Genomic DNA, 269,103 nt, shown 5'->3' with positions numbered 1-269,103 from the left:
GCTCAAATTCAAGCCGCGACCCGAGGCGATGCCACAGGGAAGGCGGAGTGACCTGCGTCCCCGCGCCCCGGCCGCCTCGGCCTCCTGCCTCCCGTGCACAGCCAGCGGGTGGGAGCGTCCCTGCTGTCACGCCGCGGGGACCCGCGCAGCCTGGGCCGAAGGAAGTCTCGGCGAGTAGGTGTCTCGGCGACCACCGCGGACCACAAGGAAGTCTGCAGCGAACAAGCAGTGAGGAGGCCAAGCAACGTCCTCAGGCGCAACCAGTGGGCGCCGCGTGGGGTGGGGCGGGGGGGGGGGGTCACCAGAGGGCGTGGCCCAGTGCATGAGGACCTGACGAGCCAGGCCACCCTCCCGGGTCTCCGTCCCACCGGCGGTGTGCGGCCAACACACGCACCTCTTCCAGCAGGCTGGAGGTTGGGCACGAGGTCACAGGCGTGCAGGCCCCTGGGGGGAGACGAGGTCATGGGGGTGCAGGACCCTGCGGAGGGGGACACAAGGTCACAGGCGTGCAGGCCCCTGGGGGGGCGAGGACACGGCGGCGCCGCGGCAGCAGTGGGACATGTCCGCCTTCACCATCAGGCCAAGGGCTGGAATAGAGAGAGGTTTTCCAAGTCCCAGAGACAAAGGGCGGTGAGCAGGTCAGCGTCCTGCCGGCGGGGAGGGGCGAGTCAGGGGAGGCGGCACCTGCGGGGTGGCCAAAGCACAGTTACCCCCCCCCCCCCGCACCTGCATCAGCTCGGGGGGAGCTTGGCCGAGTCACGAGAGGCAAAGGCACAGGCACGGATCGCATGACTCCCCTCGCATGAGCCGCGGGGGCTGGGGCTGGGGGCCCGCCAGGAAACGGGACCTCTGAGAGCCATGGAATGTTCTGGAAGTAAATACACATGACGGCATGACAGTTGCACAACCTCGTGAGTAAAAACCCCTGGATGATACCCTCTAGAAGGTGAGTTTTGTGTCATGTGAGTTGTATCTCAGTGAAGCTTTTTTCTTTGTTTTAGAGAAATGCTCCCTCTACAGCCGTGTCCTCCCCCGTCTGTCCTTTGCCGGCAGCCGGGGCGCCTGCGCTGACCCGCCGCGCACCCCAGCGGTGACCCTGCAGCCGAGGGCCGTTTCCCCAGAGCGCCCGGTTCCCTCTGACCCTCCGCCCATAGGGTTTGCAGGGCGGCTCCCGAGAACGTTCTGTCCCCCAGGGGACCTGCCCCGTCCAGGGGGCCTCCCAGGCCTTCGGCAGGGCCCACGCAGGGGGGGGGGCGGGGCCCCTGCGCACCCCAGCTCCAGGGGAACCCTTCGTGCGGGACCCCCCAGCTGTGCACGGAGCCCCAGGGCCTGGGGCAGGGAGCACATCTGGCGGGGACGCGGGGCTGCAGCCTGCACAGGGTGGTCCAGCCCGACACCGAAGGACCAGGGAGGGACCGGGCTACTCGGGCCGCTGAGCCGTCCCCACCTTCTGGCCCCTGCATGCCTGGTGGGGGCTCCCGGAAGCCGCGGGCGTGGGGGGCGGCGGTGGTCCCCGGCCAGGCCCAGCTGCATCCCCCCGGGAGCCCACCCCCCCCTTGGCCGCAGCTGGAGCCCGGCCCCGCCCCCGCAGGCCTGCAGCTGGATCCTGTGGGGAGCAGGGGCGGCGGCCAGAGGAGGCGGGCGCTGCCTGATGGGGAGCAGCTGCGGCCCCGGTTCTTGCCCCGGCGGAGCTGGCCGATGCGGCCCTGCCCAGGACCTGCACCCTGGCCGCGCTCCCTGCACCCCCCACCCCCCGGGCGCCCCGTGCCCAGCGACTGCGCACTGCCCAACGGCGCCTTGGCACCCAGGGCCCCGCTTCCCCCGTGGGGCCACCGTCCTGCACCTGCCGGGATCCAGTCCGGGGCGCCCCTTGGGGTGCAGGTGGGGTTCGGTACCCGCACAGGCCACACCGCAGCACAGCCACCTCCCACAGCAGAGCCGGGGTCAGAACCCACTCCCCGCGGGCCGACTGGTCCTCGCAGCCAGGCACGAACCCTTGGGGGCCCCTGGTAGGGCAGCTTCATCCCATCCGCAGAGCTGGGACCCCCTGGGCACCCTGCCTGGGCTCGAGCCGCGTCTCTGGGGTCTTTCCCACGCCTGGCCAGGGGCCCACGGCGACCCACGTCCTCGCAGCCCTGCTGCTCACGGGCTCGTCCTCCACCCCGTGGGGACCACGACAGCGCAAACGGGAAGGTGGTCGTGGAGAAGGTGGCCCAGGGCCGGCCGGCGCCTTCCCGCGGCCCCGAAGGCCCTCCGGGGACCCCACGGCCCTCGCAGGTGCTCGCTGCTGAGAAGTGACCGGCTGCCCGCTTCCCCGCGCTTACTGGCATCGGAGTTTCTTACTGGGTTTCAGGGTCCGGCTGGGGCGGCCTCCGAGGTCCCACCTCCCACTCGTGCCAGCGACCGTGTCCATATTTTAGAACGTTCGCATCACTTGATTTCCTTACTAGGTCGGCCGGAACCTCCAAGAGAGGTGACCAGGAACGGCGGCGGCAGGAATCACCAGGCGCCCCGGCGCGGGCTGCCAGTTCCGAGTTTCCCAGGCACGATGGTCTGGGCCAGGCCGTGCGCAGTTTTTGTTTCCTTTTCTATTCACTCCCGGACAGCCAAGGGTGGGGATTCGCCGCGCTCCGCCGTCGGTCATGCAGCGGACGCCGGGACCGGTCGTCACGCAGGCTGGTCACCGACGCGGCCGCTGCTTGCTGAACTTCCGCACGGTCAGGGCAGTATACGGACTCGGTTCTAGGAGTTTTCTGTGCAACTTTGGCAACGAGCTCCTCGAACTCAGTCGTCGAGCTCCGCGGAAGCCCGGCCTCGACCTCCGAGGTCACGGCGCATAATCCTGCACATACTTTACTGGATTCTTTTTGCTATTCTTTTATTTAGACTTTTTTCCTCATCTTTGTTTATAAGTGGTATTTGTCCGTACTCCTTTTTTTTTTCTTTTTGCCACATCAGGTTTTCGTATTATTAAATTATGCTGGTTTTAGGAGATGAATTACAGTTTTCCATCTTTTTATGTCGTGGAAAAGTGAAAGACAACACAGGACGGACTATTCCTCCGACTTACAGTTACAGCACAGTCAGCTGCGGGCGACTGCCTGCACCCCTTCATTTTTAATCACCTTTCCAGTGTCTCGTGTTCCTCTGTCCATGTTTTCTGCTATTTTAGGTTATTTGGTTTTTTTTTGTTTTTTTTTTTTAATTTTTATTTTATGATAGTCACAGAGAGAGAGAGAGAGGCAGAGACACAGGCGGAGGGAGAAGCAGGCTCCATGAACCGGGAGCCCGACGTGGGATTCGATCCGGGGTCTCCAGGATCGCGCCCTGGGCCAAAAGCAGGCACCAAACCGCTGCGCCACCCAGGGATCCTATTTCATTTTAGGTTATTTTGGTAACTGGCACTCACCAGTAAGTTACCTGCTGGCTGCGGGGTTCCCCGCGGCTGCCCCAGATTCGCTGCTCGTGCTGCGGCATCTCCCGCCGTCTCCCCAGCTCTAAAATTCAACGCACACGAATCCTCCCTGGAGGCTGTCAGTCCTCAATGAGGCCTCAGGGCTCTATCAAGACCGGGGGCTCTATTTTATTTTCTATTAGGAAAAACACCGTCATCTCTCCTTTTTACTTGTATTCCACCTAATCTCTGGTTTTTCTTTTCATGATTCCCTTTCTGCTTTTTAAGACGTATTTTACTGCTGTCATTCTAATTTCCTAAAATGGGCACGAAATCCCTCGCTCTCATTCCTTCCTCTGAGCATCTGAGCGTTGCGTCAGTTGAGCCTCTGGGCTAAGACGTGTTTACATTTTCATGCTTTCCGGAGACCTCGCGTGTTCAGACTCAATTTCCTGTCTTATCTGAGGGCTACCTCGGAACGTGTTTCTTGGTTTCCGAGTCATTGAAATGTGTGTGACTTTTTCGTTTATTTCAAATTCCGTCGGACTGCAATAGGGCCACTGCCACTGGTCTACTTTTTCACTCATCAAGGTTGCCCCTGCGTGCAAGCACGTACTGCCACGGCCGTGGGGAAGGGACCGGTGTTCCCTCCGCGTCCGTGCACGCCGCGTGTGTTTCACCAGACCTAACAACGAGGAGACCCAGTGAGAGCTCCTGCGTCTGCATCCCTCAATCCCTGGGTTGCCTCTCGCGGTGGCTTTCTGTGCTTAGTTCCCACGTTGGGCGGCGCGTAGAGGCTGATGACTCGCATCTCCGTCACTCCCAGCACGGACACGGATCGCTGCGCGCCCGACTCTGTGCTCAAGCTCCCGTCGCCTCAGTGCTATCATGACGTCGATCTTGTCCCCTGTTCTGACTCGCGCCCAGTGTTCCGGTCTGTTTCTGGTGATCCCCTCGAACGAACGGGGCAAACGGGTGACACCCGCGCTAACGCTTCCGTGCTCCCATAACTGGTTCTGGGCTAGCGGAAGATGCCGGGCGGGTCCCTCTCTCTCCATGACCCGTGGATGACATCGCACTGTCCTGGCTTCCAACACGGCAGATGAGAACTCCAGGCCTTGCTGAGGTTTCCTGTCCTGAAGCAACATGCTCTTTCTGTCGGCAAGTGCGCTAACGCTCCCCACCCTGGCGCCCCACCCACCCACAAGGCTTCAGGGTTTCATGGGTTTGTGAGGGTACAGGGAAGGACAGACAGAGGCTCCAGTGAACAGCGTGGGCAACGGCGACCCGAGGCCTCTGTTGTGCCCTCAAGGCCTCCTGAGGTCTCGGTCAATGATGTGTTACTGGATGGAACACAGCCCCCCACATGCGTGCACGTTTGCCCCTGGCTGCTTTCGCAGCGTAACAGCAGAGGGGAGAGGGGAGACGGGGCCCCCGAGGTGAAGTGACCTCCCTGGCCTCTGTGACCGCAGAGCGTGGGCCTCCTTCCCGTGCTGGGTACCAGAGGGTCTCCTGGATGGAGGCGAGTGGGGCAGCTGGAGAGGGGGCCTCCCAAGGGGCAGGGGCGCCAGGAGCTCCGCCCACCTGCTGTCTTCCACAGGACCCCGAGTCAGATCACCCTCCACACGGCGCGGACAGCAGGCCGCCTCCCCTGGCCCACACCGTGCCAGGCCCCGCTAAATCCAGGGGCTGCCCCCCCCCCCGGAGAGCTGACCCCAGGGCTGGCCGGGACACGCACCACCTCCCACTCCCCGGGCCCTGACCAGGGACGGTGGCCGTGACGTCTAGGGCATCAGGTGCTTGGATGGCCAACCCCTCCCCCACAAGGTGGGACTCCCCAGGGAAGGGAGGACACAGGACAGGGTTGCCTGCGGAGAACCCCCCGGGGCATGGCCTTGCTCACGTCAGGCAGGCGGCGATCGGGGCTGGGACGTCTAGGGATGCAGTTTGCAGGCCTGTGCCTGGCCGGGGGTCGCCCTGCAGGGATGGGCCTCAGGGACACATCGCCCTGGCCTTTGTAGTGTTGACAACAGGCGCGACCCCTGGCCTGGCCCCTGGGGACACCTCCTCCCACGGGAGTCCTGCCCAGCCCAGCTCCAGGAAAGAGGATCCGCAGACACGCAAACGTGGGACACTGGCTCGTGACCGGTGCCCTCAGACCACAGGCCCTTGTCCCCTGTGTCTTTCAGGCTTTGGTCCTGTTTTCAAATCATCGACAACAAGGCTTCCTGTGCTTTTAGCATCTCCTTTGGGAGCCCCAGCAGGTGGGGAACAGACGCCTCAGGAAGTGCAGTGTGGGTACGGCGGCACCCGCAGGGCCTCCTGGCCTCCTGCCGACCCGTCTCCCCTCACCCCAGCACCCGCAGGGTGTGCTGGCCTCCCCCTGCCCATCCCCCGCCTCACCTCCAGGTGGGCTTTCCAGGATCTGAATAGGAGGGCCCCGAAGCAGGGTCTGCACATGCACAAACACAGGGTGCCCTCTCAAATCTGGGGTGCACGACCTCATGAGCGGAGACCCTGGAAGATGGTGGACGACCAGGGCTCCCACAGGCCGGGGTGCAGCAGGCTCCAGGAAGTGGTGCAGGCACCTGGGGGGCTGAGGCAGTGGGCTCTGGGTGCTGCTGGGTGAGGGCCCCCAGGTCGGCCTGGCTCGGTGTGGTCTATAGGGGTGCCCACGGGGCCAGGGCGCTCAGTGCGGCCGCCTGCAGGGGAGATGCCGACCCAGGGCTGTGGGGTCCTCCCTTAGCGACAGGCCAGCCCAGCTCCCGCAGGACAGCCAGACCCGGGGGTGGGGAATGAATGAGGACGCAGAGGTGGGCGGCCTGCACCCCCCTGTGCTGAGCCGCAGGGAGGAGGGGGTGAGGGGTGGGGGGTGCGGGAGGAGGGGGCTGCTGCGCCCCCCCCCCCCACTCCTCTGCCACTGGGTCTGGGCCCGGCCAAGGCCGCGAGCAAGTGCTGACCCACATTTGCACCGCGTGGGGCAGAAAGTAAGAAAGTGGGAAAGTAGGAAAGTAGGAAAGTAGGAAAGTAGGAAAGTAGGCCACGGGAGGCTGAGCCAGGCCGGGCTCACAGTTTCCGGCGGGCCGGCCCGCAGGGGGGGACGGGGGCGGGGGGGGGGGGGGCGGGGGGGGGCTCCCTGCGCAGGAGGAGCAGAGCCTGCGGGGAAGCGCTGCGCGGGCCTGGGCTGCTCCCGCGGCGGGGTCCCTGGGGCCGCCCTTGCCCGAGGGCCCCCCCCCCGCCCGCCACCCCACACCCTCGGCCCTGGGGGTGCCCCGGCCGCGGCTCGGTGAGGGAGGGGGAGGCGCGGCGGGTGGGCGGCGGCCTGGCCGGAGCTCCCCGGCGGCCCGCGGGTCACGGGGCGGGTGACGTCAGCGTGAGCCCCGCGGGCGGGGAAACTGAGGCCCGCGGGTGTGGCCGCCCAGGGTCGGGACGCGGGGAGCCAGGGAGGGGCCCGCTGAGAAGCCCCCCCCGCCCCCCCCCCCCCCGCGCTGGGCTCCGCTGGCCCCTGGGAGCCTGGGGGCCGGGAAGGGGACCCCCGTGGTGCGAGGCCCAGGGTGGGGGGGGGGGGGGGGGGCGGGGGCTGTGCTGGGCGGGGGGGGGGGGGGATCCACGCCCGAGTGGCCCCGTGCGGCCTGGCCTGGGGGCTCCCGGCTCCCAGCACGGGGCGCTCGCTGCGGGCCGCTGTGCTGTGCTCGACCGAAGGCGGGCGGCGGTGCGGGTCCAGCAGGCGCGGGTGGACGGGCCCCCCCGAGGGTCTCCCAGCACGGCCGGCACCGGCCGCCGCCCCCCCGCCCCCCCGCACTGGGGTCCCCCCCCCGCGGCTCTCAGGGGACTTGCCTCCGTGTCCTGAGGCCCTTGGGTCCCGCGGTCACAGGGACGGCAGGGGCCGCACTGCCCACCCCGCTCTGCCTGCAGGCGGGGCCCGGGGACCCCTGGGGGCCCCTCCCCGCAATCCCTGCTGCCCCCTCCCCCGCAGGTCCAGGAGGCTCCCGGGGGCCCCCTGCACATGGGCATGGCCTGGGCCCGGCCTGTCCCTGGTCCTGCCCCCCTGGGGCTCCCTTCCCGCCACCTGCCGGGTCCTCCGGGGCCGCTTGCAAGCGTCGTCGCCCGTGGCCCACTTTCTGATGAAAGCTGAACAATTAAAATAATCCGATGTGGCAATTCTGGAAGTCGCGCTCCACCCAGATGCGGGCAAGTGGCGGCATCGAGTGACACGCGGCGGGCACCCCGCGGTGCAGACCCCGGGCCTCCCCCTCCCGCACGAGCGCCCTCTAGGACCTGGGACTACGGTGGCGTGTCCCGCACCATGTGGACTTTCCTTCCAGCTTTTGGGTTCCGGCAGGTGCGCCCACTGTTACCACGGCCTCGGGCAACCGCAACTTCACGAAGCGCCTGGAGTTTCCAGCTGTCACCCAGGGCCAAGGCTCGTCCCTTGGGTCAGCTCTGCCTCAGGCAAGTGCAGAGGGTCACGGGTGGGGTCTTCCCAGAAACCACCCCACACCTCGTAGGAACACTGCTAGGAAAGGGCCCCATCCACGGCTGACGGGCAGGTGGTTGGCCCTGGGGCACGGGCTGCTCATCCCCAGGCTAGGACAGGGCGAGGCGTGGGGACGGCTCGGGCCACTCCCTGCAGCGGGCAAAGACGCAGGGGAAGTGGGTCCCAGTGCCCCACTGGCGCAACCACTGTGGACAACAGGGTGGAGGCTCCTTGAAATATCAGGTGCAGAGCCGCCACGCATGGGTGGACAACCCCAAAGATGGCAATGCAGGTGCTCAAAGGGATGTCTGCACACCCGAGTTCACAGCAGCACGACTGACAGCTGGAGGGCGAAGCCACCAGGTGTCCGTGGGCGGTGCGCCCGTGCAGCGTGGCCATAGCCTGGGATGGGACGACGTCCTGCCCCCAGCCTCCGCGTGGTGAGCCCCAGGGATGCTGCGCCCGCCCCGGGACAGATCCTGTGCGAGGGACTTAGAGACCCACAGGGGCGCCGGGCTGGGAGGGGCACGAACGGGCACTGTGGTTCAGACCCACAGTGTGGGTGCGTCTGGCAGGTGGCCGTGACGACCACGCAGCAATGCCACGGGTCTCACCCCTGAGCTGCGCCCTTAAAAATGGCCAACGCCGTCAACACACACACCCTGTGGCTCGCTGTCCTCACCACGGTTCCGCCAATTTTCCGGGTCACAGCAAGACACGGGAGACCGTGGGTGCATTTCCAGGGCGCTGGGAAGGGCCCGCTGCCGCTTCCGCCGCTTGGTCGCCGCCCTCGAGGGGAGCTTCTCAGGGGAGCCCCCTGCCACCCCAGGTGCACGGAGGCCGCAGCCCCCAGCGGAGGTCAACCTTAGGGTCCCAAGATCCCACCCCGCAGCTCCGCCCTGCGGCCTCCTGGGGAGAGGGGACGTGGGCGAGTGGCTGGCGCAGCGCGGGGAGGCTGGCCCACTGGCCCCTGCCCTGGGGGGGTCGCTGCAGGCCGCAAAGCCGCACCAGGACCCAGGCCCCACGGGCCATCGAGGCCCCACGCAGCAGCGGTGCCCGCGGGGGTGAGGGGCGCGGGTGGGGCCAGCAACCGGGCCTGAAATCACACTGGAAGCTCGAGGACCGCACCGGCGGGGACAGCCCCCGAGGCTATGTTAGAGCTTCCCTGTGCGGTTTGACTGAAAACAGCGCCGTGACAAGACGGGGCGCCACCCGGCTGCGGGGGCCACCGACCGAGATGCCCCTGAGGCCGACGGGGAGGGGCGTGTGTGCCGAGCCGGGTGTCTGGCGGCGGCCTGGCCGCGGCGACCGTGGGCTGGGCGGCCAGGGGAGCAGACAAAGTGGGCCTGTGCGCCCGCGGCCACCCCAGCGCCACGCCCGCGCCTGCGGAGGCCCTGAAAGAGCCCTTGTTCCAGCGGAGCTGCGGCCCGGCACCCTCGGGCGCACCCTGGGCGGGGAGCGCGGGCCGCCGCCCACGGGCAGGGGGTGAGGACGTGGAGCCCCCCCACACCCCCGACGGGCCTCTGGCGACCCGTGAGCCCGCAAAACCCGCCCCCACACCAGGTGGAAAGGATAGCACAGCTGCCGCAGCCACCCACGGCTACCCACGGCCACCCTGCACTCCCCGCCAACGCGAGCTGGAGTGGGCACACGGGGTGGCGTTGGAACATGGGGCGCTTGCTGCAGCCATTCACAGTGGGGGGGCCCGAAAGGGCTGGGGGCTTGGGTGTAGACAGCAGTGCTCTGTACTGGGGCACTGGGGGCTCTACAGAAGGCACAGGGGTGCAGACAGGGAGGACTGGGGTGCAGGGAGGGAGGGGTGCAGGGAGGTGGGGTGCAGATGGGGAAATGGGGTGCAGAGAGGGAGGTGGGGGTGCAGACAGGGGAGGATGCAGGGAGGCGGGGTGCAGATGGGGAAGTGGAGGTGCAGGGAGGGAGGTGGGGGTGCAGACAGGGAAGGGGTCCAGGGAGGTGGGTATACAGGCAGGGAGGTGGGGGTGCAGGGAGGTGGGGTTGCAGACGGAGAAGTAGGGGTACAGGGACGGAGGGGGTGCAGGGAGGTTGGAGTACAGATGGGGAAGTAGGGGTGCAGGGAGAGAGGTGAGGGTGCAGACAGGAAAAGAGTGCAGGGAGGTGGGCCTACAGGCGGGAAGGGGGTGTAGGGAGATGGGGGTGCAGTGAGGCGGAGTGCAGACAGGGATGCGGTGCAGGGAGGTGGGGGTGAAAGGAGGTGGGGGAGCAGACATGGATACAGGGAGGGAGGTAGGGTGCAGCGAGGTGGGGTGCAGACAGGGATGGGGGTGCAAATGGGGAAGGGGTACAGAGAGGTGGGGGAGCAGGCAAGGAGGGGGGTGCAGGGAGGTGGGAGTGCAGGGAGGTGGGGTGCAGACAGGGAGGGGGTACAGGGAGGTGGGGTGCAGACAGGGAGGAGGTGCAGTGAGGGGATGCAGGGAGGTGGGGTGCAGACAGGAGGGGGTGCAGATGGAGGAGTTGCAGGGAGGTGGGATGCAGACAGGGAGGGGGTACAGGGAGGGGGATGCAGACAGGGAGGGGGTGCAGGGAGGTGGAGGTGCAGGGAGGTGGGGGTGCGGAGGCCTGAGTGGCAGCCACAACCTGAGCCCCGAGAACTGACTGGGCAAGAAGCGACCTGGAGGGACCCGGGAATTCGGAACCAAGCTAGCACCCCGCGTGAACTATCCTGCCTGCGCAGCCCCTCGGCCGCCTGCGGGGCGCCCCCGGCCCCCGCCCTGAGCGCCTGGGGGTTCTCACCCGGGGCTAGCGCACGAATGGCTCCCGTTGGCGAGGGGCACCGCCCAAACAGGACGAACGCTCTACGGAACTGTGCTTCTGAAAGCAGAGGTGGCAAGACCCTGCACCCTGGTTTCCAGGGCAAGAGCGGGGGGCAGGGGGTCCGCAGCTGAGCCGACTCCCTCCTGGCCATGGGGCCCTGCCCCCGCCTCTGCACCTGTCGAGTGCCCTGGGCCATGCCCTGGGGGGCGCCTGCACCGAAGGAGGCGGAGGCCTCCCAGGAGCCCCCCCACGGGCCTAGGCTCCCCGGGCAGCCCGTCGCCCGGGCACCCTGGAGTCCAGGGGCTTTCCACGTGGGTGTGGGGCTGCCGGGACAGGAGAACCCCGTAAAATGGGCAAGCCCGAGGCCGCCACCGGACTGTGGGCCACCTGGACGCGGGCCCCGGCCCACCTCCTGCTTTGTGTCCACGGAAAGGGGCCACCGCGTGTCAGGGAGAGCGGGCGCAGGTGCCCGGCCGGTGCTGCGGGGCGCCCTCAGCAAGCAAGCGCGGGCACAGGTGGGGGCCCGGCGCCCCCCACAACGCCAGGCAGACCGACGGGCAGGGCCGTGGAACCAGGCCGCTGTGTCGCGCGGGCTTTCTTTTTGAAGAATGTAGTTGGTTTCCGTGAAGCGTTGTGCTGTTTACGTTAAGGCATTTTCCTTCGAGAGCAACTTGCTGCGCTCCGAGCGTTTCCGTTGTGGTTTCAAATAAGGGAGGTTCGGAGCTCTTGGGGCTCCTGTGGACTTGGAACAGCGGGGGGTCCCCGAAAGCAGAGTTCGAAAGCCCTGACTTAGGACCCGTGTGCAGCCTGATTTCCATGAAGTGCGGCTTAGGTCATTTGTTTGCATTCTATTCGCGTCGATTCTATTTATTCCGTCGCCGCCACTGGAATGTCAGGCGCGGCCAGAGCTCCCAGGCTCTCCGCTTAGCCTGAGGCCTCGGGCGGGCGCTCGGCCGGGCTCCCCGCTCCCCGGCGACCCGGGTTCTGGAAGCGTCTTCCCGACGGCGACGGCGCAGCGAGGGCCCTCGCCAGCCCGGCCTCCTTCTGCAGGCGCTGCCCCCCGCGGCCGCCTGTGCCCAAGGGCCTGCGGCCCCCCGCTGCCCCGGGAGGCCCCGGCCCGCGCGTGGACGGCGGCTGCTGCGCCCCGTGGGCCGCGCGGCCGACAGCCGGGGCCCGCCCGGGAGCCGGGCGTGTGGCCCACGGGCCGAGCGAGCGGGACCCACGTCCGGGCAGGAACGCGGCCCTCGGGCCCCGTGGGGGACGGACCCCGGCGCTCCCGGCCCTCCCGCCTCCCCGCCAACCGCGGGGCCAGCACCTCCAGGGGGACCCGGCGCCGCGGGGGGGCCGGGAGGCCCGAGGGCGGGACGCGGGAGGGAAGACAAAGGAAGGGGTGCGGCAAGTGGCAGGCGCCCGAGGGAGGAGCGTGACCTCAGCGCCAGAGACGCATCTGCTCGGCGGCGCCGGAGCCAGAGCCAGAGCGAGGCGCGCAGCCCCGGGAGCCCCCGCCCTGCCTCCCGCCCGGCTCTCGGCGGCCGCCGTCCGTGCGTCCCGGGCCGTGGGCCGGCCGGTGCTCTGCGCCCGCGGGGACCCTCCGCGGCCCGGCCGCCAGCCCTCCCGCCGCCGCCGCTGCTCGGTGAGTGCCGCGCCCGCCCGGCCCCGAGGGGGGAGGCCTGCGCCCGCGCCGGGCACCCCCCCCCCAGGCTCCCGGACCGAGGGCAGCGCGAGCTGCGGCCCCGGGGTGCGCCCGGGCACGGCTCCCGCACGAGGCCACGGGCGGGCTCCACATCCCCGAGGGGCTTGGAATCCAGCCCGAGCCTGACCCGGCTTTGCTTTCCGGGATGGGGCTCCGCTGGGCCGCGGGGGGGGGGGGGCAGGGGGGGCGGTGTGAGAAGGGAGCAGGGGTGCGGGGTGCGGAGGGGCGGCACTCCGGGCCCGCGGGGCCAGCTGGTGGTGTTCTCTCCGCCATCCCAGGTCATGGGAGCCCCGGGGCAGGCCACCGCCCGCGGCAGGGCCCTGTGGGCGCTGCTCCTGACCGCGCTGGGCTGCGCCGCGGGGCGGCCGCGGGGGGCAGAGTCCGTGTGCACCGCCCGGCCCCTGGCCCGGTACAGCATCACCTTCACGGGCAAGTGGAGCCAGGCGGCCTTCCCCAAGCAGTACCCCCTGTTCCGGCCGCCCGCGCAGTGGTCCTCCCTCCTGGGTAAGCCCCCGCTGCTCGCCCTGCAGGGGGACACTCTCCTGAGCTACCTCAGCGCCACAAATACCTGCGGGCACCTCCTGCTGGGTGCGGGCAATGCCCTGGGGTGCGGGGGGGCTGGGGGGGTGGATGCTGGTGACCCTGGGGAGGGCGCAGGGAGTGGGGGGAGCAGGGCGGCTGTCCTCGGGCCATGCCCTGGGGTGCAGGGGCGGGGTGGACGCTGGTGACCCAGGGGAGGGCGCGGCGCCGGGCCGCTCGCCCCCGCACCCCCAGGGGCGGCACACAGCTCCGACTACAGCTTGTGGAGGAAGAACCAGTACGTCAGCGACGGGCTGCGGGACTTCGCGGAGCGCGGCGAGGCCTGGGCCCTGATGCGGGAGATGGAGGCGGCGGCGGAGAAGCTGCAGAGCGTCCACGAGGTGTTCTCGGCGCCCGCGGTGGCCAGCGGCACCGGCCAGACGTCGGCGGAGCTCGAGGCCCACTCCCGGCACTCGCTGGTGAGCCGCGGCGGGCGGGGGTGGGGGTGGGGGTGGGGCGGTGGCCGCCGCCACCTGCTGAGCACTCCCCCCCCCAGGTGTCCTTCGTGGTCCGCATCGTCCCCAGCCCAGACTGGTTCGTGGGCGTGGACAGCCTGGACCTGTGTGACGGGGACCGCTGGAGGGAGCAGGTGGCCGTGGACCTGTACCCCTACGACGCTGGCACGGACAGCGGCTTTACCTTCTCGTCCCCCAACTTCGCCACCATCCCGCAGGACACGGTGACCGAGGTGAGCGCCCCGCCGGCTCCGGACCGTCCAGCAGGTGGCGCCCGGCCGGCGCGCAGCCCGTTCCCCGCCGCACAGAAGCCGGTGCCGGCGGGTCCGCGGTGCGGGGGAGGGGGGCGGAGTGATGTGCCCCCCCCGCACGAGCACCCCGCTCTGGCCGTGCCGACACCCCGCTCTCTCCACAGATAACCTCCTCCTCTCCCAGCCACCCTGCAAACTCCTTCTACTACCCCGGCTGAAATCCCTGCCCCCCATCGCCCGAGTGACCCTGGTGCGGCTCCGGCAGCACCCCAGGACCTTCGTCCTGCCCGCCCCGGGCCCAGTGGGCGGGGGCAATGAGATCCTGGACAGCCTCTCAGGTGAGCCTGGGCCCACCCCGCTGGCGGGAGCAACTGCGGGGGGCACCTGCGGGAGCATCTGCGGGAGGACCTGCGGGAGCGCCTGTGGGAACACCTGCAGGGAGGACCTGCGGGAGCGCCTGTAGGGAGCACCTGTGGGAACAGCTGCAGGGAGGACCTGCGGGAGCACGTAGGGGGAGCATCTGTGGGAGCACTTCAGGGGAGCACCTGGGGGAGCACCTCCGGGAGGATCTGCGGGAGCCTGGCCCGACTCCCCCGAGCCTGGGGCCCGTGCGGATTCCTGGGAGGCCCTGGCGTCCCGCTAGCTGCGCGGGGGTAGAGACACCACTCAGGTTCGCGGGTCCCACGGGGACCGTGACAGGGCGGCTGCGGGCTGCCCCGCACGCGGGAGGCCCTTACGTCAGGCTTAGAGTAATCGTCGATGGCGAGTGGCCACCACGCGGAGACAGAGTGACCCTCGGGGTCCAGAAACTGCCCCAGACGGGGCCGGCGTGACGCGCGCAGCCGGGGGGGGGGGGGGCAGGGCCGCGGGGCGGGGCGTCACGCGGGGACGGGCCGTGTAGGGTGTCGTGCATCCGGGGGCTCCGCGCGCTCAGCACGGGACGCGGTCCTGCGGGCGCCTCTGGGGGCTGGGGCTCGGGACCGAGATGCTCCTCTTGCCCGGCGTCCCCGGCGTCCCCGGCGTCCCGGCGCCCCGGCTCGGGAGCCCCGCCCGGAGGGCCTCGTGGCCGAGCTTGCTGACGCCTGTGTCCCGCCTGCCAGGCCCCGAGACGCCGCTGGACTGCGAGGTGTCGCTGTGGTCGCCCTGGGGGCTGTGCGGGGGTCCGTGCGGGCAGCTGGGGGCCAAGAGCAGGACGCGCTTCGTCCGCGTGCAGCCCGCCAACCACGGCGCCGCGTGCCCGGAGCTGCAGGAGGACGCCGACTGCGTCCCCGACGCCTGCGTCTGACGCCCCCGCGGCCTCGGCCCCCGCCGGGCCCCGCTCCCCGTGGCTCCGGGGCGGGAGCCTCGCGCGACACGCGCCTCCTTCCAGAAGCTTCCCTCCGGGGCGCGTGCCCGGCTCCTCCCCCCCGGGGGGCTCGGCCCACGCCGCTCGGAGCCGGACGCGCGCACGGACGCCGGGCCTGGCACGCGGTGCCCCAGGGCGGCCTGCGGAGAGCCCCGGGGGCGGCGTGACGCGCCTCGGACCTGCGCCCCGGGCGCGCACTCGCCACGGCCCCGCCCGCCCGTCGGGCCCAGACCCCCCCCCCCCGCCCGGGGCGCGGAGAGGGGGAGAGGGGCGGACGCCCGCCGCCTGTCCCGCCTCCCGTACTTGAATAAAGACCGACTCCTGAGCTCAGGGGCCCTCGTGTCGCGTTGCCTGCGAGGGCGCTGGGCGGGGCGCGGCCGGAGGAGGGGGCCCCGGGGCCCCCCCGGAGCCCAGCGGCGGCCCCCCCGACAGGCCCGCCGGCTCCCGGGTCAGCCCCCTGGGCCCTCGTTTGAGCTCACGGTCGGGCCTTGCGCGGCAGTACGGATCCCACGGGGGTCCCCCAGCCTCGGGCCGCGCCGGTCCCTCAGGGGACGACCAGAAGACGGGAAAGCCTGTTCCTGGGGACCCTTCCAGAACATTCTTCTTCTGCTTGGACACCTGCGGCATCAGATCCAGCAGCTATCCATCTCCCCCATCCTGTCCACTCTGCTTCCCTCTCCCCTCCCCTCCCCCCTCTTGGTCCTGTCCACTGTCCCCTCGATGCTCCCGCTGATTCTGAGCCACTGCGCTTCCACGCAGAGACCCCTCTCACCTCTGCGTCTCTTTCTCAAGATCACACCTCCCCAGCCCCCTCCCACCCAGTCTGTGAGGGGCCCTCGTGGATCCCACACACTCAGACCTGGGCGGCTAGACCGTCCCCACCCGCAGGAGCAGCCTGGGCAGGACACCGCTCCCAGCCTTGCACACACTCGGCGCCGTCCCTCTGAATTTCCTCCCATCTTGTCCCCGACTCGGTCATTCTCAGCAGCCAACGTCTGCCTCTCCTACCTCGGGAAGCTCTCCTCCTTCCCCCTTCCCCATCAAGTCCTCCTGCCCAGAAAGGATGCACCCCGCTTCCTGTTCCCAGTATCTCCCTCCATTGAGAGCCCCTCTGCTGCCATCGGGGGCTGCACGTCCCCTGCTCCGTGGCACCTGGGGACCACGCTCCTTGCTCTTTGTCCTCCCCGTCTGGGCAACACCAGGCTTGACCCCCACCCCACCCCTACCACCTGCCCTCCCCCACCAGACAGGCAGGGCTCCTTCCCCACCTCTGGATGGCGCCCCTCTGCCCCCCACCCCCTACCCCACCCCCCACCATTCCTCTCCCCAGAACAGATATATATCCCCGGTGGTCCCCTTGACTCTAGACCTAGGGGAGGAGGAATCAGTGTAAACAGCTGCGTGTGACCCTTCCTCCCCCGACAGGGAGTGGATTCACAGCCAATACGTTGGGCATGTCCTGCCGAATAGATGGGGGGGTGAGGAGGGGCTCCCCTGTGAGGTGTTCTCAGACGTTCCCTGTGGATCTCTGCACCCCTCACTGGGCACAACTGAGATGCTCCATGATACAGTGCTTTCCAGTGGTGGGGTACCAGCCTGTGCCCCCCACCCCAGCCGAGCACCCCCCACCCCAGCCGAGCACCCCCACCCCAGCCGAGCACCCCCGGGGAAAAGGGGGGGATGCAGCGTGTAAGGAGGTCCAACCCCCTCCCACTGCCAAGCGCCCAGGGTGTGGGGGGGACCTGCAGCCTGTAAGGAGGTCCGACCCCCTCGCCTCGGCCAAGGCCCCCCACGGATGAGCCTCCCTGCATTTCAGTGGAGCGCCACCCCAGGTAGACTCGTGAGGGTCTTGCAAGCACGAAGTTCGGTCTGTGCTCCTGGACACAGTCTGCCCGTGGGGCAGCAGACTCCCCACACACAGCCTGGGGTGCAGGGTGTGCACATGGGGACGGCGTGTGCGGCCCGGCCAAGAGACACAGATGGCAAATACCTGCTGAATGAACGAGGCACTCAGCCCACTGTGTTTGTCTTGCAAGAGTCCTGGTGCTGAGCCCCCGCACATAGGAGACCAGATGAGACCCCTCCCAGGAACTGTCACATGCGTGTATAGGAATGACCGAGAGGTAGGAGGCAGGGAGTCCCCTGGGGGCTGAGGCAAGAAGCCGCGGGAGCCAGGCTCCGCCTGGGATAGCTCAGCTGGTCTTGGCACCCTTAGCCTGGGGCATCTGAGGCCCTAGGGGCGCCGGCCCGGGGTGGGGGGGGCAGCAGACAGAGGGCGCTACCAGGGCACAGCCTCTCCTGCATTTGGATCCTGTCCAGAGAAGAAAACAATGATCCCCGGCAATTCCTGAATAGAAGCCCAGACCCCAGGGGCATGAGGTCTGATTACAGCAGCGATCTGAAAAACCCTTAATTAAAACTTGCTGGAGTCTTGAGCTGGACTCGGGATTCAAAGAATCCCCTCAGGAGCAAGAACTCCCAATGAAAGTCACAATCACGTGAGAAAACCAGCATGACCGCTAAATTGGAGGAAACAGCAAACTGCGAAATCAGAACCAGAAAGCCCTTCTGGGATGATCACAAAGAGGACGCGATCAGCCATGCGGGCTGTTACCCAAACCTGCGCTCAGAACTCAGGCGGAGGGGCGCCTGCGGGGCTGCGGCCGTGAAGCATCTGCCTCCGGCTCAGGTCAGCATCTCAGGGTCCTGGCATCGAGCCCCACGAGCCTGCTTCTCCATGTCCCTCTGCCCCTCCTCCTGGATTGTGCTCGCTCTCTCTCAAATAAATTTAAAAAATCTTTTTAAAAAATCTCAAAAGTATACACAGAACTGAGCACGTGACTACAGAGCAACTGAAACGCTGGACTCCACACCCCAGTTAGTGACGAGGCTGTGGGCCGCTGCAGGGGCTGGAGGGTGCTGCGGGGACTCTGGATGGCCAGGCGGGGGGGGGGCCTTGCAGCACCCAGCCCCCCTCCCTCCTTCTGGAGCACGGCGTTGGGGGGGGCTCCGGGGGGTGACGAATGCCACTCTTTGGGGCCAGAACATGTACTGGCCCCAGACGCTCTAGACTCGAGCACAAGCCAACACGGAGGCGCCTGTGCAGAAGCCACCCCGGGTCTGACGGCGGAGGACAGCTGCCCTAGTGAGCGCGGCCTGCGGCCCACTTAGAAACAGCCGCGGTGTGCCAAGGCCCTGCGATCTGGGGGGGCGGCAGGGTTGACAGTAGACCGGTTCACGAGGCCTGCACGGAGGACGCTCACGCTTCGTGCCAGAGGCTCTGGGCACTGCTGGCCCTGGTCCCCACCCTGCTGCTGGGGGGGCTGCTCCGTCAGGAAGGGGGTCACCCTCGTTGACCAGCCTGCTCTGAGCAGAGCTCTCTGGTGATCAGTGAGGATCCAAGGGCCCTGCTGTGTTGGGGAGGCGACCCCCCCCCCCCGCACTGAGGGAGCGGGCTCCCTGCAGGTGAAGAGCCGAGCATCGAGCATCACAGGAGTGAGTGCTTTCGAGGGGAAGATAACTCCCCAGTGGTGTGGCGGGGGCCCTGGGGAGGTGTTAGGAGCAGCAGGGACGGGGCCCTGGGGAGGTTTTAGGAGCAGCAGGGAGGAGCAGAGGCAGATGAGGAAGAGAGTGAGAGGCCCGGGCACTCACCCGAGGGAGGGGCAGGGCCGGGGATGCAGTGGAAACGCCAGAAGAGGATGAGGCCAATGGGAAGGCAAGAGGGTGGTTCGTGGAGCATCGCCTAATGGTCCCCAGGTGGCTCGGTCAGCCCCTTCCTGGTCCCAGCATTAAGTCCTGCATCACCGTCTCGCCCGGACGGCCCCCCTCCTGAGGCCTGGGGCTCCACGGTCCCCTACCGAGCGAGCTGGCCGGGGCACCCGAGCCACAACCGCAGGCCTCTCACTGGGCTAGAAAGGTGCCTGCTGGGCTCCCAGGGCCGGGGCGGCAGGACCCAGATGAAGGGCGGAGGACCCCGGGAGCCAGGCCACCGAGCTCAGCTACCTGGCAGGCCATGGGGCCTGGGCTGCGCAGTCAGAGGGCAGGGCCTCGACGGGTGACGGGCGGCCTGCTCAGCGGAGGGAGGACGGACGACACAGACCTAAGGCCACTGAAACGGCGGAGAAAGGACAGGGATCCGGCTGGCGGGCTCCCCTTGGACGCTGCGTCTGCCTGGGCATCTGGGCACTTCCCGGCTCGCCCGCCTGTGCCCTGACTCTGGGTGGATGCGCCAGGCCCCTGCTCCCTTCATCACCGGTGGGGAGAGCCCACTCCCTCCTCCTGCCTCCCAAACCCAGCAGAGCGAACCACTGCCGGGTCCAGGAGCAGAGGAGAGCGGGTGCCCACATGAGCGAGCGGGTGAGCCGCCGGGAGAGGCAGAGTCGGGAGGGCAGCCCCGGCACCCGTGCCCAGCGGCCTCCAGCTCAGCAGCCTCCAGCCTCCAGCCTCCAGCCCGCAGCTTCCACAGGCGCACAGCTGACCGCTCTGCAGGGGCTTCACTCCGCGTGGGGCCCTGGCGCGGAGCCACGAGCCAGCGATGAGAGCAGCACAAACCCACCCGTTAAATAGGAAAACAATTTGCTACGGAGGAAAGTCAGCAGGAAAAAGGCCCCCAGAGGCCCGTTCATCCAAGATCATAGACACCGGAAGGGTCAAGAAGGCCTATGAAACGGGTGCGAGAGAAGCGGCCAACTGACCGGACGGCAGGAAACAAGCAGAGCTATCTGGAAGGGACGGGCTGCAGGAGGCTAAGGTGACAGCCCCCCAGAGCCCCCCTAGAACCCCCAGAGCTCCCTAGAGCCCCCCGGAGCCCCCAGAACCACCTGTAGCCACCCAGAGCCTCCTAAAGCCCCCCAGAGCCCCCTAGAGCCCCGTGGAGCCTCCTGGGAGCGCAGTGGAGATGCTGGCCAGTGAGCAGCACACAGACGGAGAGAGAATCAGCCAAAGATACAGAAGGTGAAATGAGGGGTTCTAGAACTTTTTACATGAGACACTCCAGAGGACGCGATGGGGACTGGGAGCCCCGCTCATCCAAAGTGAGCTCGGAGCAAAGTGTCAGAAGCTGCCAGGACGAAGGGGAGCTCCAGGACCAGGACGCACAGCATGTCCCGCAGCACAGCGGAGGAACGCGCGTCCACACGGCCCAGGGAACCGCTGAGCCGCCACCGGGGAAGCCTTGGGGAACGCGGCAGGGAGGCCACTGAGCCCTGAAAGGAGCCTGTGGGGACGAGGGCAAGGTCCCGGCAGCACCAGGCACCACCGACCGTGCTGCGACAGACGCGAACCCGGAGTCGGAGTCGGAGCCGGAGGAGCGTGAGCGCACCGCCACGGAAACAAGGAAGGCTTTTCTAGCAGGAGGGCTTCGGCAGGAAGGGCCCTGAGGGCTGCGTGCGGCTGCGGCCTCCTCCTCCTCCTCCTCCTCCTCCTCCTCCTCCTCCTCCTCGCCCCACCGGGAGACAGCTTCAAGGGATGCCTTCCGGGCCAAACAATACCCTTTCCATCTCACTTGTGCTCAAGGACCAAGGCCCAGGGGGCGATGGGGGGCACCTGTGAGGTGAGAACGGCCCCCAATACGACACCACAGGGCCAGACTGATGCAATCGTGGGGGACCCTGAGGCTATGGAAGGCTTGCAACCTCCAGGGGAAAGCTCGAGGGCAAGTTGTGGTGGATTCGGGTCCTGTTCAGCCCTAAGCAGAGAGGTGGCTCCCCCCCCACCCCCCACTCCCGACAGCCTGCAGCCCAGCACCCAGCTCGCAGGAACCAGGGCGGCAGAGGACACTGACCTCAAGATGTCGGGGATTTGTCCTCTGGCAGCCGACTGCTGCTTCTAATAACTGCTTCTAATTCCCCTCCAGCTGGAGTCACTTCCAGGGAAGTTAAACGGTGAGCACACTTTTCTCCCCACTCCCGCTTATTTTCACTTTCTTCCTCTTTGGAAAGCTAAATACTAAAGACCAGGACATTCAAAAGCAACCACACATATAAGGGAAATCAGAAAGTGACCACGCATGCCCAGGGAAAGTCTCAAAAAGACCTAGGAAGACCTTAAGTTACCCTCAGGCTGATGCTCCGCGCAGAGACAGCTTCGGCAATCAAAGGGAAAAACAGCAGCGCCTGGGGAGTCAGTCAGTCAGTTAAGCGTCAGACTCGATCTCAGCTCAGGGCTGGTCTCAGGGTCGAGAGTTCAGGCCCCTACTGGGCTCCATGCTGGTGTGGAACCTACTTAATAAAAAAGAAAGAAGAGAAGAGAGAGGGGAGGGGAGGGGAGGGGAGGGGAGGGGAGGAGAGGAGAGAGAAAGAGAGAAAGAGAGAGAAACAAAGAAAGAAAGAAAGGGAAAAAAAAGAAAGGAAATACATAAACCTTGGGGGAGGGGGAGAATGATGTTCAGAGTTACCACAGTACATTCAAATGTCCAGTATTCAACAAAAAAGTCACAAGACACAGGAAGGTGTGGCCCACTCAAAGGGAAAAGTAAGTCAATCGGAAGTGCCTCTTGAAAAAAGTCTCATGGTGAATGACCAAGACTTTTTTTTTTAAGATTTTATTTATTCATGAGAGAGAGAGAGAGAGAGAGAGAGAGGCAGAGACACAGGCAGAGGGAGAAGCAGGCTCCAAGCAGGGAGCCCGACGTGGGACTCGATCCTAGGACTCCAGGATCAGGCCCTGGGCCCAAGGCAGGTGCTCACCGCTGAGCCACCCAGGGATCCCTAGACCAAGACTTTTAATAACTGCTTGAAGGGTGCGCAGAGACCTAGGAGAGGCTCCCTCCCTACCAGCCATCACTTACATGTAAATGGGTGAACTCTCCAATCACAGGGCAGAGATTGGCAGAATGGACAAAGACACAAGATCCAGCCACAGGTCGTCTACAGGAGACTCACTTGAGATCCGAACACCAATAGACTGAAAGTGAAAGGATGGAAAACCATTCTCCGTGCACATAGTGACCCGCGGAGAGCCCGCGTGGCCCCACTAACATCAGACAACATAGACTTAAATTTGACAATGGTTACAAGAGACGAAGGACAGTATATATTAGTAACATTTCCGACAAGAAAATAGAGCGATTGTGAACATTTACACACCCAGTGACAGCCGTCAAACTCTACGAAGCCAAAGCTGATGGAATTGAAAGAACTAGCCAGCAGGACAGTCACAGTTGGGGACGTCCTCACCTCTCCGCAGTGGATGAGCAACCAGACTGACGACAAGGAAGGGAACAGGGGACCCCACCCAGGCGGCCAGCCGGATGCAGCAGCCACACAGCACGCGCACACGGGACGGTCTCCAGTGAGTCTCGGTGGCTTCTAAGGGGTAGATGTCCTAAAAGTGTCTTCTCTGCCCCAACAGGATGAAGTTGGAAATGGGGAGCAGAAGGAAAACGGGGGGATTCACAAATAGGTGGAAATGAAGTCACATACTCTTAAATCAATTGATCAAAGGAGAAATCACAAGAAAATTAGGAAATACTTGGAAACAAATGAAGATGAAAACATGACAACAAAGCTTATGGAATGCAGTGAGGGTGACGCGGGGGTCGGGGGGATGCACAGCTGCACACACATTTAAAAACAGAAAAAAGGAGCCACCTGGGTGGCTCAGCAGCTTGGCACCGCCGTCAGCCCAGGGCGTGGTCCTGGGGTCCCGGATCCAGTCCCACATCGGGCTCCCTGCATGGAGCCTGCTTCTCCCTCTGCCTGTGTCTCTGCCTCTGTGTGTGTGTGTGTGTCTCTCATGAATAAATAGATAAAATCTTTTAAAAAATAAAAACGGAAAAGACTTAAATCAGCAATCTGAGTTCACTACCGAAGGCCCCAGGAAGAGAACAGACTCCACCCAAAGCGAGCGGAAGGCAGGCAGTCAGCAAAACAGAGAATGGAGGGAACCCGGAAACCAAGAGCTGCTTCTTGGAAAAGATCATCCAAGTTGACAAACCTGTAGGGAGACGGCTAAGGACGAGAAGGGAGAGTCCGATTCCTGAAATCAGACGTGATGTGGGGACGTTGTTAGAGATTGTGCAGAAATAGAAGGGGTCGTCAGCGCGTCCCGGGAACAGCTGAACACCAGCACGCGGGATAACTGGGATGAGGGGACGCAGGGCGGCAAACACAGAACCTCCGAGACCGAGTCACGGGGACGCCGGGTGTGAACAGGCCCACGACTGGTACGGAGCCCGGATCAGGATCCGACACCGCCCTGCGGAGGAGAGCCCAGGACCTGCGGCTTCGCAGGTGGTTCTCCCAACGTCCTTGCCAACTCTTCCCAAAGCCTGAGGGGGAGAGAAGCTTCCCGACTCATTCTGGGAGGCCAGCGTCAGCCGGGTACCAAAGCCACACGGAGACACCGTCCGAAAGGAAAACCGGAGCCCGACATCCGTGACCGCCTCCCAGCAACCGGGGTAGCGGCGCGTCCAGAGGGCTGTACCCCACGACCAAGGGGGACTCTTCCTGGAACGCCGGCGCGGTCGGGTGGGACACGGATCATGTGACATGCGCATCGGAGAGTGGAGGGGGGACCCCGGATCGTTGCCGCTGAGGCTGGTCTCCAGGCCTGTGACCACTCAGCACGCGTCCACATAAAAACACCCCACGAACCAGGGACCCAAGGGAAGCACCTGCACACGCTAAAGCACGTAGAAGACCCCGGGAGATGTCCAATGCGACGTGAGACTGAACGCGTCTCCTCTGAGATGAGCAAGGTGGGGATGCTGCTGCCACCACCTCTGTTCCACGTGGTCCTGGGCGTCCTGCTGGGAGCGGGCAGGGGATGGAGGGGTTCCACGTGGGAGACGCAGGAGTGAGCGTCCTGCACGTGACCTACGTGTGTTCATCCCGCCTAGGACGGCGAGGGCTGGCGGCCGAGCACCGGGACGCACGGGCAGCCCACGGGGCTCAGCTGCTTTCCCGCGCCGCCGCCGAACAGTCCGGAAAGGAAACCACGCACCATTCCACGGACAATCGCACCGCAGAGCAGAAAAAGCCCAGGAATCGCCCTAAGCGAGGAAGGACACAGCTGGGCAGTGCCGGCCACACACCCCGCCGGGCCCGGAGACACGCGCAAGGAGGCCCGCAGCCCGGCCCGGGGCTGGAGGCGCCACACGCAAGACCGGGGCCCCAGCGCTCGTCGGAACCCCCAGGACACTATTCTCAGAAACCAGAAAACCCGGTCTGAAGCTCAGCCGGAGGCCCACGGGACCCCAGAGATGGATGGCAATCTGGGAAAGAGCGCGTGTCACTGTCACGGAGCAGCCTGCGGGGGTGAAGGAAGCCGCACACAGCCGGCTCCGGGAGGGCCGCAGCCTCGGTCCACACGGCAGGTGGCCGGGCCCAGAGCCAGAACCAGGTGCGGCTGCCGCGGGCCCCCGGGGATGCGTGTGCTTGGGGAGTGTGTGCTGTGCTGAGTCCCACGACGCCCGAGGGCCCCTGAGCTACCGGGTGCGGGCCGGTCCCCGTGAATTCTTGGGAGAGGAAACACTGGTGGTGGGGAGCGCGGGCCCAGCAGAGCAAAAGATTTAAGAGACACAGTCAAGCGCCGTGTGCGGATCCTGTGTAGACACCGAGTCAAACACAGCAAGGGCAAAAGGACCCTCCAGTTGCGGAAAACGGACCTGGAGCTGGTACTGGTGGCAGGCACGATTATTGCCAATGTTGTGCAGTGGTCACAAGGACATGGCGGCTAAGTTGGGGTATTCAGGTTTTTTTTTCTAAAGATTTATGTATTTATTCATGAGGGACCCAGAGAGAGAGGCAGAGACACAGGCAGAGGGAGGAGCAGGCTCCCTGCAGGGAGCCCGACGCGGGACTCGATCCCGGGACCCTGGGGTCACACCCTGGACCGAAGGCAGCGCCAAACCGCTGAGCCACCCGGGCTGCCGGTTTTTTTAAGTCCATACGAGTCAGGTGTATATTGAAATACCGTCGGGTAAAAATGGCCTCTGATCAGGAACGTGCTTTAACATACTCCAGGGGGAGCGTGTGTTGGTCAAACGAAACGAGATTAGGGTGCATCACGCAATTCTCTAGTTTCGCGTCCTTAGCATTTGCTGTAATATAAAGTCTCCTGGGGAAAGTGGCAACGGCTCACGTGGATGAGGCGCCGGGCCGTCGGGCGGTCAGCACTTTGCACACGCACCCCTGATCTCCGCAGGCCCTCGAGGAAGTGGGTGCTATGATCATTCCACCCTCCTAGGTGAGGAAACTGAGGCAAAGAGCGATTATGGAGCTGGCCCAGGACCATGGAGAAGGTGCATGGCCGGGGAGGTGAGCGCCCACAGGGTCCTGGCATCCAGGCCCAGGAGCAGCACCCAACAGTGCTTCCCAGAGGGAGAGCGTGGGTGATCACTGGGTGTCCCCTCTCCCGGCCCCCGCGTGAGGTGCCCGGGGGTGGGGCCTCGGGAGGCGGTCAGCTCACGACGGTGGGGCCCATGACGGGAAAGACCTCAGCCACCAGCGCGCTGGCGCCCCGATCTCCGACCTCTAACCTCCTGAACTGTGGGAAATAAGTGTCGTTGTTTATGAGCGACGCAGTCCGATACTTGTTCAAGCAGCCCCCGCACCCTAAGGTGACATCCAGGAGGGAGGCCGGGGTGGGTGGTGCCAGCCCACAGGAAGGGAGAGGCTGGAGTGGGGGCCCTGCCCTGCACAAGGGACGCCTCTGGGGTGGCTCCACCCCGCGCCAGAAAAGCCAGCAGCTCACGCCCGGCTGCCAGCAGGTACAGAGCTGAGGGCCCCTGTCGCTGGTCCCATCTACACGGTCACACTCCCAGGACGGAGGCAGTCCCACGGCTTCCCGCGTGGTGGGCGAGCACAGGCTTCTGCAACCTGTCCAGGCTCACACGGCTACAACGCAGTTCGGTGCCTCGCAGCTGTTTTCTAGATACGTCACCCGAGAAGAGGGAAACAAAGGCAAAAATAAACTATTGGGATCACAATCAAAGTAAAAAGTGTCTGCGCAGCAAAGGAACAAATCAAAACTAAAAGGCGACCTACAGAAGGGGAGGGGGGTATTTGCAAATGACATAGCAGATACAGGGCTGGGATCCAACATATAGAAAGAACTTATACACCTCAACAGCCAAAAGCAAATAACCCAGTTTTTAAAAGGGGAGAAGACACAGACGGACGCTTTCCAAAGAAGACGTCCAGGTGCCAACAGACACGTGAAAGATGCTCAGCATCACCCATCAGCAGGGAAATGCAGATCAAAACCACGATGAGCTATCACCTGACCTTGTCCCGGTGGCCAAGATCAACAGACGAAACAAGTGAGGATGCGGACAACGGGGCGCCCTCGTGCACTGCGGTGGGAACGCAGGCGGGCGCAGCCTCCGCGGGAAACAGCGTGCAGGGTCCTCAAGAAGTTAAGGTGCAGCTGCCCTACGACCCAGCAATCGCACTGCAGGTGTTTATGCAAAGAATAGAAGAGCCCTGATCCCACGGGCGCCTGCACCCCGATGTTCCCTGCAGCCCCTACGTCGGCCAAACCACGGAAGCAGCCCAAGGGCCCATCGACCGGCGAACAAATACATTAGATGTTGGACGGACGGACGGATGTTAGTGGAGTACCTCTCGCTCAGCCATAAAAAGAATGAAACCTGCCCCATTTGCAATAACATGGGTGGAGCTGGAGGGTATTCTGCTGAGTGAAGTAAGTCAGTGAGAGAAAACAAATACCGTGTGACCCACTCACGTGGGGAATTGAAGAAACAAAACAGACGAGCAAAAGGAAAACAGAAACCAAGAAACAGACTGTTCACTCTGGAGAACGCACTGCTGGTTCTGGGGAGGGTGGGGGGAGGTGAGGGGAGCAGGTGATGGTGAAGCAGTGCACTTGTCCCGATGAAGAAATACTAATTTTAAAAGACGAGGATGTTACAGGAAGAATCAATGGAAAGACATCTCTGAGGCTGAACACAGACTTTTAATGAAAATTCTATTTTTTTCCATAGATTCTAAAAACTGCTAAACACATCCAGCATCAGGATGCTGACACGTAAGAACTCAAGGGTGACTAAAAATAAGAAGGGAAGTGTTTCAAGAAATGACCCACCCACGTGCCGAGTCACGCCTACCCCGTAACAGAACAAGAACGCCTCCACTCTTCCAAAATACCTGCCCTGCCCACTTGGCCACTCACTCCCTTCTGTTTTCACATCACATTTCTTTAATTTTTTTTTAAAAATACTTTATTTACTTATTCGTGAGAAACAGAGACAGGGGCAGAGACACAGGCAGAGGGAGAAGCAGGCTCCCTGCAGGGAGCCCGATGTGGGACTCGATCCCGGGACTCCAGGATCACACCCTGGGTCAAAGGCCGGCGCTAAACCACTGAGCCACCCCGGGATCCCTCTTTTTTTTTTTTTTTTTTTTTAAAGTAGGCTCCATGCCCAGCATGCTGTACCTTCCTGCTGCCAACCCAATGGGGCCGGTGCCTTTGGGCCCCACTATATGACACTCTCTCCCAGGACCTGGTCCAGTAGTTCAGCTACAAAACACTCTCAGCCACATCCGCCTCCTCTGGCGATGGGCTTCTCCCTTTGCTCCTGACAGATGTCTTCAGGGTGTTTCATTTCCTCCTGCGGCTGATGCTCTTCAGCTCCTCCACTCCTTCTCCATCAAGCGGGACTCAGCGGCGGTCTCAGACAGCATGTCCGGCGGGACGCCCACCTTTAGCCTCAAGAGATTGTTTGCTTCCTCCAACTGCTGGTTCCGCCCGCGGAGCCGCTGCGCCTCCCTCCGGTCCACACCTCCGCTAATCCCCGTCTCTGCCCTCCGCTGGCCATTCTCAAACTTCAGGCTTTGTCCCACCAGGTTCACGGTGGGGGTTCCATAGTCCAGGCCCAGCGCGACCTCCCTGGTTGATCGATCCAGATTATGCGGGTTGGAGAGAGAAGCAGACTTCCGAGGGGGCGTTTTCTTAGGACTGAGCGTATTCCCAAAGAGACGCATCTTTGGCCCGAGGAAGGAAAGGTCGACGCTCCCTTCTCCAGATCGGACAACTGAAGCCTAGAGAAGTTAAGTAGCTTATCCCCAGTCACGCGGTGGAGAAATGGTGGAAGAGGGCTTCGAAGTCTCCTCCTCTGCGCCCCTGATGATCACGTCGTCGCGGTGCAATGCTTTACAGTCTGCGGGAAACTGCCGGCAGGGGTCCGCGTCACCCGCGGCTCCCCCTTTATTTTTTATTTATTTTTTTTTAAAGGGGTGAGAGTGGAACACATTTTTTTTAAGATTTTATTTATTTATTCATGAGAGGCACAGAGCGTGCATGAGAGAGGCAGAGACACAGGCAGAGGGAGAAGCAAGCTCCATGCAGGGAGCCTGACGTGGGACTCGATCCCGGGTCTCCAGGATCACAACCTGAGCTGAAGGCGGCGCTAATCCGCTGAGCCACCCGGGCTGCCCCCCTCTTTATTTTTTTAAATTTATTTTTGTTTTTTAATTTTTTGCCTTTTTTTAAAAAAAGTAGGCGGCACCCCTAGCATGGAGCCCAACGTGGGCTTGAACTCACGACCCTGAGATCAAGACCTGAGCCGAGATCAAGAGCCAGATGTTCAGCCAAATGAGCCACCAGGCGCCCCACACATTTATTCATTTTAATACATTTAGGGCTCCAGTGACAAATAAAAATAAAAGTAAATAAAGCACAATTCGGTGAAACATCCCAGGCCACGGAACGCCAGTCTTTCACCCCAAACCATGCTGCGTGTCTCCATCTCCGCCGTGTCCTGGGTGTTCACAACTACCTGCCGAAGGCTTCTCTTGACGCGCACGTGTTGTTTAGAAGAGTGAGGTCCACGGAGCTCTGTGGCCCCGGTCACGGCCTTGCGACGCGGTCCAGGTCCCACTGCCCCCGACGCTGTGACCAGCTCCCCCCAGCCCCGCCAGGCGTCAGCACCCGGGGCAGTGGGGTGATGGGCACACGGCCCCTCTCTGTACTAGGTTAGCGACTTTCTATGACTCTATAAATGTTGCAAAATAAAAGGTTTAATAAGAACTCATCGTCTGGGGATCCCTGGGTGGCGCAGCGGTTTAGCGCCTGCCTTTGGCCCAGGGCGCGATCCTGGAGACCCGAGATCAAATCCCACGTCGGGCTCCCTGCATGGAGCCTGCTTCTCCCTCTGCCTGTGTCTCTGCCTCTCTCTCTGTGTGTGTGACTATCATAAATAAATAAAAATTAAAAAAAAAAAAAGAACTCATCGTCTGCCAGGGCTGGGGCCCTGCAGCACCACACGGGGTCCGTCAACCTGCTCCGGTTTGCAGGACGACACACTGGGGCCCATCCACGCGAGGCCGCCGCCGCCCAGGGCCTCTCGCCTCCTCCCGGCCGCACCCTGTGCCACGCCCCCGCCTCGTTCCCGCCTGCACCGCGAACGCCGTTGCTCTGGCCCAGTGGCCCTTGCGGGCGGGGGCTGGCACCTGCCAGGCTCGGCTGGCGAGGGCTGGTCCGGTGCCTGCCCCTGGGCCTGCATCAACTTTTGTCCCCGTCGAACACTGCAAGATCCTTAGAAAATAAAAGGTCACAGGGAGCTCTAATGTCACCGTGCTCGGAAAAGCCCCAAGGTTCAGACATCTTTCACCTATTTGCTGCTGTCACCTGCCCAAGGGTGGCCACCAGATGTCCCTTCCCACAAAAATCAATTTGCAGGATTGCCCAATGAGACCCAAGCCCTCGGTGGGCAGTATCACTGGCAGTTGATCCGCCCCAGGGAAAGCGCTGCCAGGAGCGCCTAACGCAGCAGAAATGCCAATGCTGGCATTTGCTTTAAGTTTTTATTTTTCTCTTTCAACTGCTTTTTACTTCCACGTAGGGGAACGAGAGGAGAAATGCATCATAGAAGACATTCCAAGTGACACGCTGGTAACAGGTAGGCGCGTGTGTCCCCGAGCGTCGGGCCCAGGTGTCGTCTTATGCGCGGTGCTGATTTCTTGGTGCGGATACTCCCCAGCGGGAGGGTCCCGGAACTCCCCTGGAGAGAGCTCGGGTGATGCCAACCTGCCATGAAAGCCCCTGGGCTGAACTGCATTCACGCACACGGCGGGAGACAAAGACACAACAGAGTCCGAGCCTGATCTGGTTTCCTGGTTGCCAGGTTTCCGTAAGTAAAGGAATTTCTGAAACCATTAATCACGCTAATTATGGTCGATTCTCAAAAGAGCGGTGGGGTCTCCCGCCTGGTCCCACACGGCAGCCCCGGCGCCCGCGTGTGTGCAGAGCACAGCGCCCACAACCCCAGCTCCGGGCGCAGCGGAGCCGGCACGTCCCCACGCGGCCACCACCGCGTCCCATGGCTGAGCTTAACCGGCCTTCTGAGACAGAAACGAGCGCCCGTGCTCCCGGGATTACTCAGGTCACACTGACATCCAACTCCCTGATTTTAATGCAAAAAAGGAATCGCAAACGGGATCTAAATCTAGCAGGATTCCCCCTCAGAGCCCATCGTGTGTTCCTGTGCCCAATTCTGTCACATGGACTAGTGTCAAATGCTCCTCTCTGTGTGTCCTGGCTGTTTTATGGCAAAGAATACTAAGCCCCCCTGCAGAACCTCGGGCACACGACAGCCAGCCGCGGAGCCCGGGTTGCGGAGAGGCTGGGGGGACCTGGGCCGGGAGGAGCCGCCTTGGGGACTGCGCGGTGCGAGCAGAGCCCCTGAGAACTGTGTGCCCTTGGGCGAGCTCCTGAGCCTCTCTGGTCGTTTGTCCGATTGGATGAAAATAATAAGGGCACCTGTTTCTTCTTGCGGTGACTGTGACGGCTTCAGTATTTGCCAAGCGGTTAGAAGGAGCCAGACACACAGGACGCACATTAAGTGTTTGCCCACGGCCCTGGCCCTGCTCTCATCCCTGGGGACGTGTGACTCCTGGGCGAATAGCCCCTTGGCCGCCGGCCATTGTCCTCGTAGCCTGCATGTGAAGGGGCAGAGGAGCAGCAGGGGGACGGGAGTGGCCTGCCCACCCTTCGCTGCCTTGTGGGCCGCCAGCTGGAACATGCATGGCAGCAGGCCCGAATCACCTGGCCTTCCCGCGGGGTCTGGGACAGGAAGACAGCCGCGTGGAGGACAGGTGTCACGCTGGCCACCCGTCGGCCGGAGTGCAGAGCCTCCTCGGCTCCCCGTCCAAAGGGTCCTGCGCCGCCCTTCCCACCTCCCACCGCCCTGGCCCTGCCGCCCCAAGCCTCCAGCTGCGTCTGGCTTGCGCTGTGGTCTCCGCAGCCACCGCCCCCACCGCCCCCACGCAGTTATGCAGGGCTCGGGTTCCACGCCTGATGTGTGCTGTAACCACAGGAGCCTGGGGAGACACGTCAGGTCACTTGTCTCAACATTTTAAAAAAGAGAATATGATCCTGGGGCGCCCAGGCAGCTCAGTCAGCAGAGTATGGCACTCCTGATCTCGGGGTCATGAGTTTAAGCCCTGCTTTGGGTGTAGAGATTACTTAAAATAAATGAAATTTTGAAATTAAAAAAAAATAAATTATAAAACATCATCATTAAAAAAAAGAGAGAACATGGTCATAAGTCTCATATATGCTAATGGAGGAAAAAAAAATACTTGATTACTCTCCCACCTGAAAAAAGGCAAGAAAGAAAGGATAAGGAACAAATAGGATAAACAGAAAGCAAATAGCAAAATATGGTCTAAACCCAACTATGCTTCACATCACATTAAGTGCAAATGGGCGAAACTCTCCAATTAAAAGGCAAAGATCATCAGACTGGAATTAAAAAAAAATGAGTACATACTGTTCCCAAATGAAACACTATTTTGTTGTTTTGAGCGGGGCGGGGCAGAGGGAGAGGGAGACTTGAGCAGACGTCACGCCCAGTGCGGAGCCCAACATGGGGCTCAGTCTCCCAACCCCAAGATCATGACCTGAGCCAAAATCAAGAGTCGGACTCAAACAACGGAGCCCCCTCACCCCCCAAATGAGACACTTTGAGTATAAGGAAAGGTCGAAAGTGAAAGTGGAAAAAGACCAATGTGTAAACCTGAACCGGAAGTGTGGTTCCAGCAGACTTTGACACTAGGAATTCGAGTAAAGAGGCGCACGAGTCACCAGCGTCGGGTTGAAAACAGAAAGGTGTTTGCAGGTGTTTCCTACTGGACCGTTATGAGTTTCTTGTAAAAGAATTTTGAGCATTTGAGCCTGACAACCTCCAAGCAAATCTCTCTTATTATTTTCCCTTTAACCGTGATTGTATCTTTAGCCTTCAGCCCTCTGTTTTGATGTGTGACATAACACAACTGCCTACCCCAGAATACACGTCTCAAAGGTTTTTTTTAAAGATTATATTTACTTATTCCTGAGAGACACAGAGAGAGGCAGGCTCCCTGAGGGGAGCCCGACGTGGGACTCGATCCCAGGACCCTGGGGTCACACCCTGGGCTGAAGGCAGATGCTTAACCTCTGAGCCCCCCCGGGGGCCCCTTAAACTTTTCTTTCAAAAATCCCTTTTATGAAGAAAGACTGCTGTGTATTTACTCCGTGCCTTCCCGCCTGCTCTGCTGCAAGTGCCTGCGTGTGCGGCCAGGACCTCGGCTCAGCTCACCCGCACGCAGCGTGGATACGGTGGACCGCCTGGGCTCTTCGAGGCTCTGAGCACCCGGGCCGCCTGAGCCACAGAGGGACTCTGTTTCCACTCAGCGTCTCGCTGACCTATGGCAAAGCCGCCTCTGCCATGGAACCCCGTAGTGCGTACGTCACGGCGAATACACGTGCCAGGCACTAGGTGGCTGAGAAGAGCCAATCCAGAACGTGCTTACACTGTGCATCAGCAGAAGATGAAAACCCAGATGTTAAGTTCGTCTGGGGACCCGCGGGGATCTGAGACCCCGTCGGACATCCCCGTCCAGGGGAGCGCACACCGGCTTCGCCACCGGGGTACCCGGAATCCCGTGAACCACACCCACCTGGAACGCTGGGGAGGGATGACCTCAGAGCCAGTCAGCCACCTCCACCCAGACGTGGGCTTTCGCTGGTCGGGACTACAAATAAACAGACCGCGACGATCCGAGCAGTCGGCCTCGCGCCTTCCCCAGGGCGCCAGAACGGCCTAGGCTCTGCTCCAGGAGGCCCGCTCTGCGGCACCTTCGTCGCCCAATAGCTTGGTGACTTGGAGTTGTGCCCTTACCTGTGACCTGGGCTCACCCCTCCCCGGAGCGGCCCGGCCCCTGGTGCGGCCGTGGCCAGATGCAAGTGTTCACCAGGCTCCTTCCCACCCGCTCGCTCTGACTCCCCCCTTATGGACCTGGCCTCCCAGGCTCTGTCCTGAACCGCCAAACAGGTGTGGCCCTGACCGTGGCCCAGCCACCCCCGGCCCCGGCCCCCCCTCCAACGGAAGGACGCTGCCTGAGAAGCAGAGAAGAGGCCCACGTTCCCCTAGGGAGCTGGGAGGGAGACGGCCCAGGGCCTGGCGTGGGTGCGGCCACACACGAGCCCCACGGGCAAACGCGGGGTGAAACCACCCTGGTTCCCCAAAAGTGCCTGGAAACGTCCAGGTAAAACACGGTCCGGTTTTCACATTGTTTTTCTCAGTCCTTCTTCGTAACGTTCTGTGATCCAGCTGGATCGTCATGAATGGAACAGGCAGTGAGTGCATTTCTGGGGGAGACACAGGAATGGGGAGCGGCCTGCGGGGTGGCTGTTGTGACGGGGTGAGGCTGTGCTGGTCGGGGAGGCAGCTTCCTTGGGAACGGCAGGCTCCAGAGGAGGAGACACCGTTTACACGAATGTAACCGCACTTGGGGACCTGGTGTCCCGTTCGCAAGGTCCCCAGGGACGAGCCACTTCCCAAAGCAGCCAGGACGTTTGTTTTCCCTTCAGGGCACAGACCGTACTGGAAACAGGAGACAGGAGAGGAGGAGGGCACAAAGTGGGAGGTACACCCCGGCCCCCACGCGGCTGGGGCAGCTCCAGCCATGTGTCCACGGGAGACCGCACGTCAGGGGATGTGGGGCCCCTGCCCCGGAGGCCTAGCCAGAGCCCAGCATTCTGGTGCAAGGAGCCCGGGGGGGGGGGTGCTCTTGGGAGGCAGACGGAAAGAAGCCAGGCCAGGTGACAGCAGGTGGCACACGGGGGGGTTGTTTTTCAAGATTTTATTTATTCATCTAAGACAGAGAGAGCAAGAGCGAGAGAGAGCCCGCACAAGCAGGGGGAGGGGGCAGAGGGAGAGGCAGGCTCCCCCTGACCGGGAGCCACACGCCGGACTCGATCCCAGGACCTGAGCCCAAGGCACACGCGTCACCCCCGGAGCCCCAGGTGCCCCTCAACAGACACGTCTTAGGAGGAGAGTCCCGAAGCGCCAGGAATAGAGGGAAAGGACTGGAGGACTGGCCTCCACTCGTCGGCGGGAGAACAGCAGAGCCCAGCGAGGCGCCAGCCCCGCCGCCGGATGCCGCTGCGCCCAGGTGAGGGAGCAGGTGTGGAGCCCTCGTGCCCAGGCCTCGGATCCGCCCCGAACCGCCGACCTGCGGTCCCGTGGGCACAGAACTCCTGGCACAGACGCGGCCACGCTCGTCCCTCAGTCCTCACGGCGGCACCTTCCGTGACGGCCACACGCCAGCACGCAGACGTCCGGGGCCACCTGTGCCAGTGCGGCCCTGCTGTGCCCCCGCGACGACGCCTGGCCTGTACCTGGCGCTCCCCGCGCAGACGCCCGCGTGCCGGCGGGAGAAGCTGGCCCAGGGCACACACACGTGTGTCCTCACAGGTCAGGGGCCAGTCACCTTCGGGGCTGGGTGGCATCGGGACGCCGACGTTTTGGCTGCGCTGGCTCGGCCGCGATGACTGGCCGCGCCACGCTGTGCTCGCGCTCCCGGAGACCAGCAATCACGCAGGGCGGCCACGGCTGGGCTTCGGAGCACAGGCACACGCACACGCAGGGGCCGAGGCCGCGGGGCGGGGTGTCGCTGTGGCGGGCGGCGAGGCTGAAGTCAGGCTGGCTCGGCCTTGACCCTCAGAGCTGCCTAGTGCGTCAGCCCAGCTCGGGGCGGGGAAGGCGGGGCGGCCCCCGGGTGCCTGGGGCGTGGGCTCCGCAGGGCCCGGGGACTCCCCTCGGGGAGGGCCCGGGTTGAGGTCACCGGTAACCGGCCAGGCGTTCGCACGGCGCTGACCACCGGCCACGTCCCACATCAGACAACGTGCGGGCGTGAAGCCCCCTGCCCTCCATTCGCGGGGCTGCACCCACGGGGACAGCCCCCGCCCCAGCTCCCTGCTCCCAGCGACACCTGTGCTGCAGGCCAGGGTGGCCGCGGGGCTGGCGCCGAGCAGCGCTTCTGCACTGCCATCTGGTGGCAGAGTCCGGGCACGAGAGCGCGTCCCCTCCCCTCGGCCGGGGCTGGGTGCTGGCGGGGGGACGAGCTGCGCGGGTCGAGCTGGGGCGGCCGAACCGCGCCGGCCCATCCTGCGACCCCGGCAGCGCGCCAGGAGCACTGGCGTTTTACCGGCGGCCCGAGCGGCACCCAGTCCTCCCCTGGTGGTTGAGCATGTGCCGCGCGCGGGACGCTCGCTCCCTCCCAACACCAGGGGGCCCAGGACAGAGGACGCGGTGTCCCCCCACCCGGGCTGCGACACCCTACAGGACGCAGACGCGGGCCGGGCCCCCGGCTGCCAGGAATAGCCCAGCGTGCGCTCGGCGGGAAGAGCCACGCCACCGCCACGCCACCACCGAGTCCGCAGCGGTGGGGGCCACCCCAAGCAGCCCAACAGGAGGCAGGGCAGCAGGGGGCAGCTGCACAGGGGTTGGGACGCCGGGCGGGGACGCGGAGCGGGGGACGCGCGGCTCGGGGCTGGCAGGGGCCAGACCAAGACCTGGCATGTTTCACAGGTGGGGGACACCAGGTGGCCGGAGGGAGGGCCGCAGAGTGAGGCTCGCGCTCCTGCCCGAGGTGCCGCACCAGGTCAGGGGCGTTCCGGTCGGGCTCCTGCGGGGGGCGACGTCAGCGGGGTCCTGCAGCTCAGCGCTCAGCACGCAGGCCCCGCGGCGTGCATCTGCCTGTCCGTCCTTCCCGTCGGTTTACTCGCCACGTTTTCTTTCTTTCTTTTTCTTTCTTTCTTTCTTTCTTTCTTTCTTTCTTTCTTTCTTTCTTTCTTTCTTTTTCTTTCTTTCTTTCTTTTTCTTTCTTTCTTTCTTTCCTTTCTTTCTTTCTCTTTCCTTTCTTTCTTTCTTTTTTTTTTTTAAATTTTTTTTCAATTTATTTATTTATGATAGTCACAGAGAGAGAGAGAGGCAGAGGGAGAAGCAGGCTCCATGCACCAGGAGCCCGATATGGGATTCGATCCTGGGCCTCCAGGATCGCGCCCTGGGCCAAAGGCAGGCGCCAAACCGCTGCGCCACTCAGGGAATCCCTCTTTCTTTCTTTCTTTTCTTTTTCTTTCTTTCTTTCTTTCTTTCTTTCCTTCTTTCTTTCTTCTTTCTTTTTTCTTTCTTTCTTTTTCTTTCTTTCTTTCTTTCTTCTTTCTTTCTTTCTTTTCTTTCTTCTTTCTCTTTCTTTCCTTCCTTCCTTTCTTCTTTCTTTCTTTTTCTTTCTTTCTCTTTCTTTCTTTTTCTTTCTTTCTTCTTTCTTTTTCTTTCTTTCTTTCTTTCTTTTTCTTTCTTTCTTTCTCTCTCTTTCTTTCTTTCTTTTCTTTCTTTCTTTCTTTTTCTTTCTTTCTTTCCTTCTTCTTTCTCTTTCCTTCCTTCCTTCCTTCCTTTCTTCTTCCTTCCTTTTCTTTCTTTCTTTTCTTTCTTTCTTTCTTTCTTTCTTTCTTTCTTTCTTTCTTTCTTTCTTTCTTCTTTCTTTCTTTTCTTCCTTTCTTCTTTTTCTTTCCTTCCTTCCTTCCTTTCTTCTTTTCTTTCTTTCTTTCTTTCTTTCTTCTCTCTTTTTCTTTTTCTTTTTCTTTCTTTTCTTTCTTAAAAGAGGTTCATGAGACAGAGCAAGAGAGCGAGAGAGAGAGACAGGAAGAGAGAGAGCGGCAGAGACACAGGCAAAGGGAGAAGCAGGCCCCATGCAGGGAGCCTGACGTGGGACTCAATCCTGGATCAGGCCCTGGACTGAAGTTGGGCTAAACCACCGAGCCACCGGGGCTGCCCATTTCCCGTGTTTTCAAGCTCCGTTTATGCCTGTAGGGTGGTTGTCTTCTGAGTGATGGCACCAGTGTCCCTCTTTGTCCTCCGTAATTCTCATCGCGCTGAAGTCTGCTTATCTGATTCTTACAGATGCTCAAGCTTTCTTTCATGAACGTCAGAATGGCGCACCAGTTTATAACCTACCTACAGCATCGCATCAGCGGTGACCTTCTTGTACACTCATCAAAAAATCCATCCTGACATTCTTTGTCTAATCTGTGTTTAGACCACTTACATCTAATGTAACTGTTGCATGGAATGTATATCGTCAGGATTTAGGTCTGCTATATCTTACTGTTTTCTTTTTGCTCCCTCTCTCTGCTTTTTGTTCCCATTTTCCATTTCCTACCTTCCTGTGGGTCGTGTGAATGTTTTATAATACCCTATTTTTGCTTATCTATAGGATTTTTCACTATACGTCTTTGTATAGTTATTAGTGGTTGCTGTAGGGATTACAGTACACATACTCATCACAGTCTATACGGGTCCACAGCTTGTCATTTCAAGAGGAACGTAGAAACCTCATGACCACGTGTCTTTGCCCTGCTCATCCCTTTTAGTTGTCATAAGTACAACCTCTAAAAACTTCAAGAACCACACCAGACAATATTGTATACATTGTTTGTTTTCAACTGTCAGCTTCAGGAATAGAAAATGGTCTATTGTTGTTTCCCTAGTTACTCTTTCCACTATTTCCTCTTCATTCCTGGTGCTGCAGATTTATCATTTTCTTGGAAGTTCTTTGAAGAACTTCCTTTAAGCAATTATTTTAAAGCAGCTGTTCTGGTGAAAAATTCTTAGTTTTCCTTGACCTAAGAACATTATGCCTTCATTTTGAAGGATACGTTTCGTGGATATAGTGTTGCTTCACAATTCTTTTGTCAAAATTTTTTCTGGTCTCCGCATTTTTTTTTTAATATTTTACTTATTCGGGCAGCTGGGGTGGCTCAGCGGTTTAGCACCGCCTTCAGCCCAGGGCCTGATCCTAGAGACCCAGGATCGAGTCCCATGTCGGGCTCCCTGCATAGAGCCTGCTTCTCCCTCTGCCTGTGTCTCTGCCTCTGTGTGTGTGTCTTTCATGAATAAATAAATAAAATCTTTAAAAAAGAAAAAGATTTTACTTATTCATGAGAGAGGCAGAGACACAGGCAGAGGGAGAAGCAGGCTCCCTGCAGGGAGCCCGATACAGGACACAATCCCAGAACTCAGGATCTCAACCTGAGCTGGAGGCAGATGCTCAACCACTGAGCCCCGCAGGCACCCTGGTCTCTACGTGTCTGATGGGAAATGTGCTGCCATTCAAACTCTTGTTCCCATTAGTGATGTGTGGTTTCTCTCCACTTTCCATATATATCTTTTTGTTTTGTAAAAATTAGTAAAAGGAAACTTCGTTTACAATGGGGTCTGCAGGCAGGGAGCTCTGGGCCCGACCACTCCCAGCCACCTGCAGACCCAACAGGAACTGCACCTGCACCTGGATGTCACCTTAGCGACCACTTTACTATCCCAACAGGAGAAGGACGGTTTCCTCCTCCCCCAGCAACAGTCCGGCCAATAGGAGATGGCCCCATCCCGGCCAATGGGAGATGGTCCTGGCCCAGCCGATGAGAAGCCACCGCAATTCCTGCTCAGTTTAACTCACGCACCCTCCGCCGCCGCCCCCTAGCCCCCTCCCCTGCTTTGTTCTGCAGACTCATCTGTGGTTTTGTTCTCTGTGGCTCCCGAATAAGCCCCATTTTGTGGGGAAATAGCTGTGGTTCCGTGTTTAGGTGAGCAGTGTTCAGTTCCGAGATCCCGGCCCACCTAGGGCCTGGGTGTTCTTCCTACGGGACGGATCCAGGGCTGTCCCGGGTGGGGATGCCGCTGGCCCCACAGGCTGCCTGGGGCTGTGCACGGACTTGGGGGGGGGCCTGCTGCCTCCTCCTCCTCCCTCCCATGTCCTGCAGGACCCCTGGTGCAGACCCTATGACTGGAGGAGTCCCCCCTCCGTCCCTCCATCCCCCCGTCCCTCCCAGTCTGGGTCTGGGGTCTGCAGAGTGCCCAGCACCCAGGCTCTGGGAGGGAGGGGGACAGATGCAACCCCAGCCCGGCACCTGTTCCCCACCTTTCAGAGCCTCCTGGTGGTTGCTCTCACATTTCGCCCAAGGTCCTTAGTCATGATTAGCAAGAGCGAGAGGGTGGATGGACTCACACCATCTTTTCCAGAATCATCAACCAGACATTTTTAAAAGGAGGGAGAAGCGGCAGACTGGCCGTGGAACAGGAAGCCAGGATGATGATGTGGGGCTAAGTCTGCGGGGCTCGACCCCATGACCCCAGAACTCCAGGAACTCAGGGCCATGACCTCAGGACCAGGACTGCGACCAAGGCAGACCCAAGGCAGACACTTGGCCTGCTGAGCCCCCTGCCCCTACCCCTAACAGCACAGAACATACACTATCCTGTTTCACCATCTGCAGGGACAAAGGCCCAGGACCGCCCAAGAGATCCTTGGATTGGGTGCAGGCAGGGCTAGAGGGCCCAGGGAATGGCCTCTTTAGGTGCCCCCCACCCCGACCATCTCACTGCGTAGGGCCCACCCTGCCCGTAGCGCCCACAGTGACTGGAAGCCCTGGGCCTGGCCTGTGGCTCTGGGCTCCGGAACCAGCCTGCGTGGACTCTGACCCGCGTCTGTAGCCACTAGCTGCATGACTTTACCTGGGATTCTGCCTCCCACCTGGGCCGAGGCACCCGGTTTCCCTGCTTCTGCTCCTGGTCCTTCATTTTCCCCACACGGCACGTTTCACAGTGACCGCGCCTCCCCGAAGCCTTACAGGGAGCGTGCAGGCACCCCGTGACCTGGCCCCGCTGCCCCCCAGCCCACCCCCCTGCAGCCCACCCCACAGGCTCCCGCCCCAGGACCTACACACGCTGCCATGGGCCGTGGTGCCCCGCAGAGACAGCGTTAAGTGGAAGAGGGGAAGGTCCTGACCCTGCCACTTGCTGTGTGTGTGACTTTGGGCAAATCACCTTTCCTGTGTCTGGGTTGCACCACAGGTAGAGTTGTCATAAGGATGTGTCTGGGGGACGCCTGTCGGTTGGACGTGGGACTCTTGGTTTCGGGTCAGGTCGTGATCTTGGGGTCACGGGATTGAGCCCTGGGTGAGCAGCCTCCCTCTGCCCCACTCACCGCCTCTAGAATATCCATGGGGGAGCGTAGAGTAGGGCCCACAAAGCGGGGTCCTTCCCTCTGTGGCAACCTTAGGGACCTTGGCCCACCAGCAGCACCGGGCGGCGTGGGCGGTCCCACGCACACGTATGGGCAGGGTGCCCCTAGCACGGGCGCCTCCACGCACCTGCCCTCCCGTACTCCCGCGGCCTGCGCCCAAGTCTGAGCAGCATCCCAAGCGCCCCAGAGCCCAGGCCCTGACTTCCGTCATCGAGGTAACACCTCCCGCTGCCCGCGTGTCGGCGCAAAGGCTCCGTGGAAGCAGCCGCGGGCTCACTGTCCTCGGCTCCTCCCACGCCCCGCGGCCGCGCAAGAAGCTCGCCACGTGTGATCAGTTGACTCGGGGACAGCACAAAGCTGTCGCCTCGGAGCACGTTTTCAGGACCTCCCGGGCCACCCCAGGCCTCGGGTGGACACGGACGACCCCACCGTGCGGAGCCTGGTCGTGCCCGACTCACGGCAGCCCGACACCCCTCACCGTCCCCTACACTTACTGTGTAACTGTCCTGTTTCTGACACAGGGACTTTCAAGACACAGCAGTGGGACTTCCGCAGGCAGGATTTCCTTGAATCTGCTCCGGGCCTGGGGATGTTTGTGACTGTCACAACCTACAACGATGAGGTAAAAGCTCCTCCTAGGTTCTGTTACTGAAATTCAGCATTTGCCACCAATTTGTGTCATGTAGCCCCACAAACTTTGAGAAGAACCTTCGGGTAAGCACTCGGTAACCAGAACGTGCCATTTTTGCCGCGTGCAGTCCTGAGGAAAGGGGCTCACCGCCCGCCCGCAGAGAGCCTGTGGTCCAGCCGAGGGGAGCGCTGGACGTGGGTGTTTTTAGATATTTATTTGGGAGAGCGCGGGCGCATGCACAAGAGGGGGAGCAGCAGAGGGAGGGGGAGAGGGAGCTCCCCACTAAACGAGGAACCCGACATGGAACTCGATCCCAAAACCCTGAGATCATGACCTGAGCCAAAGGCAGATGCTTCACGGCCGGAGCCCCCCAGATGCCCCAAAGCCTGGTAATATTCAGACTATCGTGCAGGTCCTCGAGATTTGGGGGACAGGGTTCTTCCCGCCCACCCTGGCTCCCCCTTCGTGGCTGCCCGCCACGTGGCTGGGGTGTGGATGGGGAGCTGCTACTGTGCTAAGAGCTGATGCGACCAAAATTAACCACAATTCACCACCCGAGGCTTCCCCACAAGCCGCGAGCCTCCCGGAGCCTCCCCAGCTCCACAATAGACCCACCAGATGGATTCTGACGGCGTGACCGTGGCCTAGGTGGGCCGACAGACCCCGGGTGCTGCCTCCTGCACCAGCCCCCCAGGATTCTCTAGTTCACAATATTTTCAAGTTGCTCCTAGGATTTCTTGCTCCACCCACGTGTTATGTAGGAATGTGCTTCATCTCTACACGTGTGTAATCTCGCAGTATTCTGGGGTCTTTGTTACTGATTTCTACTTTAATTCCACTGTGTTCTGAGAACACACGTTGTGTGGTTTCTGTTACGGTTGCTTATTGAAGGACAGGCGAGGGTTCCTAGTTATTTCAACGTGTTGAAGTGTGCTGTGGCCCGGAACGTGGCCCGTCCTGGCGCGAGCTCCCAGTGACCTTGAGAACGCGCATAATCTGCGGCTGTTGGATGAGGTAGACTGTCCACGTCCATCAGGTGCCCTTGGCCGACGGGGCGGTCGAGGTCAGCGATGTCCTTCCTGACCTGTGGCTGGGTCTGCCCGCACCTGACAGGGGCGTCAGTCTCCAAACCACACAGCAGAGTCTCCTCCTCCCCCGTGGTCCTGTCAGTGGTCCTGTCAGTTTGTCTTTTTTTTTTTTTAATTTTTTAAATTTATTTATGATAGTCACACAGAGAGAGAGAGAGAGAGGCAGAGACACAGGCAGAGGGAGAAGCAGGCTCCACGCACCGGGAGCCCGACGTGGGATTCGATCCCGGGTCTCCAGGATCGCGCCCTGGGCCAAAGGCAGGCGCCAAACCGCTGCGCCACCCAGGGATCCCTGTCAGTTTGTCCTGTGTCATTTGCTTACCCATTAAGGACTCTTTCGTCATCTGGGATAATTGACCTGTCACCCATGTGATGCTCTACTATCTACCATCTATTAATTATCTCTAAGAACCTTCTCTGGCCTAAAGTCTACTGTGTCCGGTTACTATGAGCACACCAGCTTTTTTTGTAAGCTTAAAGTCCGCGTCCGTACCTTCTCCCTTATCTTTAATCTATGTGTCTTTGTATTTAAAGTCGGTTTCTTGTGGACAACCCAGATTTGTGTTGCCGACATGCAAAGTCATTACTGATATCACTGGGTGAGCATCCACTGCGTTAATCACTGCCCTCGTTCCTTGTTCCTATCATTGTCTTCCCCTTTTCCTATCTTTTGTAAATCTAATTATTTCCTGTGATTCCATTTTATCTCCTTTCTTAGGTGTCAGTTATACTTCTTAAACTCTTTTTAAGTGGCTGCCCTAGAGTTGGCAATATACACTTGCAACTATGTCCCTTGTCATGCTGTCATCCATGTCAGGTGCACATAATCAAATATGCCATTGCTCGTACTTGAACAAACCATCATCAATTAGATCAACTAAGAAAGGTAAGATTTTACTTTACCCTCAACTATTCCTGCTCTGATTCTCTTCCCTTCTTTACGTAGACCTGACTTTCTGACCTGGATCATTTCCCTTCTCTCAGAAGAATGAACAGCTCTTTCTAGGTAGGTCTACCAGTGATGCATTCCCTCCATTTTTCTTTGAGAAAAATCTTTATTTTTCCTTCGCTTTTGAAGGACAGTTTTGCAGGCTACAGGATTCTAGCCAGTTGGTCTCTTCTCTCCACTCTTCTTGCCTGCATGGTTTCTTTTTTTTTTCTTTAAGATTCTATTTATTTATTCATGGGAGACACACAGAGAGAGGCAGAGACACAGGCAGAGGGAGAAGCAGGCTCCATGCGGGGAGTCCGATGTGGGACTCGACCCCGGGACCCTGGGGTCACGCCCTGAGCCGAGGGCAGATGCTCAACCGCTGAGTCCCCCAGGCGTCCCCCACCTGCATGGCTTCTGAAGGGAAGCCAGGTGTAATTCTTACATCTGCTCCTCTGTAGCTGTGTTTTCCCTGCTGGCTTCTTTCAAGACGTTTTACCACTGATATCTATAGTTTCATTAGGCCATGCCTCGGTGTCGGGTCTTTTTTTAGTTTGGTTTGGCATCTATCCTGTTTGGTGTCCTCTGAGCTTTCTGGAGCTGTGGCACTAACTCTGTCATCACTGTTCCATGTGTTTATTCTTCTTCGAGAATTGCCATTATGTGGATGTGACACCTTTCACAGTTGTCCACAGGTCTAGGATCTTCTGTTCCCTTTTTTTTTTTTTTCAGTCTTTCCTCTCTTCGCTTTTCAGTTTTAGAAATGTCCACTGCCGTATCTTCACTCTAGGAGATTCCTTCCTCAGCCATGTCCAGTCTAGTCGGCCCATCAAAAGCATTCTTTGTTACGGGGTTTCTCATCAACAGCATTTTAAATTTCTCTTAGAATTTCCATCTCTCTGCTTGTATTACCCATGTGTCCTTGCATGCCACCTACTCCTTCTGTTAGAGCCCTTAGCACAGTAATCTGTTCCCTGCCATGTCTGAATCCGGTTCAGGTGCTTGCTCTGGCTCCTCAAACTATGTTTTTTTTTTTTTTCCATCTCTTATTCCTTGAAATTGTTTTGTTGTTGAAAGCTGGACATTGTCTATTAGGTAAAAGGAACCCAGTACTGGTACCCACAGTTTCTGCTGTGGTATGTTGTGATTCTTTGTATTTTCTTGTTTGTCTTTCCAATTTAGGGGGCAGTGACTTACTCTGTGACCTCAATTCTCTGACGGATCTAAAAAGAATTGGCTTTCATTGTGTTCATCTTTTTACTTGTTAGGACAGAGTAGAAACTTCCAAACTCCTTGATGACAAACTAGAAGTCCTACACCTATTTTTAAAATGACAAACAGGGATCCCTGGGTGGCGCAGCGGTTTAGCGCCTGCCTTTGGCCCGGGGCGTGATCCTGGAGGCCCAGGATCGAATCCCATGTCGGGCTCCCGGTGCATGGAGCCTGCTTCTCCCTCTGCCTTTGTCTCTGCCTCTCTCTCATTCTGTGTGACTATTATAAATAAATACAAATTTTAAAAAAATAAATAAAATGACAAACAATATAGAAATTAGCTAAACAGAAAGTCAAAGTTGCCCAATAAATATAACCAACTAAAAGCTTGGTGTTCTTCAGAATCTTCTTCTAAGCTTATATAAACACACACACACACGCACACGCACACTTTTACAAATGATTTTATAATAAAAAATAGGATCCTATATACACTGCTCTAGCACAAGATATCGCGGATACCTTTAGTACAGGATCTCTTTTTTCGCCACACAACATTTCTTTATTTGGCTTTGCCTAAATTTAGCCAATCCTCTATTGAAAGGTACTAACATAATTTCAAGAATATAACTTTACCGTTAACAAAAACACCACACTGAATATAATTTTACATGCAGTTCTGTCTACTTGTGCATTTCCATAGAATAAATTCCTGTAGGTAGAACCACTGAGTCAATGGTTACGTGCATTTTAATTTTTAATTCATACTGAACTGTTCTCCAAAACGGTTGTCCAACTTACATTCCCAAATCAGTGTTTAGAGATCGCATTTGTCAATATATCCCTGGACACTCTTGTTTAAATCTTTGCCAATCTGATAGTAAATAAGGGATATCTTACTCTGGGCTAAATTATTTTCCATGTTTATCTACCCTTTCATTCCTTCTTTAGGAACTGCACAGTTTTTACTAATAGGGAAGATCTATTTTTAAGAAGGGAAAGTAGAGAACAGTACACATAAGTCATGGAGATCCTCAATCCTAGGTATTATTGTCCAAGTTATACGGCCCACAAGGAAGATTCTATTTTACTTCACATTCACCTGGCGAACACATCATTTGCTTGGAATCTAATTCTACGAGGCTTGTGTCCTTCGGTGGCAGTAAGCTGGTGAGTACACGCCTCCCACGTCCCTGCTGATGAACAGAGCACCAGCACTATTCAGGCATGACATTGGTATGCAGAACCATTACACTCACACTGGCTAGAAACTTATTAAAGTCCTGTGCCCAGATCTGGGTGCAGCAACCAAAGAGGGAGCTGGAGAGCTTGGAAGGGGTTCAAAGGAGAGCCACAGCCTTGATTAAAGGGCTTGAAAAACAAGAACCGTGAGGGAAGGTTAAAAGAACTGTGATTACTCAGGCCTGAAAACAAGCAAAGGCTGGAGGGTAAATTAACAATGGAATTCCAATAAATAAAACTCTTATACGGCAGATGGTGATTGGTTATTTTCTAAACGGGCTGAAAGCAGACAAAGAAAATGTATACTTTAGTATCAGAAATGTAGTCTTCTGTACAGAAAAAAATTTTTCCTGAAAATAATCAAGTTCGTTGAGTGGCAAAAGCCTTTATGGAGTAGCCATCTGATGCTCAGGAGGGAATGGGTACTCTCTCAGGGCCGTGGGTCATCATTTAATACACTATTCTTACAAAGAAAGGCTACTGAGTACAGCGGGGGGGGGGGTGGGCCGTGAGAGGTCTCGAAGAGGGGGTGAGAGACACAGGACTGGGGCGGGGGACAGGACAAGGGAAACGCAGAGTGCAGCGGTTTGAAGAACGTTTCTTCCCTTTCACTGTTTGTACAGCGGATCCACTTAGAGATTCGAGTTGGACAACATGACCTTGATGCGGCCATTGCTCAAGCAAAGGACAAAGTTAATGAAGTTAGCTTTAAGCTGGAACATCTAATTGAGCAAATTGAGCAAATAGTCAAAGAACAGAACTATCAAAGGGTCAGTTTGCCTATTCAGCTTGTTTTATCTCTTCCTGCCAGGAACGAAATTCTGGAGACAAAGCCCCCAAAGCATGGAAAGAATAAAGTGCCTGTTCCTCGGCCGTTGGTCTGAGCTAGCACTGTGGGGACACGCAGGGTGAAGGAAAGCGCAATCTTTCCCTCTCTGCCAGGCTGTGAGCTGCTCTAGGAAAGGGGACTACGGCTCATTGACAGAGCGAATGGATAAATGCCCCCAAACGCACCCCACACCTAGGAAGGGGCTCAGCCCACTCTCTAGATCACAGTTTTGTTCTCGTGACACTGTGTTTTCCAGGTCACTGTGCTCACTGGACTCTGGTCAGACATGGGGTCAAATCTGCTCCCATGCTCACCTTGTGTTGTCTCCAGACTCTGGTTTCCTTACATGAGAAATAAGAGGACAGGTGTGCTCGGTGCAGTGTCCAGCTTAAGGTTCAGTAAGGACACCAATTCTGAGAATCGATCACTATTGGCCGGTGGTCGTTTGCTCAGTGGTAAGACATAAAATGTACGAGATAATAGAGCAAATACTGGTATTTTATATCAAAATACACACACACACAAAAACATATGTTTTGTAAGGTTGATTCTTAATCCTTGTCTTTAGCTGACAACACACCTGGCTTAGAAAATCAGATACTGCGCTTTGGTGTATGAACCGGGAAACAGTAAATATCTTCAACGTGTACAGCACCTTCCCCTCAAATCCATACAGTTAAATACTTGAAGAAACTAAACCTGCCTATTTCTCTCCCACACAGGACCGTGAAGAAAATTTTCGGATGATCAGTGAAGATACAAATAGCAATGTTTTATGGTGGGCATTTGCACAAACATTAATCTTCATTGCAATCGGAATTTTCCAAATGAAATCCCTTAAAAGCTTCTTTATAGCTAAGAAACTCGTTTAAAATGTTAATACAAACAGCTACCTGCTAATTTGTAGAATGTCTGAGTCAATAAATCAAAATACATTCACAACCATGTGCTGCTTTTACGACTTCAAAGACGACCAGAGACTGAAATCAATGTTACACTGATAAAACGGGACTTTAAAAAGTGGTCTCTGAGCTTGGTGGAATAAGCACATCATCCAGGTCTTATTTTAACCTGGAACAGAGGGGATCCCATAGACAAAACCTAAGCTGTGTATGTATGTAAATTTCAGGTTTTCGAGTTGCCACGTTAAAAAGGGTTTTTTTTTTTTTTAGAAGGGCGAAATTAACCCCAGTGATATATACTTAACCCAGGACGCCAAGAATACTTGCCGGTCTGTAAACAGTACGAGATCATGGAGACGCTACACTGCTTTCCCGACCCGCAGCCCGGGAAGCCAAGTGCCTGGCACGGCAGGCACAGGTCACTCGGAGCTCGGCGGTCGGGGCTCCACCAACACTGCGCACAACCAAGGGCTCCAATCGCCAAGCACTGGCCAAGTCTCTGCTTTTCCATTTCCCCGCATGACCGCCAACTGTCCAGACCCCCGCCACCTGTGCACTGGCCACCCCGCCGCTGCCCTGCCTACCCGGTCTGTCCCCTGCCCCGTCCAAGCCCGTCTCCCACCCACACTCCGGGTCTGTCCACCGCCCTGGTCCAGGGGGCCAGGTCCGTTCCCCTCCAGGCCCATCTCCTGCCTGCCCTCTTGGTCTGTCCACTGCCCCGGTCCAGGCCCGTCCCTATCCAGGCCCATCCCCCTCCCGCCCGCCCCTCCAGGCCCGCCCTGGCCTGTCCCTGTCCAGGCCTATCCTCCTCCCACCCTTCCTGGTCCAGGCCCATCCACCGCCCGCCGCCCCGTCCAGGCCTATCCCTGTCCAGGCCCATCCCCCTCCCAGCCTTCCCGGTCCGGGCCCATCCCCCTCCTGCCCGCCCCGTCCAGGCCCGTCCCTGTCCAGGCCCGTCCCCCTCCCGTCTGCCCCATCCAGGCCCATCCACCGCCTGCCTGCCCGTCCCTCTCCCACCCTTCCCGGTCCAGGCTCATCCCCCTCCCAGCCTTCCCGGTCCGGGCCCATCCCCCTCCTGCCCGCCCCGTCCAGGCCCATCCCTGTCCAGGCCCGTCCCCCTCCCGTCTGCCCCATCCAGGCCCATCCACCGCCTGCCTGCCCGTCCCTCTCCCACCCTTCCCGGTCCAGGCTCATCCCCCTCCCAGCCTTCCCGGTCCGGGCCCATCCACCGCCTGCCCCGTCCAGGCACGTCCCCCGCCCCAGCCCCTGCCCTCCCCGTCCAGGCCCGTCCCCCCATCTGTCCCCGCCCCGTCCAGGCCCGTCCCCCTCCCGCCCGCCCCGTCCCCCGCCCAGCCCCGCCGGGCCTGCGGTGTCCTCCGGGCTCCCCCAGCCCGTGTGCCCAGGCCCCGCGGCGTCCGGGGTCAGCCCCGCGTCCCCCCCCCCAGGCCGCCCGGCGCCCGCACCGCGTCCCGCCGCCACCACCGTCCTGCCCGCGCCGAGCCTTCCGGAGCCGCCAGGGCCGCACCCGCCCTGCGCCTTCCCGGTGGGCGCACGTGGGCCCCGCGGCGGCGCCGACCCCGTGGCCGCGGCCTGACCCGCCACACCGCGGCCCCGTCGGAACAGCGAGGCCTGCGATGACGGGTGCCCCGGGCCACGCTCCTGCCGCCGCGCTCCGGGTCTCCCCGCGGGGGTTTTGGCGGGAGCGGGGCCGTCTCCTGCGCAGGCGCGGGCGCCCCGCGGGGTCTGCGCAGGTGCAGAGGCGCGGCGGCCGCTTCCGGGCGGCGCGGGGCCGGGGCGTGAGGCGGCGGGGCGTGAGGCGGCGGGGCCGAGGCGGCGGGGCGTGAGGCGGCGGGACCTGAGGCGGCGGGGCCCGAGGCGGCGGGACCTGAGGCGGCGGGGCCGAGGCGGCGGGGCGTGAGGCGGCGGGCCCGAGGCGGCGGGACCTGAGGCGGCGGGACCTGAGGCGGCGGGGCCCGAGGCGGCGGGACCCGAGGCGGCGGGACCTGAGGCGGCGGGGCCCGAGGCCGCGGGACCTGAGGCCGCGGGACCTGAGGCGGCGGGACCTGAGGCCGCGGGACCTGAGGCGGCGGGACCTGAGGCGGCGGGACCTGAGGCGGCGGGGCCCGAGGCCGCGGGACCTGAGGCGGCGGGCCCGAGGCGGCGGGACCCGAGGCGGCGGGCCCGAGGCGCCATGGCCGGCTGGGTGTTCTGCAACCGCTGCTTCCAGCCGCCGCACCGCGCGTCGCGCTTCAGCCTGACCAACTGCGGCCACGTGTACTGCGACGTCTGCCTGCGCAAAGGTGAGGGCGGCCGGCGCGGGCGGCGCGTGGAGGCGGGGAGCGCCGCCCTGGGCCGGGGCGTGACCCGGGTGCCCGCGGGGGCAGCCCCCGGCCGCGTGTCCGCCTCCCCCGCTCCGTGCCTCTCGGCGACGGCGACGAGTAAGTAGAATCCGAGAGAAGGGGGAAGGTGCGTGAACGCGCGGCGCGGGCTTTCCGGGCGCCCGCGCGTCCGAGCGAACCCGCGTCCCCAGCGCCGGCGATGCGCGGGCGGCGGCGGGGCGCGGGGTGACCCTGCGCGAGGCGCGGCCCTCCTGGCGGCCGGGTCGGCGGCCCCGCTGCGGCCTGCGGCGACCTGAGGCGCGCGTCGCCAGGTCCCCGGGGGCCGGGGGCCGCGGGCCGGGGCGCGGGGGCGGTGAGGCTGCGGCCGCTGGACGCGGTTCCGCTCCCCGGGGCAGCTGGGGCCCGGCCGCCGCAGGGGCGGGGAGGGACGCGGGCGCTGCGGGCGGGGTCCCCGGCCGCGGGGCCGTCAAGCATCGCGGGTGCGCTCGAGAGGCCGCGCCCGCGGGGGTCCGCAGGCCGCAGGTGCCGCCCTGGGGCGGGCGAGGGCGGGCGAGGGGGGGCGGGGCGGGCGGGGCAGCCTCTCCTCTCCTGGCGGCTGGGGCTGCCGTCTGCGCCGAGCCGGCTGCTCGCCTGGGCCCCTCCCGCCTTCCGTCGAGCGCTCGTGTCCGTGGGTCCGCGAGCACCGCCTGTGAACCCACTCGCTGCGCCGACCCCGCCTGTCACGTTTCTCGCTTCCCGGCCTCGACGCACCTGCTGGGTTTTATGTATTTTTTAGTTTTTTTTTATTTATGAGAGAGAGAGAGAGAGAGAGAGAGAGACACAGGCAGAGGGAGAAGCAGGCTCCACGCACCGGGAGCCCGACGTGGGACTCGACCCCGGGTCTCCAGGGTCGCGCCCTGGGCCAAAGGCAGGCGCCGAACCGCTGCGCCACCCAGGGACCCCGCCTGCTGGGTTTCAGGGCCGGCTGTTACCCCAGGCCGCCCGCCTCGGGCTCCCGGACCCCGAACCCCGAACCCCGAGCAGAGCCGGAGGCGGACCCTGCTCCCACGGTGGGAGCTGCGGAGAGCGCCGCGGGCTGTTTGTAGGCAAGATGGAAAGGGGCCGGCCTGAGGCTGTGGGGGGGGGTGGGGGGGGGCCTCCTTCTCCACAGGGACCTCATCCGTGGGCTGCGGGGTCGGGGCCATGAGACAGGAAGAAAGCCGAGTGGGTCGTTCTGTGGGAAGTGGCGGAGAGGCGGGAAACAGAGGAAGGTCCCGCCTGTGTCGTCGCATGAGGCGAGGGCTTGTTTGAACGCCCCCACCCCCACGGGCTTGGTGGGGAACACCCAGGAAAGCGGGGGTCGCCCAGCGGCTGGCAGGCCCAGCGCTGGAATCCTGGAATCCACGCCTGTGAAGGCACGTCTCAGCGAGGCGACTGTTCTTCCTGGTTCTTGGTTCTTAGCCACCCTGGACCAGAGGAGGCGGCGGGGGCTGGGGGCCTGGGCTGGGCCAGCTGCGCCGCTGGGAAGGGCAAGGGACGCAGCGCTGCGAGCGAGCGCTGAGACTCGCTAGTGAGACAGCAGAGCTCAGACGTGTGCGGCTGCGGAGGAGCCCAGGTCGACAGCCCTGCAGCCCCCACTGGAGTCTGAGTTCTCCAGGGACACGGCGCGGGCTGCTCTGGTGCCAGGTGGGGGCAGGCGAGGAGATGCAGGGAGCGGGTTTTCCAGGGGGTAACGGGAGTGGCCTGGGGAGCAGGATGTGCAGAGCCGCCCAGAAGAGCGGGTCGGGGTGGGCGGTGTTGGCGCCGGGCCCCCGGGCAGCAGGAGCTCCGCGCACGCTCCCAAGGCTCTTTCCCAGTGAGCTCTCTCCTGCTGCAAAGGTGAGTGTCCGGGGGCAGAACAAAACTTGTGCTTCATCTCGGGGCAGGGTGAAAGGACCTGTTTTCATTTTGAGTAGCTAAAAATTTTAAATTAGGATATCGTCACAAAGCCTAATTGTACGAAATTCTGCAGTACATTTGAGTTTGAGGATTGCTGACCTTCATACTCTTTCGGAACATCTTGGGAAAACGGGGGGAAATGGATTATTAGTTGAAGGAATCTCTTCAACTCTGTACACGTGCACAGCCTTACTGTCTGAACGTGGAAGATGTTAAGTGCTATGAGCCCGTATGTTTTTGAAGAAATACCGTGATTTGAAGCTGCGTTGGTACACATTCAGAAGCACTACTCACGGGGGCCCCCAGGCGGCTCAGCCGTTGGGCGTCTGCCTTCAGCCCAGGGCGTGACCCCGGGGTCCCGGATGGAGTTCCACGTCGGGGTCCCTGCAGGGAGCTGCTTCCCCCTCTGCCTGGGTCTCTGCATCTCTCTCTCTTTCTGTCTCTCTGTCTCTCATGAATAAATAAATAAAATCTTAAAAAAAAATCACTACTCACTATAATACAGTAAAGTTTGCTTTTCTTTTGTAGGTGGAAAAGATGAGTGCTTGATTTGTAAAGTCCCTTGTCGCACGCTTTTACTTTCAAAACATGTAAGTTGAAATACGTATAATCTGAATGTTAGTGTTTTTTTTTTTAATTCGACATTCAATTTGTAGTCATTTGGGGTGTCTGAGATTTGCTTTCATTTTGTGAGTTCAACTGGAGGATCTTACAAGATTTCTGAGTAAAGCACAAGTAGGATTCGGTTTTGAACCCTCGTACAGGTAACTCCTGACCATAGGTTGGTTGGCCCTTGCGTCGTTTGCTGTGTGTGTCCAGGAAATGAAGATGAGTTGTATAGGTTTCTTCAGCACAAGACTAGCTCCTCACGAAGGTGAGGGGAGGTTTAACGGTGGTCACTGTTGCAGGAGGCTGAATACAGGTCTTTTGTCATCTCTGTGAAATACGCCAGTTTAACCCACTTGGTTTGAACTTAGTCACAAATGATTATTCTCTTTATGCTTAGGTTCTAAGATACTTACTTGATCGGTTGTTTTGATCTTTAACGGTTGTTTTTACTGATTAGAACATAACACAAAGTCACACAAGATCTAAATGAGACAAAATCATAATGGAGAATGTGAAAGTTGCCCAAATCCTGTTTCCCACAGATGTCAGCAAGCGAGTATAGTTCCTGCTCTGTGTGTTACTGTGACTTATCTTTTTACAAAATGCTGTTTTCTCAGTTGACTTGGTATTTTTGGCACAGTCGCACTCCCTGAAAAGACTGCATAGTATTTCAGTGTTTTCCGGGGGGTTGGAGGGGGTAGGTTTTCACTGTTTCCATCTCACAGCAAACCTTTTATTTTATTTTTTTTACCACGTCTCTGCATACGTGTAAGAATATTTCTGTAGCATAAATTGCTAGGAGTGGAAAAATAAGGGCACAGATTTAAGTGTTTAAACTTAATAGGAAGCGCTTTATTTCCCTTAAATGTATCAGCTTAACCCCTTGGCCACAGAGCCAGGTTCTGCTGGCTGGTGCAGCTGGTCAGGCTTGCCCTTGAGGGGGGCGCCCCTGGCCTTTCCCTGCCCTCCTGGGCCCTACGCTCAGGTCATTCGTTTCCTCTTCTAATAAGTGTATTTAGGATGGTCTGTTTCCTTCTGTTTGCTGCTCTTCTACGTCACTTCAAGCATCTTTTTTTTTTTTTATCATTTCTAAATAGTCTTTAATCTTTCTTGTGACTTGGGGATCCCTGGGTGGCGCAGTGGTTTGGCGCCTGCCTTTGGCCCAGGGCGCGATGCTGGAGACCCGGGATCGAATCCCACGTTGGGCTCCCGGTGCATGGAGCCTGCTTCTCCCTCTGCCTGTGTCTCTGCCTCTCCTCTCTCTCTCTCTCTCTCTCTCTATCATAAATAAAGAAAAAAAAATTAAAAAGAAATCTTTCTTGTGACTTAAATTTTCAACTCAAGAATTATTCAGGAGAAATGTTCCTTAATGTCTGAGGGGTTAGACTTTATCTCCTCTATCGTCTCTGTGGAAAATTTTTAGTCTTATGTCTTTGTGACCAGAGAATATGGCCATATGGTTTCTTTTTTTAATTGTCAGGACTTTCGTTGTGGCTTGGTACGTGGTAATTGTTAATGTTCCACAGATGCTTGAGAAAAGTATTCTTTTGTTCTCTGTGCATGTGAGTGAAGTTGCTCAGGGCACCGACGCTGTTCCTAACTGTTCCTTCCCGCAGTCTCCCTAGGGCTCGGCTCCTCCGTGCCCCCATGGGCCCGGGTGAGTGCCCACCGCCACGACGCCTGAGAGCCATTCTCCCTGCTTTCCCCGCTGCTTCCTCGAAATTCTTCTCACCTGCAGCCACAGGGATCTGCAGACGTGGGCATGTGTCGCAGCTTTCCAGGAGGAAAACCTGTGTCCCCTCATGCCGTGGCTCTGTGGCCTGGCCTCTGGGGGACACCTGGTCCCCTGGCCAGCGACTCTGACCTGCCGCTGCTCCCTCCCCCACTGCCTTTAGGTCTCTGCCTACAGCTGTGTGTGACCATGGCTTCTCTGGCCTGTAGCAGGAAGGACACTTGAGATCATGGCACTGTGTGTGTGGATTTGCACACAAATGCATCCGTGTGTGCACATGTGGGAAATCACTTTCACAAAACAACACATATCCTTGCTAAATGCAGCACCCCTGATGGTTTTTATTCTGAATGGGATTTTTGTTGTTAAAACCAAATACACTGTAATAGGCTAAGCTGATTTCCTGGGACCTGCAGTACAAGAGCTGCCCACACCTGCCCCTTTGCTCCACAGACAGGGCACCACTTGTATTTGTTCATTTGTTTGTCATTGAAAAAGGCCATTACTGTTTCACACTCAGTACAGTCCACTGCCTTATCTATCAGGTGGTACGAGGAGCCTGCGGGGCCTGGGAAGCAGGCTGCGGACAGAGCCTCTGGCAAAAGCAAGGAGCAGAGCAGAAGGATGTGTGGACAACAAGGGGGTTGCATGTAGGCTGGAGATGGGGAAGAATGGCTACAGTGGGGAGGCCCTGAGCCCTGGAGGGGCCAGTGGGTCTGGGTCCCATGTGTGAGGAGGTGGGCCTGGGGGCCATGGGTGGTTGGGGTACTCTTCCTCGTGCCCACTTCACTTAGGACCCTGGGGAGATGTGGGGGAGGAACAACCCACAGCGGCAGAACCAACGCTCTCTGGTCTCCCCCGGACCCCAGTGAGTCCTCTTGAGCGGTGGACTCACTTGTCCTGCCCCAGGTCAGAGGCTCACGGTGGGACCAGGACTAGGAGGATAAGACCACATGCCATCGAGGACCTGGGTTTGGCGTAAACTCAGAGAGGGGGCACTTGGGGGGGTGACCTTTCTGTGTAGGGGGGAGAAAAACAGACACCAGCCACTAGAACAGCAGACTGGTCTGGCTGGGAGCTTTCCTTGGCCTGCTGGCTTCCAGCTAGACTCAGCCTCCCCCCTGCTTCCAGGAGCAACGCCACTGCAGGCCTGGACCCAAAACATTCTCCTGGAAAGCCCCCCACTCTGCCAAGTGGATACTGGTTACCCAACAAGGCAGAGCTGCTATGCCCCGAGGGGAGGCCATCCATGTGCAGACGGGAAACGGGTGTCCTCCATGAGCCACTGAGATCGGGCGCTGTTTGCTGCACGTGCCATGTAACTTTTGGAACCAACTTGTCAGTTTCCACACACACTAGGTCCTGTTGGGTTGGTGCTTAATCAGTAACGTAGATAAAGCTGACGTCTCTGCAGCGTGGACTCTCTAGTCCACAAGCGTGGCGCCCCTCCGTGTACTCAGCTGTGCTCTGGTTCCAGTGGTGATTTTCTGCACTGAGGCTGCGCACTGTTAGCTTCATCCTTGGGCCCCGATGATTTGGGGTGATGCCTTGCTCACCTCTTAAGATGTCATCTCTGTTGTGCTTATTGCTGGCATATAAAAATCAGTAGATTTTGTTCATTAGCTTTTATCTAGTCTCCTTGTTTTCATTTGATAATGCTGTCGGCTGATCTGGAGCTTTTCCTAGAGTCTCTCTCTGCACAACCATGTCCTCTCCAAATGCTCAATCTCTGTGTCATTCCTCCCTTTCTTTCTCTCTGCCACCTTTTCCTCCTTGCACAGGCTACGAGGAGACACAGTGGTGATGGCGGTGTCCTTTGTCACTTTGTGACTTCAGGGTCAAGCTTCCAGTGGTTCACCATGACGTATTTGTGGTACCCTGGCTTTCTTACTAAGGGTTTTTATCAGGAGCCATGTTGGATTCTATCAGATGGTTTTTCTGTAAATATCAGGGTTGTCATTTGATTTTTTTACTGTGTTTTGTTGATATAGTGAATTGTATTTATTTTTAGAATTTTAAATTTTTTAAATTTATTTATGATAGTCACACACAGAGAGAGAGAGAGAGGCAGAGACATAGGCAGAGGGAGAAGCAGGCTCCATGCACCGGGAGCCCGACGTGGGATTTGATCCCGGGTCTCCAGGATCGCGCCCTGGGCCAAAGGCAGGCGCCAAACTGCTGCGCCACCCAGGGATCCCCTATTTTTAGAATTTTAAACTCAGAGCAGGGGATCCTCAAGTGGCTCACTGGTTTAGTGCTGCCTTCCGCCCAGGGCCTGATCCTGGAGACCTGGTGGGATCGAGTCCCACGTCCGGCTCCCTGCATGGAGCCTGCTTATCCCTCTGCCTGGGTCTCTGCCTCTCTCTTGCTCTTTCATGAATGAATAAATAAATAAAATCTTAAAAAAAAACCCAAGGTAGAATTCTCTTTTTTTGAAGATTTTGTTTATTTACCTTTTAGAGAGACTGAAAGAGAGCATGTATGTGCATGTAAGCCAGGAGGAGGGGGGAGGGAGAGAGAATCTCAAGCAGGCTCCACTTAAGATCATGACCTGAGCTGAATCCAGAGTCAGATGCTCAACCAACTGAGCCATCCTGGTGTCCCTATACCCACAGTCAAATTTAAACACTACAACTTGGTTGTGATGCAGTATAGCCTACATGTGCAGAGGGATTGGGGGGTTTTGTGCCTGTGTTCATGTGAGAACCAATCTGTAACTCTTCTTATAGATACTCTCTTCAAGTTTTGGTGAGTCGGGTTTTCACTGGCTTAAAAGGAGTTGGAAATTCTTTCATTTTTCTTTTCTCTAGTTTTTTTTTGGGGGGGTGGTTACTCAGAGAATGTATGCTAGAATTCATTGGTGGCGCTACTTGATCCTAGAAGGCTTTTTGTGGGGAAGTTTTTAGCTAGGGTTTTAATTTTTTTAAAAAAAGATCTTATGTATTTATCCCTGAGAGACACAGGGAGAGAGGCAGAGACACAGGCAGAGGGAGAAGCAGGCTCCACGCAGGGAGCCCGATGTGGGACTCGATCCCGGGGCCCCGAGGTCACGCCCTGGTCTGAAGGCAGATGCTCAACCACTGAACCACCCAGGCCTCCCAGGTTTTAAATTTTTAATTAGATATGGAGTCTTCAGAGTTCCTAATTCTTGGGTCAGCGTGAGTGAGTGGTCTTTCTTTAGGAGTTTGTGCACTTTATCCAGATTTTCAAATGTCTCATCAGCGTGCCTGCAGTATTCTGTATTTTCAGAGTCTTAGATCTGTAGCGATGTCCCCTTCTCATCAAAGTAATAGTTGCTGCAGTTTCTCTTTATTCTTCAACAATCTTCCTCGTTTTATTTTTTTTTATCAGCATTCTCAGAGAACTAGTGTTTATCTGCACTTTACATTTGTTCTCAGCTATGTTCTCTGTTTCCTTTTTTTTCCTTTGGACTTAGTCTGTTTTGTAAGATGGGTGGGATTTGTGCTATGGGATTGGGGCACCCCTCTGTTCATCCTTGCCTGGATTGTATGTGTTTGGCTTCTTTACATTTTTTTGACTTTCACTTTGAAATAATTTGAAATTTCTACTCAATTACTCCTGTGACCTGTGCATTTTCTGAAAGTATATTGACTGAGAAATAGGGAATTTTACTTGTTATTTTTATTGACTTTTGTTGAAGTCTAATAGGGGAAAGTGCACAGATACAGGTGCGTGGCTCTGGGAATTGTTTGTGACTTGAACGTATCCACCACTCAGACCAAGACAGAGTTCATTTCCGTGACCCCAGAGACCCTGACATGGACTAGACCTTCCTGCTGATGTGAGGCCCTTAGAGACCTCTGCCGTTTTACCTTTGTCTCACCTGCCCCTCCCCTGCTGGCGTGTGGTTTCTTCTGCCTGCACAGAGCCCCACAGGGCAGCTAGTGTGCAGTCGCCATTCTGGTCTGGGTAACCCCACTTCCCCTTCCCTCGTGTTCCTCACTGGCCCCGGAACCCCCTGCTCCCACCGAGGAACCATTTCCTACCTGAAGACAGTGTCTCCTGTTGGTGACAAGTTTTCTGGTTTGTCTGAAAAGGACCTCTCTTCTTGTCTCCGTTTTTTTTTTGTGTGTGTGTGTGTTTTTTTGTTTTTTTTTTTTTTTTTATTCATGAGAGGCACAGAGACAGAGAAAGGCAGAGACACAGGCAGAGGGAGAAGCAGGTTCCGCGCAGGGAGCCCAACATGGGACTCGATCCCGGGTCTCCAGGATCACTCCCTGGGCTGAAGGCAGTGCTAAACTGCTGAGCCACCCGGGCTGCCCTCTTGCCTGTTTTGAAGCATAGTTTCACTGGGCTTAGAATTCTTTAATGGAAATTAATGTTTTCTGGTGCTTTGATCATATTCCTCTGTTGTTTACCTCTTTCCACGGCGTGGCTACCCCGTATGTGATGGCAGTTGTCTGCTAGGTGTCCTGTCTGGCCGGTGCAGGAGGCGTTTGTTAGGCTGGAGAACCCTTGGTTGCCCTGTCTCCACACACCCCCTGTGCCATGCTGGCCTTCACGTACCTGTGATGTGGCCCCTGACACATCGGTGACAGCATTTCCAGGTGCTTGCATTTCTGACCCTGGAGCTCTCTGTCCAGTTTTGGGTGGTCTGTATGTGACGTACTTTACATGCAGGCATGCCCCCTTGCTGAGCACCAGGCTTGGCCATGCTCTCTCAGGGGCACTCCTCTCCTCATTTGCCTGCTCACTGCACGGCCCTCAGGGAAGGCTCCACATGTGCTTGCCTTGCTCAGGAGATGGAAGCTTGGTGGCATCAAGCCATGTGCCAGCGTGGCAGGTCTTGCTGGTGCAGAGCAGAGCTCACAGGTACCTGGAGGCCATGCCTCCCCATGATGCCCTGGTCTGCCCAGGCAACCTTGTGCAGGGTCCCCACCATCCTGACACCCGGGCGTGGATTCCAGGGCCATGTCCCCACACTGGCCCGTCCTCTCCCAAAGCCAGATCCGCGCCGGCCCCTCTGCTGTCTGCTCCAGAAGGCCTTGCCCTTCATGGCATGTGGCCCGGTTTCTCACACTAACCTGATGTAGTTTCACTGTTGTTTTAGTGGAGTTGAGGGGCATAAATGGCTCCCTAGCCAGCATCCTGATGTTCATGACTTGGTTACAGTCCAGACTAAAGACCAAATGGGGAGGACACAAGGCTCTCCCTGCAGCTTTTCAGTCTGGTGTGATTGGGTCACAGCCGTGCTCCTTTGCCTTTTCCCTCCTGAGTTCTGTGTGTGTGCTCTGTCTTGCCCCTTCAGCCTTTGGGGGTGTCTTTCCAGGTAGGGGTGTGTCTCACCTCACCCCTGTCCTGCAGCAGGTGCCCGGAGCCCCTCGCCTGCCACAGCCACTGGCAACCAGGACATGGGCGACCCTCCCAGGGCTCCAGGACATCTGGACATGATGGTTGGTGTCATCTGTGGCTAGTTCTAGATCTCGGGGTGCAGTTTTCTCCCCGGGGTCTGTAAGCCTGCGTTAGAAGCGGTGACACAGACCTCCGCTTCTCCTCCCTTTCAGACCGACGTGGATATCCAGGCGCTATTCATGGGCATAGACGGCCTGTGCAAGAAGTACTCGAGAGAGACCTCCCAGGTGAGCGTTGCACGTGGAGCTTCTCGCTCAGCATGACGCCCGTCCTCCCAGCACGCATCGGAGACGCGAGTTTGTGATGATGTCAGCAGAGACCCTGTATGACGTACTCTGAGACCAGTCCCTCTGGGATTTGGGATCAGCACGTGTTTGCTGCCTTCGCTATGCCTGAGCCCTCGGTTGCGTTCTGCTATGGCTGCTTATGCCTTTGCTGTGTGTGGGGACACGGCTGTCATCTGATCCTCTCAGTCTGGGGCAGGCCTCACCTTTGGGGTGTGAAGGGCCCTAGTCGAGGCTGCAGGCTGCTTCGTGAGGCTGTCCTTCCTGAGGGTCATGGTCCACTTGGGCACACTCTCCCATCCCGGGCACCTGTGTTCCTCCCGGCCCTGCTCCCCTCACCACGTGTGCCTCGTCCCCCACATCTCACCTGCTGCTCCTCCCTCCAGTGTCGTGAATCCCTCCTCATACCTCACCCTGCCCCAGACGCCTGAATGCCCAGCTGTCACTGAACCATGTGCGGGCTGCCGTTCTCTCCAAGAAGCTGCCTCCTTGGAGAGAAGGGAGCCCTCCAGCCCCCAGCCCTCCTGCTTCTCCCTGTTCTGTTAACGGGAGCTCCCGCCTGCTGCAGGCCACCTCCCACCTACCCTCCACGGGAGGAGGCCAAGGGAGAGTTGTGCTCACACTGACCATCCTGGGCCCGTTGCACATCTGGAGGCCGTGGTCCAGCAGCCCTGCCGAGGCCACCCCTCCTCTGCACGGCCTCTTGTCTCCCACTGTCACGCAGCTGGAAGCACCACGGTGTCATGGCTGTGCACCTGCACTCAGCCCAGTGTCCTGGGAGGGGCCTGGGCCACACACAGATGCCCTAGAACACAGCAGTAGCGCCGGGCCAGTGCCAGGCGAGGGCCTGGAGGTCTCCTTGCCTTGGCCACAGGGGATCCAGGCTCCTGAAGCCCAGAAGCTGTCCACGTTCTGGGAGGTCCTCACAGCCCTGGCATTGGCGACCACGGGAGCTGAGGACATGGCATTTCCTGACGGCCCCGTGGAGCCCTGTGCCGTGTCAGAGCCTGTGCCCGCACAGGGGTGGGGGGCCACTGCCAAGGGACCTGCCTCACGCCTCTGGGCTGCATGTCCCATGGCCGCGTGCCAGGGTCAGGGTGCGAAACTATTTCCAGAGGCCACGTGATGGGATTTCACATGTGTGTCTGTCAATATACTGGGCCTGTTGTTATTCTTGAATGAATGAATTGGTGTGTATCTTAGGTTCCGCTCGGTATGAATTTCTTGTGGGGCAGAAGACCCACTTAAAGAGCATGAAGCCCCCCGGAGGCCCTGGCCCAGGCCCCAGAACCACGGCAGGTGGCTTCGCACAAGCCCTCAGGAGTCACCCCTCCTGTTCTGGTCAGAAGCAGAACCTTTTCTCTCCTCCTTCCCCTGACGACCTCCCCATCGGGGCTGGCCCATGTCAGTGAGTCAGAGTGTGCACACGAGGCTGCTCCAGGCGCCCTGCACCTGCCGCACAGAGGTCGTGGCTCTGCCCAAGGAGACGGTCCCCTGGGCCGTCCCACAGCTTCCCTGCCCGTCGCCTCCTGGCCTGGCCTTCCTCAGCCTCTGCTCTCCGTAAAAATCTCGGGAAACGGGTGTCCACTCCATCCAGGGGGGGCACACTCTACCAGATGAGGTTCGTGGCCCTTTCAGATTTTATTTTGCTGGTGTCCGCACCCCCTGCCCGCCCGGTACAGCCACAGCAGCTCCTCCTGAAGGGCCTGACATCCCGGAGGCCCCTGCCTGGTACAGGTGTGCGGTGCACGGACACGGGGCTGATGCTGCCCCCTGCCTTAGTGTCCTGTGCGTGAGCCTCCCAGGCTCAGCTCTCCGTGACCCCGTCCTGGCTGTGGCCTCATGACTGTGTCAGCCACGGAGGCCTGCACGCTTGTTCTCTGCCTGTATTGGTTCAAGGACAGCCGCTGCCAGCCCGCAGGCCCTGCTGGGCCCCGGTGCCAGTGCAGGCACGGCCCTGCTCCTTGGTGCTCCGGGTGGGCTGTCCTGCGGTCGCTTCCAGCGCATGTGTCTCCTGTGTCTCAGGGTGGGCCCTGTTCCAGGACATGAGGCTTACAGGCAGCTGTGTGATAACCTTCTTCCTGCTGTGGGCACGGAGCCCATTGAGGAACGAGACCATGTTGTTGAGGTGACGGACTGTCAGCCCCATCTTGGCTGAGGGTGACTGTGGGGCGGGGTGGGGGGCTCTAGGTCTGCCCAAAGCCCTCCTGGCCATGCGCGCCCCTGCCTCAGGTCTAGGCCTGGCCACCCTTCCTTGCTGCCTCCCCCCACCTCGCCTGGAAGCTGGCCCATCACTGAGCATCGGGGGCACTTCTGGACGTGGCCTTGCGAAGATGAGGGTGCCCATGGGGACAACATGATGGGCCCTCATGGCGCCCCCACCAGACAGATGCTCCAGACAGAGCCCACGTCTGTCAGCCCTTGTCCTGGGGAACGGGACCTGTCCATCGTGTCCTCCAGGCCCCAAGGGTGTGGGATCCCCTGGAAGATGCAGGAGTCTAGGAAGGGGGTGTTGGTCACTCCTGACCGTGACCCCTTCAGGAGTTGGCCTGGCCGTGGGGGAGGCACCGAAGCTGTGGGCTGGCTGTCCTGTCCACAGCGGCTCCTGCCCTGGCCTGTGCTAGCCCAGGGAGTCTGGGTCCAGGGCCCGCCCTCATGTCCGTCCACTAAACAAAGTCCTGGGCTGCATGGACAGTGTGGGACCTAGAGGAGGCCACTGAGCACGTGGGGCCATGCCCATGCCCGGGGGCAGCAGAGCCCCGTATTGGCAATTACAGTGCAGCATTCCAGGAGGGGAGGCGTCACCACCTGGAAATCTCCCTTGATGTGGGATGCCCGTCTCCTCCCCTGGGTGGATCCCAGGTGGCAGTTTCTGGGTGACGCTGGTGCTCTCAGGTCCTGCTGCTGTGTGCAAGTTGGGGCTCGTGTAAATGGAAGACCAGAGGTGGCACAAGGCCCGGGTCAGTGGGCCCAGGGTCCAGACCAGGGCCTGGGCTCTCAGGAGCACTCCCCTCCACTTGGTGTGGCACATGGCCTGTGCCGGTCTCCCCTCCTGGGCCAGCCCGTCCACGTCGCACTGCCAGGGTGTTTCCTGTTGGTGCTGCTTGGTCAGGAGGCCATCCCGTGATCCAGTTGCTGCTGCCAAAGGGATGGTCCGCTGATTGGCCTGCTGGGCCGTGTCCCGTCCCGTGGCTGGGCCCCGAGAACCACTGAAGCCCCAGGCATGGGGGCCGGTGCCACCCTCGCTGTCTGCGACCTCACATGGAGCACGCTGCCTCAGCTAGCATTGCATTCAGGCACACGCGCCGCTGCACACGCGGCCAGCACAGCGTCTCCGAGCTCTGCTCCAGACCAGGGTGGCAGCCAGCAGCGCCTAAGCCCGGGCCGGCAGGCGGGCAGGGGGACAGGGCGCAGGGAAGCAGAGCATGCTTGTGCCTGCGCTGGAGGCCCCTCCCGGCCGCTGCGCCTGGGACTCGCTGCGCGGTAGCGGCCCACTGCCAGCAGCTGACACGTATTCTCTTCTCAGGTTTCAGAATTTCAAGAAAAGCACAGAAGGAGACTGTTGGCCTTCTATAGAGAAAAGGTAAATCCGGGGGGCTGGCGGCCTCGCTAACCAAGGCTGTGTCTCCAGGTGGCGGGCGGGCCACTGCGTGGGCACCTGTCCTGACCCACAACCCGTGGGGTTCTTGTCTGCTGTTGCGCGTGGCCACCTGGGGACCCAGCCAGGGTCACGGGAGCAGTCTCACTTTGGAACGCTGACACGGACCCACTAGCATCCCCAGGACTCGGGCCCTTTTCCACAAATGGCAGCTGTGAGGTTGCCCTGGGGAATCCTTATGGAAGGACGGTCAGGATGCCTGTTTGCCCAATAAATACTCTCCTTTGGAGTCTCAGAGCGGACTCGAGATGCCTTGTGGAGCGTAGATGGAGGAGCGTAGGGGAGCACCCAGGGGGGCCCCGGCTGAGGCTGAGCCTCCCCACGGCATCACGCTGTCCAGGCTGCGGGTTCCAGGGCCCTGGTGGCCTGCACTCCATGCAGGTTTGCGGCAAGAGGGCAGCACTCATGTCATCCACATTCTTAAATTTTTAAGATTTTATTTATTTATTCCTGAGAGACACAGAGACACAGGCAGAGGGAGAAGCAGGCTCCCTGCGGGGACCCGACCCCGGGGCCACGCCCTGAGCTGAAGGCAGACCCTCAGCCGGGGAGACCCTGGGGGCCCCGTCCCCCACATTCTGACTTGTGGCTGAAGACATGTAGACGGTCCATGCAGCTGGCCCGATGACTGGGGTCTGGTTGTGTTTAGATCGCGAGGCTGGAGGAATCCCTTCAGAAGTCCGTGCTGCGGATGGAACAGCTGCAGAGGTGGGTGCTGTCCACGAGCTCCCGCGGGGCGCCCGACCGTGCCGCCTGCTTGGCCATCTGTCTGAGACCTTGTGACCAGGGCAGCAGAAGAAAGAGCACGTTCATTTGCCAGAAGCTTCCGTCGAAGCAAAAATGCAGCAGGAGGTGATGGGAAGCAAAGGGGGCCGTGAAAGCACAGGAACAGTTGTCCTGGGGGTGCTCCCAGAGGCCCGTGTGCGGACGGGCCCTGTGGCCAGGCCCTGTTGGACCCCCGCCCGCAGCCTGCTGCCGGGGCCCTGGCGTCCGTGACAGGTGGACGCGTGTGGCCTGCGGCTGGGGCAGGGCAGCCTCTGTACGGCCTCTCATCTGGCTCAGGTGTGTTAGGCCGGGGGCACCGCAGAAGCCCCGCTGGGGGCCGCACATCAGGTTGGAGGCCACAGGGTTGATGTCCTGGGGAGCTGCTGTGCACCGACGGCTCGTGTGTGCAGGGTGACCCCGGCTGCGGGTGGACGCTGTGGATCGGGCGCCGACGTGCCAAGGCCACCACGGACAGGGTGAGAGGGCGCCCAGCAGCCGGCCCCAGTGTTAGGGTGCGCTCTGGGGGACCCGGTTCCCAGCCGCTCCGTGGAGCGGGGGCAGCAGAGGGCAGCACCCCCATGTGGGTCTCGGCCTCCGCGGCGTCAAGGAATCCTGTTCTTTGTGAGCTGTGGAAAATCCATAGCCGCAGTCTTTCCGTGGCCCCTCTTGCTGTGCCACTCAGTGCCCCACATGGGTCTGCCCCCCTGGCCCTGCTTCTCTGCGCTGCACACCTCTCCCACCTCGGCTTCATTTTGGCGGCTCGATTTTGCACGTGTGGAAGGTTCTGGGTCATCGTTTTTTTTTTTTTTCTGGGTCATCTTTACCTTTGTGGTGTCAGCATGTTTTGGTCCCCATTTCTGTTAGACACGTCACCCGATGCCTCGGGCTCTTGCTCCGGGTGGAGCTTTCTGGCCTGGCTGGGCCGGTCGTCCTGCTGGCGTGCTCGCGCACACCCGTGCGGCCTGCGTTCCCAGGGAGGATGGCCTCATCCTTGGGGGCGCGGGGGCCGTGGGCTCTCTGTTACCGCGCTGTGTCCCCGGGGGGAACAGCTTGGTGTCAAGTCAGCAAGCGGGAGCCCGTGCCCGCCCCCGCCCCGTGTTCCCAGGACGAAGTGCGGGCATGTCAGCGAGCCGCGGGCCCCTTGCCTGTCCTCGGGCTTCTCTGTGTGGGAAGGGGGTCTGAGGCTGGCCGAGCCCGGGGCACTGGGTGGATGGGGAGCATCTGGCTGTTTGTCGTCTTGTGCTCCAAACTGCAGTGAGTGACGCGGGAGTAAATGTTTATGGTTTAATTAACGCCTTCTCTCTGTTTAGTATGAGATTGTCACAAGAACCAGTTCTCGGCGCAATGAAAACTCCAGTTTCAAGTAAGTAACATGGGGCCGAAACAGAACGGCTATGAAGAGGCGTCCACCCGGCTGGACGCAGCCTAACGCTCACACCTCCACCACAGCTCCTTCCGCAAAGCCAGCTGGACACCTGCTTCTGCGCCTAGAGTCGTCAGCCTCTGACAGGTGTGTGCCCTGGGAGCATCGGGGGCCCCTGGGTGTCACATGGCCCTCCCCCGACCCTCTGAGTACCCCCGATGCTGGACGGCTCCGTGGGCGAGCAGGAACACGTGGCTCAGGAGTCAGGGGCTGGGCCCTCCCGTGTGCCTCCCGGCACAGCCCCAGAGGCAGGTGTGTGGTCCAGGCTGGCCCATGACGGCTCCGTCCCCTCCGTCGTAGCGATCAGCTGCAGGCCATCCCACACCCATGCCGGGCTGATGGGTGTCATCCCTGGGACTCTGGTCTGGGACCAGGACTGCCAGGCTGGGGGTGGCGGCTTGGAAGGGAACCCGCACAGAGACGACGGGAGACCGCAGCTGTGCTGGCAGCAGCCCTGGCCCCCACTCTTCCCTGACGCAGTGTGGGTGTGTCTGGGGCAGTGCCCGAGCTTCCTCCAGCAGCTCGCCCTCTGCCTGCGTTCCCCCCTCATCCTCTGTCCTGTCTTCTGCCATCGTCTCCTGCGGGGCGCCCAGATGGCGTGCCGCTGTCAAACGTGGGGGGTCATGGTGTAACACGTGCGGGTCAGGCAGTAAGTGCTAAATGGAGAAGACGCCCCTGCCTGTGGTGCAGGGGGTCTGGGTCTCAGAGGGGCGAGGACACAGCTGGCTGTGGAAGGAGGGGGCGGAGGAGTGCTCCCCTGTGCGTCTGCCCCGACTGTGGGTGGCCCTTGAGGGCCGGGGTAGGGGGCACAGGTCTGGGCTGGTGCTCCTTCCTCCCCGGAGCCCCGGGCCCAGGAAATATATCCCCCGTTCACTTCACAGAGTGGAGTCCATGCAAGTCGACCGTACTCCGTCCCCGACGAGGAAAGTAAGTACACCTGCTCCCTGTGCTGCTTCCCCCACACGCAGCTTCTGTGGTTTCTCTGTGCGCCAGGAGACAGGCGGCCACCGGCCACCGTGGGGCCTCTTGGATGAGTGCTGGCCGAGCAGTGAGCGGGTGGGATGGCTGGCCGGGCGGGTCCTGAAGACAGTTGCAGGTGCGCCCCCTCCGCAAGCAGAGCCCGACAGGCAGGCAGGAGGGAGGGAGAGGTGCTGGGTAGTCAGGACAAACCACCACCCCCCCAGCCAGCTGAGGAACCCAGGAGAAGAGCCAACAGGGAACAGTGGCGGGGAGCTCGGCTCCTTCCCTGTCTAGGTGCCGCACCTCCGGACACAGCTGGGGAAGTGGGTCCCCAGAGGGAGTGGCCAGCCCGGGAAGGGCACCTTAATGTTGGCGAGCACCCCGCATGCAAAGACTGTGGGCGCACACTGGGTTCGGGCTGCTCCGTGAGAAGTAGCACTGTTTCCAGGGACCACCCTGGAGCACGTTGAAGAGGAGTGTGGATCCCAGCAGCAGGCAGGAATGCAGAGCCGCTGTGAGCTGGGTGCAGGGCACACCCCGGCCGTTGGCAGCGGTGCCAGCGTGTCCTTCCTGCGCCCGTCTCTTGCCCGTCACGTCAGGGGGACACTGGGCGCACCTCCTCCTGCCCCGGGCCCCCACCTGCCGCTGCTGACCTTTGCTGCCCAGAGGCTGGACCCTGAGCCTCACACACATGTGGCCTTGTTTGGAGGTCAGAGGCTGAGGCCTGATAAGTTCACGTGTCACCGGGTATGACCAGCCGAGGGACTGGAAGATGGTGGGGTGTCACAATTGCAGAATGAGGCGCGGGCCCCGTGGTAGCACGTGCTGCTCCCAGGGCACATGGGGATCATGGAGCTGCTCGGACATCTCCAGGAGAAGGGCTTCCGGGAAGGAAACAAGCAGGCACACCTGCGTTCCAGGAAAACTATCGGCAGGCTGGGGTGTGCCCGCCCTGCTCCAGAGGAGACGAGTCCTCCGTGGGGCTCAGCTCCCGGACGCTCCACGAGTCCTGGGGGTAGGTGCATGAGCAGGCGCCTCGGCGGGAGCTCAGTGAGCACCCAGTGGGGGCGGGGGGAGCACAGTCTCCTGGGAGACGCTGGGGGGCCGGGGGGGGGGCCGGGAGCAGAGGCAGCACACACCCTCCAGGGGTGTGAGAACAGGGCTCGGCTGGCAAGGGGCTGCCGTGGGGGCCGTGGTCTGCTGTTCTGGGAGGTCCCTGCCCCAGGGGGCAAGTGGGGGCGAGTGGCCGGGGCTGCAGGGGAGGCATGGTGAGGGCACCGCAGCCCACCTCACCACATCTGCGCAAAACAGCCCTGCTGGTCCTGCAGGGCCTTGTCCTTTGTGCCACCCCGCTGCCCTGCGCTGAGCCCAGGGTCCTGGACGGGGGGTGAGAGGGCATCGCCCGTGGGGGCACAGGGTGCTGATGGCTCCCCACAGGGCCCCGGGCTCTCCGGCCTGCAGCTTCCTACCAGGGACAGTGAGAGCATGACTCCCAGTGTCTTGTGCACACAGCCCACCCCGTGGGTTCACAAGGGAAGCCAGCAAAATGTGAAAACCTGCTTGAAGGAGAATCCAGAGAGCAAACACGTCAGCCGTGGAGGATGCAAAGAGGAGGGCACCAGTGTGCTGAGCACACTGAGCACAGCCAGCGGCATCCACAGCACCCGGGCGGGATGTGGGGCCGTTGTCCCTGGTGCCTGCGCTCCGTACTAGGCAGCTCCAGGGCAGGGAGAGCCAGACCCCGCAGCCCCAGGCCCCTGGTCGTGCGGGAAAGTCCTGGGTCTTTCTGGAGTGTTTATTCTCCCACAGGAAGAGCTCTAGTGAGCAGGTTGTCAGTAGAGGCAGAGCCGTAAAGCTGCTGTGATTACCCCCCGGGCCCGGCCTGGTCTGCGTGGGGCCAGGTCAGGTGGGGGCCTGTGCCTGCCGTGCTCAGAGTGGGCCCTTGGTGGGGCCCCGTGAGACCGTCGGGGTCTGCAGGCAGCTCAGCAGCAGGAACTCCCAGGGCCCTGTCCTGCTACCTCTAACTCCAGAACCCGTGCCTGCCACCCCTGTGCCCTGTGTCCATAGCGCTTTGGGTCTTTATATGCTTTTTTCTTCACCTGTTACTGACTTCTCCCCAAAACAGGATACTCGAGGGCTGACCCAACAAAGAAAAGCCCTTTCTTAGTAGAAGCTACAGTGAGAAAAGACGGTCTAGTGATTTTTGTCCTCCTTCTGTGACAATGATCTTTTCTATTGAAGTTGCAAATACTGCTGGTTGTTCAGAGCTGGCTGGAGATGGGCTCAGGGGCACAGGGAGGCTATGGGAGGCTGCGAGAGGAGCAGGTGTGAAGGGCTGCTGGGGCACATGGGGTGTGCGTCCGGGCACCCTGACTCAGTGGGCAGCCACGGGGCGGGGAGCCCTGGAGAGGGTGGGCGGCTGGGCACTCTGACTTACTCTGAGTGAGCAGCGTGAGGCAGTTGCCGGGACTGGCCGGTGGGAAGGACGCCGGTCCTGGGGGGACAGCCATGGCCAGCCCTCCATTCCCACGGATGCTGGAGAGATGCTTCACCTCGGGAAGCTCTGTCGTGGGTGTGAGCGTGCGGTCAGCGGACGTCTCACTGGAGAACCGCCCCCCAGGCAGGACAGTGCTGCTTTCAGTTCCTCCACGGTGGAGTCCGGCTGTGGGTGTGAGCGGGGCCTGCGGTCACAGAGGGTGCCCCGGAGCAGGGCCACCAGGGGAAGCTGCGGGGCAATGCGATAAAGGACCACGGAGGTGGGTTGCCTCGGGTGGGAGCTGGGAAGGCAGGCCACCGTGTGGGCCCGCGGGCGGTGGCCAGTCCAGAGACCGGCAGGGGCCAGGCAGCCGCAAACAGCATTTGGCCTGGGTGTGGGCAGCACCTCGATCGGAGGAGGGTGCCCCCATCACTAGGTCCACACCCGGGAGGCTGGGAGAGGGACCGTCCCCGGGGGCATGACAGGTGCATGGCCGGGGCAGGGCCCCGTGCGGCTGAGAACGCCTCGCCCCCTCAGTGTCTGCATTTCAGGTGACAACATTACATGCACAAAATGAGGACTTAGTCAGAATCTTAAAATTTATGATGTCGAGTTCCTGGATGGCTCGGTTGGTTAAGTGTCTGACTCTTGGTGGTGTCAGGGGCATGAGATCGAGCCCCACTCTGGGCGGAGGGGAGTCTGCTTGAGATTCTCTCTCCCCCTCTGCCCCTTCTCCTGCGTGTGCATGCTCGCTCTCGAATAAAATCCTTAAAAAGTAAAATGTAGGGCAGCCCCGGTGGCTCAGCAGTTTAGCGCCGCCTACAGCCCAGGGCGTGATCCTGGAGACCTGGGATCGAGTCCTGCGTCGGGCTCCCTGCATGGAGCCTGCTTCTTCCTCTGCCTGTGTCTCTGTGTCTCTCATGAATAAATAAATAAAATCTTAAAAAAAAAAAAGGTAAAATCTGTGACGTCAGTAAGGACATGACGTTTTCTGCCTTCTGACATTCTTGAGGGCACTGGGCGGAGGCCTCCGAGCATGGGGAGGAGCTGCGAGTGCCCTGCCCTTGGGGTCTGCGGTCCGGGCGCCCAGGAATTTGGCCACCGACGGGACTAAGTGCGTTGCAAGGAGGGTCTTGCTCAGAAGTGGCAGCATTGGAAACTGGCTTGGTGTTTTTTTGAGAACAATATTTGAGAGCGAGCGGGGGCAGGGGCAGAGGGAGAGGACCCCAGGCTGAGTCCGCGCGGCTCTATCCCGCTACCCTGAGGTTGCGACCTAAGCTGAAACCAAGAGTGGGGCGCTGGACCCACGGCAGCACCCAGGCGCCCTGACCTGTCTCCGTTTACGCACTTAGCCCGAGGTAGCAGCTGGGCCGGCCAGAATTTCCCTGATCAGCCCACCCCAACATGGACGCATGGGTAAGTGGGGGTCCCCACACCCACACCCAGGGAGGGCCCTCCACCATGTCGATGCCCCTCGGCGAGGGTGTGGCCCATGGGGCACAGACGGGAGGTGCTCCTGTGGGGCCGGTTGTCCACAGCAGGGCTGCTCCCAGGAGCCATTGGGGGGCTGCTGGGTTTCGGAAGCCAGACCCCTTCCCCTGGCCTTGGCCCTCCTCACCGCACCCATGAGCTCCAGCCTGGGGGGGCACTGCTGGTTAGCGGCCAGGCATGGGGCCCAGCGTCTCTGCCCTCTGCACCGCCTCTGCTTCTGGCCCAGGGTCTTTATCAGCTGCATCAGAGTTGGACGTCTGACTAAAGTCGCATCTCAGGGGCCGGGGGCTCCATAGCACCTGCCCTGGGGGAGACTCTGGTGGCCCTTCCCACGTGGCTCAGCCGCTGCCACCGCGGTGGTGGTCCTGCTGGCCGGGAGGACCCCCGCGTGGGCGTTCGCCTACTGCCCACCATGGGCCTGTTGTGCCAGCCTGGAGGCAGTTCCACCCTGTGTACGGAGTTTCTCGCTCTAGCCAGTTTCTTGCCCTGCATGGACCTCCCTGCCACACCCTGGTGAGGACACGTGACACCCCCTCCAGTCCCTCCCAGAGTCCTGTCAATGCCATTTCCATGGTGCTGGGGTGCTGTTCCTTGCAGACGCTGGCTCTGGCTCCCCGCTCACCTTTGTTGGGAGCGTCCTGTGGGCCCAGCACCCCTGCACCCACGCAGGTGGGAGGCCGGCAGGCTGTCCACACATGCCCTGGTCCCACTGCACACTGGCTGTTACCTTCCCAGCAGCCGTGGGGCCTGAACTGTGGAGACCAGCAGCGTGTGCATGGAGCTTCCCACACCCCTGGTCTTCCCCTCCAGGTGGACACCTGTGGCCTGGCCGCGCAGCCTGGCTGTGCCCTCGGCCCTTCCCACCCCTGCGCTTGCCCCTTGCCATCTGCACTGTGTGCAGGGTGCATGCAGGGGAGATGCTGGTCTTCCCTGGATCCTCTCCTGGAACACATTTCCATAAGGGAATATGGGGACCCCCTTGGTGCTTTCCAGATGTATCGAGCAGAATTGAGAGGCGATGGGACGGCTGCCCTATGTGCGTCCTGCCCCCTTTGCCACTCTGGAAAGGACTGGTCCTTGTACTGTGACTGAGCCTGAGTGCCCTCATTTTAGTGCTTTTTTTTTTTTCCCACGACTTATCTATTTTTTTTCCCTTTTTCCTTCACATACATAAGATCCTCAGGATGAAGGATCTTGATTTGCTGTTTAATTTTGTTTGATTTTTTTTAACTTTAGATGCTTAACATTTTTATGTCTCAAATCTGTGGTTATGCCCTTGTTTTTTTCATAGATTTCTGTGTTTGAACTGGTTTTTTCCATACCCATGCCATTTCTTCTAGTTTTCAATATTCATCTTTTTCCAAGGTCTTTGGAGTATGTTTTGAGATATATTGTAAGATGAGTATCTCAACTTCGTATTTTTATAATCTCTTCTGAAAATACTTCAGAATGACACACTGAAAAATAGTAAGAACAACATAAAAAACTCCCGTTTTCCCCTCACCCGGATTCTCCAGCTGTGATCATTTTGCCAGCTTTGCACCCTACCCTTTATGGTCAGCATATCCCCGAGCCACTGAGAGCATGTCGCCGACATGGCGCCCCAGCCTCCCTCAAAGGACTGGGGTGCTCGCAAACCAGCACCTCCTGGGGGCAGCTTGGCATCAGCATGGCTCTGCCCCTCAGCCACTGAGCAACCTCATCTGCTCTCAGGCCCAGAGTCCCCTGCGAGGACACCCTGCATCTCGCCGTGCAGCCACTTGTGTCTCGTTCACCTTCCCTGTCTTTTCTCTCTTCAAGAGTGTTAAGGATTATGGACCTTAAATTCTAAAGGAGCCTAAATGATACCCTCCCTCCCCCACCAAGCCTGGGCCAACCAGCTGTATCTAGTAGAATTCTCCTTCAAAGGTTAAGACAAACACATCACAAAGTAGCAAGAACATAATTGTTGCTAGCAGATCAGCCCTACAAGAAATCTAACAAGGCATTGAGCTGAAGACACACACTGAAAGTACCTGATGCATCAGAGGGGATGGAGTCTCTTTCTCTTACTTTACAAAACACGAAATTGTGGAAGCAGCAAGCATAACCCTCACTGGAGTCATAAACAGATGTAACCCATAGGGCGGTGTGCACAGAGGCGGGGGGAATGGGGCCGTACTGGAGCAGGGGGGACGTACCCCTGCAGAACTAAGTCCATGTTAGCTAGAAGTAGACCTGTTTACAGTAAGCACGACCGTGACTCCGAAAGTAGTTCTAAAATAAAGAGGAATTAAAATATTAAAAGCAGTTGCTTACCACAGAAGGCAGTGAAGGCAGACCAGAAGGAAAAAGGGCACATGAGGCCTATAGATAAAGAGCAAAATAGGTGTAAATCCAATTATGTCAGTGCTTCTCTTCAGTGTGAAAGGGACCAGACCCCCGTTTTGAAGGCGGGGTTGTCAGACTGGATGAGGAAGATGCAGCCACACGCCATCTGCAGCACAAGTGAACTCACAGTGCAGGGTGGAAACCACAGCACGCAGACATGACCAGACCAGCTACAGCGGCGGTGTGAATATTGGACAAGACCATTTTGGACGAAGGATGTTTCTGGAGAAGAGGAGGACCATCTCAGTGACACAGGGTCGCTGTATCAGGAAAACACTATTAGAATGTGTATACAACCACAGAGTGCATTAGTGAAGCAAAAGCTGACAAGATGGAAAGAAGAAATGAACGGTTCAGTTTTAGAGATCTCCATACTCCTCAGGTTGATAGAAAGCTACACAAGGGAAGACGTGAGAGGAAATAAGCAAACAGTGATGTAGCCCACACGGATCTAACCAGTTGGAGATAAGATCACATGTAAACACACTAAACACCTTCCAGCAGAAGAGCAGGGATTGGCAGACTGGGCAGGAGCTTGCCCCAGCTGGATGCTGTCTGCAAGAAGCACACGTTAGACTCGAAGATACACATAGGAAAATTACAGGAAAACCTCTACCAAGTAAACAACTGTACAGAGCTAGAGAGACTATTTTCACAGGCAAAATCAGTTTTAAGATAAATATTGGAGATGGGCGTTTCATGGTAAAAGGGCCAATATACCAGGAAAACATAATGATTACTATTGACACACCAAGAATGAAAGACCCAAAATACATGAGGTCAAAACTGACAAAATTAAGAGGGGAAATGGTTAATTCAACAATTGTGATTTGGATATTTCCTATCCCACTCCAATAACCCGAGTAAACTGCTAACCCCACTGACTTACCTGAAAGATGTGGACCCCACCCGGCAATAACACCACACACATTCCTTTCCATTGCAAGTGGAACTCTCTGGAACAGACCACATACAGGGACATACAACAAATCCTGACACATTTAAAGGGATTATAATCACACAAAGTGTATTTTCAGGTGACCATAGAATTACATTAGGAATAAACAAGTTAGAAAAAAACAATATTTAGAAATTAAACAATACAATTATAACAGACTTTGAATGGATCAAGGAAAAAAGTCACCAGCAACATCAGAAAACGAATTTAATGAAAGTACAACATACCAGAATTTATAAGATGCAGGTAAAGCAATGCTTGGAAATGTATAGCTTTAGGTACTTAGGTTAGAAAGATCTAAAGCCAGTGAGTTAATCTTTTTTTTTTAAAGATTTTATTTACTTATTCATGATAGACATAGAGAGAGAGAGGCAAAGACACAGGCAGAGAGAGAAGCAAACTCCATGCCAGGAGCCTGACTCGGGACTCAATCCCAGATCCCAGGACCACACCCTGGACCAAAGGCAGGCGCTAAACTGCTGAGCCACCCAGGGATTCCCCCTAAAGCCAGTGAGTTAATCTTAAGAAGCTACAACTAAATAAATTAGAAGTGTATGAAATAGAAAACTTAGTGGAACATAAAATTTGTCCTTTGAAAAGATTAGCAAAATTGATAAACTTTTACCTAGTGTGACCAAGAAAGCACAAATTACCAGTATGCGGAATGAAAGCAGGGACATCACTACATACCCTACAGATATCAAAAGAATTACAGGAGAATGTTATGAACAATTTCATGCCAACAAAGTAGATGACTTACATGAAATGGATACAATCTTAAAAAGACATCATCAAAACCACCTTGAGAAGAAACAGTAAATCTGGATAGAGCTCTATCAGGTAGAGAAGTTGAATTAGTAATTTTGATAACTCTCCACAAAGAAAAGCCCATTTCCCAATAGCTTCATGGGTGAATTTTATGAAACATATAATAAAGTAATAGTAATCCTGTATGAACTCTTCCAGAAGATAGGAGAGGATTGAATGCTTTCCAGTTAATTTTATGAGAACAGCAATGTCTTAAAGCCAAAGACAACAAAAGAAAATGGAGCAGCATTCCTTATGAATTTGAATGCAAAATTCTTTTAAAATATATGAGGCAATCAGGGATCCCTGGGTGGCGCAGCGGTTTAGCGCCTACCTTTGACCCAGGGCGCGATCCTGGAGACCCAGGATCGAATCCCACGTCGGGCTCCTGGTGCATGGAGCCTGCTTCTCCCTCTGCCTGTGTCTCTGCCTCTCTCTCTCTCACTGTGTGCCTATCATAAATAAATAAAAATTTTAAAAAAAATTAAAAAAAAATAAATAAAATATATGAGGCAATCAGATCTAGCAACATAGAAAAAGGGTTGTATACCATCACCAAGTGGGGTTTATCCTGGTAACTCAAAGTTCTTTGACGTCTAAAGACCAATTAAGTATGTTAGTAGAAATACAAGATGTAAAAAACATTAGATCTTTTCAGCAGATAATCTGACAAAATTCTGTAATCATCCATGGTAGAAACTCTCAAGAAACATGTAATATAGATGGCATCTTGCTCGCCAGGTAAAGAGCATCTGCAGGAAACCCACAGCCAGCAGGGTACTGTCGAGAGGGAGCATGCTGTCCCCTGGGGACCCTGGCCAGGGCAGGGTGGCCAGAGAAGGAAGTGAAAGCCCCGTCAGGTGGGAGAGAATGCATGTAGTGTCCTTATCATAGACGGTGCCCTTGGAGCAGAAAATCCTAAGGGGTCTTTAAGACTACTAGTAGGAATCAAGGTTGCTGAGGTTACGGATGCAAGATTCTTGTACAAGAGTATGCTGTAGGGGATCCCTGGGTGGTGCAGTGGTTTGGCGCCTGCCTTTGGCCCAGGGCACGATCCTGGGGATCCAGGATCGAGTCCCGCGTTGGGCTCCCGGTGCATGGAGCCTGCTTATCCCTCTGCCTGTGTCTCTGCACCCCCCCCCCCGTGTGTGTGTGACTATCATAAATTAAAAAAAAAAAGAGTCTGCTGTAATCATGCATATGATACAGCCCAAAACTGAGGCTAATCAAGTGGCCATAACTGCCACATGTTTCTTCTGGACTTTGTATTCTTTTCCACTGATAAAAATACCATCTTCCTAGGGGCGGTGGTGGCCCAGCAGGTGGAGCAGGCAACTCCTGATCTCGGGGTTGTTTGAGCCCCACATTGGGTGTAGAGATTAAAATTTTTAAAAATACCATCTTCCTGATTATTTTTGGCTTTACTGCAAATTTTTGAAATCAGTGTAGGTCCTCTGGCTTTACCAAAATGATTTTGGCCATTCTAAGTCCTTTACATTTTTACATAAATCTTAAGATCCATTTGTCAAATTCTACCAAATAAGCTTGCTGAGATTTTGATAGGAATCATGTTGCTTCTGCACATCTCTCTGGGGGAGAACTGCTGTCTTAACAGCTTTGAGTCTGAATCCATTGGCATGGCGTGCCTGTCTCTCCACTTGCTAGATGTCTGATTTATCTGGGGGATCTTCTGTGGCCCTCCGTGTATAGGTCTGTCTTTTATTGATCAACTTATGCCTCAGTAATTGCCTTTGATGGTAGAATTCTCTTCATTTAGCTTTCAGGTTAGTTACAGTCCTCAGGGTATAGCTTTTCCCATTCTTTTTAATTTTCAACCGTGTTTGAATCCAAAGCGTGCCCCTTGCAGACAGTATTAGATGTTGCTTTTCTTCTTGCCTGGTCCATTCTTCTACTGTCTGCCTTTTCACTGGTGTGTTTGGTCCGTTGATGGCAAATACGGTTATCAGCATCTAGGGATATATATCTGCCATTTTGTTATTTGCTATTTGTTTCTCGTCTGTATCTCCTTAGCTGTCTTTTTTTTTTTGCATTAAATATATTCAATGTATCATTTTACACAAATTGCTTCTTATCCCCTCAAAATTGATATGTCAAAGCCCTAACCCCACCCCCACCCCCAGGACTGTATTTGGAGACAGAGCCTCTAGGAGGTAAATGAGCCATGGGTGCCGGCTTCTCTCCACCCGGCCCAGGTTCCTCCCCCGCCCCAGCCACACTACATCACCTGCTTTTGGGGCACCTTGCCCCATCCAGAAGTGCTCTTGTCCGTCTGGCATCACAGGGGGATGAGTTTTTCCATATTCTGGATAATGAAACTTCCACCCCCACCCCCACCCCCCAAACAACAAAGGTTTTTCGTTTCTCAGCGGAAATCTTTGTAAAGTGCATTTAATAGTATTGCTTTCCTAAACAGGAATTACAGGCCTTGACTTGCTGGCGTCTTGAGATCGTGGAGCATCAGCCTGACCACATGTTTTCAGTGAGGGCGGAAGGAGGGGGACAGCTGAACACCCGCATGCCGGGTCCTGCTGTGCTCTTGAGTTCCTGCGTGGCTGGGGACGGTCTTCTGTTCCGCAGACTCCGCCGTGTCACCGGGTTCTCCTGTGCTGGGGCGGGGGGGCCACCATGCTGGGTTCAGGGGGCTCCACCTGAGTGGCCCCTGTGAGTTGACCTCTGGGGTCCTCTGCTTCCTCATCTCTGTTGGTGACCGTTCTCTCCACAAATTGCTATAAAGAATAAATAAGACCCGGCCTCTGTCGGCTGTAAGGGGTTGAGCACGAAAGCCAGCATTACTGTTTGTGGTCCTGCCCCATGTTGGGACGTACTGGGCTTGGCGTCCTCGGCTGTGTGGCCGGCGGAGCAGGAGGGGCCGCCGCCGTGCAGATGACACCGTGCTCACAGTCTCCTGGAAGCGGCAGGCAGGCACGCCGCGCCCATGGTGGGGTGGGAGCAGGCTGGCCAGATTTGGGGTTGGCTAGTTGGGGTCGTAAGAGCAGTTTGCAGGGCAGGGGTAGGGGCTGTCTTGTGTGACGCTGGCCGCGTGTAGACGCCGCAGGGTAGGGAGGTGATCCGGAGCACAGGCTCAGGGCTCAGGTTTCACGTCACAGGTGGGCTGACAGACACACCTGTGCTGCCTGGGAGTCAGCTCGCCTTGGGAGGGGGGTCCTCCAGGGCAGGCAAGGCCCCACGGTGTCAAACTGTCACAAAATGCCGAGAATAAAACACAGGAGACGCTTTGTCTCCCGGATTCTCAGTATGTCTGCAGAGCTCCGGAGGGTCACCTGCGGACTCGGGCTGCCGCGGTGCTGCCAGCAGCGGAGTCCTCCCGCGGCGCGCGCCTCCCACGGCTGGACAGACGATCCCCGTTGGCCCGTGGGCGCCGTGCAGCCCTGGGAAGAGCCCTGCCCTCTCTGACCCAAGTCCTTCAACTGTGGAAGGAACATGGACACCCGAAATGCTGTCCTTTCTTTCCCTGCCATTCTCCTGTTAAAATTCTCCAAAATCTGGATGCAGAGTTCGGGTGTTAAACAAGAGCAGCCTTGAGATTTGCTCTCTGCTATGACTCACGCACGCCGGGGGCTGTTTACATCTCTAGAGGAAGCTTCTCATTAGCGTGAAGGATGTCAGCAGAAATTCGGGAGTGTGGATACCTTGCATTGTGGGTGGAGATGAGCTAGTGCTGGCCGCAAGGGCTCACCAGAGCTGGAAGCTTCTAGCAGCTCTTTCCCTCCAGTGGTTTTTAGTAACAGGAGCCAAGACCGACAGTGAGGGGCCGGGCGCATGTCTCCAAGCATCTGCGGAGCCTGGAGCGCGGTGTCAGGCTGAGGCTCTGCGGGGCCCCTGGTGCATGTCCCCGGAGCAGCTGCAGCGCGGGGACAAAGCCCTGGGCGCCCCCTGTTCTCCCCCCACCTGGGAGGCGTGGAGGGCGGTCTCTGGGGTTGTGGGGGACACGCCGCCCTGTCTCACCTCTAACCCTGTGCACGCAGGCAGCGTCTCCCACGGCGGCCCTCAGCTCCCCGGCCTGACGCCCAGTCTCAGCAGCGTGTCCCAGGCTCTCAGGTAACGTCCCGCCGGCTCCGCAGATGCCCCAGCGGAGATGTGGGCGCGCTCACCGCCCAACTCCCTGCAGATGCTGCGCTCAGCCCTCCGTGGGCTCCTCTTAAACCCGTTTGCGCATGTCCTGAGTAGGAGTATATTGTGTAGACCACTGTACGCTGTGCTTTTTTGAAGCTAAAATGTAACTTAGGCAGTTACCTTGTCACCAAGGAGTTACCTTGTCACTCAAAGGAGCCATTTCATGGCCGCATGGTATCTCGTCCCAGGAACAGACCCAGGTCGGCAAACATGTCTGTAGAAGGGCGGGTGGTAATGTTCTCAGTTCTGCCTGGTGTAGACACGGCCCTGGAAGGTAAGTAGGCACGTGGCCGCAGCTGTCCCGCTGCAGCTCCATCTGCAGACGCACGTGGGGCTGGCCTGGCCGCCAGGCACCAGCCCTGAACACACCACAGCCCCCGACTCCGTCTTCACCCTGGGGCTTCCTCTTCTCTGCTGCGTGTTGGAACCCCGCCCTGTGTGCCCCCAGCCTGCCCGGGGCCATGCCTGGGACCTGCTGCCCAGGGGACCAGCCCTCCCTGCCAGGGCGCATCAGCCCAGAAGAGGGCCAGTGCTGGGTGCAGACCCGCTCGCAGGGGCGAGGACCAGGTGTGTCTGTTGGATTGGCTCCTAGGATCCCAGCGCTGCAGGTCCCCTGCAGGACGCCCCAGGCCCAGGGCCCAGCGGGAGTAGAGGACTCGCCCAGCCTGGCAGGCTTCCGGGTGCTGGCCCCCAGGCCACCCATCAGCATCTCAGCGCTGCTGCAGAGGCAGCATGTAGGCAAGTGTGCTCTGCTTTGACACGTAAATGCTTCTCGGGAAAGCGTGTGTGGAGTGCGCGTGGGAGTCCGTGTGGGGGGAGTAGAGAGCTGCACTGCTGAGCTTGGGTGCGTGGCGCACACGGGCGTTCGCCTCGTATCACGCTGTCCCTGTCCCACAGGGTCTGCTGGCCTCAGGGGAGCCGCACACGGAAGGTGAACGAGGTCCTGCCCCCCGTCCCGTCCGTCCACCCGGGGCTCCCTCGCCACCAGCCATACTTTATGCGGCATAAGTCGTCATCTGTTCTTTCTCGTGGAATAAAGTAATACCATTGAATAAAGTATTTTTCCAATTATCTGGGGCAGCACATATGTGATGTTTGCAACTTTGCTTTTTTGATTACCTTCAAACTTCCTTAAGACGCTGGTGTTGAAGCAAACTGAAGGCCCATGCTGGCTGGCCGCGGGAGGCCCGGCTGGAGGGGCCTGCTGGGTGGGGCCCCACAGCCTGCACCTGCACCTGCACGCAGGCGCCCGCGCGGGAACAAGTCCTCCGGCTCCGCGGGGGAGGGCAGCTGGTCAGGACCACACGGGTTCCTACGATGCTTCCAGGGCTAACCGTGGCCCTTTAGGTGGCAGCTACCTATGCTGGTGGGGAGCCCTGGTCTGTGTTCTCTCGGGGTGACGCGGTGCAGGTGGGTGTGTGGCGGGGCAGGGAGCCAACAGGCCCTTCTGCCCGCAGGGACTGAGACTCCCGCTGTCCCTGCTCCGGCCAGGCCATGGGGCGCACTGGCACCTGCACAGCTTCCATGTCTGCCCCGCAGGTGCGTCTTGCCCCTAGCATCGGAAATCCTACAGCAGGGCGCTGCTGCTGAGTTGGTTGTTTCCAGAAGTTTCCATTTTACAGAATCCCCCGTCCTGGCACGCGCCGGGAAGCGCAGGCCGCCCTCCAGCCCCGGGCGCTGGTCCGGCTCTGCCCTCCGGCGGCTGGCCTGAGAGCATGGGCTTGACCACCACCCAGAGCCTGCACCCCAGGGCGCCCGCCTGCACGCTCAGCAGACCGCCTGCCCCTCCACAGCTCCCTTGCTGCTCACATGCAAACTTTGGTTCCGGTTTGAGCAGTTTGTGTCTCTACTTCTGTTACTTCTCACACTTGAGCTTCCGTTGGGCCAGCGAGGCTCAGGGGCGTGTGCGGGGGGCCGGTCTGCTCCGGCTTGGGCCGTCTTAAGAGTTTATTTGTTCATGAGAGAGAGCCAGAGACTAGGGAGAGCCTGACGCGCGGGACTCGATCCCCGGCCCCGGGTCACGCCCTGAGCCGGAGGCCGACGCTCCAGCCCTGGGCCCCCAGGTGTTCCCCGCATCGGCTGCTCTTAAAGTAGGTTTTGTGGGAAGGGCAAGGTTATGGACGAGGCTGGGGTCTGCTGACCAGCCTCGCATCCGCGCAGAACGTCCCTCAGCTCGGCCTCACCTGGCAGCCTCGGGACAGCCGGGGCGGCTGTGGAAAGCTCCAGGCACTTGGAGGAAACCACAGAGATAAGGGGATGAGGGGTTAGACTGCCGTGGGCAGGGGCACAGGTCCTCCAGGACTGCGGGTGCCCTGGAAGGTGCCGCGGGGCGGGTGACCCCCGGAGACCCGCAGTCGGGGAGTCCAGAGCGGCCGCAGGTGCATCCGCAGCTGGAGCTCTGACGCCTGCACGAGCGGGAGGCTCCTCGGGTCCCTCGGACCCTCGGTCCCTCGGAGCTCCGCGCCAGGCCCTGCGGGTGGGGTGGTCAGTATGATGCTGTACCCCCGCCCCCGCCATGCGACACTCTCCGTGGTGCTCCGGGTGCCTAGCCGCGTGGACTCCTGACAGCGAGAAACTCCACAGTTTCTACTCAGTTTCTCGTCTTGTTTTAATTACATGACACTTGTTCAAGCCCCCAACATTGAGCGTGGGGGGCGGGGGGGTTCCTCGCGGCAGCCAGCACATGCCGGGAAATGGCTCAGGGGGGTCGTCCCCACCCCCACCCCACTCTCACCTGCCCTCCCCTGTCCCCCTTCCCCATCCCCCTCCCCCACCTCCAGTCCCCCCAGACCCCCCCACACCCTCCGTATCTGTCTACACTGTCTACACTGCCAGCCCAGCACCCAGCAGACTCTCATCCAGAGCTGTGCCTGTTGGTTTGGGTAGAACGGGGTTCCCAGGAACGGCTCCCAACTGGCTGCACTCATGGGAGACGTGCTCGCAGCCGAGTGAGCAGAGCCTCGGGGAGCGCGGGGGGCCTCTGCCCCCCCGGCCCTGGGTGCTCCGGTTGGGGGAGGGACACTTCGGGCCCGGGGCTGGGAAAGGACACGCAGAGGCCCAGTGCAGAGGGGCCTTGGCCTGGGACTCCGGCGAGCCTGGGCGCTCAGAGGGCAGGGGTGTGTGGAGCCCCCAGGAGACCCTCCAGGGGATGTCCCCCCACCGTGGGCGTCCGTCCCTCCAGCAGGCGCAGGTGCTTTCAACCTAATTCTCTTTATAATGGCTGAACGTATTTCCTTACTTCCGTGGGTCTAAAGTCAAATCTCCGGAGAGGACAGGCGGCTGACTGGACGCACCTGCTCCCCGCTGCCCTGGACGGAACTAGTCTTGTGCTTCCATTTCTAGGATAAGCATTGCAGCCGCTCTTCTCCGTGGGTAAAAGCGAGTCCCCGCCCCAAGCTTCCGAGTCCCCACAGACCCCCGACCCTCGTCCCCGCCGCCCTCTGAGGTGCTTCAGGCACTTCTCAGCAGGAGGAGCCCGCGGCCCGCAGGAGCCCCGGGCTTGGAAGGGCGCAGCCGGTCCTCCTCCCGGGCTTCAGCTGTCTCTAAGGCAAAGCAGAGGCCGCCTGTCAGAACCTTTGTTTTTAGCCATAAAATTTCCATGGATGAAGTCTCAAATTGGATATTAACTTACAATTGCTGGATGTGTTTTTCCAGAGCGAAGGAGGGTGTCCAGCCAGCACTATTTCCCCAATGGGAAGCGGGGGCCGCCCTGCGTGGCCTCCTACCCGCTGGCCGAGCTTTATCTGAAGAATATGTGGAAAGCCCCCAGCCCGGCAGGAAGCGGGAGGACAGCAGGGAAGGGGCGGGGAGGGGGCCAGCACCGAGGAAGCCCGTGCCCCGCGGGGGGACGTGGGAGGCAGGCTGTGTGGCCGGAGGGCAGAGCCTACCCCAGGGCGCGGAGGTCCTTCACGCCCCCACGGTTGTGACAGGGAGGGAGGTTTGGAACGAGTTTTCTTTGCAGACGGGAGGAAATTCCTAAAATTCTTAGGTGGTAAGTCCAAGTCTGCCCCAAGTTTGTGTTGCACCGCTGAGCGCTGCGGAGACGCGTGCTGGGAGGGGGCGGGCGTCCCTGATGCCCGCGTGCACCCCCTCGGGCCCCCGGACCCTGAAGGTCCTCCAGCTGGAACGAGGCTGACCCGGCACAGGCGGGTGCCCTCCCGCATGGGGGCGAGGGGCGGCCCCGAGCGGGACAGCCACCCTGCAGACGCCTGCACGGCCACAAACTCTGCGTCCCAGGAAGCACGCGCTACCCCACGGCCGAGGGGGGCCATCCCGCAAGACAGGTGCTCCGTTGCCGGGGGCCAGGCTGTGCACCCGGAGGCGTCCTCAGGCTCCCCAGGCGGAGCCCAGCCCTTCACTTCACCTCCCATGTCAGCACGCGGGCCGCGTGTGCTCCGCATGTGCTCCCGCGCCGCGTTCTTCCCTGAGCATCTCCGTCGGCATGTTCTGGGCACACGCGTCGATGTTCAGGCCGAGTGATCCTCATCCGGCCTCCGATGCTTCCTGGTGGCCAAAGCAGGTGCTCCAGGCGGTGACCCACCCGCGTCCTTCCAGGGCACGCACATGAGCCGTGAGCCCAGCTCCCTGGCGACGTGTATTTGTTTAGCACAGTGTTTACGAATGTGTGCAGGGGCGTGTGTGGACGGCCTGCACGTTGTCCCCTCTCCCTTCAGTGGGTTTCCAGGTGCGTAGCCGACACACAGGGACTTTCTCGCTGGGGGACATCATGGCACTTCCGTGTAGACGCTCTAGGAGAGTCAGAATCGGCTCGTGTCCATACAGATCCATCCGTGTCAGGCCCCCCAAAGGGGTGCACGACCTGCCTCATTGACGTACCCTGGGCCTGTCGTCCTGCCAGTTCCCAGCCCTCTGCGGCCCCTGTGGGCCCCAATCCAGGATGCCCTGAGCCCCCCAAGGCACAGGACTTCTGCCTTTATTTGTTTTATTAAGATTTATTTGAGAGAGAGCGAGAGAGAGAGCAAGAGCGAGCAGGAGGAGGGAGAACCTCTAGCAGATGCCCCGCTGAGCACGAAGCCCGACGCTTGATCCCACCACCCAGGTGATCATGGCCCAAGCCAAAATCAAGAGTTGGAAGCCTAACTGATCCCTGCAGGTGCCTCGGGACTTTTGCTTTTAAATTTCCAACTGTCACAGAGTGCTCAGGCGTCTGCGTGCGACTGCTTCTGTCCTTCGAAGAGAGACCTGGGGAGAGGGCAGCTGCAGGTCCAGCATGCTCAGGGTGGGCGCGGAGTGGGTGGCGGCTGCCGACGGGACCGCAGCTCCCGGGTGCAATGGCGGGCTCCTGGGCTGGGAGCAGGGCTGCAGGGGCGTTCCTCATTTTCCCCGCGAGGAAATAATCGTATATTACAATCCGCACAAACACCACTGGAAAGTTGCCTTCAGCAGAGGCTGCATGATGTGAGGACCACAGCACGCTCCGATGCTGTCCCCTGCTTAGCAGACGTGCCGGGCGGCCCAGCAGGGCCCAGGGTGTGGAGCTCAGGGTAAATCGTGTGGCTGCGGCATGTCCTGGGCAGAGGCCCGGGGCCGTGAGGGTGGTGGTCTCCGGTCCCCCTGCTCAGGCTTCCTGGCTCCCTGTGCAGCTGGAAGCAGGGTGGTGCCAGACCTGGGGGGTTGGGGATGCTTGTACATACATGCATGTGCGTGTGCACACGTGTGCAGGGGAGGAGGGACAAGGGGCGAGGGGGGCGCAGCGGGGCTGGATGCACCCCCAACCCTGGGTGACCGTCCTGGTTGAGGGCCTGGGGCCTGGGTGACCATCCTGGTTCAGGGGCTGGGCCCCAGGTGACCGTCCTGGTTCAGGGCTTGGGGTCCCGGGTGGCCATCCTGGTTGAGGGGCTGCGGCCTGGGTGACCGTCCTGGTTCAGGCCCTGGGGCCTGGGTGACCGTCCTGGTTGAGGGGCTGGGGCCTGGGTGACCGTCCTGGTTCAGGGGCTCGTGCCTGGCGGGTGAGCAGGACGCCCTGGGTGAGGACCCTCCAGAGCCTGCGTCCTTGGGCAGACAGCCAGCTCCCAGGCTCCTTCCAGACCTTTCTCCTCCCAGGAAAGTCTCCTTTCTTTCTGTTTTCACTTTTACAGCTTCTGGTTTCTGCCTTTCTACATCTTAGACTGAAATTTGGCAGAAAAATGATTTGCCTCAGGACTTTTCAGAGCCAAACCCGGGGCGGGTAGTTGGTGAACGCGGACAGAGCACACGGGGGCCTCCCGGCCGCTGGGGCTTATTTCCTTCAGTGGCGCTTACAGGGCATAAACCCAGAAGGGTCATGTCTCCCGCAAGGGTGGACCTTGGGGCCGGGGTCGCTGTGTGGCTGTGCTGGGGACCTCCCACCCCTGGGGTGGAACCGTGGTCACCAGGGCTTCTGGATGCCTTTGAGGGATTGCCACCCTCATGGGAGACATTTGACAGGACCAGGTTTAAAAGGAGGAAGCAAGCAAAAAAAAAAAAAGTAAAAAAATAAAAAATAAAAGGAGGAAGCATCAGCTCCCCCAGGGCCTCTGGCTCCGTCTGTGAAATGGGCTAGCACCTTCTAGGCCATCTCAGCCCCTGCCCCAGAAGGGCCTCCCCAGGAGCCGGGATGTCCTGTGTCCTCCCGCAGGCGGCGCGGGCAGCCGGGTCGGCCCTGGGCTCCAGGCTGCCTGCCTCCCCGTCCTGCTCTGGGCTGCCCGGCTTCCAAGTGCAAAGAGCTTGAATCTGGTCCTTGCAAGAGTTTCCAGGTATTTTTGGCATCAGAGCCTTCTGTGGAGCTGGGAATGTGGCTGGAGTCGGGGTCCTGGTGTAGCCAGTGGGCACTTGGGTGCTCTGGTGTGTCGGCCGCTCTGCACCAAGAATGCTCCTTGCTTTCCAAGGAAAACAGACCGGCCGGAGGGAGGCTCAGGGCCTTCTCCCCCAGGCTGGGGGTGCCTGGCGGGGGACACAGGGGCCAGGGCCCAGCACGACCCACCCCAGCCCGGGACCAACAGGCAGGGGGAGCCTGGCACCCCTGGTCCTCCCTGGGGCCCTGTCTCCTGCTGTTCTAGGGGAAGTGCGGTGGAGGGTCTGTCACTCACATACACGTGGGCACACCGCACGCTTAGTGGGCGCACCCCCAGCCCCTCCTCACACACACCTGCAGCTGCGGCTGACGGCCCCTCAGAGCCCCAGAGCAAGCTTGTGACCCCGAAGCCCCAGAAGCCTGGGTTGGCACCTGGTCCCTGCCTTCCAGCAGGCAAGGCCTCATCCGGGCTGGACGTCTGGCTACAGGTCAGGGGCCCGCAAGCACAGGATTTAGGAGGCACGTGGGAGGGGGCACCGGGGCGCGGCCTGCCCGGCCCTGCACATCGTGGAGACGCCGCGCCAGCTGCAGGGCCTCGGCCTCCGGCTCCCGCGTCTGGGCCTGGGCCTGTGCCCATCAGGCGCCCAGGCCCCGTACCCCTCGGCCCGGCCAGCAGGGGCACCCCCAGAGCCGCAGGCCACCCGCCCTCCTGGCTGTCTGCCGGCCCGCGCGGCCCCACCGTCGCTGCAGCTGGGCCAGCTGCCCACCCTCGGCCCGCCCGGCAGAAACAACCAAGTTCACTCACTGAGTGCTCGTCTGGAAACTGGATATATTTGCAATTTTTTAAAAGCTTGGAGCCAATGTTCAGAATGGGGCTGTTTTTCCAGTGGAAACTGTAACGTGAGCCCAGAGCCGCTCCTGCCTGCTCGCCGCACGGAGACACCCCGACGCCCCTGCGCGTGAGGCCGGCGCCCTGGCCCAGGGACCGTCCCAGCCAGCCCCCCAGCCCGCCGGGTGGTCCCCACCATGCGGCTGCCTGGAGCCCCCCAGCGAGGTGTGGCCGGGGCCCGGATGCAGCCCCTCACGCCCGCCCAGCCAGAAGCTGTGGCTCGGACCCGGAGAAGCACCTGGACCCCGTCCCGGCGCCCCAGCTGCCCACGGGCACTTGGCTTCTGGCAGACGCCCCTTCCTCCAAGGGCGCCCTCCAGGCTGTGACCCTGGACCACTGGGCTGTGTGCATCTGAGCCTGGGACTGGGCCACCAGCTGCTTCTTGCTGCCCCCCGCCCCGGGCCATGGCCGCCAGGTGGGGCACACCTGCAGCCACCTGTCCTTGGAACAACTGCGCTGCCAACGCTGTGACCTTCGCACCACCACTGTTACTGCTCGGCCGCCCGGGGGCTTCCAGGAGGCAGGGCCCCCGCGTCCTTCCCACATGTCTGTGGACCGAGCAGCCTGGTGGTGGCCCTCTCCGTGTCTGGCGCTGCCCACACTCAGGTCTGCCCCGACCCCAGCCGTTCCTGCCCCCTCAGGTGTGCACGCCAACGTTCGCTTCCAGAACCCTGGCCCCACAGAAGAAGGGCCCCAGCCTGCTTCCCCAACACCCTGCTGCTGTGGGGCGTTCACTCCCATGCGCCCCCGGCTACAGACTGAGCACCCCTGAGCAGGGCATGCTGGTCCGTGGATCCCTGAGGCAGAGAAGGTCAGGCTGCAGAGGCAGGGCCCAGGCGACGTCCACCCCCAGGACATGAACGACCAGTCTGTCCTCAAAGCAGGAAGGGCCGCCTGCAGATGGGCGCTGGGGGCAGGTAGATGACCATCAGGCTCCCCACCTGAGCTGAGGACATCCTGCCAGAGGGACGGGGGGGGGGCCCTGTCTCACTACTGATGCAAGGGGCCTGGGGCTCACGCCAGCACCGTGACTGCAGGCGACCCCTGGTGACAGCCTGTCCTGCTGCCTGGTGGCTGTTGCCCCCTCACCCTCCCGGCCGCCGTGGCACACATCTTCTAGGCAATGTTTTTATAAAGATTTTTTTTTTTAAGTAGTCTACACCCACTACGGGGCTCGAACGCACAACCCCGGATCCAGCGTCCCAGGCTCCAACGGAGCCACCCGGGGCCCCTTGGATATTTATCCTGATGCGTGAAAGTGCCAGCCCTCCCCAGCAGAGGGACCCCCGGCTGCCCTGCCTGGCTGGGCCCTGGGGAGAGAGCAGAGCCAGACGTTGGGAGGGTCCTTGGGCGGCAGTTCCTCCCAGCGCAGGACGGGCTCCCCGGTCCCGAGCGCGCAGCACCCCGCCTTCCTGGCCCCGCAGGACAAGCCCTGGGCTCGGGGACTGCGGTCAGCGGGGGCATGGGACCGGCAGCTCAGCCCTGTCCCGGGGACACTCGTGGTCGCAGCTCCGCAATCTCCCCATGCAGAGACTGGAGGAGGTGCGGTGGCCAGGACCCCGGCCCCGGGTCCCCCTCCATCCGGGCGAGCTCCCTGCGCTAGCAGGACGCTGGTAGGAAGTCGAGGGGACTAGAGACTGGGGAGCCAGGGCGAGGCCAGGCTGGCCTGGGCACCTTCTGGGGCCGCGTTTGGGCACTTGGCCCCCCGCCGCGGCCACCACCACCGCCCGGGCGGGGGCTGCTTGGGGGGAGCTGCAGGGCCCTCCGGGCACGTGTGGGCGGGGCCAGGCCCCGGGGCTCAGGCTCCCTGCCCTTGCCCTGAGACGCTCCCTGGTGCAGGGATCCAGGCTGGCCCCGCCGGGTGGCCGCCCCGCCCCGCCCCGGACAGGCCCCCACCCCTAAGGCCTGACGGGGCACCGTGGCTCTGGGTCTGCCCAGGTGCTCCCGCCTGGTGCCCTGCAGGCTGCTGTGCCCGGGGAGGGGGGCTCGGGTCCCCAGGATGCGGCCCTGGCTGCTGGGCTGTGCAGCCTCAGTGGGGACTCTGGCCTGTCAGGGGACCACACTGGGCAGGGGCGGCTCCCCAGGGCACATGGGAAGGATCCCCGTGCCACAGAGGGGCTTCGGGGCCACCTCCACGCCTCAGCCCCGGCTCCCGCAAAGGCTGAAACATCGTGTCGGCATCAGGCGCCCTCCCGCTCGGCCGAGATCCCGGGGACAGCCCACCTCTGAGTGAGGCCCCAGCAGGGTCATGGGGTGGGGGGGTCAGGGGAGGCGGTGCAGGGGTCTCGAGCCCTCCACCCCCCACGGAGACAGGTGCACACACTGCCCCGGGAGGACCTGCCAGGTGCTTGGCCCCTTGGGGCCCGATCACCCCACTCTGCGGGCAGGGGAGGAAGCCACAGGACGGACGCAGGCCCCTCTGCTCACATCTGAGGGGACCCTGCTTCACCGCCCTCGGCCAGATAGGCCACCAGCGCCTAGGGACAGGAGGGCGGCGGAAGAGGAGCCTGCGGGTTGCCCAGGTGGGGGAGGGGGTGCGCCGTGACCTGGGGCTGTGACCTAGGGGCCATGCTTGGGGTCATGACCTGGGGGGGTGACGGGGGGGCCGGGCTGTGACCTGGGGGCTGTGACCTGGGGCTGTGACCTAGGGGCCATACTTGGGGCCATGACCTGGGGGCTGTGACCAGGGGTCGTGACCTGGAGGCCATGTCTGGGGCTGTGACCTGGAGCTGTGACCTGGGGGGGCCGTGACCTGGGCGGTGCCATGACCATGACCGAGGGCTGTGACCACAGGCTGTGACCTGGGAGGGGCTGTGACGGGGGGGGGGGGGACTGTGACCTGGGGCCATGCCCTGGGGGCTGTGACGGGGCGGTGACCAGGGGCTGTGACCTGCGGGGGGCTGTGACCGGGGACCGTGACCTGGGGGGGCTGTGACCTGGGGCTGTGCCCTGGGGGCTATGACCTGGGCAGGGCTGTGACCCGGGCCGTGACCAGGGTCTGTGACCTGGGGGGGGCCGTGACCTGGGGCTGTGCCCTGGGGGCCCTGAGCGGGGGCCCTGACCTGAGGCGGAGGGCCCGGGCTCCCCCGTGCTCCCCGCCCCCCCCAGCAGCCCCAGCAGCTCCACGGGCGCAGCCTGGCGTCCCCGGGCCCTGGAGCGGGGCCTGCCGGCGGTGAGGGCTGCTGGCCGCTCCCCCGTTTCCTCTTGGCCGTGGGCTCCCGGCAGCCGCGGAACAAAGGGAGGATTGTGCCTCCCGGGCCGCTCCTGGCGGGGCCCCGGGTGCTGTGTGCGTGGCTGAGGCTCCACGCCCGCCTGCAGGGGCTTCGTGAGCAGAGGCCCACGGTCGGCACGACAGGCCCGGGTGCCCGGGAGCCTGTCCCAGCCCAGCTGGCCGCCGTCCTGCTCAGTGGCCACCGTCCCATCAGGGCCACGGGCCAGGATGTCTCGGCTGCGCCCTCCCCACGCCTTCCCCTTGCGGACGCTTCCTGTCGCCAGGCCCCGGCCCACGGCCCCACCCCCAGCCCGGTCCCCCGTGGCCTGGGATGCCTGCCGCCACCCCCACCCTGCCAGGCCCTGCCGTCTGTCTGGCCGGGCCTCCTGGGTCACAGGGGTAGGAGGAGGCACACGTGCCCGACACTCGGCGCCTGAGAGCTGCTTCACCCCTAAGCGTGGACGAGTGGGGCTGTGTGCGGCTGCCGGCCCACGGCTGGGGACACAGGCAGGGGACGGCGTCAGGCAGGCGCTGTGCCGCGTCCCAGGCTCCTGCGGCTGCAGGCTGCCGACCGACTCGGGCTCTGAGGCCCCCCAAGGCCAGCCGGGCCAGCAGGACGCTCCGAAGACGCCTGGCCACGTCCGTGCCTCTCCCAGAAGAGCCAGAGGTCCTGGGCTCCGGGCGGGGGAGCGGGCACGGCCTCCTGGCGACGGCCAGCAGCGGGGGCAGGGGTTCCCGCACCCCCATGGGCCCCACCCCAGTGTGGCTGTAGCTCCTCCCACCGCCGTCAAAGGAGCCTTGTGGCCGCCCCAGGTAGCGGGTGCCAGTGGTCCTGGAGGGGCTCCAGGAAGGAGCAGTGCGGAAGGGCCCTGAGAAGAAACTGGAAAAGGCAGAGGGAAAGGCCTGAAGGAACAGGCATTGGCCCCCGCGAGCCCGGCCCACCCCGCCCACCCGCCGAGCCGGGCCCTCCGTGCCCAGGGCTGAGTCAGGGCTGGGGAGCGGCCAGCGCGGCGGGAGGTGCTGCCCAGGGTGTGCGGGGCCCAGGCGGGGTCAGCTCCCTTCACCGCGGCCCGGAGTGGGCAGCCCGGGCCCCCAGGATGCCGCCTTCCTGCCCACGCGTCAGAGGGTGGGAACCCGGCCGGGCCGTGGGGGCTCACAGACAAGGCTCCGCGAGGGCGGAGGGTCATGACCACCGAGCTCGTTGCCCTTCGTCCACCCCGTCCCCACTAAAGCTAGGTGGCCACCAAGTTCTCGGTGATAAAGGCCCCAACCAGGTCCCCAAGGATGGCCGAGAGGGGGCCCCCAGCCAGGAGTGGGCAGCTGTGGCCCGCCCCCCGTGTGGCGGTGGCCCTTGGGGGGCCGCAGGGACAGCACAGATCCGGGGGCAATCGCAGCGATCTGCAGGCACCAGGGAGGCTCGTGGTTTCCCAGGAAAGTCCAGCCTGCGAAGGCCCCGCGGCCCCCACCCCTTATCCTGACGCCCACCCCTGAGATGAGCCAGCGCCGGAACCGGGCCTCCCCGCCAGGCCCCCTGCTCCTCTTCCCTTCGGGGTGGACGCGGCTGGGGGGCACGCGCTGCTTTCCTGCAAGGGCGCCTGCCCTCCACCCAGCCTCCATCCACGCTTCTGCTGCTCCACGGCCCCTGCCCCTCCCCTAGGGGAGCCCCCAGACCCTGGGCCCCCAGCAGGCAGATGGTGTGTCCTCGGCCGGGCCGGGGCTGACACACCCCTGCCTCGCTGCCATGCTCCCAGCGAGGGCCCTCGGGAGCACCGTCGCTGGGCCTTCCCGGGGCCTCGGTGCGCAGCTCACAGGCGCCCAGCACCCGCCCCCAGGATAAGGCCGGCGCCCGCCCCTCCGGCCAGCTGTTGGCAGCTGTCACCACCTGCCGGCCCAGGGCCAGATGCCCCACGGCTGTCGGCACGGGCAGCAGGGGGAGGGGTGTGCAGCTGCCGGGGGTGGGCAGCCGGGCCCAGCACCCCTTACCTGTGGCCACTACGGAGCCTTGGTCCCCCGCCCTGCCCTGGACCGGCTGCGTGTTCCCGCCCCACCACGGCGGGGGACAGACATGGGCCCCAGCGTGGTCCCCCCCTTGAGTCATCAGAACCCCCGGCCCCCCGGGGGCATTCCTTCCCCATGAGACGCTCGCCAGGCCAGCTCACTCCCCCCCAGGGCTGCGGGCGGCTGCTAGGGTCCTCAGACCGCCTCATGGGCTTCTCCCTTCCGTCCCCCAGGGACCATGAGGGCGCCGAGGGCGCGGGGGTCAGCGGGCTCCGGGCTGCGTCCCCCCGGCCCAGGAGAGCGGCCTCGGCCGGGCCACAGGAGCCCGCCCCAGGTGGGTAGAGGCCGTGTGTCCGCCAGGCAAGCCCCAAGCCCCGGCTGGGCGGTGGGGACGCAGCTCCCAGGGAGCCTCGGGCCGCGGCCAGACCCGGGACCCCCAGGGGACACGTGTGCAGAGGGGCCCCGGAGCCCGCGCCTTGCCCGCCCCGAGCTGATGCTGGCTTCCTACCCGAGTCTGCACCCGCCCACCCACGCCCGGCTGACCGAGATTCCCAGGGTGGGGGCGCGGAGGCAGGGCGGGCGGGGGCTAGGCCAGGCCCGGGCGGGCTCCCACCCACAGGCGGGCAGCTGCCGCCCGCAGAAGCAGACTCGGCGGGTCTGTGCGGCCAGAGCCATCGGCAGCGGCTGACTGCGGCCCAGGGGGGCTGCCCCGGGTCGTCCCCACAGGACAAGCCCAGCTGGGACGGGCTCCGCACCCCTAGATCCCTCATGCCCAGGGACACGCGCCAGCTCCCGCCCAGGGTCACCAAGGCACGGGGCGCTGGGGGCCAGGCATGGGGGGCTGGGGCACGGCCTGGACCCTCTGACCGGCTCTGCTCCTCCTTTCCCGCCACCACTGGCCCTGCCGGCGGTGCCACCGGCCAAGGCCTCCAGAGCCCGGCGGGCCGCTGCAGGCCACCCTGCTCGTGCTGGGTCGCCCAGGGCTCAGGCTCTGTCGGTGCCCCAGCTGCCACCATGGGTGGGAGCAACAGCCCCCGGGGCCAACGCTTCCTCAGAGATGCCGTCATGATGCCCAAAAATAAACACCAAGCCCAGGCCCCCCGAGAGCCGTGGGGCCCCAGCTCCCCCGGGCCTGGGTGGCCGTGTGGGGCGAGGCACCCGGTGAGGTCAGCAGGGTCCACCCAGCCGGCCCTTCCATGGGGTGCGCAACCTCGGCCCCCTGCCCACTGGACGTGCCCAGAGGGTTCTCACACCTTACACTGGTGCCAGCTGTGGGCTGGGTCTGCTGCCCCGTGTGCAGCCCAGCCGGGGGACCCAGCTCCCCGACAGGCCGCCCCTGTGCCGGGGCCTGGGCAGCGTCCCCCGGGGGCACTTGCCGCACAGCCCTGCAGCGGCTCCAGGCCCTACATGCCCCACGGACGCGGCGCCAGAGGTGGGGCAGCCTGGCCGGCAGCTGAGTCCAGCCCGAGGCTGAGCTGGCCCGCCCCATGTCCTGTGTCCTGGGTCCAGGACTCCTGTCCTGTGTCCCACATCCTGCATTCCTGCCCCAGGTCCCCTGGCCTGACCCCAGGACAGGGCTCTGATCTGCTGCCAGGCCCTCCCGACCCAGGCACCCCCATCCTCGTCGGCCTGAGCCCCGCCCCCCGGACAGCTGCGGGATGAGACTCCCCTTTGAAGCCAGGGTGGCCGGGAGGCGTGCGGGCCGCTGGTGGCGTGGGGGTGTCACACCCTGAGTGTCGAGTGCCAGCAGCCCTTTCAAGTTCTCCGGCTTCACGGCCAGCTTATCACCACGAGGAACACATCACAGGGAGGTGCCGCCCGGCACAGACGCGGGGCCCGCCCACCGCACCCCCACCAAGGTCGCCAGGAGCGTCCTCCCCACGTGGCCGCTCAGATGTCCCCGTCCAACCCGACGCGGCCAGGGTCGCTCCGAGGACGCAGCTGTGTCTGTGTCCTGGGCCTCCGAGCTGGGGGCTCCCAGGCCCCTGACGGGGAGCCCGCAGGGTGGGGCGCAGGGCGCAGTGCCCCTGGTCATGTCCTCACGCAGGGGCCACCGTGTGGGGGCGGGAAAGCCCGTCTCCCCACCCTGCGCTCCCCTCTGCCCCTCGGGCCCCATCCTGGGTGGGGGCCCTGCCCTTAGCGCCAGCGCCCTGTGAGCCACGGCTCTGCCCCCGGGACCAGCACCCACTGACCTGGCTCCGCCCTCACGGCCGACCCTGAGATTCTGTCCCGGGGCATGGGGCGCGCGAGCCGGTCAGGAGCTGTCGGTGCACCCTGCACTCTCCCAGGGGTCACGCGGCATCGAGCTGGGCCGGCCCGGGCAGAGCAGACGTGTGGGGCAAGGAGTGACCCACTGGAGGTGGGCCAAGGGAGAAGGTTCTAGAAGCTGCAGGTGACCCCCGAGAAGAGCGTGGAGAGCTGCAGGAAGCAGATTTGTGGGTCCACTCGGGCCGAGGATGCTGAGCACCAGGGTCTGGGTCGCAGGAAATGAAAGCGTGGGCTTTGGGGTGACCGGGCAGGGTCCCCTGCTCAGCACAGTGGCCCTACATGTTCCCAGACTGGTCTGTGCATCGGTGCCCGGCGGGGGCCTCAGGGCTGCCGAGCTGCGACCCAGGCCCTGTGGGGGAGCTGCGACGGGCAGGCCACCAGCCCCCACAGTCCCCAGGGCAGAAGGCAGTTCCCACAGCCCCGCCCCCAGGCAGACCTGGGAACTGGCTGGGAAGGGGGTGCAGACGCCTTGCAGGTTGGGGGGCCGCCCCCGCCTCAGACGGAAGCCCTGTCCCGGCTGGGGAGTGTCTGGGGTCAGCCACGGGATTGCCTGAAGCCCCCACACCCCCCGTGGCCACCCTGGGGCTCGGGCCACCCAAGGTGGTCTCCATCACCCAGAGGCCACCAGCCCTGGCCATGGAATCAGGATCACCCGTGGGCGCTGCCCCGGGCCAGAGCATGGGGTCCGTCCTGGGGCGGGGGCGGCCCGCTGCAGAGGACCCCGGCAGGGGCCTAGCCGGGCACCAGGCCTGCCTCAGCTGGGGACAGGGGATGCTTGGCCCTGCCCTCGGGGGCTCGGCTGCAGGGCACGAGCAGCACCCGGGGGACGGGGGTCCCGCCCGCACAGCTGGGCAGACCCCACTCTTGTCCCCGCTGGCCCCCCGGACACCCACAAGGCCCTGTTCCTGCCAGACCTTCCGAGGCCTGGGGACCCGAGCACCTCACACAGGCGGCCTCGTGAAAACCGCAGCGTTGTCATAGAGCCTCCATGTCCCCACCTGGAGGGTGAGACCGTTGTGCACGACCCGCTAGTGGCTGGGACTCGGGACTGTGCCCTCTGGGCAGGCGGCACCAGGACACAGGTGACCATGGGGCCCAGCACCCCAAGGCCCAGGCCGAAGCCACAGGCCTGGCCTTGAGGGCCATGGGGGCCATACTGGGGAAGCGGGGGCACTCCATGGGCTGGTGTGCAGGACTCCAGTTAGGCAGGTACCTGCAGGTCGGGGAGCCGGTCAGTGTTCCCAACACGGCCGCCGGGGCTCGGTTCAGGGGCCCCAAGGGGTCAGCCCCGGAGTCTCAGGCCACTGCGGGACTCCTGGAGCCCAAGCCTGGCACACAGGCACACGTGCCTGTACATGCACACACCTGGATGTACAGGCCCACACGTGCACGCACACCTGTACAGATGGGTGCACTCACCTAGACACAGACATAAGCACACACACCTGGACACACAGGCCCACACAGGTACACACACACCTGGACACACAGGCCCAACAGGTGCACACACACCTGGGAACACAGGCCCACACAGGTGCACACACACCTGGACACACAGGCCCAACAGGTGCACACACCTGGACACACAGGCCCAACAGGTGCACACACACCTGGGAACACAGGCCCAACAGGTGCACACACACCTGGGAACACAGGCCCAACAGGTGCACACACACCTGGACACACAGGCCCAACAGGTGCACACACACCTGGACACACAGGCCCAACAGGTGCACACACACCTGGACACACAGGCCCAAATACAAGTGCACACGCACAGATGCCAAAGGCAAAGACACCAGCGTAGAGGAAGAAGATGCACATTTTCTTGTTTAACAAAATAAATTAAATATACGAAGCTTCAGCTCAAACTCTATATAAAATTACAGAGGTCTGGGGCTGCCACGGGCAGTGGGCTGTTGGGTGCCTGGCCCCACGGCGCCCACCCAGTTGGCCATCAGGCCAGAGGCCTCGCAGGCCCGAGCACAGGCCTGCTCAGGGTGCCACCTTCCTTCCAGCATTATTAATATTATTATCTTAATTTCTTAAATATAAATATCAGGGGCCCTGTGTGCGGCAGTGGGGGGCAGGGTCAGCCCCGCGCTCCCGCCTCGGCCCAGGGCCCGCGCGGCTCCGCCTGACCTCCCGGCCCGCGGTGCTGGGGGCTCCTGGACACCCGGACAGGTGGTGGCTAAAATAGCCGCGCGCCCGCGGAGGGCTGGCCGGGACCCGGCGGCAGGCACGGCGCGGGGGGCGGGAGCTTTGGGTTTGCGAGCGGGGCCTCTCAGATCCCCTGCCAGGCGCGGGGCGGGCGGCCCGACCGCGGCCCGGGAGATCCTCCCCAGGGCAGCCGGGGGTTCCTTCATCTACGGGCCCCTTGCTGCACGCGCACCGCAGCGTCACCAACATGGGCCTTCCGCGGGGGGGCCGGGCGGGCTGCGCGGGTGCGTGTGTCTGTGCCCTGGGGGCCGCCTCTGCCTGCGTCCCGGGGCCGGGCCCTCTGCGCCCCCTCGACCCCGTGTGCCCGCCGCCAGCGCCTGGGGCTAGGGTGCGGGGCCCCCGGGGTGGCACCTCTAGCACTGGTAGTGGATGTGCTGGTGCTGGTGGACCTTGCCCTCCACGTGCGAGTGCGTGTGTGAGTGCGTGTGCGTGTGCGTGTGCGTGTGCACGTCCGTGTAGAGTTTGGGGTAGAGCCTGGGCCCGGCGGGGGGGCCCGGGCCCAGCAGGTGCTGGGCGGCCGCGGGGGGCCCCAGCTCGTCACACAGCGCTGCGCCGGGGCCCGGGCCGAGGGAGGGCGGCGCCGCGGGGTCCTTGTCCCCAGCCCGGTCGCGGGCGGGCACGGGCGGGCGGTGCGCGGGCAGAGGCGGGGCGGCCGCGGGCGCGCACGGCTTCTTCTTGGCCTGGCACAGCCACAGGAGCACGGTGCCCAGGAGGAAGACGGCGCCCGCGGGGATGCCGATGACCACGGGCCATGGCAAGCTCGTGCTGGACGACGCGGGGGCCACGGGCGGCCCCGGCGGCTTGGGGTCTGCAAGAGAGACGGGGCGGGGTGGTCGCCGTGGGTCCCGGAGCCTGCGCAGGCGGGCCCCGCGCGCCAGCCTCCCGCCCCACGCACCTGGCAGCACGGTGAGGAAGGCGCTGCGGAAGCTGTAGCCCATGGTGTTGGCGCCCAGGCAGATGTACATGCCCGCGTCGTCCTGGCGCGCGCGCGTGATGAGCAGCTTGTTGAGGTAGGAGCCGTCGGGCCTCGACCACACGTCGCCCGTGGGCAGCACCACGAACTTCTGGCCGCCCACGTCGATGGTGGAGTTGTAGCGGCCCTCGGCGCCGTACTCCACGCGCTTCAGCCACTGGATCACCGGCTTCACGTCACTGCGCACCTTGCACTGGAACGACGTGGTGCCCCCAAAGTCCACCGTGGTGTTCACGGGGTGCGTGCCCGTGAGCACGGGCTTGGAGCGGGTCCGCTCTGCACGAGGAGGGGCACGTCAGCGCGGCCCCGGGCACCGCCCGCCCGCCCCCCGGCCCGGCACTCACGGATCACGTCCACCTTGTAGGTCGCGTTGATGGCGCCGGCGCGGTTGGACACGCGGCACGTGTACTTGCCACTGTCCTCGGGGCGCAGGTTCTTCAGGCTCAGCGTCCACTTCTTCTTCCGGTGCTCGCCGGCCTCCAAGCCTGTCAAGGCCTGGTCGTCCTTCATCCACGTGATGTCGGGCCGCGGGTGCCCGCTGGCCACGCACTTGAGCCGCACCGAGCTGCCCACCGGCCGCGCGATCACCCGGCGCCTCATCTTGGAGGGCTGCGTGAAGCGGGGCCGCGCTGCGGACGGGCAGCAGGGGTCAGCCAGGCCCCCGGGGGCCGCCCCACCCGCCCCGAGGAGGAGGGCGACGTCCGCCCCGTCTCACCCCACTGCTTGCCGGCCGGGTCCTCCTGGCCCCCCGAGGCGCCGTCGTGCCCCATACGCTCCCTTCCCGGGCCAGTGTCATCTGCGGAGCGGAGGACACGTGAGCGAGGCCCCCACGGCCCCTGCCCAGATCCCAGGCTGGTTCCCAGGCTCCCACCCTGGGCCCAGCTGGGAAAGCTCCAGAAACAGGAGCGGGAGTCCCGGGAGCACACCCACGTCCCCGCGTCCCGGGGACAGCTGGCCCGAGCGGCCGCCCAGCCCGCCCCTGGGTGCAGGTGACCCCAACGGGGCCGCCCCCCCCACCCCGGCTCCGGGGGGTCTGCAGGGCCCGCGGAGGAGGGGGCCGGGCCGCACCGGCAGCTGCAGTAACCCTAGCCCACATCAAGGCGCCGAGGCCTCGGTGAGCTGACATGGCTCGCATACCGCCTGGTCATCCTCCCCTTTCAGAGGACAGTGGGGGGACGCAGCAGCGCTCCCGTCCCACAGTCCCGAGCAGGGCCCCGGGGGCGGGGCAGGCCAGGAATGCCTTCCTGCCACCGCCCGCCACCTCCGCCCAGCTGGGGACCTGGCGAGGGGCTGGCCGGGGCGGGCGTCCCCGGGCGTGAGACGGGCCGCCGTGGCTGCCAGGGAGCCCGTCCCCGGGGACGCAGCCCCGAGGAGCCGTGGGGGAGGGCCCGGCGTGCGCCCGGCACCAGGGAGCACAGGGTGTGTCGCTGGGGACCCCGCCAGGCCCCAAGCCCGGCCCCAGAGGCAGCAGAGAACAGAAGGCCCTTGGCGGCCCCTCTGAACTCTGAAACCTGAGCCTCAAAGTTGGAGCCGACGCCCAGGCCGGCCGCCCGGCCGTCCCCTGGTGGGACCACCGCGCCGGGGCGCCCGGGCCCGCTCCTGCTGCGCCCTGGGCACCCTGGGCTCCCCGTCGGCACAGCCTCTGCGGGGAGGGGACCCCGGGCACAGGACCGCGGGGGCCCGGCCACAGCACCGCTCAGGCTGGTCGTCCTGGCAGCCCTGGGTGGGGTGGGGGCCACTCGGTGAAGGTCCCCCCGGATCTGTGCTGGCTCGAGGCTCCCATGCATGGCCCGCCCCTGGCCCTGGCACGTCACTGACCCATCACGATGAGCGTGTAGTTGACGCTGAGGCTGCCAAAGCCGTTGGTGGCCTTGCACACGTAGGCGCCAGCGTCCTCGCGCTCCACCTCCTTCACCTTCAGGCCCTGGGGCAGCACGCGGAAGCGGCTCCAGCCGCCGTGGATCGTGCGGCCGTCCTTGGTCCACATGGTCAGTGGCGGCGGATCCCCCTCCACGGGGCACTGCAGCCGCACGGTGCGGCCCAGCCGGGCCACCTGCCTTGGGACCACCTTGTCTGCCATCCTTGGGGGGCCTGCGGGCCAGTCGGGGAATCGGTCAGCTGGGAGGGGGCTGGCAGGTGCTCAGGGGCCCGGGGCAAGGGGGCCGTGCCTGTCGGGTCCCCCCCAGGACTCTGGGCAGATGCCACCCAGGCAGCGAGGGCTGCTCCCAGGCCCCGGTGGGCAGCGTCCACCCTGAGGAACGGTCCCCTGAGCGCCCCCACGTGCTGCCCCCACGGAGGAGCCACGATGCTGATGGGCACCCAGGGTGCACGCCCCGCACAGCCACCGTAGGGCACACGTGTGAGTCCACGCAGCACAGACACAGCTGGTGGCTTCCCCGAGGACGGTCACCCCAGACCACGGGGCTGGGCGCGGGGTGCGGGGGGCGGCAGGGCCCCGAGGCCCCGGGTTGGGGGCACAGCAGGTTCCTGTCTGGCCGGCCGCCCCCGGCGGGAGCAGCCCACGCCACCCGCAGTCACCAGCCTGCCTCAGGAGCCTCCGCATCCAGGACGGCGGGAGCACCTCACGGGGGTTCAGAGCGTGCCCCCCCCGCAGCTCCCTACACCCACCTGCCCTGTGTGCCCCCAGCCCCCAGTCTCCAGGTGTCGGCCAGAGCACTCACCCCTCCCGTGGGCAGAGGCCGGCATCCTGCACCCCGACCCCGACCCCAAGGCGCCGTGTGCTCCCAGCAAGCACCTGGGGCTTCCTGCGAGTGTAATTAGCAGCAGGCTGAGCCGCCGGCCGGGGCGTCCGGGACCCACGGTGCTTCCGTGGGCTCTTCGCACCTCCCCGACGGCCGCCACCAACCTGGGGGCCCAGCCCGGCTCTCCCCCCGACACCTGCCTGATGCAGCCCACCAGGCCCCCCAGCCCCAGGAACACTTCTCCTCCACACCCCCGCTCCGCCTCTGCTAGGGTGCCCCCCCTGCCATGGGGCTCCCAACACGGGCCCCAGCGCCTAGGAGGGGACCGAGGCAGGGGCTGCTGAGTCCTCCACTGTGGACAGGCCCCAGCGCCCCCAGGGTCCCACCCCTGTCGCCACCGCAAGTGCCGCGTCCGAGGGGCCTCCCAGCGCGCAGGGCAGGGCGGGCAGCCCCCCGCTGACCCGGGGCACATGCAGGCCCACAAACTGCCCGGGAAGGGCAGGGCACGGGCTGCGCCTGACCCGGGGCAGTCCCGTCTGGCAGACTCGGCCTGCGCCCCCCCCCACCGGGGGCACCCCCTGAGCAGAGAAGGGCCATCGGACGGTGCTTGCAGGGGCCGCAGGGTTTGAGGAGCTGGGGGGGCATCGACCGGGCCTCGGAGCCACAGGCCCCTCGCTCCCTGTGGACAGGACAGGACGGAGACAAGGGACTGCCAGACGGACCGGAAGTGCGGCCCCGAGGACGCCGGCAAGCGGGACGGGGCGGGCAGGCCGGCAGCCAGAGCCCCAGCTGGAGCCAGCCTTATCCGAAAGCAAACAGCCCCCTTCCCGCCCCGGGCCAGCCGCCCTGCCCCCTCCAGCCCTGCCCGAGCAGAGACCCCAGCGGGCTCACCCGAGGGAGCCCCCCCACCCAGATTCCTGGGGATTTGGCTGCCGCCGTGACTGCCACGGCTCTATATTTAGCCTGGGAAACACAAGCCCCCATTGTTCCACCTGGTCAGGTGTCCAAGCCGCCCAGCTCGCGGCAGACCGGGGCCACGGCCAGGAGATGGGCGGGGGGCGGGGGGGCAGGTTCCCAGCAGCCCCAGGGCTGCCCCTCGGCCCCCCCCCCAGGACCTCCTCCAGGAAGCCACTGGGAGGGGCAGGCGCGGTCCGCGGAGGCTGGGGCGGGGGCTCCCCCTGCAGGGGCTGACCGCGCGGTGGGGGTGCTGGGGGTGCTGCCGCGGGGACGCACAGCCCGTCCCCCATCCTCCTCCCCGACGGCTGGGGGAAGCGGCAGGAACGGGGGCCCGGGGGGGCTCAGGGGGCAGTAACCCAGACGACCCCACACGTGTAGGTACACGGCCAGGCTCCCAGGTGCCGTCCAGGGCGCAGGTGTCACACGTACAGCCTGTCACGCCGTCCCCCGACGCCATCCCCGGGCACACAGGGTGTCCCCCTGATGCCATCCCCCCAGGCACCATCGCTCTGACACCGTCCCCCCCGACGCCGACCCCAGACACCGTCCTCGTGACACAAGGCTGCCCCCAGATGGGCACCCTCCACCCACACAGCCCCCGTGCGTGCACACGCAGGCACACACCCCAACAGCAGATGCTGACCCCCCACCCCCGCCCGCCGACACCACTGTTTCCCAGAGTTTAGGTCCTGCTATCACCCCACTGACACCCCTCCCTCCCCAGTGACCCCAAGGAGGGCTGAAGTGGGCCGGGCCAGAAAGACGGAGGAGACACATGAGGGCTGCATGGGGACAGGACCCCCAAATGGCGCTTTCAGCCCCCCGGGGGCACCTGGAGCTCAGCCCCCGAACCTCAGTAACCTGCACGGCCTCTGCGCTGCCCGTCCCGTCCTGACCCACCTTCCCTCCCCCCCCCCAACCGCGGCTGCCCTAACCCCTCCACCTGAACCACCCCGAGCCCCCTGGGACGGTTGGCCGGGCGGGGGGCACCACGTCCGCCCCTGTCCCTGCCCAGGACTGAGCCATGAGGAGCCACACCAGCGCCCCCCGGGGCCACGGTCACGGGTGGGAGGTGAGGCCAGCTGGCTCCGTCCCCGGTCACCCCCAGCAGCCCCCAGCCCAGACGCGCCCTCTGGCGGGTGGTGCTCGGGCTGAGCTCCTGGGACGGGCTGGCTGTGCAGCGACTTCGCGGCCAGCGGGGCAGCCCTGACCAGAGGGCAGGCAGGGGGCTCTCGCGAGAGCAGGTCGCAGCTGCCGTATCCCCCACGGGGGGAGGGGAGCGGCCCTGGGCCCAGCATCCTCCCCGAGATGGCCCGGGAGGCGGGGATGCCAAGGCCAGGGTACAGGTGGGGACCCCAGGGCCCCGACAGGCAGGCTCCACCTCCGCCCTGGCTCCGAGCTGCTCAGGTCCCCGTGCACACGTGCACAGACTCCCGGTCACCAGCAGGCCTGGGGCGGCCCCTGGGGCCCAGACCCACGGGACCTGTGGTGGAACTGGTAGGACCCGAAGGACAGGTGGTTGCCCCAGAAACAAGGCGTCCTGCGTGCAGCAGAGGGCCAGGGTGACCCACAGCGCCAGCCGGAGGCCGAGGCCGCCCCAACCCACTGCCCAGGGGCTGCCCCTCGCCCGAGACCCCGGGGGGACCTCCACCGGGCCCCGACTCCAGGGCCCCTCCCTGCCGCTTGCAGGACAACCCAAGGGGCCACGGGGCAGCGCCCTGACAGTGCACGGCTCCTGGACCCACTGCTGCAGGGCGAGCTGCAGGCCACTGTGTGCGGCCCCCCAGCCGCCCCCCAGCCGCCCCCGCCAGCCGCCCCCCAGCCGCCCCCCAGCCGCCCCCCGAGCCGGCCCCCATGCGCCCCAAACAAGCAACCTGGCCCCCCGCAGGCCCGGCCAAGGAAACCAGGAGGGCCTCCCTCACCTGCTGGCCCTGCAGAGGCCAGAGGACGCGCTCACGTGACGAGAGGCCCGGACCCCCAGGGCCCTGCCCCTGACCTGCAGGGCCGCACATGAGCCTGGAGCCCCTGGGCCAGAGACTGACGCTGAGGCAGGACCAACGTGCCAGCTACGGCGAGGGCACGGGCGCCGGGCACCCCCCCCGGGCCAGCCCAGGCCAGAGGGCGTCTGCCCCCCTCCCTCCCACCGAGGGCTCTGACGGCTGCAGGGTAGGCCACCCAACTGTCCCCGTTGTCCCAGGCTCTCGGCCTGGTGCTGGGCTCCACCGTGAGCCCCGCAGCCCCCGCGGGCCAGGCACACCGCTGCAAGGGTGCAGAGGGCACCCTGGGCCCCTCCCTGGCTGGCGGTCCCCCACTCCTGCAGCTCAGCCCCGTGGGAGTCAGAGGGCATCACTGCCGCGGGGGTCCCGGCCCAGAGCCAGGCCCAGCTGCCTGCCGCCAGCTGCCCGGGCCCCATCACGTCCTCCGGCCCCTCGAGGCGCAGGGCTGACCGGAACCTCCAACCACCTGGGGACGAGAGCAAGTGCTTCCTGCCAAGATGGGCAGCGCGGGGGTCAGCAGGCCTGAGGCTGGAGCCTGTCCTATGTGTCAGGACACCTCCGGGAAGCCCCCACCTCACACCGGCTCCCCCCAAGGGGCACAGGCCCCCACCCAGGCCCGCAGCTCTAGGCCTTGCCGCCAGCCGCCCAGTGGGGACACAGAGTGCAGAGGCCCCGGGACGCCCCCCGCTCCCCACAACCCTGGCCAAGCAGCGCCTCGGCCCAGCCCGGGCCTACCCCCACTCACGGCCCCCAACCCGCCTCCCCCGAGCCTGCCCGGAGTGGAGTGTGGGCCGCCTGGCTGCAGCTCCACCCACAGCAGCCCAGGACGGGGCCGAGAGAGCCACGCTGGACATCAGGGGACCACCAGGGAGGGCAGACGGCAGGCAGGGTGGGGTGGGGTGGGGTCAGGGCACCGGGCAGGCCTGTGGGGTCTGGGGCAGCAGCCTGGGCATCCCCGCCCCTCCACAGACCGCCTGCCACAGAGGTTGCCACCTGGACACGCCGGGGACGGCGCAGGAGGCCGGCCACCAGCAGGTAGGCAGCCGCATGCACGGCGAGCAGCCTGGAACCCCAAGCAGGCTGGGGCCGCTGCTGGGAAAAACCAACATTTCCCCAGGGCGCTGGGCGGGGCTGAAGGCCCATTGATTCCCGCACAATGAAGAGCCTGCGGTAGGAGTTTCCAGGCCCAGCCAAAGGCCACTTTGTTCAGGGCTCCCTCCTCCCCCCAGAGGGGACAGTGATTTATTTTCTCTTCCAGGAGTGAGGCCCAAGACGTAAATGGGGCGGCTGGCCTGCATCCCCACCTCGCGGCGCCTGGGCCCGGCTCCCGCACACCCGCCTCAACCCGAGGGGTCGGGGGAAGGCCCCCCGCCGGCCTGGCCAGAGGCCAAGGTCAGCCCCACGGCCGCCCGCCCTCCCGCGGATTCACACACCCGGCGACCCTCCCCGACACAGTCCCGAGGGCAAGAAGGCACCATCCCCGCAGAGTGGGGCGCCCGGCCCCGGGGTGGGTGCTGGGGGCGCCCAGGGCGCACCAGGGGTCCGGAGGACCGGGAGGCGACCTCCAGGCCCGGCTGCTCGGAGACCCGTCCACGGCACCATCCTTGGAACAGCTGCGGCCTGACAAGCCCTCCCGCGGGTCCTCCTAAAGCCACGCGACGGGCACGTCGTTCGGAACCCCTCAAGTTCCCACTGGAAGAACCCAAATCCGATCCTGCCTCAAAGCTGGAAAAGGCTGTTTCAGACAAACCCACCAGGATTGTGAAACTTCCAGAAAGGGGAACTTTAAAAACATGACCCGAGTGGAGAGACGTGCTGACTCCAGAAGGCGTGACGCCCGGGGAGGGATTTCAGCAAGCGGCCTGGCTCTGGGCTCCGGTCTGCCCGCGGCCCGCTTCCCTGCACCCCGGGAAGTGCCCGGGCCCTCGGGCCAGACCTGGAGGACAACCGCCCGCCCACCAGAGCTGCGGGGGCCGTTGCCCTTGGAGAGTGGCGCCCGTCCCTGCTGCTGCCGTGGCTGGATCCCGGGCTCGGTCCCAAGGCCAAGGCCGAGGGGAACACAGCAGGGTGTGGCCCCTCCAGGGCCCCCTGGCACCGAGGCAGGCCCTGCCGCCCGCTGCCATCGCTGCGTCCGCCCCTCTGCTCCGGGCTCCGGCCCAGGCCCAGGCCAGCACGGCGGCCTCAGAGCCTCCCTGGCCCAGCAGCCAGAGGACGGGCAGGTGTGGGGATGAGTGAGGGGAGTCCACGCAGATCAAAGAGGAACCGGAGCGCAGGCCGCTAGCCACCGGGGGGGGGGGAGGGGGGGCAGCCTGCGGGGTATGACCTGAGCGCCCGTGGTGCCAGGACGCTGCCAGGCCCTGCCGTGCCTGGGCAGCCCCCACCCTCCGGCCGAGTGGCCAGTCCCCCGCCGGGCAGGCGGGGGGGTACCGTGGCATTAGGCCCACCTGGGCTGCCGCCTGCCACCCAATACCCAAACGTGCCCATATAAGGCCGGGTTGGGCTCGGTGTACCCGCCGGTGGGGGGAGGGGTGCGAGGCCTCCGAGGACTGGTGGACAGGGCAGGGACGCTCCTGAGTGGTCAGCACGCCCAAGGGCTGGCCCGGCCCGAGGGCCCGCCTAGCTGAGCGCCGGCCAGCGCGGAGCATGGCGGGTGCGCGGCGGCCAAGGCGGGTCTCCCGCGGCCCAGCAGCCGAGGATGTACCTGGCGGGGGACAGGGTGCCGGGGCCGGGCCTCGGGTCGCGCCTCGGGTCGCGCCGCAGGCCCGCCTCCTCGGACATCAGGTGTGCGAGCGGCCGCCGGAGCAGGTGGTGCTGTGGGGCCCCGACACGAGCCCGTCGTCCCCGCAGCGGCCCCTGCCCTCTACCTTTGCAGGGATGAGCAAGCTCGGGGTGCAGGGGTGGGGCTCGAGTCCCAGGTGCCCACCATGTCCCCGCTGTCCCCAAACCCCACCCCGGGCACCGCGGGCATCTCTGCGGGTTCCTGGGGCCTAACTGGGTCCACGGTGCCAAGCAGCCTGCGCCACCAAAGCCCCCGGGGTTCCCCGCTGCTCTCCAGCTCAGGCCCACGTGTGGGCGTGTGTGTCCCGACTCCGCCAGCAGGCGCGGGGCCGCAGGTGAGCCCGCCGCGCTGGGGCAGGTGTGCCCGGGTGAGCCGGAGGTCCCGAGGGTGGGCGGGGGAGGGGGCGACAGCTGCGCGGGGGAGGGGCCCCGTGAGCCAGGCTGCCCTGCGGCCGCCGAGCTGGGGCGAGCTGGGGCGCCCCGGGGCGGGGACCCGCGGGTGGGCCCGGGCGCGGCGGGGAGAGCGCGGCGGGGCTGGGCGGGCGGGCGGGCGGGCGGGGCGGGGCGAGGCACGCGCGCCAGCCGGGCAGTGTGGCAGGGTTCAGGGCCGGGAGCGAAAGGGGCGGCGCCGGCGCGGGCCGGGGCGCCGGGCGGGGCGCCAGGACTCACCTCGGGCGGCGGCGGCCGGCGGCAGGGCCCCCAGCAGCAGCGGCGGCAGCAGCAGCAGCAGCAGCAGCGCGGGGCCGGGCGTCATCGTGCCTGTGCGGACCTGGGGGCGCGGGGCGGTCAGCGGCGGCGCGGCCGGGGCGCTGCGGGCGCAGGAGGCGGCGCGGGGCGCCCCGCGGTATCAAAGCAGACAAAGGGTCCACGTAATTACCGGCCTCCCCCGCCGCCCCCGACTCCGAGCCCGTCTGGGCTCCTGGCGCGTGGGACGGGCCCTGCCCGCGGGACACACAACACGGCGGCCGCGCAGAGAGATAATCGCCTGCGCCATTAGCGGACAAATTTGCGCGGGGGGGGGGGGGCGGGGGGGGGGCCACGTGGGGTGCAGGGCCGGGGGCGGGGCGCGGGCAGGACCACTGGCCCCGCGGGGGCGGCGGCGGCGCGTGCCGGGGCCCCAGGCCTCGCCCCCCGGCCCCCGCGTCCGGCCCCCGCCCCCGCCCCCGGCGCCCCCGGCGCCCCCGGCCGCCCCCCCAGCCGGCCCCCCGGGGTCGCGGGCGCGCGGACGGGCTCACCTCGGCGGGGCAGGCAGGCGGCGGGGCTCAGGGCCGGGCCCGCGGGGCGCGCTGCGCGGTCATCGCCGCCCCGGGCGCCGCACCGCGGCCCCCGCGCCCCCGGGCCCGGCCTCGGGACGGGGCGGCGCTACCTGGGCGCGGGCGGCTCGGGCCGGGGCCGGCGGCGGGGCCGGGGCCGGGGGCAGCGCGGGCGGGGCGCCGAGGGCGGCGGCCGGGGCGGGGGCCGGGTCCCGGGGCGGCGGGGCGAGGGGCCCGGGGCGGCGCGCCGCGAGGCGTCCTTCCCTGCGGGGCTTTGTCAACTCTCCCGGAGCGAGCGCCGAGCCCGCCGCGCGCCCCGCCCCGACACAACTTCCCTCCAATCGGCGCGCCCCGGCCCGCCCCGCGCCCGCCCCGGCCCGCCCCGCGCCCGAACTTCCCCCCAATCCGCGCGCGCCCGCCGCGCCCGGGCCTTAACCCTCGCGGTGCGGGCGGCCTGCGGGCGGGAGGCTCCCCGGGGCGCCGGCCCGCCCCGCCCCCGGCCGGGACCGCCCCGCCCCCACCCCCACCCCTTGCCACGCCCCTTGCCCAGCCTCCCCGGCTGGACCCGCCCCTTGTCCCGCCCCCGCCCCGCCCCCTGCTCTGCCCCTGCTCTGCCCCCGGCTGGGCCCTCCCGGCTCCGGCCCCGCCCCTGCCCCGCCCCGCCCCCGCCCCGCCCCCGCCCCGACTGGACCCGCCCCCGCCCCGCCCCCTGCTCTGCCCCCGGCTGGACCCGCCCCGCCCCCGCCCCCGGTCCCGCGCGCCCCCAGGTGCCCGGCGCCCCCGCCGCTCCTGCCCCCCCGCGGCCGCGTCGCAGGCCCCCACTCCCGGGACCCGCCCCTGGCTGCGGGAGGGGCGCTCGGTCGGCCGGAGGCGTCCCCCGGGGCCGCGGGCAGCAGGGGGGCGACCGGCGCGGGCGGACCGGACCGGGCGGCGGGGCTGGGGCACAGCGGCCCTGCTCGGAGGCCCCTGACCCAGGGCACGTGTCTCCGCGCAGGTCGCGGGCTCCCGGGCAGGCAGCGCGGCCGTCACCCGGGGCCCCGCGGGAGCCGAGGCCACCGAAGCGGCCCGGCCAAGCTTTCCCAGGGGGCCGCGGCCTGTCGGGGCTGGGGCCGCGCGCTGGGCGGGCAGGTCTCCGGTCCTTGGCCACCCTGCCCCGCCGCCCATCAGGGCCTCCCCACCTCTGACCCACCCTGGCCAGGCTCTCCCCGGCGTCCCCTCCGCTGTCACTTCTCTCCAATCTGAAAACTCAATTTAAAACACAACCGTGACCCAGGTGGCTTGGACGTAAACCCCATGACCCTTGAGGCCCTGGACAGCTGGGTCCTGTGCACACCCCCTCCCCCACCCAAACTGGGGCCAGATAACAGCCCCTGCAGCCCCTCAACCCCCTCCGGACCCTAACCCATGCTGCCCCATCAGGACCCTGACCCAAACAGCTTCTGTGCCCCGAGGAGTCCCCTCTTCCAGGAAGCCTCCCAGAAGACCAACGCTGCAGAGGCCTTGGCCCGAGGCCCAGGGGAGCGGGGCCACGCAGTGCCAACAGCCAGGGCCTATGGAGGTCCAGAACGCCCAGACCCAGGCTTCCCAAGCAGGTGAGAAAGCAGGTTCCCAGGTCCCGTGCCCAGACCCATGTAGGCACCACACGGCCCAGCCGGGGCAAGCCCAGCCCTCCCTCGCCCCGTCTGTGCCCCGAGGGCAGGCCCGAACCACAGACCCCGCCACTCCCTTCCGGCCCTGCGGGTGGGGGGGGAAGCAAGGACAGCTGGTTCAGGGCCCCCAGAGAAGGGGGCAGGCCCTGGGGGGTCACAGACAGGTGCTCTGGGACAGGGTGGGCAGGTGCGCGGAGGGCTTCTCGCGAGCACCAAGGCTGCCCCAGACTTCGGAACAGGTTTGTGAGGAGACACAACTGGAGCGTGAAAAGCTCCAGCAGGTGTGTAGGCCGCCCAAGGCAGGTGTGTGAAAGGTGGCCCCGGGTGGGGGGAGGTCAGAGACAAGGAAGTGAGCGCAATGGGAGGCACTGCCAGCCGGTGGGGACAAGGTGGGGAGGGGGGCGGGCTCGTGCGCCCTTGAGCCACCGCAGGCTGGGGGCAGGCGTGGCCCACTCAGCGGGGGCTGGGTAGGGTCCCAGAGACCTGCCGGGGGTGGGGGTCCCAGTGCTGCCGGCCCACTTCCCCGTGCGGGCATGCGCTGCCCCCTGGCAGAGGTGCCCCCCACCAAAGGGCACCCGGACCCCCTCCCCACTTCTGAGCCCCCAGGCGGGAGCCAGGCCTGTCTGGATGTCCAGCCCAGGCCACTTCCTCCAGGAAGCCCTCCCGCTGGCAAGCTCCCACTGGCCCTTCAGGACACCGGACCTGAAATACGACGCCGGTTCAAGCCTTGCGGCTGTAGCACGGAGACTTGGCACGACTCCACGAGCTCCCGGTCTCCGTCCCACCCCCACCCCCTGCCACAATCTGCCCCGCAGAACTAGCCTGGGGTGGCACAGTGGGCCCCACACATGGTGCCCTTCACACTGTCCTTCACCCCGACAGGCGGCGCCCCGGCTCCGTGCCAGGCTCCGTCAGAGGGCCGGGGACGGGATGCCCGCAGCCTCCTCTGTTCTTGCTGCATCCCTCAAGGTGGCATCCTAGCATCAGGCCCGCCCTCAGGGTGGCGTCCTGGCAGCAGGTGCGAGGGTCGTGCAGTGCTCAGATGGCGGGAGCGCTGGGCCGGGAATTGGAGGCAGCTGACGTGCGGCTTCGGCTCCCGCTCCCGGTGAGGTGACAGGGGGCAGGTTCGCATGCTCTTGCCCGAAACGGGTGGAAACAGCAGAAATAAGAATACAGAAGAGCTCCGGACACGCAGAGCATTGACGGCGAAGGCCGTGATCCCTGCGAGCGGGAAGCAAAGGGGAGGTCCCGGGCATCCTGCTCCCGCCGGCGGAGCCTCCAGGGTCCGCGGAGGCAGGGGGGACCCTGGCAGAGCCCAGAGGTCCCCCTCGCTGGGGCACAGGGCCAGGGGGCTCCGGGCGGCGAGTGGCCAGAGTTCACAGGGTGGAGTCCTGGAGACGAAGAGCCGTGCGGAAGGGGACCCCGGGGACCTGCAGCGGCGTCCCGGCCGCGCGGGGAGCACCAGCACTGCCCAGAAGGGCGCGGCCCCCAGCGCGTCTGACCCCCAGGGTAGAGACCCTCCCACCGAAGGGGCGTCAGAGCAGAAAGAAGGGTCTGCCTCGGTTGCAGGGAAACGAACGTCAGGCTACATGTGCTTCCGGTCCCGCCCAACAAAGCTTAAGGACGAGGCCCCAAAGGACCACGCAGGTTCCACGTACCTGAACTACACCCCAGAGAGAAGTACAGGATATTTACAGGAATGTAAAACCACCCAGCACCCAGAAGGTAGAGCGGACGATGAGTGGGCGCCCGGGGGCCCAGCGGGTGAGCGTCTGCCGTGGGCTCAGGCCGTGATCCCGGGGTCCCGGGATCGAGTCACACTTCGGGCTCCCCGCAGGGAGCCTGCTTCTCCCTCTGCCTGTGTCTCTGCCTCTCTGTGTGTGCCTCATGAATAAATAAATAAAATCTTTAAAAAAGTACACAATCTATGACATACAACCATAAATCATTAGGCATGAAAAGAGACAAGAAATTATAACCCATAATGAGGGGAAATCACTCAAAATTAACTCAAATGTAACAAACACAGCAGAATTACTGTGACTATATTCCATAGGTTCAAGCTGCTGCAGAAAGGGATGAAGATGTTCAGTAGAGACATGTAAGATTTTTTTAAAGATTTTATTTATTTATCCATGAGACACAGAGAGAGAGAGGCAGAGGCACAGGCAGAGGAAGAAGCAGGCTCCATGCGGGGAGCCCGATGTGGGACTCCATCCAGGACCCAGGGTCACGCCCTGGGCTGCAGGCAGATGCTCAACCACAGAGCCACCCAGGTAGCCTCAAACTGAACTTCTAGAAATGAAAATTAGAATGTCTGAGATAAACAATATATTGAATGTGATTAATAGAATATTGCACAAGAAAACATTGTGACCTTGAAGTCAAAGCAATAAAGACTGTCCAAGTCAAACACAGAAACAAAATTGCCTGAAAAGAAAAATGAACAAAGTGCCAGCGAGCCTTTGGGCAAGTCCCCACAGTGAGGTACAGGTGGAGCTGGAGTCCCCCGAGCATAGGAAGTGGAGCGAGAAAGAAAAAATGGCTTGAGAAAATGGCCCGAATTTTTACAAATTCGGTGAAACACAGAAATCCACAGTTCCCCAAAACTCAACAAAATATACCCACAAGAAACATGGAGGAAGCTACACTAACTCACGTACGTCATTCTCAAAATGCCGAGGACCAGTTACAGAAATAACAGCTTAAAAGTATCCGGGGGATGAGGCGCCCAGGTAGGTCAGTCAGGAAGGCGTCCAACTCTTGGTTTTGGCTCAGGTCGGGATCCCAGGGTTGTGGTCTCAGGATTGTGGGATGGAGCCCCCCAGTTCAGGCTCTGCGCTCAGCAGGGAGTCTGCTCCAGACTCTTCCTCTCCCTCTGCTGCTTCCCTGCCTCCCACCTCTCTCTTACATAAATCTTAAAAAAAAAGTTATCCAGGGGAAAAATTTTGTATACAAAAGCAAAGAAAAGGATGTCCTATTGATTCCTGTTGGATGAAAACAATGCACAAGGACAGTAGAGCCAACTCTCCACAGAACCAAAAAAAAAGAAAAGCTGCCAACCCTACATTGTTTATTAGCAAAAATGTCATTTGGAAAAAACAAGATGAAATGAGGACTTTTTTCAGACAAGGAACTGGTTAATCACGAGCAAATCTATACTCCAAGAAGTGGTAAAGGACAGCCTCTGGGCACCAGACGGAAACCTGAAGCCACGCTCACACCCACCAAGTAATCATAAGGAGGAGAAGGAGAACAGAGAGCATCAGAGATAGTAGCTGTGTGAGTAACAATACAGATGCTTTTCTTATTATTAAAATCTCTTTAAAACACAATCAGCCATTTCTTTATTTTTTTCAGGATCCGTGCCCAACGAGGGTCTTGAACTCACAACCCTGAGAACAAGAGTCACACGCTCTACCGGCTGAGCCAGCCGGGCGCCCTGACCACCAGCTATTTAAAGCAAAAAATTACAACAGTGTGTGGTGGGGCTTAGATCACACGACGAGGTAAGGCCTACGGCCACAGACACAAGGGCTGGGAGGGCAAAGTGGAAATACAGCGTCGCAGGGCTCCTACTGCATGGAGATGGCATCACATCACCGGACAGGACTCATCCCCAAGGATAAACCCCAAAGCAGTCACCAAAATAGCCTAAGAAAGCATTACACCTAATAAGGCAACAAAGGAGACAGATGGCATAATAGAAAGAAAGAAAGAAAGAAAGAAAGAAAGAAAGAAAGAAAGGGCAGAAAAAGAGGAGGAATAACAGACAAGAGAAATAAAAGAGAAATAGCACGATGGTCGATTAAACCCAAGCACATCAGTAATCACACTAAATGTAAATAGTTTAAATATCTCATTTAAGAGGCAGAGGTTGTTGGGGCGCCTGGGGGCTCCGTTGGTGAAGTGTCCGCCTTCGGCTCCGGTCATGATCTCAGGGTCCTGGGATGGAGCCCCACATCGGGCTCCCTGCTCAGCGAGGGGTCTGCTTCTCCTTCTCCCTCTGACCCTCCTCCTGCTCGTGCTCTCTCTCTCTCTCTCTCTCTCTCATATGAATACATTTTAAAAATGCATAAAAATAAATAAATGGCGGAGGTTCCAGATTGGGTAAAATAGAAAGATTCAACGCTGTGCTACCTACATAAACACACTTCACATACAGACACAAATAGGTGAAAATAAAAGGATGCAAAAGTTATCCCACACGGACAGTCATCAAAAGAAGGTAGAGACGAAGGAGATTTCAGTGCGAATATCTCCAGGGATAAATAGCATAATTTCATAAGAGGAAACTGACAACTTCACCAAAAGGACCCAACAACCCTAAACGTGCATGAACCTAATGACAGGTAATAAAAGTCAAAAACTGGTTGGGGGAAATGAGAAAATCCACATATGCAGAGTTCCTCTGTCTTCTCCCAATATTAGAGTCAACAAGTGGGCAGAAAATAATTAGGGGCATAGAAGGCTGCCAACTAACCGGCCTGATTGATATTTATAGAAGAGTCTTTCATCTTCTGGGCCCAAGTCTCAACATATGTGAAATAATTCAAGTCATCAAAAGAATGTTCTCTGACCACATTACAATTATATTAGAGAGCTATCTGGACAATTCTCAAATATTTGTAAACCAAATAATCCACTTCTTAATTTTCCATGAATTGAAGGAAAAACCAAAAGGAAAAATAAAAATTATTTTGAACTGAATGGAAATGAAAAGACAACATGTAAAAGGACCCTTTATCTGGAATGCAGTCAAAGCAGTCCTTAGAGAAACCTACAGCACCGCTTATTTTAGAAAAGACGTGTCTCAAACCAGTAACCTTGGCTTCCACGTACAGGAGCTAGAAAGGATGAGAACAGATGAAACCCCAAGTAGACAGAAGATGAGGAATAATAAAGGTCACGTGATAAATCGATGAAAACAGAAAAACAGAGAAAAATAATGACCTAAAGCTGTTTCTTTAAGAAATTGATAAAATCAGGGACACCTGGGGGGCTCAGCAGCCGAGCGTCTGCCTTCAGACCCCTGGGTCCCGGGATCGAGTCCCACATCGGGCTCCCTGCGTGGAGCCTGCTTCTCCCTCTGCCTGCGTCTCTGCCTCTCTCTCTGCGTCTCTCATGAATAAATAAATAAAATCTTAAAAAAAAGAAATCGATAAAATCATCTTACACATGGAAGTGGAATAAGAGGGAAGACACACACTTGATAAATGGGGGAGAGAGGCCACACAGAACTACAGATTTTACACACATTAAAATAACAGTAGGAAACGTTATGAATGACTTTATGCCAACGGATGTGACACATTAGGTGAAGTGGACAAGCTCCCTGGAAGTTACAAGCTGCCCGAGCTCACTCTGGAGGACACGGAGAGCCTGAGTAGACCCACTCGATGCCGCAAACTCCTTGGCAAACACCTTCCCACAAAGGAAACATCAAGCCCAGAGGACTTCACTGAGACGTTCCTGAAAACATTTTGGGGGGGTCGCTGGCTGCTCCGCCAGTCGAGCCTATAAGTCCTCATCTCAGGGTGCTGAGGTCCAGCCCCACACTGGGCACAGAGATCACTACAAATCATTTAGGGAGGAAATAAAACCCATTCTGCACAAATAAGGGAAGGGAAGGGAAGGGAAGGAGGGAAGGGAAGGGAAGGGAAGGGAAGGGAAGGGAAGGGAAGGGAAGGGAAGAGAAGGGAAGGGAAGGGAAGGGGGGAAGGGAAGGGAAGGGAAGGGAAGGGAAGGGAAGGGAAGGGAAGGGAAGGGAAGGGAAGGGGGGAAGGGAAGGGAAGGGAAGGGAAGGGAAGGGAAGGGAAGGGAAGGGAGGGAAGGGAAGGGAAGGGAAGGGAAGGGAAGGGAAGGGGGAAGGGAAGGGAAGGGGGAAGGGAAGGGAAGGGAAGGGGGGAAGGGAAGGGAAGGGAAGGGAAGGGAAGGGAAGGGAAGGGAAGGGGGGGAAGGGAAGGAGGGAAGGGAAGGGAAGGGAAGGGAAGGGAAGGGAAGGGAAGGGAAGGGGGAAGGGAAGGGAAGGGAAGGGAAGGGAAGGGAAGGGGGGAAGGGAAGGGAAGGGAAGGGAAGGGAAGGGAAGGGAAGGGGGGAAGGGAAGGGAAGGAGGGAAGGGAAGGGAAGGGAAGGGAAGGGAAGGGAAGGGAAGGGAAGGGGGGAAGGGAAGGGAAGGGAAGGGAAGGGAAGGGAAGGGAAGGGAGGGGGGAAGGGAAGGGAAGGGAAGGAAAGGGAAGGGGGGAAGGGAAGGGAAGGGAAGGGAAGGGAAGGGAAGGGAAGGGAAGGGAAGGGAAGGGAAGGGAAGGGGGGAAGGGAAGGGAAGGGAAGGGAAGGGAAGGGAAGGGAAGGGAAGGGGGGAAGGGAAGGGAAGGGAAGGGAAGGGAAGGGAAGGGAAGGGAAGGGAAGGGAAGGGAAGGGAAGGGAAGGGAATTCCCCCCAATGCATCCGTGAAGCCAGCAGCCGTGTGAAGACGTAGCGTGGTCAAGTGGGGCTTATCCCAGGGATGCGAAGTTGGTTTCACATTTGAGGATCAACTAATGTGACTTACCAGATACTTTTTGAGGATTTTATTTACGTATTTACTTGGGAGCGAGCCCCCGCACGGGGCGGCTGCAAGGGAGAGAGGATCCCAGGCACGCAGCCCCAGGCGGGCTCCATCTCCCACCCCGAGACCGTGACCTGAGCTGAAACGGAGACGCTTAGCGGATGCAGCCGCCCAGGCGCCCCCGGAACCTACCCCAGTAACAGAAAAGCGGTTACATGATCTCAGTAGAGACGGAGAAAGCACCGGACAGAGGACTGACACCCATTCCTGATTTTAAAAACTCTCAAAAAAACAAAACAAACAAACAAACAAAAAAACTCTCGAAACTCGACCTAGGGAAGGCGTCTCCAGCCTGACGAGACACCGTGGCCGAGGCCACGCGGCTGGCAAACACTGAAGCTCAAACTGCCCCTAAGATCAGAACCGCGCGTCGGGCGAGCTCCCGGCTGCTGCTCAGCGTCGCCCCGCGGGTTCCAGCCGGTAGGTTGGGAACAAGTAGGATGGTCCTGATTGGCAGGTGACACGACCAGCTGCGTAGAAACTTCTACGTGAGCTACAAGAAAAAAGCCACTAGAACCAACCGTGTTAGCGCCCGTGCCGAGGGCGAAGGGCAGCGCAAGGGAGAGGGTCCCGCGCGGGGCACGGGGCTCTCGCGCCGCCGGCACCTGCCCTGGGAAGTCGTGCAGCAGGCGCTCCGGGGCCAAGCCTGCTCCGAGTCCAGTCCCGAGGCTGCGCGGCCCCCAGGTGCTCCCCCAACAGAAAACAAGGCTCGTGTCCACACACCTGTGCACCAACGTCCGCGGCAGCTTTATTTGTAAGGCCCCACACTGGGAACTCCCCAGGCGTGGGGCAGCCCGAGTGACCCACGTGTGCGCCCGGCACCCGTCAGCTCGCCGCAGCCGGGGGGGCCCAGGTAGTCACCCTGGGGTGGGAGAACGCCGGCGGGAAAGGGAGTCGGCGTTGTCTGGGGGCGTCGGCGTAACACGAGCCAGGGATCCGCGGCGACAGGAAAGTGGCCGGGGGACAGGACAGAAGGGTCGGGGCAGGGGTGGCGACTCCTGGGGGCCACGGCACACGCCATTGGGACTGCGCCCCCGGACCGGACCCGGACAGACGCGCGTTGGAACCACCAGGCCATGCTCTCTGCACAGTGGCGGTCGTCGTGGCGATGGGGCCTCGAGGAAGGGTCACATTCTAGAAGACAAAGCAGGTTGAGGGGCCAGAGGAGGGGCCTCCGGGCGGCGACAGGGGCCCCAGCCACGGGCCGCCCTCGGTGTTTGCTGGGCGGCTGTGTGAACACCTGACTCGGGCCGGAAACCACTCTTGGCTTTCTCTCGCACAAACCCCCTTTAAAAAAACAAAAAACAAAAAAACCCTCTTTTGGGTTTCCCCTTCCCTCCCGGAGCTGCTGTCAGCCAGACAACCCGCTTTCCCCTCACAGGGCCCAGCGCAGGCCTCGTCCCCCATCCACTCTGCACCCGCCGCGCGGGGGCCCTGGACCCACTGACCCCTTCCAGGGACACTTGGGGTGCCGGCTGCGATCTCGCTGCAGACACGGTCGGGTGGGCAGCCCCTGTCCCCGCCTCGGCCTAGGGCCCCGCCAGGCTCGGCCATCCCCAAGGAGCTCGCCCGGCAGGACGCCGCTCGTGCTTCACAGCGGCTCTCGCGGGGTGGGGTGAGGGCTCCTGGGGCTGAGCAGCACCCTGCGATTGGGCCTCGGGCCCCTAGGTCCCCAAGGACACCCCGCCGAGGCCAGGGCAGGACCGTGCAAGCCAGGCCGTCCAGACCAGCGCTGGCAGGTGGGCGAGCCTCCCCCCGGGAAAAGCCCGGCTCCCCACTGTCACCCAGTCAGCCTGCTCTGTTGCTGCCCCGGGGCCCCAGGAGGAGGCCTTCTGCCAGCTGGGGGGCACGCAAGGGGGCTGCAGCCGCGTGTGCTGGCCGAGCGGGGCGTCTGCAGCCCAAGTGGCTGGGGCAGGGCGGGGCGGCCCCCGGCCCCTGCCAGCCCCGGTGGAGACCCTAGGCCAGGAGGGTGCCAGGAAGGCGGCTGGCCTGCTGTCAGGGTGCCTGGGCGGCACCCCCGGCCTCTGCAGCCTATGGGATGCGCGTCCAGGAGACTCCATATACCCCACCGCCCGGGCTGACCCGGTGCCCCCTCCAGGCGTGGGCAAGGCTCTGGGCGCAGGACGGCCTCCCACAGCCCCTCCCGCCCTTCTGGAGCCTGACAAGGGTCCAACACCCTCTGTGGCCTGTCTACCCCCTTCCTCCCCCGCCTGGCCCCCCGCGTCCCCTCCCCATGCAGAGTCCAGGTCATGCCCAGGTGTTGGTGGCACCTGCCTCGGCTTCCACGTGGGCTGGGTCTGTGCGCACCCTGGCAGGGGTCCAAGGGCGAGGTCCGAAGCGCTGGGCCTGTGGGGCACCACTCCTTCCTCCCACACCCCTGGGGAAGGCTGATGCCCGTGCCTGCCCCCCTGGCCCTGCCCCGGCCACCTCTGCCACCAGCCCCTGAATCAGAGCTGGGCTGGGGGGTCCTCCCTGCCAGAGCACTGACGACGGGGCCCCCAGCACGCAGACCTTCCACGCAGGCTGCTGGCATCACGGGACTCAGGTCCGAGGTGCTGGGGCTGACCCGGGGGATGGGAGGATCCCCGGGGGCAGGTGATGTGGAGGGGCGGGTTGCCATAGCAACCTCGGGGCCTGTAAAGCCGGGCGCCCCTCCCTGAAAGGAAAGAGAGGGAAGGGAGCTGCGGCCACAGGGGGGCACCCAGGCCCTGCCCGCGACCCACCGCCAACCCGCTGAGCCTCCAGTTGCTGAGCAACGGTCTTCAAGGGTGGGGGGACACCCTGAGGCCTGAGGACGACCGGGGACAGATGGCAGGAGACCTGCTGTGCCCTCTGGCCGTCACGCTCCGGTCGGGGGTCGCCCCTCGGCCCCCGGAAGCAACTGGAGTGCAGATCCTCACACGGACCCCAGGACAGGGAGCCTGGGAAGCCCATGGAGCCCACAGCACACGCGCGACCGCCCGCCTCACCCCCGTGTCCACGCACTTTGAGCCCTGCCGCTGCCCTGCACGCTCCCCGGAGCCTGCAAATACGTCCTGCCCCGCCCCACACGGCTCGGGAGCCCTGGGGAGAAGGCCGGGCATCTAGCTACTGTCATGTGGCCGCGGGCACGTGGGGGGCCCGGGCCACTTGGGTCCCTGCCCTCAGAGCTCCTGGGGTTGCCGGAGGACGCCCTGAGCTGGTGCCAGAGCTGTGGCCTGGAAGCCATCAGTGGCCACTGGGCGCTTGGGGCGGCCTCCCCAAGGGGCCCTCCTGCGTGGACCCCTCCCGCCCTCCTCGTCGTGGCCAGGCCCAGGGAGAGGGCCGCCCGCCCCAACACCCCCCCCAAGCCCAAACCTCCCCGTTTCCATGGAAACTGCAGAGTCTGCAGGTATCAGGCACCTGGAAGCTGCCGGGGCTCCCACGCTCCCCGCGGAACCGCGCCAGGTGCCCCTAGGACAGGTGAGCACGGAGCTCCCGACGACGCCACTCACGGCCGAGGCGTTTGCGCGGGAAGGCGGCGCGCTCACTCGCTCTGCGGCTGACCTGGCAGGCGCTCTCCCCCCGAAGGAGAAAGGCCGAGGCGGCTTCCTGCACACGAGGGGACGTGGCGTCCTGCTGCGGCGGGCCTCGGCCGCACCGCCTCTCCCAGGCTTAGCCAGATCCCCGGGGTTCCGCTCCCCGGACACACCCCGCTGAGGGGACCGGGTGTGCGATGGCCCGGGTGGGGGCGGGGGCTTCCAGGACGGTCTAGGGACCCGATGGCCTGGGACGTGTCGGGACGTCCTGTAGCGCAGGTAAGTTCTGCACCCCACGGCCCCCACTTCTCAGAGGCCAGGGCCGGGGAGACTCTGCTCTGGGGGCGGCGTGCGGCCCGACCCGCCCATGTCCTGGGCGTCGGGCCCTGCAGCGCGTCGGGCGGCCCACCGGCCCACGCTGCCCAAGGCCTGCGGCAGAGACGCCTGCCCAGCCCCGAGCACCTGAGGGGCGCGGCCGTGTCCTCCGCCAGAGTCACTCATCCCTTCGACAGGCTCTGGTCACGGAGTCTCGGTGAGGCCGAGGTGGCCGAGCCAGCGCCTGGTGAGAACCCAGGAGGCGCGGTGCCCTGGAAGGGTCATGCCAGCAGGAGACACCTGGGGCTCCTGGGGGGCTGCCCATCGGCTCTGGGACACCTGGGCAAGTGTGCCGCACGCCGGCGTCCCCCGGGTCCCCAGCTCGGCTCCACAGAAAGTAGCAGCCCAGGAGTGACCAACTGGCCGGACTCGTGAAGCCCCAGATGGGAAGTCCGGGGACTAGGGCTAGGGAGAAGCCCCCACGGGAGTGGATGGGAGACGCGTGGCCAGGCCTCTGTCACCCCCGCACCCGCCGGGGAGCCCACGCCCCAAAAGCCACCCCCAGATCCGCGCAGAGCAAAGCTACCCCGTCAGCGCGGTAGGAGAACGGGGATGCGCCTGGCATCCGGCGACAGGCTGGAACGTGGGCGGTGTGTGAGCGCGGCGGAGCCGGTGGCGTCCCCGGGGCAGAGGGGCGCAGCGCAGGGGTGCCAGCGCTAGGTCCCCGGGCTGCCCGCGCCGCGGTCTCCGCACCAGGATGATGGCAGGGGGCTGGGGTGCCAGCCTGGCACAAGCGCGGCTGTGGGGCAAACGCCAGGCGACTCGGGGCCCGGAAAGGGAGAGGGGAGCAGCCTCGCAGCCTGAGGGGTCGCTGCCAGCGGGCTTGAAGGTCTTGGCCTCCAAGGAGGCCCTCGCCCGCCGGGGACCCAGGCCCCCACCCGTAAGCTGCAAGCGGAGAGGATCCCTCCGTCAGGCGCCCTGAGAAGAGGCCGCTCTCCTACTGGCGCGATGGACCCGACCACCAAGGAGAGCTGGGGGGGGCTGCTCATGAGGGGCGGGACTGCAGCCCCCTCCCCGGGGGGGATCCTTCTGTTGAGCTTCCAACCCCCAGGGCCTCCAAATAGAACAGAGCCTTCAGGGAGGTGGCGGCTGGCGTCCTTCGGAGCAGCAGAACGCAGAGCCCGCAGGGACACGCAGCAGCTGGGGGGGGGGGGCAGGAAGAACCAGGTGGGGGCGGGGCAGGAGGAACCAGGCTGCAGGCCTCCGGGACTGGGCGGGGAGCGCGCTTCTGGGCTTGAGCCCCGAGGTCTGTGGTTCGTCCCACTGTGTCACGACAGCGCGCGGGCTGAGCCCCAGCTTCGCGGTCAGGCAGGGGGGCCGCACCCCTGTGCCCCGCATGACAGCAGCGCTCAGCGGGAACAGTGCCCCTGGGCACTGGGCCTATGGCACCCGCAGGGGGAAAAGGGAACAGAAACTTGTCCCCCCAGGATAAGGCAGCTGGTGAGACGCGGGGGCTGGCAAGTTTGGGGGGGCCAGAGGGGCCGCCTGGGCCTGGCCTTCCGCCTGCCCGTTCAGACTCACATCGCTACTGCCAGCCGTAAGCCACGGCCCCCAGTGTGCCCCGTGCCTGCCCAGAAAGGCCGACCCAGACTGGTGAGCGCAAAGGCACTTTAAGGGAGTGAAACAGCACAGGAGCAGAGCCCACGGACGGGCTGCGTCCATCCCCGGCGGACGAGGGCCTTCCTTGGAGGCCCATCTCAGCGCTTGGCCTCCGTGGCTCCGAGGTCAGCACTGCTCACAGTCACTGGGCCGCGGCGGCCCTGACGGTGCAGGGACCTCCACGTAGTGCACGCGGGTCGAGAAGGGGCCCGGTCGGGCCCAGTAGTCCACCGCTCGAACCCGGTAGGAGCCAGAGGTGACGGCTGACTCTGAGGAGGGAGAGACACCTGTTGAGTGTGCGCCCCCCTGGGCCCACCCCAAGGGTCTAGAGCTCCGTAGCTCTGGGCTCGGCAAACCCTGGGCCGCACCCTAGGGGACGCGGGCTGAGGCCCAGAAACGGGGCTGCTAAGGGCAGGGCACAGGGTGGCAGGCACACCTGGGCTGAACACAAACAGGTTAAAGGTGGATGGCTTCCTGCTGATGGGCGTGTACACTTCTCCATCCGCGGAGAACTGGATCTCATAGGTCCACAGGCATCTGGGGGGGGGGGTCGGACGGGAGGAGGAATGGCGTCCAGGTGGGGGAACGGGGTAGACTCAGCCGCATTCCCCCTCTGGGCCCTCCCCGGGGCCCTGGACTCTCCCTGCAGGGGCCATAGGCCGCTCTCGGGGTAGGAAGGGCACTGGAGCCTGGGCGCCACTTTCACACCTTCCCTGCAGGTGCCCCCACCCAAGCCAAGCAGGGAGTGAGGTCCGGGCCACCGAGCGGCGGTGACCAGGGGGGCGGGGAGGAGCACTGGAGTGACCCCGTGGGCACTGCAGCCGCGAGGGGCGGGCCGGGCGGGGGGACAGCGGCCGGGGGGCCCCAGGGGCGCGGGGGAGAGCCACTCACGCACTTGGAGCCCACGCGCTCATCCGACCACACCAAAAGCACCTGCCCACGGGTCAAGGGCAGGGCACGGAGCCGGGTCACCTGCAGGGGGAGAGGCTCCGTGATGGGGCGGCGGGGCGGCGGGGCGGCGGGGCGGCGGGATGGGGGGCCCGGGGCGGCGGGGGCGGGGGCGGCCACTTGCCGGTCCCGGCGGCTTCTCCGGGCGCGCGCACACGTGCAGCAGCAGTAGCGAGGGCAGCCGCAGCTCCACGCTGAGCGTCAGGCGGCCGCTGGCGGGGAAGGGGCGCGGCGCCTCGGCCACCGGGTCCTGGGGACGGGAGCGGCACTCAGGGCCTCGGCCCCGCCCCCTTGACCTAGGCCCCGCCCCCGCGGCCCCGCCCCCTTGGACCTCTGTCCCGGCCCCGCCCCCGCGGCCCCGCCCCCTTGACCTAGGCCCCGCCCCCCGCGCGGACCTCGGCTGCGCGCATGCGCCGGAACTCCTCCGCCGTGGGGAAGACGGGCCGGCCCAGGCGCTGCCACTCGCCGTGGGGGCTGCAGCGCGGGTTGTCCAGGGCCAGGGTGACGTAGACGAGCCCTGCGGAGCCTGCGGCTGGAGCCACGCCGGCCGCCCCGCCCCCCCGCGGCCCCCCCGCCCCGCCCCGCCCCCCCGCGCCCCCCCGCCCCCGGGCGCGGCTCACCTGGGCCCCGCGGCACCCCGAGCAGGCGCAGCGTCACGGGCACGGCGCGGGCGGCGTGGGCGCGCGTGTCGTCGCTCGCGTAGAGCAGCACGGTGGCGCGCCAGGCGTCCCGGGGCCCGGCCGGCAGGTGCGCGCTGGCCAGGACGCCCACCGTGTGGTTGCTGTCCAGCACCGTCCCGCCCCGCGACACCTCGGCCCAGAGCTGCCGGCCGTCTGCGGGCGGGGTGCGGCGGTCGCAGGCGCGGCTCGGGGCCCCCGCGCCCGCCGCCCGCGCCCGCCGCCCGCGCCCCCCGCGCCCCCGCGGCCCCCAGCCTGCCCGTCCCCTGCAGGGCGCGCCCCGCGCTCCCCCGGCCTCGGGCCCGCGCCGCCGCCGTTACCCAGCAGGGCCAGCAGCGCCATGGCCGTGAGCACCGGCTTGCGCAGCAGCTGCACGTGCGGCGGCTCCGTGTCGTTGACCTGGAAGCGCGCGGTGAGCGTGCGCTGCGTGAACGGGTGCGGGTGGAAGCTCAGGAAGGCGTTGTCGTTGCTCAGGAGCGCGGGGCGCACGGCCGCGCTGCCGTTGGCCCGGGGCGGGTTCTGGTGCTGCGCCACGACCTGCGGGCGGGCCGGGCGGGCGGGCGGGAGGCGCTTCCAGGCCCGCCCCCCCCCCCCCCGCCCCGGGGCAGGCCGCTCCCCGGCAGGGCCTGGGGTCCTACCTTCACCACCATGGCCGCGTAGGTCACGTCGGCCCTCCAGGGCTGCGGCAGGGACCAGCCCACCAGCGGGTCCGCCTCGTCGTTGTAAACGGGGGTGTCGGCGAACTTGGGGAACAGCCGTCGGATCTGCTGCACGGTGGCCTGCTCCTGTTCCAGGATGTAGATGGAGCTCCCCGCGCCCTGCGGACACTGACCTCAGCACCACTGCGGGCAGCCCTCCTGCGGCCCGGGGAGCGGTGCAGGCAGAGGGGCTGCCGGGCAGGGGCCACAGAGCAGCAGGGCAGGTGCATGGGGCGGGGGAGCAGTGCAGGGGCAGGGAGTGATGCAGGAGCTGCAGGGCAGGTGTGTGGGGCAGGGGCATGGAGCATGGGCCAGGGGAGTGATGCAAGGGCCACAGGGCAGGGGGGCAATGCGGGGGCCACACGGCAGGGGCACGAACCGAGGTGCGAGGCAGGGGGTGCAGGAACGACCGTACCTTCTTGTGGAGGGAGATGTAGTCCAGGCGCACACCCAGCTCCCCAGTGAAGAAGTTGGTGCCGTTGTGACAGTGCTCCAGGAGGCCCCAGCACAGGGGGGAGCGCGGCCAGGGGTGAAAAGAGTCCCCGGGACCGCCCAGGCGCAGGGCCGGGCTGGCAGCGCGCAGACCCTCGGAGCAGGCATCGTAGTAGTTCAGGAAGCCTGGCAGAGGGACAGGTGTCCACACCCTGGTGCCTGAGGACCCCTTCCACGCTCACAGGACCCCAGGAGGCACCACCCACCTTGCAGGGTCATGGACACGTTGTCGAAGTCGTGGTGGTCTGGCTCGTTCCACGTCTCGAAGTTCCACTTGGAAACGTATGAGAGTCCATACCTCCCTGCAGAGCGCCCCACGGTCACCCATGGTTCCCCCGAATGCCACGCCTGCCCCAGCTCACAGGGAGGCCTCGCCTATGCTGATGGTGATGTTGGCTGTGACCAGGATGTGGCTCCCCTGGGCCCGTCCACCCCACCCGGCCCCTGCCCCCATCAGGAGACCCTGGCTCGGGAGGCGCAGGGCCTGGGTGATGGGGGAGGACGGCCTGCGGGGAGTGCAGCCCGTGCCCGCCCACCGATGTATCTCCTGGCCAGGAGGGACACCAGCTCCTTCCACGCCAACACCTGCGGCTTGTCCTCGAAGTCGGTGAAGCGCTGGGAGGGGCTGCCCATCAGCTCAAAGCCTGCAGCACACGAAGGTGGCCGTCAGCTGCCACCTGCCCGCGGAGGCCAGTCCTCTGCACGTGGCCAGTGAGGACCCAGAGGGACCAGGTCCCCGGACGGGGCTGGCGGCCTACCTGGGAGGAGCTGGTTCTCCCTGAGGAGATCCAGGTAGCCATCCAGGTGGGTGAAGTTGTAGCTCAGGCCTTGCCCAGCTGACCCCCTGCAGAAGGACGCTTGGTGTCAGGGCAGAGGGACGGCACCCCGGCTGGACCTGTGGCCACACTGGAGCAGGTAGGGGGCCTGCAAAGTGCCACACGGGACTCCAGTCCCCACGCCCCACGGCCCCTTCTCTGGAAAACACCGAGGATGGAAGCCTCTGGGTCACTCACAGCCCAGCCTGCGCTCGAAACCCGCCCCAAGCCTTCAGGAGCCAGCAACGGCTTTGGTCTCAGGGGTGGCAGGAGGCAGCAGGTCTCCCGGGAAGAAGGTGCAACAGGATGGAGCAGGCCACAAGGCGCCATGGCCTCCTCCTCTGCACCCCCACACTCCGGGAGGTGCCATGGCAGTGGGAGCTGGGAGGGCGCAGCGCCCCACCCCACTACACTCCTCCCGGACTGGTTCCCTCCAGGCTTATGTTCCCAAAGGGGATATAGAACCTTCAGGCAACTACTTGAACCTTTAAGAGGTAGGGGGCGTCAGGGGTGACACCTAGGACCTTGTAGGTAATGGGACAGAGCCAGCAATGAGCATACCAGGGACAATAGACGGAGTGGCACGGGCAAAGGCCCTGTGGTGGGAAAACGTAACGAAGCAGCAGAAAGCAGCGAGTGGACCTGGGGCAGGAAGGGTGTGGTCGTGTCAGACACGGTCACGCAGGCCTCATGACCCCGGTGAGGATGGGACCCCGACTCAGTGAAACGGGGAGTTCTTTCACAGACCCCAGTAGAAAACTGCCATGACGTTGTTATAAAGACGTTTTGGGGGACAGTTTGAGGTCTCCAGCGGAACCGAGAAGGAGGTACGGAGACAGCCCGTTTCCCCTGCCTACCCAGAGGCACAGCCCCCCAACCTGCACCGGATGTGGGCGTGTCATGGAGACGCGTGGTCCTCACCCAGGCCACAGACGGGCGTCAGGGTCACCCCTGGGCTGCGTGCTCTGTGGATTTGGGTGCGTGCATCACGGCAGGTGCCCCACATGGTATCCCAGGGCGCGGCGTCATGGCCCCGAGGCCGCCGTCCTCCCCCCGTTCACCCCCCCAGCCTGACCACCGCTGACCCTGTCACTGTCCCCAGAGGTCTGCCCTTGCCATGAGGTCTGGAGAGGCCCCGGGGGGGGGGGGTAAGTGCCAGGACGGGGGTGGTGGCCACCTGGAGCGCGGCGGGGCACAGGGTGCACCTGCAGATGGGTGGCCACGGCCGAGGGACATCTGCTGGTGCGGGGGGCCTGGGTTTGAGCAGCTAGCTGGGCAGGGGTGTGGGGCACAGGGGGGCGTGGGCGGACCTGGCCGTGGGGCTGGGGGCCTTCCGGTCAGGCACAGGCAAGGGGGGGGTCGTGCAGTGTCAGCACTGCGTCTGGGGGTGTTGCCCAGGAGCGCGGGCAGGCGGCTGGCAGGCGTCTCGGGGCTCCCCTGTCTGTCGGTCTGTCCGTCTGCGGGGGGCCTGCGGTGCGCCCCCTCGTGGCAGCCGGGCGGACGGCGTGGACCCAGGTGGGGCGGCGCCGGCTGGGGTCACATCCCGCCCAGGGCTTGGCCGGACGCTGGGTGGGCGCAGGGCGACGGGGCGGCGGCCTCCGTGCACCCCTCGCCCGCGCCGCGCTGTCCCCCCGAGGCTCCCAGCCCTGCCTGCGGCTGCTCCGCTCCGGGGGCTGCGTCCTCCCACCCTGGGGCCGCCGCGGGGCTCACCCCCCACCCATTTCCCTCCCATCCAAAGGTCACGACTGGTAGCAAAGAAAACCAACAAGCGTTGGGTAAAAATTAAATGCGCGGACAGACGGTTCCAAAGTCCCGCTCCGGGGGCAGGGGCGGGGCGGGGCGGGGCGGGGGCTGCTCGTGCGGGGCTCCCCTTCCCCTGCACCCGCCCGCCCGGTGCCCGGCGGGCCTCCACCCCTGGAGCCGGGGCCTGGGGGCCCTCCCGCCCCGTCGCCGGCCTCGGTCCCGGATGCCCTGGGGGCCAGTACACCTGTCGGGGCCGAGGAGGCCGTGGGAGACGGCGCTGAGGGCTCCCGCGGGGCGTCCCGGTGCCAGAGGCCGCGGCGGGGGCGGGGCGGGGGCGGGGCGGGGGGCGGGGGGGCGCGACCGGCCACGACAGCCTCGGTCCGCGGCCCCGGCCCCGGCCCCGGCCCCTGGCACGCGGGCGGCTGCGGCGGCACAAAGGGCCCATTCAGGGCGCGCGGCCCCCGCCCCCCACCGCAGGGCCGGCGCGTGCGCGGGGGACGGAGCGGCGCCCCGGGGTGAGTGCGCGGCGGGGGCGGGCGCGGGCGGGGGCGGGGGCGGGGGCCGGCTGCACGTGCGCGGGGCCGGCCTGGGGGGCGCGCAGGGAGGGGGCGGGGGCAGGAGCTCGGAGCCCGCGGCCACGCCCCGCCCCCTACGCGCCCCGCGTCGGCCTGAGGACCCGGCAGGCGGGGCTGGGGGGGGGCAGGAGCGGGCGGGGGGCGGGGCGCCCTGCGAGCGGAGCTGCGTCCGGCCCAGGGCCCCCGGGGTTCCCCTCCCAGCGCAGTGTACTGGGCAGTTCGCAGCGGTGATTCCAGGCCCACATGCAGGAGCTGGCCCCGTGGCCCAGGGCTGGCCAGAAGGCCCGTGGGGGAGGTTCCAGGGGGTGAACCCCGCCGGTGAGGTCTGCAGCTGGGGGCGCAGGGCGGCGGGGGAGTGGGCCCTCGGGTCACGGTGGGGCAGACGGCGGCGCCCACCAGCGGCCTCCATGCACAGGGAGGTGGCGGGCGGGGCCCACGCCCAAGCCGCGGGTTGGGGGCTCCGGGCCCCAAGGAGCCCTCCCGGAACTATCCCCACCTGCCCGAGCCTCCCCCAGGCACTTGCGGCCCAGCGCCCCCAGACACTGCTGCCCTCCCCTTCCCGCACAGAGGCAGGGCCCCCTCCCACAGCGGGCCTCCACCCGGAGTCACCGGGGCCCACGCCAGCACCCAGCACGCACGTGCATGGCACCACCGCTCCGTGCACCAGAGACCTCTGTGTCACACAACTTGTGCCCCCCCCCCCCGGGGGTTTGCTCGGGGCTGAGCAGGAGCTGGGACAGGAGACAAAGGCCGAGCCCCCTCACCAGCCCCCTCACTGGCCTCGGCACCTGAGCGCCTACAGGCCCCAGGGACGCCCAAAGCTCTGAGCTGCCCCCCACGTCCGCCTGCGCCCCCGACACAGCTCCTGAGCTGGGCAAACAGCTGCGCGGGCCAAGGGGGTCCAGGCTGACTGTGGAGGGAAGACCCGAGCTCTGCCCCGGGAGCGCAGCAGGGGCTCCGGCCACGGCCACCCGTGGGGTGCGCCCTCTGCGCATGACCCCGAGATCCAGCTGGTGGAAGTGCACCTGCAGACTCCGCGGAAACACAACTGACTGACGGCGGAACATCACTTTAAAGACTGCCACCTGCGCCCCGCAACGAGTCACTGGTGGGGCACAGCTGCTGGTGCACACCCGGCCACGGCGTGTCCTGCTGCCTGCTGGCCGCCTGCCCTCGGCAATCCACACGCACGTGCACACGCACTTAGCAAGCGGCCTCTGCCCGCCCAGCACACAGAACGGAGCCTGGGGCCCTAGCGGCCCAGCGCACAGCGGGCGCGGGGACACGGCACCCACACTCCGGCAGAGACCAGCCCGTGTCACGGCAGAATGGGGGAGGATGGGGGGTGAAGACACCAGGCCTCCCGGGCCCTGCCCTCTGCCCACCCGTGGTCAGCCCTGACCGTGCACAGGCCCCGGAGCCTGGGGGTCACGGCCTGCCTGCCCCCACCCAGGCCTGGCTGCGCTCACGGGACACCCACCTCCCCAAGGACCCCAGCACCCGAGCACCCTGCCGACACGGGGCACCCTCGCCCACACTGTGCACACGCAGGGCGGCGGGGAGGCGCGCACAGTTGTTTGGGAGCTGGGCTCGCGGGCGGGCGGAGCACCTGGATTAGCCGCTCAGGTAACTCAGGTCTGGGGGAGCCCATGACTCAGCAGTCTCTGGGGTAAATCATTGAACCGCAAGCCCAGCTCGGCCAGCAGCCGGCGGCCCCCGCCCGGCCAGACCCCGCGGCCCCGGCCCCGCCGGCCAGCACAGCTGCCGGTCAGGGCTCCCGCAGGTAAGAGCCGCGGGGCTGCAGGACCGCGGAGTCCCGGGCGCACCGCGGGGCAGCCCCGCTGAAGGGGCCAGGGCGGCCTGGAGTCTCCGGAGACCCTGGGCACAGGCCTGGACCCTGGGGGCTCGGGCGGGGGGCCTGGGTGGGGAGGCCCTCCCGGGAAGGAACCACGACCCCAGGTCCCCCGGGGCTCACGGGGCCTGTGCCTGCCTGTCCTCCACTCCGAGTCCTGGGGGTTGAGCCACCTCGGAACAGGGGCGCAGCCGTGGGCTCTGACCCCGGGCCCACGTCAGGGCAGCCCCGGGTGCCCCAGCAGGGCACAGAGGCCACTCACCCCGACGTCCCTCCCCGCCGGCCCCGCTGACACCCCCCCCAAAGCACGTCCCGGAATTCCGCTGCAGGAACCCGGGGCGGCCAGCGCCGCTGTCGGAGCAGCCCTCCCGGCACAGACGCGGGGCCTCTGCATCGGGGGCATCCGGGGCATCCGGGGCCGTCTTCCTCCAAGCCCACGGTGCAGAGATGACGCAAGGGCGGCGAGGGTCCCGGGATGCAGAGGGGGAGGAGGAGGGGCCTCCGCCGTGTTGGGGGGGTGGGGGGCGGACCCCCCAGGGTACAGAGGTGATGGAAGGGTGGCTGAGGGTCCAGGGGTGCGGAGGGGGGGAGGAGGGGCCTCGGCCGTGCGTGGGGCAGGGCCGTTCAGGGAGGTGGCCGGCGAGCAGGAGAGAGGCCTGGGTCCCTGCGTGGCCCTCCGGCGCGGCCTGACGCCCCCTGCGTTGCAGGTTTTCCCCGGCACGTGGTTCGCCAGGATGGAGGTGTCCCCTGAGTGCCCGCAGCGGGGCGGGGGGCCGGTGCTGGTGCGCAGGCGGTCCCCGGTGCCCCTGGGCCTGCGCGAGACGCTCAAAGCCAGGCTGTGGCGCAGCTGCGCGTGCAGCACGCGGGGCGCCTGGGCGTGGGTGCAGGATCTGCTGCCCGCCACACGCTGGCTGCGCCAGTACCGGCCGCGGGAGGCCCTGGCGGGCGACGTCATGTCGGGGCTGGTCATCGGCATCATCCTGGTGCCCCAGGCCATCGCCTACTCGCTGCTGGCGGGGCTGCAGCCCATCTACAGCCTCTACACGTCCTTCTTCGCGAACCTCATCTACTTCGTCATGGGCACGTCCCGCCACGTGTCCGTGGGGATCTTCAGCCTGCTGTGCCTCATGGTGGGCCAGGTGGTGGACCGCGAGCTCCTGCTGGCCGGCTTTGGCCCTGCCCAGGACGGCCCCGGGCCCACGGCCAACGGTAGCGCCGCCAACGCCTCCGCCCCCGCCGCGGGGCTCGGGCCGCCGGACTGCGGGCAGGACTGCTACGCCATCCGCGTCGCCACCGCCCTCACCCTGGTGGCCGGGATTTACCAGGTGAGGGGCCGACCCCGAGGGAGGGCCAAGCCCAGGGCAGTGCGGGGTCGGGGCTCGGAGGACGCCGGCTTTAACCCACAAGGCCAGGACAGAGCGGGCACGGGCCCAGGTGGACTGGGCCGGCTCCCCAGGGTGGGCCCCCAGGCCTGCGGCCCCGACACGAGCAGCTGGCCCGAGTGTGGCCCACACGGCTCCCCGGTCTCCTGTCCCGGGCGAGACCCCGAGAGGCTGCCTCTCTTCCCGCAGCGTCCCCACACCCAGGGCTCTCCTGTCCACCCCAGTGTCACCCTCCGAGGGGCCCCAGGTCTTCCGGGAGGGGGCAGTGCCACTTGCAGGGCAGGAGGAAGGAGCTGCTTTCCAATGTCTGGAGCCCGCACGTGTGAGAGGACCAGACCGAGAACCTCCAGGGTCTGCTGTGCCTGTGTGAGCACACGTGTGTGCAGGGAACTCTGGACACGGTCCACTCGGGAAAGAGCAACAGCGACGAAGGGGCGTTAGGCTCCGTGCCACGGCCACCCTGTGCCGCCCGGCTGCCTGCTGCCCTGACCACACTCTGTCCTCAGGTCCTCATGGGCATCCTCCGGCTGGGCTTCGTGTCCGCCTACCTCTCCCAGCCGCTGCTCGATGGCTTTGCCATGGGGGCCTCGGTGACCATCCTGACCTCCCAGCTGAGGCACCTGCTAGGCGTGCGGATCCCGCGGCACCAAGGGCTGGGCATGGTGGTCAGCACGTGGCTGAGCCTGCTGCGCTCCATCGGCCAGGCCAACCTGTGCGACGTGCTCACCAGCGCCACGTGCCTGGTCGTGCTGCTGGCCGCCAAGGAGCTCGCAGACCGCTGCCGGCACCGCCTCAAGGTGCCACTGCCCACGGAGCTGCTGGTCATCGTGACAGCCACGCTGGTGTCCCACTACGGGCAGTTCCATGAACGCTTCGGCTCCAGTGTGGCTGGGGACATCCCCACTGGCTTCGTGGCCCCCCGGGTGCCGGACCCTGGGCTGATGTGGCGCGTGGTGCTGGATGCCGTGCCCCTGGCCCTCGTGGCGTCCGCCTTCTCCATCTCGCTGGCGGAGATGTTTGCCCGGAGCCACGGCTACTCGGTGCGAGCCAACCAGGAGCTGCTGGCCGTGGGCTGCTGCAACGTGCTGCCGGCCTTCTTCCACTGCTACGTCACCAGTGCCGCCCTGAGCAAGACCCTGGTGAAGACGGCCACCGGCTGCCGCACGCAGCTGTCCAGCGTGGTCAGCGCCGCCGTGGTGCTGCTGGTCCTGCTGGCTCTGGCGCCGCTGTTCCGGGACCTGCAGCGCTGCGTGCTGGCCTGCGTCATCGTGGTCAGCCTGCGGGGGGCCCTGCGCAAGGTGAGGGACGTGCCGCAGCTGTGGCGGCTCAGCCCGGCCGACGCGCTGGTGTGGGTGGCCACGGCGGCCACGTGCGTGCTGCTCAGTGTGGAGGCGGGGCTGCTGGCCGGCCTCGTCCTGTCTCTGCTCAGCCTGGCCGGTCGCACGCAGCGCCCCCGAGCGGTCCTGCTCGCCCAGATCGGGGACACGGGCTTCTACGAGGACGCCGCAGAGTTCGAGGGCCTGGTCCCCGAACCCGGGGTGAGGGTGTTCCGCTTCGCGGGGCCGCTCTACTACGCCAACAAGGACTTCTTCCTGCGGTCACTGTACGGCCTCACGGGGCTGGATGCCGGGCAGGCCGCCGCCAGGAGGAAGGAGCGGGGCCCGGGCGCAGGCGCGGGTGAGGGAGACGCCGTCGGGGGCGTGGACCTGGGCCCGGCGGGCAGTTCGGCCGCACTGGTGCCCACGGAGGGCGGCTTCCACGCCGTGGTCATTGACTGCGCCCCGCTGCTCTTCCTGGATGCAGCCGGCGTGGCTACGCTGCGGGACCTGCGCCGGGACTACGGGGCCCTGGGCATCACCCTGCTCCTGGCCTGCTGCAGCCCCTTGGTGAGGGACACCCTGAGGAGGGGTGGCTTCCTCGGGGACGACCCGGGGGACGCGGCCGAGGAGGCGCAGCTGTTCCACAGTGTGCATGGCGCCGTGCAGGTGGCCCGAGCCCGCCGCAGGGAGGCAGCAGCCACCGACTCCACCCTCTAGAGCCAGCGCCCGTCCCCGGGGCCCCCGGCAGGCAGGCTCCAGCTCGGTCACCCGTGTCCATCACCTCAACCCTCCAAGCGGAGGCTGTGCCCTCTGGCCTGGGGGAGCCAGGGAGCGCACAGGGACCCAGGCCCTTTGAAGCCAAGAGCTTCAACAGAGGTCCTGCAGGTCAACGTGATGCCGGGTGTCACCGTCTTATTTGAACAAAGGCCCCGACGTGGTCAGGATGCCTCCCAGGTGCCAATGGGGTACTGGTCCTTTGGCTTGTCCCGTCCCAGTCCCACTGCGGCCGGGGGCACGAGGATCTCTGTGTCTCTGGACTTCCAAACACACCCCCGGGTGTCCCCTAGCCTGCAGCCTGCAGGGCCCCTGGGCCGCGTTCCTCCAAGGCCTGACCTGTGAGCACAGGGCCGGGCTGCGTGGGTGCGTCCAGCCCCGGAGCCGCTGCAGGCGACACCACCTTGACCCTGAGCCCCTCAGTGAGCCCCACGGGGAGCCAGCTCTGCTCAGTCCAGGGGCCGCCCAGCCCCCACACAGCCTCTCCACCAGGGACAGCGTGCAGACGATGGGGGCCCCCTCCCTCCTGCCTCCCGCCCGCCTCTGCACCTGACCTGCCCCAGCCTCGGTCTCCAGCCCCCGGCCGGCTCTCCCAGCCGCCCCCCACTCACCTGGCCGTGATGAGCTCCAGCAGCCAGTGGGTCCGGACCTGCTCGATGCCCCCGTGAGGGACAGCACCCACATAGGCCAGGTTGAGCTGCTGGTCCCAGCTGAGGTCATAGCGGTCAGCCTGGCTGTGCGGCAGGGGGGGGCTGGGGCAGAGCGAGGGGGGCGGGGCATTAGTGCCCCCGACGGCCCGGGAGGCCCAGGACGCCCAGGACGCCAGGCTCCAGCAGCCGGCCTGGGCAGTGCCTGCCAACCCCCGCTCCGCCCCGGAATAAAAAGTGACCCGAGAGCAGGAAGGCTGTGGTGGAGGCTCGTGCTTGCGGAGACCGGGAGACCGGGCTCGGAGGGGACGGGACCACACGCCGGCACCCTGCTCCTTCTCCCCTGGGCGGGGCCGCAGCGAGGGCCGGGGCAGGGGGGGAGCCGAGGTCGCGGCGCCTGCCCCTGCACGTCCTGGCCCCTGCCCCTCCCGCGGGCCCGGGTGCAGCCGCGAGGGCGGGGCCGCGGCTCTCCCGCGGGCCACGGGGGCCCAGAAGCCCGGGCCGGGCCTGTCGGGCCTCAGTTTCCCCGCGCGGAGCCCTCACCAGAAGCCGGTGCTCCTCCAGAAGGGCCGCAGGGGCCGCAGCGCGCGGGCCGCGTCCACGAGCACCAGGTGCGGGGCCTCTGCGAGGGCCCGGGGCGCCGCCAGCAGCGCGGCCAGCAGCGCCAGCCCGGGGGCGCGGGGGCCGGGGGGCCGCATGGCCGGGCGCGGGGGCGCGGGGGCGCGGGGGCGCGGGGGCGCGGTCCCCACAGCGCTCCGGGAGCCCGGGTCTACGCCGCGCCGGCCGGTTCCGCGTCCGGGTCGCACACCACGTGACCGCCGCCGCGGGGGCGGGGGCGGGGGCGGGGGCCCGGGCGGAGTGGGGGGGGGCCGGGGTCTGGGTGGGTTCTGGGGCCGCGGGGCGGGGCGGGGGCGGGGGCTCCGTGGGGGCGGGGCCTTTGTGGAGGGGCGGTGTCGCTGGGGGCGGGGCCTCGTGGACGGGCGGGGCCTCGGGGCGGGGCCTTGTTGCGGGGGCGGGGTAGGTGAGGGGCGGGGCCTTGCTTGAGGAGGCGGGCGCCTCGGGGGGGCGGGGCTGACGAAGGGGCGGGGCCTTTTGTGGAGGGGCGGTGTCGCTGGGGCGGGGCCTCGGGGAGGGGCGGTGCCACTGGGGCGGGGCCTTTTGCGGGGCGGAGTAGGTGGGAGCAGGGGCCTTGTTGCGGGGGCGGGGCCTCGGGCCTCGGGGCGGGGCTCCGTGGGGGCGGGGCCTTTGTGTGGAGGGGTGGTGTCGCTGGGGGCGGGGCCTGTTGCGGGGGCGGGGCTGGGGCGGGGCCTTGTGGAGGGGTGGTGTCGCTGGGGGCGGGGCCACTGGGGGCGGGGCCTTGTTGCGGGGGCGGGGGGGCCTGGGGCGGGGCGGGGCCGCAGCCTGCGGTCCCGGAGCGCCGCCCCTCGGCGGCCGGGTCCTCCCGCGGTTCCCCGCCGCCCGCAGAGGAGCCTCTGCTCGGGCCAGGCGGCCCCTGGGCGGCCCCCGACATGCGGCGGTGAGGCTCGGCGCGGGTGCGTGGGGCGAGGGCTGGGAGCAGGGTCCGCGGGCAGCCGCGCAGCCTCCCGCCCTGAACTCTCCGCCACCGCGAGGCCCGGCGCCCGTGCTGCTGTGCTCAGGTCCGGCCCGGCCCGTGCTCAGGACGACCGGGACCGCAGCCCGCGAGGGCCCGCCCCCGGGCGGGTGTCAGAAGCCGTGTCCGAAGAGCCCAGGCCGGTGGTTGTCCAGAGGCGCGGGAGGCCTGCAGGCGCGGCGGAAGCAGAGCCCGGAGCCCCGGAGCCCCCAGCACAGGCACAGGCACAGGCCCGCTGCCCCCGGGCCTGGGAGGGAAGCGCCGAACCCGCGGCGAGGACACCAAGACCCGGAAACGAAGAGCCGGGAGCCAGAACGCCTAATCCAGCAGGAACCATACTCGAAAGACAGGTCAAGGGCAGCCCCGTGGCTCAGCGGTTTAGCGCCGCCCGAAGCCCAGGGTGTGCCCCGGGGTCCCGGGATCGAGTCCCGCGTCGGGCTCCCTGCAGGGGCCTGCTTCTCCCTCGGCCTGGGTGTCTGCCTTTCTCTTTCTGTGCGTATCTCATGAATAAACAAAATTCTTAAAAAAAAAAAAAAAAGGAGAGACAGTCAAATAAAGACGTTTCAGAGAAATGGAGGCTGAGGACCTCGGTCAGCGCCAGCCTCACCTGGCTGCAGAGTACCCAGCACAGCCAGGGGTACCGGGAGGGTACCTTGTACACAAACCTACGCAAAACCGGGAGCCCTGGTGGCTCAGGGCTTCAGCACCTGCCTTCAGCTCAGGTCGTGACCCAGGGTCCTGGGATCGAGTCCCATGTTGGGCTCCCTGCATGGAGCCTGCTTCTCCCTCTGCCTGTGTCTCTGCCTCTCTCTCTCTATCATGAATAATAAATAAAATCTTAAAGAAAAAAAAACCTACGCAAAACCATAGTGTCAGGGCTGCTGGGGCTTGAATACAGCAGAGGATTGGGGCGTAAGATGATCACACAGAAGCTGTGAGTGGAATAAAGGCCGTGATCAGCAGGCCCACTGCGCTGCCCACTGTCCGCGGTCCTCACCCCAGGGCCTCTGCGTGTGACCGTATGTGGCAAAGGGACTTGCAGGCCTGATTAAGTTAAGGATCTTGAGATAATCCTGGATGATCCGGATGGGCCTCACGTGTCATCACAGCCTCCTCGTGAGGGGGAGGCAGAGGAACCGTGACCCGGGAGCGGCCCTGGAACACCTCAGAAGAGAGAGATTCGGAGCCTGTTCTGAAGTTCCTGCTCAGGGTCTGTGTAAGCAGGTGCAGTAAGACGCGCACGGGAAACGATGGCCATGAAGGAAGAGGTTCATAGACATCCCGAGAGACAGGAGGCCAGGGACCAGGCCACCCAGGAACCCAACAGGTGGGGCGAGGTCGGAAAGGGCCTCACGGGACGAGGGTCGGTGACACAGAGGCTGACCACACCCCCCTTGGGCACAGGGAGGGCCGCAGGAAGGCTCCTGAGGTTCGTGCCAGCTGCGCACTAGGCAAAGGGCCCTTCATTGAGGGAGTTCGGGGCCTGGGGCCAGATGGGGACCCGATGGGGGGCCCAGCCATTGGGCTGGGGTAGGATTGGGATTGCGAGAAAAGCGTGGCATCTCCCAGGGACAGCGGCTCAGTGCGGCCTGCCAGGACGCAGCAGGTTAGCGACGGGGCTCGTGGTTACCGCGTGCGTAGCTCTGCAACTGCAAAGGGCGAGCGTGTCGTGCTCAGGACGCACATGGTGGCCTGGGCGTACCTGGAGACGCACGTGCTCTTCGGGGATAGGGTTGGCATCTTTGAGGCAAGAGATTCCCAGCGTTCTTCCTCAAGGGCCAGTGTCTCGGCGACGGCCCGACGTGTACGAGTGTGGAGACAGGCGCCGTCGCCGGGGCACGCGCTGCGCCGGGTCTGGGTCCGTCCATGCAGGGCCGTCCTGCGCCCAGCGGCCGGGGTGCCGTTCACACGGCCTGCCAGCTCCCGGGGGCTCCCGGCAGCCGGGGCCTGGGGACGAGTGTTGCCAGTGGGAGCCAACGGGACCCTGTCCAGGAGTCCCCTCGGAGGGCTCGGGGGGCCGTGCAGCACCCATGGGTGGGGGGAGGCACACGCGGCCTTCGGGTCGGCCCAGAGCCGCAGTCTCAGCCCATGGGCAAGAGCAAACCCTTCTCCCATGGCTGGGTAGGTTGTAAATGGCTTGGGGGACTGGGTGTGGGGCCCCGATGGGTGCGAGCACGGCCCCAGGTTGTGCCGATCCACCGCTAGTCGCTCTTAATTTTTCCAGGCAAAGTCAGGCGTGCGTTTTCTCCCTTCTTCTCTTTTTCTTTCCTTCTGGTTTCAGGCTTTTCACTGAAGCCTCTGGCTGGCGGGAGGGAGCTGGGAGGGAAGGGCCGGCGGGCGCCTCCCCTGGGCCGGCACCCTTCCCCGTCCTCCTCCTAGGCCGAATCTTACATTTTCCCTCTGAAACACAGTCTGGCTTGAACCTCCTTGCACGTAACCCCCCCACCCCGCACCCCTGACTCTATTTACCTATTTTCTTCATTCTCAATGCTCCGGCATCTGGGGTCGTGGTCCCGGGGCCCCTCTGGCACCACGCGGCTCCTGGAGAGGAGCCCAGGCCCCCGACGTGTCTCACACACGCCAAGCCAACCGCCTTCCCCCACAGCACCCCAAGGCCAGGCACGAGACACCTGGGGACTGCGCTGCAGCCTGGGCCTGCGAAATTCTTCAGACCACCCAATCCTCACCCCAGAAAAGGCTCTGGGCCAGGTTTCCTTTGCTCCGGCTTCTGGTTTCTGCTTCCCCTGGGGCCCACCGAGTGTGGTGCACCCCCTTCTCTTGGGAAACGTGAGTAATAAATCACCCTTCCAAGGGCAGAGCTTCCGTTGCTGTCACCTAACCCCATCTGATTAAAACACGTCCTGGGCGGGGGGCCCAGTGGGGCAAGCGGGCAAGCGTCAGCTCAGGGTGTGACCCCCGGGTCCTGGGATCCAGGCCCACATCCGGCTCCCTGCTCCGTGGGGCGTCTGCTTCTCCCTCTCCCTCTGCCCCCCCCCCGCCCCCCGCTCACTCTCTCTCTTTCTCAAATAAATAAATAAATACGATCTTTAACAAAAACCCTGGGTACACATTTTAAGGTAAAGATGCTGCGGTTCAATGATGGAGGAAGGGGCCACGAGCTCGGGAAGGCGGGCTCACACTCTGGAGGACAGAAGCCAGCAGGCGTGTGAAGGAGCGCGGCCCGCCCGCCGGGAGCACCTGCCGGCTGGGGTCAGGACGGCGGAGGTGGACAGGGGCGCAGCAGCTCGCAGGCTGGCGGGTTCCCGCAGGGCCTTGGTGGTGCTGTCAGGGCAGATGGCTCCGTACAGTTTGCTAAAGGACGACAGGAGGACCGCAGGGGTCCCCGCCACCCCAGCTCCCCGTGCTTCCCCGCCTGCCGGGGCCTCTGGGGAGGTGGCGAGCCTTCTGGGATCGTGGATCCGCCACGGGGACGCCAGGGGCTGGAAACCTCAGGTGCGGTTTAGCCGAGCGGCGAGCGTATTTGTGGTGTTCCCAGTCACTTCCTTGCGTCGCGGAGTCAACGCCAGTCACCCTGGCACAGGAAACAGCTTCCAGGAATGGCCGTGGCAGTTAACCCGAAGGACTGGATCACGTGGACTTTCGCAACAGGATTAAACATTTGCTGCTTTACCAGGAAATGCTGACACCGAGATAACGTGCAGCCCTCGCGGCCAACGTGACAAGGACGCGATGGAAGAAGGCTCATCCGATCCGTGGGGGCGCCTGGGACCAGGCACGGCACGCTTGCCAGCCTGTGGGCGACACCTGCCGACGGCCCCTGCAGACCCGGGTGGTGGCCGCGGTGGCTGCGAGCTGTGGGGAGGGAGCTGTCCGGCCAGGACGTCGGTGGAGCAGCACACACGGCGTTAGAGACTCGCAGTTCTCCTCTTTTCTCCCTGGAAAGTAATATTGAAAATTGTTACAAGAAGAAACAATAAAAAATGTCACTGTGGGCAGCCCGGGTGGCTCGGCGGTTTAGCGCCACCATTGGCTCAGGGCCTGATCCTGGGGTCCTGGGATCGAGTCCCACGTCGGGCTCCCTGCAGGGAGCCTGCTTCTCCCTCCGCCTCTCTGTGTGTGTGTGTCTCATGAATGAATAAATAAATAAAATCTTTTTAAAAAAATGTCACCGGGACGCCTGGGTGGCTCAGCGGTTAAGCGTCTGCCTTCAGCTCAGGCCATGATCCCGGAGTCCCAGGATCGAGTCCCACGCCGGGCTCCCTGCGTAGAGCCTGCTTCTCCCTCGGCCTGGGTCTCTGCCTCTCTCTCTCTCTCTCTCTCTCTCTCTCTCTCTGTGTGTGTCTCTCATGAATAAATAAATAAAACCTTTAAAAAAATGTCATCGAGAAACATATGATGATGGGGAGTTGCAGGCAGTTATGAATAAAAATCCTGGTATTTTCTGGGTTTGGGGATGTTTGTGCTATTAGTCAACTTCTAAAAAGAGGGTGATTTCTTTTTCTTTTTCTTTTTTTTTTAAGAGGGTGATTTCTTATCTGCCCTGGATGCGGACGGCTGAAGGGCTGAAGCTCTATGGTGATTCGCATCCCGACTTAGAGATGCTGCCCCGGGCGGGCCTGTGCCCACTGCCACGGCCGGCGGACTCGGGAGACAAACCGGGATCCTCCGCCCCGAGCAGGCAGGAGCTCCACCGGCTCCGAGGCCCCGGGAAGGACCGCGGTCGGCCTGCTCACGACAGCCACCACCCAGCGAGCCGGGATGTCCTGCGCGGAGGCGGCGCTGACCGTCACACGTCCATATCCACGGCCCTGGAATCGCCCACCGGCCCACTCACGAAGCCGCGTCTGTAAGCCCACAGTCCACAGTCCCCGCACTTCCTCGGTCATTCGGGGACACGCACCGAGCACCGAGAAGTGAGAGTGGCCCGGCGTCCCCCGTGGCGGCAGAGCAAGGCAGCGCACAGCTCACGCAGGAAAGCAGCGTCCTTTGTGGGGTCTCTCTGGGCCGCTTTCCCCTCACTTTGTGCTTCTGGCCGGTGGCCCTGGCCCGACGTGCCCCCTGCGTGGTGCTGGAGATCCTGGGCCCCCAGCGCCCACGGCTGTGACGGCGAGCTGCGCGGGTTCCGACCGGGCCAAGGTCGGTGGCGCCGGTGCCACGGTTCCTCATGGGTCTGCAGTGTCTTGGATGAGGGACCTTTAAGCGGAAGCCGCACGAAACAGGGCTCTGCGTGGACCCGTTGGCAAGAGCCCTGCGACCAGGGGCTCCCAGGAGGCCGAGCCTGCATTTCTCCAGGAGCCCTGGTTCCCTGTCCCTGTGGTCCCGGTTCTGGGGTGTGGGCGCGCGGCTGGGGAGTGTGGACTGCAGCGGACACAACTGTCCCCTCCAGAGCATGTGACGAACTACGAGTCATTAAGGAAAAGACGCTTGAGAGAAAAATGGTGGAGCTCGGGCCAGGGCCTTATGGGAAGAGCGGCAGGTGGCAGATGAAGCTGGGGCAAGGGTCTGGAGCCTTCCTCACCACCAAACCTACCAGAAAGGCTGAAATTGTGAAACCGAGCGTGTGCAGGGTTGTCAGAAACGCGCAGCGGAGGGAACCCTCCTACGTTGCCAGCGGACATAACATTTTTATTTCTGTGCGGGTTTATTTTTCTCCGGCGTTACCTGGTAGAGGGGAACGCAGCATGTCCTGTGGCCCAGCTGTGTCACTCCAGGGGCCGCGCGTCCATGGGCCAGAGTTCCTGGAAGCATTTTTTCCCAACAGCCGAGGTCCGGCAACCATGCGGCAACCAGGTCAGAGCAGCAGACGCGACCGTCGTCCCCCTGCAGTGGAGCGGCCGTGTGCGCCCCACGTGACCGGCAATAAAGATGCCCAGCCATGGTCTCGAGGGTGCGAGTGCCGGTCACCCCACGGTGTGCAGCCGGCCAGCCCCGGGGCTTTGACGGGGTTCCGGTAGCAGAGCGTCACGGACGGAGTGGCCTCGACAACGCAGTCACTCCGTCACTGATTCGTGTGTTGAGACTCTCACCCCCACGGATGGCCCGCGGGGTGGGGCCTTGGAGGGCGGTAGTGGGGACAGGGACGGGGTCAGGGCCCTGTTCGGAGACACCGCCCACCTCGTGCTCCCTCTGCTGCCCGTGAAGGCTGCCATGTGCGAGTCAGGACGACCCCCCTGAACGTGGCTGTGCGCCCCCCGACCTCGGGCCTCGGCCTCAGCCCCGGGAGGGGGAAGCGCTGTGCCTGCGCTGCTGTGCGGGGCTCCGAGGCCGCCGAGGGAGCACGGACGTGGGGGCGCCAGGCGGGAGGAGGTGTGTCCCGCCTCTGCTACGAGCTGCCAGGTGCTTTGGCAGGTGGCAGGGGTGGCTTTGAGGGTGGCGTGTCAGGGGGCGGGCTGTGCGGGACGGCAGCCCTCCTCAGGCGCTCCCCGCCCCTCAGGCCCCAGGGTCTGCTCCTCCGGAAGCCCGTGGGGGCGGCTGCCCTCCCAGGGCCAGGAGGCAGGTGGGGGCTGGGGCCGGGGCCTCCCTGGTGACTTGGGACAGGGCCGAGGGCAGGGTTGGGCAGCGGGTGGGTGGAAGGCAGCCGGCGGGTGCTGGGAGGAGACCAGGAGAGGGGAGCGGACCCTGCCCCCTAGGACCTGTCTCTGCTGCTGCCTCTGTGCCTCTGCAGCCTGCAGCTGGAGCCGCCCTGGGGACCCTGTCCCCTGGGGACCCTGCCGTCTCCCTGCAGGCCCAGCTCACCTCCGGGCATTGCCTTCCTGCGTCCCGGGTGCGGGTGCGTAGTCCCTCCCCTGGGTCCTTATCTTCCGCTGGCTGCACCCCCACCCTGTTTTTCTCCTCCTCTGGGACCTGGGGCTCTACCCTTCCCGGCACCCAGGGGAGCCAGCCCCTGCTTGTCCTGCCAGGGTGGGCGCGCGGCGGGAGGACGGCCCACCAGCCGCAGGAGGGAACCGCACCCACCGGGCGGGTCCCCAGGAGCCCCCGGCCCACGACGCCCCTTTCGGTCAGGCCCACAGAAGGGACCCGGTGGTTGTGGGCGGGGATGGGGTCAGGGTGGCCTTGGTGGACGCGCCGCCCGCTGGTCCCCGCCCGCTGGTCCCCGGCGCTGCCCGGGCCTCTCCTAGCGGGGCGGGGCGGGGCGGGGCGAGGAGGCCACCGCAGCCCCGGGGGAACCGAGGCGCCCGCGGAGGGGGCCGGCCCCTCGGGCCTTCCCGGAGCCGTGGGGGGGGGGGAGGCACCGCGCCAGGTGGGGGTGCCCGCCCCGGCTGCCCGGACCCCCGGTGCCTTCCCAGCCGCTGAGGACACGGCCGCGCCCTCGCCCTGTCGGGCAGGCAGGACCCACGCGGCGAGGATCCACGCGGGCCGGCGGCGCAGGAGGGGCGGGGGCGCGGGCGGGGGCGCGGGCGGGGGCGCGGGCGCGGGCGGGGGCGGGGGCGCGGGCGGGCCTGGGCTGCAGACCCCGCCCTCTGGCCCCCGGGCTGGGCCGCGGCGCGGGCAACCACGAACCGCCGGCGGGACCCGCGTGTCGCGTGGGAGGTGTCCGTGTGCGCAGGCGCGGGTCAGGGCAGGTGCAGACGCGCGGCGGGGAGCCCCAGCCGGGTCCCCAGGCCTCCTGCCGGCCGGCGCGGCCCCCCTCGCGCGGCCCCGCCCCCGCCGCCCGGCCCCGCCCCCGGCCCCGGCCCCGGCCCCGCCCCGGCCCCGCCCCCGAGCGCGCGCGTGCGCAGTGGCGGCGGGCGCAGTCGGAAGCCGGGCGCGGACCGCGGGGTCTGCGGGAGGCGGCGGCGGCAGGCGGGAGGCGGGAGGCGGCGGCGGCAGGCGGCGGCCCCCGTCGCCCGCAGCGCGGACCCGGCTCTCGCCCGCCGCCGGGGCTCGGGCGCCCGGGCGGGGATGGCGGCGGCGGCCGAGCCCCGGGCCCGCGCCTGGCTCGGCGGCGGCTCCCCGCGCTCGGGCAGCCCGGCCTGCAGCCCCGAGCTAGGCGGCCGAGGCCGCGCGCGGGCGGGAGCGGGGCCGGGCCCCGGGGCGGGCGGGAGCCACCCCCCCCCCAGAGCGGCCACAGCTTCCGGAAGGCGACGCTCACCAAGCCCACCTTCTGCCACCTGTGCTCCGACTTCATCTGGGGCCTGGCGGGCTTCCTGTGCGACGGTGAGCGCCGCGGCCCGGGGGCGGGGGCGGGGCGGGGGCGGGGCGGGGGGCCCGCGCCCTGGCCTGGGGTGGCCTCCCGGACCGGACCGCGGTCCGTCCGAGCACTGCGCCCGCCTCCCCTGCCCGCCCGCCCGCCCGCCCGCCAGGCCGACAGGCTCACCTGAGGCTGCAGACGCGCTTGGGCAGGCTGACTCAGCTTTAGGTCTGACGGTGGGCCAGGGCCTGCACAGGGCAGGGGTGGCGGGGCAGGGCTCAGGGTCAGGCTGGATCCAGGCCCCGCACAGGTGAAGGGTGGCGGGGCAGGGCTCAGGGTCAGGGTGGGCCAGGGCCTGCACAGGGCAGGGGTGGCGGGGCAGGGCTCAGGGTCAGGCTGGATCCAGGCCCCGCACAGGTGAAGGGTGGCGGGGCAGGGCTCAGGGTCAGGGTGGGCCAGGGCCTGCACAGGGCAGGGGTGGCGGGGCAGGGCTCAGGGTCAGGCTGGATCCAGGCCCCGCACAGGTGAAGGGTGGCGGGGCAGGGCTCAGGGTCAGGGTGGGCCAGGGCCTGCACAGGGCAGGGGTGGCGGGGCAGGGCTCAGGGTCAGGGTGGGCCAGGGCCTGCACAGGGCAGGGGTGGCGGGGCAGGGCTCAGGGTCAGGCTGGATCCAGGCCCCGCACAGGTGAAGAGTGGCGGGGCAGGGCTCAGGGTCAGGGTGGATCCAGGCCCCGCACAGGTGAAGAGTGGCGGGGCAGGGCTCAGGGTCAGGGTGGGCCAGGGCCTGCACAGGGCAGGGGTGGCGGGGCAGGGCTCAGGGTCAGGCTGGATCCAGGCCCCGCACAGGTGAAGGGTGGCGGGGCAGGGCTCAGGGTCAGGCTGGATCCAGGCCCCGCACAGGTGAAGGGTGGCGGGGCAGGGCTCAGGGTCAGGCTGGATCCAGGCCCCGCACAGGTGAAGGGTGGCGGGGCAGAGCTCAGGGTCAGGGTGGGCCAGGGCCTGCACAGGGCAGGGGTGGCGGGGCAGGGCTCAGGGTCAGGGTGGCCCAGGCCCTGCACAGGGGAGGGGTGGCGGGGCAGGGTTCAGGGTCCCTCGCAGCCAGGACTTCCTGCAGGTGCGGCTCTAGGTCTAAAGGGCGAAGCAGCTCACGGAGGAGGCAGGCTTGGGGTGGCACAGAGGCCACCAGTGGGCCACTGTGTGGACACCCCCCCACCTCGTGCAGAACAGGGGTAATCTTGGTCAACAGAGGGGCCTGAGGCGGGTGTGGCAGGAAGAGCGTCCTCCCCGGCGGGAGCACCCGGGGTGTGGGGTGCGGGGGGGCCAGGCACTATCTCCGCGGCCGGAGGTCCATCTGTGCGCCGCTGCCCTCCGCGTCGGAGCTGGTCTGGGCCTGGAGGGGGGCCCGCTGGGTGCCCCCCTCCCTGTCTGCCTCTCCCTCCACTGACCCCAGCCTTCTGAGGTGTTCTGATGCCAGGCAGCTGCCGCCAGCCTGGGGGGGACCTGTGTGTCCCCTCCCTCCTCCCAGGGACGGGTGGGCAGGGCCCTCTCTAGGCCCCCCCCCCACATTTCACCAAAGGCTCTGCTGGACGGTGAGTCCTGCACCTGCCGCCTCCCCAGGGAGCCTTGTCCACCCGTCCCAGCCCAGGCCCCCTTGGGCCCACTCGCTGCAGGTGCTGCCACGAGCGGCTTCCCCTCGCGCCCCTCCCCCGTCCCGTCCATCTCCAGGCCTCCCTCCCTAGAGGCCCGTACCCCAGGGTGGGCGGCCCCGTGGAGCACAGCACGTGCCTTTACAGTCTCGGGGCCGGGGCAGCCGTCACCGGGCTGCCGTCCTGCCTGCGTCGGGGTCCTGGCCACGACAGCCCGGCTCTGGTCTGAGCAGGTGCACGACACGTGGGAGGGTCACGAGGGTGTTGAGAGCTGCGGGTCTGGGGGGATGCGGGAGGCGCCCGCGTACCTGCCGGCACCAGGGGCCAAGCAGCAGGTTGGGAGGAGAGCTGGCCGGTGTGCGAGGGGCAGGACTAGGGCACAGCCTGTCCCCACGTGGGCTCCCGACGGAGGAGGGGGTCACGGTCTCCATCCCCCAGGGCTGGCTTGTGGGGGGGCGGGCGGGCCCCCGTGAGCTCTGGCAGGGTGGGCCTGTGGCAGGCGCACGCCCCGTCCCGGGCTGGCCCCGCCGCGGCCCTTGGCGCCGCCGCCCTCCGTGTGCCGAGGCCGGGGTCTCGGCGCTGGGGCGGGGCGGGAGCCAACTGCCGCTGCTGTCGTTCCGCAGTCTGCAATTTCATGTCCCACGAGAAGTGCCTGAAGCACGTGAAGACCCCCTGCGCGAGCGTGGCCCCCAGCCTCGTCCGAGTGCGTATGGACAGTGGGCAGGGCCGTGGGGAAGCTGGCTCCGTGGCTGGTCCCGGGCTGCGAGTCCCACTGGCTAGCTGGGGGGGGTGGGGGGAGCCCGGCCAGGGGAGGATGAGGGGGGCTGGGCTAGGGAATGGTGGGGGGGAGCCCGGCTGAAGGATGGGGGGGCTGGGCCAGGAGATGGGGGGAGCTCGGCCAGGGGATGGTGGGGGCAGCCAGGCTGGAGGATGGGGGGGGGAGTCCAGCTAGGGGATGGTAGGGGGGACCCCGGCCAGGGGGTGGTTGGGGGGAGGCCGGCTCGCAGGATGGGGGCAGCAGAGCCGTCCTTTGTGCGACCGCACCCCTGCTGGTGAGCCCCTCCTGGGGCGGCAGCCGGGCGCCCTCCCCGTGTCCGTGACCCCCGTCTGGAGCCCCTGCCTGTCTGCGGGCCGCCGGGCGCCGCTTCACCAGGTGGCCCAGACGTGGGGGCCCCCCCGGGGCCGGTGAGGGAGCTGCGTGGCGAGGGCCGGGGGGGCCCGGGGCCGAGCACAGCGGGGAGGGCCGGCGGGGCAGGACCGCGGGCAGGGGGTGAGGCTGCCGGCGGCGGGCGAGGTGGATCCGCTCCCTCAGGTGCCCGTGGCCCACTGCTTCGGCCCCAGGGGGCTCTACAAGCGGAAGTTCTGCGCCGTGTGTCGCAAGGGCCTGGAGGCCCCCGCGCTGCGCTGTGAAGGTACCGCCACCGCCCTGACCCGCCCCAGGGCCCTGGTCTCTGCCGCCCGGGGTGGGGGTGGGGGGTTCGGGGGCTCCCCTCACCGGGAGCGGGGCAGGGCGGGCAGCAGAGGTGAGAGGCTGACCCTGCCCGCCCAAGGGGGGACCAAGGACGGGCCTGGGCCCCTCAGAGCTGCCCCAGGGAAGGGGCAGGGCTGGGGGAGCGGCGAGAGGCCCTGAACCCTGCCCGCCCCTCAGTGTGTGAGCTGCACGTTCACCCCGAATGTGTGCCCTTCGCCTGCAGCGACTGTCGCCAGTGCCATCACGACGGGCACCGGGACCACGTGAGTGCACGGCCTGGGGGGCGCGGGGCGCGGGGGCGGCCGGCCACTGACGGCGCCTCCTCCGCAGGACGCTCAGCACCACCACTGGCGGGAGGGGAACCTGCCCTCCGGAGCGCGCTGCGAGGTCTGCAGGAAGACGTGCGGGTCCTCAGACGTGCTGGCCGGCGTGCGCTGCGAGTGGTGCGGCGTGCAGGTGGGGGCCCTGGCGGGCGGGGTCCTGGGGCAGGGCGCGGCCCCCCACCCCGGACTGCGTCTTACTCTGTCGGGGACCTGGTGTGAGGGTGGCTCCCGCCCGCTCCGCCCGGCCTGGGGAGGGGCCCCGGGCCCTGCGTGGCCCCCGCACAGTTGAGGGCCGCCCTTGCCCCCCCCAGGCCCACTCGGTCTGCTCCGCCGCGCTGGCCCCCGAGTGCACGTTTGGGCGCTTGCACACCCTGGTGCTGCCCCCGCGTGCGTGCGCCTGCTGTCCCGCAACTTCAGCAAGATGCACTGTTTCCGCATCTCGGAGAGCGCGGTCCCAGAGCCAGGTGAGGGGGCGGGCGCCGGGGGTGCCGGCTGGGGGCCGGGGTGGATGGGCCCTGGGAAGAGCTCGGCTGTGCCCCTCCCACAGGTGACGACGACGACGGGGTGGACGGGAGCACCCCCGCTGGCCTGGGCAGGGAGGCCCCAGAGTCCAGTAAGTGCTGCCTGTCTTGGTCCCTGTCCCCAGCCCCGTCGCCCCACCCCCATCCCGTGGCCCGTGTTTCCATCCCCTCCCCCGCTCCGTGGATTCAGACCCATTCCCGTGGCCCAGGCAAGCTGACCCTGAAGATCTTCGACGGCAACGACGCTCTGCAGAGAAACCACTTCCGAGTCATCAGCGTCCCGCGCCTGGCCAGGAGCGAGGAGGTGCTGGTAAGAGCCCCCGGGTGGGGCCGAGGCAGGGCCCCTCCGTCCCGGGGTGCTGGTGGCTGGTGGCCGGCTCACCCCGCTCCCGCTCCCGTCCACACCGGCCCCGCCCTGCAGGAGGCGGCGCTGCGGGCTTACTACGTCCTGGAGGACCCTCGGGACTTCGAGCTGCAGCCAGTCCCCGCGCCCGTGCCGGCGGGTGACTCAGGGGCGCGGGGCAGGCCGCGGGGGAGCGGGGCCGCAGAGGAGGAGGGCGGCAGAGGCCCCGAGGCCTGGATCGTCCGCGCCGTGCCCCACGCGCAGGAGCTTCTGAGGATCTACCCCGCGTGGCTCAAGTGAGACCCAGGCCCGAGGCCCAGGCTCTGTGGAGGGAGTTGGGGGTGGGGCCCTGCGACCCACGCTCCTGGGATTGTTCCGCAGGGTGGGTGTGGCCTACGTGTCCATCCGTGTGACCCCACAGAGCACGGCCCGGACCGTGGTGCTGGAGGTTCTCCCGCTGCTCGGGCGACAGGTGCGTATGCGGCGGGGGGCCTGGCTGGCGGCGGGGGGTCTGGCTGGCGGCCTGGCCCTGGGGCGCAGCCCCGTGAGACGGGCCCGGGCTGGTAGGGGGTCCCGGCCTGATGCCTCCCACTGCGCCCTCCACAGGCCGAGGGTCCTGAGGGCTTCCAGCTGGTGGAGGTGCTCATGGGGAGCCGGCAAGGTGAGTGGGTAGCCTGGCGGGGTGTCCCCCGATCCCCGCCTGGGGCCCCGAGCCCTGGTCCTCACCGGCCTCGTCTGTCGTCCCCGCAGTCCAGCGGACGGTGCTGCAGGACGCAGAGCCCTTGCTCGCCCGGCTTCGCGACATCCGGCAGGTCATTGGGTGTGAATGCTGGTCCCTGCGTCGCAGTGGGGAGCCTGCCCCTGGGGCCTGCGGGCGTCCTGGCTGCTGGTGCTGCCCCTCCCGGGCCAGGCGCTCAGCTGCTCCCTGATGTCCCCCTCCCTGGAAGGTGGGGTTCCCAGCCCCGGGCTGCCCCAGGGGAGTGGGGGCCGCCCCTGGGAGCAGGCCTTTCCGTCGCTCGTGGTTCAGCCGGGGCACCTTCCCAAGGGTGCCTCTGTGGGTGAGGACGTGGGGGGCCAGGTGCCCCCCCGGTGCCCGCTCAGTGCCTTGCTTCCCCCACAGACGTCCCTGCGGCAGATGAGCCAGACGCGCTTCTACGTGGCCGAGAACAGGGTCGTGGCCCCGCACGTCTCCCTGTTTGTGGGGGGCCTGCCTCCCGGCCTGTCTGCCCAGGAGTATGCCAGCCTCCTGGACGAGGCCGTGGCTGCCAAAGGTGTGACCGCCTGGGCTGGCCCGGGGCTACTGGGGCCAGGTCCCAAGGTCCCACGTGGGTCTGTCCTGTCTGCAGCCTGGGCGGCTGGTGCCGAGCTGAGGTCGGGCTTCCTGGGGTGGGTGCGGGGACGTGCGGGGACGTGCGGGAGCCCACGTCCCCGCGGGCCCTGATGGCAGCCTGTGCTTGCAGCTGGCCTGGTGTCTGTGAGCCGCGTCTACTCCTCCCAAGGTGAGCCGCCTCGGGGCCGGGGTCGTTCTCTGGTCAGGGAAGGGCCGCCCTTCCTGCCTCGCGTCACACGCCCCACTCTGTGTAGGACCCCACCTTTTCCCGGGGAGCCCCCTGGGAGAGAAACCCTTCTGGGCATTTTCCGGGCTCCCGGCTATAATTTTGCTCAAGCATGACGGAGTCGCAGCGCGTCCCCCAAGACCTGTTCTGCCCTTGGGTTTGCATCTTTTCTCGCGGGAGGCTCCCAGTCTGCCCAGACGGGGGAGGATGTTGCCACGAGCCGCGGGGCCCTTCCGAGGTCCACAGTGGTCATCCGTGTCCTCTGTTCTCGTGGGTGGGGTCCTCCCGCCGTGGGCCCGGGGGCTCCGTGTGCCCAGCCACGCCACCCCTCGCGTCCACCGGCTGTGTCCGTCTGTGAGCTCGGCCATCGTGGAAGGCTCCACGGGGAAGGGGGTCCTGCGCTGCGTGGGTGCCGTCGGATGGCCCGGCCCAGGGTCCCTTCGGGCGCGGGTCGGGGGCGGGTCTGAGCGTGCGGCCCCCCTGCTGCAGGTGCGGTGGTGCTGGACGTGGCCTGCTTCGCAGAGGCCGAGCGGCTGTACATGCTGGTCAGGGACACGGCGGTGCACGGCCGGCCACTGATGGCCCTGGTGCTCCCAGATGTGCTGGTGAGTGGACGGCGTCGGGGGCCCCGGGCCAAGGCGCCACCACTGCTTGGCCAAGGCGCGGGTGGTGGCCCAGTTCGCGCCAAGGGAGGACCTGAGGTTCGGGGTGAGAGGCCTGTGCGGGCTGATGGGCAGGAGAGCACGGGACGCGGGTCTCGGCCCAGGGTGGCCGCCTCCTAGGGGCCACACGCAGAACCTCCACGGGGTCCCTGGGGCCACCCTGGACCGGCCGGTGGGGCTCCTGACAGGACGGCACCCAGAGAGGGGGCTGGGGTGAGCGCAGGGCCGGGGCAGACACCGGCCAGGGCACGGCCCTCTGCCCTCGGCCCCGCGGGCCCCAGGCCTTCCCGGGATGTGGGGCTGCTCCGACCCCGACCCTGGCACCCGGGCGGGTGGAGCGAGTTACACTGCGCCCCGACTGGGGGCCGTCCCCCCTGCTCAGGGCAGCGCGGCATCACGGGGGCGAAGTCGGGGGCCTGTGCCCACTGCCCGGTCTCTCCCGACGGCCGCCTGCCTCGGGCTGAGCAGGCGAGGGATGTCGCCCAGGGGTGCCCCCGGCCCGTGCCCGGCACCCGCCGTCCTTAGCGGGGCCTCAGCCCTACCCGTGTCCCTGGGCACCGCGCGGTGGGGCTGGTTTGTTGGGGACCGCCGTCCTTGCCGGGCGTGTGCCTCGTGGCTCCCAGAGGGCGGCAGGTCCCACCGGGCGTCCAGCCAGCGTCTGGGCTGCGTGGCTCGGCAGGGGGCATGGCCTGGGGCGGGGGCCGCACGCCCACCCGGCTGCCCAGCGAGCGTGGGTGTGCCCCATGTGGGGGGGCCCTGAGTGGGCAGTGGCGAGGCGGGGATGGTGGGTGCGCCCAGCGCCTGGGCCCATGTGCTTCCCGGGCAGGGGCTTGGGCTGCCGGGCAGTGCAGGGGGAGACGCAGGCACTGACCCGCCCCCGTCTGTCAGCACTCAAAGCTGCCCCCAGACTGCTGCCCCCTCCTCGTGTTCGTGAACCCCAAGAGTGGAGGCCTCAAGGGCCGTGACCTGCTCTGTAGTTTCCGGAAGCTGCTCAACCCTCACCAGGTCTTTGAGCTGACCAACGGGGGGCCCCTCCCCGGGTGAGTCTGGGGGTCCCCCACGCGGCCGCTCACAGCCCGGAGGGCGCAGGGGTGCTGGGGGAGGCCGGGGGGAACAGGCCGGGGCTCCCCGCCAGACGCCCCAGGCCGTTGTGCGCGGGGCCGGGCGCCGCGGTCGGGACGCTGGCGGTACAGCTCCTCCCATGTGCCCGTCGCCAGGTTCCACGTGTTCTCCCAGGTGCCTCGCTTCCGGGTGCTGGTGTGCGGAGGGGACGGCACTGTGGGCTGGGTGCTTGCTGCCCTGGAGGAGGTGCGGCCCCGCCTGGCCTGCCCGGAGCCCTCCGTGGCCATCCTGCCGCTGGGCACAGGTGGGGCCGGCCCGCGAGTCGGGGACGGGGTCGGGCGGTGCCGGGGGTGGAGGGTCAGTGTCCTCTTGCCCGTGTCCAGGCAATGACCTTGGCCGGGTCCTCCGCTGGGGGGCGGGCTACAGCGGAGAGGACCCGCTGTCCGTGCTCGTGTCGGTGGACGAGGCTGATGCCGTGCTCATGGACCGCTGGACCATCCTGCTGGACGCCCACGAGGCCGGCGGTGGGGAGACCGGTGTGGCGGACGTGGAGCCCCCCAAGGTGCCAGCGGGGCCTGGGTGCCGGTCTGTCCCCTCCGTGGGGGAAGCTGACCGCCTCACTGGCCGCCCCTAGTGCCGGGCAGTGCCGACGACAGCGCAGAGCTGGGTTGGGGATGGGGAGGTGGGGAGACCCGGGGGGCTGACCAGCGAGGTCACGGGAGCACGGGTCTTGTCTCCAGATCGTGCAGATGAGTAACTACTGTGGGATCGGCATCGACGCAGAGCTGAGCCTGGACTTCCACCAGGCCCGGGAGGAGGAGCCTGGCAAGTTCACAAGCAGGTGCGGGGCACCGCAAGGGGGCTTGGGAGCTGAGGACAGCGGGGGCCGCCCCCTGGTGCCGTTGTACTTCCCGGGGCTTCCGCAGCCTGTCCTGGGCCGCGCAGGGCTCCGCCCCCTCCCCCGACGGTGGGTGTGCGCCTGCCCCCAGGTTCCACAACAAGGGCGTGTACGTGCGGGTGGGGCTGCAGAAGATCAGCCACGCCCGCGGCTTGCACAAGGAGATCCGGCTGCAGGTGGAGCAGCAGGAGGTGGAGCTGCCCAGCATCGAGGGTCTCATCTTCATCAACATCCCCAGGTGCCCGTGGGGGGCTCCCGGGGGCTCGGCCTGGGCGCCCTAGGCCCTGGGCGCCCTCCCCCGCTTACCCGTGCGCCCCTCCCTCGGTGCAGCTGGGGGTCGGGGGCCGATCTGTGGGGCTCCGACAGCGACTCCAGGTTCGAGAAGCCGCGCATGGACGACGGGCTGCTAGAGGTGGTGGGGGTGACGGGCGTCATGCACATGGTGAGTGGGCGCGGGCAGGCGGGGGGTGGGGGCGCTGCGGTGCGCTGAGCCCCCTGCCCCTGCTGTCTCCAGGGCCAGGTCCAGGGGGGGCTGCGCTCCGGCATTCGCATCGCCCAGGGCTCCTACTTCCGGGTCACCCTGCTCAAGGCCACGCCCGTGCAGGTGGACGGCGAGCCCTGGGTGCAGGCCCCCGGGCACATGATCATCTCGGCCGCAGGCCCCAAGGTACAAGGCGGGGCAGGGCCGGTGGCGCCCCTCGTGCGGAGGCCCCTGGGTGCCTGGGGAGGGGGAGGCATGGCTGTCCTGCCCCCAGCTGAGTACCCCCCTCACCTGCCTGGTCCCCACAGGTCCACATGCTCAGGAAGACCAAGCAGAAGCCCAGGAAGGCCGGGGCCCCCAAGGATGCCCGAGCAGACGGGGTGCCCGCCCCTGAGGGGGACCCCAAGTAGAGGAGGGCCCGCAGCAGCCTGCGTGTCCAAGGGCGGCCGCGACCGGCGCTGCATGGACTTGCTGCTGGTGGATGGAGGGGCGTCCCCTCATCCCCGGGCCACATGGAAGCTGCTGCTGGGTGGCGGGTGCGGACCTGCTGCCCTCTGATCCCGGGATAGGGTTGGTGTAGGGCTTTGGCCAGAGGTCCCGGCCGTCCCTGCTCCGCGTCCCCTGCCACCTGTGAGCCCGCCCGCCCTGGGCCGCTCCTCCACGGCCGCCGGCTCTGTGGGCCCTGGGGCTGCCGCGGCCACCGGTCCCCTGGCTGCTGTCCGCGGACGGCTGGCTGGGGCCTCGCGGTGACCGAGGGCACCTGGGGATGGGGGCCGCGGCCACGGGGCTGGCCCCCGCCCTGACGATGGAGCGGACGGGAGCCTGGGATGGGAGCACCGCTGGAGGCCCCGAGGAAGTTTACAGGGTGTGAGGTGGGAGGAGTTTTAATCGTCTGCTTGTCTACACTGCACCTGCGTCTACACTGCGCCCGCAGGGGCGGCCCCAGCCCCTCAGCCTGGGGAGTCTCCTGCGCCCCGAGAGGCCCACCCACCGTGCACCTCCCGCTTGTCCTGGCGTCGCTGTCGGTGCCGGCTGGCCGGGCTGGGCCTGCCCCGTGTCCCCCGAGCTTCTGCCAAAACCACACAAATGCACTGTCGCAGCCACTTGTGGCGGAACATTCATATCTCGTGCCTCCAGCACACGGACGTGTGTTCGCTCTGACGTCCCCGTGGTGCCATTACTTTTGCTTTGCAGGCCTCGGTGTGGGTTCTGGTCTGTCGTCGTGTGTCCTTCTGTATTTAAGTGAGTCTGTGCGCCCCGACGGGGCAGTGTGCGCCTGGCAGCCAGGCCCTCGTGTGTACCTTGTCACTACCTGAATGTAACCCTAATTTATATCCAGGACAAATACAGTCTGGGCACTGCTGTCCTGCTGCTGTGTCCTCTGTGCCCGGGGACTGCGGGGGGGGGGGTGCCCGCGGAGCTCTGCACGCAGCAGGCGGCCACGCTGGGGCCTGGGGACACCCCCACCGAGGGCCGGCACCCACGTGGCCCGGCTGAACGCACGTGGCCACGGGGCCTGGGCTGCAGAGGCGCAAGCCGGCGTCGGCAGAAGCAAAGCCCCTCCCGGGAGCTCTGGGGCAGGACTGGGGGAGACCCCAACCCCCAACGGGCGAACAGCGGGGGGGGGGGAGGGCAGAGGGGCGAGCTAGCAGGTGGAAGGGAGGAGCGGGGCCCGCACGTCCTCCTCGGCCCCGGGGACTGGCCGGGCCAGGCCCCGCAGGGCCCGCAGGAGCGCCGAGGCCAGGCGGACGAGCAGCCGCAGCAGCAGGAAGGTGAGGGGCACCGCGATCTGCGTGAGGTGGAAGATGGCCGTGCTGACCCTGCTCAGGAAGCAGGTGGACGCGAAGGCCAGCAGGCTGGCGCACGGGTACAGCGCGAGCTTGGCGAACATGAACGCGTGCTCGCGGCCCCCGAACCGGGCGGAGGGCTGCAGCGTCTCCTGCTCCTGCAGCAGGGCCGTCGTCCAGATGGCAAACTGGAAGATGCTGGCAAAGAAGATGATGGCGCAGCTGACGCGCACGCTCTCGAGCTCGTCGCGCGGCTGGCGGGCGAAGGCCGAGGTCTGCTGGTAGGCCAGGGGGAGGCCGCCCACGAAGGCCAGCGACAGCGTGTTGAGCAGCCCCATGGACTGCGTGGCTTTGCGGATGTGCAGGAAGAGCGAGTGGTGCGCGAACCAAAGCAGGCCCACCGTGGCGAAGGAGCCGAAGTACGCCAGGAAGTGCGGCCCGTATGCGCTGAGCGCGGCCACCAGGCTGCCGTGGAACTTGTCCCGCACGTCCTTGGAGTCGGGGACGTTGTCCTCACTAGGACGGTGAACACACGGCATCTGTGGCAGCCCCCCCCCCCCCCAGGGCACCCAGCTCCCAGGCCCCGAGGTCCAGGTGAAGGACGCGGGAAGGTCCTTGGCCTCCGCGTAGGCACGCAGGGCCCCGGGCGCCTCCCTGCGCTTCATCTGGAGCTGGGAGAGTGCGGCACCCCATCCGCTAACGGCCCGGCCCCCGGCCCTCTGGCCCCCACGGGCGGGTGCTCCTGCCATTGCCCACTGCCCTGCAGCCGCCTGCCCGTGCGTGCGCGTGGAGGGTTCTGAGACTGCTGGGCTGAATGTTACCCTATGAGCCTCTCGAAGGCTCGTCTGGGGTCCTCCCCCATGGATGTCCCCACCTGCGTGGCCCAGAGAGCCCGTCCCTGCGCCCTGGCCAGGAAAGCGCCCTGAGACCCTCTGTCCTCACGGTGGGGGCCACGCACATGCCTGCGGGGGTGGGGGAGCTGCCCCAGGTCCTTGGGCTGCGGCTCTGGGCAGAGCAGAGAACACACCCACGGGCCCAGCCCCACGGGCACGGGCTCCTCGCGGCCACTCGCGAGGGACCTGGGGCCAGCGCGGCCCTGGCTGCAGGGCGGAAGCAAAGCTGCCTTGTTTTGGAACCTCGGGCCTAAGCCTCAGAGATCGGCACCAACGATCATTTGTGCCCAGTTTGTGAGAAATCATAAATGACAGGAGGAGCAAGCCATCAGGAGAATTAGGAGAGCTAATGGCTTAGGCCACCAGATAATCGATGTAAGAAATCAACGTGTTGTAACCCAACAAAGTAAGGACGTGCTGAAATGTGACCAAAGGAACAAGAGACCCTAAATAAGAATGGAAAATACGAAGGAAAAAAAAGGTGAAATGCAGCAATGAAAATGCAGAAACTAAAGTTAGAACCTTAACAGAGTGAAGGGCAAAAGGACACGGTGAAGGGCAGGGTGAGCAGAAGGGGGGTGCGGGAGCCTGGGGTAGGGGGAGCCCCGTGGGGAGGGGTCTGGTGTGCGCCCCCAGCCCCCAGGAAGGAGGCCCTGCGCCCAGGGCGGGGCCCCCGCCCCACGGGGCTGGTGGGCCAGGAGCCGCCGCGGGGCTGGAGACGGGGGCTGCGGACGCCCTCCCTCGGGCCTGGGCCTTACCAGATGTCCAGGATGAGGAGCGTGGCCACGATGGCATAGACCCCGTCGCTGAAGGCCTCCACCCGCTCCTTGCTGAGAGGTTCATGCAGGTCGAAAGTGAAGAACTCCATGCTGTGAGCTGGGGGCTCTTGGGGGCCTGTGGGGCGTGCCAGGAGGAGAAGCTGGCCTGGGCAGGGGGCATGCAGGGACACCTGCCCGTCACGGTGCCCGGGCCCTTCCCACGCCCCGAGGCCCCGCACACCGGCCCGCGCGAGCACCTACCCACAAGCCTGCCCTTGCACCAGCTGGACGCCTTGCTGACGTAGGGGAGGAAGATGACCATCGCCATCAGCAGGTACGACTGCGCGAGACCCACGACAGGTCAGGAGGCGAGGCGGTGCCAGGAGTCCCACCCAGACGCCGTCCGCTCCACAGGGATGGGAGCTCGGGCACCAGGAGAAAAAGCAGGTGGATTAACCTCCGCAGCTGGGGGACCTCGTGTGCTGGGAGTACCGCCGGGAACGCAAGGAGCGCAGATGGCGGGGGGGGGGGGGGGGGAGCACGCACCCGACTCCCCTCCACAGCCCGGACACAACGGGCCCCAACCCAGAGCGGCAGACGGCCTGGGCAGACGCTTCCCCAAGATTCAGGGTGGCCAACCTGCATGGGGCCCCGAGCAGCAGCAGCATCTGGGGGACACGGGCAGCACCACCAGCTGACCCCCACCCCAGGGTGCAGCTGCTCTCCACGGAGCAGACACCGACGAGCCTTGGCGAGGACGTGGGGGACTGGACCCCGAGCACTGTGGGGGTAACGGGGCAGCCGCCGTGGAAGACCGCATGGACGGTCCTCAATGGAGCACAGGACGACCGGGTCGGTTCCCAGCACTGAGGGCAGGGCCCCCACGGCCACAGCAGCCGAGATGCACAAGCACCCCCGTGTACAGGGACGTGTCGTGGGTCCCCCCAAGGAGCCCAGAGAGGGAGATCTGACGCCTGCTACACATGGGCAAACCTGGGAGACACTGTGGAATCAAAGACGCCACACGGAAGCCTCCTGCTTTATGACTCCACGTACGTGAATCACTCAGAGGCAGGAGGTGCATCAGGGTGTCCCAGGGAGCGGGTGCAGGGGGGTGGTGACTGCTAACAGGCTGGGGCTTGTGTTGAGCTGATGGGAACATTCCAGGAGGTGGAGGGGCGGCTGCATGGTGACCTGATCAGAGCCGACGTCGCCAACTGCGCAGCGGGCGAGGGCACGGAGGTCAAGTGTACGTCGTGCACATCCCACGCGATCTGACAAAGGGCGTGGGGCCAGGTGGCCGGTGTCCCTGACCCCGAGGCGGCTCAGCAGGTCCCGGCGGGGCTCTGCTGGTGCTCACAGCACCCGGGGGGGCCTCCTCCTGCCACCCCACCTGCACACCTCGTACCGCGAGGTCTCCTGACGGGGATTCGGTGACGGTGTCCTCGGTACCGTCAGGGGGACAGCGGCACACGTCAGATGCACCACAGATCTGCTCGTGACCGTTTCCATGCCTGACAGACGGCGTCACGCGCCTTAGCGACAGGCACACTGAGGGACGGGCCTCCCGGGTGTGAGGCAGTGGACGCGGAATGTTCCAGGGGAGGCTGAGCCCTGCAGGAGCAGCACGAGGGCTGCCTCACGGGACAGAAATCAACATGAGTGGCGTCTAACTGGAGGCCGGCATGACAGGCTGGGGCGCAGGCCGTGGGACCGTGGGCACCATCGAGGAAGGTGGTCCTCGGGGAGGGAGGGTGGCCGGGCCCAGGCTGCTGAGAAGGGGCTGGGCCTGGAAGGTGGACCCAGCAGGGCATCTGGGAGGAGGGGGCCGGGGCCAGGGCCGGGCTGGCCTGGGGGGGTCACAGGCGGTGGTGGGCCCAGGGCTCCAGGTGAGGAGGTGAGGGGGCAAGGGCAGAGCCACATGCAGGGGAGGAGGGCGGAGGGCTGACAGGGCAGCGGGGGGCCGCACAGCTGGCTGCGCCACCGCGGAGCGCCATGGCCCCGCCGACCCCACCCCGAGGCCACGGGGCCCCCGCCCTCCTCCTCCCCAGCGTGCTGGCGCAGGTGTCCCCCCACACTGCCGTCAGCCCCCCGGGCGCGGTCACCGCCGGCACCCCCGGGCCCCACGAGGTGGCACACCGGACACTGCCCCGCAGCCCAGGCACGGCCTACCTCGCGCCTCGGCTCTGCTGGCCCAGGCCACCCCCCACTGCAGCTGTCCCTCCGATCCTCCACGCCACGGCCCTCGTCATCCCTCAACCCCCGACTGTGCAAGCAGAAGCCGCTGCTGTGGCCGCCCTGAACGCCCCGCCTGAAACCAGGACGTGCCCACGGCCTCAGCCCGCCCCTGCGCTCCAGACTCCCGCCCCACGCGTCCCCTGCTGGGCCTGCCCTCCCCACGCAGAGCTATAGCCTGCTGTAGGCCACAGCCGAGCACGCCCGGCCCGACCCCGAGCCCCCTGCAGCATCCCCCGCCAGCGCCCCTGCACCTCCACACGCCCAAGGCCTCTCGTGGCCCCTGCGTGCACCTGCCCCGCTCTGCCTGCCGGGGCCGGGCCTCTGGACGCCTGGGCCGCGCACCCCCGGCATGCGGCTCCGTCCTCGGGGAACGGGGCTCGGCGGGGGCCCCGCTAGCCTGCCTGTGTCGAACTTGCAATCTCACAGGTTTCCTAGACGTTGAAAACATCCCCCATTTTCGCAGCTGTGCTCTGGGTGGGAGACGTCACCGTCCTTCATGGGGGCTCCGGTAAAGGCAGGAGCCACGCAGCAGCTTCCCGCCACCCCTGTAACCCACCCCTGTCTCTATCTGTCCGCACTCCTGCAGGACGGAGTGTTCCAGAACAATGCTGCTATTAAACTAGCTGATGGCTAAAAACAGGGCACGAGCCCCTTGATTCCTGCGACCTGGCTGCCGTGGTTCCGCGTCCACACACCCACTCAAGGGTACAGTGGGGACGGGCCGAGCGGCCCAGGGACGTCCTGACCTCTGACTACACTGGCTGTGCCCGGTGTTCCTGAGGGCCGGCGGCCAGTCCCGGCCTCGGGCTTCCTCCGCTTCTCCGCCCACGTTCTCCGTGCTCCCCCGGGTTGATCCTCGTGCTCCCTACGTGCCTCTCGCCTGCTGTGGCGCAGGACCCCTCCCCCAGGAGCCTTCCAGTGTCGGCTGCCCTGGCGGCCTTGCCAGACCCTCCCTGGGCCGGGGCCCCCCCTCCCCTCTCGTCTTAGAGCGCCCACTGGGGGAGCGTGTCCCTGGCTGGCCCCATCTGACATGCGTGTCCTCCCCCAGCCGGGGCCTCCTCCCCGCACAGCAGGTCCTGGTGGCGGGTGTGGGGGTGCGGAGGGGGGGCTTGCCCTCAGCTGTGCTCCGCGGCAGCCAGGGCCCGGTGCCTCCCGGGGGCACCTGCTCAGGGGTACGGTCACCCCTCGCCGCCCCCTGCCCCCCCACTCACCAAGGGGTAGAAGAACAAGGAGAAGCCGGCGGCCACGAAGCACAGCGCCGGGCCCCTGAGGACGATGCGCAGGATGTGCTGCCGGTAGAGGGCCCTGTGGGGCGCGCGCTCGATCTGGGGGTTCAGGAGGTAGGGAAAGTGGAAGGCGTACACCACGATCAGCGCCTGTGGGAGAGGCAGGCTGCAGGGCACGAGCAGAGGCCGCTGGCCGGCACCCCCACCGTGTGTGCGGACACAAGCCCGAGACGCAGGCGCCGCTGCGAGGCCCCCACGGGAGCCTCTGCTCTGCTCCTGGGGCCATGGGGAGGGGGGAGTGGTGGTCTCTGCGCCTTGCCCCACCCCGCCCTGGGGACACTGGGAGGCCCCTTTGACCCGCTCTCCGGGCCAGGCTCCAGGAATCTTGGGTCACCCCGCAGCAGGTGGCCGGGGGCAGTCGCTGTACAGCGTGTCCCGAGGGCACAACACCACGGCACCAACGCACCACATCCTGCGCACGTGCACAACACGTGTACATCACGCGTGCTCCAGGAGGACGAGCAGGTGGGGGCGGCAGGCCGGGTGCCTACCTGCACGGCCCCGATGGCGATCACACACATGCAGAACAGGAAGATGCCCAGAGGCACGTCGGGGAACGTCACCATTAAGGAAAACTGCAAACACCAAGACAAGACACGACCAGGTTCCGCAGCCCCGGAGCCGGAGGCCAATGCTCCCGGCCATGCAGCAGGCCCAGGCCACAGCTGTCAGCCCTGAGCGTGGGTGCCGGCAGGTGTCCCCGCCACTGCGGGCCCCCCGGGACCCCTGGAGGCCTCCCCTCCTCAACCAGCCCGGAAACCCCGGAGCAGCTCCCCGTGAGCTCTTCTCCTCTTTTCAGCTCCGTGCTCGGGCCTGGGGCCGCCCAGCCGGGCTGAGGGCTCCTGCGGAGGATGTTCCCCGGGCCGAGCGTGTCGCCCGGGAGGCTGCCGCAGGTACTCACGGTGAACGGCAGGAAGGTGATGGTCATCATGCAGGCCTGGGGGAGGAAGGGGAGGCAGGCAGGCGCTGCAGGCCGGCTGCGTGGCGCCCGGAGGCCCTGCTGCCCGGGGGACCTCTGGCGGCGCCCCCTCGGAGCCATGTCACGTCCGAGTCCTCGCCCCGGGCAGCTCACCCCTCACCGCCCACAGGGGCGCCTGCAGGAAGGACGCGCGAGGAGCCGGGGGTGGGGGGGGTGGCGGGCGCCGGAAAGGCCGAGTCCTGCTGGCCCTCCTAGGAGGACGGGCCTCCGAACGTCATCGTTTCTCAAGAAACGAAAGGACTCACCAGGTTGAGCAAGGCAAGCGTGTCATCTATCTTCCCAACAACCTGGAACAGTCTAAACCGTGTGAGAAAATCAGGAAGACGTGCTGTCAACAGAGGCTCTAACAGCGTCACACGGGCCCCCCGTTCGCGGGTTAGAACAGCAGTAAAAGGTGTCATGGGGGCAGCGGGGGAGGATCTTAAGGAGGCTGCACACCCGGCGTGGAGCCCGACGTGGGGCTGGGTCTCACGACCCTGGGATCGCGACCTGAGCCGAAATCAAGAGCCACACGCTTAACTGACTGAGCCCCCAGGGGCCCCAAACATGTCGTTTCTACACTTAAACTACTAGCTAGCACACGCGGGTTGGAAGACATTGAAAATACAACAGGAGACCCAAGCCCCTCACATTTCCGAGTCCCCTAACTTGGGGCGCGTGGCTGGGTGTGAGAAGCCCCCGATGCACGCGCTGGTGCTGGGGGCTGCGGAGGGGGACGCACCCGCGGGAGGCGCCCCACGTGCCCTGGGTGTGTTGGACACCACGGGGGACTCCTTCAGGCCTCGTGTCCAACGATCACTTTTAAGAAAGGAAATCCTCCCCGAGAGGTCATCCTCCAAGCCCGCTGAGGCAGACGGCCCTTGGGGGGCCAGGGCGGCGGGAACAGGAAACCGCACCCGGGCCGGGGGCAGGCGGGAGCTCAGCAAGGGGCGACTCAGGTGCGGGGCAGCCCCACGGACCTCAGCCCCCGTTCCGGGCGGGGGTGGTGGGTTCGGTACTCAGGGCGGGCTCTGGGGACAGCAGCCCCGGCCACCCGCTGAGCCCAGGGGACCGTCCAGCCGGGAGGCCCGGGCGGACCTGGCCGCTCTGGGAGCTGTGGTGCGGGAGGGCGGCCTCGGCCGGGCCAGCGCACAGGGAGACGCCGCGTGTCCTGCACGGCCACCAGCACGAGCACACGGGCCGGCTGTGACTCCTCACCCCTGCGAGCCCAGCCCCCAACCTGCAGCCTCCTCTGCAGGGCGCTGGGCTCACAGCCCGCCCCCGCTCCGTTCCTGGGAGCCCTCCTGCCCCGCTCGGGGGTCCCCTGGGGCTCGGGTCGCCAGGAACCCGTCCTCCTCGAGAAAGCTCTGGCTTAGGGGCGAGCCTCCCGCAGCCTCCTCGCCGGAGACCTGGACGGGACGGTGCACGGTGTGGGCCGCGCAGGGCCGCCCCGTCCAGTCCAGCCCTTCCCTGGACCGTCCCGGGCCCTGTCGTCGTCACGCGGAGGCACACGCCCCGAGGGAGCCGCCGCGACGCCGCCTCAGCCTGAGTCCGTACCTCGTGTGTGCTGCCCAGGCCACAGTCACAATGAGAAACGTCATCAGATAGACAGCAATCCTGGTCGCTAGAAGCTTCTGTATACTTTTGTCAAACTGGTGGAACAGAAGAGCATCACCATCAGAGCCGGCCGCACCGGGGCCCGAGGAAGGTGCCCACCTGCCCTTCTCGGAGGGGCCTCTAGCCCAGCCCCCCGACGCCCCGATGCCTATTTGGGGATCTACTCTGGAGCCTCCCGTGGCAATGGCAGCTCTTGGGGCTCGGCACTCCCCGGTCCAGAGCAAGGCTGCCAACCGGCCGTGGAGCCCGGTGAGGTCGTGGCACCACCTCCCCCAGCTGGGAAGGGACCTGGAGGCACACTGGGGACAGAGCAAATGGGCTGGACACAAGGCTGGGACCCCTGAAATCGTGAGAAGGATCTGATGCTTCTGAAGGAAAAACTCAAGTGGAAAACTCATTGCTTTACCATTTTTGCTGTTTTTTTTTCTTTCTTTTTAAGATTTTATTTATTTATTTGACAGAGAGAGAGCACAGGAGCAGGAGGAGGAGCAGAGGCAGAGGGAGAAGCAGAAGCCCGGGGGAGCAGGGAGCCTGATGCGGGACTTGAACCGAGGAACCCGGGATCATGACCTGAGCCCAAGGCAGACGCTCCACCGACGGAGTCCCCAGGCGCCCCGGGCTGGTTCTTTACCCTCAGCTGGGTGTCTCCCCCAGCACCCCAGGGCTTCACCGTGGACTCAGTTTCTGAATTGCTAGGTTTTCGGGGCCTTGCCTCGCCCTCCCCTTCGAGTGGGGAGGAGCCCCCGCTGGCAGACACCCTCCGGCAGGGTCTCCCCGACGGCATCCCCAGACCCCTGCACAGCTTTCTGGCTCCCAGCTTCCCCATGAACCAGTCACACACCCACTGCAGACAGGGAGGTTCAGCCCACACACCTCCCTGCGCTATCCCCCGGCATCTCCTGCTCACACATCCACACTCCATTTTTTTTTTTTTTAATATTTTATTTAATTTCTTTGAGGGAGAGCGAGCACGTTGCAGGGTGGGGAGGGGCAGAGGGAGGAGAGGAGCTGACTCCCTGCAGAGCCCGACACAGGGCCCAATCCCACCATCCATGAGATCAGGACTTGAGCCAAAACCAGGAGTCGATGCTTAACCGACAGAGCCCCCAGGTGCCCCTCACCCACACCCCATCCTGAGGTCTCTGGCTGGCCAAGCCCTCCCCCAAGAAGGTTCTGGAGCCGAGCACAGCCAGGCGAGCAACAGGGCCCCACTGGGTCCCAGGCCTTCTTTGAAAAGGGGTGACTAAAGCCCAAAGTGGCACCAGGCCTCCACCCACCCGCTGGGTGCTGGCTGCTGGCACCAGGCTACACCTGCATTTCCACCGAATTCTCTTCAAAACCCTACCCGCGGTACGACTGCCAGGTTTCCGCAGATGAAAAAGACAACATGTAAGCGGCTCCTGTGAATCCCAGCAGCATCCAGGCTAAGCGTGCTCAGGGGGCCCAGCAGGCCCAGCACCTCGCGCCTCACTCCCCTGGGCCTCACCTGCACCCTCGCTTACGCTGGGGGGTGAGCAAGGCACGCCCACACACGCACGCACAGGGACTCTCAAGAGTCCTCCAAAATCGCGTCAGCTTTCGAGGCGCTGTGTGTCACTACTTACTTTATAAATCAGAAGAATTCTGTTCATAACATAAACGGAGACTCTGCTTTGGAAAACCCTGCTTCCCACGGACTTCCATGATGGACCCCCCCACCCCGTCCCTGGGCACGGAGGCTGCAGGCTGCCCGCAGCCCCTCCACGTGCGCCGTGAGCGACACAACCAGAAGCCCGATGGTCTACCCCTGTCTGGGGGCCAGGATGGGGGCCAGCCAGGGCTGCTGAGGGAGAAGACGAGCTGGCCCAGGCCCGCCAGCCAGGCACATCTTGGGGAGCCTGGACGGGCTCACGGACTGAGGGAGCCTCCTGCACCTCACCCTCACAGGATGCTGCAGATGTTGTCCCCAAGTACCTGTTCCGGGGAGATCTCCGTGTGGGTCACAGGCAGGATCTAGGACCGCAAAGACACAAAAAGAACCAAGGGGCATTTCTTGGGCTGTGCACAGACCACTCCTCGGATGCCCCGGGTCAGGGACTCGGGCCAGTGCTGGACTGCTCCCCCACCCATCCAGCTGCCTGAGTGGCTGGGGGACCCCAAGGACACTGCTGAGACAGGGCAGGGTCGATGCTGGCCAAGCTCTACCAGAAGGCTATCTTGAGAGGGTAGGACCAGGGTCCCGATGTGAGAGGGGGCTCCGGGTGGGGCCCCACACGGACCATCACGGTGGCGATGATGGACAGGAGTGCGTCACTGAAGCTGAGCATGCGATGTGAGTGCTGGATGCCATCAGCAGCGTCCTCATCCCTCGTGCCCATGGGGGAGTCCCCCTGTACACTGAGGGTCGGTTCTGGGGTCTGGGGTCCGGACATGGTGGGGCCTGGGAAGAAGCACAGGTCTGAGCGGGCCAGAGTGCCACTGGAGATCCACCCCTGCTGGCTTCAGCCGTGACACACGGTGGGCTGGTGCCTGAGAGCAGGACGCCCCCTCCAGAAGGGGGCTCAGGCTCAGTGGTGGTTAGCAGGACCCCTCTGCGGGGCAGGAAGAGTCCCTGCCCCCTGTCCTCTCCCAGGAGGCCCCTGCATTTCCAGCCTGCAGGAAGGGCATCACTTCACTGTGAGTGCTGTCATCTGGGAGCCACGCTTGGAGCCTGTAGCAATGGGAGAAACAAGAGAAGGTGCACAGGCACACGGCTGGCACTCTACACGCTGTGTCACCAGCCCGAAGCCCTTGACCCCAACACCAGACCACTGTGCGGTCAGACGCTTTTATCCTAGAGGTGGGATGTTCCTGCATCCCAGGACTAACCAGGCCGGACCCTGCTCAGCTTCCAAGATCAGACGAGATTGGGCATGTTCAGGGCGGTATGGCCGTGGACGACACGTGGGGTGTCCTATGGGACCGAGCCCCAGCGGCTTGCAGTAAAACAAAGTGCCAGCCCTCGCAAGGACAGGACACAACACAAACCAGCCGCACCACAGAAACAAAGGAGGCTTACTGGCAATTTCCGGACAGGAAAAACAAACTGGGAACAAACATAGAAGGTATTCAGCTTCATCCGCAACTAGGGAAACGCAAGGGAAAACCTTGAGGTACCACTAAGTCCGCAGGAGCCTGTCAAGTGACGAGGCTGTAGGGACACAGGCTTGGGCAGGGATGTCCAGGATGCCACAGGCCTCTGGAGACACCTGGAAGTTAATGAAGTGTGATGTGCACACCCTACAAGGGGGCAACGCCAGGTCTAGGTGCAGCCTCAGGTGTGTGCACAAGGAGACGTGCAGGATGTGCACTGGTGCGTAATTTTAATGAACATCAAAACATCCTATTGTTAAACACTAAACGAATTGTTCAAAAGTGCCGAGAACTGACGTCTGCATCCCCCGAACTCCCGTGACGAAGCCCTAACCCGCTGTGGGATGGTATCAGGACGGGGTGGGGGTGCTTAGGGAGGTCACGGGTCCTCACAGAAGAGGGGGACAGGGGAGATCACGGCCGCCTCCAAGGGAGGACACAGCGAGAAGGCCGGGAAGGGGAGGCGGCCGCCCCCTGGATCTCGGACTTCTGCCCCCAGAGCCGGGAGAAATCCGGGCCGCCCTTTGGCCCCATCCGTGGGGTTTTGTCACGGAGGCCCGAGGGACTGGGACAGGAAGTGCAGATAAATGAAATAGATGCACAGGTATAAAACTCGGAAACCCAATGCCGAGAAATGAAACATGTTGCAGAAAAAGTACACGTAGTAAATTACACGTTTATAGGAAGGTTTACAGCGACCCGCTGTCCTCCTGTGAGGTCACGAACACGCAGTCAGAGCCTGGAAGCAGGCAGGCGGCACTCACCAACTCCAGGACGGCGCTGCGCTGACCCGGGCGGGCTGGGGCGGGCACGGGCCTTAACTGGCAGCTGTACCTAGGATCTATTTCTCACTCTGGTGTACAGGTCCCTGAAGGTCTGACAAATGCACGCAGGTGTGTCGCCACGACCAGGGTCCCAAAGCACTTCGGTCCCCAAGCACGCCCTCTGTGGCCACGCCCCCCCCCCCCCAAGTCCTGGCCACCAGCCCTATCAGTTTGCCCCTCCCAGACTGTCGCTTGAGTGGACTCCTACGCATGGAACCTTTCGAGCCTGGCTTCTTTTACTCAGCGCCACGCGCTCGAGATCCATCCACGTCTGGAGAGCATCAGTGTTGTATTTTGTACTGCAGTGTAGTGGATCCCACCGCGTGGATGGACCCTTTATTCTCCCATTTGCTAGCTGGACAGGCTGAGTTGTTTCTAGTTTTTGGTGGTCTCGAATAAAGCCACTATAAATACTTGCACACAAGTATTTCTGTAAACGTGTTTTTATTTCTCTTGGGTAAATGCAAGTTTCACTTTATAAGAAGCTGCAAACTGCTCACCCCAGGAGCTGTGCTGTCGCCCCGCCGCCCCCCGCCCCCGCCAGGCATGAAAATTGCGGTCGCTCCTCATCCTTCCCGGCACTTAGTCCGGAGGATTTTTTTTTTTTAAGTTAACTTTTATTTTAGCTGTGCTAACAGATGTGTAGTGTATCTTCCCTGGCATTTCGCTGCTGACTTAATTGGGCATTTCCATGTTTTTTTTATCTGTGTACCTTTTGTGGCAAAGTGCCTGTTAGAATTTTTGGTTCATTTTTTGGAAGTTATTTGCGTTGTTACTGAGTTTTAAGAGTTCTTTGTATCTGCTGACTAAAAGTTCTTTGTTAGGTATGTGTTTTGCAAATACTTGCCCGCAGTCTGTGGCTCACGGTCATTCTCTTACCAGACGGTAGGTGCGCAGAAGCTTTAAATTTTGATGCAGTCCACCTCAACTTTTCTTTTTTTTTCAACTTTTCTTTCATGGATCATCCTTATGGTGTCATATCTAACAATGCTTTGCTTTACTCAAGATGACAAAGATCTCCCATTTTCTTCCAGAGGTTCTAAAGTTTTAGCTCTTCCTTTCAGTGTATGATAGATTTGTATCTATTTTATAATTTTCATAAATTATTGTTAGTTTTTATACAACATTCAAGGTATATTTGGAGCTTCCCTTTTTTGCAGGTGGATATTTGATTATTTTTATTTTTTTTTTAGATTTGTATTTATTTACAATAGTCACACACAGAGAGAGAGAGAGAGGGAGGCAGAGACACAGGCAGAGGGAGAAGCAGGCTCCATGCACTGGGAGCCCGACGTGGGATTCGATTCCGGGTCTCTGGGACCGCGCCCTGAGCCAAAGGCAGGCGCTAAACCGCTGTGCCACCCAGGGATCCCGGATGTTTGATTATTTTAATACCACTTGTTGAAAAGACTATCCTCTCTCCACTGAACTGCCTTTGCATTTTGGTCAAACGTTAACTGGCCATATCTGTGTGGGTCTATCTTGGGAGTATCTATTCCGTAACTGATTATGTACCTGTCCCCTTGCCATACCACCTTGATTACAGCTTCATAGTAGGTCTGGATATCTGGGAGACTGAGTCCTCCAACTGTGCAAATGTACTTAATGTCACTGAACTGCACACTTAAAATGGTTAAGATAGTAAATTTTATTATGTGTATTTTATTTATCAGAGTAAAAAACCCACAAAAACTAGTCCCAGCATACCTGTTCAGAACATGTTGATGACATGTTACTTTCATCATACACAAGTTTTTAAGCCTCATGGTAATAAAAGAAAGAATACAAGACTGAGTAGAGAGGAGCAAGGAGTTGGAGGGACGGTTTTTTGTTTCTTTTAAGATGAAAGAGACTAAGAATTTTAAAATCCTGATGGGAATAAGGAGGAGAAGCTCCTTATAATTTCACATAACAGAGAAAATTTCACATAGCAGAGAGGGGGGTAACTGACAGCTTATGACCCCGTAAGGCATCAGGCACTGTGCTGGGCATTAGAGGCAAACATGGATGGATAGGACAATCACCCAACAGTACAGCAGACACAGCACACAGTAGGGCGCTGTGGGAGCACTGAGTGTGGGAAAGCTCTCAGAGTGGGACACGCCAGATGACAAAATGACAACAGTGAGAATATGAAGCAACGGATGCGGGCCTCGAACCCAGGACCCCAGGATCATATCCCTGGGCCGAAGGCGGCACCAAACCAGTGAGCCACCTGGGCTGCCCTGTGTATCACATTTAGATGTATGACGGTTTGAGTTAATTTTTGTATAATAGTGCAAGATATGCATTAACATTTTTAACATACAGATATCCAATTTTTCCACCATCATTTTTTGAGGTCTATTCTCTTCAATTGCTTTTATTCCTTTGTCAAAAATCAACTGAACTTATATATACTTGTGAGCCAATTTCTGACCATTCTGGTGCACTGATTTACTTATGTACCTTAAATCAGTACCACATGGGCTGGAATTGCTGTGGCTTTATAATGAGCACTGAAGTTGGACAATGGAAGTCCCAGAACTTGTCCTTGTTCAAACCTGTCTGGCCTATTCTATTTCCTCTGCAGTTCTAAATTAATTTTAGAATCAGTGTGTCAGTTTTTACAAAAAGTTTGCTGGGGGGCAGCTCTGGTGGCTCAGCGGTTTAGCGCTGCCTGCGGCCCGGGGTGTGATCCTGGAGACCCGGGATCGGGTCCCACGTCGGGCTCCCTGCATGGAGCCTGCCTCTGTGTGTGTGTGTGTGTGTATGTGTCTCTATGAATGAATAAATTAAAAAAAAAAAGTTTGCTGGATTTTGTCGGGACTTGCACTGAATCTATAGTTTTGAGAATCTCATTTATGAATATGGTGCATGCTCTCCGTTCAGTAAGGTCTTTAATTTCTCTCAGCCAAGTTCTTTCGTTTTCAGCGTATAAGTCTTGCACATTTTTTCATGCATTTAATATTTTTTGATGATGTTGTAAATGGTATTTTCCCCAAATTCATTTCAACTTCCACTATCTGTTGCCAGTAATCTAGAAATAATGGGATTCGTTTTTTACATATTAATTTTGTACCCTGCAATCCTGCTAAGTTTAGCTAGCTCTTGTAGCTAACTAGTTCTCGTAGCTCTTTCTGTAGATCCCACTTGGTTTTTTTTACATAGAGTAGTGGGTGTCAACTGACGGTGGTAATGTCCCTCGAGGGACACCTGGCAATGTCTGGAGACATCTCTGGTTGTGACAAGTGATGTGTGTTAATGGTATCTGGGGATAGCGGTAGGGGTGCTGCTAAATGTCCAACAACGCATAGATAATGCCACCCCTTCACCTCCACAAGGAATTATCTGGCCCCAAATGTGAATAGTACCAAGATTGGTACTATTATGACATACAAATGAGTATGTCATCTTCATAAACAATTTTACTTGGTATTTCCAATCTGGAAGCTTTTTTTCTTGACTTACTACACTGGCTAGAATTTCCTATACAATGCTGAATAGAAGTGCAAGACCTGACACCTCTGGCTTCTTTCTGATCCAGTCTTTTGTTATTCTGCATGTCAGATACAGGCTTTTCAAAGATGCCCTTATTATTATTTTTAAATACCTTACTTATTGAGAGAGAGAGAGAGAGAAACACATGCACGTGGTGGGGAGGCACAGAGGGAGAAGGAGAGTCTCAAGCAGGCTCTAAGCTCAGTGCAGAGACAGATGCAACCCGAATTCACAACCCTGAGATCATGATGCATGACCGGAGCTGAAATCAAGAGTCGGATGCTCAACCAACTGAGCCACTCAGGAGCACCAAAAATGTTGAGGAAGTTTCATTTCATTCCTAGTTTGCTGACATTTTTTTAAAAAAATTAAAACATGATAAAATCCATGGTTTTTTTCTGTGTTAAGATGATCCATATGCTTTTCTTTTTCAGTGTTAATAGTGTAAACTACATTAATCAATCTTCAAATGCTAAGCTAACTTTCTATTCCTGGGATAAACCACACTTGGTTCTGTTGTACTATCCTTTTTATAGTGTTAGACTCCACTTGCTAAAAAATGTATTAAAAGAATTGTGTAATTTCTGTCCACAAAAGATATTAGTCTTTATTTTTCTTTTCTAGTAATGTCTTTGTCAAATTTCAGTGTCAAAATAACGCTGTCCTTATAGAATGTTTGGTTAATACTTCCTTCAATTAGAAGTCTATGCAGAATTTGTATTATTTGTAGTTTTTATTTTTTAAAATTTTATTTATTCATGAGAGGCACAGACAGAGGCAGAGAGGCAGGCAGAGGGAGAAGCAGGCTCCACACAGGGAGCCCGACGTGGGGCTGGATCCCAGGTCTCCAGGATCAGGCCCTGGGCTGAAGGCGGCGCTAAACCGCTGAGCCACTGGGGCTGCCCTATTTCTAGTTTTTAAACTATAAATTCAGTGCTTTAATAGACATGAAGCTTTAATAGATATGAAACTATTCAAGTTATCTATTTTTTTTCTTGAGTGAGCAAGCCATGGTAATGTCTTAAAAGGATTTTGTTCTTTTAATATAAGCTGCTGAGTTTGTGGGCATAAAGGTGTTCCTGCGCTCTGATTATCCTTTTAGCACTGATGTCACTTATTATTACTGATACTGTTAATTCGTCTTTTTTTCCGGTTCAAGACGGCCAGGGATTTCTCTATTTTATAGATCTTCTCAAAGAATCAGCTTTTGTTGTCACTGATTTTCTCTGTTTTTGTTTTCTATTTCATTGGTTTCCACTCTGACATTAACCATTCTCCCTTTTTGTACTTAGTTTAGGTTTCACTTACTCTTGTTTTTCTTGTTTCTTAAGACAAATGGCTGAAATTATTGGTTTGAGAACTATCTTCTAGTATTGTTCTGACTACATTCCACAAATTTTTAAATGCTGTTTATTTTAATTAACTTCAAAATTCTAATTTTCCTTCTGATTTCTCCTTGACCCATGGGTAATTTAGAAGTGAGTCATTCAGTTTCCAAGTATTTAGATTTTCCAGGTATCTACTACTGATTTCTAACTTAATTGCATTGTGGTCAGAGAACGTATTTGTTTCATAGCCCAGAATACGATCCATCTTGGTAACTGTTCTTTACATACTTGAAGATTTGTATTTTGCTCGTACTGCGTAAAACGTTCCATAAATGTCCATTAGGTCAAGTTGGTTGATGGTGTCATTGAACTATATCCTCGCTGATTTTCTGAGTACTTGTTTTATCATATGTTGTGAAAGGGGAATGGAAATTTCCGACTAAATCTACAACTCCAATTTACAATTGGGTTTTGTTAAAAAAAAAATTGATTTGCCTCATGTATTCTAAAGCTTTATTATTAGGTGCAAAGCTGTTTAGAATTATCACATCTTTTTTTGATAAGTGTACTGCATCATTCCGAAATGATTCTCTTAATTTCTGGCAGTGTTCTTTGTTGTGATATCCATAGAGGAACAGGCTTGCAGATGAAGACCATAAATCCAGTTTTAAACATGTCTGTAGAAGATGAGGTATCTAACAACCAAGGTCTCAGAGTTCAGGAGAGAAGTACGGCGTGGAGATACAGTTTTGAATTACCACGGTGTCCCTACAGCATCTGTGCAGTGCCAGTCTACAGAGGTGCTGCATAAACATTTATGGAATAAGGGGCACCTGGGTGGCTCAGCAGCTGAGCGTCTGCCTTTGGCTCAGGTTGTGACCCCGGGGTCCTGGGATCGAGTCCCACGTCGGGCTCCCCACAGGGAGCCTGCTTCTCCCTCGGCCTGTGTCTCTGCCTCTCTCTGTCTCTCATGAATAAATAAACAAAATCTTTAAAAAATGTATTTATGAAATAAAAGATCTGAGGAAACTCTGGTCTCCAAAGTAATTACGCCATTTAAAACTCACCTGATCCTGGGTCACAGGAGGATAAATTCACAGCCTCCAAATTCAAATGAAGCGTCAACCTCTACCATGCTTTCTAGTGAGTCATGCACCAGGTTTTCCACAAGAACGATTTTCCATTATCTTTTCCACGCTGCTTAACCCTTAGCTTAGCTCCCTTCTGGTTTTCAGTAGATGTTTGTTTCTCTTGTTCTCATGAAACAGAAGCTGTCGGAGAATTCCTTCACTTTCATCCCAATAAGCACACAAGGCTGCCTGCAACTGCACCCATCTTCCCTCCCGCCTTTACAATGAAAAGGGCTTGTCTTCTGGGTGTCATTCCCCTGCCGTCTTCCAGGGACTGATTTGTTGTTCTTCCCTCCTCTGTGCTGACTTTCCTGCCCCACGGGCTCCCTCCCATCAGCTCCGAGCTGCTCAGAGGTCTCCCATGTAGAGCACCGCCACCCTGCACCCTGGTTCTGCCTCCCACTGCTCTGCAGCCCGACCTCCTGAGTCACCCCAGCTCTTCACTGCCTTTTCCTCTTTCACCCCACACTCAATGGAACTATGCTGGAAAGGTCCCAAGGTCATTGCATTGTTGCCAAGTCCAAGGTACAGCTTTTGTTTCTTCTTCTACTTCACTCTTAAGCGGTGCTTCCATTTCCTGGTCGCTCCTTCACCAAAGCCTGGTCAACGCCCTGAGGGTGTTGTTGTTTTTAAAAATTTTATATATTTGCTCTCGAGATACGGAGAGAAGAAGGAAGTGAAGCAGGCTCCCTGTGGGGAGCCCATGTGGGACTCCATCCCGGGACCCCAGGATCACGCCCTGAGCCGAAGGCAGATGCTCAGCCACTGAGCCGCCCAGGTGCGCCTACCCTGAGCGTTCCAGCCCCTCCTGCCTGCTCCGTGTCTGCTCTCTTCATCTCCATGCAGAGGACACCCATGCACTGCACCAGTTCCTGCGCCCTGACCCTGCACACGGGGACACACTGTGCCAGCCCGGTCTGGTTCCTGTGCCCTGACCCTGCACACGGGGACACGCTGTGCCAGCCCGGCCTGGTCCCCGCGCCCTAACCTGCACATGGGGCTCACACCTGTGCCAGCCACCTGGTCCCGCCTGACCTGCACATGGGGCTCACACACTGTGCCAGCCCGGCCTGGTTCCTGCATGCGGGGACACACCTGTGCCTCCAGGACTGGTTCTTGTGCCCTGACCCTGCACATGGGCTCACACCTGTGCCAGCCCGGCCTGGTTCCTGCCCTGACCTGCGTGGGGACACACCTGTGCCTCCAGGACTGGTTCTTGCGCCCTGACCCTGCACATGGGCTCACACCTGTGCCAGCCCGGCCTGGTTCCTGCGCCCTGACCCTGCACGCGGGGACACACCTGTGCCTCCAGGACTGGTTCTTGCGCCCTGACCCTGCACATGGGCTCACACCTGTGCCAGCCGGCCTGGTTCCTGCGCCTGACCCTGCACTGGGGACACACCTGTGCCCAGGACTGGTCTGCGCCTGACCTGCACATGGGCTCACACCTGTGCCAGCCCAGCCTGGTTCCGCGCCCTGACCTGCACGGGGACACACTGTGCCAGCCCGGACTGGTTCCTGCGCCCTGACCCTGCACACGGGGACACGCTGTGCCAGCCCGGCCTGGTCCCGCACCTACCTGCACTGGCTCACACCTGTGCCAGCCGGCCTGGTCTGCACGCGGGGACACACCTGTGCCTCCAGGACTGGTTCTTGCGCCCTGACCCTGCACATGGGCTCACACCTGTGCCAGCCCAGCCTGGTTCCTGCGCCCTGACCCTGCACACGGGGACACACTGTGCCAGCCCGGCCTGGTTCCTGCACCGACCTGCACAGGGACACACCTGTGCCAGCCCGGCCTGGTTCCGCGCCCTGACCTGCACATGGGACACACTGTGCAGCCGGCTGGTCCTGCGCCTGACCTGCACACGGGGACACACTGTGCCAGCCCGGCCTGGTTCCCGCGCCCTGACCCTGCACATGGGCACACACTGTGCCAGCCCGGCCTGGTTCCCGCGCCCTGACCTTGCACACGGGGACACACTGTGCCAGCCCGGCCTGGTTCCCGCGCCCTGACCCTGAACATGGGGACGCACCTGTGCCTCCAGGACGGGTTCCCGCGCCCTGACCCTGCACACGGGGACACACCTGTGCCTCCAGGACTGGTTCTTGCGCCCTGACCCTGCACACGGGGACACGCTGTGCCAGCCCGGCCTGGTTCCCGCGCCCCGCCCCTGCACGCGGGCTCACACCGGCTGCACCCTGTCCCCGCCCCCGCCGCGGCTCCCCACCCCCCCCCGCCCGGGCCGAGAGGCGGCCCCGGGGAGCGCGTGTTCTCAGCGGGGAACGTCTTACCCGAGGGGCTGCTGATCGCGCCACCCGGCGTCGGGGCTCCGGATCCGCCCCTCCGGCAGCCGCAGCCCGCGCTGTGCTCGGTTTCTCCGGCCCCCGGGACACGCGAGCCCCCACACTGCCCCGCACACCGAGCCGGGGGCCGCGGCGCACGGACGCGGAGGAGCCGCACGGGGCGCGTCCGCGGGCACGGCCGCCTGGGGGACAGCGGGGCGCCGACCGGGAGCCAGGCCTCTCTCCGCCAGCCCGCTCCCCGCCGCGGCCGCCCGGAGCGCGACGACCGGAAGCCGTCCCCAGAGCCGCGGCGCCGCGCAGGCGCAGTCGGCGGCCCCGGCGCCGCGCACGCGCAGCCTCCCGGCGCAGGCGCGCTGGGCGGCCCCGGCTCCGCGCACGCGCACGCGCACGCGCACGCGCACCGGCCCGGCGCGGCGGAAGTACGGCGCCGGCGCTCTTCCGGGCTGCGCCGCGCCCCCGCGGGCCTACGTCAGGGCGTCGGGGCGGAAGATGGTGCGGCTCCGGGCCGGCGGTTGCTGAGCGCGCCGGGACGCAGCTGGCCCCGGGCTCCCCGCTCGGGCGCCCGCCGCGGGGCCGCAGCCATGTCGCTGCTGCAGTCTGCGCTGGACTTCCTGGCGGGCCCGGGCTCCCTGGGCGGCGCCGCCGGCCGCGACCAGAGCGACTTCGTGGGGCAGACGGTGGAGCTGGGCGAGCTGCGGCTGCGGGTGCGGCGGGTCCTGGCGGAGGGTGAGGCGCGGGCGGGGGGGCGGGGCGGGGGGTCCCGCGCTCCGGGGAGGTGGGCGGGGGGGGGGCGGGGCAGGGCCGGGCCCGCGGCCTCCCCCGCCCGCCGCCCAGTGCACGTCCGCGGCGGCGTCCGGGAGCCCCGGGGTGGCGCCGGCCCGGCTCCTGGCGCCCCCGCTGCCCCGCGGCCCCGCTCCTGGCGCCGCCGCCGGCCCCCTCGGATTCCCTTGCGTTGTGCGGGGGCGCCCGCCTGGCTCGCGGTGCCCGGGGCTGGACGCCGCCGCCCCGCCGGAGCCGGGATCAGCCGGCGAGCGTCCCGGCGGCCGCGCCCCGGAGGCCCGCGGGGTGTTCGGGCTGCCGCGTTCCCTTGCGTGTTTCCCCCAAGCCGGGGGGAAGGGCACAGGTTTGGGTGCGATCCGGTAAGCAGAGGCGGGGGCCGGCGACGCCCGGACGGTGTCGGCCCCGCGGGGGCCTGTGCTCCGACACCAGCCAACACCTGTGCCGGGTTTTCAGTGAGAGATTCACGGCGGACGGTGGGTGGATTTTGCCCTCGGGAACGTGCGGTTAGACGCACGCCCCAGTGACGGGAGGGAGGATGCCCGCCTCGGGCGGGAGGGCGGGAGGGCGGGAGGGCCGTGCAGGGCCGTGCAGGGCCGTGCGGAGCGGGAGGCTCACCAGGAAGAGGAACGAGGAAATGGGAGCGGCCCACGCGGTTGTGCACTAGAACGCACTCCCTTTGCCTTCTGGGCAGGCCGGGAGATAGGAACACGGGCGGCGTGATTAGGGCCGGAGCTTTCCTCTTTACAGACGGAGCCGGAGCCTCGTGGCCTTTCAGGCTCGCGAGGCCTCTTGCTGAACTGCGATGGTCAGAAACCCGCGGGAAGCCTTTCAGGGAAAACAGCAGCCCCGCAGCCTAGGCCGTAGGAGCGCGTGCTGTCTCCTGCAACGGCGGCGGCGGCGGCGGCGGGGAAGGCTCCGAACCCAAGACCCTTGGGAGAAGACGTTGACGACTTCAGGATTCTTCAGGTTTCAGAAAGATCAAGAGTGCAACGACCTGCATACCCCGGGGTGTTCCTCCGGGAGTTGGGAAGGTGTTTCATGACCAGATAAATCACTCGCCCCCGATTCAGGGAGCGAGTGGAGTGTCTTTACTGTAGGGTGATTAGGCCTTTAAAGAGCCCCACCCGCCTCAGTTCATGTCACGTGTTGCCCCCAGATGAGTTTATGGTGGGCCGGATTCTGCTTTCAGATGGTTTAGGGGGAAAAGCATTGTTTTTCATCGGTAGCATGAAATGGGTTGTGGGATCCTGAAAGCTTCCCAATCCTTTGAAAATTGGTTTTAAGCTCTCCTTTAAAAGGAAGACCAAGTTTTTTGGAAGTAATTCCAATGTCAGAGATGCTCAGTCTAAGCAGATCCTAGGGTACGTTCTTAATGTTTCCTTGTTTTGGATCTTGTGCGCTCTTGCTTGCTTCCTACCATCCAGATGACAGGAGATCGGTCTGCCAAGACGAGGGTTCCGCCACATGACAGGAGTCCACCTCGCTAGTGATTGTTTGACTCTGGCCACCCTGCTAGCAGTGTGGATGAGGTGGCGTGTGGGCAGCTCTTCAGAAGGTGGAACAAGTCCTCAGGGCTGTCCTGTGATTGCCGGGTAACGAGTTGTGTGTGTGTGCTGGAACGCCGTGGGCCATGTGTGGTGTCAGTGGCCTCTGATGAACCTTACGTGGGTCCTTGGTGTTCTCTCTGGGGCCAGGGACGGCAGACTGCACGCTAACTCCGGGCCAGCTGCTGCCTTGCCCTCCACCCCTCTGCGTCCTGGTCTCTGCTTTCAGAGAGACCGCTTCTCTTTGTCGTGCTGGCCTTGGAGAGGGCACAGGGGCCATCTGGTGTTGACGGGCAGTCGCAGAGTTGTGCGGTAGGACTCTGGGCTGGAGGTTTCAGGAACCACTGAGATTGGTGTGAGGGAACAGGATCATAGGTTGTCAGGACATCCTCTATAGGGATACACAGTGTAGCACGTTTTTATTTATTTATTTATTTATTTATTTATTTATTTATTTATTTATTTATTTTTTATTGTTTTAGTGTAGTACGTTTTTAAAGTTGATTTAAAAAGACAGTGGGGCAGTTGTCGCTCACTGATAGGGTAGCAAATAGCACACGGTTCTTTTCACACAGGAAGTGGGCCTGAGCTCTCAGCCCTGTGGCTTGGTGGTCTTGTTCTGAGTATCCTTCCTCTGGACTACTGTGACTGCTCTCACCCAGGGAGGATCTTGTCTCCAGACACCCCAGAGCACAGATAACCAAGGTCTTTGCTGGGGGGGGCTTGCATCGTGGACAACAGCTGGTTCTGGTATTCACAGCGGTGGTTCAGTCTTGTGTCTAATTGCCCTCCCTTAGCTCTCCTAACCGCGCCCTCTACGTTTGCACCTTGGTCACCTGAATATCAGCCTCTTACCCATCATGCCTGACGCCTAGTACGAAATACCGATGATAACCAGCACAACATTGGTGGAGTTCTGACTGTTTGGCGGGCGCAGTCCCTGGTGCGTCCCGTGGTCTGTGATCCTGACAGTGGCTGACGGAAGGGCCATCAATAGCTGGCCAGAGCGGTGGAGTTGGGACTGCTGGGGCGTGTCTTGTGTCACCCACGTGGTGGTGCAGGTCCCCCGGTAGAGTGTGTCCTGAGGATGTCATGGTGAAAGAAGCAAGTGGCAGTGCACCTGTTGGTGGAGCTTCCAGAAGTGAGTGTTGCCCGGGAGCCAGGATGGGAGCTGAGCACCAAGGCTATACCACTCCTTCTTGGTCTGTGCCTCAGTTGGCAGCAGTATCAGGCACATGTAACTTCTCCAGCTTCTGTGTGTCAGTATGCAGGTGCTTGGAGCAGGACATCATGGGGGAGGCCACCGTGGGGGAGGCCACCATGGGGGGCGGTTATTGTGGGAGGAGGTCGCCCTGTGGGGAGGCCACGGCGGGGGTGGGGGTTGGCGCAGGTACTGTTCAAGGGACACAGGAAAGAAAGGCTGCTCGCTGTTCCCTTGGCCTGGCCCATTCTCTCTGTGGACTCCTGCCATCCGTCTGTCCACATGGGCCCGGATCCCTGAAAGATCTGTGGCACTCACATGAGGATAGGAGATGTAGGTAACAGGGTGTCTGTTCCTTAGAAACAGTGTTGATTGATAGCACGCCGTAAGATCTCCCGGATGCTCCCGGTGCTGTGCTGCTGCACCACATTTCCTGGTGCTCACTTTCCCCCTGTCCCCCGAGTCCATGACCCTACGTGGAGGCCTTCCAGACCCCTGTGTCTCCATACCCTGCTCCTTGCAACGGGCAAGAACTGTGAGGGCTTGTGAGGGCTTGTGTTGATTTGCGTTTCTCTGACTCGTGAGCTTGAGCGTTTTCCAGTGCTTGTTAGCTTTTTCAGACCCCTCTTCTAGAATTGTCCATGGATGTCCTGTACCTATACTTAATAAAAAACAATTTAAATCGAGTTATTGACATACAGTAAAATGTACAGAATTTAGATGCTTCGACAAGGGCTTACACCCATGTGGCCAACCACCTGTCGAGATACAGAACAGTTGAGTGACCCAGGAAGCCTCTCGCGGCCCCCAGCCGCCTTCCCCGCCTCCGCCAGCCACCCACCGACAGCCACCAGCTCTGAGCCCCCCTCTCCCAGAGCAAGGTGCACGTGACGTCACACCCCGAGTGCTGTCTCTGGTTCTGAAGTTCCCACTCTGGTCGTGGCTTATTCATCCGCTCTCCTGCTGATGGACATTTGGGTGTTTCCGCTTTGGGCTGTGATGAATAAATCCGCCAAGAACACTCTTTCACAGGATTTTTTTTGTGGCCATGGGTGTTCTCTCAGGTAGAAACCCAGGAGTGGAATTTTTGGGTATAGGATGGAGGTGGGTCTCACAGAACACAGAGCAGACAAGCCCCCTCCCGCCCAACCACCACCAGGGCGGCCCTGGTGAACGTTCCCCACAGCAGCGTGGGAGTTCCTGACCTCGGCGGCCACCCATTAGTACTGTCACTTTGGTTAGACTTGTTCTTGTGTGTGTGCCGCGGGGTCTCTCTGGTGTGGGATTTGCATGCACCTGATGATACCATGTGGAGCACTTTTTCTGCTTATTAACCAGTTGTATGTTTTGTTTTGTGCCTGAAATGCCCATTAGAGTCTTTTCCATTTTGAATTGAGCAGGAGTTGTGGGAGTTTTTTTTATTGCAGATATGAGTCATGTATGAGATATATACACCCATGCACGCGTGTGAGGAGGAGGAAGTAAGCCATAGACGGGGTCGCTTCTCCCCGGCCGGGCTGCCTTGGGAGGCAGGGGCCCGGTCTGGGCTGCTGAAGTTTCGGTGCCTATCTCCAGATTGCAGAATGTGTACGGTAAAGTGACGGCATCCGGCTGCGTGTTAGCAGTGCCTGCCCTGTCACTTCTTGATGTGTTGCATGCAGCAGAATCACTATTTTTTTTTAAAGATAGGTATTTTTATTTGAGAGAAAGAGCGCAAGCAGGAGGAGGGGCAGAGGGAGGAGCAGGCTCCCCACTGAGCAGGACCCCGGGATCATGATGTGAGCCGAAGGCAGATGCTTTACCTCTGTGCTTTACCTGCTGAGCCAGCCAGGGGCCCCAGCAGTGTTGCTACTTTTATTCGAACTTTCAATTTTGACATAATTGTGGATGTATTTACTTGTAGTTTTAAAAAATGACACCAGTAGGGATCCCTGGGTGGCGCAGCGGTTTGGCGCCTGCCTTTGGCCCGGGGCGCGACCCTGGAGACCCGGGATCGAATCCCACGTCGGGCTCCCGGTGCATGGAGTCTGCTTCTCCCTCTGCCTGTGTCTCTGCCTCTCTCTCTCTCTCTCTCTCTCTCTCTCTCTCTGTGACTATCATAAATAAATAAAATTTAAAAAAAATCATTAAAAAAAATGACACCAGTATACTTTGCCTGTTTCCCTAGTGTAACTTGTTGAAAAACTAGAGTCAGTGTCTCTACCAGCACCTTGACATTGATGTAGTGGAGATGCAGAAGCCTCCATCTCCACAAGGACCCTCGTGTCCCTTCACAGCCACACTTGAGTTCTTAACCCTGGGAACCACTGATACGAGCTCTCTCTACAGTTTTGACATTTGTGGTATCCTTTTGGAATTGGCTTTTTTCAGTATTACTCTCTGGAGACCATCCAGGTGGTTGTGTCCATAATGTGTTCATTTTTAATGGTGATTATTCCATGGTGTGGCTGGACCCCAGTTTATTTAATCATTTACCCAGTGAAGGACATCTGGGTTTTGTGGATATCCAGTGGGACATCCAGATGTTTTGACTATTAGAGGTAAAGTTGTTGTGAACACTTGTGTGCAGGTTTTTGTGTGAATGTATTTATTTTTCTGGGGTAAGTGTCCAGGAGTGCAGGAGCCGAGTTGTGTGTTTTCTGTTAGGAAACTGCCAGCCTGTTTTCCAGAGTGGCTGTGCCACCCACATGTCTCACAAGCAGGGGATGAGTGTCGTAGCTCAGACCACAGACGTAACGATGCCGCAGACTGGGCCATAAACAACAGGAATTTATTTTTTCAGTTCTGGAGGCCCCTCGTCCCAGAGCCAGGTGCCCGCAGCGTTGGTTTCTGGTGTGGCCTCTCCCTTGGCCGGCAGGCGGCGGCACCTTCTCTGTGTGCATGGCTGCAGAGAGACCCAGGCCCTACTATATGATTTTATCTCTTTAATTTTTCCTCAACACACCATATGCTGATACAGTCACCCTGGGAGTGAGGGCTCAACACGTGGAGTCTGCAACCACACAGCTGAGTTTTTTTTTTTTTTTTTTTTTTTTAAGATTTTATTTATTCCTGAGAGAGAGAGGCAGAGACACAGGCAGAGGGAGAAGCAGGCTCCACGTGGGGAGCCCGACGCAGGACTCGATCGCGGGACCTGGGATCACGCCCTGAGCTCAACCACTGGGCCACCCAGGGGCCCCTGAAAAAGGAATTTTAAAAAACCAAGTAGCATCTACACGTCCTTCACGACACAGGCCCAGACATGCTGAGCACCGTTCGTTAGGGTGTGCAGGGAGTGCTGAGCCCCCCAGGTGCCCCCACAGCTGAGTACTTAACCAGGAGTGGCCCAGTGTCAGCATTTTGTGCCGCGTTTTTATTTGCTCGTTGTAGCAGGTGTGTAGTGATTCCTTACTGTGGCTTCCGTCCGCACTTCTCTAGGGGCTGACCGTGCACCCTTGCACACGGAATTTCTCTCTGTGTTGTTTGCCTGTCGTATAACTGTGTTCTCTTTCCCCTGAGTTTTGAGAGTCCTTTATTCTGGAGCGAAGGTCTCCATCAGACAAGTGGTTTACAAGAGTTTTCTGTTAGCAGCTTGTGTTTTCATCTTGAACAGAGTCTTTTGCAGACCTACGGTTTTCAATTGATGAGGTCACAGTACCAGCTTTCTTTGTGCAGCTTCTGCTTTTGCGGTCACATGTGGGAACCCTCATGCCCAGCTCCAGGTCATGAGGGTGTTTCTCCTACGTTTTTATAGGAGTTTCCTACTTTTACATTTGTATCTTCTGAGTTAATGTCAGTTTATAAAGGCTAAAGTTTATGTCAGACTTCTCCCCCCCCCCCCCACTGGTCATTGCAAATGCCTCCACCGAGTTGATTTTGGACTATTACTAAAGCTCACTTGGCACATTTGTGTGGCAGTTTTTCGGACTTTCTATTGTTTTGCATTGGGATCTTTGAATCCATTCCTCCATTAGCACCACACGGTCCTGGTTAATGTCGCTATATAACAAGTCCTGAAATTGGATATTCTTTTTTAGGAAAAAATTCAAAAACAAAGAAAAGTAGAAAGAGTAACAGAACAAACACTATCCGTAATTAATACAGGCTAGCTTTTAAAAAAGCACATATGACTCCAGACCTTGTACAGAATAAAACCTCACAGATACCGTGAGAAGTTCTGTTGACCTTCTACCCCGACTGCAGTTCCTACTCTCCAGAGGCAACCACCACCATGAATTTAGCGTCTGTACTTCCTGTTCATCTCCTTTACTTTCTCTACAAGTGTGTGTGTTTGTAGGCGATACATGGCATTGCTGCTGGCACGTTAAATGGTCTGTAAATGTGTTTCCATATTAGGAGATGCTTTTCGCTTAGGATTTTGTGGTCCTCATCTGTGGACTTGATCATTACGCATTTTGATTGCCCACTACGTGTCCCGTGCTGTTCTGGGTGCTGGTGGGAGAAGCAGTAAACAGATGTCCAAATGGAATGTGTTACATAGTGTCAGGTGTGAGAAAGCAGTAGGAAGAAGGAACGAAATTGGTTCTAGGAAGCGGCTGGGACAGGGTGATCGGCGGGGTGGAGAGCAGAGCCTGAGCAGTTGGGGGTCGGGTGTCCCAGGTGGGCTTGTGGTTCAAGGGAAGGCCTGGCAGAGGGGCTGCAGAGGGGCCAGGTCACCAGGACCTTGTAGCCTCTTGAGGCTGCTCTTTGGCCCTAGAGGCTTTTGGTGGAGCCCTGGGGACCGTTTGGCTTTATACTCATGGTGTCTGTTAAGTACGAGCAGTTAGCTCTTCCTTTCTGATCTTTAGGCCCTTGCTTCCTCTTGCTAGCTTGCTTGTGCCGGTGACGGTCTCCGGTGAAAAGTATCACGTGGTCCGCAGGTAGCCCTGCTTTGGTTTTGATATTAGAAAGCACCATCAAGGCTCACGCTGGCTGTAGGTTTTTTGTAGTTACCACTTGTCAGATTGAAGAAGTTCCCTCTGATTCCTAGTTTGCTGAGAATGTTTCGTGTTACTATTTTGAAAAGTCAGGGGTACCTGGGGGACTCTGTCGGTGAAGCGTCTGCCTTCAGCTCAGGTCATGGACCCGGGGTCCTGGGATCGAGCTCCACGTCAGGCTTCCTGCGCAGCGGGGAGTCTAGTCTGCTTCTCCCTTTGTCTCTGCCCCTCCACCTTGCTTGTGAGTGCTCGCTCTCTCGAGTAAAATCTTAAAAAAAGAAAAGCAAAGTCAAGTTTTCTTGTTGGCAAATACCTTCTGTGTGTCTGTTGAGGTGCTCTGTCCTGTTTGTGTCCTTCAGCCCAGGGATTGTTTTTCGGTGTTGAGCCACCCTTGCATTCCTGGAGTGGGTCCCGTGCAGCATCTTCCCTGTTAGCCGTTGCCAGACTCGCTCCGCTGGTGTTTTCCTGGGGGCTTTTCTATCTGTGGTAATGAGTGCTTGCCATCTGTGATTCTGTCTTTGGCCTCAGATGGGTTGGCAACTGTTTTCTCCTGTCACTTAGGAAGGACTTTGTGCAAGATTGCCATACTCATTCCTTCTGAAACGCTTCATAGAATTCACCAGTGAAGCCATCTGTTTTCTATTTTTATTTTGTTAATGGATTTTCAGTTATTTCATTTGTTTTCTTGTATGGACTTACTATTTTCATTTTTATCAGGTATGTTGAGATAAAACTGTGACACAGGCTGCACATGTGGATGTCAGACACGTTAAGTACGTCCAGCACATAGACACCTGTGTACCTGTCGCCGTGGCCAAGGTGGTGAACATCACCCACAGTTTTCATCCTTCTCCCCTTGCAGCCCTTTCCTTCTCCCGCCCTTCACCCCTGGCAGTCACTTGATGTTACTATAGCTCAGGTAGTATTTTCTGGAGCTTCCATAGGGAAATCATAGGAATGGACACTTTTTCCCCTCTGCCTCCGTGTCGGTGCCTGTTAACACCAGTGCCATCCTGTGAATGCTGAGTTGTGTTCCTCGCAGGGATGATCGGTTTGTCTGTTCCCTGCTGAGGAGCCTGGGGCTGTTCTAGGGTGATCACATGTGACGCCGCGGGGACCCGTGTGTGAGTGTCTGGATGTGTGCCTCCGTTTTTCCTGGTAAATGCCCAGGGGTGTGAGGACAGGGCCGTTGAGCCAGCTCACCTTTACCTTTGGAAGGAACTGCCAAACTGTGTTCCCACAAGCAGTGTAAGCACTCAGCGGACCCACATCCTAGACCATAATGGACTTGGTATGGTCCATTTAAAGAACAGACCTTCTAATTAGATGGACAGTGGGATCCTTGCGGTTAAAGTGTCTCCCTAGAGGTTGCTGGTGTTGAACATCTTCTCATGTGCTCACTCCCCCTTCATGTCTCTTCAGGGAAGTGTCTTTTTATATATATATACTTCACCCATTAAAAATTTTGTTAAAAAAAAATTTGTTGTTACTGAATTTTGGATTTTCTTTATATTTTCTGAATAGAGCCCTTTATTGGGCCGGTAACTAAAAGTCCAGCTAGCGTCTTTTCACCCACTCCACAAGGTATCTAGAAACCAAAAGTTCTTTACTTTGATGAAGTCCACTGGTCATTGTTTTCATTTGTGGATCATACTTTTGTTCTTTTTTTTTTTTTTTTTAGATAAATTTTTTTTAAATTTTATTTATTTATGATAGTCACAGAGAGAGAGAGAGAGAGGCAGAGACATAGGCAGAGGGAGAGGGAGAAGGAGGCTCCATGCACCAGGAAGCAGGCGCCATGCACCGGATGCACCGGGAGCCCGATGTGGGATTCGATCCCGGGTCTCCAGGATCGCGCCCTGGGCCAAAGGAAGGCGCCAAACTGCTGCGCCACCCAGGGATCCCTACTTTTGTTCTTATATTTAAGAAATCTCTAGGATATGTAGAAATACAGTTTTTTGGTTTTTGTTTTTGTTTTTTGAGAGAGAGAGCGTGAAGTGGTGTGGGTGGCGCAGGGGCAGAGGGGGAGAGAGACTCCTAGTCCTAAGCAGGCTGCATGCCCAGCACAGAGCCCGATACGGGGCTTGATCTCACAACCCTGAGATCATGACATAAGCCAATGGACGCCCTCATCCGACTGAGCCACCCAGGCGCCCTGAATATCACAGTTGATTTATGAATGTTTGCATATGACCTATGATTGCTCTAAACTGTTTTATTAGTTATAATAGCTTTTGGGGGGGTAGGTATCACAATGTCAATCTACAAAGTCACGTTGGATGCAAAGAAAAACGTGTTCACTTCTTCCTTTTCAATCTGGATGCCTTTTGTTTCTTTCTTTTGCCTGATTGCACCGGCCAGGACTCCCAGTTCGGTGCCGAGTGGCAGTGGTGAGAACGGCTGTCCTCACCCTGTCCCTGGTGCTGGGGAGAAGCCCTGGGCCCTAGCACCGAGCACGAGGTTGGCTGTGGGTCTCTTGTAGACCCCTGATACCAGGCTGGCAAGCGTCATGTTCCCGGTCAGCTGAGAGTGCCTCGCTGCGTGATGTGGTTTTCCACCGCGGGGAACTAGAAAAAGCTAAGCAAGTAGAACCTAAAAACAAGAGAATTACATTGATATTCAAATGTTTATCCAGCTCTACTCAGTCATAACGTATTACCTTTTTGCGTGTATTATTAGGTTTGATATGCTAACATTTTATCTTACACAGAATTTAGAATTTGTTAAGAATTATTTGTGTTTGCATATGATACTGGGTGTACTTTAAAGTCTTTTTTGGGCATTGGGTGGTGCTGGCCTCTTTTATTCTGGTTGCTGGTCAGTCCTCTCTTAATTTCTCTTTCTTGCTTTTGCTCTCTCTGATCAGTCTATCCAGAATTTATCAGTTTCATTTTCTTGTTTTCAGAGGCTTTGGTGGTGTCGGTTTTCTCCATTCTTTCCCTCATTGATCTCGGTTCCTATGGCGATGTCCCTCCTGTCTCTGACATGGGATATTTAAAAGACAGGATCATATAAATTATGGTCAATATTTTTGTGGAAAACAAATTACCAGCCACAAGTCCAATTTGTATTTCACCTAGTGAAGCTATTTTTAAAACTTAATGTTAAATAAGCCAGAGCACTGAACTGATATGTTTGTTTTTCTAATTTTCAGGAGGGTTTGCATTTGTATATGAAGCTCAAGATCTGGGAAGTGGCAGAGAATATGCCTTAAAGGTAATCAAGGATGACATTTCTGTGGGTTTTTGCATTATCTTAAGGAAATCTCTAAGTGACACTGTTTCCAGAGATTCATTTCCATTATTTAGTAAACATTTCTTGTTTACAGTCTGTCCCGTTTGTTCCTTCTGAGGGGAAGCCATCAGCGGTCTTAGAGGACGCTAAAGCTGTGCCTTCCAACTTTGTGGCACAGTGACCTCAGTACCAGCTGCCAAAATGAGGGGTCCACGGAGAGGGGGGTTTTGAAAGCTACTGGTGTGAAATGTGTCTGCACAGCTTGTCTGCAGATAGGGGTCACGGGGTGGGGGTACCTGGGGTGCGCAGCAGGCCTGGCGGGGGCCGTGGGGCTGTCGTGGGCTGCTGCTGAGGCACTGACGGACCCTGGGGGTCGGCACCATAGCCCACATCTCTGCTAGTGTCTTCTCCCTTTTTCCTTGGTTGTCTAACTTTTCTCCAGCCTATTGGGAGAAAAGATGCGTATTTTTAGTTTTCCTTGTGTCCTTGGATCATAAAGGACCATTTTCAGGGGTCTTTAACCTTCTGTCAAGCTTTTGCAGGCCAGATGTTAAAGCACAGGTAAGCAGGTTCCACTTTTAGGTGGCATTGTGTTTATTCTCTTGGGTGTAGAGTAGAAAGAGAAACCCTCCTTAATCTTGTCTTGTTATTTCCTGATACAGAGATTATTGTCTAACGAAGAGGAAAAGAACAGAGCCATCATTCAGGAAGTTTGTTTCATGGTATCCTTTTCCCAGGGCTGAGAGCGGGTGCGGTCACGTAGGGAGGCCTGCACCACGCTGTGGCCGCCTGCTGCCGTGGGACAACTCTGATGCTAAAGTTGGCCTTCTGCTTTCACTGGACCTCTCTGTGGGGTATTTTTAGTGGAAAGGAGCTTTATCCCTTGGTCTTTGCTCCTGGGTGACAGCAAGAGATTCGGTAGCTTTGGGAATGGAGGTGTTCTGAGCTAGAGCGTAGGCCGATGCCCTGCCCTCCACCCCTTCACGACCCCGACGTGGCCCACGGTGCCCGGCCATGAGCTGTGCTCTGGCGATGGCCAGGGCCCGTTGCTGGGCCTGGTGCCAGTGGGCCCCAGTGTCACTTCTCAGCCGCACCATGTGGTCCCCTCGCCCCGCCCAGGGCGCTTGGGCAGTCGGGTTTCTGTTGCACGGATGGTGGATGTGCAGGGCTCTTCTTGCGGGCTCTCCACTTTGGCACATGTTCTCCCTCAGCAGGGGCCTTGCCCTCTGCTGTCAGAATGTGTTCTCTTTTCTCTCTTGAAGCTCTGTCTGCTGTGAGCCCGCTGGCTGCCTGAGCCTGCGGGTCCTTGCCTTGCAGAGGTTCGGTGGAATCCACGCACCTCGTGGCCTCCCACACGCTGCACATGCCCTCTGCCTGCTGTCCTGCCTGGCCTGTGGTCAGGTGTGTGTGGCCTCCGTGGTGGTGGTCTTCATCCCCACCTTCCCTCTCCTTTCCCTCTTCTACCTGCAACCTGCCTTTCTGTTCGCCCCCACCTGCTATCCATCTTTCTGCTCCGACATGCTGGGATTGTAAGGTAATTTCATTCAACATTTTGGCTCTAGTGTCTTAATATTGTATGTATATTTGTTTTTAAATGTGCAGACTTACGCATTCTCCTTTAACAAGACACCTGCAGAAAAAACTTTCTGGCCACCCCAATATTGTCCAGTTTTGTTCTGCAGCGTCCATAGGGAAAGAGGAGTCAGACACTGGGCAGGCTGAGTTCCTGCTGCTCACCGAGCTCTGCAAAGGTAACATTTCGTTGGGGTGCGAACCGCAGCGTTGCCACCTGTTGGAGTGCTGAGCTGTAATAGGAAGGGAGGGGTTGCGGCCTTGGCCCTGAGGGCACACGGCCCAGTAGTCTCAGGCACTCCCTGTATTCTTAGGAAGGAAGACTCTTTAGTTCATTCACAGGAGTGGGAAGGACCTAGGTGCCTTCCAGAGAGTTCCAGGGGCAGAGTGGTCATGTGAGTATCTGGATGGTGCCAAGGGAACAGAGGTGTGGGATGTGCCTGGTTCCCAAGGTAGGGCTGTGTCTGTCTGCACTCATGGGGCATCTGCCCTGGGGGTGAAGAAGTAGCCGTGGGCCAGGTGGAGAGTGCCCGCCCCACTGGAGCTCCCATCTCAGAGAACAGTGGGGCCAGGACTCTTAAGGCCAGGCAGGTACAGAGGCCTGGGCAGGTGCAGAGGCCTGGCCAGCAGGGCCTGGAACCAGAGGCAGGAGCCCCTGGGCATCGTGGGTAGAGTGTGCTTGGGCCTTGGTCAGCAGGAGTGTGTGCTGGGAGAGAGGAAGCCTGTGCCCCACAGCCACAGGGTCAGGTGTCCTGTGCCCACGAGAGGGGCCCTCAGAGAAGGAAAGGGTGGGGGCCGTGAGCGGTGACACCCGGGAGGAGTCGTGTCGTAGCTGGCAAAGGGCGGAGGCGCTGAGCACTCTGTGGACAGGTGGCAGGTGGCAGGGAGCCAGGGCGAGGGAACCACCCCGGGGTGGGGGTCCCTGTCTAAACACAGCGGAGTGAGGTGCTCATAAAAAGAGGGTTTTCCTAAACATTCTTTGCTTTCTAAGAAAAGCCTGCCACAGCCGGCTTCTCACGCCCGTACACTTACTTGTTCTCTCTTAAAGGCTCTGCAGGGTCCCTTAGTCCATCCCACGAGATCCTCAACCAGCCAGCACCCCCTTCGTGACGCATACCTTTCCTTGACCACAAATGTTGGTGTACGGAACTGCCGCGTGTCCGGCGTGTGAGCCCGGCGATCCTGTGGGTGGGGATGGGGTGCCGTGTGGAGGCCCCAGCTGGCACGTGCTGGGCGGCGTGTGTGAGACCACACCCACACGCAGCTCCTCCTCATCTGCCCCGTGGGCTCTGCTGCTGGTGCTGTGTGTGCCTCGTCCTGCTTTCTGTAGTTTGTGTGTCTTTGGTTCACGTATCATGTCTTCTGTTCATGTTCTGGGTGCTCAGGGTGCTTCTGGATTCATCAGGACCAGTGTGAGCCATCTCGCTAAGGGCACCAGGCGTGGGGCCTGGCAGTGGCAGCTCACAGCCCTTGCCCTCGGGGGGTGGAGTGCTACTCCATGATGGAGCAAACCCGCAGAGCGCACCCCTCGTCGTCCTGGGAGCGGCGGGAGAAGCTTGGGGTGCTTGCAGGTTGGGTGCTGAGCGCTGCAGGGTGTGGGAGTAGAGGGTGGAGGGGATCTTAGGGAGGGACGTGGGTGCCAGTCCCACTGGCGGCGGACCTGGATGGGTGCCCACCGTCTCCCACTCTCCCTGGTCCTCGCCCCCGTCTTACCCTCCACTGTGCCCTCTCCAGCCACTCTGCCACCTTTGAGGTCATTACTTTTAAGAAGAGCCCTCCTGATTCTCCCTGGACACAGTGGCCAGTGAGCCACTGGCATCGTGATGCCCCTGCTGTGGCCTGGCTCCTGCCCATTATCCCCGGCAGCATGGCCGTCTGTCCGTCATCCCTTGTTCTAGACCCCTCAGCGGGGCCTGGTGGGGCCTGTGTCCTGCCTGTGTCACGGGGAAGAGCAGGAAGTTATTCCTGAACGCGCCCCGTCCTTCTGAGGGTGGGGTGCACGGCTGGGAAGTCGGCCTGGCTGGGAGAGGGTGGCTGTGGGTCGGTCCAGGGGAGCAGGGCCGGGCGGGCTGGTGGGGGGGGGGGGGTGGGCGGGCCGCCAGAGCACACACTCCCTAGCAGACAGGTCAGCGGGCAGGAGTGCGCAGGTCCGAGCCCTGATGCCCTGGCTTGGGACTGCAGAGGTGATGACAGGGCGAAAATCCCAGCCCCCTTGGGATGTGGGCAGCCCATGCCGTCTGCCCAAGGGCTGTGCTGTCTGCAGAGCACTTAGAGTCCACTTGACGTTAAGCCACTGCCGTGTGCAGGCACAGGGGTTCACTGACTCACCCAGACAAAACAGATAGACTGCAAGCAAAGTCCACAGTGAGGGTTGGGTGGTCCCATGTTTCATGGAAAAAGAGGCCAAGCAACGGGTTTGCATATCTATAGGCTCCCTAGAAGGTGACGCGTGAGCCAGGAGCTGCAGGAGGCGAGAGAGGAAAACCATCGCAGCTGAGAGAGCAGCATGTGCCAAGATCCTGGGGCCTGTGGCTGGAAGGGAGTCGGGATGGGTGGCCGGAGACGAGGCCTGTAGGGGTGGTAACCACCTTGGTTCTGCACTGAGGGTTTGGGGCCTGGGGATGGAAGGAGCTGGAGGGCCGAGGCAGCCTGGGCCTGGAGCAGAGGGCAGTGCGGAGCCCAGGGGAGGGTGGGTTCTCAAAAGAGGCCCTGGGCAGGGGCCAGAGGCAGGACAGGGCTATAGGTTAGCATGCGGAGGCGTGGGGGGGGGGCTGCAGGGGGGGGGGCTGGGGCACGGGGCTGCTGTTCCCAGCGGGCGTGCCCGTGGTCACAGAGGACTTAGCCCTGCGTGTGGCGGAGCTTCCGGCCCCCACGGCATCTGCTGGCTTCCCTGCCCCGTGTCGGGGACGGTGGGGTCTGCAGCTGGGGGCCAGCGTGTCCTGTGGACAACGCACCTTCCGCGGGGCGTGTGTTGACGGTGGGAGGCTCCCGGGCGGGCGACCGTGTGCTGCCTCAGGAAACGAGGCGTCTGGGGGGCGTGCGTGTCGGGTCCTTTGTCTTGTGGCTGCGTCTTGGCCTGGCTGCGCGAGGTACAAGCCCGGCTGACTTCCGGGCGCCTCCAGCCGTGCGGCCGGCGCTGTTCCACGTGGGCTGCGGCGGTGTCGCTCCCGGGGTCCTGGTGGCCGTCCCTCTGGGCTTTCCTGCCTTGGGCCATGGGCGCTGCTGTGGGCTCCAGGGGGCAGCGGCGAGGCCGCACAGCGTGCCGCCCCGGGGTGGGGGCAGCATTCACAGCGCCATGGTGATGTGACTCTAATTGTCTCTTTTAGGGCAGCTGGTGGACTTTTTAAAGAAAATTGAATCTAGAGGTCCGCTCTCTTGCGATACTGTTCTGAAGATTTTCTATCAGACGTGCAGAGCGGTGCAGCACATGCACAGACAAAAGCCGCCCATCATCCATAGAGACCTCAAGGTACCACCTCCTGCCCACCTTGCGGGCCTGCCCCCATCAGGACGGCCCCTTGCTGGCTTTTCCAGACAAGAGGGATGTAGGGGCTTCTGAACGTCAGAACGGGTTTCTGGAAGCTGCTCCTCTGACGTGGTGCTGAGCCCTCTGCCTCCCTGCCATTCGGCACCGCGATCTGGGCCTGGGGCTCCATGCCCCCTGCCTGCCTGTCACCCCGCCTGCCTGTCCTTTGGCGGGCTCTGGGACACTCACGGCTGAGGCTCCCGTCCTTCCGTTCTTCCGGCCCCGGGAGCCGTGGAGAGCTGCTGCTGCTCCGTCCTCCATCCCGGGACATGGGCTCTGCGGGGTGCCTGCGTGCGGCTCGGGGCCTCAGGCCTTGTGCCACAGAGGTTGCTCTCCTGCAGGGAGCACTGCTCCCGAGATGCCCGCCGCGGGGAGTGGCACTGTGCTCGTGATTTCCCGTTGCCCCGCTGGAATGAATGGTTTCCGCTGTGCCTGTGTCCGTGCTCCGCGCCCGCTTCTTCAGTAAACTTGTCGTTTTCTGCCCGTCAGGTTGTGGGTGGTTAGCGGGAGCTGCTCTGGCCTTCCAGCGGCCTTTCTCATGTCCTGTGTGCTGCTGGGGCCTTCTCCTGGTTTGTGGCCTACTTCTCGTTCCCCTGTTGTGTCTTTGGAAAAACCCAAGACAGTGGAACGTGCCTGGCGTCCACGAAGCTCACGCCCTGACTCTGACCACATCTTGAAGGAGCAGATGGTTTTTGCTGAAGAACCTTAGGATCATCTCGTGCCCTGGCTCTCCCAGATTCTTGTTCAAGTGTGATGTGTGTCTAGCCTGGCTGGCCTGGAGCAGGGCCCTCCCCTCCTTGGAGCCACACTGGGCTTCTCCGTGTGCCCAGGGAAGTGTGGGGTGGCATCTTTGTTTAGACTGGAGCCTTGGACGGGCTTGACCTTTCCTTTGGTCCCCTGAACCCAAGAGGTTGGCTGGTGCCCCCGTTGCAGAAATCGTGGGGTCAGTATCCAGCCTGGCGGGTGCCTGGGCCGCCCCACACGCTAGCCACCCCTTCCTGCTGTCTGGACGGGCGGATTTTCTCGTGACATCAAGACTCATGGTTTGTGCATTCACCTGTGTGTGTCTATAGTCTTTTTAAGGGAAGGGAACTCTAGAAGGACGAGATTAGTAAAGAATCAGCGTTGCTGAGGTGTGTGGTGCGGACATCCCTCGTCCTCTCAGTGCCCTGTGTTTGCCGGAGGGCCCCAGTGGCCAGCCAGTGCCGGGCCTCCTTGAGGTGTTCCCTGTGGCTTGTCCACGGGCGTCGCCGAGGGGGCGCCCTGCGGACGGGCAGGTGGGAACGCATGTCCTTGTGTTGCTCCTGTGTGAGGCCCCGTCCGGCACTGCAGGCTGTGGAGCAGAGCGCTCGTGTCTGGCTTTTTGTCCAGCCTTATGGCGTCGAGGTCCGTCCACCTCGTGTGTCGTGGGAGCTGCGCACTGGGTTGAGGCGTGCTTCCCGAGGCGCTCCCATCCCTGTTTGGCCCGTGGAGCGATGCCGGCACCCTCTGTCGGGCGTCGTGTCTCCCCCCACCCTCACCCCACCCTCCAGCAGCGGGTGGAGGCACCCGGTGCCAGCGACCCCTGGTCCTGGGTTTTAACGAGCATCTCTTCAAGTGTGTTGGAGTCTGGATTTTCTCTGGGGAGGTACCCGTGGGGAGTTCGCCTGTTTTTCCCGAGGGGTCGCTTTCTGTTTGGTTTCTTGGAGCCCTGTGCCGGTCTTGCTGTGGCTTGCGTCGTCACTCTGAGTAGTGAGTGTCTCCCGTGGGATGCTCCTTGTTTGGCCTGGAGTTTCTCTGTCTTGCTGAGGAGTCGTTACCCCGCTGAGAGACCTGGAGGCCACTCTGCATGAAGGGGCAGGTCGTCTTCCTCGATCCATCGTGGGCACCTCGCCTGGGTGGCCGTGCTGTGCCTGTGGCCCTTGGCGCCCCCTCGCCACGGTGTGGCGTGCACTGGATGCCCTTGGGGGCTGTCCCTGGTCCCTGGGCTCCTCTCTCTCCTTTAACGGAGCTTTGCAGGGAGGCTTAAATCTGCTTGTCGGGCATCAGGTGGCCTCCGCGCTCTTCACCTCTCCACGTGAATCTCTGAATTAGTTGGTCAGGTTCCACCGGAAAACCTTTCCAGAATCTGATTGGAGTTGCCTTGACTGTCCCGCAGAGTGTGAGTTGACAGGCTTTGCCTTAGAAGACCCAAGTGTAAACACACCAGCTGTGCATTCAGGGTAAGGGGCCCGGTGAGCAGGCCGCGCGGCCACGCCAGTAAAGCTGCCTGGGACCCGTGTCACGAAGCCACCCAGTGTGGGGCCGGCGGGAAGCAGGCTGGCTGGAGCTGGCTCCTGGCCCCTGGACTGGGGACCTGTCCGGGGGTGACGGGCACAGACGTCTGATTCCTTGACTCTTTGGATTTTAATGGTTTACCTAAGTTATTCATAGTTTTCTGAATAGAGGTGTTTTCTGCATCTTTTGTTTGATTTCTTCCTAGGTTCTTGATACGTTTGATGATTTTGAAATGGTGTGTTAATGTTCTTCATCTTTTAACTGACTTTTTTAAAGGTTTCTTTTGAATGTTTTATTGATTGGAGTTATTTTTGATTTATGTTTGACTTCAGTTTTCTTTCTTTTTATTTTTCTGAGTTTCTTATTTTTAAAGGAACCCATAATCACTTGGATCAACAAGAAGTTAAGATGCTGTGTCCTCCCGTTTGTGGGAGGAAGGCTCCTCGCTGTGGTCCGGGGAACCCCGTCCCGTCTCCAGCACTCCCTGGGCCTGGGTCTCTGCACCCAAGTTCATAAGGACTGTCTCTGGAATTCTGCAGGTGGAAAACTTATTGCTCAGTAACCAAGGGACCATCAAGCTGTGTGACTTTGGCAGTGCCACGACCATATCGCATTACCCCGACTACAGCTGGAGTGCCCAGAGGCGGGCCCTGGTGGAGGAAGAGGTGAGTGGTGGCGCGCGTGCCCCCGTCCTGGCCTCCTTCCTCTGATGCTCGGACTGCGGCGGTGTGCTGTGCCCGAGAGGACTGGCGGGCCAGACCTTGGTGTTTGCCTCCCAGGTGTGTCTTTGGGCCAGGAAACCAAACTTGAGGGTTACCTTGTGTGTCTGTCACTCACCTCATCCCAAACTTGCCTCTTATGGCTTTTTTTTTGGGGGGGGGGGATTTTTTTTTTTTGTACAAGACCTGTAACGGAAAACTTCCTATTTCCACCGTTCTTAAGTGCGTGTGCCAGCAGCATCGAGTACGTTCATCGTGCTATCGTCCCTGCCATCCACCCACAGAACTCTGCCACCATCCCAAATGTGGCTGTTTAAAAAAAAAAATCATTTAAAGATACACGTCATGGGCTCCCGCAGGAAGCCCCAAAGGACGTTGGTGGGTGTGTCCCGAGCACATGTGGGTCAGAGCGTGACAGACGACACACACACGTGGCAACAAGGCCTTGGGGAGGGGCCGGGGGCACTGTGCGGCTTGCCCTCATCTGGACACCCCTGAGCTGCACACTCACAGCAGCTGTGCTTTTATACGTGGTGAGCAAACACAGAGGCAGGAAACCCCAGAGATGTCGGGGTAGGCCACGTGTGGGGGCTGCGCTCTGCAGGGGCGTCCAGGGAAGCCTGCTGGGAAGGAGCCTGAGGGACGGGGCCTGAGCAGGCCAGCCGCTCGGCCCCCGGGGCCTGCACCACCAGGAGCCCGCCTGGAGGTCAGGTCTGCACAGAGCACCTGTTGCTTCTCCTGGAAGGTGTCACCGTCCCCTGCAGGCCCCAGACAGGTGTCGTGGATCAGAGCACAGGTGCTCCTAGATGGTCTGCACTCATCGGGGAAGGGGGCCTCCATCACTAAATCACCCCAGACCAGTGCGTTCCCTCTTGTGTGTGAGCACATTTATAGCACAGCTGTTCCCGGCAAAGCGCAAACGTTCGAAAGCTCTCCTTATGCCACTTTGCAGAGTAACGATGGTGTAGGAGTGTGGAGAGAGGTCCTTGTCCCCGGGTGCTGGGCGGGTGGTTTGTGGCCGCCTCATGGGCTCTGAGTCCCGCCCCCATCACTGACTTTGGTAGCTCCTTGCAAGCGTGCAGAGCACCTGCTGTGTGTCGTGCACACCTGTTTGGGGTGATGGGTGGGGGGCGGGAGTGGCCCACTCCTGTGCTTTCCTGCCCTGCATCTCCTCCCACCCCTGCCATTGGCCCGGGGGCACGTGCACCCCAGTGCCGTAACAGGAGCCCCCCATCCTCCGTGATTGTTTGCAAGGACTGTGGGTGCCATTTCTTTCATGGTTCATATTTTGGTGCCCAGATGCCGAGATTTGCTTCACGCTCAGTCCTGTGTGCTTGGACATGCTCCCTTCATTCGAGAGCCCTTGTGCACTTTGTGGAGCAGCAGGGGGTCCCGTCCAGCCCTGGCACCTGTGTTCCTCAGGGGAGCGCTGCCGCCTGAGCGGGAGGGAGCACCAGAGACCCAGCTCTGGGCGTGTGGGCGCGTGCGTGCAAACCTACACGCGTGTCCCTCTGTTAGAAGCCCTGCATCTACGCTGGTCCCTCCATCTGGCCTGTCCCGTGGGCCTCCTGCCCCCATGCCACATCTGTGTGCCCTCTTTCCTAGCGAATGGCCCAGCTGCACATCCCAGAATCCTCGTGTTACTAGAGAAAACAAATCTACTGAAAGGGACCCAGATTCACGTGTGGTTCTGTGCTCCCTCATGCTCCTCCGTGCTGTGCGGAGAAGTCCTTGGATTCTCCCTCTCCCCTTCGGGGTGCTGGTGTTACCACAGTACGTTCAGTGTGATTTCTTTTTTTTTTATCCTATTTTTTAATAGACGACTTTTTGAGCAGTTACAGGTTTCCAGAAAAACTGAGCTGAAAGCAGAGGCCCCCCCGCCCCTTGCCCACACGCTTCCCGCTTTGTCCTCCTGTCTCTCTTGCAGGGATGCGCACACGGGTGCGCATTTCCCAGGTCCCCCGCCCTCTCACGTGCCACATGCTCTTCTGGCTTCTGCTTGCATCTTCTACGTCATGGCCTCTCTGGGTCTGCACATGGGTCCCTCCATGGTGCCACCCGGTTCCCCTTGTGCTCCTGGTCGGGCGGGGTCCAGCGTTGTGCCACCTGCACAGTTAGAGACGGCAGCACCCTGAGCAGCCTGCGTAGGGCTCTCGTGTGCGTGTCTCAGGGTGTGAGGCCGGAAGCGCAGTGGCTGGGTCTGTGAGTAGGTCCAGCTGACAGGGTGTAGGGCTCTAAGTGGAAGTGTATCGGTCACGCACGACAGCTCAGGATCCTAAGCATGCCGCTCGGGGACTTTTCCCGTGTGATGCCCCTGTCCCCCTGCGTCTGGGGCGTGTGGGGGCTGTGTGGCGCCCCCAGCTTCACCTCCCCCTGGTGTCCTGGGCGAGTCCTGCCTGAGCGCAGGAGTGTAGTTTTTGGAATGGGCTGCTCAAGGCCTCCACCCACTTTGTTCCCGTTCATCCCTTGTTCATCCCCGAGGAGTTGCAGGAGTTAACACACCCCGCCCGCGCACCCTGTGTCCACAACGGGGGCCCCCGTGCACTCACCCCACCTGTGGCCGGCCTCTGCAGGGGCTTGAGTGGCCGACCGTCACGTGGAGAACAGCTTGTCGTACTTTCCGTGTGTGTCCGGCCGAGGTCGTGGCCCTGGTGCCTGCGGCCTCGTGGTCGGTGTTAGCTTACTTACCTTTCCCTTGGGCGCGAGGCCTCCCCGTGCCGCAGCCTTGTCTGTCACATGTCCCACCCTTGGTACACGGCCCCCAGGGTGCTTTACCTAAAAGCCTGCTAACTTTGGTTTGGTTCAGCCTCCCACAAGGACCTGTCCCGAAGCGTCTCGTAGAAGAGCGCTTCCTCTCACAGTTCCGGGCCACACTTCCTGCGGGTGGGACACACTTCTCCTCCGGCCCAGGCAGCCGGGTGCCCACACTGAATGCTTGGGTGTGGCTGCATCCGCAGGCACCAGCGAGCACCAGCGCCCCTGGGGCAGGCAGCAGTGGGGGTGAGGAGGCAGGCGAGCGGCCTGCCACCGTCTGGGCAGTGGCATGGATTCGAAGCAAGATAAGGAATGGTGCTCGTGTGTGGCCTTCCCCTTGAGACTGTCTCTGTCCTTCAGATCACCAGGAACACCACACCCATGTATAGGACACCGGAAATCGTGGACTTGTACTCCAACTTCCCCATCGGCGAGAAGCAGGACATCTGGGTGAGGCTGCGCCACCGTGGTACCTGGCGGCCCCGCTGTGGGCATGTGGGGCCTTCGGGGCAGGTTCCCGCCTGCCTGTACTCCCCTTATTCCTTCTTCTCCTTTTGCTGTTTTCACAAGAGTTACTTGTGACTGCCCTTAGCAGAGACACGCAGAACAGAGTCGGGTGGGGTGTCCCACAGGGTCCTCGGGGACGCCGTGTCTGGGGCAGCGCGCCTGTGACGGGTGTGCCCGTGCGGGTGTGCCCGTGCGGGTGTGCATGTGGGCCCTCCTGACCCAGGGACATCTCTCTGAAGGAGAGGCCAGGGGTTCATGCAGCCGGACTGGCCGTCCCAGTCTTAGAGCTCTGCAGGTCTGCTGACAAGCAGCGTGAGGGCCAGGCCCTGACGCCCGGGTGACCCTGCTCCCTTCACCTTCCTGAGACCCTGTGGTGGTGCCTGCATGGTGTGGGCATGAAGCCTGGTTGTGTCCCTCCTGGGGCGTGGTGTCCGGGAGGAGCTGGGGGAGAGCGGCGCCCAGGGGTCGGGGCTGCACCTGCCCACACCAAGGCCGCCCGCCCCCTTCCTGGCCCCTAAGAGCGGGGGGTGGGGGGAGCCGCGCCTCGGGCCCAGACCACTGTCAAGGGCCGAGTTGAGGTCTCCGGGTAAGCCTCCCGCGAACCCTGCTGCGGACGGGGGAGTCTCCACCCGAGTGCAGGTGGCCACTGATTGCGGCTTGCAGTGAGCTAGGGGTGCCCGCTAGAGGCCCCCCACAGCTGCAGCCTGTGCAGTCTTCTTTGTAAACGTGGGTCCAGCCCAAGTCGGTGGCCTCGGCTCATCCCTGCGCCCGCGGTCCCGCAGGGGAAGCTCATGCTGCGTGCTGAGGGGCTTGCGGCCCCCCCCCCATCGGAGGGAGCGGCTGTGGGCACTCCATGCCTCCGTTCCTCCTCCGTGGCCCCGGCCGAGCTGCGGGGTAGTGGGCGGTGGGGAGGGGCGTCTCGGGCAGGGCCTCTCGTGGACTCCCGGGGCGCACATTGGCTTCCTGCTCCTGCCGCGGTGGGCTGTGCGCGCTGTGTCCTCCCGGGTGGCCCTGGGGGGCCAGAGGCTTGCACGTGGGGACGTGGGGACGGGCTTCCCGATGACAGAGAGACACTGTTGGCCCCTCGGACCGCAGGGGCTCGTGCCTGAGGGTGCAGGGCAGGCTGGGTGTGCGGGGGGGGGCGCCCCTCGGGGCCTCCATCCTCACCCCTGCACCCCTTGCCCCCTCGGTGCCCCTCCCTCACCTCCGCTCCGCCCCCACTGCCATCCCCTTTGCCCCTGTCCTGCCCCCAACTCCGCCCCATCACTCCTGCCCCGCCTCCTCCCCCCTTGCACCCATTTCCCCCCCTCACCCCTGCCCCCTTTTACCCCCCACCCCAACTCCGCCCCATCGCTCCTGCCTGCCCCCGCCCCCCTTTGCCCCCATCTCCCCACCCCCCCCCCCCCCCCCCCCCCCCCCGCCCTGCCCCAGCCCTGCCCACATCACTTCTGCCCCGCCTCCACCTGCCCTTGGCACCCATCTCCCCCTGCCCCACCCCTCGGTGCCCCTCCCCTGCCCGCCTCCTTTGCCCCTGCCCCCAACCCCGCCCCCTTGCACCACCACCGCACCTCATCCTCTCAACGCCGCCGTCGCTGCCCCCCTCACCCCCGCCCTGGCCGCCCCCTTTGCCCCTGCCCCGCCCCCACCCCCGTGCCCCACCTCCACCATGCCCCCTTTGCCCCAACTCTGCCCCATCACTCCTGCCCCACCTCGCCCCCTCAACTCTGCCCCCTCGCCCCTGCCCCCCCTCACCTCCACCCTCCCCACAGGCGCTGGGCTGCATTTTGTATCTGCTGTGCTTCCGGCAGCATCCTTTTGAAGATGGAGCAAAGCTGCGGATAGTCAACGGGAAGTTCTCGATCCCCCCCAACGACACCCGGTACTCTGTGTTCCACGACCTCATCCGTAAGTCCCATGTGCAGAGGCCTTGAAGGCCATGCCACCCTTCAGTGCTCGGCCTCATCTGTCACGCCCCTCGTGGCTGTTTGCCCCCCCTCCCCGTTGGGGCTGTGCCCCGCGCCCAGCGCCCGTGTGAATTCTCAGGGCTCTGAGTGGCCCTTTCTGGTAACTGTGCCAGTTTTGGTCTCATTCTCCATGTCCTGTTTCACTCCCTTGCTGGTAATACCAGTGGCGGGAGTAAACCGAGGGGCCTCTGGGGTTGTGACCTTGGGGAGAGACGGTCTTGCGGTCCCGACCCTGACCTGAGCTCGCCTGCTTCTGCCCTAGGCGCCACGCTGAAGGTCAACCCCGAGGAGCGGCTGTCCATCACAGAACTGGTGAACCAGCTCCAGGAGATCGCGGCCGCCAGGAACGTGAACCCCAAGTCTCCCATCACTGAGGTAGGGGCCTTGCCAGGCGTTGTCCTTGATGGCGTGTTCAGGACGTTCCTGAGAGGCCCACCTGCCCTGGGCAGGAGACAGGGTTCCTGGCAGCAGCTGCTGGGGGCTCCCGGGGGCGGAGCCCATAAACTGGGTGTGGGGCTCTGGCAGATGGTGTCATGAGGGCCTGTCCCCAGGCCTGGGGGCCCAGGCAGGAGGTGGAAATAAGGACCTGCCGTGTCGGGGGCAGGGAGAGTCATCACCCCGGGGGAGGAAGTAAGCTGTGGGAGGGTGTTGGGTGGCATGGTGGGTCTGCTCCAGGGACAGTGCTCCCCGAGAGTTGGCAGCGGGTCGGTTGGGTGGTGGTCGGGGAGCTGTTTGATCTTTGGGATCAGAGAGCAGAGGTGCTGCCGGACACACGGCGCCCCTGGTGGGGGGACTGCTGCGCACGTTGACATTGGTGCTTCTGGGACCCGTGACGCGGGTGTGTAGCCTGGTGAACCCCTTCTGTCGGGTTCTCTGGGCCACATGGGGCTGAGCGAGCAGTGAGGTGGTCCTCCCTGTGAGAAGGCAGCCCACCCTGGGGCAGCAGAGCTCCTGAGAATGAGAACAGGAGGAGGGGCTCGGTGTCCTTAAATAGGAGGGCATGGCAAAGGATTTTTTTTTTCTTAAGATTTTATTTATTTATGAGACGCAGAGACACAGGCAGAGAAGCAGGCTCCCTGTGGGGGAGCCCAACATGGGACTTGATCCCGGGACCTGCCAAAGGCAGACGCTCAACCGCTGAGCTACCCAGAGGCCCCTGAAAAGGGAATTTTATTTATTTATTTATTTATTTTATTTTTTTTATTTTTGAAAATTTGGTTGTTTTTTTTTATTATTATTTTTATTTATTTATGATAGTCACACAGAGAGAAAGAGAGGCAGAGACACAGGCAGAGGGAGAAGCAGGCTCCATGCACCGGGAGCCCGACGTGGGATTCGATCCCGGGTCTCCAGGATCGCACCCTGGGCCAAAGGCAGGCGCCAAACCGCTGCGCCACCCAGGGATCCCTGAAAAAGGAATTTTAAAAAAACCAAGTAGCATCTCTGTGTCCTTCACGATACAGGCCCAGAGATGCTGAGCACCGTTCGTTAGGGTTTGCAGGGAGTGCTGGGAAGTGTAGGGTCAGAACGACGATGTTGTTTCTTCTAGAAATTGATTAAGCAAACAGAGAAGTTGTGAAGAGAAGACATGGCCTGTCTAACAGACGAGGGCGTGTGCGTTACTTGTAGGGGTTTATAGAACGTTAGCATCAACCATCAGGTCATCCAGAAAGACACCAAAAATGGCAAAGTCTCATTCCATTCAGAAAAAGTGACGGTTATGTGTACCTTATTTCCTTTACCTCAATGCTACTGTCTCATCAAATCACACCAGAAACTCTAAAGCGTGTGGCCGAGTAACCTACGAGTCCTCGTGGAAGCTGCATCTGACCTGAGGCTGGCACCCCGTGGGGCTTCCGGCCCCGTGCTGACGTCACGTGGTTGGGCTGTGCACCTTGCCCATGGGCTCCCAGCATCTGTGCAGGTGTAGGGCTTGAGGCCCCAGCCGGCAGTGGCCATGGGCTCCGCTCGTGGGAGACAGCCTCACTGTGCACAGCCGACAGCCGAGGGCACCAGCTGACTGGGGACGGGTGGGCCGCTGTCCTCCGTCTGCAGAGGCTCTGACCTCTGCGGAGGTCGACTGTTTGCATTTTGAATATTTGCAGCTCCTAGAGCAGAACGGAGGCTATGGGAACGCTGTCCCTTCCCGAGGGCCACCCCCTCCCGGGGGCTCCAGCAGTGGCTACGGCGGAGGTGAGTACCCACCATCTGTCCCCTGGGGATACCATGCCCCTGCCGCATGCTTTCGGCCTGGCAGCAAGGGACAGGCTCCACGTTTGGGGCCCCGAGGACACCCTGAGGTTTGGGGGTCCCCAGGCCTGTCAGACTCAGTGGACCTGGGGGAGAGGTATGAACGCCAGCTGTCCTCTCCCCGTACCGTCAGGACAGCACTGGTTCTCTGCAGCTTGGAGCGACGACAGGGGTGGCCACACGGGCATCACCACCCACTCGTGGGGCTGGAGACCAAGCCAGCCCCACGGAGGCCCCTGGCCCCTCTGTAAGTCACTGGCTGGGGTGGCTGGGGGCCCCGGGGCAGACAGTGGCCAAGACGGCGAGTACAGTAGAAGGAGCGCGGGTGGGGACCAGACACCGCTCTGGCAGCAGCTGGGAAGGCGGCCGGTGGTTCTCCTCAGCCTCAGCCCGTGTGTGTCGGGACAGGTCACGTGCCCGGCACGGACATGATGGGGCTGTGACCCCAGAGGAGCCTGCGGCCCGAGCTCTGTGTGGCCGGGCCTGGGAACGCTGTGCCAGGATGCGCTCCTGCCCGCCTCGGTGCCGGGGTGTGGACTCAGCTCCTGGCCCCTCAGCTGTCCCGGGCCCTGCACGTCCCCCTGGGTGTCCTGTGTGTGAGGCTGCCCCAGCTGCTGCGGGGAGGGGGTTCTCAAGGCCCCGAGGGCACACGTGCGGCAGTGCCCGGCCGGGGGTGGGCTGGTAACGACCTGGTGAGGGGCCAGCGTAGACCTCACACATCGGACGCGTTGGCCCCGTCCCAGGACAGCCCAGCTCCTCAGCCCAGCGGTGACCCAGCTGTCGGCAACAGGCGCAGCTGCATCCGTCACGGGCCGTGGAGAGTCCCGGGGCAAACGCGGCCCGTGGGTGTGCTTTTGTCTGCTCACACCCCCTTCTTCCAACGCTGCCTGCCTTGGGGGCCGCCCCGCTCACCTCCAGGCCGCCGTGTCCTCGGGGGCCCGTCCTGGCGGCCCTGCCCCAGGAACGACCGTTCCTGCCACGTGGCCTTCCTGTGCCTGGCTTGGCGCTGAGCGGGCCTCCCAGCGGCCGGCCTCTTGGCCTCTCGGCCCCGTGGGAGCTGCGCGGCGGCCGGGCCCTCATCAGAGGCTTGTCTCTGCTTCCAGGCCTGGCGCTGGCCGAGTACGACCAGCCCTACGGCGGGCTCCTGGACATCCTGCGGGGGGGCACGGAGCGCCTCTTCACAAACCTCAAGGACACCTCCTCCAAGGTCATCCAGTCCGTTGCCAAGTGAGTGGGGGCGAGCGGGCGCAGCTTCTAGGTGACGGCACCTGGTTTCTCCGTAGTAGGGGTTTCCCGACCTTTGGGCTCTGTGTCACCTCCACGCCTGGCAGGACCCGCACTCGAGGCCGCTGGTGAGCGGGTGATCCACACGGGCTCTGCCACTGTACCCACAGACGCTGGCGCTGGGTTCTGCGCCTCATGTTGGGGGTGGCCGCTCCTGCTGGGGCCCCCGGGCTCCGTGTCTCCTCTGCCCTGTGACGATACCTGTCTCGTGTGTGTGGTTTCTCCTGGATGGTGTGGAGGGAGTGGGGCAGGGGCAGGGCCCGGGGACACCTCCCGAGTGCAGCCCCACTGAGTGACAGCACGGAGTTACTGGGGCGACAGGCCCGCCTGCGGGTGAGGAGTCACCTTGTGGGTGGTTCAGGGCGGCACGTGTGCGCGGCTGGAGGCCACCTTGCTGGGGCAGGTCTCCCGCAGGCCCCCGGGCCCGCGTCCACATGAGGCTCCCCTCTGTGTTCCGGCAGTTAGGGGGATGGTCCGCGGGTGCTGGGCTGGGAGTCTCCGTCCGGGGAGACTCTGCAATCCCCGTGTGTCTTAGACACCCGCGGGCTTCCTCGCCTCGTCCTCGTCCTGCTGTTTGGCGCTCTGGTCTTTGTTTTCTGTGCACCCTGTTGACAGCACAGGTAGAGCCACGCACAGGCGGTGAGGGGTGTGTGGCCGTTGGGCTGTGTTGGGCCGCGTGGCACCGCGTGCTCTGTATCTGATGCGACTCTACAGAGGAGAGGACGCTGGGTTTCCGCTGGCTGTCTCAGCACACGGGGCGTCTGCCCACATCGCCGTGACCCTCCGTGACATCCCGGGCCACAGCTTGTCACGGGGCGTGTCTGCGCGTCCAGGGCGGGCGCTCCAGCGTCCTGCGTCCACGTTGGCAGTGGCTCGGACAGGCGGGGCTGCCGTGTGCACGTGCTTCCTCGCCCACGTGTGGCGATGCCGTGTTGTGGGCCGCTGTGCCTGCTGCACCCCACGGGCCGCCGTCCCCCATACCTGGTGCCGACGGCAGGGCTGTCAGGGCAGGCCGCAGGTCGCACGTCTCCACTTGGGTCCTGCCCCTCCTGCCAGCACATGATGCCACGGGGTCTCGGGGTGGGCTTCTGGGACTGGAGGGCTCGGGAGCGGCAGCTGCTGGGGGTGATGAGTAGATCGTGGACGTGCAAGGAGCTGCTCAGCCCGGCTCTCAGGAAACCACCGCGACCTGGGTGAGACCCCTTCCTCACCGGGTCTCATGGCTTCTCGGCAGACCGTGGCCACGCTGACGCGGTGCTGGCCTCCGCTTCCAGCTTCTGGGGTGGACGCGGGGGAGGGGGCCCGCAGCATCTGGTGCAGCCCCCGCTGGGTGCCTGCGCGTCTGTTCAAGCTCTTGAATGTGGTTTCCACAAACAGGAGTGTGACGCTGTCTCTGGTTGGGGCTGGAGAGGGCGGTGGTGTGCTCCTGGGCTTAGCCGGCTTAGGACCGGCTGGACCCCACGGGGCATGTTGACGTGAAGACCTGACCCTGGCAGCACTCCTCAGGCTGAGAGCATAGCCAGGGTCCCAGTGGTGACACGGGCGAGGCGGCCTGGGGATCCGTTGGATGGTGGGTCCCACCCCTCGGGTCAGGGCCTCCGGAGTCTGGGAGGTGCTCTGCGGGTCTTGCGTGATAACGAGACCAGAGCTGGTACGAGGATAGAAAAGCTGTCACCTGGCGGCGTCAGGATTGAAGGTTTCTTAAACAAGAAATGATACGTGTCAGGGTCCCAGGACCAGGACCACTCCCAGGGTTGGAGGTTTGCCGGAGGACACCCAGACTTGGCACAGGGCCGTCCTCGGGGCGGGGTTTGCCTCAGAGCACAGGGAAAAGGCGCTGGTGGAATCCGAGGAACCTGGCACGACTTTCCGGGTCTTCCGACTCTGTGGAGTCGTGTGGGACGCGTGTCACCCAGGGGAGCCTCCCAGAGACCCAGCACCTGGGGTTGGGGTCCGCAGGGCACGCAGCAGGCGCCAGACTCGTACCAGGTCTGGGAGGAGCGGGGAGCCTCCCGAAGTCGCTGGACCGCAGCCGCGGAGCCGCCTGGCCAGCAGGCCTCTGTGCGTTCCCAGTTAGGCCCGCGTGACTGTCTCTTGTCGGGCTTCTTGCTTCCAACGTGATTCAGCGAGAGTGTCCGAGACGCACAAGCATGCAGGCCGGAGGGGAAATGTCCCCAGTGCCGACAGGTTCTCGGCGAGCCTACCCAGAGCCCTCGGGGGTGTCGGACGGGGGACGGCAGGACACGTGGGTCCCAGCCCTGTTCTCCGCCCTGGCCGGCAGCCGTGACGTTCACGCTCGTGAGCACCAGTGCCTGGCAGCCGTGCTGCCGAGGGGCCGCCCCAAGGCCTGGGTGGGGGTGGCCTTGCTCACGGCTGACGGGCTCTCGGGGCGCCGAGCAGCCCTCCGTGATGCCAGCAGAGACCCGGGGGTCCTGGGAGGCCTGTCCTGGGCAGGGCCTGCAGGGCCCGCGCATCGGCCCCTCACTGCCTCCTGGGTGTGGGAACACGCCTTCCGTGCGCTCGTCCCGGGGCCAGAACGCAGGCCTTTGGCGGCCGCCCCCACCCAAGCACACCCCGAGTCCCCGACTTTGCCTGTCGGGCTGTCGTGTTCACGTCGTTCCGCCCACGCCCCATGCAGGACAGAGCGGCCAGGGCCCGTGGACGGCACCTCTGGACGCCGCTGTTTCTGTGGCCTGCCTGTTCTAAACCTTTGCTCTTTTTTGGAGTTTATGTTTACCGATGTTATACTTTGTTGTATATTCTGTGTGTTCATTGTTTTTGTGAAAAAGTAAACATGGGCAAACCCTTCGTCTGATGCTCACGTTGTTTGTCCTGATGTGGGCTTGTTTTATGAGCGTGCGGGTGTGTGCGGGGCTGGGGGTGGGGGCGGCACAGACAGAACCCCTGGCGGTCCCCCACCCCCTTCCCCCCCGGCCGCCCATCGGCGTGAGCCCCCCGGCGCCCTGTCCTGAGGGGTTCCAGCTAAAGCTCAGGGAGCCCGTCCTCCCCTTAGGTCGTGTTCAGGGAGTTTCCCGCGGCCCAGGTTTTGAGCGTATTTTAGGTGTGTTTTAAAACAGTCATATAAGTGTTTAAATGTGTTGTAAACATGTATTTAATGGTTTCATTGCTGTCCGTTTGGGTGTGTAATCCACTCGGAGCTGACGTGGGGGCTGTTTCTCGCCGTCTCCCCCGCCGGGAGCAGCCTGGCGCCAATGGCCACAGGCGGGCGGCATTCCAGGTCCTTTCCCAGGCCTCCTGCCCTGCTCAGTGCCCGGCCTCAGCCCCTGCCACTGCCGGCGTCCTCCCTGTCCTGCCTGCCCAGGAACACTGGCTGTTCTTACACCGGTTTCTTTGAGTGGTTTCTAGAATAAGCTTGTCAAGCTGCCTGAATGGTTCCTTAGGATGCTCCTGCATTTTATGCATTTTACAATCGTTTCAGGATGGCTGGTCTGCACAGGGCTGACTGTGGCCTCTAGCAGGGAGGTGTCCCCAGGCCCAGGGGTCCTTTCCTCCCTCCTGGATGCCCGCCGGCCACTGTCGGAGGGCGGGAGGGGCAGCAGGCGCATGGGGCTGCGCGTGGGGCTGCGAGCGCGTCCAGCCCCTCGGGTGCCTCTGGGCCCTGCTGCGCCCGGAGCCAGTGCAGTGGTGCTGCTGCTCGGGGTGCTGTGCCCAGCTGAGTCTGGAGAAAACCGCACGAGGAGACCTGAGTGAGGAGAGAGCCACCACGTGTGTGTTTGGGAGAATTAAGTTTTGAGGATGGTATCCTCAGCAGTCTGTGAGTCCGTCACAATATAAGTAAAAATTCAGATGTTTCTATTGATTTTGACCTAGAAATTTGTAAGTTGCCCAAAATTGCCAGCAGCGTATCAAAAGAAAGAAGAATGGGGGATGAACCCAGTGTATGTCACTTTTCTTCAGACAGCCGTGTGCCCGTGCGGGTGAGGTGGTGGGACTCGTGAACGCTGCCCGGCTAGGGGGGCCTGCATGGGACCACGCAGCCTAGGGCTCTGGGCAACGAGAGGTGCTGTGGCTGTGGGTGTCTGTGTGGGCAAGAAACGGGTGGGCCTTCCACGAACGGCCAAGAACATTGATCGGATTAGTTGGAAGATGTATTGTCAACAGCAGCGCTTTAAGGAAAATTAAAATAGAGACGGGCATGTTTGTGATGTGACAGTGGGGGAGGTTTCTTACGTGGGATGAAAGTGCCCAGCTGTGGGAATGAGCGGCCAACAACATAGGCCGAACCCCGTGTCCACCCAAACACACCGCTAAGTTTCCAGAAAGATACGGGCCTGAGTGGGAGTGGGTGTGTTTGAACCGGGAGACAGGGACGGTGTCTCCTACGAAGCCCGTCGTGGACGACAAACAGGACGCAGGCATGGAGGCAGCCGGCAGGACGAATGGGGAATAAAACCCTAGAAGGTGCTCGGCCTCGCCAGCTCGCCAGCTCGTAGACGTCGTGGAGTCAGGCTGCTTGGTCCGGCCTCTGGTCCCCGTCCTGCAGCGGGTGCGGGCGGATGCCCAGCGCGCCCGTGCCCACCTCCTGCACCCTGCCCCGCCTTCCGTGCTTGGAATCGAGCCCTTCGCCTGAGCCCCTCTCTTCTTTCCTATCCGTTACATTTCTTTTTGTTTTTTTGACTTTTTTTACTGGCTGCTCCAGAGCTTGCGGGACGTATTTCCAGCTCATCCAGACCCCCCCCCCCGCACCGCCTCTGGTACTCGCTGCCACAGGAGCACACACGCGTGTGTGTCTGAACACAGGAGCTGTGCTGAGCGTGCACACCGGATGCGCTGTTGCCTTTATCTTTGGAAAGGGCCGGCGTCTATCAAATCAGCTAAGAATAAGAAAATGAAAGTGTTTGTGGTTTTTTTTTTTTTTTTAATTTTTTTTTTTTTTTATGATAGTCATACAGAGAGAGAGAGAGAGAGGCAGAGACACAGGCAGAGGGAGAAGCAGGCTCCATGCACCGGGAGCCCGACGTGGGATTCGATCCCGGGTCTCCAGGATCGCGCCCTGGGCCAAAGGCAGGCGCCAAACTGCTGCGCCACCCAGGGATCCCCGAAAGTGTTTGTTTTACTTTTGTTTCCTCTTTGATGTTCTTCGGCTCTTCGTGTAGATCTGAGGGCCTGACACAGCGCTTTCCTCCTCTCTGGAGAACTGCTAACACGTCTTGCAGCGGGTCTGCTGGCAGCCCGTCCCCCGCGCCTCAGTCTCCACTGCTCCTCGCGTTCGGAGGGTCACGGCCCAGGGTGCGGGACTCTGGGGCGTTCTCCCCACGCTCCGTATCTTGCTCCTTGCCCGCGTGGGGTCTGAAGAGACGGCCGGTGTGCGTCCCACCCCCGCTCCTGTGCGTCCCGGGCGCCGCTGGCCGTCTGACGTCCTGCCGGCCCCGCGCCCTGGCTCGCCCTTGCTCTGCGCGGCGGCTGCGTCCCGCTCCGTGCTCCGTGCGCGGTGACCTTTCCAAGTCACCCCCATCCTTGGAGATCTGGTTACGGAATTTTTCAGCCTTCGTTCTCTTTGCGTTGCATTTTTCTCTTTCTTTCTTTCTTTTCTTTCTTTCTTTCTTTCTTTCTTTCTTTCTTTCTTCCTTTTCTTTTTCATTCTTTTTTCTTTTCTTTCTTTTCTTTTCTTTTCTTTTCTTTTCTTTTCTTTTCTTTTCTTTTCTTTTCTTTTCTTTTCTTTCCTTTCTTTTTCGTTGCATTTTTCAAGGATTCTATTGATAGTTTTTCCAGCTCAGATTCTTTCCTCGGCCACATCCAGTCTGATCATCTCGTCAGAGCCTTTCTTTTCTGCCCCTGTAGTTTTATCTCCTGCTTTTCTTTTTGATCCTTTCTTGGAACCTTTCTCTCTGTTCACAGGGCCCATCTGTTGTCTGCTTTCTGCTTTAATGAGTTAGAGCTGTTAGCGTATTATTGATCACAGCTGCTTACATTCCTGGTCCTACGGTTCCAACAATCCCTGCCGCGTCTGGTTCTCGTGCCTTCTCGGTGACTTGGAACTGTTTTGCCACACGTGATGTGCTGGGCCGAGAAAGCTATCTTCTTTCCAGGGGAGTAGTGGTCAGTTTGTCCTGGGGTCTGTGCCTCTCTGTCACCTCCGCTCTAGATGCGTGCGTGCACCCTGACAGGTGCACGCACACACACCTGCTCACCTGCCCACATGCACACCCGTACACAACGTTCCCCATGAGCCGCGGCCTGAGCGCTGAGGTCCCCACAGCCTCTGCAGGGCTCACTCCATTCTAAGGTCTCATCGCTTAACTCTAGAAATTTCCTATAATAACCAAATGCTCTTGTTCTAATTCCAGTTACGCAAAAGGAGATTTGGACATCTCTTACATCACATCTAGAATTGCTGGTGAGTTTGCAACCTTTACCCGTAAGGACATGCTTCTGGTTGTGTGCTGTCTGAGGATGGCTCGTGGGGTGCTGGCCTCCCTGCTGCACCGTCAGGGCTGCGGATGTGGCTGGCGGAGGAGAGGGCGGCCCGGGCCACCTGTCCCTTTGTCCAGTGCACAGTGCCACATTGACTCAGCTTCTTCTCCCTGGTCTGGAACCTTCTGGAAGTCTGACATCATGAGGGGAATGATGCAATGCACACCCAACACTTGGGTCTCCAGACAAAGGCCGAAACCAAAATCCAGACACTCAGGGCCTCTGTTCTGCATCAGGCTCTCTGGCGGAACGCCCTGTTGAGATCCCGGAGGGTGGGGGGGCAGCGAGGAGCCGGGGCCTGGGGTTGACGGCCTGCCAGGGAAGAGCACCCGTGTGCCCTGCAGAGGCCAGGGGCCGCCACGCTGGCGGCTGACGTGGGCTGTTCTCTTCCAGTGATGTCGTTCCCAGCAGAAGGCGTGGAGTCGGCCATCAAGAACAACATCGAAGACGTGCGGTTGTTTCTGGACTCCAAGCACCCGGGACATTACGCCGTCTACAACCTGTCCCCAAGAACATACCGGCCCTCCAAATTTCACAACCGGGTGTGTGGCCTGGGCATTGGCCCCTCGCTGCTGCGGTTTTCTCTCACACTTGACATTCAGACCCACATGTGGCCTTCCCCAGCAGGGGGAGCCCGGGGCTCTGGGGGTGCCGGGTGTCACGACCTGGGGACAGCAGACGTGCAGCAGACGGTGGGGACGGACGGGGGCTTTCTCAAGGAGCAGTCCGTGGCAGGACTGTGAGGAGACAGTCGGACGGACTTCCATAGGCGCCTACACGCTGCTAGCCCAGGGCGCCTCCTGGATTCCTGTGGGGCCGTGTGAGGCCACATGGGTTTCCTAGTACACGAGCACGTGGGACTGACCCTGCACGCGCTTGGGCCGTGCAGGCAGGAGAGAGGGCGGACTCTCCATTCTCGGTGCGCCAAGCGCGGAGCCTGGTACACGTCCTGGAGCAGGAAGCATGGGAGCGGGTGGGAAGAAAGGCGTGCCCGCGGCGGCGGCGGCGTCTGTTGAGAGCGCGAGTCCTCGGGGCTCCCTGCACGCCTGCACCCCCGCAGGGACAGGGAGCCCAGGCTGAGCCGAGCCCTGTGCCCGCAGGTCTCCGAGTGTGGCTGGGCGGCCAGACGGGCCCCGAACCTTCGCAGCCTGTACAGCGTGTGTCGGAACATGCACTCGTGGCTGCGGCAGGACCACAAGAACGTCTGTGTCGTGCACTGCATGGTGAGTGTGTGGAGCCCCAGCAGCCCGCTGGCCTCAGGGAGCCGGGCTCCGGGTGGGCACACGGCACACGCACTCCGACTCTCGGCAGGAGCTGTGACGAGCAGCTCTGACCTGCAGTCTCCAGCGCCGACCCTGCGCCCAGGGGCCCCGCCCTCGCCCCCGGCATTTCAAGGGAGCAGCAGCCTCCAGGGGCCCTGCCTGACTCTGGACGACAGCTGCTCCCCAGGGAAGCACCACCCGGGTGGTCCCGCAGGTCGCATCACCTGGCCAGAGGCCGATCCCTCTGGGCCTCAACTCCTGGCCCAGAAGCACTCACCAGAAGCCCAGGACCGCTGACTCTCCCCCTGCGTCGCCCGCTCTCCCATGTCCCACCTCTTGCCACTATGTCTCCTTTCTCTGCCACTACATCCCTCTACTCTGCGACTCCCTCCCCCTTCTCTGCTCCTACGTCGCCACTCTCCCCTACCCCCCCCCGTCTCTGCCCCTACGTCCCCCATCTCTCCCCCTACGTCCCTGCCTCTCTCCCTACGTCGCCCGTCTCTGCACCTACGTCCCCCGTCTCTGCCCCTATGTCCCCCGTCTCTCCCCCTACGTCCCTGCCTCTCTCCCTACGTCGCCCGTCTCTCCCCCTACGTCCCCTGTCTCTACCGTTCGTCCCCCATCTCTCCCCCTACGTCCCCCGTCTCTCCCCCTACATCCCCTGTCTCTTCCCCTACGTCCCCCGTCTCTGTCCCTACGTCCCCCGTCTCTCTCCCTACATCACCCGTCTCTGCCCATACGTCCCCCGTCTCTGCCCATACGTCGCCCGTCCCTGCCCCGACCTCCCCGTCTCTGCCCCTACGTCCCCCGTGTCTCCCCCTACGTTGCCCATCTCTACCGTTCGTCCCCCATCTCTCCCCCTACGTCCCCCATCTCTCCCCCTACATCCCCCGTCTCTCCCCCTACGTCCCCCGTCTCTGTCCCTACGTCCCCCGTCTCTCCCTACGTCGCCCATCTCTGCCCATACGTCGCCCGTCCCTGCCCCGACCTCCCCGTCTCTGCCCCTACGTCACCCGTCTCTGCCCATACGTCCCCCGTCTCTGTCCCTACGTCTCCTGTCCCTGCCCCAACCTCCCCATCTCTGCCCCTACGTCCCCCGTGTCTCCCCCTACGTTGCCCATCTCTACCGTTCGTCCCCCATCTCTCCCCCTACATCCCCCATCTCTCCCCCTACATCCCCCGTCTCTGTCCCTACGTCCCCCGTCTCTCCCTACGTCGCCCATCTCTGCCCATACGTCGCCCGTCCCTGCCCCGACCTCCCCGTCTCTGCCCCTACGTCGCCCGTGTCTCCCCCTACGTCCCCCGTCTCTGTCCCTACGTCTCCTGTCCCTGCCCCGACCTCCCCATCTCTGCCCCTACGTCCCCCGTGTCTCCCCCTACGTTGCCCATCTCTACCGTTCGTCCCCCATCTCTCCCCCTACATCCCCCATCTCTCCCCCTACATCCCCCGTCTCTGTCCCTACGTCCCCCGTCTCTCCCTACGTCGCCCATCTCTGCCCATACGTCGCCCGTCCCTGCCCCGACCTCCCCGTCTCTGCCCCTACGTCGCCCGTGTCTCCCCCTACGTCCCCCGTCTCTGTCCCTACGTCTCCTGTCCCTGCCCCGACCTCCCCATCTCTGCCCCTACGTCCCCCGTGTCTCCCCCTACGTTGCCCATCTCTACCGTTCGTCCCCCATCTCTCCCCCTACGTCCCCCATCTCTCCCCCTACATCCCCCGTCTCTCCCCCTACGTCCCCCGTCTCTGTCCCTACGTCCCCCGTCTCTCCCTACGTCGCCCATCTCTGCCCATACGTCGCCCGTCCCTGCCCCGACCTCCCCGTCTCTGTCGCTACGTCCCCCGTCTCTCCCTACATCGCCCGTCTCTGCCCCGACGTCCCCCGTCTCTCCCCCTACATCCCGTCTCTTCCCCTACGTCCCCCGTCTCTGTCCCTACGTCCTCCGTCTCTCTCCCTACATCACCCGTCTCTGCACATACGTCCCCCGTCTCTGCCCATACGTCGCCCGTCCCTGCCCCGACCTCCCCGTCTCTGCCCCTACGTCCCCCGTGTCTCCCCCTACGTTGCCCATCTCTACCGTTCGTCCCCCATCTCTCCCCCTACATCCCCCATCTCTCCCCCTACATCCCCCGTCTCTCCCCCTACGTCCCCCGTCTCTGTCCCTACGTCCCCCGTCTCTCCCTACGTCGCCCATCTCTGCCCATACGTCGCCCGTCCCTGCCCCGACCTCCCCGTCTCTGCCCCTACGTCGCCCGTCTCTGCCCCTACGTCCCCCGTCTCTGCCCATACGTCGCCCGTCCCTGCCCCGACCTCCCCGTCTCTGCCCCTACGTCGCCCGTGTCTCCCCCTACGTCCCCCGTCTCTGTCCCTACGTCTCCTGTCCCTGCCCCGACCTCCCCATCTCTGCCCCTACGTCCCCCGTGTCTCCCCCTACGTTGCCCATCTCTACCGTTCGTCCCCCATCTCTCCCCCTACGTCCCCCATCTCTCCCCCTACATCCCCCGTCTCTCCCCCTACGTCCCCCGTCTCTGTCCTTACGTCCCCCGTCTCTCCCTACGTCGCCCATCTCTGCCCATACGTCGCCCGTCCCTGCCCCGACCTCCCCGTCTCTGCCCCTACGTCGCCCGTCTCTGCCCATACGTCCCCCGTCTCTGCCCATACGTCGCCCGTCTCTCCCCCTACGTCGCCCGTCTCTGCCCCTACGTCCCCCGTCTCTGTCCCTACGTCTCCTGTCCCTGCCCCGACCTCCCCATCTCTGCCCCTACGTCCCCCGTGTCTCCCCCTACGTTGCCCATCTCTACCGTTCGTCCCCCATCTCTCCCCCTACGTCCCCCATCTCTCCCCCTACATCCCCCGTCTCTCCCCCTACGTCCCCCGTCTCTGTCCCTACGTCCCCCGTCTCTCCCTACGTCGCCCATCTCTGCCCATACGTCGCCCGTCCCTGCCCCGACCTCCCCGTCTCTGCCCCTACGTCCCCCGTCTCTGCCCCTACGTCCCCCGTCTCTGCCCATACGTCGCCCGTCCCTGCCCCGACCTCCCCGTCTCTGCCCCTACGTCCCCCGTCTCTGCCCCTACGTCCCCCGTCTCTGCCCATACGTCGCCCGTCCCTGCCCCGACCTCCCCGTCTCTGCCCCTACGTCGCCCGTGTCTCCCCCTACGTCCCCCGTCTCTGTCCCTACGTCTCCTGTCCCTGCCCCGACCTCCCCATCTCTGCCCCTACGTCCCCCGTGTCTCCCCCTACGTTGCCCATCTCTACCGTTCGTCCCCCATCTCTCCCCCTACGTCCCCCATCTCTCCCCCTACATCCCCCGTCTCTCCCCCTACGTCCCCCGTCTCTGTCCCTACGTCCCCCGTCTCTCCCTACGTCGCCCATCTCTGCCCATACGTCGCCCGTCCCTGCCCCGACCTCCCCATCTCTGCCCCTACGTCCCCCGTGTCTCCCCCTACGTTGCCCATCTCTACCGTTCGTCCCCCATCTCTCCCCCTACGTCCCCCATCTCTCCCCCTACATCCCCCGTCTCTCCCCCTACGTCCCCCGTCTCTGTCCCTACGTCCCCCGTCTCTCCCTACGTCGCCCGTCCCTGCCCATACGTCGCCCGTCCCTGCCCCAACCTCCCCGTCTCTGCCCCTACGTCGCCCGTCTCTGCCCCTACGTCCCCCATCTCTCCCCCTACGTCCCCGCCTCTCTCCCTACATCGCCCGTCTCTGCCCCTACGTCGCCCGTCTCTGCCCCTACGTCCCCCATCTCTCCCCCTACGTCCCCGCCTCTCTCCCTACATCGCCCGTCTCTGCCCCTACGTCGCCCGTCTCTCCCCCTACGTCGCCCGTCCCTGCCCCGACTTCCCCGTCTCTGCCCATACGTCACCCGTCCCTGCCCCGACCTCCCTGTCTCTGCCCCTACGTCGCCCGTCTCTGCCCCTACGTCGCCCGTCTCTGCCCCTACGTCCCCCGTGTCTCCCCCTATGTCGCCTGTCTCTACTGTTTGTCTCCCATCTCTCCCTCTACGTCCCCCTTCTTTGCTACTACGTCGCTGGACTCTCCCCTACCCCGTCTCTGCCCCTACGTCCCGCGTCTCTCCCCGTACGTCCCCCGTGTCTCCCCCTACGTCCCCCGTGTCTCCCCCTACACCTCCCATCTCTCCCCTATGTCCCCCGTCTCTCCCTGACTTCCCAGGTCTCTGCCCCTACGTCCCCCCCGGTCTCTCCCCCGACGCCGCCCGTCTCTGCTCCGACGCCGCCCGTCTCTCCCCCTATGTCTCCCATCTCTACCGTTCGTCCCCCATCTCTCCCCCTACGTCCCCCATCTCTCCCCCTACATCCCCTGTCTCTTCCCCTAAGTCCCCTGTCTCTGTCCCTACATCCCCCGTCTCTCTCCCTACATCGCCCGTCTCTGCCCATACGTCCCCCGTCTCTGCCCATACGTCGCCCGTCCCTGCCCCGAACTCCCCATCTCTGCCCCTACATCCCCCGTCTCTGCCCCTACATCTCCCGTGTCTCCCCCTACGTCACCCATCTCTACCGTTCGTCCCCCATCTCTCCCCCTATGTCCCCGGTCTCTCTCCCTACATCACCCGTCTCTGCTCCTACATCCCCCGTCTCTGTCCCTACATCACCCGTCTCTGCTCCTACATCCCCCGTCTCTGCCCATACGTCGCCCGTCCCTGCCCCGACCTCCCTGTCTCTCCCCCTACGTCCCCCTTCTTTGCTCTTACGTCGCTGGACTCTCCCCTACCCCGTCTCTGCCCCTACATCCCCCGTCACTCCCCCGACGTCCCGCGTCTCTCCCCCTACGTCCCCGGTGTCTCCCCCTACTTCCCCCGTCTACCGTTCGTCCACCATCTCTCCCCCTACCCCGTCTCTGCCCCTACATCCCCCGTCACTCCCCCGACGTCCCGCGTCTCTCCCCCTACGTCCCCGGTGTCTCCCCCTACTTCCCCCGTCTACCGTTCGTCCACCATCTCTCCCCCTACGTCCCCTGTCTCTCTCCCTACATCGCCCGTCCCTGCCCCTACATCGCCCGTCTCTCCCCCTACGTCGCCCGTCTCTGTCCCTACGTCGCCTGTCCCTGCCCCGACCTCCCCGTCTCGCCCCTCTGTCCCCCGTGTCTCCCCCTATGTCGCCCATCTCTACCGTTCGTCCCCCATCTCTCCCCCTATGTCCCCTGTCTCTCTCCCTACATCACCCGTCTCTGCTCCTATGTCCCCCGTCTCTGCCCATATGTCGCCCGTCCCTGCCCCGACCTCCCCGTCTCTGCTCCTACGTCCCCCGTCTCTGCCCCTATGTCCCCCGTCTCTCCCCCTACGTCCCCCGTCTCTACCATTCGTCCCCCATCTCTCCCACTACGTCCCCTGTCTCTTCCCCTACGTCCCCCGTCTCTCTCCCTACATCACCCGTCTCTGCCCATATGTCGCCCGTCCCTGCCCCGACCTCCCCGTCTCTGCTCCTACGTCCCCCGTCTCTGCCCCTACATCTCCCGTGTCTCCCCCTACGTCACCCATCTCTACCGTTCGTCCCCCATCTCTCCCCCTAGGTCCCCTGTCTCTCTCCCTACATCACCCGTCTCTGCTCCTACGTCCCCCGTCTCTGCCCATATGTCGCCCGTCCCTGCCCCGACCTCCCCGTCTCTGCCCCTATGTCGCCCGTCTCTCCCCCTTTGTCGCCCGTCTCTGCCCCTACGTCCCCCATCTCTCCCCCTACGTCCCCGCCTCTCTCCCTACGTCGCCCGTCTCTGCCCCTACATCCCCCATCTCTGCCCCTACGTCCCCCATCTCTGCCCATACGTCGCCCGTCCCTGCCCTGACCTCCCCGTCTCTGCCCTTACATCCCCCGTCTCTGCCCCTACGTCCCCCGTGTCTCCCCCTACGTCGCCCATCTCTACCGTTCGTCCCCCATCTCTCCACCTACGTCCCCTGTCTCTCTCCCTACATCACCCGTCTCTGCTCCTGCGTCCCCCGTCTCTGCCCCTATGTCGCCCGTCTCTCCCCCTACGTCGCCTGTCTCTGTCCCTACGTCGCCTATCCCTGCCCCGACCTCCCCGTCTCGCCCCTCTGTCCCCCGTGTCTCCCCCTATGTCGCCCATCTCTACTGTTTGTTCCCCATCTCTCGCCCTACGTCCCCCTTCTTTGCTACTACGTCGCTGGACTCTCCCCTACCCCGTCTCTGCCCCTACGTCCCCCGTCTCTCCCCCTACGTCCCCCATCTCTCCCCCGACGTCCCGCGTGTTACCCCCTACTTCCTCCGTCTCTCCCCCTACGTCCCGTGTCTCTACCCCTACGTCCCCTGTGTCTACCCCTACACCTCCCATCTCTCCCCTACGTCCCCGTCTCTCCCCTACGTCCCCCATCTCTCCCTGACTTCCCCGGTCTCTGCCCCTACATCCCCCCCCCACCGGTCTCTGCTCCTACGTCGCCCATCTCTCCCCCTACATCCCCCGTCTCTGTCCCTACGTCCCCCGTCTCTCCCCCTACGTCGCCCGTCTCTCCCCCTACGTCGCCTGTCTCTACCGTTTGTTCCCCATCTCTCCCTCTACATCCCCCTTCTTTGCTACTACGTCGCTGGACTCTCCCCTACCCCGTCTCTGCCCCTACGTCCCCCGTCTTTCCCCGACGTCGCCCGTCTCTCCCCCTACGTCCCCCGTGTCTCCCCCTACACCTCCCATCTCTCCCCTATGTCCCCCGTCTCTCCCTGACTTCCCAGGTCTCTGCCCCTACGTCCCCCCCGGTCTCTGCCCCGACGTCACCCGTCTCTGCCCCTGCGTCCCCGTCTCTCCCACTACGTCCCCCGTCTCTGCCCCTACGTCCCCCGTGCTCCCCCTACGTCGCCCATCTCTACCGTTCGTCCCCCATCTCTCCCCCTACATCCCCTGTCTCTCTCCCTACATCGCCCGTCTCTGCCCATACGTCGCCCATCCCTGCCCCGACCTCCCCGTCTCTGCCCCTACGTCGCCCGTCTCTGCCCCTACATCCCCCATCTCTGCCGCTACATCCCCCGTCTCTGCCCCTACGTCCCCGCCTCTCTCCCTACATCGCCCGTCTCTGCTCCTACGTCGCCCATCTCTGCCCCGACGTCGCCCGTCTCTCCCCCTACGTCGCCAGTCTCTGCCCCTACGTCTCCCGTCTCTGCCCATACGTCACCCGTCCCTGCCCCGACCTCCCCGTCTCTGCCCCTACGTCCCCCGTGTCTCCCCCTACGTTGCCCATCTCTACCGTTCGTCCCCCATCTCTCCCCCTACATCCCTCATCTCTCCCCCTACATCTCCCGTCTCTCCCCCTACGTCCCCCGTCTCTCCCCCTACATCTCCCGTCTCTCCCCCTACGTCTCCCATCCTACCGTTCGTCCCCCATCTCTCCCCCTACATCCCTCATCTCTCCCCCTACATCTCCCGTCTCTCCCCCTACGTCCCCCGTCTCTCCCCCTACATCCCCCGTCTCTCCCCCTACGTCTCTCATCCTACCGTTCGTCCCCCATCTCTCCCCCTACATCCCCCGTCTCTCCCCCTACGTCCCCCGTCTCTGTCCCTACGTCCCCCGTCTCTCCCTACGTCGCCCGTCTCTGCCCATACGTCGCCCGTCTCTGCCCCTACGTCCCCCGTGTCTCCCCCTACGTCGCCCATCTCTACCATTCGTCACCCACCTCTCCCCCTACGTCCCCTGTCTCTCTCCCTACATCGCCCGTCTCTGCCCATACGTCGCCCGTCCCTGCCCCTACATCGCCCGTCTCTCCCCCTACGTCGCCCGTCTCTGCCCATATGTCGCCCGTCCCTGCCCCGACCTCCCCGTCTCTGCTCCTACGTCCCCCGTGTCTCCCCCTATGTCGCCCATCTCTACCGTTCGTCCCCCATCTCTCTCCCTACATCTCCCGTCTCTGCCCCTACATCCCCCGTCTCTGCCCCTACGTCCCCCATCTCTCCCCCTACGTCCCCGCCTCTCTCCCTACGTCGCCCGTCTCTGCCCCTACATCCCCCGTCTCCGCCCCTACGTCCCCCATCTCTGCCCATACGTCGCCCGTCCCTGCCCCGACCTCCCCGTCTCTGCCCCTACGTCCCCCGTGTCTCCCCCTACGTCCCCCGTCTCTACCGTTCGTCCCCCATCTCTCCCCCTACGTCCCCTGTCTCTCTCCCTACATCGCCCGTCTCTGCCCATACGTCGCCCGTCCCTGCCCCTACATCGCCCGTCTCTCCCCCTACGTCGCCCGTCTCTGCCCCTACGTCGCCCGTCTCTGCCCATATGTCGCCCGTCCCTGCCCCGACCTCCCCGTCTCTGCTCCTACGTCCCCCGTGTCTCCCCCTATGTCGCCCATCTCTACCGTTCGTCCCCCATCTCTCCTCCTACATCCCCTCTCTCTCTCCCTACATCGCCCGTCTCTGCCCCTACATCCCCTGTCTCTGCCCCTACGTCCCCCATCTCTCCCCCTATGTCTCCGCCTCTCTCCCTACGTCGCCCGTCCCTGCCCCGACCTCCCCGTCTCTGCCCCTACGTCGCCCGTCTCTACCGTTTGTTCCCCATCTCTCCCCCTACGTCCCCCTTCTTTGCTACTACGTCGCTGGACTCTCCCCTACCCCGTCTCGGCCCCTACGTCCCCCGTCTCTCCCCCGACGTCCTGCGTCTCTCCCCCCACGTCCCCCGTGTCTCCCCCTACTTCCCCCGTCTCTCCCCCTACGTCCCCCATGTCTCCCCCTACTTCCCCCGTCTCTCCCCCTACGTCCCGCGTCTCTACCCCTACGTCCCCTGTGTCTACCCCTACACCTCCCATCTCTCCCCTACGTCCCCGTCTCTCCCTGACTTCCCCGGTCTCTGCCCCTACATCCCCCCCCCACCGGTCTCTGCTCCTACGTCGCCCATCTCTCCCCCGACGTCCCCCATCTCTCCTGTTCATCCCTGTCTCTACCGTTCGTCCCCTTCTTTACCATTCGTCCCCCGTCTCCCCTGACTTCCCCCGTCTCTCCCCGACTTCCCATGTCTCTCGCCGACTTCCCACATCTCTGCCCCTTCATCCCCGGTCTCTCTCCCTACGTCCCCCATCTCTCCCCCTACGTCCCCCGTCTCTGCCGCTACGTCGCCCGTCTCTCCCCCTACGTCGCCTGTCTCTACCGTTTGTTCCCCATCTCTCCCTCTACGTCCCCCTTCTTTGCTACTACGTCGCTGGACTCTCCCCTACCCCGTCTCTGCCCCTACGTCCCCCGTCTTTCCCCCGACGTCCTACGTCTCTCCCCCTACGTCCCCCGTGTCTCCCCCTACACCTCCCATCTCTCCCCTATGTCCCCCGTCTCTCCCTGACTTCCCAGGTCTCTGCCCCTACGTCCCCCCCGGTCTCTGCCCCGACGTCACCCGTCTCTGCCCCTTCGTCACACCCGTCTCTGCCCCTGCGTCCCCGTCTCTCCCCCTACGTCCCCCGTGCTCCCCCTACGTCGCCCATCTCTACCGTTCGGCCCCCATCTCTCCCCCTACATCCCATCTCTCTCCCTACATCGCCCGTCTCTGCCCATACGTCGCCCGTCCCTGCCCCGACCTCCCCGTCTCTGCCCCTACGTCACCCGTCTCTGCCCCTACGTCCCCCATCTCTCCCCCTACGTCCCCGCCTCTCTCCCTACATCGCCCGTCTCTGCCCATATGTCGCCCGTCCCTGCCCCTACATCGCCCGTCTCTCCCCCTACGTCGCCAGTCTCTGCCCCTACGTCCCCCGTCTCTGCCCCTACGTCCCCCGTCTCTGTCCCTACGTCTCCTGTCCCTGCCCCGACCTCCCCATCTCTGCCCCTACGTCCCCGTGTCTCCCCCTACGTTGCCCATCTCTACCGTTCGTCCCCCATCTCTCCCCCTACGTCCCTCATCTCTCCCCCTACGTCCCCCATCTCTCCCCCTACGTCTCCCATCCTACCGTTCGTCCCCCATCTCTCTCCCTACATCCCCCGTCTCTCCCCCTACGTCGCAGTCTCTGTCCCTACGTCCCCCGTCTCTCCCTACGTCGCCCGTCTCTGCCCATACGTCGCCCGTCCCTGCCCCGACCTCCCCGTCTCTGCCCCTACGTCCCCCGTCTCTGCCCCTACGTCCCCCATCTCTGCCGCTACATCCCCCGTCTCTGCCCTACGTCCCCCATCTCTGCCCCTACGTCGCCCGTCCCTGCCCCGACCTCCCCGTCTCTGCCCATACGTCACCCGTCCCTGCCCCGACCTCCCCGTCTCTGCCCCTACGTCCCCCGTGTCTCCCCCTACGTTGCCCATCTCTACCGTTCGTCCCCCATCTCTCCCCCTACGTCCCTCATCTCTCCCCCTACATCTCCCGTCTCTCCCCGTACGTCTCCCATCCTACCGTTCGTCCCCCATCTCTCCCCCTACATCCCCTGTCTCTCCCCCACGTCCCCCGTCTCTGTCCCTACGTCCCCCGTCTCTGCCCATATGTCGCCCGTCCCTGCCCCGACCTCCCCGTCTCTGCCCCTACGTCCCCCGTCTCTCCCCGTACGTCGCCTGTCTCTGCCCCTACGTCGCCCGTCTCTACCGTTTGTTCCCCATCTCTCCCCCTACGTCCCCCTTCTTTGCTACTACGTCGCTGGACTCTCCCCTACCCCGTCTCGGCCCCTACGTCCCCCGTCTCTCCCCCGACGTCCCGCGTCTCTCCCCCCACGTCCCCCGTGTCTCCCCCTACTTCCCCCGTCTCTCCCCCTACGTCCCCCGTGTCTCCCCCTACTTCCCCCGCCTCTCCCCCTACGTCCCGCGTCTCTACCGCTACGTCCCCTGTGTCTACCCCTACACCTCCCATCTCTCCCCTACGTCCCCGTCTCTCCCCTACGTCCCCCGTCTCTCCCTGACTTCCCCGGTCTCTGCCCCTACATCCCCCCCCCACCGGTCTCTGCTCCTACGTCGCCCATCTCTCCCCCGACGTCCCCCATCTCTCCTGTTCATCCCTGTCTCTACCGTTCGTCCCCTTCTTTACCATTCGTCCCCCATCTCCCCCGACTTCCCACATCTCTGCCCCTTCATCCCCGGTCTCTGCCCCTACATCCCCTGTCTCTCCCCCTACATCCCCGGTCTCTCTCCCTACGTCCCCCATCTCTCCCCCTACGTCCCCCGTCTCTGCCGCTACGTCGCCCGTCTCTCCCCCTACGTCTCCCATCTCTACTGTTCGTCCCCCATCTCTCCCCCTACGTCCCCCGTCTCTCCCCCTACGTCCCCCATCTCTCCCCCTACATCCCCCGTCTCTCCCCCTACGTCGCCTGTCTCTACCGTTTGTCTCCCATCTCTCCCCCTACGTCCCCCTTCTTTGCTACTACGTCGCTGGACTCTCCCCTACCCCGTCTCTGCCCCTACGTCCCCCGTCTTTCCCCCGACGTCCTGCGTCTCTCCCTCTACGTCCCCCGTGTCTCCCCCTACACCTCCCATCTCTCCCCTATGTCCCCCGTCTCTCCCTGACTTCCCAGGTCTCTGCCCCTACGTCCCCCCCGGTCTCTGCCCCGACGTCGCCCGTCTCTGCCCCGACGTCGCCCGTCTCTGCCCCTGCGTCACCCGTCTCTGCCCCTGCGTCACCCGTCTCTGCCCCTGCGTCCCCTGTCTCTCCCCCTACGTCCCCCGTCTCTGCCCCTACGTCCCCTGTCTCTGCCCTGGCGTCGCCCGTCTCTGCCTCTACATCCCCCTCTCTCCCCCTACACCGCCCGTCTCTCCCCCTACGTCCCCCGTCTCTCCCTGACTTCCCCGGTCTCTGCCCCTACATCCCTCCCCCTCCGATCTCTGCCCCTGCGTCCCCTGTCTCTCCCCCTACGTCCCCCGTGTCTCCCCCTACGTAGCCCGTCTCTCCCCCTACATTGCCCGTCTCTGCCCTGACGTCGCCTGTCTCTGCCTGGTGTCCCCCGCCTCTGCCCGGCGTCCCCGTCTCTCCCCCGACGTCCCCCGTCTCTCTGTTCGTCCCCGTCTCTACCGTTCGTCCCCCGTCTCCCCCGACTTCCCCTGTCTCTCCCCGACTTCCCACATCTCTCCCCCGACTTCCCACGTCTCTGCCCCTACATCCCCGGTCTCTCCCCCTACGTCCCCCGTCTCTCCCCCGACGTCCCCCGTCTCTCCCCCGACGTCCCCTGTCTCTGCCCCGACGTCCCCCGTCTCTGCCCCGACGTCGCCCGTCTCTGCTCCTACGTCCTGCGTCTCTGCCCCTACATCCCACATCTCTGCCCTGGCGTCCCCTTCTCTGCCCCGGCGTCTCCGTCTCTGCCCACACGTCACCAATCCCTGCCCCGACCTCCCCGTCTCTCCCCCTACGTCACCCGTCTCTCCCCCTACATCGCCTGTCTCTGCCCCGACATCTCCCGTCTCTCCCCCGACGTCCCGTCTTCTGCCCCAACATCGCTCGTCTCTCCCCCGACGTCCCTGGTCTCTGCCCCGACATCCCCCGTCTCTCCCCTTACGTCCCCGTCTCTGCCCCTACGTCCCGCGTCTCTGCCCCGGCGTCCCCCGTCTTTGCCCCGACTTCGCCCGTCTCTCCCCTACGTTCCCCGTCTCTACTGTTCATCCCTATCTCTACGGTCGTCCCCCGTCTCCTCCCCTGTCTCCTCCTACGCTCCTACGACCCTGACTCTACCGTTTGTCCCCCGTCTCTCCCCCAACTTCCCCCGTCTCTGCCCCTACGTCCCCCGTCTCTCCCCCGACGTCGCCCATCTCTGCCCCGGTGTCCCCGTCTCTGCCCCGGCGTCCCCGTCTCTCCCCCGACGTCCCCCGTCTCTGCCCGTCTTCCCCCGTCTGTGCCCGTGTCGCCTGTCTCAGCCCCTGCGTCCCCGTCTCTCCCCCTTCGTCCTCCGTCTCTCCCCGTCTTCCCTGTCTCTGCCCCTAAGTCTCCCGTCCATGCCCCTACTTCCCCCGTCTTTGTCCCTATGTTCCGTCTCTCCCCCTACCTCCCCCGTCTCTCCCCCTACGTCCGCCATCTCTCCCCTGACGTCCCCGTCTCTATCCCTAAGTCAGTCGTCTCTCCCCCTTCTTCTCTGTCTCTGCCCCTACATCCCTGTCTCTCCCCCAACTTCCCCGGACTCTATCCCTAAATCCCCCCGTCTCTGCCCCTACGTCCTCCGTCTTGCCCTATGTCCTCCGTCTCTCCCACCCATCCCCGTCTCTCCCCCTACGACCCCTGTCTCTGTCCCTACATCTTCATCTCTCTCCCTACGTCCTCCGTCTTTCTCCCCCGACCCCCATCTCTACACATACGTTCCTGTCTCTGCCCTACGTCCTGTCTCTGCCCCATGTCCTGTCTCTGCCCCATGTCCCGTCTCTCCCCCTATGCCCGCCTTTTGTCCTCCTACGACCCCTATCTCCCCTTTACGTTCCCCTTCTCTACTCCTACGTCCCCCATCTCTCTCCCATGACCCCCGTCTCTGCCCCTATGTCCCCTGTCTTTCCCCCATGATTGTCTTTTGTCCTCCTACAACCCCTGTCTACCTCTTACGTCCCCCTTCTCTACTCACACATCTCCCATCTCTCCCCCATGACCCCCGTCTCTGCCCCTACATCCCCCATCTCTCCCCCTACATCCCCCGTCTCTCCCCCTACATCCCCCGTCTCTCCCCTACGTCCCCCATCTCCTCCATGAGCCCTCTCTGTCCCTGTGTCCCCAGTCTGTTTCCCTACATCCCCCGTCTCTCGCGTACGACCCGTCTCCCCAGCAACCCCCGTCTCTGCCCCTATGTCCCTCGTTACTCCCCCTTCTTCCTCTGTCTCTGCCGCATGACCCCTGTCTCTTCTACAACCCCGTGTCTTCTCCTACGTCCCCCATCTCTAGGTTCTTAGGTGTTCTGGAAAGTGGGGCACTGGCCACAATGGCCCAGGAACATCGGTGCCACCATTCTCTTGTTGACAAAAGTCCTGCCAGGAGGGTTGATGGAAAGGATTTGGTAGGAATTTGTGTGGAGCGTACGGGTGGGCGTGAGGTGCAGGGGGGGTGATCAGTGTCCAGCAGGAGCAGCCGGCTGACCGTCCCGTGTTCTTATGCGCTCCTAGCCTTGTCTCCATCATGTACGTGCTGAGACGGGAAGGAGGTGTGTGGTTTGGGAGCTTCTCGCTCACACGGCTTGCCGTTCACCCTAGGACGGGAGAGCTGCGTCTGCGGTCGCCGTGTGCTCCTTCCTGTGCTTCTGCCGCCTGTTCAGCACCGCGGAGGCTGCCGTGTACATGTTCAGCATGAAGCGCTGCCCACCAGGCATTTGGCCATCTCACAAGAGGTACTGTGGGTCCCCTTGGGAGAAGGACGCGGCCTCAGCCCCAGGAGGTGGGAAGCCTGGGGCTCGTGCACACAAGCGGGTGAGGCCGCCCAGGCTGGGGCGGGTCCGTCCTCCTGAATCTGGCTGGCCTCTGGAGGGACAGACGGGTCTGGGCGGCGTCAGGGTAAGCCCAGGTGTCTCCCCCAGGTGTCTGAGGGGAGTTTGCAGTAACTGATTAATGTGTTGAAGGCCTTGATGAAGAAGGCGGGCAGGATGCGAGTGCACGCGGGCACTTCAGCAAAGATGGGAACTGTGCTACTAGAAGGCAGATGCCGGACACGGGAGTGGCTGTGGCGGCCAAGACCGCCCTCCTCAGGCTCGCCGGCAGCTGTGGGCAGGGGCCGGAGCAGCCAGGCCTGCGCGGCCATTGCAGGAGGCAGAACAGTCGGGAGAGCAGCCTGTGGACCCCACATATTCCCAATGAATTTCCAAAGATAATGAGACGCCCAACCCCTAGAGCTCAGAGGACACAAAACAGACATGCAGAAAACCCGCTGAGGACCGCGCACGCCATCCCCGTCGGCTGAGATCACACACAGCATGAAGGTCGCCAGTGGAAGGAGGCGGAGGTGCAAAGCACGTCAGTGCTGTCGGAATCCCCAGGGCAGCCGGTATAGGTTTACACACCAGAGTTAGTAAGTCAGCACGGGAGGTTGGCAAGGTCGTCAAGAATCTCACGTTCTGCAAGGAAAGACCAAGGAAGAACGACGAGGAACAGGAAAGAGCAAGACAGTGCAGTAGAGGCCGGCCACCGCCGCAGGCGTGCAAGCGTGGTCTCCGAGGGCCGGTTCACGGGAGGATTGTGACCCTGGGAAAGCGCAGGGCCCAGCGGCGCCCGTCTGGAAGAGCTCGCTCCTGCTGTCCCATGGAGCAGGCGGTCTGGGTGCTGCCCGGGTCGTCACCATGGCAGCGGCTTGTGCAGCCCACCCACGCTTCTTGGCTGCTCTGGGGCAGAAGTCCATGCTCGTGCCCTGCGGCTGCTGTCAAAATGCAGTCAGGCCGTGTGGTGGTGTGAGCCTCACCCAGCAGTGTGCTGCTCCCTTGCACACCGCTTCCGGGCTCACTCAGGCTGTGGTGGGACTCGCTGCTGTGATGGGGTGTGGGCATCTTGACCTTGTGCTGTGAGCACGTTGGGGAGAGGCGTCCCCCAGCAGGTCTGCTGGCGCGATGCAGCGTGATGCAGCACCCTTCCCTCCTGCCGCGTGGAAGCCGGTCACCACTCCTTCCCCATCTCAAGGGGATGGGCGTCACACAAGAGCAGGGACAGATGCCTGATGTGTGCCCCTGCGGGTGCTGAGAACACCACCGGGAGAGCTAGAGGAGCGAGACAGTAAGAGCAGATCCAGGTTTGTGAGCAGAAAACACAATTGAAAGGGAGATGGTAGTGTAGGCACCTGCATTCCTTCCTCGGCAGCGGACGGAGCGCTGCAGGGGACCCTCCGGACGACGTCTCTAGGCCTTCCACCCAGCAACCAGAAAACACTCGTTCCTTTTGAGTGCTCGTGGACCATTCGGTAAGGAAGGTCGCGTCCTGGGCCATGAAGCTGCAGCACATGCAGGGCAGCAGTCGTGCAAAGTGTGTTCGTGATAGGATCTCACCAGAAACGGGTAACAGACAAGCAAGCGCCTGGCCGGCTGCATTGGGAGCACACAGCTCTCGCTCAGGGTCGTGAGTTTGAGCCCCATGTGGCATGTGGAGGTGGCTTTCAAACTGAAAAGATGGATAGCTGGAAAGATCCTTAAGGTTTTCAACATTTATCCGCTTCTGTATTACCAAGAGTCAAAGAAAAAGTCTCAAGGGAAGTTTAAAAATATTTTAAACTGAATGAAAATCACATGAGATCTGTGAGATGAAACTAGAGTAGACTGTTCCACAGACACCGTCCCACTGAGTCCTGGTGTGTCGGGGGCCGGGGTGAGCTGGCCGGGGCCTCGGGGCGGCGGCAGGCGGGTGACGTGGCGTGCCTCTGGCTCCTGCAGGTACATCGAGTACATGTGTGACATGGTGGCCGAGGAGCCCATCACGCCCCATAGCAAGCCTATCCTGGTGAAAGCCGTGGTCATGACACCCGTGCCCCTGTTCAGCAAGCAGAGAAACGGCTGCAGGCCCTTCTGCGAGGTCTACGTGGGGGACGAGCGCGTGACCACCACGTCTCAGGAGTACGACAAGATGAGGTGAGCTCGGGGCCTTCCCGGCGCCACAGCCATCAGATTCACTCACCCTCCCTCCTTGGGAGGTTCGTAAGGAGAACGTCTGCCAGGGCTTTGGACGGGTGCCGAGGCCCACCCCAGGGCTAGGCGGCGGGCGCCAGGCGTGGGAGGTTCCCATGACCAGCGTGCCTGCGAGTAGCTTCTTAGGTGTTCCCGGAGCAACACCCCTTCCCAGAGTAATTTGGTAGCAAAACCAGCAGAATAAGAAGGTGTGGATCCAAGTGTTGGTGCTCTAGGGAGGTCGAAGTGGTTGCCCGAGCACCTCCGCCTTCCAGGCCACCCTTCTCTGGAAGCTGTTTGTGACTTCAGTGAACCTTTTCTCGTCCTTCTGCTCTTTAGGGATTTCAGAATCGAGGATGGCAAAGCAGTCATTCCCCTGGGCATAACAGTTCAAGGGGACGTGCTCATTGTCATCTACCACGCCAGGTCCACCCTGGGAGGAAGACTGCAGGCCAAGGTACGTGGGTGCTCGGGCCACCCTGGGCTGTCACCGTGGGTTCTGGAGGAGGGTCCCTGGCCCAGTGTCCAGTGAGAACCACCTTGTGTGGCACGAGGCAGTGAGGATTTTAGCCCGAAACACCTGGAGCTCCCCACACCACTGGGTGCCGTCTGCTGCCCGACCTCAGACCTGGAGAAGCCGACGTTGGGGGGTGCTGTCCCACCGTCTGTGTGTCTGCAGCTCCTGGAGCGGTGCACGACTCAGCCATCAGCTGTGAGGCGTCTGTGTGCTGCGTGAGCGTCTGGTGTTCCCTTCCCAGCTCGAGGGTCTCCCGTCTGCTTTCTCTCTGCAGGTGGCATCCATGAAGATGTTCCAGGTCCAGTTCCACACGGGGTTTGTGCCTCGGAATGCGACTACTGTGAAGTTTGCAAAGTATGTGGGTGTTGCACGTGGGAGAGGTCGGGAGGGTCAGGTGCATCATGCCCACCTGCTGTGCACTGGACACTGGCTGGGCACTGTGGTTCGTGCATGGCTGGGTCGCCGCACTGAACTCAGTTTAGGTCTTTCCCCACCTCTGAGTGTGCCCAGTACCCAGCATGTGGTGCCTCCGCTGGGCCGTGGTGGCTACCAGCGTGCCCCTCCGTGAGCTGGGACTGGCCTGCGGCGTTTCCCGTTAGAGCGCAGCCACTTGTGCCCTGGATGTGGTTTAACCAGGCAAACAGGTGTCCATTGCTTGTTAACACGCCGAGTCCCGAGGATGGCAGAGTGCTCTGCTAGGCTGAGGTCTGGGTGATGAAGACAAGTTCACCATCTGGGGTTAGAGACATCAGAAGTACTTAGAGCCGGGGATAAGCGTCCTGACCTAGCTGGGGCTCTTTAACTTACCATGTTCCCAGGTCTGTTAGCAGGTTAGAATAACTCGTCAGGGCCTAGCACACACACCTCCCCCCAGTGCTCGGTGGTATTGCACAGCTTAGGTTTGAGGCCGAGGGGGGCAGTCCTGGTGGTGCAGCAATTTAGCACCGCCTGCAGCCCGGGGCGTGATCCTGGAGTTCTGGGATCGAGACCCATGTCAGGCTTCCTGCATGGAGCCTGCTTTCCCCTCTATCTCTCTCTGTCTCTGTCTCTCTCTCTCTCTGAATAAGTAAGTAAGTGAATAAATAAATTTTAAAAAAAAAAAAGGGTTTGAGGCTGAGGGCTCAGGCAGGAGGACAAGTCTGCTTGGCAGGCATCTTGAACAGAGGGAGGGGAAGAGAGTCTCCAGCAGACTCCCTGCCCAGCACGAGCCCGCAACCTCACAACACTGAGATTCAGACCTGAGCCAAAACCAAGAGTTGGACGCTGACCAGCTATGCCACCCGGATGGCCCGGGGGTGTTTTGATTCCAGCTGGTGTTCTTTCCCCTTGTGGCGTGCACACACACACACTCCCACTCCCCCCCCCCCCCCCCCAAGCAGAAGCGTCGTTCCAGGGCGAGAGGAGAGCTAATGTAGCAGCTCTGGAGACCACTGCCTGCAGCTGCCCAGGACTTGAATTCTGCAGACCCTGTGCCTGTTTCCTACCCAGTAAATAAGGGGAATATGAGGACTGGGGAGGACCCAGCTCTGACCTCTGGTGGACCAGGGAGTGGCTTCCTCTGAGAGTCTGGCGTGGAGAGACACGGGGACCTATGTCGGGGCTGGAGAGGGCATTTTTTTCCACAACATCCTGGTACGCAAGCACAGAACTTGACCAAGCTGTGCACGTAGGTCCGTATGTTACTGTGTGTGCGATGCCTCCAAAAATGGCTATCAGGTGAGAAAGTTGTCGAGTTACCTGATTGAGCAGGAACGCGTCTTCTCTGGGCAGGACCCCTTTGCAGAGAGGCGGCTGACGCAGGACGGCTTGAGGAAAGAATTTGGAGCGGGGCTGTCCTCGCTGAAACCTCCTGTCGCCGAGGGAGGGTCCCCAGTGTGCCCAGGTGGACAGGATTGCAGTCCGTGACACACGGCAGCATTTGTGTTTCCACCCACGCCTGTCCGCCCCTGGGCTGTGCCTCCTGAAGTGCAGGGCAGGGTCATGGAGGTCATGGCCGTGCTCACAGACCCTCATTGTTTCCTCACCGGCCTGCTGGGTGAGGTGGGCAGGCCCGGCCCCAGAGGCCGTCCTTAGGGACCAGCCAGGACGGGGGTGGGGATGGGTGGGCAGCAGCGTGGTGCCCAGAGCTGCCCCCAAGGCCCTGTTGCTTGTGGAGCTGAGCCTGCAGAGGTCATGTGCTCCTTTGTGTGGACCCCTGCCTCGCTCCTTCCTTGTGGTTGGGGGTCTACGCCTCCGCTGGTCCTGGCCGGCTGCTGCACTCCCCCTTAACGACGTGGCTGCCTCTGGGCTTCCTGCCGTGGTTCCCACGGGAGCCGCTCCCACCTGGTGGTGTGGTGGCCTGCGTCGTCCGCTTGTTGCGGGTGCCCGACCTAGGGAGGAGGAAAGTGCGCAGTGGCCCCCGAGCTGGGCAGAGGGCGCTGTAGCCTGAGGAGGGCGTGTGGCACGTGGAGGAGCAGCAGCTTTGGGGCTGAGGCTGTTTTTGCCGGCACACCTGCTCTGTTGTGTTTCCTCCCCTTGTGCAAAGGTAGTTTTGTCTTTGGAGGAGCGGGAAGGACTGAAACCAGTGGTTGTTACATGTCAGGGTCACGCATGCTCGCTGATTTTATTTCGTTGAGTCCGTGGAAGTAAGATCAAGGTGCTAGGCTTTTCCACCCACACTGACCACATCCGCCCCCAAGTCTGCGGCCCTGCTGCCCAGATCATAGGTGCTACGTGGACGTCACAGAGCACCAAGGGCCCCTCCTTCCAGAGCTTGGGTCACTCAGGGCCCGCTGCCCCTTTTGAAACAATAAGTCACACCCAGAGACGTTAGGTGGGCTCAAAGACCAAGGCTGGGAGCCTGCTGCCCGGGTGGGAGCAGGGCTTGTCAACATGTGAGAACGTTACCAGAGATAGGGGACACGAGGAGAAAATAGTGGAATCCCTGGAGAGGTATAGACCCCAGAATCGGCTTCAGGGACCTCGTGGCCACAGCCCCCACCACCAGCCCCACAGGTGGCGCCTTGGAAATGCTTGGAGCCAGGGATAAGCCAGGTGTGGTCTTGCACATGCCTTTTCCTTGTCCTGCCTCCCACTGCCATCCCCGGCCACTCCCCTTATGCAGGGCGCCCTGGAGGCCTTGGTTTCGTGGGTACCTGTGAAGAGTTGGGGAATTTAGCCAGGGTGGACTGCGTCGTTTTATAGAAACATGCGTTTAAGACCCCCGAGTGCCGAATCTAGATCCCGGGCCATGAGGGGTGAGGGCCACGAGTGCTCCTCTGCCAGAGGGGCAGCGTCCCTGCCAGCATGCCTGCCCCGTGAGCACACATGCCGCTTGCACTCATTCTTCTGGTTAACGTGGGGTGACGGACTCACGAAGGTCCTTCCTAACTAACTGGCGTCTGGCCTCCAACTGCAGGTATGACCTTGATGCGTGTGACATTCAGGAGAAATACCCAGATTTATTCCAAGTGAACGTGGAGGTGGAGGTGGAGCCTAGAGACAGGCCCAGCCGGGAGGCCCCACCCTGGGAGAGCACCAGCATGAGGGGGCTCAACCCCAAAATCCTGTTTTCCAGCCGAGAGGAGCAGCAAGACATTCTGTCTAAATTTGGTGAGATCCGTGAATTTCAGACACACGGCAGGCGATGCTGTTCTGACATCTGCTGCCATCACCAGAAACTGTCGGGGGCGAACTTGCCCCCGTTCCCGTGTTGGTCACGCACAGGGCATAGGGAGGCCCAGAGCCCCCCATGGGACCGTCTCTGACACCAGCTTTCATGTCTCATGTGTTCGCATTTCCTGGGGTTCACACAGCATGGCTGCTCCCACCCCCCCCCCAGGACCCCGGGTAGCCCCTGCCCTGGGGAGTCATCTGGGCCCCACCGGGAGGGTCCGGTTGGCATCTCCTGCGTGGTCAGAGGGCTCATTTTCTGGTTGCGCATCTGTTTTAAATGCACCTGGAAGAAGTCAAGGCTCTGTTCTGAGCCCGCAAGGCACAGGGGGTGGAGTCCTGCTCCAGGTTGGTCATCTCGTGAGCAGTTAGGGAAAGGGGTACGAGCCACCCGTGGGGGGCAGGGCTCATGGTCCCTGGTTCTTGGTTTGCAGACTTCATGCTCCCTTATGTGAGGACAGCTGAGTGTCTGTCCGTGGGGTGTGCATGTGGTGTGTGCGTGTGTGGCATGGGGAGTGCACGTGGGGTGTGCGCATGCATGGAGTGTGTGCGTGGGGTGTGTGCATGCTGTGTGCCCGTACGGTGTGCCTGCGGGGTGTGTGGTGGGTGTGCCCATGTGGTGTGGGGTGTGCGTGTGGGGTGAGTCTACGGTGTGCCCGCGGGGTGTGCCCGTGCGGCGTGGGGTGTGCGCGTGGGGCAGCCTCCGAGCCGGCACTGGCTGCTGCTCGCAGCCTGGACGCCCTGGTCGTCAGGACAGATTCCCGGTGTGGGGACCCGAGCCCTGGGCATGTGGCCTGCCCCTGCACCGGGCACTTTGCAGCCCAGGCCGGGGCCCCCTTGCTGGCTGCTGCGGGCGGTGTGGCAGCCTGGGCTGGGCTCCTGACGTGGCCTTCTCCTCGGCAGGGAAGCCGGAGCTCCCCAGGCAGCCTGGCTCCACCGCTCAGTACGACGCCGAGGCGGGGTCCCTGGACGCAGAGCCCACGGAGTCTGATTCACCACAGAGCAGCGGCACTGACACCAGCCACTTCCTCCACACGCTGGATTGGCACGGTGGGTGTGGGCACCTCCAGGGATCTTGCTCCGGGAGCAGCTGCCACAGCCGTTCGGGCCGGGACGGCATCTGCGGGAAGTGCTGGCTGCCGGGCCTCACCTGCGTGTCGCCGCCCCTTGGGCCTGAACGCCTCCACCCTGCTCGGCCATTTAGATCCTCCGCTCTGGGGCTTCCGACGTCGCCTCACCCCGCTGTCCTGTTTGCTGTGCTTTTCAGAGGAGAAAGATACAGAGACGAGTCCAGAAAGTCACTTTGCCAAGGAGAACCCATCGACCCTGGCTGAGGATGCAGGTGGGAGTGAGCCTTCGGATGAGGAAGCAGCCACACCATCCACCGAGAGCAGGGACGCGGCGGATGAGGACACGCCAGGGCCAGCGGCGAGGCTGCCAGAGCGAGAGTTGATTTTTGATGGGGCCACACCGCAGGAGCCCACGCGGCAGGAGGACAGTGTCGACCTCCTGGGGCTGCATGCCGAGGCTGGGCTGGCCCCCCCTGTGCAGGCCAGTGGGGCAGCCCCCAGCACCGCCGACCTGCTCAGCCGCCTCCTGGGGGGCCCTGACGCTGCTCCGGAGGTGCCCCCGGGTGACCTGCTGGGTGGAGAGGCTCCCCTCCTCTTCGCAAGCCCAGCTCCCTCCTCGAGCGCACAGAGCCCGCCCCGCGAGGGGCCAGCTGGTACGTTAGTCCGTCCAGTGTCCAGCGGGGCAAGTGGTGGTGTGGCCTTGCTGTCAGGGTTCCCCGGGAGGGGTCTGCTGAGGACAGTCGGGGTGGGGTCAGCCTGGCCCCTCGGCCACCCTCACCCGCTGGAGGCGCAGCCCAGCCCGGCGTGCTGGAGGAGGCTGCTACTCTGCAGGGCGGGCTCCCGAGGCCCCTCCCGCCCCAGGAACTGCCACCCCGTCCCTCCCGGGCCGCCTCTCCCTGCACTGGGTCTGAGAGGCCCTGGCGCCAGCGGGCCCTGCTCGGCTTGGCGGCTGATGCTGTCGGGAGACGCCTAGCAGAGCCTCACCTCCCCGCTTGTTGGGTGTCCTCCCGCAGCCGACCCCTTTGACCCTCTCCTGCTGCCATCTGGGCCCAACACCCAGCCGTGCTCCCAGCCTGACCTGTTCGGTGAATTTCTTCATTCGGAATCTCCTGCCGCCGCGCCTGCGTCCTTCCCGTCCACCCACAGTGCCCCACCGCCCGCCTGCAGCACCGACTTCCTGCACCTGGGTAAGCCTTCTGCAGTGGGCTCAGAGCGTCTGCCCTGGGCACTCCACTGGGTTTCAGGAGGGCGGAAGGAGGTTTCTGGGGGCACTGGCACGCAGCCTCGATCCGTGTGGCTGGCCTTGGCGTGGGGAGCTCTTAGACGTGTGGACGGTTGTTGCTCTATGAACAGCGGCTCTCTTTGCTGCCGCCCTCGTCATTTGGTCCGTTCATTGGTCACGCGACACACCCTCGGGCCCCTGGGGGCAAAGGGAGTGGATCAGTGTGGTGGGAGCGCAGTGCAGCCCCTGGGGGCAGTGGGTGCCCTCCCAGCATCCCACAGAGGACACCCAGGCAGTGCTGCTGTCTTTGCAGGAGATCTACCAGCAGAGCCCGGCAAGATGACGGCCTCCACCAGCCACCCGGATCTGCTGGGGGGGTGGGAGGCCTGGGCCGAGGCGCCGGCCCCCGCAGCTGCTGCTGCAGAAGGTACGAGCCCAGCCCCGTGGAGGCAGGTTCTCGGGCGGGCCTCTGCTGGGGCCTGGCGTGCACGTGCACGTGTGTGTCATGTGTGACGTGCCAGGGACCCCACTGCCGGAGGAGTGTGGGCTACGAGGAGTCCCCTGTCCTGTGGTTCGTCTGTGCCACGGCTGGGTCTCAGGGCCAGGCCCTTCCTTCCCCCGTGGAAGCGCCCCGGGAGGGAGTGCCATGGAAGGCCTGTGCGCCGTGCGCCCCGGGGTACTGCTCACGGACGTGCCCCCAGCCTGAGGCTCTCCCCAGGGCCCAACGCTGACGTACAGACACTGTCTTTTCATTTGCATTTTTTCAGGAGGAATGAGGTCAGCTGTCATCTTGCGTGTTTTTAGTTACTTGTATTTTTTTACAGAGAGAGTTCAGTTTTTTTAAAGGTGTTATTGGTGTGTATTTATTAGTGGGAGGGGCAGACAGAGAGGGGGAGAGAGTCTCCAGCAGACGCCCCTGAGCTCAGGGCCGGGTGTGGGGCTCAATCTCACGACCCTGAGATCACAGCCTGAGCTGAGACCAAGGGTCACGCGCTTAACCGCCTGAGCCACCGGGCACCCTTGGGATTCAGCGGTTTCTAGTTAACTTCTGAGAGCTCTCTATGTAGCAAGAGCCACCGCGTGTAAGGCCTGTGTGAGGTCATCGTGGGCCGTGTGGTGGTGACTCGCACAGATGCTTACGTGGAGGCTACTCTGCAGCTCACGCCCTCATGAGGAATGTGCTGAAGCCCGCGTGCACTCCACCCGGGTGTGGGGACGTGGGACTCCAGGGTCAGGGCGACGTGCACCGGCAGGCTGGCTGCCGGATGGAGGCGTCCCGGGCTGGCGTGCGGCCGCCCGCGTCTAGGGCTGCCGTGGGCACAGACAGTAGCCGGTGCGGCCTCAGGAGCCCCTGGTGCGCCTTCTCATACCCTCTGCGCTTCTCCAGGTCCCTTCTCTGCAGGAGGCCAGCCTGCTGCCCCCAGTGCCCCCGCGAGCTGGACCAAGTCTCAGAGCCTGGACCCGTTTGCTGACCTCGGTGACCTCAGTTCTGGCCTCCAAGGTGATGTGCAGGACCCACCGGGTGGCAGGAGGGTGCAGTCTGTCTGGCCCTGGCCCTGTTGTGGGGGCTTGAGAGCTACGCCAATGCTGGGTGGCGTCAGGCGCATGTGGGCCACCTGGAGAGCGGGGACTTCGTGTGGTGGCAGGATGGACGAGATGGCCCCGCCCAGAGCCTGTGCCTGCTGCCCTTGGCCTCGACCCTCCTGGGGACATATCCTTGGGGTGCCTCTGGCTCCTGGGGACGCACGTGGGGCATCAAGACCATGAGTATCTGAGCAGGTTCTTGTCCCTTGGCAGTCAGCGGGCGGGTGGAAGTCCAGGCTGGAGACATCTGCTGGGAAGGCAAATTGCTCGGGGCAGGTGGCGGTGCTCCCCGGGGCTTCGTGGCTGCTCCCCACAGCCCCTCATGGCGCCCAGGAGCCTTCGGGTTGGTGTGGAGATGGACCTTCCTCGGTGTGGGTCTGTAGGGCCCCCCCTCCCCCCCCAACACTGGGGCTAGTTCTGCATCCATCTGGGTGAGCCCCTGGGGCTTGGTCTCTCAGTAGTTTCCATCTTGGTACATTCCTGGCACTTCAGGCTGCGTGGTCTCTCTGAGGGCGTTCTCGGAGTTTGGGTTTTCCTGTGGCCTGCTTCCCTCCGTGGCCTGTGTGTGTCCACTCACACCAGGGGGGTAGGCTGCCCAGAGCCTCCTGTTGGCCTCGGGTCCTGCTGGGGGACACAGGGCCTTTCAGGTCCCGAGTGACCCATCCTTGGGATGGAGCCGGCCCTCAGCTGCACAGGGGCCCCAGACCCTCCGTCACATGGCCTCGGGGTCCTGGGAAAGCTGACGGGCGGGAAGGAGAAACAGACTCCACTAGCAGACGTCAGAGCCCTCGACAGGTGATGGAGCAGCACGTGAGGTTGGCACGGCGCCGGAGTTGCTGGATGCGACCACGGCTGGCGGGTCCCCGTGGCGGTCCCGGCCCTTTTCCCAGGCACTCTGGGCCTCCGTCGAGACTGCATGGACTGGGAATCAGGAACAGCAGGGTCACCGTTAGTCTTCATGTGCTTCGAATTCAGCACCAAGTGGGTTATTTAGGAGACAGAACGGGGCGCTGAACCAGGCGCACGCGGCCGTCTCGTCAGCATCGGGAGCCCTCCCCTTGCGTGTTGAAAAGTCGGCAAAACTCAAAGCAAACGGAAGGAAATAACGAAGAGTCAAAACACACGAAGTAGAAAACCGATGAAACAAAACGTGGTTCTTTGAAAAGAAGAAACTCAAAAATCCGTAAAACCGGCAGAGCTCCACCAGGACAGATTGAAAGGGACGATCGCGCAAGGACACGGGGACGTCCCTGCAGGCACAGAGGCAGTGGACCCTGAGGTCTGGCGCCCGTTGGCCAGCGTGGGGCCCGGTGTGGAGCGTCCCCGCCGCCACGAAGGAGAGGAACGCGCACTTGAAGGTCTCCCAAAGAGGGAGGCCCCGGTCCTGGGGGGGCTTCGTTGGAGAATCCTACCAGGTGTGGAAAGAACGGACGCCAGTGCCCACAGCGTCTCCCAGGTGAGTTCAGGAAGCTCGTGTACCCTGGTACCTGACCGGAGCCCATCAGGGAGGTGCGGGCCCGTGCTCCTGTGTGGACGCACACTCAGCACCACCCGCCAGGAGACCGTCCTCAGACACCACACCCCGCGGGTCTGTTCCAGAATGAGCCTGCTTCCCGGCCAGCGGGCGCAGTCAGCGGCGCAGTCAGCAGCCTCGCCAGCCGCGTAGGGAAGGGCTGTTGGTGGTAGGCACTGGGACTGGAGTGTGGGGCGCAGGCGCCGACCCGGCGAGGACGGCGCGGGTCTGCAGGTTCAGCGCGGACCCTGCGGGCAAGACCAGGACAAGCTCACGGTCGTGTTCTCTTGGGGAGAGAACCCCGAGTGGCTGAGACGGTTCTGTGCGGGGAGAGGAGCGTGGGGGCCGCAGCCCCTGCCTGGGGCTCACCCTGTGGCTGCCAAAACCTGCACCTCCTGCTGTCGGAGCCGAATGGCCGTGGATGGGCCGTTGCAGGTGGGAAAGTGACCTCACCCTGACCCTCAGGCCTCACTCGGCCACGGCTCAGCGGCAGTCCTAGACTGAAGCCCACGCAGGGAGACCTCAGGGCCCCGTAGCAGCCCCTGGAGCTGTGGCCACAGCCACCTCGACCACGATCCACCACGCACAAGACGGGGGGACACGCTGTGGGGTGGGAAGAACGTTTCCGAGCTCCGTATCCGACAGCGCAGACAGTACGTGAGCACGGGGGTGGGTGAAAAGCCGTCCTCTTGGGACATGGGACAGGGTGCTGGGCACCCAGCGCTGGGGCCACGTGGCGAGGGCTACCCAGGGCGGGGCGGGGCGGGGCCTCCGTGGAAGCACGGCAGCCCCGAGTGCTGGCGGGAACGTGAGATGGCGCGGCCACTCCGCCACTGAGCGGCCAGTTCTAATGGAAGTCCTCGTACAGCGCAGTGTATCTCGAAGAAGCGGCCAGCATCTGTGCCTGCCCAGGACCGGAAGCAGCCCGAGTCCTCCCAGCCCGTGTGGACGCTGCGCAGCAGTAGAAAGGAGCAGGTCCTGAGTGAGAAGCAGCAGCCCCAAAGCTTACCCACTCTGGTCCCGTTTCTAGAACATTCTTGAAATGACAGGCCTGGAGAGGGGTCACCCAAGTGTCCTGACGCGGTGCTTCGGTGAACCTGTGCACGTGGTGACCGTGCGCACGCACCGCCGGCCTGGCGCTGGCAGGGCTGTGAGCTGGGCCTGGGCCCCGGCGGCGGTCGTGCGGCTCGCTGAGCGTCTGCGTCACGATAAACAGTGGAAGAAGCAGCCGGGCGTTCTGGGGGCGCGGGGGCCACGTGCCTGCCCTTGTCCGCACACGCGCACCTGCCGGCCCCTGCCCCCGGGGCGGCCGCCCGTCCTGGTGTCTGACACGCGTGTGGTCCGGGGCCTGGGCCTTGTCTGCAGCAGCTCCCCAGGGACGCGGCAGCTCTCGGGCGTTCTGGCGCTAACCTCTGTGAACTGTCTCCCCAGGCTCACCAGCTGGATTTGCTCCGGGGGCTTTTGGCGCCAAGACGGCCCCCCCTCCCACGGGCGGCAGCTCCTGGCAGCAGACAGGTCGGCCCCCGGCCCAGGGCACCCCGTGGCCCCCCCAGGCCAAGCCACCCCCCAAGGCCTGTCCGCAGCCAAGGCCTAACTATGCTGCCAACGTGAGCGTGATTGGCGGCCGAGAGGAGAGAGGGGTCCGGGCCCCCAGCTTCGGTGAGTCCTGTCTCCTGGGCGTGGTATGTCCACGGCACCGTCCTGCCCGTCTGTCCAGCGAACGGCCTGCCCTGGGCAAGTGTCCAGCGAGGCCCGGTCTGTGTTCGCCCGGCGGGGCTCCCTGGGGTGCACTCGTGTCTGTGGTCGGGGGCTGCGGCCGTGTTTGTCACGGGGATGCCACATGTGGGTAGACCCCCGGAGGTGACGGACGCGGCCGTCCTTGGCTCCCAGGGGCGGTTGGGCTGGAGACAGGTCGGCCGGCTGGGGGCCGTGTGCGCCTGGGGCCTGCCTCCTGCCTCCCGTTAGCGAGGTGCGCAGCGTCCTGCAGCCCCTCACCGTGGCCAAGCCGTGGGCGGGGCCCCACCCGTGTCCGTGGCCAAGCCTCCACTCTCTCCCAGGCCAGAAGCCAAGAGTGTCCGAGAGCGACTTTGAGGACCTGCTGTCCCACCAGGGCTTCTCGTCCAAGGCTGACCGGAAGGGGCCGAGGACCATGGCCGAGATGCGGCGGCAGGAGCAGGCGAGGGACGCAGACCCGCTGAAGCTGAAGGTGAGGCTGGGCGGGCGCCGGCTCTGGGGTGGGGGCTCCTGCACACGCGACGGCCAGCAGCCCCCCGTGCAGCACCCGATCCCGGACGCCACGGGGTCTTGGTCCTGCGTGCGGCCTGCGGTCGCCTCCCTGCCTTCTCGGCTGCGTATGGGGTGATGGCCGAGTGCCGCAGCCGTCTACGCTCGCCAGACGTGACCCTGTTGAGGGTGACTGGCCTCCTCTGTCCAGGGGTCGGGGGGTCCTCCCTGCAGGTGGCTGTGGCCTCGTGGGTCATGTGACTGCCCACGTCCTGGGAGTCCTGGGGGGGAGTGGGGGCAGGCTGTCTCAGAACGACCCGCTGGCAGCGAGGGTCACTGTGGTGTGTGGCCCGGCCCAGGGGGGTGCCCGGGCGGGATCAACACAGAAACCGGGCGTCGGGTGCGTGCCTAGGCCGAGCGTCTCGCGGGCAGAGCCTTGCTCTGTGCAGTGGGTGGTGCGTGGAGCCGTCGGCACGATGCCCGCTGCTTGGGGGCAGGGGGCCGAGGCCCGGTCTGCTGTCTGAGCACCCGTGCGTCCCACAGCTCCTGGAGTGGACGGAGGGCAAGGAGAGGAACATCCGCGCGCTGCTGTCGACCCTGCACACCGTGCTGTGGGACGGCGAGAGCCGCTGGGCCCCCGTGGGCATGGCCGACCTGGTGACCCCCGGGCAGGTGAAGAAGCAGTACCGCCGCGCCGTGCTGGTGGTGCACCCGGACAAGGTGAGCACGGGGCGGGCGGGGCGGGCGGGGTCTGGGCTGGGGTGCGCCGGCAGCGAGTCTGAGGCCTCCGCACCCCTGGTCCGGCCCCCAGGCCGCAGGGCAGCCCTACGAGCAGTACGCCAAGATGATCTTCATGGAGCTGAACGACGCGTGGGCCGAGTTCGAGAGCCAGGGCTCCCGGCCGCTCTTCTGAGCCGTCGCGGTCGAGGCTGCGCGTGTGGCTCACGGAGCCGGAAGCTGCTGAGCTCGACCTCGAAGGTCCCGTCTGCGGCCGTCACGGCGTGGGCTGGTGTGGCCACCCCGGATCGCTGTGCTCCGCCCTCGGGTCGGGAACAGACGCCGCTCCCCGGCACGAGAAGAAAAAGCATTCCAAAGCCTCTGAGTTTCCTTTTCTTTTTCTGGTCCCAAAGGAAACGTGTTGATTACGTCCCCCCGTAACTGTCACGGTTTGTGGTTCATGTCAGTCTGTCCAGCAGCCATCGCCTCGAGAGCGTGTCTGCTCGGCCGCCGCGAGCCCCGTGCGCGACCGCTCCCTGTGTGTGATCAGCCTGCGACCGCCTGTACATAATTAAACTATTTTCTGATGACGCTTGTCTTGGCGCCGTGTGACCCCCTCTGTGCGGCGGTGCCACCGTCGGGCTGCTCTCGGCCCCGACCATGGAAGGCAGCGCGGGAGCCCTGCCTGGAGAGCCGCGGATTCGGGCCCCTCTGGGCCGTGGGGTCTGGGGGTCGGCCCTCCCTGCGAGCAGTGGACGAAGTGCCCCACAGTCCCTGCATGTGGCCAGAACGGACGCCCCAGCGCTGGCCGTGTCCCCGCGCCCCACCCGGCCACGTCCTCACGGCGGGGCGGACACGGGCCCTTCGGAAGCCGTTGCTGAGGACGTCCGCGGCACCTGACGAGAAGCCCGTTGAAGCCAGTGCCTGTGCCCGCGTGGTCACTGTGCGTGGGCTTGGGCAGGGGGCACACGTCGGCCCGAAGCTTTGGTCAGAAGTGACTTCACAAGGTCCTGGGGTCGTCCTGGTCCTGCCCCGAGGCTGATGCGGGTCGCACGGCAGGCCTCTGAGAGCTCGTGTGCCCCCTGGTTGCTGGGTCCAGGGTGGTGCTGGAAAGGATCCAGAAGATTCTGGACGCACTGGGGGGTGTGGATGCCCGGTCCCACCACCCACCTCCTGGGTGGGATTGGGTCACAGGTGAGTTAGGCCAGAGTGCGAGCCTGCACACACCGCAGAGGAGCACGGGGCTGCCGGGAGCCCAGCCCTGGACCTGGACACCCCAACCTGCGCTCAGACCCCACCTGCCCGTGTGCACCCGTGCAGGTGTGCGGGCGGGCGAGCAGCCCAGGGCTCATGAGGACGGGCTCTGGCCTCCGCCCTGCAGTCCCTCGGGGGTCTCGTGGCAGCAGGATGCTGGGTGGGACCCCGCCTGCCCCTGGCCCCCAGGCCTGGCCCCTCTGCCCCCTCCCGGCCCCGGCAGCTCTGAGCCTGGAGCACCGCGCCGTCTGTCCCTGCAGAGGTGATGGCTCCCACGGGGCACCGGGCGCGGAGTCCCTGGGTTGTGACGCCCTCACAGCTATTTTTAGCCTCCGGCTCTTTAACAAATAATGAGCGGCCTAAATAGCTTCTGAGATTGTGCATCAAAGCCGCTCTGGACCCCGCGCCAGGCCAGACTCGCCAGGACCCCTCCCGAGCCCTGGCCGCCCCGCCTCCGCCCCCCCCGCCCCCGTAGTTTGCCCTAATTTACTGTCTTGGGGTGACATTCAGAGGTTCCCGCCGTCCGGCCCACAGAGCTCCTAGCCTGCGGACCCGGCGTGGGGGCTGCTGTGTGTCCTGTGTGTCCCGACCTGGGGGTGATGAGGACAGTCAGGGGCCAGGGGCGATTCCTGGGCGCCACCGCGGTCCCCGTCTGGACGTGGACTCGGGTCAGGGACCAGCCCAGGACCCCGTGCCCGCCCCAGGTCTGCAGGGGATGCCTCTCCCGTGACGGCGACCTCGGGGCCCTGGAGACGCCGTCCCGCTGGGGGTGTGTCCCCCCTCCCCGCCCCGACAGCGGGCGCGACCCCATCTCTCGGGCCCCGGCCGGGCTTGGCGGTTGTCTTTGTGCCTGGTGACGCGCCCTCCTTCCTGCCAGCACCTGCGTCTGCGGCTCCTGCGGGACGGACGGTCTGAGATCCGAGTATGCGGGGCCCACGGGCTGGGCGTGGCCGCGGGCAGCGGGGCTGTGTCCTCGGTCCCGGGCACGAAGCAGCCTCGCGGCCCGGCTGGCTCGGGCGGAGGCCGGGGCGCTTGATCTCAGGGCTGTGAGCTCAAGCCCCACTCGGGTGTGGAAATGACTTTTAAAAGAATAAAATCCTTAAAACAACCCGCCTTCGGTTCTGTTCCCGCCTGATTCCTGGCAGGTGCTCGTTGCGGGAAATACGTGCGAGTACAGTGAACGATTACGGGGCACCAGCGCCGCGGGGCTGGGGGTTCCCGCCTGCCCCTGGCTCTGCCCTCATCCCCGTGCCCCCAGGGCCCCCACCCCATTGCCTGCAGCCTGTCGGGTCGCCCCCGACGCCAGGGGGGCAGGGCACATAGAGGGACACAGGCTCTTACCCGAGGCTGGACGCGCCCCCCCGGGGCATGAGGGAGGCCTGGACGGGGAGGAAATCCTGCTGCCTGGCACCTGGCCTGCCCACTCATGCTGGACGGGCAGGGCGGGGACCCCCGAGGTGGCCCGACGCGTGGCCACAGCCCAGCTCCAGCTGCGCGGGAGCCGCAGGTGGGCTTCTCAACTGGCCACGGAGCGCGCTGTTCCTCGCGCGGCTCGGGGCGGAGCACGGCGGCGCCGGGTGGGACGCTGGCTCGGGGGGGGGGGGGGAGTCCTGCCGCCCACCCCAAGCCCACGGCTGTCTCCGAGGCTGATCCGCACTGTCCGCGAATGGTTAGGACCCATGAGGCCATTGTCGGGACCAACGGCAGCATCGGGAGTCGGGCTGCCTGCCTCGGTGGCCACCGCGAGGGCCCCTGCCCGGGACGCGCCCGCATTCCTGCCCTACCCCGTGTTCAGGTCTTTGGCTGTGACCGCTGGAGCGCTGTGCCAGCGCCGGAGGGGCACCAGCCTCCCCGCGGCCCCGTATGCCCCGCAGGTCTGGGCCCGGGCTTCTTGCCAGGTGCACGCCGCTCACCATCCTGCGCCGCCCCCTCGCTCAGCGCTCGCCTTGCTGGCCGCCGCGTGAGGGCCGCACGGAGGGCTGCCCGGGCCCCAGGCTGCGGGTCGGTGTCGCTGCCCCGGGACAGCAGGAGGCCTTGGGGCAGCGGAGGCCGGGGGCCACAGACTCAGCTGAAAGCCCCCACCCAGCTGTGCCCCCCCACCCGCCTCTGTCCCCAGGGTGGCCCCGCCCCCCTTCAGCCTCAGCTGGACCGTCTGCCTGGGCTGTCGGCGTCCTTGCCCGCAGGGGGCTCTGCAGGCGGGCTCCGGCCCGATCCCGAGCTGTGCCCCCAGCCCCGGTTCCGCCCGGCCCCGCGGCCAGGAGCAGCGCTCACCCCCGTGTCCAGGTGGGCCTGACCCCCGCGCCGTCTGCCCGGGAGTCACTGTGCTGGCGAGGGGCCCCTGGAGTGTTGAGGGCACAGGATCCGGGTGGGGATCAGCCGATGGGTGACAGTCCACAAGGGCTGAGGTCAGCGTCTGCCCCATCCCCTCCTCGTCCCCCGTCCCCGGGCACCCCTGCGAGCCCCACATCCCAGCTCCAGGCTCACCTGCCAGGAGCCAGAGCTGCAGGGGCCCCACCCTCGGGCAGGAAATGCCAACTGTCCCTATGCAGGCTCTACAGGCCGTCCTCCCTGGCAGCAAACCCTGGCCGGGCCCCACGCCGCCCCCCACCCCGGCTGCCCCAGGGGAACAGGCTGCGCCCTGTCCCTCAAGCTGAGGACGCACACGTCCCCACAGGTCACAGCGGCCAGGCAGCACATCCCCACCCACACCAGGCCCCTGGCCGGCTCTGTCCAGGCGCATTGCGTGGCCGCCACCCGGCCTCTGGCCTGCCGGGCGCCGCGCCCCTGCCCGGGAGCTGGAGAGGAGGGGCGGGGGGTGACGACAGGGCAGGTGCAGAAGGGGCCAGGCGGGGGGACACGGCGCGTGCAGTGTGGGGCCTAGTCCGGCCGCCCACCGTGATGCGGGGGGCTGGGCTGGGGGCCTCTCGGCTCAGCTGGGGAAAGGCTGTGAACTGGGGGAGGGCACAGAGCCCGGCCAGGCGGGGGCAGTGCCAGGGCAGCCGAGAGGCCCCAGGGGGCAGTCCCGCCCGTGGAGGTCACGCGCCTGGTGGAGTCCAGGGGCTGAGCCCGGCCTCGGGAGGGGCTGCAGGGTGTGGTGCGGAGCCGGACCTGTTACAGGGGCCCGCTGGGCTTGCTGGAGGGCGGAGGGGGCCTCTGGGGCACAGAGTGACTGGGACGGGGGGCAACACATCCTGGGCGGCCATTTGCGGAGCCAGGACGGGGGTCTGCAGCCTGGTGGGGGTCACGTGGTCATGTGACGGGTTCCAGGGAGGGGCCACTGGTCAGAGAGCGGAGCCCAGCGTCCCCGGCGGGCACCTGTGTGGAAGTCACCCCCAAACTGGGGGACGCGACCAGATGCCCCCCGAGGCCTAGAGATGTCCCAGCCTGGACGTTCCTGTCGTGGGGGCCGCCCTCCTGCTGACTGTGAGACACGGGGTCCCCTGTCGGTGGGGGCAGGGCACCCGTGGAAAGTGCATGTCATCGCCAGACCCCGGCGGGGCACAGTGTGGCCCAGCACATGGGGTGGGGCCGGGTTTGAGCAGCGCAGCACCGCCCGCCCGGCTCTCGGAGCCCCAGGGACGAGCTCCCAGCGGCTGCCCCACGGCCAGCGCGGCCCAGGGAGGCCGGGAAGGGGCCGTGGTGTCGGGAGGGAGGCACGCGAGGCCCTGATGAGCGACAACCGCCGTCCCACTTCGCCTTGGTGACTCCTGCCACGACCTCCCAAGGCCTCACGGGGTCCAACAGCAGGGGGACCCCAGCATCCGTTTGCATTTGAAGTTTCGGGGCAATCCCCGGTGCACTGAAGCCCGTCCCAGCCCCCCCGGGGGTCCGTGCCCCTGGCAGTCCCCACCCCAACGCCAAAGGCCTGTGGGAGCCAGAGCAGGAGGTGCCCTGCGGCGCGGGGGCCAGATGGGACTGGCAGGGGCCGGGCCTCCCTGGAGGGAGCAAAGGGGAGCCCGGGAGGGGCCTCCGGGAGGGGCCTCCGGGAGGCTGATCTCAGAGGCCTCTGCCATCTGCAGGACTGCGTGGGGGCGCAGAGGGGACTCTGGACACCGGGGGGCCTGCAACCCAGCATCATATGGTCTTTGTGCCTTGGATCCGGGTTCCTGGCCTGGAGGGCCCAGCCAGGGCGCCCCCCATGCCCGGCACGCTGCGTGGCTCCTCCCTTCTGATTCCTGGAACCCTTCTCTGTACCCCGACCCAGGACCCACCCTGGGACTGTGGCCTCCTCCGGGTGCCTCTGAACTCACAGCCAGGTCTCCCGCAGTTACTCGCTCCCGCCTCCCTGTGGCCGCTGCAGGTCTTCCAGGCCCTGATGGCAACACAACTACCAAGGCAGCATTGCCCCCCCCAACCCCCACCCCCCACCCCGTCCACAGGGGCAGACCCTGCAGGTGGGTGGTGCGCAGCTGCGTCACCTCACGTCCTGGCCACCTGCCCGGAGCTGGCCATCCCTGGGCTGCCCAGCTGCCCGGCCTCCCTGTCCTGGTGCAGGGCACCACTCTGATCCGGGACTGTCACTGGCCTTGTCTGTTTCCACTGGGACAGTCGGAGACCTGGTCGGGGCCTGGGCACCTGTGAGACATGTGAGAGTGCAGGACAGGCAACAACAGGGCCAGAGACGGTGACCCCACACAGGGATGGGGGGGGTTTGGGGGCTGGGCAGCTGGGCAGCCTCCCCGGGACCCCAGGCTCAGGGCTCTGTGTGTGGCGCTCAGCCAGCCCCAGACTGTGGAGTCAGTGGGGCTGTGGGGTCCTCTGTGCTCCTCCCTCCTATGAGCCTGCGCCGCCCTGACACTGCCCTCAGGTCATCCGGGTGTTGCCCTGCAGGTGGCTCATGAAGGTCCTGGGGTCGTGGGTCATGGGGTCTGCTCTGGACTCAGCTGAGGTCACCGCTCCGTGCGTTGCATCCCCAGGCCCATTTGGTGGCAGGGGCGGAGGGGAGAGCCTGGAGCGGGGAGCAGCGACTTCTCTGCTTCCTGGGCGGACCGCTCCCTCCGGCATCCACACCCAGGTTGGGGGGCACCGGAAGGGCCAAGGCTGAGCAGACCCCCAGGGCCCTCGCACACCTGGAACAGCTGAGCACAGAACACCTGTCCCCAGACCCGCGTGAGGCAGGGGCTCTAACCGGTATCTGGAGAAGGGGCAGTGATGCAATGGGACCACGGGGGTCAGCCGGGCAGGCAGCGCAGGGGCTCCGTGCAGCCCTCGGCTCCCCTTTGGGCAGCACCTCCCTCACCCGCTGGCCCAGATCTGCGGGGCAGGACCCGTCAGCAGGACAAGCGAGGATGTGGGGGCCGGAGCCGGGGCCTGGGATCCAGGGAGGCTGCAGCCAGTGTGTCCTGGGAGGTGCGTCCCGGGCCCGGGCGCGGCCGGCGGGGGCGGCTCCGGCCGCTTAGCCTCCGACCTTGCGGCGACCCTGCGCTCCCCGCAGTGCGGCTGGGCGGCGGGGAAATCCCGGAGGCCGGGGGAGGGGGCGGCGGGGGCGGGGCGGCGGGGCGGAGCGTCCGCAGCGACCTTCAGGCGTCCCTGCCCCGCGGGGGCCGCCGCCCCGCCCCGGCCCCGCCCCCGGCCCCGCCCCCGGCCCCGCCCCGGCCCCGCCCACGCCCCGCCGGCCCCGCCCCCGGCCCCGCCGGCCCCGCCCCCAGACCCGCGGAGCCGTCCGCGTCGCGCGCTCCTGCTCTGAGAAATACGGCGGCGGCGGGCGGCTCCCTCCGCGGGGCGCGTGGGGGCCCGGAGTCGGGGGCGCCCCCGTCCCGCCCTGGGGCGCCGGGGCCGGGGAGCGGCGCGGGGTCGCGGGGCCGCGCAGGGGCCTCGCCCGGGTCGGGACCCCGTGGGCGCGGCGGGAGCCCCTTCCCGGCGCCGGGCGGAGCGGACGGGGCCTCCGGGGCGGGCGGGGCGGGCGGGGGCGCGGCTCCGTGGCCCCGCCCCGCGCCCCGCTGGCCCCGCCCCGTCGTGACGCCCGGACGCGGGCGGGGGGGGGGTGCGCCTCCACGTGACGCGCCCTCCTCGCCGTGCCCTTCAGCCGCCGCCGCATTCCCGGCGCCACATGGACCCGGCCGGCCCGAGCGCGCCCCGCCGCTGACCGCACGCCCGCCGCCGCGCCCCGGCCCGGGAAGGTAACCGCGCTCCCCCCGCTCCCGCACGCCGGCCGCCCGGCAAGGCCGCCCGGCAAGGCCCCCCGGCTGCCCCCGCCGCCCGCCCGCGCCCCGCCCCGCCCCGCCCCGGCCCCGGCCCCGGGAGGGCCCCCAGCTCCCCCCAGCTCCCCCCTGCTCCCGCGCGCCGCCCCCGGCCCCCCGGGAGGGCCCCCAGCGCCCCCCAGCGCCCCCCTACCCCCCCCCGCCGCCCCGCCGCCCCGCCCGCACCCCGGCCCCGGGCGGGCGCTGTCCGCGGACTCGGTGCTGAAGCGGCCCCGCGCTGCCTCTTCCTCGCTCCCGCTGCGGTCGGGGCTCCTGCCCTCCCGCCCCTGCCCCTCCCCGCCCCCCCCGCGCCCCCGCCCCAGGGCCGCAGGGCACCTCGCCCGCGCGCAAAGCCAAGGGGTGCGGCGGCAGCGGGAGCGGCCCAAGCCTGGGGGACTCCCGCGGCGCCCCGAGCCTGGCTGCGGCTGGGCCCCGGCTTCCCCACCCCTCAGGAGCCAGGGCAGAAGTTCGGAAGAGAATCTGCTTTGCGGCAAGGGCGCCCTGTGCGCCAGCGCCCTGCGGGGAGGCGCCCCCCCACCCAGCACTCCCCCCTCCGTCCCCCCCAGGCCGCACGAGCACGAGCGCGGGTCTCCTGGGAGGAGAACACCGGAAAGCTCTGGATCTCAGCCCCGGGCTGCCCTGCCCCAGAGGCCCCACAAGCGGGGAGGGGGGAGCATTGCAGCCCCTGGTTTAGGCAGCGCCTCCGCACCAGAGTTCAGCGACCTGGACCCTGGAGGCCCGGCAGGCGCAGGTGGGGGGCAGCAGACGCAGGTGGCGGCCGGCCCTCCCACGGGGTCTCCCACCCCGGTCTCCACCGTGCTGGTGGCAGTGGGCACAGGAACTTCCCCTGGGTACAGCCTGGTCTCCCGGGACTCCTGTCAGAAGCCGAGGGGAGCTCCCTGAAGGGGCATCCGGCCGGGCCCCACCCCTCTGTAGTCCTGCTGTCCCTTAGGTGACCCCCCTGACCCCCCACCCCTGTGGCCCAGGGCCCAGCAAGGAGTCGGAAGAGCCAGTCACCTTCAAACACCCCTTGGGCCCGACCGGGCTTCAGGCAGCCTGGCTCCTGGGAGCTGTGCTCTCCCGGGCTCTGCGCCACATCCCCATCCCCGCAGTAGCCACCATAAGCTGGTTTCAGAAAACCAGGGACCAGGTGAGACCACTTTGTAGGTGGAGCAGGTCTTGGGATCTACGTGCCCGGGTCAGGGTGTGGGGTGGAAGCCCCAGCCCCCGGTGTCCCTGTCAGCGTCGGCTCCAGCCCTTCGGTGCAGACCTGACCTGTGAGGCCATCCTCAGACCACAGACCCGTGCTCAGGGGCCAGCAGGTACAGATGAGGAAGCCACCCTCACCCCGGCCTGCTCAGGGTGACCTGTGACCACTTCCTCTCCCCCAGCAGAGAACTCCTGGCCACACTTGCATGTGAGTTCTGACCCTTGGAGGAGCCGCTGAGGAATCAAAGCCATCGTCATGGAGTTCGTGATGAAACAGGCCCTGGGAGGTAGGGAGTAGGGGCATCATGTTCCCAGGGGGTCACTGGCCACACACCTCGTGGGGCACACTCCCTACACGGCCCCCCTCAGGCTTCACTTGCCCACCGGCCCCCTCAGGACGGAGCCCCGGGGCGGGGGAGGACGCAGCCTGGCACACTGTGGTCGGGGCAGAGCCATCCAGGCCGCGCCAAGGCTGGGGTCGGTGGTTAAGCGGCAGCACCCTCCCCTCTGGGAGGATAGCCTAGGGTGCGTGCCAGGGGCGCCAAGGGCCAAGTGCAACTGGCAGGGTCTGCTGGGCCCCATGGGGGCTTTGCTCTTGGGGAGCAGAGCCTGGGGAAGCTGTAGAGTGGCTACAGCAGGGGAGGCGGGAGGCCACCAGAGCTGGGGCAGTGGGCTCACCTGGGGTGGCGGCAGCAGCGGGCACAGCGAGCCAGGGCCGGTGGGACCTAGGGGCACGAGAAGATGCCACGGTGGCCGTGCATCCCCGGCCCCCTTCCACAGAGGTGGTGCAGCGGTGTGTGTGCTGGCGTGAGCGGGCGTGGGGGGACCGCCCGTCGAACCCCGCTGGCTCGTATCTGAAGGGAATCCTGTGCTTGTTTGGTTCAAAAGGACAGTGTCGTGGCCAGAGACCCTGGCCCAGGAGGCGGGCAGGGCGACGGACTGAGGTCCCCACCGGCCTGGGTGCATAGCGCTGGAGCCGTGGGGCCCGCCGGCCATCCCGTGTGCCCCAGCGCTCCCGGCTGCTGCATCGGCTCCCCGCGGCTGCCTGCAGCAGCACCTGACCGCCGTCCCGGGTGTTTTCCCGTGGTGGCCTCTGTGGGCCACACCCTGACCAGGTCACCTTCGCAGCCTGGCGTGAGTCAGGCGCTGCACCTCGTGGCGCTGCTGCAGCGGCAGGAGGGGTCGGGGCCTTGCTTCTGGAGGTGGGGGGCTGCTGCACCACTGGTGGGGGGCAGGATGGCAGGGCCACCAAGCCCAGGACCGGGGCCCCAGGGGTGGGCTTGTCCCTGTCGGAAGTGCCACATTTCTGCTGCTGTGAGTTAAGTGGAAAGACACCGGGGGCTGGCCTGGGGCCACGTTCCCGGAGATTTTGTGGTCAAGGCTAGGCTGCAGGTTGAGTCTAATTATAATGATTACGTCACCAGGACATGATTCAGGGACGAGCATCCTGGCTCTGGGAGCAGTCGGCGTTCCACCCAGCCAGTCCCAGGCTGTTACAGATAATTAATTAGGTGGCTAATTCAGGCCCTGAGGTGGGTTTGTGAGGAACCTGAAATATCTGATTTGGCTGTCTACATGGCTGAAATTAGCTGGGTAATTGCCTGCCTAGATTCCCTTTGTTCCATGTCAGCCCAAAGTTTCTCCTGCGGCGGCGACGGGGACACGTGGGAGCTGCAGGGGGGCAGAGGCACCTTGGAGCGCCCTGTCTGCAGCCGTCACGGGGTGGCCCAGCCAGGTGCCGCCCCCAACACTTGTCACCCCCTGCTGGGGTTGGGGGCTGCGTGCGGGTTTCCCCGGTGAGACCTTGTATTTTATTTCCCCCTGGACGAGCATCATTTGGCCTCTCAGGATGAGTGCGTGCAGACAGACCGACAGGGACGGACCCGGACCCAGAGGGATGGTGCCGGGAGGCCACTCAGAGAGGTGGACCCGAGACACAGAGAGCAGGCGGGCGGCAGGTCAGCGGGGGACAGGGGGGCACAGGCTGCCTGGGGACCTGCGGGCGATGGGGGGCCTGAGATCAAGACGGATGAACCCAAGGGCGAGAGACACAGATGGACAGACAGAAGTATCAGAAACAAACCGAGAGACAGAGTCAGGGCTGGACGCCCAGAGGCCACGCCGCCGCGCGGAGGGAGGCCAGCGGCAGGAGGGGCGGCGGGGTCGAGGGCCTGGACGCAGCCTCCCGGGGCCGTGGCCGTGGGAGACCGTCCCCGGCCGGCCGGGCTGCTGTGCGGTCCTGACCGCGTGTCTCGTGGAGGAGCCTTCGGGGGCGACCTGGTGGCAGCGGCGGCTCCAGGCTGCACAGGCCGTGTCCAGAGGCAGAGCAGCGGGGCGCCCACAGGCCCCGGGCGTGGCTGTTTCTGTAGGGCCGGGTCCACCCTGAGGCTCGGGGGTGATGAACTCAGCGCCAGCCCGAAATTCAGGGGCTGCTGGGCCAGGAGCTCGGCTGCAGATGGGACGGCGGTGGCGTCCCCGAAGACCCGGGCCTTCCCCACGTCCCTGCGTGCAGCCGCGCTGAAGCCCAGCCTGGCTGGGGGGCTGCTGGCGCCGCCGCCGCTGTGTGGCCCTCGGCGAGGGCTCTGTCCTCCACAGTCTGTCTGGGGCCGCGAGGCACCCGCTACTGGCAGGAAGGGGAGGGGGCGCTGGCCGGTGTGGCAGTGGTGACGGGGCTGCCCGGGGGGAGAGGGAGGGCAGGGCCCGGCGGCCAGGAGGGGCCTGCCCGCCGGGAGGGGGCTGTCCTTGGCCCCAGGGACTGAGCAGTGGGATGAGGGGCGGCCCGACTGGTGGCCTCCCTGCAGCGGGTAGGCAGGACCACAGGACGGGGCGCACACGGCCCCGGGCTCCTTTGCCTGCCGGGGCAGGATCTGCCCAGACCCGCCCCGCCCCGCCCCCCCCCCCCGTCCCGGGCCCCCGGAGCGGACCTGGAGGGTCTGCCCTCAGGGCTGGGTTCTTTGTGGGGTGACCCGGGGGCACTTTGGTTCCTTCAGAGTCAGATGGGATCCCCGTGGACACCGCGGCCGGGGAGGGGGGTCCCCTTGGGGCCACCCTGGGACTCCCCCCAGATTGGATGCTCGGTCCCTCAGAGAAGAGGGCCTTGCAGAGTCGTGGCGGTGGACTGGACACGGCCAGGGGCTGGGGCTCCAGGCTGTGATCTGAAAGCAGAGTGCCCGAGGCCAGGAAGCGGCGATGGCCCTGGAGCTATAGTCACACGAGGTCGGTGGCGGGTGTAGACGCGAGCAGGCCAAGTCAGGCCCGACCACCGGCTCGCGGCCGGCTGTCTTGCTGCCCTGCCTCGGGTGCCTTGTTCCACGTCCAGAGCAGGCTCGGGTGCTCGGGGCTCGTGCGGGGCGGGTGAGGGCTTCACGGGGGGGCACCTGAGCTGGGATTCGAGGGTGCACAGATGAGCCGGGGGCACCGCATGGAGACAGCAGGACATGACGGGACACCCGCTGCCTTGGGCTCCCCGGGGCCTGGTCACTGTGTCCCGAGTCCTGGAGCGCTCGGCCTGGGCCGGCCTGGACTAGGGAGGCTGCTCTCTCCTGGGAGTGGGAGGGCTTGGGGCCTGTGCTCAGGGCATCAGGGTGAGGGCTGAGCGGCCCCCGGCCCGAGGCCCGCGCGTCTGAGGGGACAGCGGCTCTGCTGAGCCAGCCGCAGGGGTGTGGGAGGGACCTGGGCACTGTCACCCAGCCCTCCATGGACGGGAGAGCATCTCAGACGCGTACGGCAGGGGGAGCCTCCGGGTGCCGCTGTGGTCGGGGGCCTCTGCGCCCTGGGGCGGCAGGCTGTTGGCCGTGTGCGGGCACGGCTGGGGGGCTGTTGGGGGCCGGCGCCCAGATGTGGCAGGGCTGCCGGGGTTCCCAGCTGGGTGCTCACATGGCGGGGGTTGCAGGCGAGTGTCCCTCTGGGCCGGGAGCCCTGGCCAGAGAAGCCCCTCCTTCAAGGCCCCCCACTCCCCGGTCTGGCACCTGCTTCTGTTAAGCATCTGGAGCACCCCTCCCGCTGGCTCTGTGACTCCTGGTTGTGCCAGCGTCAGGTCACAGGGTTCCTCCCGGACACTCCCTACCTTGCCCTCTAGGACCCGGGTCAGAGCTGCGGGCAGGCTGAGAGCCCAGCTGGTCCTGCTGGACCCCCAGTGTCCACCCACGGGAGCCTACCCTGAGGGTGAGGCCAGGGTGGCATAGGCCCTCCCGACCAGGTGGGCAGTGTTGGAGCACCCGCCCCGGTACCTGGAGCACATCAGGTGGAGTTGATCTCAGAGGCTGGTCCCAGGCCCCGAGCCCTCCAAGGCAGGGCTGCATCCCTCCCTGCTCGTCCTCGAGAGCGGGGCGTCTCCATGGGCAGCCAGCAGCAAGGGGGTGACAGAACACCACCACCAGGGTGGGCGCCCGCTCGCTCCCCTGGGCTCGGGAGAGACCCACTTATCCCACGTCTCTCGGAGGCTGGAAAGACCTCAGAGAAACGGCCTTTTCTCCCGAACCACGAAGGACAGCCCTTCCCGCAGGACAGGGTGCTCCTCGCTGGTTAAGCTACAGCTCGGTTATAAAGCTTCAGCCCCCGAACGGGAATAAAGTGGATGTATTCTACGTCAGCCGAGAAGGAAAGTCGTTTATTTCCGTTGGCAGGAAGTTCTGGTTGGGATCAAAGCGTTCATTGTAGGAGCTCCCGCGCGAGGGGCTCTCAGGGATCGCACAGCCGCGGGGGCCTGCAGAGTGAGCCCGAGGCCAGGCAGACGCCAAGGGCAACATGGATCAGAGAGGAGCACCCGGGGGGTGGGGGAGAGCACTCCAGAGGGGCGGGGTGGGGAGCACCCAGGTGGGGAGGGGCGGGGAGCACTCCCGAGGGGTGGGGTGAGGAGCACTCTGCTGCGGGGTGGGGAACACTCGGGGAGGGGGCGTGGAGTGGGGAGCACTCTGCTGCGGGGCAGGGAGCACCCCGGTAGGGCGGGGAGCACTGCTGCGGGGGCAGGGAGCGCTCTGGGGGGCAGGGCGGGGAGAGCACCCCAGGTGTGGGGCGGGGAGCACTCTGCTCCTGTGTAGCAGGGATGGAGGCTTGGGGTCTGCGCAGCCCTTGCTCTCCACCTGCCTGTGTTCCGGCTTCTGTGAGTCTCTTCTTTTCCTTTTAAAGATTGGCTGCTTCTTTCCGAAGATTTTATTTACGTGGGAGAGAGGGAGCACAAGCTGGGGGAGGGGTGTGCGAGAAGTCGGCTCTGCGCTGAGCAGCGAGCCCCACGCGGGCTCCGTCCCACAACCCATGAGACCACGGCCTGAGCCAAGACCAAGACTCGGGTGCTTGCCTGACCGAGCCCCCAAGTGCCCCCAAATCTCTGCTCTCTAGACTTGCTCCGTTTTTCTCATCTCCCGGGGGTGGGGAGTGGGGGAATGACTTCTCTACCCTCTCAGGACTCAGTCCGCAGCTCTGGCTTCCGTTTCTTAGGGGCAGCCTAAGGGAGGGTCCCCATTCCACCCTGGAGGCCCCCTTGGTTCAGTGGGCTTGACTGAACTGTGTCAGCCGGACTGAGGCCAGGCAGCTGCTCAGGACCCAGCAGAGGGCTTGGGGTTCTGGGTTCTGAGTGCTGTGTGCTGGGTGCTGCTGCTGCTGAGTGCCATCTATTGAGTCCCAGGTGCTAAATGCTTTGTGCTAAGTTCTGAGGATGCCGGGTACTGATTGCTGGCATCTGGATGTTAAACTGGGTCTGAATGCTGGGTACTGAGAGTGCTGGGTGTTGGGTTCTGGTTCTGAGTGCCAAGGATGCTGTATACTGGGTGTCTCGTGCTGAGTGCTACATGCTGGGTGCCAGGTGCTAGGTGCTCAATGCTGGGTGTTGAGTGCTGGGTGTGGGTGTTGAGAGTGCTCCACACTGGGTGCCTGGTGTTGAGTGCTAGGTGCTAGGTACTGAGGTGCTGTATGTTGGGTGCTGGGTGCTAGGTGCCAGTGCTGTGTGTTGAGTGCTGGGTCTGGGTGTTGAGTGCTGCACGCTGGGTATGTGGTGCTGAGTGCTATGTGCTATGTGCTGTGGGTGCTGAGGGTGCTGGGTGCCAGGTGCTCAGTGCTGAGTTGAGTGCTGGCTGTGGGTGTTGAGAGTGCTGCACGCTGGGTGCCTGGTGCTAAGGGTGCTGTATGCTGGGTGCCAGTTCCTACGGGGACTCAGGAGTGGGGACCCGGGTCAGGCAGCTGTGACAGGGCCCTGGGAGGAGGGTGGCCCCGCAGGGAGCATCCTGCCCCGGCTTGCCGTCAGGGGGGAGGCTGTGGGAGGCCCACCTCCCCGGCTTCCTGCCCCGCGCGGGGCTGGCCAAGTGCCCAGTTGGCCCCACCCTGTGAGATCCGGGCCTGGATGTGTGGGGGGGGGCCTCCCTGTCCCGGGGCTTTGCGCCTCTGGGGCAGAGCAGGGGCTGGTGGTGCCTGGCCTCGGCCGCCGCGCGGCTGGCATCGCAGGAGAGCCGGCGCCCCGCGAGTGGGGAGTGGGTGACCGGAGACCACACCCAAGCCGCGCCCAGCGTCCCAGGCCTGGCACCGCGTGGCTCACGGGGCCACGTCCTCCCTGGAAGCCCGGAGCCCACGCCCTTGCCTGGACCCCCAGCAGGCACGGGCATCGGGGGTCGTGAGGTGGGGGAGGCCCACGTGGCTGACGAGGGTGTGCCCGAGCCGAGGCCACCGGGGAAGGCAGGCGCTGCGCTGGCGGGCGGCTCTGGGCCCAGGGCCCCGGGGCGCAGCTGCCACAGGCCCAGGTCGGAGCCGGAGTGGCCCCAGGTGGCGGGCGCACCACGTGGGCAGTGGCCGGCTTGCTCTCTCCCTGGAGGGTGAGGGGTGCGGGCCCGAGCCCCTCCTGTCGGGGTGGGGGGGGGGTCCGCTGTCCAGGAGTGTCTGCGGCTCGTGTGCACACGGGCTCCAGGCCATGACCGTCGCGGCCCTGGGGGCAGGGTGTCGGCGGGGCTTGGCAGGAGCCCCGTGCTGTCCCCGCGCCCGCCTCCGCCTTCGCCCTGTGGATCCAGGGACCAGCGGGCCGCCCTTGTGGGGAAGGGAAACCGCACGGAGTCCAGAGGCCGCACAGAATCGGACCGCGTGGCCTTCAGGTCACTCGCTGGCATCACTCTTTACTTAAAAATACTTCCTCAGGGAGGGACGGCGTCAGGTCCATTTCTGAGTTTAAAACACCGTGCCCGCCCCCCTGTGCTGTGGAGTCATCGGCGGAGCCCTGGCAATGGCACCCTGCGCTCCAAGGGGTGCGACCTGCCCTGCGGTGGGCGGCCAGGGGCACGAGGCTGTGTGTGTGTGGGGGGGCGTGTGCAGAGGCTTGCAGCTCCCCCCCACCGCGGGCGGGCCTCCTCCGAGCAGGCCGAGGGGGCTGGGGCGGGACGTAAAGCCCCACTATGCTCCCGGGAGCCCCCATGTACCACGTGTCTCCCGTCGTGTGCTCGTTGCAATTAGCGCAGCTGTTACTGGACGGGGGACCCCGAGCCGCAGGGGCTGACGCGGCCGCACAGGGAGGCCGGGGTGGGGGTCGGGAAGGGCTGGGGTGGGGGTGGTCGGAATCCGTTACATCCTTGCTGCCGCGAATCCAAGACGTTCAAGGAGGTGCTGGAATTGTGACCCGCGTTCCCCAAGTGCCCTCTACAGGGATCACGCCAACCTGCGACCCCCCCATAATGCACCTTATGCGCCCGCTCCCCGCTCAGGGTTTCGTAGGACTAGTGCTGGTCGAATAGATAAAATGCACTTATTTTAAATTGATCTTTAACATTTTGATTTTAATCCAACATCTTTCTTTTACTCCATGCAATTTTTGGATACCTTGTAGCTGCCACATTGTGATTTATACATTTTAGGTGAATTTTCTCTTATTTACTGACACCTTGCCGTGCTTGTTACTTGCCGTTGGAGTCTGCAGCGGTCCGGTGTTCCCCCGTATGTCCGTGCGCAGTCGGCTCTCCCGGGCTTGGGTGGCTTCCTCGTCATGTGTGGTACCTGCTTAGTGCCCGGAGCGTCTGCCAGCGGTTCCCTGGGTGCCAGACGTTCTGACTTCCACCCTGCTGCGTGGGATATTTTTGTTTTCCTAAATATATTTGTGAGCTTCATTCCAGATGTGGTCAGGTTGCTGAGACACTTTGATTCTCCCCTGGCTTATTTGGGGCTCTGTTAGGTGGGAGCAGAGCCGCGTGGTCTGGGGGTGACCCTCCGACAAGCCTCCCTTCTGCTCGGACAGATCGCGTAGATGGGATTCACGGCCCGTCTGCCCAGGCCGGTGGAGCACGCTCGCCCAAAGGCAGAGACTGGGAGGTGGCACGGAAAACCAAGACCCAATCTTATGCCACCGGCAGGAAACTCACTTCAAGTATAAAGACATATGCAGGGTAAGGTAAGAAGGTGGAAGAGATACACGGTGCTCCTATTGCTCAAAAGGAAGCTGGTGTGGATCCGCTGACAGCACACAAAGTAGGTTCCAGAGCAGAGGCTGGTAGAGGGACGAAGGAGGCCGCTCCTGGTGCCAAAGGTGCCGACGGAGGAAGAGGATGTCGCGGTGTCCACTGTTTCTACCCCAGACACGAGCTTCATGACACAAGCAAAGGGACAAATAGACAAATCCTCAGGTTTAGGTGAGACACTGAGGAGCTGATGAAACAGACGGAGAACCAGGAAGGACGCACAAGGAGCACCGACCCTGCCTGGCGCGCGAACACTCCCGGTGAGCCCAGGTGTGCCTTCCGCTCACACGTGCGAGGGCAGAACATGTCCGGGCCGTAAAGCACGAAGTCAGGAACGTGAAGGATTTCAGTCGTGCCAAATGGGGGACGGGGCAAGAAAAGTAACAGGAAGATACCTGGAAACCCCCCAGGTGCCTGGAAACTGGACAACATGCCTCTGAATGAGCCATGGGTCTGGGAAGAGTCTCAAGGCAAACGAGAAAGGATTGTAAACTGGGGGACGCGGGGGTGGAGCGTCTGCCTTCGCTCAGGTCAGGATCCGGGGGTCCTGGGATCGAGTCCCACCTCGGGCTTCCTCTGCCCCTCCCCCCCACTCGTGCTCCCTCTTTCTCTTGACTAAATAAAATCTTAAAAAAAGAAAAATAAGAAAGGAAATAAAATTCAGAGCAGATGTGAAGGACACAGGAAGAAGAAAACCCGAAGCTGCATCTTTAAGACAAAACTGGACGTGTGTACAGAATGTACGTGGGCCTCTTGCCCACGGTAACAGGAAGGCCAGCAGCCAGTTGAGAAGTGAGCGGACACTCACGGCCATGGACCCGAGTCCACGTGGACCCGGACGCCGATGCACAGCCTGTAGGTGGGCGGCAGGCAGCTCAGGGTCCAGGCCGGGCGGGGAGCGTGTGGTAGCAGGTGCCCTGGACACACCACCTGCCCGGATGGGAGGGGCCCATGCCCGTTCGTGCGATGGGCCCGCGTGTCGGCAAGAAAGGGGAACCGCCGGGTGTTGTGTGCGTGGCTGCAGCGCCATGGGGGGACCTCGAACATCCTACGCCGGCAACCGAGGTACACCCACCTCGCCTTCGGGGGTGGGGGAGCTTGTGGTGAGGATGCTTTGGGGAGACGCGCGTGTCCACCAGCTTGACTGCGGCCATGGTTTTGTGGGTGTGCACGTGTGTCAAACGTGTGATGGGCAGACTGTCAGGCCTGCGTGAAGCTGTTGTGAACCTAGACCCTGAGCAAGGGCGCCACTTCTGGCTGAGGTGGCAGGGCGGCGCTCCGAGGAGGCGGAGGAGGAGGAGGAGGAGGAGAAGGAAGAGGAGGAAGAGGAGGAGGAGGAGGAGGGCTGGGTGCACCTGCCTGCCCTTGGCCAGGGTGGGGTAGAGGTGCGGGGGGGCGGGGCACGGGGACTTAAGGCGGGGCGGGCACGGGGGCGGGGCGGGTGCAGGGGGCGGGGCACGGGGACTTGGGGCAGGGTGAGCGCGGGGGGCGGGGCACGGGGACTTGGGGCGGGGCACAGGGACTTGGGGCGGGGAAGCCTCTGAGCCTGCAGAGCACGCGGTGTGGCCTGAGGAGCGCAATGGTCTTGGACGCGGGACCCTATCTCCTTCCCTAAAGGGCCCCCCCATCACGAGTGCTGTTTCCTCTGGAACTCCCCCCGCCCTCGGTCGCCTGTCGCACTGCTGAAGTGGGGAAGTGGGGGCTGCCCACGGTCGCTCTGCCGGCTGCTGGCATCGTCCTTATGCGGATTTCACAAAAATAACCTGAGGAATTTCCTTCTTTTCTCTCCTTTCCAAGAACAGTTTAAATATCATTAGAATTATCTGTTTCTTGAATGTTTGAAGGAGCCCATCTGTGAATTCTTAGACACACTTCTCAGCTTTTGACGGCGTGTCTTAGAAAATCTGCTTCATTCACGATTTCAGCCGTATTCGGATACCACGTATCACTTGGTCACGCTAAGGTCCTCTCGGTCCGCAGCGTTTTCCCGCGCATTTTTCCTCATTTCCAGTGTTGTGGCCCCAGACCTGCCACCCCTGGTGCCTGAGCACCAAGTCCTGAAGGGGCCCAGTGCACCCACTCGTGTGGGCCACGCCCACCGCCGGCTTCTGCGCCCCTCGTTCTTCCCCCGGAGGTGGCCGCGCGCTCCTGCCGCCCCAGGAACATGCGTGTTGGGGGCGCCGCCGGCCTCGGAGCCCTGGGCTCTGCTGGGTCAAGGCCTGCTCTGGCTCCAGACGCACAACGGTGGTGGCGACTCGGTGCGACCACCCAGCCCCTGCGCGCGAGGCCGGGTGTGGGGTTTCCTCCTGCTTCCCCAGGTGTCCCACCTGTGTCTTTCCCGCCACCGCCTTCTGCCAGCGCCTTGAGGTCAGTTCTGCAGCCTGAGTTTCTTTTTCAGATGTAAGATTATAGGTCGTTTCAAGTTTATGCTTCCCTTTTCTTATTGTGATGAAACATTCACGGCGTAAAGTGTGCCGCTTTGCCCAGTCAGCGGCCCTGCGTGCCCCCGTTGCTCTGAGCACCCTGAGGACAGCGGGCTCACAGCGTGCTGATGACTGTCGCTCTGCGAGCCCCGGCGCCGACCTCGCCTCTCCCCAGACCCCGAGAGGGCGTGCCTCCCCAGCGCCCCCGGCACACGCTGTCTCGCTTGAGAACGCCTCCCCTCTGATGACCTTTGTGCCGCCTGCAGCTCCCCGGACACCTCAGATGCACGGTGAGGGCACTTCCCTTGGGCGGGGGGTCGGGTCGCCGACGTGGGCACTGCCGCGTGAGGGTTAACATGGCCCCAAGCCCAAACGGAGAAGGGGATGGATTGTTGGCGTTTCTGCGGGGAGAACGGCGTGGACCGCACACAAACGGGCTCCAGTCTTGGTGTCACTGGCACCTTCACCGTGTGAAGCGTGCCCACCAGGAGTGGCAGCGTCGACCAAGCCTGGCATCCGAGGAGATGGTTTCTACCCACATGTTCTGGGGTTTTCTTGGTTAGGGCCAATCCTGAGGATTTGCTGCTTTTGGAGTCATTGTGGCTGGAGCATCGTCCCATATCTGTGCTAGTCCAGGATGCCCTGTGGTGGGTTCTCCCTGGGTGTCACCGATCATAGGTACGGACCGTGTCAGCGGGGAAAGAGGCGGTGGGCAGGGGACAGCTTGGTGCCTTTGTAATACTTATTTTATTCCCTTTTTTTATTTTTAAAAGATTTTATTTATTCATGAGAGAGACAGAGAGAGGCAGAGACACAGGCAGAGGGAGAAGCAGGCTCCCTGCGGGGACCCCGATGCGGGACTCGATCCCGAGACCCCAGGGTCACACCCTGAGCCCAAGGCAGATGCTCACCCGCTGAGCACCCCCCGGGGGGGGCTCATTTTTTTTCCTTACGAGATGCAGTAGAGCTCCAGGACGCTCCCCCACGAAGGGCGCGAAGCTGCCCGTGGCCCCCCGCCCTGGGAGGGGCCAGGGGTCCTTGGGGCTGAGCCCCCACCCTGCCTGCTGTGTTGGTGGCCGAGCATCATGCGTATCTTTTAAAATGTGGGCGTTGGTTGTTGGCCAGTATCTGAGCACCCAGGCGTGCCAGGCGGTGTTCTGGGTGTCGGGGCTCAGCGGGAGCCGGCGGCTGGTCCCGGCAGACACGGACGAGACCCCGCGACCAACGAATTGGAGCATCATCTCCGGTGATGGTGCCTGCAGGCATGAGGCCGCCTGACGCCGCCTGTTTTCTCGTTTTTATCCCGGTTCCTATCGGGCGCCCCACGGGACTCCGGGGTCGTGCCTCGGCCCGCAGCACCCTGCCAGGTGCTTCCTGTCACGCAGTCCCCGGCCGCGGCCTCCTGGCCTGTCACGCAGTCCCCAGCCGCCTGGGCCCTGCACCTCCGCGCAGCCGGCCCCTGCCTCGCGTGGCTCTCCGGGCCGGGCCGCCCGAGCTTTTCCGCAGACGAGCCCTTCACTTGTCAGATTTCACACAATTTTCTTTTCACCTCTTGGGGGTGCGACAGAGATTGCGCTGACCTGTGACTCACTTTCGGGGAGCGGGCGGCTGCGTGTGGAACTCCCCGGCCCTGAACGTGACAAGTGACTTTATTTATTTAGAAAAATTTCAGTTTTCCGTTACAGTTTATAATTCTCACCGTAGGTTTGTTTCAAGGTGAAAGATACTTTTCTCTTTTCAAAAACTGACTTTAACCTAAATGTAATGTGCTTCCTGGGATGGGATCCTGGAAGAGGAAAGGGACATTAGTGGGAAAAGTGACAACATCCAAATAAAGCGTGTGGTTGCCTTGGAGCCTCACCCCCACGCTGACCGCGCATCACAGCGACCGTGGAGGGCTACTCGGAGTGCACCCACCCTGGGACCAGCTGGGTGTCTTCTGTGACCCTAAGACGATGTCCAGGAGAACTTCCGGAGATGAGCGCTCACTTGTGCAGCGTGCAGGTGTGCATGGTCCCTGCTGTGTAGGGTGGACCGCAGGTGGGCGCACCCATGCCAGTGACCAGCATGCAGGGTGCCCAGCGGGTCGGAGCGGTGGACAGCGTTCTGGAACGTGAGCTCTCGGAACAGCAGCAGGTGCATGTGCCTGAGGGGGACACCAGAGCCTCCCCCCAAGAGGTTGGAGACTTCTGCAGAGCGTGGGGGCGGCGGGGGGGCGAGGGGATGGACCGTCATGTTAGCCGGGGCACGGAAGGGGCAGGCCCGGGGGCAGAGCTGGGGCAGGGGTCTGGGCAGGGGTGCTCTGCGTGGGTGCTGCGGGTTCCCGCCTGACCCCCTCCCAGCACTGTTCGGGACACCCCCGCCACGCCCTGAGCTGGGGGGTGGGCCGGGCAGGGTGGGGTCCGCGCTCCCGCGAACATGGGGGCACAGGTCCCAACATGGGGCCCTGGTTTTGGGGAGAAGGGGGGCGGGGCGGCGATGGGCGTCAGAGCAGGCTGGGGACAGGGGCATGACGGCAGCTCCCCCCCCCAGCCTGTCTCTGGGGCTCCCAAGTGCACCCCACCGGCTCACCTGGGGCAGCGCTTGGGTGGGCTCCTTGGGTCATAGGGTAGAGGCTCGCGCCCGCAGGGCAGGGGCTGAGGGTGGGGGTGCCCCAGCAGCTGGCCGCCCCTCCCCGCGCTGCGCGCCGGGAGCCCTGGGTGCCGGCTGAGCCCCGAGGCTGTAATTCCATGTGTGTCCCGTGGGCCAAGGACGGAGGGCGGCGGCGGACGTGCTTGTTGCCCATGAATCAGGAGCTCGTGACAAAAGTGGCGTCTGGTGCCGCCGAGAAATTGGGGCCCTGGTGCTGCCGCCCGCGGCCTCGGAGCTCAGAGCCGGGGCCCCAGTGCCTGCACCGCCTGGGCTTGCAGACGAGACTCCGGCCCGGGCTCCCGGGCACACGCGCGCAGCCCTGCCCCCTGCTGCCCAGACCGCCTCCCCCCTCCCCGAGACACAGGAGGACACCCCAGGACCGCGGGGGGGAGGCTGGGGGGGCCCTCCCTGGGCAGCGCAGCCAACGGGATCTGGCGGGACTGAGCGGCCTCCTGTCCGCAGGAGCCACAAAGGACATGGGGAAGATGCTTGGGGGTGACGAGGAGAAGGACCCCGATGCCGCCAAGAAGGAGGAGGAGCGCCAGGAGGCCCTGCGGCAGGAGGAGGAGGAGCGCAAGGCCAAGTACGCCAAGATGGAGGCAGAGCGTGAGGCCATGCGCCAGGGCATCCGGGACAAGGTGGGCACGGGGCTAGGGACGGGGTGGGGGGGGGACACACGCAGGGCCCTGGGGACGGGGACGCGCTGGGCTTCCTCCGCCCGCCCTTCGCCGGCTCCACGGAACAGACCTTGGGATTGGACTGTCCGGAGCCCTGGGGGGTGGGCGGGGGTCCCGTCCTCGCGTGGGGTCTCCAGGCCCCCAGGACCGGCCGTGGTCTGCGGCCTCCACCCCGCGCTTACCGGAGCGGCCCTCACCTGCCCCACCCCAGGTTCTAGGGGGAGGCCCCCCAGCGAGTAGGCGCCCGGGGCCCTGGCGGGTGAGTCATCACGGGCAGGGCTGTGCCCCCGGGCACCCCTGGGTTTCGCCGGGCCCAGGTGCCGGGGGTGGGGGGGCTGCCTTGCTTGGTTCCCTGGTGCCCCTCACCCCATGACCCTGGCTCTGGGTCTGAGGGAGGAGATCTGCGTGGCCCCGGCCCTGCAGGGCATGTGGTGTGCAGGCGCGGCATGGAGAGCTCCACTCACCTGGGGGAGGAGCCAGGCCCCCCAAGGTTGGGGGGGCGTCCCTGGGGTGGCTGCAGGCCTCCCGGGCACACAGGGCCTCGGCATCGGTGGGGGTGCGGATGGCAGGCCTCGCTACCCAGCACTGCTCCCTGGGCGCCTTTGGGGACCTGCAGAGACCTCCCCTGGCTTTGCCCGGTGCACTGGCCCCCCTGTGGTCCCAGGTCAGGCCGTGGCTGGGGCGGGGAATGGGGATGGGTCGGGGGGCAGGACGAGGACGGCAGGTGCCGGGCGGGGTGTCGTCCAGGGGGTGGGCAGGCCAGGGCCCGTGTCTGAGGCCCATGTCTCCCTGTCCGTCTGCCTGCGTCCAGCGACACAGCTGCCCCGGGTGGTCACCCCGATGTGTCCTCACCCTCGAGCCTGCAAACAGGTCTCGGTGCTTGGACAGGTCTCGGCGCCCCTGGGGTGCGATGGGGCGGCCTGCTGCCCAGGGAGCCCCGGGCCTGCCGGGGGGACCCTGCTGGCGCTCCAAGTTGCATGCCCGTTTCACCCCGGGGTCAGCCCCGGGCTTGTGGTGACTCAGGCCCACCGTGCCCCAGCGCCTTTGCCCTCGCTTCTCCCCGGTCTCCCCTGAGGCGCCAGCCCCCTCCTCCACTGGCTTTGCTTCCCGCCTACTTTTATGGGACACTCAGGGCTTTGCCGTTCCATGTCCCCCCTGACGGATGCCGAGCTGGTGAATGAGTGAGGGAGTGAACGAATGAATGAATGCGCAGACGGCTCGGTGGGAACAGAACGGGTGGTGGTGGACGTGGGAGCCCCTTCCCGGGAGCAGCTGGGGTCCTACAACCAGCTCCCCAGCCCCATCAAGGCCCCGTGCCCTCGGAGCCCGGTCGCCCCGCGTGAGCTCCCCTCCCGGGACCCCGTGGCCAGGCCTGTGCACCGGTCCCGTTCCCGTGGGCACGGGGCCCCGTGGCATCTCCCTGCGGTCGCGGGGTGGGCCGGCCGCGGTTTCTTCACCTGCCCAGCCTGAGGGTCCCTCCCGCTGTCGCGGGTGAGGTGGGACCTGTGCCCGGAGGGTCCCCCTGCGGGGACGGCGGGGCTGTGCGGGGGCGCCTGCTGGGATCCTGAGTCCGCCGGCAGGGGCCTGCCCTATGCGGCTGCAGAGCTGAGATGGTGGTCACCTGCGGGCACTGGCACGGGTGTCGGTGGTGCCGGGCAGACGGGGACACGGGTGAGCCCCCACGCGTGGGTCCGAGGCCGGGAGGCGTCTGACGTGTCCTGGACGCTGCAGCCCCAAGGGCCCAGGTCTCCCAGCCTCCAGAATGCGGCCCGCCCGGGGGGGGGCTCAGAGCGGGGGTGGGGGTGTGCCCCACAGCTCATGCTGCGACTGCTCGAGACGGGGGCACCTGGTCCCCGCTGCACCCCCAGCACCACTGCCTGGCCCCGCCCCAGGTCCTGCTCCTGGGAGGTCTGCCCCACAGTGCGTCCTTCCCCCTGCCAGGGGACCCTGCCCCTTTCCTCCGGCTACCCCCCCGCCCCCGCCCGTGGGCTCGCTGCCCTTGAGGTGTGGTTCCCGCAGGTGACCCACCTGGCCCCCAGGCACCTGGCTTCCTCCAGCCCTCCCTGGAGCCACGTGCCCCCAGGCCTCGTGGGGCTGGAAAACGGGGTGCTGAGCTGCCCAGCCCAGGCTCCAGCAGACAGGGGCGCGCGTCCTCTGGGGCGCACAGGGCCCTTGGCAATGTCACCCCAGGAAGTGTCTCATCTCAGGGGTTGGTGGGTGGAGCGTCCCTCTGTCCGCCCCCTCACGGCCCCGCTGCGGGGTCCAGGAGCCACAGGTGAGGCACCTGCGTGGGTGCCGCCCCCCCCAGCCGCCCTCAGCTTGCAGCCGCCAGCCCACACATCACTTGCCGCTCCCCAGGCTTGGCTGAGGCGCGGGTGGGTGTCACGGGAGCATGTGGCTGCGGGTCACCAGCGGCTCTGAAGGCCGCCGCCCCGCGAGGCCGGGCACCTCCATGGGGACCCCAGCCCGGCACAGTGGCGCGCCCCTGCAGAGAACTGCGACCTTGGGGGAGCCTCGCCGGGCGGCCAGAGGGGCAGCCCTAACACTGCAGGCCGCGCTCGCTCGTGGGCCGCGTCCCTGGTCGGGGTTGCTCTGCTCGCCGCACACAGCGTGTTCTCGTGGAAGCGCGAGTGTTCCCTGAGCACACGGGCATCTGCGGGCGGCCCATGTCCTCGGGAGCCTGCTCTCCCCAGGCTGACCTGCTTCCTGCCCATGTTCCGTCCCCGGGGCTCCAAGCCGGTCCAGCCCCCTCTTCCCAGCCGGGGCCGCCGCCGGGGCGAGGGGGTGTCACAGTCCGTGCGGCTGGCTGGCCTGACGTCCACGCTCACCTGGTGCGTGTGCCCGGTGCCCTCCCCGCGCCCCTAGGGTGCACAGGGGCCTGTGGGCTGCTCGGGGCCCCCTCATCCCTCTTGCAGCAGGTGCCCAAGGAGGCCACAGGCTGTGGTCTGGCCATGGGTGGGCGGAGAGCACGGCTTTCTCCTCGGTGACCTCTGCCACAGTGGCCATCACCTCCCCAGCCTGAAGCCAGCGCAGCCTCAGGGAAATGGGCGCAGACGTTTCCTTCAGCATCATCAGCGGGCTGGGGGGGCACAGCCAGCCCCCCAGAAACCCGAGAGCAGAGGAAGGTCCTTCTTGGGGAGCCAGCCCCCGCCCCCAGAACCAGAACCAGAATCCACTTTTTTCGGGAGGGGCGGGCAAAGAGAGCCGAGCAGGAACGGGGTCCCCCCAACCCGGACAGAGCCTCCTCCTCCCTGAGCCCTCCCTGTGCTTGTGGGGCACCCGCAGAAATCTGGCATCGGGACCATCGCCGACACGCGCACTGTCCCCGCTTGTCCCGCTTTACCCCTGCGAGCGCTTCCCTCGGGTGCGGGTCAGAACCTCAGGCGTCCCCGTCCCGACTGGGCCCACCACGGGACACCAGCCCCGAGGCCGCCCAGGACCCCCACGCGGCTCCTCTCTGACGCTCGTGCTCTCTGCTCCGGGGAGAAGTCCGAATCCGGATGCGGCAGGCAGGGCTGCCCGCCCGGAGTCCTTCCTGTGCCCTTGCGGTGGCCTCCGGCGGCCCTCGGTGCCCTGCGCCCGCAGCCGACCTTTGTCCACTTGCATGTGGCCTCTCTGTCCTCTTCTTTCTTCTACAAGGAAACCCTCACCGATTTAGGGTCCAGGATCAACTCTTTACCCTGAGAGCAGCTCAAAGACCTTATTTCCAAATTAGGGCACATTCTAAGGTTCGGGGTGACATGAGTCTTGGGGGGACGCCGTTCCACCCACTACACAGGGGAGACCTGGATGATCTCCGGGGGCAGAGACGCAGGCCGGAAAATGGAAACAAGGGGCCCGGGATGTCCAGGCATGGGGCTGCGGGGCTTCCACCTGGAGCTGCCACTGTGCCCCCTCCTCCACGGGCTGTCCACGGGCAGGGGCGGGGTCACCACTGCACGTAGGGAGACGGGGCCGGCCTGAGGTGGGACCGCACCTCCCAGCCAGGGGTCTGGGCTGTGTGGGCCCTCCAGCCATGGAGCAGTGGGTTCTCCTCCGCTGCCTGCACGCATCCTGCCTGTCCCTTCCGCTGCTGCAGGACCCGGGCCCAGGCCGAGGACGGTGGCAGCTTCCTCGGAGGGCACCTGGGAGGGCACGCAGGGTGGCTGCGTGGGGGGGCCAGGTTGGGGCGGGGCCGCAGCTTTGGTGCCAGTAGGGACCCACCTTCCTCTCTGCTCAGCTCTCAACGTGCTCCCCACCCCCCCTGGCTCCAGCTTCTGCTGTCGCCCCTGCACTCTTGGCGGGGTCCCCCTGCCCCCCCAGGCACCCTCCTGGGTGGGGCTTTTGTCCTCCGGGGTCTTGGCGGCAGTCGGCGCGGCCCTTTCTTGGCCACGGGCACCACCTCTTGGGGGGATCCCGAGGCGCAGGAAGGGTCCAGCCCTCCCGGGGACTGTGGCCCCAGCCAGACCTGGGGTTGGGAGACCTGCTCCCGGGCTGACCCCCCTCCCTGCCCCCCCCCCAGTACGGCATCAAGAAGAAGGAGGAGCGTGAGGCCGAGGCCCAGGCCGCCATGGAGGCCAATTCAGAGGGCAGCCTGACCAGGCCCAAGAAGGCCATCCCGCCGGGCTGCGGGGACGAGCCCGAGGAGGAGGACGAGAGCATCCTGGACACCGTCATCAAGTACCTGCCCGGGCCGCTGCAGGACATGTTCAAGAAGTAAGCGGGCGCCGCCAGCCCCCGCCGCGCCCGGAGCCCCCCTTCGCGCCCTCGCCTACCTTCCCCTGTACCTCCGCGAGGCCCCTGAAGGGACGTCGGGAGCAGAGTGCAGCCCCCCAGCGCCACTATAAGCCATAGTCCTAGATCTGCCCGCCCCACGCCCGCTCATGCCTCAGGAGCCTGCGCCACCCCCCCACCCCCGCACTGCCATCGCCACCAACACCGGGGCAGGGGCGCCCGCCCCCAGGGCCCCTGCGGTCTGTGCTGCAGCCCGGGCCCGCCCACGTGCTCCTCTGGGTGGGCCCCCCGAACTGGGACGGCCCTGACTGCCCCCGCCCTTCCCCTCCACCCAGCAGTGCCCGAGGTCCGGGCACCGACCAGGCGGGCATCTCGACCGCCCCTCGGTGTGCCGTCCCCGCGCTGGTGGGCGCTCATCCGCCCCAAACTCAGGAGCACAGCCATAGTGGGGGGAAGGCGGCGCGGGCTGGGAGCAGCAGCCTCCTTGGGGGCGCGGGTGGGAGCCCCCACCTCCGCCGTGACAGCTGGTTGCGGGATCTTGGGGTCCTCCCGCCTGCGGCCGCCCACCTCCACCCACACCCCTCACGCTCATTGTCCATCTGTCTCTCCCCGTCCTCTGTCCCTGCCTGGCCCACTGCCCTGGAAGGCTTTGCTTCTGGCCCACACCAGGACGCGGTCGTCTTGCAGACTAAGGGAAACACAGCAATAGGCCCGGGGGTCATCCCCCCGCCCCGGGTGGGAGCACAGCCCTCGCCCCCAGAACTCGCTGCCCCTGAGTCCGTGGGCGCAGCCCACTCCCTCCCTGCTTGGCGCCTCCGGCCTTCCCATCGGAGGCTGCTCTGGGTGGGGGTCCCCTGGCACAGCCCCTGCACCCCCACACCCCCGAGGAGAGCCGGGAGGAGACTCCGCGCCCTCGGAAGCCTGCTGCGCGTCGGGGGGCGGACCTGCCCGGGACCACCGCGGGCCTCCCGAACCCCGTGTCTCCACCCTTGTTTTCCTCTGCATCACGATGTGTTGAATCTCAGGTAAACGAGGTCTTACGTGTTTGGGGGTTTTATCATCACAAAAAGGCCGCAGCCTCGGTGCCCGGGGCCCTTTCTGTCCACATCGCAACGTCATCGTGTCGCGGGCCTGGGCGTGGCCCCCCGTCGCTCTTAGACAAGCCATAACGATAGACCGCAATACTACCGCGCACCCCCTGCCCCGGGCCGCGAGGGCGCCCCCCGCGCCCCGCCGCCTCGCTGCGCCCGCGCCCCTGACTCCTCCCGGTCCCACGTCTGTTCTAAACGGCTGTTTTCACACTTCACGAAGGCAGCTCGGAGCCCACAGGGCGGGCTCGTACCAAGCCCGCGTCCCGTTCCCAGCGCGGGGCGCCCAGAGCAGCCGAGCTTAGTTAGACTGTGGGTGTCGTGTCCTCCGTCATCGCGCCTGGCCTCCTCCTGCATGTGGGGGGCCGCCGCGTGTGTAGTCTTGATGGAATCACAGCCAATAAACACCAGTGATTTCACCCCGTGTGCTCTTCTCTCCGGGGTCGCGACCCCGCCCGGGCAGCCAGAGGGCACGGGGTCCTGGGGCGAGGGGGGCGGGCCCCTTCGGACCTGGGCTCCCCGGCCCTGACCCCCCTTCTCTCCAAGGCAGCCCCAGGGCAATGGTCCAAGGGCAGACCAGCCCCTTTGGGGGGCCAGCCTCCTCTCCCCCCAGGTCCCACTGTGCCGGCCCCAGTCCCGAGGGCCTGCCCTAGTCTGTCCTGCGTCCTTAGGGAGCCCTCCCTGTGCTGCTGGAGCTCTGGCCGCCACCCCCTAGGGCAGCCTGCCCACCCCGGCTGGTGGGAGGAGGGGCCGCTGGCCCAGCGCAGCCTTGCTCGCCCCCTCAGGGCCCCCTCCCGTGTGGTCCCCATGCCCAAAGCCCACCCGAGGTGCCTGGTTCCTTGGATCCCCAGAGACTCGTCTGAGCTCCACTTCTGGGGGCCTCTCTCCAGGGAGCAAGGCGGGGTCCCTGTGGTCTCCCTACACTGCTGCCCGGAAGTGCTGTCAGGGAGCCTGCCCTGCCTGGGCCCCCAGAGAGGCCGCACTGGCCTAGCCCTGCCCCCTGCACCCCTGTGCCGACAGCTGTGCCCTGGAGGCCGCTCCGGAGCCGTCACTCCCTTACTCCACCTCAGGCTGCCTGGTGTCAGGAAGGGGACGGAGGACCTGCCTCAGGGGACAGCTTGGCCCCCAGCCCCAAGGACCACCCCAGGCGTCTTTTGCCCCCTGGGGAGGGAGCAGCTGTCCCTCCTCCCTCCCTGGATCCAGAACACTGATGGAAGTCTCTGTGCCAACTCTGTGCTTGGGGTTTGCCTGCCTCCCCCAGGGTGGCCCCTCCTAGATAACACCATCCCCCCCAACTCCACACCCCCCCCCCCCCCCCCGCGCCCAGCAGCCTCTCCTCCCCCAGCACGGCCTGGCAGGGGTCCTGGGCAGCAGCCTAGACGCCTTGCTGCGGCCGGTGCTTCCTGGGGCTGGTGTCTGCTGGCGCGACGCCCAGAGGCCTGCTGCGGGCGCTCTGCTCTGGGCACGGGGTGGCGCAGCTCCCTTCCTCCGGCAGGTTTCTCAGGGGAGGACATGGTGGCCAAACAGGACCAAGTGCGGGAGACTGAGGGGGAAGGGGGCTGAGAGGGTGGTGAGCCCCAGGCCTTGCCCTCTGAGCAGGTGCAGAGACGCCCCCGGGACAGACGGGTCCTGGGGGACCCCGACGGGAACAGCCGGGCCCTGGGCCCTCGGAGCGCAGACCGTGGCCCGCCCTGGGCGCTTGGCTAGGTCCACACGGACTCCTCCACGAGCCTCCTTGCGGATGTGGAACCCCGGAGGAGGCCGAGCGCCCCTGCCCGGTGCATCCTGCGGGCGGGCCAGCTCGCGACGAGCTCTCCGTGCTCCCGCCGAGCTCCTGCGGCAGCCAGAGGACGCCCCCTCCTCTGCGCCGCGGTGGGAGCTGCCGGACGCCCAAGCCGCTTAGCCCCCGCGCTGGCGGGACACAGTTTACGCGGCCGCCAATTAGGGACCGTTTTGTCTGGTTCAGCTGATCCGCAGCGAGCCAGCTCCTGAGCCTGCGCCACCTGTCGCAGTGTGGCCCGGCCCGGCCTGGCCTGCACTCCCGCCTCGGCGGGTCCCCTCGGGTCCAGGCGGAGGAGGGTCCTGTCCCTCCCAGGGAGCCTGGCTCGGAGGCGCTGGGGGCTGGGCGAGGGGGGCCGGGCTGGGGCGATGCTGGGGCCAGGGCGGGGCGGAGGGAGTCTGGGCTGGGGCGATGCTGGGGCCGGGGGCCAAGCGGGGGAGGCGGTCTGGTCTGGGCGAGGGTGGGGGTGGGGGTGGGGGCGGGGCTAGGGCGGGACTGGGGGGCTGGGCCCGGGGCGACGCTGGGGCGGGGCAGGGGAGGGCCTGGGCTGGGGCGGCGCCGGGGTGGCCCGGGGCAGGGGTGGCGCGGGCCCGCGGCCGAGCCTGGGGGCGGGCTGGTCTCCGGGCTGTCGCGAGGCCGGGGTCGTGTCGGCCACGCGTGTGCGCGGCGCTCGGGACGGAGGGGCCCCAGGGCGGGCGGCGGCCTCTCGAGGGGGGACCGGGAGTCCGGGAGCCGCAGTCCGCCCGCCCGCCCCGGCCCCGCCCCCGCCCCCGGCCCCGCCCCCGCCCCCGGCCCGGCCTCACCCAATAAGCGCGCGCCGGGTCGCGCCGCCCCCGGGCAGCCGGTCACGTGGCGGGCGGCCGGCCAATCAGGGCCGAGGAGACGCGGCCGCGGCGGGGGCAGCCGCCCTGGGTCCCGGGTCACCCGGGGGCGCCCGGCGGGGTCTGTGCGCCGCAGGGGGGGGTGGGGGGGGGCGGCGGGCTCCGAGCGGGGCCGAGGCGAGGTCGTGCACCTGCGGCCCCAGCTGCGGGGCCCGGCCCTCTGCGGCCCGAGGCTCGGGCGACCCGGGGCGCGGGGTCTCGGCTCCGCTGCGGCCCTCCCGCTCCCCGCCGCCCGCACAGCCGCCCGCAGAGCCGCCGAGGTC

General features: G+C 63.6%; 13 protein-coding genes across 41 annotated transcripts; 8 read left to right on the top strand and 5 right to left on the bottom strand.

The window, feature by feature from the left end:
* The first annotated feature begins 12,143 nt into the window (after window positions 1-12,143).
* On the top strand, window positions 12,144-15,241 carry LOC129510358 (spondin-2-like). Its single transcript, XM_055326474.1, is given in 7 exon segments — window positions 12,144-12,294; window positions 12,633-12,858; window positions 13,129-13,352; window positions 13,430-13,621; window positions 13,804-13,849; window positions 13,852-13,977; window positions 14,740-15,241. Coding segments are annotated over 6 exon segments (996 nt in total). The 5' UTR covers window positions 12,144-12,294; window positions 12,633-12,635; the 3' UTR covers window positions 14,925-15,241.
* A 12,333-nt stretch (window positions 15,242-27,574) lies between these two features.
* Window positions 27,575-27,931, bottom strand: LOC129510137 (protein chibby homolog 1-like). The gene has a single exon (XM_055326043.1). It carries the CDS (start codon window positions 27,929-27,931, stop codon window positions 27,575-27,577), a length of 357 nt encoding a protein of 118 aa, XP_055182018.1.
* A 1,785-nt stretch (window positions 27,932-29,716) lies between these two features.
* On the top strand, window positions 29,717-47,950 carry LOC129510414 (transmembrane emp24 domain-containing protein 11). 2 transcript variants are annotated; one of them, XM_055326571.1, is made up of 6 exons: window positions 29,717-29,847; window positions 40,813-40,913; window positions 45,198-45,323; window positions 46,019-46,165; window positions 46,947-47,002; window positions 47,397-47,950. In XM_055326571.1, coding segments are annotated over exons 1-6 (555 nt in total). In that variant the 5' UTR covers window positions 29,717-29,723; the 3' UTR covers window positions 47,398-47,950. The 2 variants fall into 2 exon arrangements, with proteins under 2 accessions (XP_055182546.1, XP_055182545.1); XM_055326570.1 differs by lacking the exon at window positions 47,397-47,950 and having other exon boundaries at window positions 46,947-47,145.
* A 1,366-nt stretch (window positions 47,951-49,316) lies between these two features.
* RNF212 (ring finger protein 212) lies at window positions 49,317-79,477 on the top strand. 11 transcript variants are annotated; one of them, XR_008664521.1, is made up of 13 exons: window positions 49,317-49,426; window positions 51,911-51,972; window positions 59,249-59,323; window positions 62,907-62,963; window positions 63,688-63,890; window positions 65,114-65,166; window positions 65,253-65,313; window positions 66,108-66,153; window positions 70,015-70,078; window positions 78,296-78,368; window positions 78,632-78,717; window positions 79,036-79,181; window positions 79,341-79,477. XR_008664521.1 is itself a non-coding variant. In XM_055325973.1 (13 exons), the coding sequence occupies exons 3-13, from the start codon at window positions 59,096-59,098 to the stop codon at window positions 79,376-79,378; spliced, it is 858 nt and encodes a 285-aa protein (XP_055181948.1). In that variant the 5' UTR covers window positions 49,349-49,426; window positions 51,911-51,972; window positions 59,049-59,095; the 3' UTR covers window positions 79,379-79,477. The 11 variants fall into 11 exon arrangements, 10 of the variants coding, with proteins under 10 accessions (XP_055181949.1, XP_055181943.1, XP_055181944.1 ...); XM_055325973.1 differs by lacking the exon at window positions 78,632-78,717 and adding an exon at window positions 59,049-59,137 and having other exon boundaries at window positions 49,349-49,426; XM_055325974.1 differs by lacking the exon at window positions 78,632-78,717 and having other exon boundaries at window positions 63,688-63,746.
* Window positions 79,478-95,385: 15,908 nt separating this feature from the next.
* On the bottom strand, window positions 95,386-106,529 carry FGFRL1 (fibroblast growth factor receptor like 1). 4 transcript variants are annotated; one of them, XM_055326835.1, is made up of 8 exons: window positions 106,444-106,529; window positions 105,878-105,977; window positions 99,456-99,539; window positions 98,593-98,865; window positions 97,490-97,570; window positions 97,119-97,403; window positions 96,697-97,050; window positions 95,386-96,609 (listed from the first exon to the last, which is right to left on the bottom strand). In XM_055326835.1, the coding sequence occupies exons 2-8, from the start codon at window positions 105,960-105,962 to the stop codon at window positions 96,155-96,157; spliced, it is 1,617 nt and encodes a 538-aa protein (XP_055182810.1). In that variant the 5' UTR covers window positions 105,963-105,977; window positions 106,444-106,529; the 3' UTR covers window positions 95,386-96,154. The 4 variants fall into 4 exon arrangements, with proteins under 4 accessions (XP_055182810.1, XP_055182812.1, XP_055182813.1 ...); XM_055326837.1 differs by lacking the exon at window positions 106,444-106,529 and adding an exon at window positions 106,086-106,194; XM_055326838.1 differs by lacking the exon at window positions 99,456-99,539.
* Window positions 106,530-116,992: 10,463 nt separating this feature from the next.
* LOC129510314 (nascent polypeptide-associated complex subunit alpha, muscle-specific form-like) lies at window positions 116,993-119,397 on the top strand. The gene is made up of 2 exons (XM_055326377.1): window positions 116,993-117,374; window positions 118,099-119,397. Exons 1-2 carry the CDS (start codon window positions 117,108-117,110, stop codon window positions 118,393-118,395), a joined length of 564 nt encoding a protein of 187 aa, XP_055182352.1. The 5' UTR covers window positions 116,993-117,107; the 3' UTR covers window positions 118,396-119,397.
* A 786-nt stretch (window positions 119,398-120,183) lies between these two features.
* On the bottom strand, window positions 120,184-132,813 carry IDUA (alpha-L-iduronidase). 2 transcript variants are annotated; one of them, XM_055326371.1, is made up of 14 exons: window positions 132,654-132,813; window positions 132,075-132,215; window positions 123,762-123,847; window positions 123,540-123,647; window positions 123,210-123,305; window positions 122,927-123,129; window positions 122,452-122,631; window positions 122,134-122,350; window positions 121,757-121,969; window positions 121,532-121,653; window positions 121,261-121,386; window positions 121,084-121,160; window positions 120,625-120,725; window positions 120,184-120,457 (listed from the first exon to the last, which is right to left on the bottom strand). In XM_055326371.1, the coding sequence occupies exons 1-14, from the start codon at window positions 132,806-132,808 to the stop codon at window positions 120,315-120,317; spliced, it is 1,968 nt and encodes a 655-aa protein (XP_055182346.1). In that variant the 5' UTR covers window positions 132,809-132,813; the 3' UTR covers window positions 120,184-120,314. The 2 variants fall into 2 exon arrangements, with proteins under 2 accessions (XP_055182346.1, XP_055182347.1); XM_055326372.1 differs by having other exon boundaries at window positions 122,134-122,236.
* SLC26A1 (solute carrier family 26 member 1) lies at window positions 128,696-132,081 on the top strand. Its single transcript, XM_055326370.1, has 2 exons — window positions 128,696-129,313; window positions 129,877-132,081. Exons 1-2 carry the CDS (start codon window positions 128,723-128,725, stop codon window positions 131,404-131,406), a joined length of 2,121 nt encoding a protein of 706 aa, XP_055182345.1. The 5' UTR covers window positions 128,696-128,722; the 3' UTR covers window positions 131,407-132,081.
* Window positions 132,814-137,184: 4,371 nt separating the features above from the next.
* On the bottom strand, window positions 137,185-140,759 carry LOC129510313 (uncharacterized). Of its 3 annotated transcripts, none has more exons than XM_055326376.1 (4): window positions 139,324-140,759; window positions 138,563-139,188; window positions 137,333-137,597; window positions 137,185-137,249 (listed from the first exon to the last, which is right to left on the bottom strand). In XM_055326376.1, the coding sequence occupies exons 2-4, from the start codon at window positions 139,051-139,053 to the stop codon at window positions 137,229-137,231; spliced, it is 777 nt and encodes a 258-aa protein (XP_055182351.1). In that variant the 5' UTR covers window positions 139,054-139,188; window positions 139,324-140,759; the 3' UTR covers window positions 137,185-137,228. The 3 variants fall into 3 exon arrangements, 2 of the variants coding, with proteins under 2 accessions (XP_055182351.1, XP_055182348.1); XM_055326373.1 differs by having other exon boundaries at window positions 138,563-138,855; XR_008664567.1 differs by lacking the exons at window positions 137,185-137,249; window positions 138,563-139,188 and having other exon boundaries at window positions 137,321-137,597.
* A 679-nt stretch (window positions 140,760-141,438) lies between these two features.
* On the top strand, window positions 141,439-152,101 carry DGKQ (diacylglycerol kinase theta). The gene is given in 25 exon segments (XM_055326047.1): window positions 141,439-141,697; window positions 141,700-141,798; window positions 144,041-144,120; window positions 144,730-144,829; window positions 145,066-145,151; window positions 145,219-145,344; window positions 145,523-145,595; window positions 145,598-145,675; window positions 145,759-145,824; window positions 145,942-146,042; window positions 146,154-146,371; window positions 146,457-146,547; window positions 146,682-146,736; window positions 146,826-146,887; window positions 147,196-147,346; window positions 147,536-147,574; window positions 148,121-148,236; window positions 149,182-149,333; window positions 149,511-149,659; window positions 149,739-149,917; window positions 150,096-150,196; window positions 150,345-150,491; window positions 150,584-150,695; window positions 150,768-150,920; window positions 151,043-152,101. Coding segments are annotated over 25 exon segments (2,790 nt in total). The 5' UTR covers window positions 141,439-141,543; the 3' UTR covers window positions 151,145-152,101.
* On the bottom strand, window positions 151,603-172,743 carry TMEM175 (transmembrane protein 175). 3 transcript variants are annotated; one of them, XM_055326050.1, is made up of 11 exons: window positions 172,440-172,743; window positions 162,530-162,960; window positions 162,225-162,263; window positions 160,212-160,306; window positions 158,921-158,972; window positions 158,598-158,633; window positions 158,188-158,271; window positions 157,622-157,786; window positions 154,434-154,512; window positions 154,173-154,338; window positions 151,603-153,037 (listed from the first exon to the last, which is right to left on the bottom strand). In XM_055326050.1, the coding sequence occupies exons 2-11, from the start codon at window positions 162,680-162,682 to the stop codon at window positions 152,380-152,382; spliced, it is 1,527 nt and encodes a 508-aa protein (XP_055182025.1). In that variant the 5' UTR covers window positions 162,683-162,960; window positions 172,440-172,743; the 3' UTR covers window positions 151,603-152,379. The 3 variants fall into 3 exon arrangements, with proteins under 3 accessions (XP_055182025.1, XP_055182024.1, XP_055182026.1); XM_055326049.1 differs by having other exon boundaries at window positions 162,530-162,690; window positions 172,440-172,742; XM_055326051.1 differs by having other exon boundaries at window positions 154,173-154,308; window positions 162,530-162,690; window positions 172,440-172,741.
* A 171-nt stretch (window positions 172,744-172,914) lies between these two features.
* Window positions 172,915-238,172, top strand: GAK (cyclin G associated kinase). 9 transcript variants are annotated; one of them, XM_055326055.1, is made up of 29 exons: window positions 175,246-175,480; window positions 175,573-175,916; window positions 184,047-184,108; window positions 184,789-184,848; window positions 185,763-185,877; window positions 189,025-189,167; window positions 192,020-192,145; window positions 195,314-195,403; window positions 197,230-197,365; window positions 197,687-197,799; window positions 199,530-199,617; window positions 200,778-200,901; window positions 207,267-207,316; window positions 207,787-207,935; window positions 208,494-208,616; window positions 222,702-222,835; window positions 224,855-225,049; window positions 225,425-225,542; window positions 225,877-225,956; window positions 229,000-229,193; window positions 230,157-230,303; window positions 230,521-230,976; window positions 231,337-231,510; window positions 231,859-231,972; window positions 232,933-233,046; window positions 236,074-236,301; window positions 236,700-236,848; window positions 237,409-237,585; window positions 237,677-238,172. In XM_055326055.1, exons 2-29 carry the CDS (start codon window positions 175,868-175,870, stop codon window positions 237,776-237,778), a joined length of 3,810 nt encoding a protein of 1,269 aa, XP_055182030.1. In that variant the 5' UTR covers window positions 175,246-175,480; window positions 175,573-175,867; the 3' UTR covers window positions 237,779-238,172. The 9 variants fall into 9 exon arrangements, with proteins under 9 accessions (XP_055182028.1, XP_055182033.1, XP_055182035.1 ...); XM_055326053.1 differs by lacking the exons at window positions 175,246-175,480; window positions 175,573-175,916 and adding an exon at window positions 172,915-173,177; XM_055326058.1 differs by lacking the exons at window positions 175,246-175,480; window positions 175,573-175,916 and adding an exon at window positions 173,086-173,155.
* Window positions 238,173-244,820: 6,648 nt separating this feature from the next.
* Window positions 244,821-265,220, top strand: CPLX1 (complexin 1). 2 transcript variants are annotated; one of them, XM_055326030.1, is made up of 4 exons: window positions 244,821-244,955; window positions 246,407-246,511; window positions 260,164-260,339; window positions 264,880-265,220. In XM_055326030.1, the coding sequence occupies exons 2-4, from the start codon at window positions 246,481-246,483 to the stop codon at window positions 265,075-265,077; spliced, it is 405 nt and encodes a 134-aa protein (XP_055182005.1). In that variant the 5' UTR covers window positions 244,821-244,955; window positions 246,407-246,480; the 3' UTR covers window positions 265,078-265,220. The 2 variants fall into 2 exon arrangements, with proteins under 2 accessions (XP_055182005.1, XP_055182006.1); XM_055326031.1 differs by having other exon boundaries at window positions 244,850-244,955; window positions 246,410-246,511.
* The last annotated feature ends 3,883 nt before the right edge of the window (window positions 265,221-269,103 follow it).

Source organism: Nyctereutes procyonoides, unplaced genomic scaffold (assembly GCF_905146905.1).
Source record: "Nyctereutes procyonoides isolate TBG_1078 unplaced genomic scaffold, NYPRO_anot_genome, whole genome shotgun sequence".
NCBI classification, from domain to species: domain Eukaryota; kingdom Metazoa; phylum Chordata; class Mammalia; order Carnivora; family Canidae; genus Nyctereutes; species Nyctereutes procyonoides.
The sequence above is the reverse complement of the archived record's forward strand: the minus strand, read 5'-3'. Positions and strand labels throughout refer to the sequence as shown.

Excerpts from the sequence above, each read along its gene's own strand:
- RNF212 (XM_055325968.1), top strand. The coding sequence starts at position 49,318 with ATGGCCGGCTGGGTGTTCTGCAACCGCTGCTTCCAGCCGCCGCACCGC. Across the intron at positions 62,964-63,687 it reads TGGCCTTCTATAGAGAAAAG|ATCGCGAGGCTGGAGGAATC; the intron begins GTAAATCCGGGG and ends GGTTGTGTTTAG. Across the intron at positions 79,182-79,340 it reads GCTGCAGAGGCAGCATGTAG|GGTCTGCTGGCCTCAGGGGA; the intron begins GCAAGTGTGCTC and ends CCTGTCCCACAG.
- TMEM175 (XM_055326050.1), bottom strand. The coding sequence starts at position 162,682 with ATGTCCGGACCCCAGACCCCAGAACCGACCCTCAGTGTACAGGGGGAC. Across the intron at positions 162,264-162,529 it reads CCATCATCGCCACCGTGATG|ATCCTGCCTGTGACCCACAC; the intron begins GTCCGTGTGGGG and ends TTGCGGTCCTAG. Across the intron at positions 157,787-158,187 it reads TCGCCATCGGGGCCGTGCAG|GCGCTGATCGTGGTGTACGC; the intron begins GTAGGCACCCGG and ends CCTCTCCCACAG.
- GAK (XM_055326053.1), top strand. The coding sequence starts at position 173,033 with ATGTCGCTGCTGCAGTCTGCGCTGGACTTCCTGGCGGGCCCGGGCTCC. Across the intron at positions 199,618-200,777 it reads CAGCAGTGGCTACGGCGGAG|GCCTGGCGCTGGCCGAGTAC; the intron begins GTGAGTACCCAC and ends CTCTGCTTCCAG. Across the intron at positions 233,047-236,073 it reads CCTCAGTTCTGGCCTCCAAG|GCTCACCAGCTGGATTTGCT; the intron begins GTGATGTGCAGG and ends CTGTCTCCCCAG.
- CPLX1 (XM_055326030.1), top strand. The coding sequence starts at position 246,481 with ATGGAGTTCGTGATGAAACAGGCCCTGGGAG. Across the intron at positions 246,512-260,163 it reads GATGAAACAGGCCCTGGGAG|GAGCCACAAAGGACATGGGG; the intron begins GTAGGGAGTAGG and ends TCCTGTCCGCAG. Across the intron at positions 260,340-264,879 it reads GCCAGGGCATCCGGGACAAG|TACGGCATCAAGAAGAAGGA; the intron begins GTGGGCACGGGG and ends CCCCCCCCCCAG.
- FGFRL1 (XM_055326835.1), bottom strand. The coding sequence starts at position 105,962 with ATGACGCCCGGCCCCGCGCTGCTGCTGCTGCTGCTGCTGCCGCCGCTG. Across the intron at positions 97,571-98,592 it reads CTACACGCTCATCGTGATGG|ATGACACTGGCCCGGGAAGG; the intron begins GTCAGTGACGTG and ends TCCGCTCCGCAG. Across the intron at positions 96,610-96,696 it reads CTTCCTCACCGTGCTGCCAG|ACCCCAAGCCGCCGGGGCCG; the intron begins GTGCGTGGGGCG and ends TCTCTCTTGCAG.
- SLC26A1 (XM_055326370.1), top strand. The coding sequence starts at position 128,723 with ATGGAGGTGTCCCCTGAGTGCCCGCAGCGGGGCGGGGGGCCGGTGCTG. Across the intron at positions 129,314-129,876 it reads TGGTGGCCGGGATTTACCAG|GTCCTCATGGGCATCCTCCG; the intron begins GTGAGGGGCCGA and ends CTCTGTCCTCAG.
- LOC129510314 (XM_055326377.1), top strand. The coding sequence starts at position 117,108 with ATGCCCGTGCCTGCCCCCCTGGCCCTGCCCCGGCCACCTCTGCCACCA. Across the intron at positions 117,375-118,098 it reads TAAAGCCGGGCGCCCCTCCC|CTGGAAGCTGCCGGGGCTCC; the intron begins TGAAAGGAAAGA and ends GGTATCAGGCAC.
- LOC129510137 (XM_055326043.1), bottom strand. The coding sequence starts at position 27,931 with ATGCGTCTCTTTGGGAATACGCTCAGTCCTAAGAAAACGCCCCCTCGG.
- LOC129510313 (XM_055326373.1), bottom strand. The coding sequence starts at position 139,539 with ATGGCTGGGCATCTTTATTGCCGGTCACGTGGGGCGCACACGGCCGCT. Across the intron at positions 137,598-138,562 it reads CTCTCACTTCTCGGTGCTCG|GGAGAAAAGAGGAGAACTGC; the intron begins GTGCGTGTCCCC and ends ATTACTTTCCAG. Across the intron at positions 137,250-137,332 it reads CTCGGTGTCAGCATTTCCTG|CTGTTTCCTGTGCCAGGGTG; the intron begins GTAAAGCAGCAA and ends CATTCCTGGAAG.
- IDUA (XM_055326371.1), bottom strand. The coding sequence starts at position 132,808 with ATGCGGCCCCCCGGCCCCCGCGCCCCCGGGCTGGCGCTGCTGGCCGCG. Across the intron at positions 132,216-132,653 it reads TGGAGGAGCACCGGCTTCTG|CCCCCCCCTGCCGCACAGCC; the intron begins GTGAGGGCTCCG and ends GCTCTGCCCCAG. Across the intron at positions 120,726-121,083 it reads GATGAGCGCGTGGGCTCCAA|ATGCCTGTGGACCTATGAGA; the intron begins GTGCGTGAGTGG and ends CCCCCCCCCCAG.
- LOC129510414 (XM_055326570.1), top strand. The coding sequence starts at position 29,724 with ATGCCAATGCTGGCATTTGCTTTAAGTTTTTATTTTTCTCTTTCAACT. Across the intron at positions 40,914-45,197 it reads TCACAACCTACAACGATGAG|GTATTATTGTCCAAGTTATA; the intron begins GTAAAAGCTCCT and ends CCTCAATCCTAG. Across the intron at positions 45,324-46,018 it reads CCTTCGGTGGCAGTAAGCTG|CGGATCCACTTAGAGATTCG; the intron begins GTGAGTACACGC and ends CTGTTTGTACAG.